This window comes from Pyrus communis, chromosome 2, assembly GCF_041283825.1.
Source record: "Pyrus communis isolate YQ-2024b chromosome 2, ASM4128382v1, whole genome shotgun sequence".
Taxonomy (NCBI): Eukaryota; Viridiplantae; Streptophyta; class Magnoliopsida; order Rosales; family Rosaceae; genus Pyrus; species Pyrus communis.
In genome coordinates, this window is record NC_142566.1 from 23,747,660 (window position 1) to 23,974,287 (window position 226,628).

The 226,628-nt window shown below is 38.1% G+C and overlaps 31 protein-coding genes, 1 long non-coding RNA gene and 1 pseudogene across 53 annotated transcripts; 17 read left to right on the forward strand and 16 right to left on the reverse strand.

Annotated features, from left to right (window-relative positions):
- The first annotated feature begins 7,294 nt into the window (after positions 1 to 7,294).
- Positions 7,295 to 14,165, forward strand: LOC137746794 (auxin response factor 19). 2 transcript variants are annotated; one of them, XM_068486799.2, is made up of 14 exons: positions 7,295 to 8,200; positions 8,742 to 8,857; positions 8,942 to 9,037; positions 9,170 to 9,226; positions 9,337 to 9,492; positions 9,600 to 9,684; positions 9,829 to 9,919; positions 10,008 to 10,172; positions 10,273 to 10,468; positions 10,688 to 10,826; positions 11,018 to 13,011; positions 13,281 to 13,471; positions 13,563 to 13,739; positions 13,826 to 14,165. In XM_068486799.2, exons 1-13 carry the CDS (start codon positions 8,158 to 8,160, stop codon positions 13,696 to 13,698), a joined length of 3,465 nt encoding a protein of 1,154 aa, XP_068342900.2. In that variant the 5' UTR covers positions 7,295 to 8,157; the 3' UTR covers positions 13,699 to 13,739; positions 13,826 to 14,165. The 2 variants fall into 2 exon arrangements, with proteins under 2 accessions (XP_068342900.2, XP_088544229.1); XM_088688103.1 differs by having other exon boundaries at positions 7,669 to 8,200; positions 9,170 to 9,230.
- Positions 14,166 to 14,311: 146 nt separating this feature from the next.
- On the reverse strand, positions 14,312 to 16,438 carry LOC137746796 (20 kDa chaperonin, chloroplastic). Its single transcript, XM_068486802.2, has 6 exons — positions 16,292 to 16,438; positions 15,991 to 16,163; positions 15,400 to 15,579; positions 15,158 to 15,313; positions 14,754 to 14,831; positions 14,312 to 14,649 (listed from the first exon to the last, which is right to left on the reverse strand). The coding sequence occupies exons 2-6, from the start codon at positions 16,159 to 16,161 to the stop codon at positions 14,476 to 14,478; spliced, it is 759 nt and encodes a 252-aa protein (XP_068342903.2). The 5' UTR covers positions 16,162 to 16,163; positions 16,292 to 16,438; the 3' UTR covers positions 14,312 to 14,475.
- Positions 16,439 to 26,425: 9,987 nt separating this feature from the next.
- LOC148698780 (ethylene-responsive transcription factor ERF017-like) lies at positions 26,426 to 27,461 on the forward strand. Its single transcript, XM_088688119.1, has one exon. The coding sequence runs from the start codon at positions 26,512 to 26,514 to the stop codon at positions 27,208 to 27,210; it is 699 nt and encodes a 232-aa protein (XP_088544245.1). The 5' UTR covers positions 26,426 to 26,511; the 3' UTR covers positions 27,211 to 27,461.
- Positions 27,462 to 27,822: 361 nt separating this feature from the next.
- LOC148698781 (ethylene-responsive transcription factor ERF017-like) lies at positions 27,823 to 28,860 on the forward strand. The gene has a single exon (XM_088688112.1). The coding sequence runs from the start codon at positions 27,911 to 27,913 to the stop codon at positions 28,607 to 28,609; it is 699 nt and encodes a 232-aa protein (XP_088544238.1). The 5' UTR covers positions 27,823 to 27,910; the 3' UTR covers positions 28,610 to 28,860.
- A 363-nt stretch (positions 28,861 to 29,223) lies between these two features.
- Positions 29,224 to 30,273, forward strand: LOC137748935 (ethylene-responsive transcription factor ERF017). Its single transcript, XM_068489124.2, has one exon. It carries the CDS (start codon positions 29,310 to 29,312, stop codon positions 30,006 to 30,008), a length of 699 nt encoding a protein of 232 aa, XP_068345225.2. The 5' UTR covers positions 29,224 to 29,309; the 3' UTR covers positions 30,009 to 30,273.
- Positions 30,274 to 31,408: 1,135 nt separating this feature from the next.
- LOC137747731 (beta-galactosidase-like) lies at positions 31,409 to 34,670 on the reverse strand (annotated as a pseudogene). The gene is made up of 8 exons (XR_015952905.1): positions 34,599 to 34,670; positions 33,014 to 33,209; positions 32,810 to 32,913; positions 32,609 to 32,719; positions 32,277 to 32,517; positions 31,969 to 32,177; positions 31,600 to 31,879; positions 31,409 to 31,482 (listed from the first exon to the last, which is right to left on the reverse strand). The product of XR_015952905.1 is annotated as a beta-galactosidase-like (transcript).
- Positions 34,671 to 38,969: 4,299 nt separating this feature from the next.
- LOC148698782 (uncharacterized) lies at positions 38,970 to 40,264 on the forward strand. Of its 2 annotated transcripts, none has more exons than XM_088688124.1 (2): positions 38,970 to 39,181; positions 39,531 to 40,264. In XM_088688124.1, the coding sequence occupies exons 1-2, from the start codon at positions 39,092 to 39,094 to the stop codon at positions 40,170 to 40,172; spliced, it is 732 nt and encodes a 243-aa protein (XP_088544250.1). In that variant the 5' UTR covers positions 38,970 to 39,091; the 3' UTR covers positions 40,173 to 40,264. The 2 variants fall into 2 exon arrangements, with proteins under 2 accessions (XP_088544250.1, XP_088544253.1); XM_088688127.1 differs by lacking the exon at positions 38,970 to 39,181 and adding an exon at positions 39,260 to 39,453.
- On the reverse strand, positions 40,241 to 42,600 carry LOC148698783 (uncharacterized). The gene has a single exon (XM_088679007.1). The coding sequence runs from the start codon at positions 42,598 to 42,600 to the stop codon at positions 40,270 to 40,272; it is 2,331 nt and encodes a 776-aa protein (XP_088535133.1). The 3' UTR covers positions 40,241 to 40,269.
- Positions 42,601 to 51,173: 8,573 nt separating this feature from the next.
- LOC137748217 (cyclin-dependent kinase, putative (DUF581)) lies at positions 51,174 to 52,503 on the forward strand. The gene is made up of 2 exons (XM_068488331.2): positions 51,174 to 51,922; positions 52,131 to 52,503. The coding sequence occupies exons 1-2, from the start codon at positions 51,189 to 51,191 to the stop codon at positions 52,291 to 52,293; spliced, it is 897 nt and encodes a 298-aa protein (XP_068344432.2). The 5' UTR covers positions 51,174 to 51,188; the 3' UTR covers positions 52,294 to 52,503.
- Positions 52,504 to 53,539: 1,036 nt separating this feature from the next.
- LOC137746795 (oligouridylate-binding protein 1) lies at positions 53,540 to 58,463 on the reverse strand. 2 transcript variants are annotated; one of them, XM_068486800.2, is made up of 12 exons: positions 58,041 to 58,463; positions 57,130 to 57,191; positions 56,689 to 56,791; positions 56,404 to 56,480; positions 56,264 to 56,325; positions 56,072 to 56,159; positions 55,826 to 55,901; positions 55,693 to 55,723; positions 55,450 to 55,569; positions 54,967 to 55,052; positions 54,336 to 54,509; positions 53,540 to 54,037 (listed from the first exon to the last, which is right to left on the reverse strand). In XM_068486800.2, the coding sequence occupies exons 1-12, from the start codon at positions 58,119 to 58,121 to the stop codon at positions 53,759 to 53,761; spliced, it is 1,239 nt and encodes a 412-aa protein (XP_068342901.2). In that variant the 5' UTR covers positions 58,122 to 58,463; the 3' UTR covers positions 53,540 to 53,758. The 2 variants fall into 2 exon arrangements, with proteins under 2 accessions (XP_068342901.2, XP_068342902.2); XM_068486801.2 differs by lacking the exon at positions 57,130 to 57,191 and having other exon boundaries at positions 58,041 to 58,384.
- A 6,371-nt stretch (positions 58,464 to 64,834) lies between these two features.
- Positions 64,835 to 66,954, reverse strand: JAZ1 (jasmonate-zim-domain protein 1). Its single transcript, XM_068488399.2, has 5 exons — positions 66,540 to 66,954; positions 65,914 to 66,100; positions 65,431 to 65,747; positions 65,280 to 65,337; positions 64,835 to 65,179 (listed from the first exon to the last, which is right to left on the reverse strand). The coding sequence occupies exons 1-5, from the start codon at positions 66,712 to 66,714 to the stop codon at positions 65,074 to 65,076; spliced, it is 843 nt and encodes a 280-aa protein (XP_068344500.2). The 5' UTR covers positions 66,715 to 66,954; the 3' UTR covers positions 64,835 to 65,073.
- Positions 66,955 to 80,716: 13,762 nt separating this feature from the next.
- Positions 80,717 to 86,570, reverse strand: LOC137747394 (Pectin lyase-like superfamily protein). Its single transcript, XM_068487499.2, has 5 exons — positions 85,673 to 86,570; positions 84,091 to 84,211; positions 83,084 to 83,332; positions 82,186 to 82,339; positions 80,717 to 81,481 (listed from the first exon to the last, which is right to left on the reverse strand). Exons 1-5 carry the CDS (start codon positions 86,096 to 86,098, stop codon positions 80,956 to 80,958), a joined length of 1,476 nt encoding a protein of 491 aa, XP_068343600.2. The 5' UTR covers positions 86,099 to 86,570; the 3' UTR covers positions 80,717 to 80,955.
- Positions 86,571 to 94,209: 7,639 nt separating this feature from the next.
- LOC148698784 (uncharacterized) lies at positions 94,210 to 97,248 on the forward strand. The gene is made up of 6 exons (XR_015952293.1): positions 94,210 to 94,352; positions 94,448 to 94,525; positions 94,637 to 94,745; positions 94,846 to 95,007; positions 95,109 to 95,182; positions 96,161 to 97,248. It is a non-coding gene; the product is annotated as an uncharacterized LOC148698784 (long non-coding RNA).
- Positions 97,249 to 100,431: 3,183 nt separating this feature from the next.
- On the forward strand, positions 100,432 to 102,073 carry LHCA6 (PSI type II chlorophyll a/b-binding protein (Lhca2*1)). The gene is made up of 5 exons (XM_068487540.2): positions 100,432 to 100,585; positions 100,686 to 100,865; positions 100,939 to 100,976; positions 101,247 to 101,761; positions 101,888 to 102,073. The coding sequence occupies exons 1-5, from the start codon at positions 100,539 to 100,541 to the stop codon at positions 101,906 to 101,908; spliced, it is 801 nt and encodes a 266-aa protein (XP_068343641.2). The 5' UTR covers positions 100,432 to 100,538; the 3' UTR covers positions 101,909 to 102,073.
- Positions 102,074 to 102,668: 595 nt separating this feature from the next.
- Positions 102,669 to 105,821, forward strand: LOC137747432 (pollen receptor-like kinase 3). Its single transcript, XM_068487539.2, has 2 exons — positions 102,669 to 104,373; positions 104,882 to 105,821. Exons 1-2 carry the CDS (start codon positions 102,948 to 102,950, stop codon positions 105,448 to 105,450), a joined length of 1,995 nt encoding a protein of 664 aa, XP_068343640.2. The 5' UTR covers positions 102,669 to 102,947; the 3' UTR covers positions 105,451 to 105,821.
- A 2,064-nt stretch (positions 105,822 to 107,885) lies between these two features.
- Positions 107,886 to 110,049, forward strand: LOC137747574 (RmlC-like jelly roll fold protein). Its single transcript, XM_068487705.2, has 3 exons — positions 107,886 to 108,348; positions 109,003 to 109,124; positions 109,554 to 110,049. The coding sequence occupies exons 1-3, from the start codon at positions 108,225 to 108,227 to the stop codon at positions 109,875 to 109,877; spliced, it is 570 nt and encodes a 189-aa protein (XP_068343806.2). The 5' UTR covers positions 107,886 to 108,224; the 3' UTR covers positions 109,878 to 110,049.
- A 1,271-nt stretch (positions 110,050 to 111,320) lies between these two features.
- Positions 111,321 to 113,759, reverse strand: LSM1A (Small nuclear ribonucleoprotein family protein). The gene is made up of 5 exons (XM_068487860.2): positions 113,409 to 113,759; positions 112,606 to 112,674; positions 112,380 to 112,495; positions 112,216 to 112,278; positions 111,321 to 111,819 (listed from the first exon to the last, which is right to left on the reverse strand). Exons 1-5 carry the CDS (start codon positions 113,467 to 113,469, stop codon positions 111,742 to 111,744), a joined length of 387 nt encoding a protein of 128 aa, XP_068343961.1. The 5' UTR covers positions 113,470 to 113,759; the 3' UTR covers positions 111,321 to 111,741.
- Positions 113,760 to 115,235: 1,476 nt separating this feature from the next.
- On the reverse strand, positions 115,236 to 116,884 carry LOC137747730 (protein DEEPER ROOTING 1). The gene is made up of 5 exons (XM_088679011.1): positions 116,879 to 116,884; positions 116,678 to 116,750; positions 116,061 to 116,587; positions 115,368 to 115,512; positions 115,236 to 115,255 (listed from the first exon to the last, which is right to left on the reverse strand). Exons 1-5 carry the CDS (start codon positions 116,882 to 116,884, stop codon positions 115,236 to 115,238), a joined length of 771 nt encoding a protein of 256 aa, XP_088535137.1.
- Positions 116,885 to 120,257: 3,373 nt separating this feature from the next.
- On the reverse strand, positions 120,258 to 121,618 carry LOC148698785 (uncharacterized). The gene is given in 3 exon segments (XM_088679016.1): positions 120,258 to 120,852; positions 120,954 to 121,013; positions 121,436 to 121,618. Coding segments are annotated over 3 exon segments (798 nt in total). The 3' UTR covers positions 120,258 to 120,297.
- Positions 121,619 to 128,043: 6,425 nt separating this feature from the next.
- LOC137747589 (organic solute transporter ostalpha protein (DUF300)) lies at positions 128,044 to 131,593 on the forward strand. Of its 4 annotated transcripts, none has more exons than XM_088688168.1 (9): positions 128,044 to 128,223; positions 128,785 to 128,972; positions 129,369 to 129,425; positions 129,657 to 129,765; positions 130,067 to 130,254; positions 130,329 to 130,417; positions 130,531 to 130,780; positions 130,898 to 131,125; positions 131,222 to 131,593. In XM_088688168.1, the coding sequence occupies exons 2-9, from the start codon at positions 128,790 to 128,792 to the stop codon at positions 131,420 to 131,422; spliced, it is 1,305 nt and encodes a 434-aa protein (XP_088544294.1). In that variant the 5' UTR covers positions 128,044 to 128,223; positions 128,785 to 128,789; the 3' UTR covers positions 131,423 to 131,593. The 4 variants fall into 4 exon arrangements, with proteins under 4 accessions (XP_088544294.1, XP_088544291.1, XP_088544296.1 ...); XM_088688165.1 differs by having other exon boundaries at positions 128,097 to 128,223; positions 128,778 to 128,972; XM_088688170.1 differs by having other exon boundaries at positions 128,116 to 128,223; positions 128,866 to 128,972.
- Positions 131,594 to 131,655: 62 nt separating this feature from the next.
- LOC137747588 (inter-alpha-trypsin inhibitor heavy chain-like protein) lies at positions 131,656 to 137,000 on the reverse strand. Its single transcript, XM_068487721.2, has 13 exons — positions 136,436 to 137,000; positions 136,067 to 136,222; positions 135,727 to 135,939; positions 135,549 to 135,644; positions 135,346 to 135,462; positions 134,967 to 135,236; positions 134,485 to 134,641; positions 134,168 to 134,245; positions 133,724 to 133,824; positions 133,385 to 133,555; positions 132,841 to 132,915; positions 132,489 to 132,575; positions 131,656 to 132,212 (listed from the first exon to the last, which is right to left on the reverse strand). The coding sequence occupies exons 1-13, from the start codon at positions 136,826 to 136,828 to the stop codon at positions 131,859 to 131,861; spliced, it is 2,268 nt and encodes a 755-aa protein (XP_068343822.2). The 5' UTR covers positions 136,829 to 137,000; the 3' UTR covers positions 131,656 to 131,858.
- Positions 137,001 to 138,515: 1,515 nt separating this feature from the next.
- LOC137747385 (protein trichome birefringence-like 16) lies at positions 138,516 to 142,377 on the reverse strand. Of its 8 annotated transcripts, none has more exons than XM_088688202.1 (7): positions 142,131 to 142,377; positions 141,891 to 142,042; positions 141,482 to 141,633; positions 141,174 to 141,371; positions 140,626 to 140,838; positions 140,319 to 140,520; positions 138,516 to 139,821 (listed from the first exon to the last, which is right to left on the reverse strand). In XM_088688202.1, the coding sequence occupies exons 3-7, from the start codon at positions 141,630 to 141,632 to the stop codon at positions 138,993 to 138,995; spliced, it is 1,593 nt and encodes a 530-aa protein (XP_088544328.1). In that variant the 5' UTR covers position 141,633; positions 141,891 to 142,042; positions 142,131 to 142,377; the 3' UTR covers positions 138,516 to 138,992. The 8 variants fall into 8 exon arrangements, with proteins under 8 accessions (XP_088544328.1, XP_088544332.1, XP_088544336.1 ...); XM_088688206.1 differs by having other exon boundaries at positions 141,891 to 142,056; positions 142,131 to 142,298; XM_088688210.1 differs by having other exon boundaries at positions 142,123 to 142,227.
- Positions 142,378 to 144,451: 2,074 nt separating this feature from the next.
- On the forward strand, positions 144,452 to 147,335 carry LOC137747243 (methylthioribose-1-phosphate isomerase). Its single transcript, XM_068487315.2, has 10 exons — positions 144,452 to 144,605; positions 144,696 to 144,791; positions 144,932 to 144,987; positions 145,076 to 145,234; positions 145,308 to 145,407; positions 145,526 to 145,668; positions 145,798 to 145,903; positions 146,244 to 146,382; positions 146,465 to 146,733; positions 146,815 to 147,335. Exons 2-10 carry the CDS (start codon positions 144,708 to 144,710, stop codon positions 146,893 to 146,895), a joined length of 1,137 nt encoding a protein of 378 aa, XP_068343416.2. The 5' UTR covers positions 144,452 to 144,605; positions 144,696 to 144,707; the 3' UTR covers positions 146,896 to 147,335.
- Positions 147,336 to 147,837: 502 nt separating this feature from the next.
- On the forward strand, positions 147,838 to 152,683 carry LOC137747346 (ATP-dependent DNA helicase Q-like 3). The gene is given in 19 exon segments (XM_088688234.1): positions 147,838 to 148,160; positions 148,301 to 148,422; positions 148,637 to 148,720; positions 148,839 to 148,979; positions 149,091 to 149,125; positions 149,465 to 149,548; positions 149,705 to 149,793; positions 149,912 to 150,064; positions 150,165 to 150,261; positions 150,457 to 150,460; positions 150,592 to 150,741; positions 150,849 to 150,941; positions 151,025 to 151,090; positions 151,184 to 151,317; positions 151,429 to 151,520; positions 151,632 to 151,756; positions 151,847 to 151,953; positions 152,092 to 152,450; positions 152,453 to 152,683. Coding segments are annotated over 19 exon segments (2,190 nt in total). The 5' UTR covers positions 147,838 to 148,006; the 3' UTR covers positions 152,554 to 152,683.
- LOC137747345 (protein STRICTOSIDINE SYNTHASE-LIKE 4) lies at positions 152,613 to 157,231 on the reverse strand. Of its 2 annotated transcripts, none has more exons than XM_068487440.2 (6): positions 156,953 to 157,231; positions 156,523 to 156,735; positions 155,778 to 155,845; positions 153,599 to 153,835; positions 153,228 to 153,360; positions 152,613 to 153,105 (listed from the first exon to the last, which is right to left on the reverse strand). In XM_068487440.2, exons 1-6 carry the CDS (start codon positions 157,100 to 157,102, stop codon positions 152,833 to 152,835), a joined length of 1,074 nt encoding a protein of 357 aa, XP_068343541.2. In that variant the 5' UTR covers positions 157,103 to 157,231; the 3' UTR covers positions 152,613 to 152,832. The 2 variants fall into 2 exon arrangements, with proteins under 2 accessions (XP_068343541.2, XP_088544353.1); XM_088688227.1 differs by having other exon boundaries at positions 156,830 to 156,965.
- Positions 157,232 to 158,550: 1,319 nt separating this feature from the next.
- Positions 158,551 to 159,593, forward strand: LOC137747729 (uncharacterized). Its single transcript, XM_088688243.1, has 2 exons — positions 158,551 to 159,118; positions 159,363 to 159,593. Exon 1 carries the CDS (start codon positions 158,642 to 158,644, stop codon positions 159,089 to 159,091), a length of 450 nt encoding a protein of 149 aa, XP_088544369.1. The 5' UTR covers positions 158,551 to 158,641; the 3' UTR covers positions 159,092 to 159,118; positions 159,363 to 159,593.
- A 2,708-nt stretch (positions 159,594 to 162,301) lies between these two features.
- On the reverse strand, positions 162,302 to 166,371 carry ALDH7B4 (aldehyde dehydrogenase 7B4). Its single transcript, XM_068487550.2, has 15 exons — positions 166,080 to 166,371; positions 165,812 to 165,948; positions 165,534 to 165,620; positions 165,309 to 165,440; positions 165,065 to 165,137; positions 164,853 to 164,875; positions 164,662 to 164,725; positions 164,408 to 164,453; positions 163,985 to 164,165; positions 163,718 to 163,894; positions 163,405 to 163,569; positions 163,156 to 163,296; positions 162,965 to 163,062; positions 162,710 to 162,859; positions 162,302 to 162,610 (listed from the first exon to the last, which is right to left on the reverse strand). Exons 2-15 carry the CDS (start codon positions 165,944 to 165,946, stop codon positions 162,556 to 162,558), a joined length of 1,527 nt encoding a protein of 508 aa, XP_068343651.1. The 5' UTR covers positions 165,947 to 165,948; positions 166,080 to 166,371; the 3' UTR covers positions 162,302 to 162,555.
- A 2,030-nt stretch (positions 166,372 to 168,401) lies between these two features.
- LOC137746889 (uncharacterized) lies at positions 168,402 to 170,768 on the forward strand. 5 transcript variants are annotated; one of them, XM_088688264.1, is made up of 8 exons: positions 168,402 to 168,600; positions 168,733 to 168,776; positions 168,852 to 168,970; positions 169,352 to 169,434; positions 169,604 to 169,746; positions 169,885 to 170,049; positions 170,220 to 170,313; positions 170,416 to 170,768. In XM_088688264.1, exons 2-8 carry the CDS (start codon positions 168,752 to 168,754, stop codon positions 170,615 to 170,617), a joined length of 831 nt encoding a protein of 276 aa, XP_088544390.1. In that variant the 5' UTR covers positions 168,402 to 168,600; positions 168,733 to 168,751; the 3' UTR covers positions 170,618 to 170,768. The 5 variants fall into 5 exon arrangements, with proteins under 5 accessions (XP_088544390.1, XP_068343008.2, XP_088544387.1 ...); XM_068486907.2 differs by having other exon boundaries at positions 169,625 to 169,746; XM_088688261.1 differs by lacking the exon at positions 168,402 to 168,600 and having other exon boundaries at positions 168,607 to 168,776.
- A 127-nt stretch (positions 170,769 to 170,895) lies between these two features.
- Positions 170,896 to 174,364, reverse strand: LOC137746890 (DNA-directed RNA polymerases II and IV subunit 5A). Of its 3 annotated transcripts, none has more exons than XM_088688274.1 (6): positions 174,094 to 174,359; positions 172,721 to 172,859; positions 172,398 to 172,606; positions 172,136 to 172,315; positions 171,528 to 171,641; positions 170,896 to 171,183 (listed from the first exon to the last, which is right to left on the reverse strand). In XM_088688274.1, exons 3-6 carry the CDS (start codon positions 172,596 to 172,598, stop codon positions 171,058 to 171,060), a joined length of 621 nt encoding a protein of 206 aa, XP_088544400.1. In that variant the 5' UTR covers positions 172,599 to 172,606; positions 172,721 to 172,859; positions 174,094 to 174,359; the 3' UTR covers positions 170,896 to 171,057. The 3 variants fall into 3 exon arrangements, with proteins under 3 accessions (XP_088544400.1, XP_068343010.1, XP_068343009.1); XM_068486909.2 differs by having other exon boundaries at positions 172,721 to 172,821; positions 174,094 to 174,354; XM_068486908.2 differs by lacking the exon at positions 172,721 to 172,859 and having other exon boundaries at positions 174,094 to 174,364.
- A 3,481-nt stretch (positions 174,365 to 177,845) lies between these two features.
- On the forward strand, positions 177,846 to 180,389 carry LOC137748191 (cation/calcium exchanger 4). The gene has a single exon (XM_068488297.2). It carries the CDS (start codon positions 178,240 to 178,242, stop codon positions 180,199 to 180,201), a length of 1,962 nt encoding a protein of 653 aa, XP_068344398.2. The 5' UTR covers positions 177,846 to 178,239; the 3' UTR covers positions 180,202 to 180,389.
- Positions 180,390 to 180,938: 549 nt separating this feature from the next.
- Positions 180,939 to 182,330, reverse strand: LOC137746522 (protein LURP-one-related 6-like). Its single transcript, XM_068486545.2, has 3 exons — positions 181,860 to 182,330; positions 181,502 to 181,744; positions 180,939 to 181,396 (listed from the first exon to the last, which is right to left on the reverse strand). Exons 1-3 carry the CDS (start codon positions 182,094 to 182,096, stop codon positions 181,262 to 181,264), a joined length of 615 nt encoding a protein of 204 aa, XP_068342646.2. The 5' UTR covers positions 182,097 to 182,330; the 3' UTR covers positions 180,939 to 181,261.
- An 8,405-nt stretch (positions 182,331 to 190,735) lies between these two features.
- On the forward strand, positions 190,736 to 193,649 carry LOC137747303 (uncharacterized). The gene is made up of 5 exons (XM_068487392.2): positions 190,736 to 191,116; positions 192,307 to 192,359; positions 192,538 to 192,582; positions 192,668 to 192,712; positions 193,086 to 193,649. Exons 1-5 carry the CDS (start codon positions 190,970 to 190,972, stop codon positions 193,477 to 193,479), a joined length of 684 nt encoding a protein of 227 aa, XP_068343493.2. The 5' UTR covers positions 190,736 to 190,969; the 3' UTR covers positions 193,480 to 193,649.
- A 271-nt stretch (positions 193,650 to 193,920) lies between these two features.
- LOC137747302 (subtilisin-like protease SBT1.8) lies at positions 193,921 to 196,703 on the reverse strand. The gene is made up of 2 exons (XM_068487391.2): positions 194,864 to 196,703; positions 193,921 to 194,771 (listed from the first exon to the last, which is right to left on the reverse strand). The coding sequence occupies exons 1-2, from the start codon at positions 196,653 to 196,655 to the stop codon at positions 194,095 to 194,097; spliced, it is 2,469 nt and encodes an 822-aa protein (XP_068343492.2). The 5' UTR covers positions 196,656 to 196,703; the 3' UTR covers positions 193,921 to 194,094.
- Between the last annotated feature and the right edge of the window lie 29,925 nt (positions 196,704 to 226,628).

Sequence of the window (226,628 nt, forward strand, 5' to 3'; positions counted from 1 at the left end):
CATAAATCAAAACACAAATTCCTCAATTTTCTTTCTTTTATGTTTTGGCACTTTCTTGCGACTTTTCTTCAGACCAAAACAAGCAGAGACCATTTTAGATAACTTAGCAAGGCTTCTGTGGGGGCGAAGCTATTCAGTCACGAGTCACGACCTAGGCTATATAGACACTTCATGAACAAACGATGGATGGAAAGTTGGAAAGTTGGTAAGTTGGAAACTCGGAAACGAAATTCAAACCAAAAGCTTTTGCATGCATCACCAATAATATGGCCATAATCCTTTCCATATTGCATTTGATATAGATGTCGTTTTGTTGGCCGTCCAAGATGTTACAAGTTACTTTGATTGATACTTAAGTACCATGTCAACTTTACCACCACTTCTTGCATATTCAAGTGGTCCGTCAATAGTTGTGGTCCTTTTTCTTTTAAATTAAAGCACATGGAAATATTAGAGATGGGACTATAGTTGCATTCACCCCTATGGGGTATACTATACCACCAGACGTCTTGCAATTGAAATAGACCTAACAAACATGTCGTGTTTGTCGTTTTCGTGTTATATTCATTATCTTAAGGGTTCGTGTCCTGTCAAATCCGTTATTATAACAGATTATTGACAAGTGATCTGATAACGACCCCACTCGTTAACGAATTATGTCGTTTCGTGTCAGGTCAATGGGTAATCTCAAAAATTGTCATGCCTAATGTCTAGACTTGACAAATGGGTCGTGTTCGTGACGTTTGCGTGTTATACTATTATCTTAGCAAGTTCTTAATGTCTGACCCAATAACGACCCAAAACATTAATGGGGGACCCGATAATGATCCAAATCGTTAAAGGGTTAACCTGAAATCTATTACTTTCGTGTCGTTTCGTGGCAGATTAACGGGTTGTGCAAGAAATTACCATGCTTAAATTGAAGTACTTTTGTCGTATGATTTTCACTATCAGAATTATTCACTTTTTTTTTTAACCATTACGTGTCAAATAATTGACGCTTCATCATGAATATGTTATTTGTACTAAACTGTCGATTTATTCAATACATATGAATAATTAAACGATCTTCAATTTAATTGGTTTTGTTACCGATTAAGAAAATAAAAAGTTCAAATGTTAAAGTTTATACGGTCAAAATACACTAATTGCAGCGTGGTGCACCCCGTTGTCATTTTATTGTCAATGGATGCCTTTATTTGTTTCAATTTTCTATTCATAAAATTACAGAATCAACTTGAAAGAGAAAATGAATCATGACTTGTGGTTTTCGATTCTCTAATGCAAGTGGGTTAGGGGAAAAGTGGGCAGACTGCGGCCATGGATTCTTCGAAGGAGAATGAACAAAGGGAAGGAATGGTTGGGGCACTACAACTTTTATATACATGCACCCTCAAAACCAGGATCTTCTTAATTCTTAATTATTGTCCAGATTAATTGTCAAATTTGTCACCTTGCTGCTAAAGATTTGTACATATTTTATACTTCTAGGCCACCAGAAAAAAAGGATAATCTATGCATTTCACTCATGGAGAAGGCACATATCTCAACTTCCGTATTTTATTGTACAAATTTCATAATTAAAATTATTCAATAAGTCATCTTTATAGAAAATCATTTGAATCGGAGACTAGTTAGTTAGGGTGGTGGGTCTGCCGGCACAATAAGAGAATGAGGGAGCTAATCTGCTTGCTTGTGCAGGCGAGGACTGCTCGGCCAGGGCTACACACCTATTTTCCCTTCTTACACATCTCTCTCAATTTTCAGTTATCGGATACAATGAATTGAAGAAAAACAATATAAAAAAAATAACCAGGGTGTGGGAGGTAAAAAATAATGTGTGAATAGCACTACCCTTTTGTGATTCAAATTAAATAAATGAATCATTTATTATGAATGTGTCATTACATACAATTGGATGACTAAATAATTTTCGATTATAAAGATTTTTTGCAAGCATAATTATCAAATAAAGATAAGAAAATTGAACAGTTTGTTTATAAAATTTGTACCATCATACATTATTTGTAGTAGGACATGTTGTAACGAACTTGTAGGCTTTGGAAGAATCCACCGAATTTCTGGCATGTGAAGATGATCTCCTGCTTTTCCGGCTTCTTTCCCTTCCTACTTTCTATATAAAATTCTCCTTTCTTTTTCATCCCTGTTATTCTTTTGGATACTTTTCTATTAAAAGGTTTTAGGGATCGCCATTATTGTTATTATTATTTTGCCACAGAGGAATCAATTAGCATTTTTCATAAAAAAAACAATTAGAATTTCTCATAAAATAATCAGTTAGCAGTATTTGCACAAACCCATACCAGAAAAGTGGGGCTTTTTAGTTTTTAGTCAAAGTTACATGGTGCCTGTGTTTACATTTGGCACAGAGCTTTGTACCTTAAATTAATATGTGGAGCTAAAATGTAATAAAGGTCACAACTTTAGTTCCATTTGTAAATATCAGACTTTTAAGGAGAGAGATCTCCATTTTTGGCTCATTTCATATCGAACTTCAACAATCTGAATTGTTTATTTTTTAAGTCTCAATTCATAGATCATTTTTGTAAAAATTCAATTCAATCCAAATTTATTTATCCATTTAGTTGTTACAATAAAATTTTAATGTTTTTTTAGAACGTTCGTCAATTTCTTTGAATTTAATTAGATACTTCAAATATTTCCGATTTGGCTAGTATTTTGTAAAGACGATCAATAAGGTGCAACTTGAAAAAACGATGATTCGAATTGTTGAAGTTCGATGTGGTATGAGTCCTACAACTAATTTTCATTTTTTTTCAAGAAATGGAAATCCCTTTTTTAAAGGAATGTACACATGTCGACAAAAAAAAAAAAGGACTGTACACATAAGATATAAGGCTCGTAAATACAAATGCACACAACTTTCTTCGGATATCATGCAAATGGAACTGTGATTTTGCTATCTAATATTTTGCTTAACATTTTATGCAGGAACCAAGCAGCAATGCGAAAACATACAATTATCATATTATCTTTAACTATAAAAACATTCAGTTGAATAAACTGGGGGAATTGGCATTTTCTTATATTCAAGTTGACAAAGGAGGGATCTCTTATTCTTCTCTTCAAGAAAATAATTTAAGCTAATTTTTTTTCGTACAAGTAATATTATGTATGCATATTTTGTCGCTGAAGATTTGGTGTCAAACCCCTGGAGCTTACGTTTGTATAAGGATAAACGACAAGTAACAATTGTTTTCGAAAAATATAAACAAATTAAGTTTCTCATGTTTTTCTCTCAATATTGTTGTACGTTCTTATTTCTTCTATACTTCTCCAACATCACATGCATGACATACCTATATTCAAATATTTGCATAAAAAATGATGGTGGATTTGAGTTTTAATATCTGAATATGCGCACTGCAGTTTGGAGCATAAGAGAATAGAGTGAAAACTGAAATCTAGTTTTAACAGTTTTTCTTACTAGATTAACACCTTTCTTATTTGCATGAGCTCCAAAACTCAATTTGTTTTTTGTTGGAACTCAAATTTCATGTTAAAAAATAGATATAAGTCTCAAATTGAAATATATGTATATATGGGATGTATCCGTGTCACAACTTTTGACACAAGTTTTTGTGGAGCTCACTTTGTAATATATTCTGACAATCCTAACCGTCTATTTTAGGTATTCCCTCAAATATTGTTCACCAAAAATCATCCAAATCTAAAATCATATGACCATTGGATCAAGGGTTTAGGGTTTCTTTGTAGAACCTTATTCGTCAAATTTTTTTTCACTACAAATGAATGTCTTAATGATTTTGGATTTGTCTAATTTTTTGTAACGATGATCTATGAATGATGTTCTAAAAGATAGACGTTTAGATCATTAAAATACATTATAGAGTAGGCTCCACAAAAATGTGTCAAAATTGTGTAAAAAAGATAGTGCTACGGATCAGCCCCATATATATATATATATAAATAAATTATAACTTTTCAATACATTGGATTAAAAAATGTTGAATTTTGAAGATGAGTGGAGAAAATTTAAGAGAAGGGTTCCTCTCCGGATTTTTTCTATCAAGGCCACCAGATTAAATGGTCCGAACCTTTTAAATTTCATCAAACGGTAAAAAATTATTAAAACTTTTAAAAGGTCAAAACAGATGGTTCGTTTGATAAAATTTGAAAGGTTATGATCATTTTATCTGGTAACATTGGTAAGAGAGATACAAGATCCAAAGAGGATCTCTTCTCAAAATTTAATTCATTTTTAGGAATTAAAATAAAAAACGAACATCATCAAAATGATGTGCATGATGTTGTGGCGGGTCCAAGCCTCTGGAAAAACCCCAAAGAAAAGGAAAATATAGTTGTGTGCTGGATGGATCACTAAAATAATAATATAAATAGCCCCTCCAGTCAAACATAAAGTGCCTTGCCACATCAGCAACCACATAAAAAGGAAACTTCTTGGGAAATCTCAACCAAATCTCATCCCCACCGTCCAATACTTTACTAAAGTTAGGTAAAATCCATTTACACGTCAACGGTTAAGAAAACACAACAAAGAACTCCTAAGCTAGGGCAAAGAACTGGGGGTAACGACTACTAGGGTATGTTTTCAGCTTTTCCTTCTTTATGTCTCTCGTAACATGGAAAAAAATTTGTATGGGACTTGGTTTGTTATTGAACTTTGCTGAGTGGTACTATAATTCACTTAAAACTCTCTACGTGGCAAGTCTTACATATAATCTTTTATATGTAAAATTCTTATAATTATTTTTTCGACCAATTAATGTACACCATAAGATCAATATAATGATTCAATTTTTTCTTCTTTTTCCCCTTTTTTTTTTCTTCCCAATATTTTTTTTTTTTTTAAGAAAGTTATGCTGCCCAAAAAAGTTATGCACCCCAAATATAGCAGGATCAATCTAAAGAGTTTATGTTTTGCCGTGAGTCTTCACTTTCTTCTCTCTCTCCCACTTCTCTCCCTCCAGTTTAATCCTTGTTGCCTTTATCCACATTCCAAAATCTGGTGTGAGCATCGGTTCCCTACTCTCATCCCTCTTTTGATTTATCTCATGTAAATTTTTGTTTCAAGTTACACTAATTATGTCGAATTTGAATCTGGCAGCAGTTCTCTACAATTTTTTTTCCCTTGAGTTTTCACTTTTATAATGGAAAGCAAATAAAATATTCATGTTCTTTAAAATTGACTACATGAGTTGTTTGACATTAAGGTTAAGAGAAGTTAGTAATGAAGGAGTTACCATCTATAAGCAACCAAACAAGGTCAAAAAAGAGGGAACACAATTGAGTTTATCTCTCATACTTCAATCTATATCGTTTCCTGCTCTTGTAAAATGTTTGAAGCTGAGGGCATATTGTGTCATCATGCTTTGAGGGTATTTGATTCGAGTCTACATGTTTGTATTTAGAGAGAGGAGAAACAGTGAGGGAAGAAGATGAAGGGGAAATTTTGGGAAGAAAAATGACAGAGAGGAGAAGAAGAAAAAAAAAATGAACAATTAGATTGATCTTATGATGTATATTAATTAGTAGGAAAAATAATTATGAGAATTATTATAAAAGAATGATGAAAGATTATATTTAATAGTTGCCATGTGGTGAGTTTTAACTGGATTGTTGTGCCACTCAACAAAGTACAGTGGCAAGTCAAGCCCTACACAAGTTTTTCTCTGTAACATGACAAAAATAATAATAAAAAAATGTTACATATGCTTTTCAATTAGGGTAAAATCTTGAGTTTAATCAGAATTATGTCAACTTCTCTCTATATATCTCTCGTCACGTGACAAATTATCATCCACCTACCTTTCTCATTAGGTGACCACTTCATCTAGGAAATAAAAACTTGAGCGACCATCTTATCTTTTCATTGCTATGTCTATCTCGCAGATCATGATTTTTTATCCACATTTCTCATCACCTAAAATTGTCACTATGAGGAAGAGATAACCCTACTTACAAATTTACAAAATCTCTCCTAAACTACATTTATAATATTTCACAATTATATAGTTTTAGAGAATAAAAAAAATTGTTGTAGATAGTGTTTTACAGTAGGACGGAAGGCAATCATGCTATACATTTTGGTGTGAGTTAAATTCTCACTGATTCTCCACCCCCTAACAACTTACTATCTAATTCACTAACGTTATCGTTGTACTAAAACATGTTATTTCCTGAATTCTTGTAAGAAAATTCCTAAAACTTATTGTACAATAAACACAACCTAATAAACAATGTAGTATTATTAATTCACTAAATTTATATAATGTATGGAGTGACGTTTTGCATGTAAGGTTAAAAAAAAATTATCCTAATTTACTGTAAGGTACAATGTTAATGATTGTATATGTTATAATTTGAACGAATTAATACTCCGTCTTTACATGCCACATGATTACCATCACACACAAATATGCCGCTTATTAAGGGTTTGGATACCTTAAGTTTCTTTCAAGCATACAAACATATCATTTGGTGAATACATTTAATAAATAAAATTCCTATTGCAAATAGTCTGTTTTTGAAATGCCCTACTTTGATTCTTTATATTAAAAATTGATCAATACTGTCTCACACGTTGTGCTTCGTACATGAATAGTTTTTGACGTCAAATTTTTACTAGTATGCTAACGTGGATTCCCAAGCTGAGAGTTTCGAAAACAACAAAAACCATTTGTGGTGAAAACCTGTGAATAAATCAATTGACTTAACAAGGGGAAATCTGAACTTAACAAGAATCTGAGGTGAATTTGGTGGCGAATTTGATGATTTCAATTTATATAAAAAGCAGCTGGGGGACAGAGGGACTGATTAGGAATTATCATTAATCAATGTCTGCAGACAGTATAATCAGGTCAATCCGTTAACGATATATTTTTTTTTTTTTTTTTTTGGTGAATCTTACACGACTTGTTAACTTACAAAAAATAACATGAAAATAATAAATTTTGGATCAATTCATTAACGAGTCGAGTCATTATCTGATCATCCGTTAATAAACCAATCGTTATCAAATCACCCTAAAAGCTCTAATAAGATATCATTTGATATATCTGAACATTAGTCATGACAATTTATAGCATGACTTGACAAGAAAAAACACAACCCATTAACGAAATGGATCATTATTAAGTCGCCTGTTAAGAAACCCTTAAGATAACGAGTTTGACACGACCTATTAAGATAAGGAGTATGACACAAAAATACACGAATACAACTCGCTTGTTATGCTTAAGTATAACATACGCTAATGAATATGATCCATAAATACTCAATGATGGTGTTTAATTAAATTAATCCCTGTTCTCATATTGTTAATCCTTTTGTTTTGTTTTTTAGCCAAGTCTGAAACCGTTCGAGTGAGAAGGAGATAGTGAACGCTCTGCCTTGCTTTGCTTAAGTCTATTTCATGTAGGGCAGTTGATTTCATAAAGTAATAAAAAAGCTGTCCGAGCTTTGTTTGCTTGCTTTGCTCCCTCTCTGGTTTCCCGGCGACACGTTAGTTTCTTTTTTCTTACACTTCGATCCCTTCAACAATTCCAACTTCACAAAAACCCAACTTTGCAAACTTTGCAAGAACGCCAAAACCCAAGAAAAAAACTTTAACCAAAAGAAAAAACACAAAGTCTTTGTCTTTGTGTGATCACCTATGTACCCTTTTCGTTTTTGGAGTTTATTCAAATAACCCAGTTTCCAATTTGCTTAGTTTTTTCAGCAGGTAGGATTTTTTTTTTGTTGATTTGAATGCTTGAGCTGCAAAGTCGTGAGTTTTTTTTTTTTTTTTTTTTTCTGGGTGTGGTTTTGTATTTTGTTTGGTGGGCTTCATCAGGAATTCAGAGAGGTTTGCTAAGATTTGAGCTGTCTGGTTTTGAAAAGGGCAATGACGGGTTTCTTCAAATTTGGTGAAATTAGAAAAAAGTCAGAATCTTGTTGCATTTTTGAGATTGGTAAAGGAATTGGTTATCTGGGTTCAATGTGAATTGGAGAAGGTTTTGAATTGAAAGTGGTCGTTGGTCTTCAAGCTCTTTTCTTTTTGGAACAAGTTGTACTGCAATTACTGGGTTATGGGCTGCAGGTAGACGAGCAAGAAGTTGAATTTCTGTGAGAAAAATCAATCAAGTATTAAACATGAAGGTTCCCACCAATGGGTTTTTAGCAAATTCTGGGGAAGGTGAGGCTTCCTGAATTTTGGGAAATTTAGTCCTATGTTTGATGTTGTTTATTAATTTTTGTGATTTAGCTTTAGTTGGATGCTTTTGAAATGCTCTCTTAACTTTGATTTCTGCAGAAAGTGGAAGTACTTTTATGGTTGGGGATTTGAAATTTTCATTCTTTGATTGCACTTCGTATGATTTCGACTCATATATTCAGTATATGAATTGATCACTTTCCAAAGAATTATGTAATATTTCTGTGCAAAGTTCTTGATAAATAAATGATTTGCGGTTCTTAAAACATAATTTGAACCACTTTTGAAATAAACTATATATTTTAACACGACAGATCTTGTGTTCTTCGAATCTCATACGGATAATTAGGCTGTTGTGGCTGAATTATGCAAATATTGTATGATCTGTTAATTTTCGGATATCTTATGACATGGTATCACGGGAAACAAATCTGTTTTCAGAAGTTGATCACTTGACATTTAATTATCGTATCAAGAGTTTTGACTTCTTTTCAACGCTGATGAAGTTTTGTTTTGTCTGCAGCCGGAGAACAAAAGAGAATTAATTCAGAGTTATGGCATGCTTGTGCTGGGCCATTGGTTTCTTTGCCTCCGGTTGGAAGTCTTGTGGTGTACTTCCCACAAGGCCACAGCGAGCAAGTGCGTCTTTCTCTATATATGTAAAGAAGCAACGGTTTTTCTGAGATTTGGGTTTCTGATGGAATTATCATAACTATTTTGCAGGTTGCAGCATCGATGCAAAAGGAGACTGATTTCATACCGAACTACACCAATCTTCCGTCTAAATTGATATGCATGCTTCACAATGTCACATTGCATGTATGATAGTTCCACGCAGCTACTTTAGAATGATGAAGTTTATTTTACGAATGTAAAGCTTTTGTGTTTTCTGTAACATGGTTGATTTTAAATACATTACTCATGCATCTCTACATTCGTTTTATTGTACAGGCTGATACCGAAACAGATGAGGTCTACGCACAAATGACTCTCCAACCAGTAAACAAAGTAGGTCAGCCATTCTTTTTGTGAATTAAGCAATACTTTACCTGCTTCCCCTTTCACATATAATCATGTTTCATGTTCACTTATTTGCAAAACTGTTTGAAATTCGGCAGTATGAGAAGGAAGCATTGCTGGCATCTGACATGGGCCTCAGACAAAGTAGGCAACCTACTGAGTTTTTCTGCAAAACTCTTACAGCTAGCGACACGAGCACTCATGGTGGATTTTCTGTACCTCGTAGAGCAGCTGAGAAGATCCTCCCACCTCTAGTATGTAAACCTTTGAAACTTTGTATTGTTATTTGAAAATATCAAAGAAGTCGGTGTAGTCCTTTCCGTGTAGACTTGTGGTAACTAGAAGCAGTTATCTTTGATAGGATTTTTCTATGCAACCACCTGCTCAGGAGCTTGTTGCAAAAGATTTGCATGATAGTGTGTGGACATTTAGACATATCTATCGAGGTATTTCCCTCTTTAAAACATACTCCTAGTGTTCTCGTCCTTCCTCAAAAAGCATAAATTGTTTCTGCTTTTTGTTTTTCTTATTAGATATTTAGATGCAAATATCTGAATTTTGATTCTAACTGTGTAGCAATTTCATTCCAGGCCAACCAAAACGGCACCTGCTGACTACAGGTTGGAGTGTTTTTGTTAGCAACAAAAGACTCTTTGCTGGAGATTCTGTTCTTTTTATAAGGTATGAAAGACGTTTTCAGACAGATGATTAAATTCATCCCGATATACTTCCCTTGGTTAGTGAGTGACAACAACCTGGTTGTATGCAGGGATGAAAAATCTCAGCTTCTCTTGGGTATAAGGCGTGCTAATAGACAGCAGCCAGCTCTCTCGTCATCAGTCATTTCCAGTGATAGCATGCATATCGGCATTCTTGCGGCTGCAGCTCATGCTGCTGCAAATAACAGTCCCTTTACCATATTTTACAACCCAAGGTAACACTTGGATGTTTAGATTTTTCTTGTTGGTTATTAGGAAATGTCGTCTGTAATTACTCTTTGATTGGTTTCTGACAAAATTTATTTGATCTTATAGGGCAAGCCCTTCTGAATTTGTAGTACCTCTAGCCAAGTACAATAAAGCGATGTATACCCAGGTTTCACTTGGCATGCGATTCAGAATGATGTTTGAGACTGAAGAGTCAGGAGTACGCAGATACATGGGCACAGTCACTGGCATCAGCGATTTGGATCCTGTTCGATGGAAAGGTTCGCAGTGGCGCAATCTTCAGGTATTGATTAGCTATTCATATGGTATTTAGGCATTAGCTAAGTTTACATAACGTTGTGTGCGTCTTTATCCGAGTGACACTTGATTGGTCTTTTTTTTTCTGCTCAGCGTTCATTTTGTAGCTCCCATTACCAGATACAGATTGAATTGAAATTTTCTAGGCATTCTAGACATGTACTTAAGCTTAACCAGATATTGATGTTCTTTGTACTTTTAATAGGTTGGATGGGATGAATCAACAGCTGGTGACCGGCCTAGCCGAGTTTCAATTTGGGAAATTGAGCCTGTTATAACTCCTTTCTACATATGCCCTCCTCCATTTTTCAGACCCAAGTTTCCCAAGCAACCAGGGATGCCAGGTAAACCATATTGACAAGTTACCTAGATTCTTTGAAGTTTAGAGTCTTCAAAGTCGAGTAACTCGTAAGGAATGTGTTTAAAAAGTTAGCTTGAAGAAAAAATTTGCCAGTGGAATCCACAAACATTGTTTGTATGTCCACGTGTATCATATCCTGTCGGAAAATCTGTTTGTAATCGACTCCTTTTGCAGATGATGTATCCGACATCGATAATGCTTTCAGGAGAGCCATGCCTTGGCTTGGAGATGAATTTGGCATGAAGAACTCGCCAAGCTCGTTTTTCCCTGGTTTGAGTTTGGTGCAGTGGATGAACATGCAACAAAATAATCAGTTTTCTGCTGCTCAGTCTGGATTTTTCCCATCCATGGTCCCTCCAACCGGCCTGCAAAATAACCTTGGTACTGATGATCCATCCAAGTTGTTGAGTTTTCAAGCCCCGGTGCTGTCTTTGCCCAGTTTCCAGTCAAATAAATCAGCTCCACAAAACCATGCTAGTCAAATGCAGCAGCCAAATGTGACATGGGCTCAACAGCAGCAGCTGCAGCAGTTGATGTATAATCCTATGAACCAACAACAGCAAAGTAACCCCCAACAGCAGCAGCTGCAGCAATTATTGAATTCTTCGGCGAACCAACATCAGCAAAATCAGCCCCAGCAGCAGCAGCAGCTGCAGCAATTACTGAATTCTTCGGCAAACCAACATCAGCAAAATCACCCCCAGCAGCAGCAGCAATTATTGCAGACTCCAACGAACCAACAGCTCCATAATTTCTCCCATCAGCAGCAGCAGCGGGAGCCTCAACAACAGCAAGAGCCACAAAACTTGATGCAGCATCAGCAGCTGCATCAACAGCAAGCACAACGGCACCAGCACCAGCAACAACAATTATCTCAACCGAATCCGGTAAATGATGGTTCTGTTGCTCCTAACCAGGTCCCGGGCCAAAATTCACAACAACCAGTTATGTTCTCCCAACATCAACAGCAGCAATTACTAACAGGGAATACCCAGCAAGCTGTCCCTTCTTCTAGTAAGAATTCATTTCAGTTGCCAACTGGACAACAAAATTCACAGCTCCAGCAGCAGCAACTAGAACCGCAACCAAGCCTCTTACAAAGGCAGCAGCAGGCAGCACAATTGCAATCATCCCCACATCAATTGTTGCAACAGAGTGTGTCACAGAAAGTACAGCAGCAGCCACAAGTACAGCAATCATCTCCGCAGGGCATCTCTGAGCAACAACTCCAATTACAGTTGCTGCAGAAGTTTCAGCAACAGCAGCAGCCACAATTACTCTCCTCGTCAAGCTCACTTTTGCAGCCTCAACTCTTACAGCAGCAGCTGGCCCGCCAACAAAACCAGCAGTTACAACAGTTGCCTATGACTCAGCATCATCAGCAACAGCTAAGTGGCAACAGCTTCTCGACGGACAAACTTCTCAACAACTTTGCAGCTCCTTCGATGATGCAGTCACAACATATGCCTTCTATCCAGCCCCAGAACCAGCACAAGCCACTTGCAGCAATCAGAAGCCATTCCGGTCTTACAGAAGGCGATGGTCCATCATGTTCAACCTCCCCTTCTACTAACTGCCAGATGTCTCCATCAAACTTCTTGAACAGGAATCAGCAAGGAATGGCCATGTTGTTGGGGGATTCAGTGGCAGAACCAGCTCATAATTTGGTTCAGGAGCTTCAGAGCAAGTCTGATGTTTGGGTCAAACATGAGCCGCCCAGCTCAAAAGGACCAGACCATATAAAATATAAAGGTACAATCACTGATCAGTTGGAAGCTTCATCATCTGGAACATCGTATTGTCTGGATACTAGCACAATCCATCAGAACTATGCACTTCCCACCTTCTGTTTGGATGGTGATGTTCAATCAAATCCTCGGAGCAGTCTTCCATTTTCCGCTAATATTGATGGATTGGCACCGGACACTTTGTTGTCAAGGGAATATGACTCTCAAAAAGATCTTCAGAACTTACTGTCTAATTATGGTGGGACGCCAAGAGACATTGAGACAGAGTTATCCACTGCTGCAATCAGCTCTCAGTCATTTGGGGCACCAAACATACCTTTCAAAGCTGGGTGCTCAAGTGATATTCCCATAACTGATGCTGGAGTTTTAGGCAATGGATCGTGGGCAAACCAGGCTCAGCGTATGAGAACATATACAAAGGTTTGTCACTCTACTGAATAATTTTTGGTTTCTTCATTTTGAAGTGAGGTGCATTTGTCATGAAATTTGTAAACCAACTACGCTGCAACTGGAGGAAACTTCATCGCATCTTCACGGATTCAGCTAGTATATAATGATAATCTTATGACTCTCTTTCCATTAAGTTTTTTGCTGTGTCAACAATGTCAAGATGTCGTGATATATATTCATTTTCTTCATCAAAATACCTTTGCCTACCCTTGCATGATACTGAATTCAACAATTTCCAGGTTCAAAAGCGTGGATCTGTGGGAAGATGCATTGATGTCAACCGTTATAAAGGCTATGATGAGCTCCGGCATGATCTTGCCCGCATGTTTGGGATTGAAGGGCAACTAGAAGATCCACACAGGACGGACTGGAAACTTGTATACGTGGATCATGAAAATGAGATTCTTCTCGTTGGTGACGATCCATGGGAGTAAGTTCAAGAACCCTGCAATAGCAGATAGCAAAACCTTTTGCCTTTCCATTCGCTTTTCCTCATACATTCCTTTTTTAATTGCTTTTAGGGAGTTTGTGAGCTGTGTCCAGAGTATAAAGATATTGTCGTCCGTTGAAGTACAGCAGATGAGCTTGGATGGAGACCTCGGCAACATTCCAGTCCCCAATCAAGCTTCTAGCGGAACTCACAGTGGAAATGCATGAAGACCTCAGTATGATGATAACTTTGCAGCCTCGTTTTTCCGGTAAGGGTTCAAATATTGAAATGATCAAGTCTTCAGCAGATGAATTCCCGTATGGTTTGCAACTGAGCTGTAATCGTTGTGAACAGAATTCCTCTCGTTCGATGCTAATACAACAATCAGAATTGGAGACTCCCCAATCGTCGAGGGACAAAATTGTTCCTTGTCCGGTGTGGAAACTACTGGTTCCTCGAGTTTGGTTAGTGGAGCTCCTTTAACTTCCGGTAGCAGGTCGGCCGGAGCTCGAAGACATCTCTAACACAACGGTGACTATAGTCGTAGTCCTTGCATATATTGTTGTTAGCTTCATAAGTGGGGTTTTTGATGCGGTATGGCGAGATGAAATGTATAATATGATCTTTCTTTGAGACGGTTCCACATTCAATTTATCGAATCGAAGGGATGGAATATAGAACTCAAGTTATAACTCGTTTCACATGTAATGGCCCCAAGTTTTCGATCACAAAAGAATCACCTCGTCAAAACACCAAAACCTCCGTCCGTCGATGAAATTTCTGGCGGAGGAAACATTTTCCGGCGAAAGCTAGAAACTTTGATATATAAAAACCCGAAGATTAATTTCCGAAACCGTTTCAACCGCAATCGTTATACTCCAACTGTTATTACATTCAAAAGTACAGAGAAGGCAGTTGAGGCCCTCAAATCTATGTGATCAGAAAATGTCTGAAAAGAAACTCTGCGAGATATTTCAAAAACTTGAGCTCATCTAATTCGACAACTAAGAAAGTATGGCGATGACATCCGAAGCTCTCAAAGCTATGTACTCAGTACCGTCTTTGCCCTTGAAGTCATTCCCTGCATACTTGGAGTACAAAACTGTGCTTCCCTGGGATATGGATAGTGGTTTCCTGTTTCCTTCCTCATCAAGAGTACCGGGTCCGACGGCAATCACCTGTTACGTCATAGGCAGAGCATGAGCAACAATGTCTCACAAGAACCTCATCCACAATAGCATAAATGCCTTGAGCTAAGATGAAAAGTTTCGTAACCCCTTACCGTGCCAATGGAGGGCTTCTCCTTGCTAGCCTCTGTCAGCAACAAACCTCCGGCAGTCTTTAACTCGGCCTCGGCAACCTGCATTGGTTGTACATAGGGGCAAGACAATCATGAACCTTGGTTCAAACATACGGGAAAATGAAAAGTAGCTAATAAGCCCATATTAGGGGTGCGGAAAAAGCATATAAACTGACAATTAGTAGTGTGAAACTGAAGAGACAATCAAGTGTGACTATAAACCAAGCCACGTCGAAGCTCTAAATGTTCGTCAATACTAATAAGAGGCCTAACAATTACCAACGGCCCAGGACCATTATGAGATCCTTCCAATTTATGCTTTACTTCAACAACAAACTCTTGAAACAATTTATTACAAAAGTTTCAAGTTTCAAAGGGCAACAAACCTTGATTAGAACTCTATCATTCAAAGGCTTGAGATCCTTCACATCTTCGGTTTCAAGAATACCGACTATGTCATCATCCTTCAGGATAAGATGCTTCGCACCATTGAACTCCACCTCTGTCCCAGCATACTTGGAGTATACAACTTCAGCACCTGTCTGTACCACAGAAAGCAATGAGTAAACAGAAAACCTAAAAATTATTGACTGTTGCTGAATAGGATTATGTGGAAGACATCACCAACCTCCACACTGATGCCCACTTTTGTCTTCCCAATTGTTTTACCCTCTCCGACAGCAACAACTTCACCTCCTTGAGGCTTTGTCTGAGCTGTGGTTGGAAGTAAAATTCCACCGCCGGTCTTCTCTTCCAGAGTCTTGATCTTCACAAGCACTCTGTCGCCCAAAGGCTTAATTGAAGTGTACTGCAGAATCGAATCAGAACCCATTAACATCAGATAACCTACGAATAGCATGGAATTGACAAATTCCACAAAGGACCTAACTTTATCAAACAACCAGCACAAGAAACAAGAACAGGCAGACTTAAATCGAAATTCGAAACCTAACGCAATAGAAACCTTATCCGGAACAAGTTTTCGGGTCAACAATCATAACCCAATAAGCAAAACCAGTTTCAAATAGCAAATCTTCATTGGATAAGATGAAATGGGTAGAGATTAAAATTCAAATTATGCATTCATACACATTAATCAAACAATTATCACCCCTAAATTACACATACAAATAGCAAAACTGCCCAAAGCAACCAAATTTTACCCTCAAACAAAATGAAACAGATAGAACAAAACCAAAGAAAAAGTACAAGTAACAACCTTGGGAGCGACTGTAGTGGCGGCCTTGACAGCGAGGCCACGGAAGGAGCGGTGGTTGACAAGACAGACACATGCCGGAGACCCGAACTTGAGGTTTGAAGGTCTGAGCCCTTCAAACGAAGCCAAACTCCTGGCCGAGATCGACGACGCGGTCAGCTGAGCTGCTGCCATTTCTGCAACAAATTACCCAAAATCAAATTCATCAATTCACCATAAAAAATGAAATAAAATCGCATAGAAATGCACAACAGAACAAAACGCAGATAAATATGATTGAAACGACAACGGAAATGGAGATTACCTGTTGAATTTGGAGGGCGGAGGAGAGGTTGATGGCCTAGTAGAGTAAAGAAGATAAACCCTAGAGTGTTTGCAGATTGCAGGCTTTTGGGTTTTATCAGTTGCTAAAAGACGCTTCTAGAACTCCTCTGTTTTTGTCCCCCTGTTTGGTTGCAGTTGTGGTTCGGGTGCCTATTCAATTTGGGTGGGCCAGCGGTACCCGCCCGAGCTCACAGGCTAGAGTGTACTGGAAAATGGGGCAGAAGTGGGCATCTCTCTACGTGGGTAAGGTTGGGCCATCTGTTTAGTTGTGTGGTCATTCTCTAGTTCTAAATTATGTTCTACACAATTTTTTTTTTTTTTTCGTGTAGGGAGCCTGACTCCTTTTTTGAGCATCCGAGAGTTCGCTTTGTTCTCTGTGTGTCGAAACCCCCATGTCTTGTGTGCCTGGATTCTCCTCATTCTGCATGTGAGGTGTCTGCATTGTTTTGTGTGCTAGAAGTCTGCCTCTTTTTACTTCCATGCAGCCTGAGTCGTTTTGGCATGCACAGAGACAACCTTGTTTTCCATGTGCAAGGATGGTCTCGATTTGTGCGAAGTATCCCACTTCGTTTTTTATGCATGAAGTCTACCTCGTTTTGCATGCACTGAGCCCACCTAACATCTATGTTTTTTTGACAAAATTGCAAAATTTTCATTTTCGCAAAATATTTTTCATAAACATTAAGTTAAACCATTTTAAAGAATTTGGAAGCAGTTTTACGGTTTATTGAGTAACAAATGTATATTTAGTAGAATATTTAACCCGAAATCTAAAAAAATAAGTGAAAAATATAGTAGTGAGCCCAGAATATTGTCAAATGAGATTCTACACTCAAGAATCTCAACGGAAGGCCTCATCTTTATTTTCAAAACTTCACAGTGAGTCGAAGGTGAAAATAAATAAATTGAATGGTGATTTATGTACGAATTTGCAAAACCGATTGAAAATCGTAACATCCACGTTTTTTTTGTAAAAAATGCAAATTTTTTATTTTCTGGAAATATTTTTCGTGAGCGTTAAGGAAATCTTTATAATGTATTTGGAAGCGGATTTACAATTTATTGAGCAACATGTGTATGTATAGTAGAATATTTAATCCGAAAAGTAAAAAAAAAGTGAAAAACATAAAGATGTTAAAATGTATATTTAGTGTATATTAAAAAAAACAATACAAATGTTAAAATCACTTGTTGGTGAGGTTTAAACAAAAAATAGCAAAATTTTGTTTTGTTAAATAGTCTTTCACCTTTTTTCTGTTGACAAAAAGGGTTATATTAATATCTAGTTTAGATTTAGATAAAAGAAAATTAAATCTTTAAATTTAGGTTTTAAATCATTGATTACAAGTGTTTATATACGAATTATAATAGATTTTGCACGAAAAATATATTTTGAAGAACATGAATATGATAGCTTGTTGTGGTGGAAATTTTCCTTTATTTCTCTTACCACTACAACAAACTATCATATTAATGTTCTTCAAAATATATTTTTCCGAGCATTGAGCCTGAGTCGTTTTCTAAGCACCTAGGAGTTCGCCTGGTTCTGTGTACGCAGAGATCGCCTCGTCTTATGTGCCTGGGTTCGCCTCATTCTGCATGTGAAGTGCCCGCATCATTTTGCGTGCTAAAAGCTCATCCTTATTTATGTCCACGGAGCCCACATCGTTTTCGCGTGCATGGAGACAACCTCATTTTCCGTACGCAGTGGTGGTCTCGATTTGTGCGATGTATCCCACCTCATCTTCCGGAGCTCATCTCGTTTTGCATGCCAAAAGCCCGCCCCATTTTCTGGGAGCAAAGCCCGCATTGTTTTGCATGTCAGATTCGCCTCGTCTTAGCGTGCATGGAGCCCCCAAACACCCATGTTTTTTTGACAAAAATGCAAATGTTTTATTTTCGCAAAATATTTTTCATAAGCATTAAATTAAACTTTTTAAGGAATTTGGAAGCAATTTTACGGTTTATTGAGCAACGAATGTATATTTAGTAGAATATTTAATCCTAGATAAAATAAAAATAAAAAGTGAAAAATATAGTAGTGAGACCCAAAACATTGTCAAATGAGGTTCTACACTCAAGAATTTCAACGGAAAGTCTCATCTTTATTTTCAAAACTTCATAGTGAGGCAAAGGTGAAAATAAATAAATTGAACGGTGATTTATGTACGAATTTGCAAAACCGACTGAAAATCATGAGTGTTAATCCATGTCTTTTTTTTTTTTTTTATAAAAATGCAAATTTTTTATTTTCTGGAAATATTTTTCGTAAGCATTAAGGAAATCTTTATAATGTATTTGGAAGCGAATTTACGATTTATTGAGCAACAAGTGTATATTTAGTGGAATATTTAAGCCGAAAAGTAAAAAAATAAGTGAAACACATAAAGATGTTAAAATGTATATTCAGTGTGTGTGTGTGTATATATATATATTTTAAATTAGAGATGTTAAAATCACCTGTAAGCAAGGTTTAAACAAAAAATAGCAAACTTTTGTTTTGTTAAGTAGTCTTTCACCCTCTTTCGGATAACAAATAGGGTTCTAGTAATAACAAGTTTAGATTTAGATAAAAGAAAATTTTAAAATAAAATAAAAAAGTTTTAAATTTAGGTTTGAAGTCGTTGATTACAAGTGTTTATATACGAATTATAATAAATTTTGCATGGAAAAATATATTTTGAAGAACTTGAATATGATAGTTTGATGTATCCCGCCTCGTTTTCCATGCGTGGAGTCCACCTCGTTTTGCATTCATCAAGCTCGCCTAACACCCATGTTTTTTGACAAAATGCAAATTTTTTATTTTCTCAAAAAAAAATTCATGAGCATTAAGCTAAACTTTTTAAGAAATTTGGAAGCAATTTTACGGTTTATTGAGCAACAAATCTATATTTTGTAGAATATTTAACCCGAAAACTAAAAAAATAAGTGAAAAATATAGTAGTGAGACCCAAAACTTTGACAAATGGGGTTCTACAATCAAGAATCTCAACGAAAAGTCTCATCTTAAGTTTCAAAACTTCATAGTGAGGCAAATGTGAAAATAAATATATTGAAAGATGATCCATGTATGAATTTACAAAACCGACCAAAAACCATGAGTGTTAATCCATGTTTCTTGTAAAAAATATAAATTTTTTATTTTCTCGAAATATTTTTCGTGACCATTAAGGAAATCTTTATAATGTATTTGGAAGTGGATTTACGATTTATAGAGCAACAAGTGTATATTTAAGCCGAAAAGTAAAAAAGTAAGTGAAAAACATAGAGATGTTAAAATGTATATTAGTGTGTGTGTATATATATATTTTTTATTTTATTTTTTAAAATTAGAGATGTTAAAATCAGCTGTAGGTGAGGTTTAAACAAAAAATTGTTTTGTTAAATAGCCTTTCACCCCCTTTCACCCTCTTTAAATTTAGGTTTTAAATTGTTGATTACAAGTGTTTATATACGAATTATAATACATTTTCGGAAAAATATATTTTGAAGAACAAGAATATGATTGTTTGTTGTACTGGTAAGAGAAAAAAAAATTTAGCAAAAATGATCCAAATTCTTAGGGTGCCAAAAAGTCACATTTTGAATAACAAGAATATGATAGTTTGTTGTAATGGTAAGAGAAATAAAAAAAATTAACAAAAATAATTCAAATTCTTGGGGTGCCAGAAAATCACGTGACTTTCTGACACCCCAGGAATTTGAACCATTCTTTAAAATATATTTTTCTGTGCGTGGAGCCCGACTTGTTTTCTGAGCACCGAGGAGTTCGCATTGTTTTGCATGCGTGGAGATCGCCTTGTCTTGTGTACCTGGGTTCACCTTGTTTTACATGTGAGGTGCCCGCATCGTTTTGCATACCAGAAGCTCTCCTTTTTACATCCAAAGAGCCCGTGTCATTTTGGCGTGCACACAGACCGCCTCGTTTTCCATGCACATGGCTGGTCTCCATTTGTGCAACATATCCCCCCTCGATGTCTGTGCATGAATCTCTCCTCGTTTTGCGCGTCAGAAGCCTGCCCCATTTTATGTGAGTGGAGCCCGCCTTGTTTTGCATGTCATGGTTCACCTCGTTTTGCATGATTCAAGCCCGTTTAACACCCATGCTTTTTGACAAAAAATGTAAATTTTTTATTTTTGCAAAATATTTTTCATGAGCATTAAGTTAAACTTTTTAAGGAATTTGGAAGCAGTTTTACGGTTTATTGAGCAACAAAAGTATATTAAGTATAATATTTAACCCGAAAACTAATAAAATAAGTGCAAAATATAGTATTGAGGCACCAAACATTGTCAAATGGGGTTCTACACTCAAAAATCTCAGCGGAAAGTCTCACCTTAATTTTCAAAAAATCACAGTGAGGCGAATGTGAAAATAAATAGAACTATAGAGAGATCACACACAAAATAAATGTAGAATATTTAAATTCTTTATGTCCCGGAAGAAATTCTTGGTTATCATACACATGGGAAAGCACGCACACAATTGGTTAGGTCCTTCAATAAATAGATTTTAGTGTTATTATGCTCACTCGCTTTACATTGGTTCGTCACACCTTGTCATTTAAACCTAAAGTGAGTGGGAAGATATAACATGTGAGTGGGTATAGCATATAAGTCCCATACTTGATCAAGAAATTCTTCCATTCGGCTGCCACTTTCACAGTAGGTGGGTTTCATGTAGCGCTTCGACTCAACTGTTGTGAGAGTACTATCGTATACAACCAGCCGGGCGATCAATTTGGTGCCATTCATTTTGAGCGTGATGTCCTATTTTGCAACCATGCTCAAGACCCCTTCATGTTCCTATTCATATAGCCGTCATTTCGTAATTCGGCGTGCTCAAGTTGTTATCCTTAACTAAATCACCATGATAGAAAGAGCTCATGGAAACTTTGCTGGGGAAGTAGTGAAGGGTGAAGGCATCAGCAACACTACTTGTGGTCCACAAAAACTCATGGAAGAGCTTTTAGGCATCAGCCACACTACTTCCCAGCACTTATGGTGCACCAAAAGCTTGGAAATCCTCTTCCACAAGCACACTCGTGTCTTCTAGCATGGATTAGGCTCCACCTGAGAGCAGACGCTTCAGCCAAAAGAACACCTCCAAAACCAAATTTAGCTACATGTGTCATGCATTCGGATTATAATTCATTTACTTTGAATCTATCATTGTTCACATTTAACATATTTTCCACTTGTTAGTTCATAAGTTCAACAATCCAATCAATTTTGAAATCCTGGGTTCGTTTTTTTAGGTAATAAAGTTATTCTCAAATAGTTAGTATATGTTGTTGAAGAATATAAGAATCTCATATTAGAAAGCTTACAAAATTAAAAAGAATTTGATTTTTGGGAAGTATCATGATCATCCAATAAGAAGGGTTTCAATTTTTTTAAATGAACGATTGGAAGACCTATTGATTCTAACAACTGATTGCAGAGTTGATCATTCGGACCTAGCAATTCATAGATGAAAAAATAACGTACATAATGTTTTATTCCACCTCTACAGCGATTAGAAAACTTACAACCAATTTGTTGTGCAAGTGATCCAATGCAACTTGGAAAACAAAATAGGAGTTCGTCTCTTTGAAACTAAGTCTCACCGCGGGATAGATATTAATTCCAAGTGGGCGGCTTAAGGAGCTAGATGACCATGAATTCATGAATCAGGTGCTAACTAGCTAGTTGACTGTCAATTTAGTTTCCCACACTATTGATTGTCAATTTCATTTCATTTTTTATCATAATTGTGTTCAAATTCAGCCCATATATGTATAAGATCGGCAAGAAAACGTGCGAAGTGGGGGCAACTAAAATGATCGTTTAATAATCATTTTGGTTTTATATAGAGAAGAAATGCAAACGGAAAATAAGAGATGAAGGATAGTGAGAGAAATGTATAAGAAAAAACACACACGAAAAACATTAAAAATCAAAACGAAAATTTATTTTGTGTTGTTTTCACTTTTAAGGTTTTGTTTTCATTCATTCATCCCTTATTTCTCTTATATATACATTTGTCATATTTCAAGCAGAAAAAAGTGAAAAGCTAAAAAACAAGAGTTATAAACCGAAGTAGAAGAGAAGTTTACCCTGACCAGAAAGATAAGAGATGTTCAAAATCATTTACGCACTGCAATATTTTTTTTTTTCTTAAATAATAACGCGTGATTGAATTGAAGTACTACTGGTAAATGAATTTAAGTTCTTCTATAACTAATTGGTCTCGCTGAAATTACAAAAGCTAATTAAATGAACATTTACACATTGGAGATATTTTTCAGTGTAACCGTCACACGAGGTGGTACACTACGTGTTCCTATATAAATGGTGGGTTATGTGTGTTAAAAGGTTAATAACTTAAGAATTAAAATTTTTCACCACTTACATAAAAACACGTGATATACCATCCGTATTTCCGTCACAACTAAAAATTTCTCTACGCATTGAACAGAAAAGTGAAACAAATTAATACCCGTAAGTAGAGATTTAGAGGAAGAGACAAAGCACAGTGAAGAGACATGCAACAGGCATGGGGTTGGGAATCTTCGGATCAGCTAAGGTTTTGGCCCTAGATGACGCAATCCCAAAGACCTTATGTTGCAGAGCAAGCGTGCTTGCGTCATCTCGGATATGATTTATATATAAGTTCAGCAGTTTCTGAGAAAGATTAGATTTTGAAGACAAATTTGACCAGTGCAATACGACGAAGCTGGGAAACCGAGTAATCAATTGGAACTTTGGATAAGGACGACCAGATTAGAATTAAGGTGAAGACGAATACGTTCGTCAATGAAAAAGCTTTGAATAGCCAGAACTACATCCCAAACAACCATGTTCCAACAAGCAATTGGAACCATCTGGACCCGAGAAAGTGAAAGGTTCCACGCTTTTAACTGCAGCATGTACTTTCTTTGGAGTCGAAACTCTTAAGCAAAGACACATTTTCTTCTTAAGTTACCAAACTGACCAGGACTAACTTAGGAGTGGATCTACCTTGGGGCAAGGTGGTCAGTAGTTGACACTCGCAAGCTCAGAAATATTTTACAAAAGGGCTAGGAGCTGCCCTTTAAAAATATGAGATGCCGTTGAAAAGTGTCCTCCATCTGCTAGACGAATTACCTGTAAAGGCATTAGACAGGGTAGTTGCTAGCCACATGTATTTGTATGTTTTGTTATGGGATTTGTCGAGAGCCTCACTCAATATACATTGGCATCTGTCGGCATACTCGCTCAAAAGCTATTAATATCAATCGACATGCTCGCTCAGAAAATGTTAGTATTTGTCGACATGCATGTAATATGACTTAACAATTGACTTCAAACCTACTAAAACTCGATAACATGCTAATTTGCATGTTATTATGTCCATACAAAAATTGTGCGTTATACGTGCGATTCTTACAAACCTTCAAATATTTTTGGAATGTGCTTGTAGACTTGCCTTTTCATTGTTGTTCAGGTTTGTCCCGCGGTGACGCTGCTACTAGACTTACCCCTTCACTGTTGTTCAGGTTTGTCCCGCGGTGACGCGTAGTTGACGTTGAATTGATATCGTACCGTAGTTGTTGAATCAAACTTTTGGGTGTGCTGAAGCTATAAATGTACCTATTTTGGTCTTAAAAGAGTAAAAGACGAACGGCGTTGACGCTTTTTGATATCATTTTCAAATGCTTAGGTTTGTGATGACGCATTTGGGCACTCAAGTTGTATACTACATTAGTTTATAAAACAGACAAAGAAGCATGTGTATGTAGTGCACAATTTTATTCTATTTATATGCAAATATTTCGTTGATACACTATTGATATCGTCGATTTTGCTAAACTTAATACTTTGACCTTACCATATGAGACTGTTTTTGAATGGAACATTTCAGCTCATAAGCGTTTTTACTATATGTACTTTATTATAAACACGTTAAGAAAAATGTTTTTAAAAAAAATACTTGTCATGTGGTTCTTTAAAAAGCGCTTCTATAATATATAAACACTTTTAAACGTTTATGCTTATAATCATTACGGGTTTTGGTCGTTTCATTCTAGAAAAAAAGTCTCAAACAAACTTTTACTGCACTTTATAAATTATCATTATTTAACACTTGTGTTTACATATGTACCATGTATGTTTATACTAAAATCATAATTTATAATTGCGGGCTGACGATCGAGTTTGAATAATTCTTAGTAACTTGCTAGTGAGTGAACTAATTCATAGTAATAGTCTGTATGTGCATATGTATAGATGATGATTTTGGACTTCATTCTTCGGTTCTACCATCTTTTTTCATTATTTGTTTAATAAGCTTGACAATATCAAATTGAGAATCATGCGCGTGCTTACTATTATTTTAATAATAGAGGCATGTTTATATATATATATATATATATATATATATATATATATAAGGATTCGAAAATATACGTTTTTGATACACATTTTTACACACAATTTATAGAGCACATTTTGTAAAGTATTTTAAAGATCTGAATCGTTTTTGTTGTAGTGCATCATTCACGTGTCATCTTTGCAAAAAAAATAGACAAATCTGAAACCATTATGACATTCATTTGTATTGAAGAAAATGGACAAATACGATTTTACAAAAAACACTAAATTTAATTCAGCGGTCATATAGTTTTGAATTGTGGGGATTTCAGTAGACATGATTTTTTAAGGTAAGACATAAAAGATAAACGGTTGGATCGTTAAAATACATTATAGAGTGAACTCCACAAAAACGTGTCAAAAGTATGTGTCCCCAATCCTATCATATACATATATATATATATATATATATATATATATATATGTGTGTGTGTGTGTGTATGCACTGTTGAAAACTTAGCTCCTTTGTTCTTTATATTCTCTCTACGCGATTATGAACTTTTCCTTTTTTTTTTTTTTTTTTTTTTTTTTTATCAACATGAACTTTTGCATTTTTTTTCTTATCAATATGAACTTTTCCTTTTAATTAATAGTATCTTGACTTTCCCTTGGATAGAATGTCTATAATCACATCAAAACCTTCGAATCCCTTATTATCATATCGCTCTCACTCTTTTTTTTTTTTTATTATTATTATTTATTTATTATTATTAAGAAGTTAAGAATGTTCGAAACTATTACAATAATTTAGGATATAAAAATTTTCGATATTGAAACTCATGTGTGGAAGCCAACACCCTATCACTAAAATATTGGATCACATGCTATTATATCGCTCTCTCTCATTATTATACAATCTTATGTTCAATTTTGACAAAAAGTGATTAGGTAATGTTTATGTTTGGGTGTAGACGAGATTAATTAAATGCAATCCTATGTTTGGTACTAAAAATGAACTATAATTCCATCATTTTGCAATCTTGTTGGATAACAAACTTTTCTTTATAATATACAACTGTATAGTTACGCTAAGTGAGTTTACATAATGTGTCACTCATAGTAAATTAAGATCAGACAATTCAAACTCACGATGCACGAGAATCAAACTTAAAAATACTTTATTATAACTGAAAAAGAATAACACTAAACCGCAATATTAAAGTGGCGTCGAATTATTAATCCTTAGAAAACACATGATAACTAACCTTAATTATTGCACAAACTAAAAACGTGAGCCCAAACTCAGGTATTAGAATCGAACTCGAGATCTTGGTGTTCAGCTTCTAATAATTTCAATTGAAACCTATGTTACGTTAAACACAGAATTTTATTATAATTATCGTAATTCAATCTAGTCGATATTGTTAAAAAATATCAAATTCAATCTTAGAATAATAATCCATGGGAATATTGCGAGTCCAAAATTTTCCCAAATTAGTCACTTGGTTTGATTTTCATATTTTTCCAAATGAAGAAAAAAAAAATATATATATATGGGGTGCAGTGCACGAGCCGTATGAGGAAATAACACACGTGCTTCCAAACCCGTCCCTCTGCGGCTCTTCCCCCGCGTAAAATTTCGTACTACCACTCTCTGAAGCCGCCATTTGTCCCTTCAAAAGCCATTCCCCAGACGCGGTTAATAAGTATTTGACCCACCCACAGTCCTCAGTCAAATCCCCCTCTCCTCCCGCACTCCCCCCTCCTCCCCCACATATATATACCCACCGGCCGCAAATTCCATAAACCCCAAAACCCACAAAGAACTGAACAAATCACTTCTCACAAAAGCACTTTCACTGCATGTCAAACCACTTCTCCAAAATTTTTGATACGTCGTCGTCGTCCATGTTGAACCAGACGAGCGGGGAGCCCTCCGAGCGAAACGACGTGAAGTACAAGGGCGTCCGCAAGCGCAAGTGGGGCAAATGGGTGTCGGAAATCCGCCTCCCCAACAGCCGCGAGAGAATCTGGTTGGGATCCTATGACACGCCAGAGAAGGCGGCGCGTGCCTTCGACGCGGCACTCTTTTGCTTACGTGGTCGCACCGCCAAGTTTAATTTCCCCGACAACCCGCCGGATATTCCTGGGGGAAGGTCGCTGAGCCCTGCCGAGATCCAAGTCGAGGCGGCGAGGTTCGCGAATTCGGAGATTCCGCGGAGCCACCAGTCGATGTCGGCGCCGCAGGCTGAGTGTCAGTCGATGTCGGAGTTACAGGCGGAGTCTCAGTCTCCGTCCCTGTCGGAGGGCAGTGGGACCGCCTTCATGGACACTGATTTTCAAGTGACTCCAAACGAGTCGTTTTCGGACCTGTTTGGGACATTCGGGTCTGGTAATTACGCCACGGAGTACGGTTTGTTTCCGGGATTTGATGAAATGAACGGTCAGTTTTTCAGTCCAGCTTCGGCGGCGCCAACGCCGGCCGTTGATTACTACGCGGAAGAGAACTTGGACGGTCAGTTTTTCAATCCGGCCCAGGAGTCTTTCCTCTGGAATTTCTAGAGAATTAGAGAAGTACAGTACAAATTAAAATTACAAAAAAAAATTAAATTAAATTTTTAACGGGTCGAATTATTAATCCTTAGAAAACACATGATAACTAACCTTAATTATTGCACAAACTAAAAACGTGAGCCCAAACTCAGGTATTAGAATCGAACTCGAGATCTTGGTGTTCAGCTTCTAATAATTTCAATTGAAACCTATGTTACGTTAAACACAGAATTTTATTATAATTATCGTAATTCAATCTAGTCGATATTGTTAAAAAATATCAAATTCAATCTTAGAATAATAATCCATGGGAATATTGCGAGTCCAAAATTTTCCCAAATTAGTCACTTGGTTTGATTTTCATATTTTTCCAAATGAAGAAAAAAAAAATATATATATATGGGGTGCAGTGCACGAGCCGTATGAGGAAATAACACACGTGCTTCCAAACCCGTCCCTCTGCGGCTCTTCCCCCGCGTAAAATTTCGTACTACCACTCTCTGAAGCCGCCATTTGTCCCTTCAAAAGCCATTCCCCAGACGCGGTTAATAAGTATTTGACCCACCCACAGTCCTCAGTCAAATCCCCCTCTCCTCCCGCACTCCCCCCTCCTCCCCCACATATATATACCCACCGGCCGCAAATTCCATAAACCCCAAAACCCACAAAGAACTGAACAAATCACTTCTCACAAAAGCACTTTCACTGCATGTCAAACCACTTCTCCAAAATTTTTGATACGTCGTCGTCGTCCATGTTGAACCAGACGAGCGGGGAGCCCTCCGAGCGAAACGACGTGAAGTACAAGGGCGTCCGCAAGCGCAAGTGGGGCAAATGGGTGTCGGAAATCCGCCTCCCCAACAGCCGCGAGAGAATCTGGTTGGGATCCTATGACACGCCAGAGAAGGCGGCGCGTGCCTTCGACGCGGCACTCTTTTGCTTACGTGGTCGCACCGCCAAGTTTAATTTCCCCGACAACCCGCCGGATATTCCTGGGGGAAGGTCGCTGAGCCCTGCCGAGATCCAAGTCGAGGCGGCGAGGTTCGCGAATTCGGAGATTCCGCGGAGCCACCAGTCGATGTCGGCGCCGCAGGCTGAGTGTCAGTCGATGTCGGAGTTACAGGCGGAGTCTCAGTCTCCGTCCCTGTCGGAGGGCAGTGGGACCGCCTTCATGGACACTGATTTTCAAGTGACTCCAAACGAGTCGTTTTCGGACCTGTTTGGGACATTCGGGTCTGGTAATTACGCCACGGAGTACGGTTTGTTTCCGGGATTTGATGAAATGAACGGTCAGTTTTTCAGTCCAGCTTCGGCGGCGCCAACGCCGGCCGTTGATTACTACGCGGAAGAGAACTTGGACGGTCAGTTTTTCAATCCGGCCCAGGAGTCTTTCCTCTGGAATTTCTAGAGAATTAGAGAAGTACAGTACAAATTAAAATTACAAAAAAAAATTAAATTAAATTTTTAACGGGTCGAATTATTAATCCTTAGAAAACACATGATAACTAACCTTAATTATTGCACAAACTAAAAACGTGAGCCCAAACTCAGGTATTAGAATCGAACTCGAGATCTTGGTGTTCAGCTTCTAATAATTTCAATTGAAACCTATGTTACGTTAAACACAGAATTTTATTATAATTATCGTAATTCAATCTAGTCGATATTGTTAAAAAATATCAAATTCAATCTTAGAATAATAATCCATGGGAATATTGCGAGTCCAAAATTTTCCCAAATTAGTCACTTGGTTTGATTTTCATATTTTTCCAAATGAAGAAAAAAAAAATATATATATATGGGGTGCAGTGCACGAGCCGTATGAGGAAATAACACACGTGCTTCCAAACCCGTCCCTCTGCGGCTCTTCCCCCGCGTAAAATTTCGTACTACCACTCTCTGAAGCCGCCATTTGTCCCTTCAAAAGCCATTCCCCAGACGCGGTTAATAAGTATTTGACCCACCCACAGTCCTCAGTCAAATCCCCCTCTCCTCCCGCACTCCCCCCTCCTCCCCCACATATATATACCCACCGGCCGCAAATTCCATAAACCCCAAAACCCACAAAGAACTGAACAAATCACTTCTCACAAAAGCACTTTCACTGCATGTCAAACCACTTCTCCAAAATTTTTGATACGTCGTCGTCGTCCATGTTGAACCAGACGAGCGGGGAGCCCTCCGAGCGAAACGACGTGAAGTACAAGGGCGTCCGCAAGCGCAAGTGGGGCAAATGGGTGTCGGAAATCCGCCTCCCCAACAGCCGCGAGAGAATCTGGTTGGGATCCTATGACACGCCAGAGAAGGCGGCGCGTGCCTTCGACGCGGCACTCTTTTGCTTACGTGGTCGCACCGCCAAGTTTAATTTCCCCGACAACCCGCCGGATATTCCTGGGGGAAGGTCGCTGAGCCCTGCCGAGATCCAAGTCGAGGCGGCGAGGTTCGCGAATTCGGAGATTCCGCGGAGCCACCAGTCGATGTCGGCGCCGCAGGCTGAGTGTCAGTCGATGTCGGAGTTACAGGCGGAGTCTCAGTCTCCGTCCCTGTCGGAGGGCAGTGGGACCGCCTTCATGGACACTGATTTTCAAGTGACTCCAAACGAGTCGTTTTCGGACCTGTTTGGGACATTCGGGTCTGGTAATTACGCCACGGAGTACGGTTTGTTTCCGGGATTTGATGAAATGAACGGTCAGTTTTTCAGTCCAGCTTCGGCGGCGCCAACGCCGGCCGTTGATTACTACGCGGAAGAGAACTTGGACGGTCAGTTTTTCAATCCGGCCCAGGAGTCTTTCCTCTGGAATTTCTAGAGAATTAGAGAAGTACAGTACAAATTAAAATTACAAAAAAAAATTAAATTAAATTTTTAACGGGTCGGGGCTCCGAATAATTTTAGTTTGTGAAGCTTTGATTAAAAACCCGGATTAGGGATGAACCAATTTTTGTGCGGCCATCCCCTTGATTAAATTCATTGTTCATGTTATTGGTACAAAGAAATTTCCCACAGATGGTATAGATTTCTGTGACCTTTGTATTTATTCATTGAGAATTCAGTGGAAATATGTCTTTAATTCATGTTTTGGAGCAATACTCTAAACTATTTTCATCTCTCGAGAAAAAGAACTTGCGTGTCACATAATCAACAAGTTTAACATACGTCTGCTATTCAAGCTTCTTTTTTATCTTATTTTTTACAAATGATGTTACTCTTATAAGTTAAACTAAAAATAGAATGTTTAAACTCAAAATACGGTGAATAAAAGAACAATACGTTGTCTTCAAGACTAATCCACCACTTGCAATCTCTTTTTTATTTTTTACTTTAAAAAAAAAAATGAACGAAAGGGCGTTATTATCCCTTTGTATAACACTCTAGTATGCACCCACGTTTTAAACAAGTCATGCATCTTATATAATATCTCAGTCCAAATCCAGAGGGTCCAGCAGTAGTGCAGAGGTCACCTAACCAATTACACCATGGACGCTTCTATCCGAATCCAACCATCCAACAAAACGGTATTGCGATTTGCTTACCTATGCAATCACAAGTTATCGGGACAATGCCTGATATGTTAAAATAATATTAGACATCACTAATTCATTTGTAATGTGCAATGTTCACGTTTGGCCAAGGTCTTGTTAGCGATAGTCTTCTTCGGATACTTGAATTCGAACTAAAATCAAGATTCATCTCAGAAAACTAAAAGAATCACCACGAGATGATAGAGTTTTGTCAAAGGAATAGAGATTTGCTAAATCATTTAAGTTTGGTTGTTATATATTGACAGTTGGAAAATCTCATCCCTCAAGCTATATAGGCACAACTATCGTTCTCTGAGATTTGAACTACTAGAACATTGATGTTAATTTCTTTTTACACAAATGATATTATCTAAATTAAAGGAGTGGGAAATTAGGCTAAGCCTCATAATGAGCTAACAATAATGTGGTTCAAATTCACCTTCGGCGAGAATCAAACCTAAGATCTCTTACTGACAAGTGAAGATGAATACTACGATACTGTAGTACTAAGTGGTAGAAATTAAAGCTGCAGTGCTTTTGAACACGGACTACACTGATAGAAACCCTAGTTAATTTACAAAACAAGATACTTAGATCATCATGCTAACTAGTATAACTAATTTCATGGCACAAAATTATTAAGAAGAACCTAAACTCTACTAGCAAATTGCTTCCGCAGCCAGCCTCTTCACAGCATCACCGCAGTTTGCTGAGCCAAATTTGGTGTCAGAAACATGAGCACTTCTCCTTGCCCACACATTCCTACAAAATCATTAGGAAAAATAAATAAGAATTTCTTAGCTATAGTAATATAAATAGAAAATTAGGGTTCATGAAATTTAAGTTGACAGAAAAATTAAGAGTTCAGAAAAAAAAGACTTGCCTTTTGAAGGATGGACAATGCACTTGCAGAATCACAACTGCCTTTATCAAATGATCCACATACAGGTTCCTTGTGGATTACCAAAACTAGCAAACTTGGTTGCAGAAATGGACAACCTTCGCATGCAATTCCACTGTGTGCTTCTCATATGCATGGGCACAGACAGCTCCAACTTGGATGGTTAGGAAATTCACAAGAGATGGATTGCCACCAAACTCCTCAAACAAAACAATTGTATTTTCTCCGTCTTGCATAAAAGATCGAGGAACATGGTACCTTCAATACAATCAAAAGAGATTAAATCAGTGATCGTTATTAAAATACTAAGTAAATAAACATGAATGCGAAAAATAGAAAGCTATTACCATCTTTGGGTAGGATTACCACAGTTGAAGGAATACTTCTTGTTATCATATGAACCACGGTAAGCACAAGCATCGAGACTACAATCAGTGTCGTATGACAAATAACTCGGCCAATATCGCCCGATACTATGACCACTGATCCAAGAGTGACCTTTACCTTGTAAGTCCACAGCAATTGGATCGGTTCCAAGTGGAGCTTTGAAAGTTGCCTATTTCAAAATCAAACAACAACAAATGTTATAGTTTGTCAAATTTATTAAGTAATCATATTTGAGTTAAATTTGTGTATGTATAGTAGGTATAAGTACCTTGTACTATGTCAGCATCCGGTTAACGGGTCAGTTTTTCGTTGTTATACCAGCTAGGAGCGTAACGAGAAATCAGTGCTGAAGAGCTTGTTTTTCAAGCCATGAAGTCCAACCTTGTATATATGGCCATTTGTGTGCGGATAGAACTTTGATCACAGTTTCATCACCATTTTGTCCCACAAACCAGTACAAAAGGACCAGGAATTCCAGTTTTGATCTCTTCAAATCAGCCTCCGTAATTCTGATATTATTCAAATTAGGATTCAAAGTTTTAAACAAAATGAGATAACTAATCACAATTAAGTATTTGTTTTTAACAATATAATACTAACCGGAAATCCAACAGTAGCACTCCACAATGAAATAATGTTCTTTCCAGGATGTAACTTGACATTTTTTCTCAGAAACATAGTTGAAGACGTAGTATTGAGCCCATTGAGAACCTATGAAGGATGAGAAAATAAATAACCTTAAAACAACAAATTTGTAAGTATATTAAAGATTAATCAAGAAGCAATATTGGTTAATCTTACCAACATGATCCCCTTTGACATATGCATGAAGAATTAAACCAGCGCCATTGACCCTTAAAGCCATGTTCTTACTCCAGATTGGTTCGTATTTCTTGAGATGAACACTGGCCAAAATTCAAGATAAATAAATTAAGTAAATCAAAACCTAAATATATATGGAAGGAAAAAACAACTTGAAAATAAAAATTAAAATATCTTCAGTACCTTGTCATGTACCAAAGAGAATCACTAGAATCCTTTCCAGCTTCCTTTGATCTGCGCGCAGTACCTTCTCCCATTGCAAGGAGTCTGGTGTCATCAATGGTCTCGGACCTCCACGACCAAGCAAATGATTCGGGTTCATCTTCAGCCTTGTTCTGTTGTTCACTACCTTCACCTTAACTGTTGTTTGTGTGTTGACCTAAAAATATGTACAAGAAATTCAGAAATACTTAATAAACCAGATTACACACACACATATATATAAATGAAAAAATAGTTGTGAAAGTTAATTGTTCATACCTTTGCAGTGTTATATCCTTCTATTATGCAATTAATCAGGAAGAATACTAACAGACCAGGCAGGAAATGGTGTATGTATTTCCTCGAACTGCTCTCACAAATTACACGCTCTCTACTAAACCAAAGTCCTATTGTTTGGTTGAGCATTGAGTATTTGCAAGAGAGGAGAAAGTGCACAATTTAGTGGTCTGTTTTGTCCTCTGCTTCTACGCGTTAGTTTAACTTATCGAATTCTAGCTTTGATACTTGTGTGATTTGTGGTTCATGAGCTTAAACTGTTAACTTATGTTTTTTATAAGTCTTACATAACATAGATGATAGAACAAACAATGGAATCAAATTAATTAAATGTTGCAACAATTAAACTATGAAATAATTCACTCTCCATTCATCTTATGGGAAGATGAATAATAAGAGGACCCTTGTGAAGGTACGCAAGGTCGAAAAAACCGTATCGCTGGAGCTGTTTACTGCTTCTGGCTTTTCGCTTGCTCATGCCACGATTTCCCAGGAAATATGCATGAAACCAGCTGCAGGTCTAGTGAAAATCAAGCAAATTTCAACACAAGGCGTACAACAGAACAACAAAATGATTGAAAATTAGAACATGGCCCAAAGGCCTACATCAGGAACAGGAAAGATTAAATTTATAACAACATCAGTCAGCTGATGAAGCTGGACGACCAAACACTTCAGGAATGCTACGTAGAGAAACAAAACCCCCATACACATTTGCTCATATTTTCTTGGCAACCAAACAGACAGTAGAGCACTTAATTAAAGACAAAGGGAAGTGATTTTCAAACACGTTTTTTTTTTCTTTTTTTCCTCACACATACTCATGATTATTATGGCATTCGAATTTAAAAAGGGGATGCAACTTGCAAGAATAAAATGCTTGCAGGTAGAAGGGAAAAAAGAGTGTGGAAATCACTTCTCAAAAAAGAAAAAAATTAAACAAAGATTTTGAGTGAAAATCATAAGGAAAATTAACGAAAAGTCCTCAAAAACGTTAGTTTTAATCAAAATGACAAAATAAAGGTGTAAGTGAATTGTACCAGAAGTGATTTTTTAAGCAAAAAATATCCTTACGTTAAAAATGAACAGTATCATGAGCGTTTCATTAAGATTCTCAAAATCACAAGTAGAAAATGCAACAGTGGAACACCAACTGCCTTGCCAATTACTAATTAGGGTTGTTCATGATCTTCTGTTCCGGAAGCCTATAAAAATGTAAAGTCAAGAGTAGTTGGAAAATGCGGTACATTTCTATGACACTGCTGACTGCCTGAAGGAAGATCCTTCCTGGTCCTTCCATAAGACCTTGTGAGTAACTAACAGTTACCTTGGTCAATGCCATTTTTCTTATTCCAACGTTTTCACCCGATTTTCAAGGGGTTTAGGACGAAGTATGTTTAAAATGATTGAAATCGTTTTTAGTGAAAATGTTAATAGAATCAATTTTTGGTAAAAATACAAGTGAATCCTGAAAAAACACTTAAGTGCTTACCGAAAAAAGTACATAACTGGAGTTTCTTCCGAAAACCAATTTAAGTGCTTTTGAACCAAAAAATATTTTTTTACAAGCGTTTTCAGTCATTTTAAAATCATTTTCAAACGAATCATTCATGTGTACTGATCTGGTGAATATGTACCTCAATGATGATATGTCTTTATCAAAATGGCATCTAAGCTTGAGCTAAGTAATATTTGATTTGATTAAGCTTGTTTACAGTCCTACAATCTTATACGTCTTTGGCATCGCGACCTCTAACGCTATCGATCTTACATTAGCATTATCCGACAAAGAGCCCATTCATCGAACCAGGCCTTGATTCACGTAACTCGACCCAATACTAATATGGTTCTGTTGACCCTAATAATTACAAAACCTACGTGGCGCGCAGGCCGAGCAACTAGTAAGCTAACTACGTCCTTCGGTTGAATGCGGGGCGTGCCAACTCGTCGGCCGAGCTCGGCCGAGGAGTACAATTTGTTGATGTCGCTTGGAGCGCGTCGTTGACTTCTGTATCTTGCGATTGCGACCGAGGAAGGAACGCTCTCGGTCTCTGAGTTCTACAGCCTGAAGACAAGGCTGCCAATTCTGCGGAGTTCAATAATCGTCGGAGTCCGATTCGGTCACCGTGATTATATTCGTGAGAGTATAAGCACGTCGAATCGAGACCAAGGTGTATGGGCACAGGTACTCGAACGTGATGTATGTCTTGATGGTAAACGTAGTTCGGCCGTCGGAATGCCGAACCCTGAAACCTACTTGCGAGTATCCAATCATAAAACCACTCGGCGTCCTGTACGCCGAGCAATGCGATTCGTAACACCTAACTATGCCGAGAAAGCTTAGCAAGGTGACCTCTGCCAACAAAGGTTCGAAAACCTTTCTCGACCGAGACTTGGATAGATAATCGGTCGACCTCGACGCAGTGCTGTTTATCCAAACTGAAGGTGCTTCTCGGTCGGCTGATTCTGCGGCAGCAGTGCTGTTTATCCAAACTGAAGGTGCTCGCCGGGTGCTTCCACAGTGCTGTTTATCCAAACTGAAGGTGTGTCGGCAGGAAAAGAAAAGGAAAAACTCAAGGTGTTTGAGAGGTTTTGCGCAGGGCAATTGTATGCTGATTGTGAAGCTCTTTTTCTGTTGCATGATTTCTTGTATTTATAGTCCCCCATTCCTTGAATCTGACTCCGATTTGGATCGGGAGTCCTTTTCCCAATTCGCCTCTTCCTCGAACAATCCTACTCCTACTGGGATTCTGAATTTTCCTTCTTTTCGGGACTTCATTCCTTGCTGGTCGAGAATCCTAATTGCATCAGGATTTCCTCGACCTTTCTATTTATCCGGATTACCTCCGATGGGATTTGGCCGACCCTGCCAGCTGGCCCGGGCCTTATTATTCGGCCCATAGTATTTATCATCTCCTTGGGCCGAGCACATCCTGCTGCTCGGCCCAGCAATAATATTTCGGGCCCAAACATTGCCCCCTCGCTTCTGAGGTCGCCGACTGTTAGCTCTTGGTCGGGCCTCGACCTTGAAGAAGCGAAAACGTTTATTGCTTTTTTGAACTTAATGACCGTTATTCCTGCGCATTTATGAAGCATGATTGCACTTTTCTTGCTGCCCCCAAAGCGTGGCCACGTGTCGATTCTCCGCCGCTCTTAAAACTTTCAATCGTGGGCCTCGAAACTGTGCGCTAACTGAAACGTCTCATCCTTATTAATGCCTTAAAACTGGCGTCGCACGCAATCGTGCGTCCTGGATTTTCGACTCCTCGATCCCCTCTTCGCAGTTTCCCAAAATATCCGAAATGATTGAGCCTTTCCCGGTTAAATTTCCCCAATTTGAACCAGTGCCTTTTGAATCCCAGACGTTTGATATTCATCCTGAAAGGCCTATAAATACCCATATTTCTGCCATTTGCCTTTTACGCTTTCAGAAATTCTAAAATCTCAAATTCCTCATCCTTGTTCGTTCAAATCAAACCTTCCAGTTCTTCTGCAATACCTTCTTTTTCCAGAAACATCTCCTCCACAAATGGCCTCCTTCATTTCAAAGTTCTCTGATGAGATCAACAAGTGCAAGGATTTCGTCGACCGGAGCGCCGTCAAGACGCTACGATTTGAAGAAGACATGGCCACGACCCACCAAATTCTGGGTCCCCTTTTTAGAGACACAGTGCCGTCGTCTGTCACTAACCTGCTCAAGGAACAGTGCCTAACACCCCTGCTGCAGGGGTTCGACTGGTCGAAATGGACTCTGGCGCGGCCTCAGGGAGCCTGGCCGTCGACTACTGCGGCTTGGGCTGCCTGGGTCGACCGGATGAGCACATTCTTCTCCAAGGAATGGAAGGCTTTGGGTATTTATGATGCCATCATCCTGTCGACCATGGAGGTCGCCATGGATAAGGAGCTGCTTATGGCGGCCCTGAGTCTATGGTGTTCGGCCACCAACACCATGATCCTGCCTTTCGGCCCACTCGGCCCCACAATCCTTGACGTCTCGGCCATCCTTGGGACTTCCCCGACCGGCCTTCCTATTGACGCTGCCCTTTCCGGATACCCTTCTCCTCTCGACCTGAAGGCACTATTCGACGAAAGGGCCGTCGAGACGCTAAGCCGGGACGACCGGGAGCCCTCAAGGGAAGAAGTTCAGAAGCTGCACAAGAATTTCTTCAACTATAACACGCTCATTCTTCACTTCGCCGGCCGAGGCGAAGAAGGTCTTAGGAAGGGAGAGCACGAGGCCTTCCTCTTCTACTGGTACAACAAATTCATCTGTTGTACCAGGTCAAATAAATGCCTGGTGGAGAATATGCCGGTGGCCCAGGCACTGGCTAATGGTCGCTTGCTGGCGCTCAGTCCAGCCATCCTCGCCAACCTCTACCGCTGCCTGGCCGAGGCGACCATTGGCAAGATCGACCCGCACCAGAACGGACCCCTCTGGGTGTTCCAACTCTGGTTGCAGGTCTACTTCTCCACCCTTCGACCGGAGGTTCCTGCCTTCCAGCGAACGGCCGCCCTCGGCCTTCAACTGGCCTCTCGACCAGCGCCACCTCACCGGGCAGCCGAGGTTTTCAAACACTTCCTCAGCCTCGACGTCCTCTCGGATGACGAGTTCTTGGTGTGCCGGCGCCAGGAGTACCCATCCTCGCTTAGACTCCCTACGGCAGCATGGGCCGAGTCCGAGGATGCGGGCATCCGCCAGCGCTGGGGGTCGTTTGTCTTGGCTCGCGACCTTCCTCTTGGTTGCGATGCTCGCCGAGCCAGCTGGGAGGTTTATCACCCTCATTTTCTCGCCCGGCAGCTCGGCTATCTTCAAGGCTGTCCAGTCCCCCTGCTCGCCTCTCGGTCGCTCCTAAGTCGGGGACGTCTTACTGGTTCCTCTGAAAGGGAATGCAAGACGTCAGACCAGGAGTTCCAGGAGAAGTGCAAGAAATTTCGGCTTCGGCCGACGGTTCCTGAGTCTTTGGGAACTGACACCTTCGGGGATTGGTGGGAGGAATATACCGGAGACTTCTTCGGCGCCCCGGCCGAAGATCTGGTAAAGAAAATCTTCGGCGATCGGCCCAGATCAGCATCCTCGACTCACCCTAAGGAGTCGGCCCAAGGTAGTATTTCCGTTTCTTTCCTCCTTTTGTTTTATTTCTCGTCCCTGTTATTAATTACTTTGCTCCAGGGGGTCGTGGGTCGAAAGCGGTCGAAGTAGTCGCTGCGGTGCCAAAGGCGAAGAAGCTAGTGCCCAAGAAGGCAATCCTTGTCACCGAGCGAACGGTGCCTTCCAAGCGCCCCCACCGAGAGGCCGAGCCTGCGGAGGAGACCCCTCGCCCTTCTAAACGTGTCAAGAAATTGGCGAAGAAGGGCGACCGGGAAATTCATGTCGTTCCCAGTGATACTACTGGGACGCCTGCTCCCGCCGGCTCTCCATCTGTGCCGGCAGCCGCGGCCTCCCCAACCTTGAATCCTCCAGCCGTTTCCCCGGCAGATCCAAACGCCGCACCCGCTCTAGCTTCGGAGTCGGTCGCGGCACCTGAGGCACCCTTGTCTCCACCGGTCGTTTTGGAGGTATAATTCTGTTTTCACTTGCTTCCTTAGGTTTCTGATCGTAATGCTAACTGTTCTCTTTTTGTTCAGGATGTGGAGAGCGAGAGTGACGAAGTCCCGCTGCAACGCCGCCGTCGACCAGTCAACTCTCCTCCCGTCCATCCTCCTCCTGTAGTCGAGGTGACCGCTCGACCACGTCCTACTGCGGCGGAACGTGGCAAGAGACCCATGGTCGATCCTGAGGCCACGGCTGAGTCACCGATCCACCCGCAGGACGAAGACCCTCCCATTCCTCCACAGGAAGTCTCTTCGGCCTTTGTAAGTATTGTTTCTTTTGTGTTTTGAGTTTTTTGTGACATTGTTTTTGAAACGATATTAAATGTCAGGTGCCTGAACATTCATTTCACCGGCAATTTTACGCGCCGAGGGGCGTTGTCTATATTTCCTGGCCGCCGTCGTGGCCATCAAATGTAGATAAACTCCATCGGCCGCGTGAATTGCGTAGCGGTCTAAGGCACTGGGCTCGGCCATTAAGCTCCCTGGGTTCGAGCAATGACCCAGAGGGCATGGCCGAAGTCTCCTCTCAGCAGGTCTAAAACAATCCCCTTTTTCTTTATGCACCATATCACGCCTTACTTTCCCTCACATTTTCCTTTTATGCGCACAGCCATCGTGGGAAGTGGAACTTGACGCTCTGCTTCAAAGCACGACCGGGGAGGTCGGCTCCTCTGCAGCTCCGGCCGAATCGGCAGAAGACACGCCCGCCGAAGTCTTCGTGAAGCTGCACGAAGTCCTATCTCTGACTGCTTCCCAAGCTCTCCGGAGCAAGGGCCTTGACTCTGTTGGGGAGTGTCTTAATGACCTTGCCAGCGGTGGTCACCTGAGCCCGGAGGGCATCTCTTTCCTGACCGACCTCCTGGAGCGGACTCGGCAACACTTTCTTATCTTTGAGCGTGCCCTACAGGCCGAGGACGATTTGAAGGTGGCCAAGGTTGCGCATGAGGCTGGCCGAGTAGAGATGGAGGCTTTCAAAGCAAAGAAAGCAAAGCTGACCGAGTTTGATCTCCAGATCTCTGACCTCCAGCGTCAGATTTCTGACCTTCAACGTCAAAGGTCGGCTGCTGCTTCCGAGCTTGAGAAGGATTTCGAGGCTAACAAGTCTCGGCTGACGGCCTTCGCTGCCGGCGCACGGCGTATCCAGCAACTGCAGTGCAACAAGAAAACGCGGCAGGCTGAGATAATTTTGAGCGAGGCGAAGTGGCTGGAGCTGAAAGCTGCCCTTGAGACTTACCTCCCCTCGACCCCTTAGGAGTTCATCATTGTATTTGTACTTGTAATGATTTTCTGTTATCAATACAATGGTCGTTTTGCTATACAATGGTCGTCTTGCTCTCAATACAATGGTCTTACTCTTGCATTTCCCATGTAATTGGATAGTACTTCTTTAAAAACTTTCCATTAATCGGTAATTTGTGAACTGAACCCGTCCGATCTCTTAGATGATATGCCCCCTTGCCGAGGACTTTGTGAACGATGAATGGCCCTTCCCAATTTGGCGACCACTTGCCAAATCTGGGGTCTTTTATTCCAACAGGCAACACAGTTTGCCACACCAGTTCTCCCTCGCCGAACGTTTTTTGTCTTACACGCTGATTATATGCTCGCTCGGCAATTTTCTTTTGTGCTATCAACAAGTTACCCGCGTCAATTCGACTTTCTTCCAAGTCTTCTAACTCTTGTCGCATCGCTTGACTATATTCAATACTGCACAAATCATTCTGCTCAATTACTCGCAACGAGCTTATACTCAATTCGACTGGTAACATAGCGTCGTGTCCATAAGTCAACGCGTAGGGAGTGGTTCCAGTAGCCGACCGGGGTGAAGTTCGGTATGCCCATAATGCTTCATTTAACTTCAAATGCCACAACCCTGGTTTCTCTTTTACCATTTTTTCAAGGATGCCGATCAACACTTTATTGCTTGCCTCGGCCTGCCCGTTTGCCTGTGGGTAATACGGCGTAGATTGCTCCAGTCGGATATTCAAACCTGCCGCGTATTCCCTAAACCTATCGGCCGTAAATATAGTGCCATTATCAGTTATGATCGTTTCTGGCACGCCGAATCTGGTCACAATATTCTCTTCTACGAAGTTGCATACTTCTTTAGCAGTTAATTCGGCGTATGACCTTGCCTCGACCCACTTAGTGAAATAGTCAGTTGTTACCATTATCCACGCGTGTTTCGCTGCCCCTGATGATGGCGTGATTTTGCCAATTACGTCCATTGCCCAACCCCTGAACGGCCAAGGTTTAGTGACCGAGTGTAGTAATTCGGCCGGGGCTCTCTGTACAGGTCCATGAATTTGGCATGGGACGCATCTCCGTGCATATTCGATACAATCTTTTAATATATTGGGCCAGAAATAACCGTGTCGTCGGAGCAACCAACGCATCTTTCGTCCGGACTGATGTGCCCCACAAATTCCTTCATGTACCTCGGCCATTACTTGGGTGGCCTCTTGTGGGCCGAGGCACAATAGTAGTAACCCGTCCTCGCCCTTGCGGTATAACTCATTTTGGTACGACACGTAATTCGTGGCGTGGACCTTCGTTCTTCGGTCATGTTTCCCATTGGGGTTATCGAGGTATCGTAACATCGTCCTTCTCCAATCATCTGGTTCTACTTCGACATCACATATTTCCACGGGATCTCCTCGTTCTAGCAAGGATGGGAGAGACATTACCCTTGTGCGTATTACGTGTGCGCGCTGGAGAGTTTGCCGATTAATCAAGGCTGGGTATGAGCGCAGACTTGTGACTGCAATTCGGCCTAGCTTGCCCCCCTTGAGTTGTGCTCCGGAGGCGATCTGGGCGAGTTCGTCGGCGTCTGTGTTGTGGATGCGTGAAATGTGTTCAAATGTGATCCGTTCGAACGACTCGGCCAGGTAGGTGGCGACCATGTGATAGGGCGCTAAAGTACAACTCATGCAACGAAACAGGCCGTTTATCTGGTTAATCACCAGTTCGGAATCACCGAGGACGAGAACGCGGGAGGCCCGTAGATTGTGTAAAACGTGGAGGCCGATAATGAGGGCTTCATATTCGGCCTGATTATTGGTGCAGCTGAAATCCAACTTGAGGGAAAAATACCATCGGCAGTGGGCAGGCGATTGAATTGCAATTCCCACACCCGCCGAGGTCGAAGTGCTGGAACCATCAAAATGCATAGTCCAATGACTATCGCGCGTGGTGATGAAACCGATATCGACGTTGTCTCCCTCAGAACCATAAGGAGAAGGGTGTTGGGCCAAGAAATCGGCGAGAGCTTGCCCCTTGACGGCCTTTTGGGGTACATACTGAAGACTGAACTCGGATAACGCGAGCGTCCATTTCCCGATTCGGCCTTTGACAATAGGCCGAGTGAGCATGTATCGAATTACGTCTGTTTGGGCGATGACCTGCGTTACTGATGGGAGCATGTAATGCCGAAGCTTGGACGCAGCAAAAAACAAAGCTAAGCACAGTTTTTCGACAGGGGAGTAATTGAGCTCTGGTGAATTCAGATTTCGGCTAAGATAAAAGATCGCTTGTTCACGCCCTCCATTGTTGTCTTGAGCGAGGAGACAACCAATGGATTCAGTAGCTGCTGAAATGTATAATTTCAAGGGTTTGTTGCGACATGGTGGAACGAGCACGGGTGGGGTTGAAAGAGCCACCTTGATTTGTGTAAATGCCATTTGATGTTCTTCGCGCCATTCAAATTTGTCGGTATCCTTAAGTTTCAAGAGCGTAGAGAATGCCTTCATCTTACCCGCCGAATTGGCGATGAAGCGACGGAGGAAATTTATCTGCCCGAGTAACGACTGGAGCTGCTTCTTTGTCGTTGGTGGTGGGGCGCTAATGATGGCGCGAGCTTTATTTTCGTCGACTTCGATACCGCGGTGGTGCACTAAAAATCCTAGGAAATTACCGGCCGAAACACCGAAAGCACACTTGGCCGGGTTCATCTTGAGGTTGTTCTTGCGCATGCGAAGGAACGCTTGCCTCAGGTCGTCTAGATGTGTTTGACGACGTTTGGATTTCACGACCACATCATCGATATAAACTTCGACGATTGTACCGATTAAGTCGTGGAAGATCATATTCATGGCTCGTTGGTATGTGGCGCCGGCATTCTTGAGGCCGAAAGGCATGACGACCCATTCATAAGTACCAAGTGCCCCCGGGCATTGGAAAGCCGTCTTGTGGACGTCAGCTTCGGCGATGAAAATCTGGTTATAACCCGCATGACCGTCCATAAAAGAGAGCAGTTCATGATTAGCTGCGGCATCAATTAATAAATCTGAAATCGGCATTGTATACTCGTCCTTGGGAGTAGCCAGATTTAGATTACGGAAATCGATGCAAATGCGAAGGGCACCGCTTTTCTTTAACACGGGGACGATATTGGCCAACCATTCGACATACCGTGCGGTCCTAATAAATCCGGCTTTCAGAAGCCGAACTAATTCTTCCTTAATGCCGAGCTGTACTTCGTTCGAAAATCGTCGAGGAGGCTGTCGAAAAGGTTTACACCCCTCCTTGATGCGTAGCTCATGCTCTACAAGGTTTCGGTCGAGGCCGGGCATTTCATGATAGCTCCACGCAAAGCAATCTTTAAATTCGTGGAGTAACTTCCGTAGTTCGACCTTCATGGACGGTGGGAGTAACGCGCTAATAAACAATGTTCGAGGATCCTCGGCCGTGCCTACGTTAACTTCCTCCAACGGGTCCTTGACTTGAGGCCGATGGTCTTCGAGTTCGGCCGGCGCAGCCTGAACTTTATCGAAAGAAAGAACGGGGCCGTTATCTGCTTCGGCCAGAAATTCGATTAAATTGACGCCCGAGTGCGGTTGCTTGGTAATGGCGTACCAATGGGCCAGCAGACGTTCCATTGTAGATGAAACCGCGGCCTGACGCCTTTCTTGCGTGGTGTGCTCAATCATCGGCGTTGGTGACTAGATCTGCCAAGCCAAGTCTCGCCGAATCCTGTTGGACAGTCTCGGCGCCGACCTCAATTACTTTCTGTACCGAAATTCTCGTCGGCCGCCCATCCTCGTTAAGGCCTTGGAGGGTGATGTAGCCGACGTGATCATCGTAATAGCGAGCCTGAATCATGTTGGTTTCAAATGGCTGGTTATCGGCTGGGTGGACCACGACCGATTTGCCATCCCAAAAGATGAGGACTTGGTAGAGTGATGACGGAATGCAACTGGTTTGGTGGATCCAGTCGCGACCAAGTAATGCGTTATAATCGGTCTTGGAATCAATGACAAAGAAAGCTGTCATATGTTGACGACCGGCAATGCTAACTTCCAACGGAAGTACGCCTTTGGTCTGAGACTTGTCACCGACGAAGCTGCTCATAGTAATCCCTGACGGAATGAGTTCACTATCAGAACGGCGTAAAGCCTTCATGACGGAGATTGGCATAATGTTGACTGTGGCGCCGCAGTCGACGAACACCTTAGAAATGGGGAATCCTTCGATATGAGCCGTGACATACAACGGCTTCAGGTGTTGGAGATTAACCGAAGGGGAGCGGGGAAATAGCTCGGCCAAAGCTGCCGTAAGGTTGTCCCCGCTTCGGTTTTCTCTATCGTCGTCGTTTGCGACGAAGTCTACTTGCGTTGCTTCCTCGGTAACTACGTCCCCGTCCAAGAAATTCGACTGGTGGGTACCTGGCTGAAATTCGGCTGGTAGGACGTGGACCATACTGATCTCCATATGTTCGAGGACCGAGGGACCCATTGGCTCGTGGTCATTGTCGTCTGCAGAACTAGCCTCAGTAGTAGTTGGCGGAACATCCTGAATTAAACTTTTGAGTTCCTCGGTAAGAGCCGGTATCTGAGAAGTAGGAACCAAATCGAATGTGGGTGGGCGATTTCCTTCGACAATGTTGACTGCCGAAGATTCATGTTGATCCTTGGTTACACGGGCTCGTTCTTCATAGGCAATACGGGCGTTCCTCGTGTCTAGATACGTATCCAACCGTGCTATCCGTTGTTCCTCGTCGGCCGTGAGGCCGAAAAGCGATACAGCCGAGAAAACTTCGAAATGATAACGTAAATGCTGGAGGTCTTCAAGCGAGAAGGGTAATTCGGCGGTGTCGATATCTGTATAAGGATCGACCTCAAAACCCAGGACCCGAGCCTCCCGTATATGTTGAAACCGAGCTTTAATGGCTGGATCAGAAGTTTTCTGGATAATTTGCTCGGCATCGGGACAAGTCAGCGCTAAGTCGAGGGCTTCCTGACATGCCTTGGGGAGTCCGTACAAATCATTTGCGGAGTATTTCTTATGAAATTCTCGCATGTATTCCATGGATGCACCGAGGAATGGAGGGTGTAAGTTGCGCCGTATTTTGATAAACGGCTCGCGCGGTGGTAACGGAGACAGTTTCCTTTCGGCCTCTTGTGTAAAGTACTCTAGACGAGCTCTCGTTTCCCCAGGCCGGAGAAGGATCTTAATACGTTTCTCAGCCTCCTCAATGGTGGTTTCGAAATTAGCATCCGCTACTTTCTTGCCTTCGGCTAACTCGGTCATGATAGTCGGGGTTGGCCGTTCGCTACTATCTTCCACGGCCTTTTTTGGTTGCCATGTGTTGGCCGGGCTGGCCTGCGCTTCTCGTCGCCGAGCCATGCAATCTATCCGTTGACGACGACGTTTTTGGGATTTGGACAGCGCCGTATACAAACCTGTCGGAGAATTGTAACTGTACCAGCGTTGATCCGATGTCCTTGGTGGTTTGAAAGTTTTGCGATCAACTGGCGAGCCCGAACTGTGGGCATTGCGCGAATAATAATCCTCATTGTAGAAGGGTGCGGCGAAGTCAAGACGCCGCCTGACCGAGGTCTGTTCTTTCGGCTTTACTTGTGGGCCGAGTCGGTCGAACACTTGACGTCGTGGACCTAATCCCTTTGATGACGCCGTAGGGGCCGTTGGTGGGGTTGAAGATTTCTTCCCAGGTTCAACTGTTGTTTTACAATGGTCACATAAAACCTTCGATCCACAAGTTTCGTCGGAATTTGACCTCGTCATCGGCTCATCGGCGGGTCGCACCGATTGTTCCGTTGGTGGTGCATTTGAAAATATATCAAGCTTTAGTCTTGTTTGACCATTCCTTTTACGGATATGCTGCACCGGGACATATTCGGCCTTCCCTTTGTTTCTGGGAAGGTGAGCATCCACCATACCAATCGTTGTGGAAGGGAAAGGATTAACATCGACCGCCATCTTTTCCGGAAATTTCAACTTTCCTTTTTCGATCCAACTTTGAATTGTGTCCCGGAACACAACACAATTATTGGTTGCATGCTTATTAGAATTATGATATTTGCAGTATATCTTTCCTTTTAATTCATCGGCCTTAGGGATAGTATGTCCCGGCCGAAGCTTGATGATTTTTGCTGCCAATAATTGATCGAAAATTGCATCAGCCTTGGTGATATCAAAAGTGTATACTTTTGATGACTTACTCGTTTCCTCGGTGGCCAAACGGGTTTTGGCGTCTTTGGTATTTACTTGCGCCAAGGCCTTGCAAACATAGGGTTTGTCTATTATTATCTCGGCCGCATCCACACTAACATACTGAGGGTCTTCACTTTCGGCCGATGCATAGCTCACCGTGGGGTTCTTATACAACGTCCCCCGGGATGGTGACTTGGATATCTTTTCTTCTCGGAGCAGATATTCATATTGTTCGACGTGTTGAGCAAGTTCGTACATATCTCGAATATTTGCCCCCAGAAACTTCTTTTTGTACTCCACGTCTAATCCGTTAAGGGCGATCCTGACGAACTCCACCTCCGGGAGTGGTACTCGGCACCAATTCCTGGCCGACTTAAACCTTGTTAGGTATTCCATTGGAGATTCGTCAGATGCTTGAGCCATCCTGGCCAACGACGATACGGACATCTCCATCCCTGGCCGATAAAATTGTTCATGGAACTTTTCGACCAACTCTTCCCAACTTTGCACGGAGTTGGGTGGAAGATTAATGTACCAGGCGAAAGCTGAGCCTGTCAGTGAAAAGTTAAACAACCGTAGTTTGTAGAAATCGCTATTGACGTCCCCACACTGCGCTGTGAACCGAGCCACATGTTCTAGTGAGGATAAAGATGATTCTCCGGCGAAGAGGCTGAAATCGGGGATCTTAAATCCTCGTGGGTATTCAAACCTTTCTACATAAGCTGGGTATGGATGGATAAATTTTGGAAACTTCGGCCCTTTCTTCAGGGCCGAGTCAATCATTCTCTGGACTTCGGTGATGTTTACGGAAGCGGCTTCTTCTCCCTGGCTTGGTCCCTCGGCTCTATTTCCTGGTCCTCTTCTTTCCAAGAGGACTGGTTGTGGCCGAGCGGACCCTCTCTCGGCTGGGATGGGCAAATTCGTCGGGAGCTGCCGAGGCTGGCCGACCTGGCCATCTTCGAAGGCTTTACTAACCAGTAGTTCAAGCATTCTGGTCTGTGTATCGCTGTTACTACGTATTGCGTCTAGCAAATCATTCATCTTCTGACCAATCGACTGCTCGACCTGACGATATTGTTCATCTAGTCGTCTCCGAAGGAATGTCCTAGTTGGTGGATCGGAACCTTCCCCACCATCGTCATCACAATCTTCCACAATCCCTTCCATGAACATCCCAGCTGTTTGATTCGGGACTGCGGGGTTGTAAGGTTGCCCGCCGAGACAGACCTCATTCTCTCGGCGTATTACACTTGTGGCCTCGGGCGGCGCAATTATGATCGGATTTTTTGTAGAGTGCAAATCCTGCCCAAGGCCTTGCACTGGCAAGTCAATCGTTGACTTTCCCATGGTTGTTTTCTGCTTCGTAGACCGTGTCTCAATGGTCATGAACTCCGAAGGTTTAGCACAAATGGTCCCACCGGGCGTGCCAAAATGTTGACCCTAATAATTACAAAACCTACGTGGCGCGCAGGCCGAGCAACTAGTAAGCTAACTACGTCCTTCGGTTGAATGCGGGGCGTGCCAACTCGTCGGCCGAGCTCGGCCGAGGAGTACAATTTGTTGATGTCGCTTGGAGCGCGTCGTTGACTTCTGTATCTTGCGATTGCGACCGAGGAAGGAACGCTCTCGTACTCTGAGTTCTACAGCCTGAAGACAAGGCTGCCAATTCTGCGGAGTTCAATAATCGTCGGAGTCCGATTCGGTCACCGTGATTATATTCGTGAGAGTATAAGCACGTCGAATCGAGACCAAGGTGTATGGGCACAGGTACTCGAACGTGATGTATGTCTTGATGGTAAACGTAGTTCGGCCGTCGGAATGCCGAACCCTGAAACCTACTTGCGAGTATCCAATCATAAAACCACTCGGCGTCCTGTACGCCGAGCAATGCGATTCGTAACACCTAACTATGCCGAGAAAGCTTAGCAAGGTGACCTCTGCCAACAAAGGTTCGAAAACCTTTCTCGACCGAGACTTGGATAGATAATCGGTCGACCTCGACGCAGTGCTGTTTATCCAAACTGAAGGTGCTTCTCGGTCGGCTGATTCTGCGGCAGCAGTGCTGTTTATCCAAACTGAAGGTGCTCGCCGGGTGCTTCCACAGTGCTGTTTATCCAAACTGAAGGTGTGTCGGCAGGAAAAGAAAAGGAAAAACTCAAGGTGTTTGAGAGGTTTTGCGCAGGGCAATTGTATGCTGATTGTGAAGCTCTTTTTCTGTTGCATGATTTCTTGTATTTATAGTCCCCCATTCCTTGAATCTGACTCCGATTTGGATCGGGAGTCCTTTTCCCAATTCGCCTCTTCCTCGAACAATCCTACTCCTACTGGGATTCTGAATTTTCCTTCTTTTCGGGACTTCATTCCTTGCTGGTCGAGAATCCTAATTGCATCAGGATTTCCTCGACCTTTCTATTTATCCGGATTACCTCCGATGGGATTTGGCCGACCCTGCCAGCTGGCCCGGGCCTTATTATTCGGCCCATAGTATTTATCATCTCCTTGGGCCGAGCACATCCTGCTGCTCGGCCCAGCAATAATATTTCGGGCCCAAACAGGTTCATAAGAAGCTCAACTTGGTTGGTGAATATTTGATCAGCTTGTCCAAGACTAGAACAAAATGGAGTAGTTTTAACCAGAAAACAAAGAACATAATGGAGTAGCAAAAGTCCATACATAGCCAAAAGGTGATATCGCTTTCGAATATTAAGGTGAACGTAAAAAATGGTACGTCCACATCTTACATCTAAAATTTATAATTTAAAAGATAGAAAGTTGAAGTTGAAGGGTACTTGGTTTTTCAATATATTTTAGTTTTTTTATATTTTAATTGTTGTTTTGCAATTAATAATTGAATGCTGTCAACATCTTGACGCCCTCTCGTGTATATATGATTCTTAGGTCTGTCGCTGGCCACTGAAAGAAGTGTCGACTTAGACGGATTTATTGTTTTGTGGCGTCCGAGACACTACGAAGGAGTAAATTCGTCGTATATAAATTGTTCTCGTAGACTTTCATCATAGTCTTATTTACTTTTATACAAAAATAAATTTAAATAGAATGAATTTACTGTCACCTGTGACAAATCCAAAATTTTATGTTTATGTGCGGGGAAATATCGCCACACATGGTTTTCAAGGCCCCGTCGTGGTTTGTTGACGTTTTTGGAGCTTTCTCTTCTTGTAAAATATGTACTTCGCCAAATGACCAAATTGCCCTATGCTGGTAATATAATAGTAAAGCCTTTCCCTTTCCTTGAATTGGTGTTCCTCTTTATTATATGAAAAATGAAAAATGTTAAATAAACAAATGATGACACGAAGATTAGAGGCTTTCATCACCACACATAAAAAAGTAAAACAAATCTTATCACTAAATATCTCTCAATATTAAATTACAAGCATGATTTATTCTGAATACATAATTACATACTTTAAAATTTATTTAAAATGTTTGAGTAGATTCTTGAAATAACAATTTAATTTTCTTAATTAAGAGCTATTTACACAAGCCTATAAAAATAGTAATAATGCGTGTTTCTCAAAAAATTTAACAACTTATTATCGACATTAACAGATTAGAATATGCTTGATGTGTTCACAACATGAATTGAAATCTTGTATCTTTATTTTAACTCATTTGAAATACAATAAGTTAATTTTTATATTTAAAATAAATAAATTTTCTAAAATTTAAAAACAAACATTCAAACAAACACAGAAGTTATATGAAAACTACACGTTTTAGAAACCCAATTAAAAATTGAGAATATAAAACATAGAAGACAGCTTATACTCTCAAACAAATTGTATTTTGTCCCCTTATGGGACTATCATAATGCAAGGGTATTATAGTCATTTTAAGTTGCGAACAAGAAACCAGGCCCGCATCGCTTTCAATGCCGGAAATGGGCCCCCAGTTTTCTGTGGGCTCATACAGCTCTCTCTTTTAGTGGTTTTAGTGGTTTCGTAATTATTGCAGTTGCCCAATTCCTTTGGATCTCTTACACGTGAAACCGATCCGACGGTGCTAAAGCTCAAGGAATCTTATGGTGGGCCCTGACTGAGTATGTGGTCCCAATAATTGGAAAAGGACATTTCCTAAACAATTGCCTCTTGACAAAGTGACTGATTGGAACCAATTTTATGATAAAATAATAATCATATACTTAATAAGTAGGTTGATCTCAGAGAAATCATAATTTTTGTAGACCACATCTGAACGATTTTTCTAATAGAGATAGAGTTTACCAATACAATTCAATCACGCTTCTATCAGAGAGTTCACATGTGGTTTACAAAATACCATTCTATAGCATTTTAGAAATAATTAAAGAAATAAGTGATTTTCGCATCCAGTTTTTACTCTTATTTCTACAGAGAAATAATCTAAAATGATGAACTTATAAATCTTAATTTTAAAAATTATCATTCTTTTAGTACTTGACTGATTTGTTGTCGTTAATTTGGTGAACACATCGTTAGTATTTTCTAAACAGTTGAGCGGTTGAGATTTATAACTTCATCATTTGAACTAAAATTTTCTTTTTTAACAGGTGGTTGAACAAATCGAATAAGAATTAAATTACAGATAGAAAGGAGATAGAAAGATAAAACGAGAATGAAAAATGAAAATGATGAGCATACATTTTTTTTTTCTATTTATACTCTTTTCTTTATTGATACTGATGAGTGATTGAATTGAACAAATAAAATAAAATCAACAAACATATTAAAATAAAGTGTTTTAAAAAAGAAAAAGTGCTTTTTATTATAAAGTTCTCGTACCAAATTCATTTCCCATAAAGTAAAGTAACTCAATGATTTCATGGGTGTTTGAAAACAATCATCACCCACATAATTCCAAAACAAAACCATGGGCTAAGTCCCATGTCCACCCACTCCACCATCATATATTGAGGAGCCTAAAACCTAAGAGCATTCCAAACACGCTTGACACTTTCACTTTTCTTATGTTGAAGTTTGCCAAGAGACCTTTCCCGATGATCGGAAAGATATCGGAACTCCTAGTTTCCGGCAACCGTGCCGGGTTTTCCGACACGGAGACAAGCCCTAGAAGTCCATTGGACCTCAAGATGCAACCTTCTCCAAGTCCTAGAGGCTTGAAGAGCTATGACGTTGGCGGTGTAGGGTTGGGCATATTAGCTGCCTTGGAAAAATCAGCCCATAACGGACGTGAAATATTGGCAAAATACGGCGTGTTCTGTCCGAACAGGAACCGGTCCGACCCGATTCCCGTGAACTCGGGTAAAAACAGTGATGGGTTTTCGTCAAGAGGTGGCCAAGAATTTGAGGAAGATAGTCTGGAGAATTATACTTACGTGACTCTTCGTGGACAAAACAAGCCGTGTACGAAGGTGTACTATGACGGAGGTGACTGCGCGGGAAGTGCCATGCACTGCCGTACCGGTTACGGTGGTTTGACTATATGTGACGATGATCTTGAAAGCTCGGTTTTTCCGACGTCGGATTTTCTCAGTTGCTGCCATTTGTGCAAGAAAAGCCTTCATGGAAAGGACATATACATGTACAGGTATACAACCTTGACAATCTTTTCTTCTTCTTCATTTATTCGAGTGATGTTCTAATTAATCTAATCTAAACCAGCGGTAAAATATTCGAACTTGAGTACAGAAGAGCGGTTAAAAAACCTTAAAAACCATTCTTCTTCGTGTTTAGCTTTTATTTGTTGGTTTTATGTTTGATTAGGTGACTAATGTTTTATGTGTTATTTTTTACAGAGGAGAAAAGGCATTTTGTAGCACTGAATGTCGGTCAACCCAGATAATTGCCGATGAGAGGAAAGAGCAGTGCAGATCAGAAGCTTTGAGATCTGCAGATGCTTCGAGATCATCGTGTTCGAGAGAGGAGATCATCTTCTCTACTGGGATTCTTGTGATTTAAGGCAGATAATTACATAGACGGCCATACACTCTATATATATATATATGAGGATATTAGGTTTTTTTTTTTTTTTTTTCGATTAACTGGAAAAAGAGGGGAAAAGAGAAGGAAAATTTTGGCTAAATGGTATCGATCGAGCTTGTATTTTGTTATGACAAACATGAACAATTTTGAATAATAAAGAACAAGTATAAATCTTGATTTGAATTATACATGGTTGGATGAGAGTATCGAATTGTTCTGCTGATCTAACGGTTCAGACTGTATTCGTATTACAGAATCTCAAAACTCGAGTTTCATGATTCTGCATATTGTAATGGTTCAAATTTCGTATGGCAGACAGTTTCTAAAAAAGATTTTGTTCTAGTCTTTATTTTAGTGCTAATTAGTGGCTTTTACTGTGTTACTGTTATGGAATATTTTTATAAAATATGCTTTTATGGAAATCGAACGAATTGAAGAGGATAAAGTATACAAATCCAGTCCCATTCGATTGAAAGCTTTCTCCTTTGAATCGGACACAGTTGGACCCCATTTTTGAAGACTTTTCAGCAAAAATTAGACAGTGACCCCCCAAAATTAAGTGTCCACCAACAGAGAGCATCCATACCCTATAGAGTATTGATGCCTGGAAAGTTCAGTTCAATCAGTCTCACTGCCCTGGAAAAGACTTGTAAGACCAATATATTTACAAGAGAAATGATTTTCGTACACCTGTTTCTCTTTCAACAATTTCATGTGTAATTTTAATCATGAGATTAAATAAAGCAAACGCATGTTTCTCTCTTGATAGTCCAAGTGTAATTTTGGCCGTCGTATTAAATAAAATAATGAAATTAAGAGATAAATGCACAATAGTGTGCAAAAGAAAAAAAAATAAGTGCGGAGATCATTCATGTATCCACAACTAAAGTCGGATGTGCAATAGTCCACTTTAAATTTTTATATGATGTTCGTAACCAGTCTCATCCACCAGACGAGTCAGAAATCTTGTGGCCCTACTAGGGTAGAATTTTGGATGCGACTATTATGATTCTCTCGTCACATGACAGTGTAACTAGGTCACTTGACAAGTGAGAAAGAGAAAGAGATATACAACCGATTACATGTTAGAATCCCGACGGGGGTATGCATAAAGTCTTTCCAACCGAAGCTCTTGAAGCCATCTAGACTGTTCATTTGGTAATATGAAATCCCACAATGACTCGCTAATACAAAGCTGTAAATAAGATCATGCTAAGCTGAGTAAGGTCGTAACCCCCAAATATTAAAAATAAAAGCACAGTATCCATATACACAGTGCAGGTATAAGTTAAAAAGATACATAAAATCTAAAAATTACAAAGAAAAACACCTTAAAACGAAAAGAAAAAAGGGAAAACCGAAAAACGTTTACACATCCTACAGGTTTTCTCAAACACTTATTCCTCAGTGTCGAGGTATATCGGAGGGTGTTCCGACTCAGTTACTGGTAGTACATGAGTTGCTGAGTTGTTGCTAAATTCTGGTAACCACCGTCGTATATGGCCTGACTAGCTCCAGCACCCATCCCCATAGCTGCCTTCAGTGCATGCTGACCCTGCGGAAGCATGAGGGCTTGGGCACCACCCAGTTTGCTCAATGCCATTTGTCTTTCATAGGCCACAAGGTCGGCGGCTGAGAAACCTGGAATGTGAACTGCAGCTGGTGGCGGTAGGGGGGTCGAGCTTGTCCCTGGTGGAGTAGGCTTGCTGCCCCATGAACACTGTTAACAGAAACGGAACACATTAGATAAAGCCAAATGGTCACTCGACAACATCATTAGAACATATACATATCGCAAATATATAAAACATCAGATGGTAAAGCCAACTGATCATTTGACAATACCATTAGGACATATACATATTGCAAACATTTAAAACAAGCATATGTGCCTGCTCCACACGACAGTCAACACTCTAATACTAAGAAAAAGCAATCATCTAAAATCCAACATATTTGCCAAAAATTTGTCAGTTGTTGGTAATTCAACTGAATTGTGAGCTCCGCCAAGAGTGTACCTTAATTGGTTTGCCACACAGAAACCTAGCATTCCCCAACTGGATAGCTACAGCTGCTTCAGAATGGGTACTGTATCTCACAAACCCAAAACCTTTATCTCGCTGCACCCGAACATCTTCAATAACTCCGGCACCAAGGCCATGGAAATGACGATGGAGGTCAACTGAAGTAACCTGCAGAATAATGGTAAATCCTATTTACAACATTTTTCATTGTTTCTTGTGCAATTTTGACAAATGTAGACATTTATTTGTTATGCCCAATGGGAGTTCCATGCTAACCAGAGCTGTTTGCCCATGGATCCTACCACTACTACGCAATTAACCTATGACCTTATAACATTGGTAACTTTGCAGTTTTGAAAATGCGCCAGCTGCCCACCGCATATACATATAAAAGCACAATCAAAACCAACAGTGAGGTGATAAGCTGACATTAGTTTGCTGAAGAAGTCGGTTCTTGCACACTTTATTTACCTATGTTTTAACAGAAATTTCAGACTCAAATGTATTTAGTCTAGACAGTATTTGACTTCATTTGCATAAGAACATTGTAATTACAGTACGAAAAGAAAAGATATAGCCAATCCACAACCAGTTTAAAAATTAAAGTTAAAAAAGAAATCCTTGCCTCAGGAGATAGATTGCCCACATAAACTGTAGTATACTGAGGATTGTTCTCTGGAGCATCTTCATTAGGCTTCTCCTGACCATCTTCTGCAAGGGAAAACACAAAAACAGTAAGCTCATCATTATGGGAACACAAATATGGCAGAAAATTAGAAAGTGAACATCTTATCTAACATCTTCACTACTCAAAGATTTCTGATTCCAATTCAAGATAATTTCGTACAACTAAAAAAAACATTTTGGAAAACGAAGAGTAGACAACAGATTTAAGATGCAAGATCTAAAGACAAATCATTACCTCACAAACATGCCCTCATAAAACAAAAATAATAGTTTCTTACACATTTATCAAGAATAACAATAACGAGAGCTACACCACTCATTCAAATCAAGGATAGTAACATACAAGGGAGAACACAAAACCAATGTTACTTCTACATAAGCAACTACAGAAACTTGTTTTGTTACAAATGAAGCAGCTTACCTGATGTTCCATTCGTCAGCTCTACAACACTTTTAGAATCAGAACTCTGCTTGTCATCACTGGAAGTAGCACCTTTTGTGGCCCAATTGCACCGAATCTGTCTACTTCCAAGCCACTTTCCTGAGATATCAAGTTAAGAGTTATGTCATCGTAGAACTTCTTAATGGGTAGTCACACTAACCAAAATCTAAATAACATATGCAAGGAAATAAACTTCCATCAAAACAATGTACATTGTCTTACCATTTAAGTCATTAATTGCACTTTGGGCCTCCTGAACCAAAAAAAACCAGTGGCACAATCATATAACGAGCCCAACCAGAAAACAAGGAGTAAGAACAAAAACGCAAAAGGAAATGTTTAATAATTTCAGTACCTGCTGATTTCGGAAAGAAACAAACCCAAAGCCCCTTGAACGCCCAGTTTTCTGATCCCACATAACTCTAGCATCTCTATTGACAGCAATTAGATCAAATTAATTTAAACAGCCAAGTATGTTTGAGATAGAGGTACATCAATTATCCAATAGAAAAAAAACCCAAAATATCAAAAGACATCAGCAGAATAACAGTAAACATCAATGTTGAATAAATAAAACAAAAGACATGGAAGTGGATCTTACGAACAACTGGAATAACCAGAAAAGCATGCAAACAGTGTAGCATCAGTAACCTCAGGGCTAAGATCACCAACAAAAATATTAAAATGACCTGCATGCCAACATAACAAGCATAAGAAATTAAAATTTTGGAACACATCATTCCATGATAACTAATGCATACACTGATCCATGATAACTGATGCATATACAAACCTGATGTATCCTCTCTCTGACTACTTGCATATGCCCAATTAACTTTAATCGGCTGCCCAAATCTGAACAAACAGCACACTCAGCAAAAGACACACCAAAAAAACGAGAGCCAACATGATTCTGTAAAGATTTTTACTTACAGATGCCTGCCATTAAGGGTCACAATAGCAAGAGCAGCTGACCTACGATCGAAGTAGTCAACAAATCCATAGGATGACTGCATTGAGGAAAAACGCAAGTAAAAAGTCTACCGAGGACATCTAAAAGAAAATAATGCAAAGTACCAACATTTCATATGAACCCACAGCTCATCCTCAAATAGTACAAACAAACAAAAATTCTCGCAGGACTAAGAAGAATCTATCATCTGTCCTAACCTCCCCATCCAAAGAAAAACGCACAAAGTAGGCAAAAATAAACCCCACCTTATCCTTCCTTATGAGCTTGCATCCTTCAAGTGGACCAGTACTGGCAAAAACTTCTTGCATAAGGGGTTCGGTAACTTGTGGGTGAATATTTCCGACATAACTGCATTGTTTCACGAATTACAACATTATAACATGCAATCTGATAAAATGACAGAGAAATGCATTCTACCTAGCAGATGCTTCAAATATACAATAACACGTTACCCATCCCAAATATATATATATATATATATATATATATATATGTGCGGCAGAAAAGGTCAACTGTGCCTGATATGCTTGTGCACACTATTATTAGCACAATAGATTGCATTCATTAACATACGAACTAAACATTTCAGGCAAGAAAACAAACTATTTTCAACGAGTACAAAGGAAGCTAGTTGTAAAGAAGAATAAAATAAAATAGAAAAAGAAAAATATCTATACAACACTCACACACTGCGGCAAGTACTCGAATCAAACCCAGGAGGCAGATTTCCACTCAAGATAGGCTCTATCTGCAAAAAAAAAAATGTAAAAAAAAAACAAACTAAAGGAAAAGGAAAAGGAAAAAAAGCCGAAGTAATGAATTTACACTCCCCACAAAAACTTAAAAGAGATGCATAAGCAAACAAATGGTTGAAACAAAAAAAAAAAAAAAAGACGACCACAGGCTTGGAGACAAGCTGGCATATGATAACAAAATTGACAGAAAGAATCCAATCTATGTATAATAGCTACCCCCATCAGTTTCGAGCAATCCCGATAAAGTTTTCCCTTTTCAATTTTCCAATTTATATAGGTAGTGGTAACAAATACTAATACTTAGAGGTGCTCGGTCATTTACCGGGACTGATGTGCACACATTATACGCCCTCAGTCGAACAGTAGATTAATAGAAACAAGGAAATAATAACGAGCACGATAAGCTACTAGACCAAACAGTAGTTTGCCACATTATATGTATAACAATGAGGTTCCTCAATGGATAATAAGTACCCAGAAAGTATACAGCATTACATGAATACAGTTGACATAAAATTTCAACATTAAACAGATAAATTTAGATAATTTCAGCTGAATTCCAATTAAGTTACAGAAATTTCTGGAAAAAAAAATCCAACTTTTAGGATCCTTGTAACACAAAGCCGCACACAGATCAACCAAAAACAAAAATCCCCGAAAATAAATAATTTCAATGGTAATAAAAATACATTTTATCAAACATCTAGCATAAATTTCAACCTACAAACAAATACCCATATCCAAACAGCTAACAAGATCAAACTTTTGGCCCAACAAAGTGAACAAATTAAACCAGAGAGAGAGAGAGAGAGAGAGAGAGAGAGAGGGAGGGAGAATAGAACCTGAGGGGCGCCTAAGAGGGCAGGGTGTTGGTATAGCGACTGCTGCATCATGGCTTGCTGCTTGAACCTCTGCTGTTGCATATCGTCCTCCTCACGCAACGAAGAGAATTGGGGAGGTTATATAAATTGCTTAGCAATTGCAATTTTAGGGTTAGGGTTTCAGGGAAAAACGAAGACCAAGATGAAATTACAAGGGAAACGAGGGAGGAAGAAGAAGAAGAAGAAAAACAATAAAAAACCAAAAACCAAAAAAAAAAAAGGGGGAAAAAAGAAAGGAAAAAAAAACCCTCTGGAAGAGGAGGGAAAGATGAGAAGGAAAAAGCAAAAGGATTGGGAATTGATTCAAGAAAATGAGCAGAGCCAGTCTCTGCTTTTATATCTGCCGAATTTTTATTTTTTACTATAAAAAATATTTAAATTATTATTATTATTTTTTTTTTGTGTGGTATTTTATCCCATTTGATTATTGTGTCATTTATATTGGAAACATAATTAAGATAAATGCCTAATTTATACAGTCGTAGGTTCAACTTCTGGTACGAGGAATCAAATGATGGTGATCAGAAAGGTTGAAATGTCTTTTTAAATCTTCTATTTTTTTTTAAATGGACTAGCGTGATAAAATCGTAAGTAGGTATCCTTTTTATAAAAAATAAATAAATAAGTAGTTAGGCTAATTTTTTATGTTTAACTAACTTGTGGAAGGCGAAATCATATAATAGGAATCAACTTACATATAAAAAAAAATTAAATAAAACTTTTTAAGAATAAATAAAAAATTTATGGGTAAAGTACAAAAAACTACCTTAACTATTGGTGTCACGACACTTTCATACCTTATCTTTTAAAATTGAAAATGTCATACCTCATCTTTAGAATTTGGTCAAATGTTATACCTTTCGTTACTTGGCCATTTATTTTTTAGTTAAATGCTGATATGGCTTGATCCGAATCCCACTTAAAAACTAAAAAAATCATTTAATAATTTTTAAATATTAAAATAATAATAAAAAGCCTTATGTTCGTACCCTTCACCCCCCCCAAAAAAAACCTCCCTCTTCTCTCTCTTCTCCCCCATCTTCATCTTCTTTTCCCTTCCAGGCCCTTCCTGCAACCTAGAAAAAAAGATGGAGGAAGAAGAAGAAGGAAAAAAAAAAAAAAAAAAAAAAAAAACCGAATCTGCATCCCAAGAAGAAGAAGAAGAAGAAAAAAAAACCAAAAAAAAAAAAAAAAAACACTCGAATCTGCAACCCAGAAGAAGAAGAAGAAGAAGGAGGAGGAGGAGGAAGAAGAAGGAAAAAAAAAAAAATATCCTGAATCTGCAAAAGAAGGAGGAAGAAGAAGGAGAAAAAAAAAAACCCCAAATTTGCAAAAGGAGGAAGAAGAAGAAGAAGAAGAAAAAAAAAACCCGAATCTGCAAAAGGAGGAGAAGGAAGAAGGAGGACAAAAAAAAAAAAAACTTGAACCTGCAAAAGAAGGAGGAAAGTGGGATTTTTTTTTTTTTTTTTTTAATATTTAAAAAAAAATTAGTTTTTAATAATATTTTATTAATTTTTTAACAGAAAGTGGGATCCAGATCAAGCCACGTCAGCATTTAACTGAAAAGTAAACGGCTAAGTAACAGAAGGTATAACATTGGACCAAATTCTAAAGATGAGGTATGACATTGTCAATTTTAAAATATGAGGTATGAAAGGGTCGTGACACCAATAATTGAGGTAATTTTTTGTACTTTACCCAAAATTTATTGTTCTCTCAATAAATTAGTAATCTTTCTCTTTACTAATAAATAAAACTTTTTAAGTTGAATTCAAATGGATGAAGATGATGTATTCTAAGTTCGATATTTAGTTAATGATTGACTTATTGTGTGACTTGATCTAATCCTCATCTCCTTTTATAGTATAATATCGTTGTAAAAAGTTACATGAATCATTTAAACGAAGAAAATAAATTTTTTTGGTTGTGAAATATAAACGAAGTAAAAAAATTCAAGAAAATGATTTTTTTTTTTTTTAAATAACAATAAAACAAAAATAGTACCTTCTTGTTGGGCCAGAAAGCAACCAATTTCATAGATTGGGCCACAAAAGCAATAAGTTTGCTATTGGGTGGAGGATGTATCATAAACCCTCAAGAGTCAACTTTAAGCCCAACAAGTTATCATCCGGCCTAATTCGGGGTCTCCGTAAATAGTATAGTGACTTCAATTGCCATTGGACTTCAATTCGTAGAAAGTATTCAATTCACCAATATAGGTACGACTGAGCCACGAGAGTTCAAATCTTCTACACTTAATTTGTGTGTAGCCATAAAGTGACACACATTAAGTTTATGGACAACAGAGTTAAGGAGCGTTAAGTTTATGAACAAGCGTCAATAATGATAGAAGCCACAGAAAAATCACGCACAAAATGACCGCAGAAGATTTGAACTCGATAAATGAGAGATTTGGTAGCTCAATACAATTGTCCACTTCAATGAGAAGTTGATGATTCAAGCCCTTCGGATGAGTATTAGAATTATCCTGATTCTCGATCTTTTTTTTTGTGCTAATTCACATACAGAACATAATCAACAGTGTAAGTTCCACTTGTAATTCATTACTTGAAAATTTTACGAGTCAAATCAATTAGGGGATCTATTTGATCTGATACCCATTATTTTTAGATAACTTTAAGAGAAAGCTCCCAGTACTGTTCACTTTAACGAAAAACCACATTTTTACACTAAAAAGTCAATCATGGTACTATTCACTTTACTATTTATTTTGTCGTTATCGTTAAAACTCAAAGTTTTCAAGTCATTTTCATTAATTTTCCTTTATTTTTATCCATGTTGAGGTTTATTGCCTCACTCATTCCAAGTAAACATACTTTTAAGGGTTGGTACCAAATGAAAATAATTGGTTAGAATATGTATTCATATTTTTCATGGCCAAATGCCCAAATAATCCAAACTCAACACCACCCATCTAGCTATTGGGCTCAGAATTAGTAGCCCCGTAAGCAGGAGCAATGAAACCCACTTTGTAAGGGACCCAAAAACAGAAAAGGATCCTCGCCGGATCCTTTTCTTGGGAATCTTAGGGATCATGTGATCGTAACTATTTCTCATATATCATACAATTAGTTTTCATTAAGTATTATTTATATTTAATTTTCAAATTTAAATTTTCAAATGATTTCTGACCGCACGATGTACGATGAATGACCACGATCACTGGATTCGGCGAGGATCATTTCCCCCCAAAAACCTCTCCATCTCTCTTTTGATAAATACGAATGCTGAATGCAAATGAGTCAGAAAAAATTGTAAAAGCAAGTGATAAATTGTCTGGATGATTAATATATATATATTTTTAAATTACTTGTGTAATTTAAACTCTTTCCCTTCTACTTATGTAATTAAAGCAATAATATTGCTTGTATTAATAAAAAGTACAAAAGCATGTGAAATCTATTTTATTTCAATAATTGTTCATGCGAACTACCATGGGGTGACTTAGTAGTTAGGGACGAATTTCATGCCCGTATTTTATGCGACACGTCTTGGGTTCTTTCCTCGTACTGTTGACTTACACGATGGTGGTTATAACGAGGATAAAATGCATCTGTGAATCTTTCAATCCCCAAAAAAGTAGATTGTCATGATAAAGCTACCAACTGTTTCTTTTTAAATAAATAAATCAGACTCTCTATATTATTCAACATATTTTTTCAATTCATGGAATCCATCACAATAAAATAAAAAATAAATTTCAATTCATGGAATCCATCACAATAAAATAAAAATAAATAAAAATAAAATTGGGTCGAAAAAGAGAGGCGACCCCACCTACCCACCACCAAGAACATTGCATGTGATGCCCAATTAATAAAAATTAGCAATTACCCTACTAAATATCTCCACTCAGCACTCGTATGCTTTTGGAAGATAAACGAATAAATAATGTAGAAATAAAGACATGATCGTGAACAACGTGACAATTTCAAACCTCTTTGTTTGAATAAAGATGCTCAGTGCCTTGCAATGCAAGTGTCTGCCACTATTACTTTTTGTTTCTATATATCACATCATCTCAAATAAAAAAACATATTAATAGATATATGAGCTGACACGTTGCGCTATTTTTATTTTATTTTATAAACGTTTAAATATGTTCATGTAAAGTTTACTTCATAACATATTTATCCATCTGAACTGTTTATCTTTTAATTTTTTTTTTTTTTAAATTATGTCTACCAAAATCTAAATCATATGACGTTAGATTAAAGGTTTAAAGTTTATTTGTTGAACTATATTCGTTTATTTTCTTCAATACAAATGAATATCTTAATGATTTTAGAATTGTATGATTATTTAAAAAGATGATCTACGAATGATGTTCTAAAAGATAGACTGTTTTGTTCATTAAAATGAATAAACCCCACAAAAACACATGTCAAAATCATATAAAAAAATAGCGTTACGAAATCTTTCCATACGTATATTTGTATTTGTATACAATATACCATACAATTGTTGTATTAGGGAGAGTCAAAAGAGGCCAAAGAGGCCACCACTTGCCTAACCAAAACAATTCTTTGTTTATTTTGGTCGACAAGAAAAACTAATCAGAATGCTTTCGTGTTCAAGTTGGAAACCGCGTGTTTTTAAGATAAGTTAGATGGAAAGCACATACTTTTCGTTACTTCATGAGATACTTTTAAGTGGTAATTTTCTCGCTTATAAATTTAGATGGCCAAATCGGTAGTTTCACTCATATTTAAATAGAGTCAAACAAAAAAAGCAACTCCGTGAACCAAATGAGATAGTTGAAAAGTTCAAACAAAGCGATTTGATTAATCTGATCCACAACATTTAATCTGGCATCACTGTTGTTTACAATTAGGACGTAATTAGCATTAGGCTTTTCAGTTAAAATGATCTCTAACATAACTATTTATTTTGATCCTTAACATTGAAAATCGACAGAAGTGATTATTAAGTTTGTATCCGTCCATAAAAAATCTCTGTCGAATGGAAAAACAAGTGAAGGGATTGATTGATTGAACAAAAATTAGCCTCAATGATTACCAAAGTGATTGACGGTGGACAAACTTAAGAATCATTCTATCAATTTTCAATATCAAGGATCAAAGTAATGAGTTATATCAATCTCATAAATCATTTCACTGAAAAGCCTTAACATGAACATAAATGGACACTTCACCTCATTTTTAATTAGCAATGTTTACTAAATTTTGGACACAATATTTTGCAGCAAAAATGGAATAAAACCTAGAAAATGTGACTTGTTTGAATTTGTTGCGTGTTGATTTTCTTGTCCAACTTGAACAAGTCAATCATGTGAACCGCAAGAGAAACATAATCTAAATCTAGTGATAATGCTGCCATTAAAGATAAGAGGAGTGGTTGAGAGGTGGTGGTTAATGTTCCAGCATATTTAGCAATTAGCATCAAAACTCATTTCCCTTTAAGTCAAAGCATTGTGTGATTTATCAACTATATTATGCATGTTCCATTTCTAAAATTGCACGATTCAACATGCCAACATGATTATTTGGTGACTGGTCTAATGACATTCAATATTTGTTATAGATAAAAGATATTAGTGTTGAGAGTATGAATCTCACGTCGACAACATGAGGGGTTGTGTGTGTTTTTAGGTAGTTGGACGACTCTCCATATTGCTAATTGGTTTTACAGTGGAACCTCAACTTTTTTTATGGTATCAGAGCAGATTTATCCCATGTGTGAAGCTCAATGGCCACACATTGTCCACGTTACCCAATGTGTGTTGCCCATGTGTTAGACTTAAAAAATTACCACACATTAGGGGGTGTATTGAGAGTATAAATCCCACATCGAAGAAAAAATGGACCTTACATGTACTTATAAGTAGTGGGGCTTCTCCCCATATTGATAATTGATTTTATGATGAAATCCCAACTTTCTTCAATAGTTCTTAATTTCTATGACTATTTAGCACAGTGACACCTAATATTTACTTTGCTGGAAAATAATTTAATTTTATCTGAACTATTTGGTATAGCGACACCCATAATTCATTTAACCAATAGGTTTAACGACCCTCAATATCTACTTTGTTAAAAAGATCAGAGTTTACAACACTCAGTTTTTACTTCGCTGAAAAACAGTTTAGTTTCATGTGAACTATTTGATCTAATGCCACCCAGAGTTCACATAACTATTTGGTTTAATGACAGATGAAAAATACCCGAGTGTACGATGGTCGGTTTTTTTAGTTCATATCTCATCAATGAGACTTGTTGATAAAGTAAAAAAAGCACATAATAGTTGCCTACGTTAGAACCCACATGCTATTCTTTATTTGGTCAAACAAGGAATTCATATTGTATGGTACCACTTAGTCTTCTTACTTTGGACACAAACCACAAGCAATGGGGCCACATATATCACATATGTTGATGAGAAACCAAGATTTTGAGGACCACTCAAATAAAAATGTTGAACGTGCTTAAAGCAAACCATGTACACATCTATCTACCTCCACCAACAAAGAGTGAATATAATTCACTCGTCGTGGATCGTTAGTTGCAGATATAATTGTAGCTTTACAATTTAGCTGTTGCAAACCCCAATCACAGATGGAAACAGTGCCCCAATAATTAAAATTGAAAATTATAATTAAACACATGTTCATCTGAGATTAGGACTTCAACAGTTGCTGCTATTGTTTCAGCAGCGAAGTAACGTTCTTTCGGGCTTGACACTTGTGGACCGTTGTCAACAAAAGAAAAAGTAAATTTATTTTATAAAAGTTCAAAATTATATCATTAATAATTGAATTCCTTCCATCAAAAGCTTAATTACATGCTTACATAAACTAATTAAGATTAACCAACAGTTAGATCTAATATGACAGACAAATATAGAGCTAATGGAACTCCGGGCTTTAAATCAAACCCGCCAAAATTGAAAACCATAGCATAGGCTTGAACCGTAAGAAAGCCTAAGGATGCATACAACAGCACAGGTTCTCATATCATTGGGTTTGCTGGGCAGCCAACCCTAACCATGACTTGTTTTCGGTTGGCTTCGCCGGGCCGGATGCAGGGCTGCTCGTTTGGTACGGTGCTAGGGTGTTGAGCCTGTAAAAACAGAAAGAAATTGCAAACCAGATCAATCAAATGGATCTTAAAAATATATTACTCCAACATGAATTATGGTATAGTTGTTTCGGATGCCTACCTATCCTTTCTCTTCTCGAGGAATCGATGAAGCGAAGCTTTCCTTGCAATCGGAAGATCTGCAATGGAAAAGGAAATCATTGATTAGAAACGTGTTGTTGATAGGACTACTTAAGATATGGAGACACCGATGATCACAGAAAGAAAATTACCACAAACAACGGGTCGAGGGGGTGGTTTGACACCCTCCTGAATCGCTTGATTGCCAAGGTTAGGAAACATGTTGGCGCTCGGAGGAACTGAACTGCTGGAATTAATGGGACTCTTGCCCAAATGAGAGGCAAAGGCATTGTTAGTATTGGCCGGAGGTGAAGCCGGAGCGGTGTGGCTCTGAGAACTCTCCTTGCTTGCTAAGAGCATGACTTCCTTGGCCTTGTCCGCCGGAAAATCGTTGTACACGATTACTTGTCCACCATAAAAGATAGTCATTTGCGCCTTCTGAGGCTCTCCAGGGGCAGATTTCTTCACACTGGTACATCATGAACAGATCAAAAAGAGCTAACAAAGATTTCACATATAAACCGAAGAACATCTTACGTTGCTACAATAATTCAGAAATCCGATTTTCGCCTTCCAATATCGACAAAAACTTTAACTACAGGAACCTCACAACGCCGTAAATTTCGAAAAATTACCTAGAGTCAGCCATCTTGGGGACCTCTTCTCTGGGAGTGGGGGCAGATGGACCAAAACCAGCTTGTTGAGGAAACAAATCCATGGACTTGAAGTCTGTAGCCGCCGTTGGCATGTTCCGAGAATTTTCCATAAATGGAAAGAAGTTCATGGGTGGGGCTTTCGGACGAAACATTTCAGGTGTTCCTCCTGTCAAAACATTGTCCAATTTTAGAAACCAAATAAGGAAAATTCTGAAACCCTTTTGATATAGAAACAAAATTAAACAGAGCAGTGCTTTTTACTGCAATTTTCAGGTGCTCTTGGTCAAATTTGAATGAGATCTTATTAAATCTTAACAGAAATATAACATGAACAAAAAATAAAAAAGTTCACAATCTATTTCAGGTGGTTTATGTGACTAAATACTTTCCCTTTTCTGATGGTTTATGTGACTAAAAACTTTCCCTTTTCTGATTTTCTAATTGGAAAGCTTCTTTGTTTCTCAGCAACCAAACAGAAACTAAAAGCCTAAAACATAGACATGCACACATAAGATTCTAGATGAAATTCATTTTCTCTTTCTCTAATTTCTCAGCAACGAAACAGAAATTAAGGTCCGGCTAAAAAGTAAAGACAAGTGTTTTACGATTAGATTGTTGCATGTTGTTGCCTGCCATGTCAAGATTCAGATCTCCAAAGCTGGCTTTCTCCTTGAGGTACTGGCAAAGCATGCTGCATGTCTGAGTGAAGTTCGACGGCTTCTCCGCCGTCCTCATCCCTCTCTGGCCTGAAACCTCCGCAGTCTCCGACGAACTCGACATTTCTCCACCGACCCAATACACAATCCGACAATCCAAACACAACCCACAACTCAAAATCCACTCTTTTCCCACCGACCCAGTTCGAAATCACAGAAACCAAACACAACCCACAATTCAAAACGCAATATTTCTTCCCTTTTCTGTCGTTGCGCTGAGTCCTCCTGCCTCCATACCCTTCTTGTAGCGAGAGAAGACTTGTGGTCCTATGTGTCTCTCCCCCTCCTTTTATCAGCAGCCCACGGGCTCATCTTCATTTATTTATTTATTTTTAAATTAATTATTTAATTATCAATTGGTTGTTTTATTGCTTTAAATTATTATTTGTGTTCGAGTTAAAAAGCACGAGGAATATATGTGTGTTTAAAAAAAAAAAGGCCATTGGGAGTTGAGTTGGTTCCTCGCAGCATTCCGCGTGGATCCCACCACCCGTCGGTTTCACATTTCCAAACACGTGTTCTTTGCGCTCGTTGGTAACGTCCGGGTTCGCGTTCCTATCTGCCAACTTCATCATGGCCCATGCATTCTCTGTTTAGTTACAGAATTGCCCTCCATCTTTATTTTTTTATTTATTTATTTTTATTCCAACAATCTCCCAGATAATCTACGTTCTATCTACATACTCATTTTTTTACTTCACACAAGTTTCTCAGTTTCAGACGTCGGACCAAATGAATAGAAAGGATAAAAAGTAACAAAATGTGTGTGGGACATAAGAATGAGTGTGTGGATTGAAAAAAGTTGAGGACATAAGAAAGTTGAAGTTCCACCATAAAATCAATTGACAATATAAGAAGTAGTCTAACCTTTTATAAGCCCATGCAAGGTCCCTTATCCCATCAATGTGTGACTCATTCTCAACACCCCCTCATGTTTGGCAAATTTTTTAGCTTAACACGTGGACAACACAATAAGATGACGTGGAACACATGTGGTCATTTGGTTTCATATGTGGGACAACCTACTCTGATACCATGAAGAAAGTTGAGATTTCACCATAAAATCAATTGACAATACGAGAAGTAGCTCACCCTATTACAAGCTCATACAAGGTCCCTCATTCTATCAATATGAGACTCATTTTTAACATAGATAACATCATCTTCTATACAAATAAGAAACAGACATACCTGAAGAGCGACATAGTGAGTTGAAGTGGAAGCCTCTAATCAACAAGGCAGTAAGTTAATAACCACTTGTGCCCTCCCATTTATTTCATTACGTTTCAGGAGGTGCAATCTACAAACTCTTTGAACCATTTACTAGGGGTGGCACTTGATTTGAAAACTGAAATTGAAAAACCAATCAAGTCAAATCGAACCGATCGTTTGGTTTTTGCGATCTTGAAATCAAACCGCAGTAAAGTAAATTATTTTGGGTTCGGTTTTAGCCTTCTGAAACTAAACTGAAATCGAACCGTACCATAAAAATTAAAATAATATATAATATGGACTTAGTGACGCCAAAAATTCATCTATTTCTTAGTGTTTGTCACTCAATCAGGTGGTGTCTCTCAACTCTCATCTCTCTCAACTTCATGCACTCCAACTTTTCAACTTGCTCCGTGCCCTTTTGTTCTGTTCTGTGAAAATAGAAAGCAAGTTGCTCTCCTTGTCTGCAAACTAAAACAATGACACGGCACATAGAATTTGGAGCCAAAAAAGTAAGAACAGAGACGCCCTTTAAACTATTTTTTTCTAATTTTCGAAAGAAACACATTTTTTAGAAACAATCAAATTAAAATCAATAAGAAAGGGACAATTTTGACGCTGATGATGACATGAAGAACTGAAGATTAAATTTGGACTCAAATTAACATGAAGGGTGCAACTTTTAGAGAAATCAAAACTTTAGCTCTGAAAGTTGACATCAAATTGGAGCAATGATACGTTGTAGGGCTCTTTCACTTGAACCACTTCAGATTTTGAATTTTCCTGCTCATCCATTTCTTTGCTAGGGCTGGGCATTTTACAAAAAAAAAAACCGATTGAACTGTTTGAGCCGCATCGACGGTTTAGTTTGGTTTCCTTTTTTTTTTCCTTTCAATTTTCAGTGGTTAAAGCAAACCGAACCGACCTTAATCAGTTCGGCAATCGGTTCCCAAAATTCATAGGGTACAGTTAACCAAACCGACCCGCATATATTTAATCTTATTTTTTTAATTATAATTAATACATGTAGTAATATAAATGGTTAGTTATTTACGAGTTACTGTGTTTCCACCACATGAAAACAAAACATGGCTAGTTAAGAGTCCATTTGGAGAAGAACAGGGGCACCATTTGGAGAACCCAACAATTGTTGCTTTGGGCTGCTTCATTTGTACTTTTCTTTGAGCAATCACTCATATTGGTGTTATGTTATGTAGCTTTTGGAAGAGAAATCTATTATGTATTTTCGTCTTCACACAAATCGAAAACCAATCTGCTACATTCGGTTAACCGACTTGATCAGTTTTAGACCCAGCTTGGTTGGTTTCGATTTGCAATTTTGGCCAAACCAACTCGCGCCCACCCCTAGTATAATATATAACTATAAAATATAACCTTAAGACTTCTACTTTGAAATCGAAATCGAAACCGTTTGAAACCAAATCGAACCAAACCACCAAATGGTTTGGTTCCACTTTGATTTTAGCTAGAAAATCGAACTGAATCGAAAAACTTTCGGTTTTTCTCAAAATCGCACCAAACTAAATTGTGCCCACCTATACTATTTACCCGCCCCTTATTAATTTATGGCATTTAATCATCTTCAATTCATTCGATCCGCTAATTGAAAATTGCGAGAATGTGAAGATAAAAAGGGCTACATGGCCAGCCCTTTGTAAGGCTTAACTCGCTCCCCCGCCATTTTAGAGTAGATAATATCGTTTGTTTAAAAATAAAAATAAAAGGTACATAGATAACACCATCCTACATTTTTACTTCCGCACCATAATGTTCATTTTTCGGTTAGGAAAAGGTACACAAATACACGTTTGAAATTTTCCTGTATGATTTTGGAGCTTCTTCTTCTACGTGCAACACAAAATTTAACATACCAGAATATTTTTGCATCAATGCAGGACTTAAATTTATATAATATATAGAATAACAAATTTTCAAACCAAATTTTTAGATTAGGTAGAAATAGATTACATGTCACATCCCGCCCCGGAACGGATCACTTCCCGGGTCCGCTCCACCACCGTAGCATGATATTGTCCGTTTTGGGCCCCAACCACACCCTCACGGTTTTGTTTTTGGGAACTCACGAGCAACTTCCCAGTGGGTCACCCATCATGGGATTGCTTAAGCCCCCTTCTCGCTTAACTTTGGAGTTCCTACGGAACCCGAAGCCAGTGAGCTCCCAAAAGGCCTCGTGCTAGGTAGGGATGAGAATATACATTTAAGGATCACTCTCCTGGGCGATGTGGGATGTCACAATCCACCCCCCTTAGGGGCCCGACGTCCTCGTCGGCACACACGCGACCAGGGTTAGGCTCTGATATTACAAGACTAAGAGGAGTATCCAAATAATCTAAAAAATAGGTAACTAATATTTGGGCAATCATGCCACTTAATACTACGTTTTAGTGGTATTCTTCTTTACTTGTAAGTGATAAATCTTAGGTTTGATTATGGTAAATTTAAACCACATTATTAATAGCCCATTGTGAGGCTCAACCCACCCACTTTAATATAGATAATATCGTTTGTAAAAAAAATAAAAAATAATAATAATAATAATATTTGGGCAATCCTCATGAGAACCAGTAGAGAACTTTAATATACCATATATAAGTTCTTTTCATTTTTCAATTCAAAAAGAGAAATGATAAGAAGACAGTTTCAAAATGTGACTGTCTATGGACACTTCATTATCATATATTTTGATATAATATTTTATAATATTACAATTTTATCAAAAAGATAAGATGCAGAATCTATGAGAGTCTCGTTAGCATTTATCGTTAAAAAAGTTGCAAATGGTAATGGAGTGTTTAACCATACATAATTTGTAATTTTATATCAGGGTTTGGGCTGTAATATTTACTGGTGAAGATAGTGGGGTTTTATTATATATTTCATTGTGTTGACCGAGTCTAAAATAAAATACTCATTGAGTCATTGTCCTGCGATTGGTCATAACGTATTTTATTTAATCTATTGCAAATGTTATTTTGTACTGAATGCTTTTTAAATATATCCTTTATGCAGTGAATAGAATATTTATTCAACGTAAAATATCGTTGTTGTTTAAGGAAAAAATTGGAAATAAAGTATACAAATATATTCAGTTTCTTTCGCGTGCACTTCAACTTCAATCCACTAAGCACTAACATATAAAGTATACAATTATTTATGTTTTTTATTATTTAGGTAACAAAAAAATGCTTTTAGTATTTCTTTAGGCTGTGAATGTTTGTGAGAGAATTTTGAAGTCTTAAGGTACTGAGACGATGTTATTAGTGGATCATAAAATGTAGATGAGATGAATTAGAAATGCATCAATTGTACATTATAAAGGACGAGGTTCCTCTCCGAATCATTTTTGTGAGAATCTTAGGGATCATAACATACTAGCTGTTTGTCGTATATTGTGCGGTCAGTTTTCATCAGGTACTATTTGTGTTTAATTTTAAATAATTTAAAAAATCAAATGATTTTTTACTGCACGATGTATGATGAATTACTAAGATTTGAGAATCCCTAGCATCCCCACAATTTGGATTCCGGATGGGATCCAAATCGCGTTATAAAGGCATGTGTCATAAGAATAGTTAAAATAAAAAATGGTACTCTTGTCATTTAGTTGTATCATCTCTTTAATATAAAAGGGACCTACATGTGTTTGAAGATTCTATCTTCATCAGAGAATGGTATAAATGATGGAACAATTAGATGATAAGTGTAAAATTACTTAAAAAAAAAATATAAAAGATTAATAGAATAATTAGTTAAGATTAGGATAGGATCAATTTTAAATTTTATCAAATGAAACAAAATACTAGTTAAAGTGTGGAGAAAAATGAAAATGACTATAAGATGGTAGGCACATTTGATAAATATTTTGTTTTTAGTTTTGTACTTTCATTTTTTTGTTAAAGATTCGGTTTTTCAGTTTGATGAGGAATGGTGTTAGAGATGTAGAACAAATGCAAAAGCAAGTGAACAAAATGAAACTGACAATTAAAAATCATTTGAAGTTCATTTCACTTTTAATAAAAAAATTTCATTTATTTCTCAAATCAATGTTGTTTTCCATTCATCATTCTTTATTTCTTCTTCGCTCGCCACCATTTTTGTCATTTAATTCACGTTATATGTTGGAACTTAAAATATCTTTTATCATTGTCTAATCCGTATAAAAGTTAACATATTCTATTTATCAAAATATCTCCGGAAAGGATGAATTGCCATAACAAAATTACGTAGTACTATGATCTAATGATATTTATCTTCACTTATAAGTAAGAGATCTTAAGTTTGATCTGGTTAAAAACGAATTTTAACCATATTATTATTAGTCTTATTATGAAACTTAATCTATTTTCCTACCACATAAATAATATCCAACGCTAAAAAAAGTAAACATATAAATTATGAAGTATGCCACACAAATCAACTCAAAACTGTAAAATAGGGGAGATCATAAAAATCCAATGTATAAATTTTCCCGAGTAAGAATTAATTAATTTATTAAATAATGCTAAGCTGGTGAAAGAGTCAACATTCAACGGCGCCATGGTCCCCACCCCTGCCCCACCATTCCCAACTTGCCGAAAAGGGCCAAAACTGATGATTTAATTTATCATCCGTGGGTATTTTGGTAAATTGAGTTATTAGTACACTTTTGGGGCTGTTAACGGCGTTAGGTGTGTGGTTGGTATCTTATGTCCCATCCCACAGGTGCGCAACGGGACGGAAGTAGCGTCACACTATTCATCGTCTTTTCTATTGAAGCGTCACACTATAAGCTCACTGCACTCCATTCGACTAGCATTCGTTATATAATATTATGCGAAAAAAAAAATTTACATATATTTTAAAATTATATTCTTATTAATACGGTAATATTTAGTAAAACGAAAATGTTACTAAATAAGATAGTTAGTTATAAAATAAATAAATAAATAAATAGAAATTAAATATTCATTAAATGCATAGATATAATTATTTTTCGCATTGTTCGTCTATTTACTTGCCAAAACATATATAAAATATCTCTTTCGCATTCTTCGTCTATTTACTTGCCAAAACATGCATGCAACCCATAATTCATTAGAGTTTTTAATTAAAATATACTTATATATATTATTTTTCTTTTAATTTTAAAATTTGACTTAAAATTTAGATAGTGTTGAAAATCGTGCGAAGAAGTGATATATTTAAAAATCTAGGCATATGCTTGCATATTCCTTTTCATTAGCTTTTTTTTTTTTTTTTTTTTTTTTAATCCAATTAATTGTGACAGCATGATTAGATACTGAATTAGACTTGCATACGAATAATAAAAGGAAAAAAGAAGAAGAATGGATTACAAAAAGCATGACGAGATACACGATTCTATACTTTTTTTCTTTTTCTTTTTTTTCTATGTCAAAATGGCGACTCCACGCCACTGAGATTTCACGTTTTGCGAAAATCGGAAATGAAACATCTATCGTATACCTTAGTCTTATTCTTGTTTTGTAAAAAAATTATTTCCACAACTCGAACTCGTGATCTTTCGGTCACAAAAAAATAATATTTTTGTTACGTCAATGCTCGTCCTAAAATATGCATGTGTAGCGAGTAAGAGTCATTCTTATTCCATGTTATTTCCTTGTTTACTAACTTTAGGAGAATCAAAATATGCATGTGTCGCGCATAAAAATGGGAATGAGATTCTCTAGTTTGAATAATGGCATTCACAAGGAAGGATGTGGGATTGGAGAAGGAAGAATGGGAATCAACTTTTTTATAAAATATTACCCTCATATTTTATTAATAATGTAAAGTAAAATTAGTTTTACCAAGAAAAAAGAGTAAAACTAGTTTTATACTAAGGTACTTTAGCAATCAACAAATTTTTATGTTGATTCATAAAAATACTATGTTAGGAGAGTAGAAAGAGATTCACATCGGACATATGATATAACACAATCCAACTTATATATAAGATATTTTGTTATATCTCACATCGTCTAGGGAAGTGGATCATGTAAGCCTTACATATATATTCTCATCTTTATCTAGCACGAGGCCTTTTGGGAGCTCATTGGCTTCGAGTTCCGTAAGAATTCCGAAGTTAAGTGAGTAGCGCACGAGAGCAATCCCATGATGGGTGGCCCACCGAGAAGTTCTCGTGTGAGTTCCCAGAAACAAAACCGTGAGAGCGTGGTCGGGACCCAAAACGGACAATATCGTGCTACGGTAGAGTTGAGCTCGGGATATGGTGGGGGTCCAAGCCGGGATGTGACATATTTTATCTCTAATACCATCAAGACCTTTTATGATAAATCCGATATTGCTAGATAGTTAAGCATGGACAATATCAGTAAGGATTGCAAGGTGGTAGACCTGCATGAGCGTACAAAGTTAATCACACTATATTGAGTTTCAACCTTATTTTCGTTTTGATTCGTAACAGTTAGTAAACATTTCAATGTAAATTCTTTTTTAGTTTCATGCTCACTTCGATTCGTTCATAATCTGATTTGTCCATTTCGTATATGTGCTCTTTATCAAGTACAACTCATACGTAGTATACCAATCCTGTAGTATAGTATACGTGTACTTCATGATTGATATCAACACTAATATACATGATGTCATTTGGGTCAAAATAGTAATATCAAGTATGAAATCTAGATTTTTCGATACAACGATGGAGGACCAATCAACCACCAATTTCCTCCACACCAAAACATAAAAAAATCAAAAGTCATAATTTTCATTATATAATATATTTATTTATGTAATATTTATTTTCGTGTTTCAAATTATGTAGCTGACAAAACAAACCACAAAAGTGAAACGGACGTTGACAAACCCGTGTGAGAAACGCGGGAGAAAGACGAGAGAGTGATGGGGCAGGGCGCACATGCGTCACACGTGGCGCAAGTTAATTGTACGGATAAAGGAGAACATTTTACTCGTGCGACGGTGTCGTTTCTGGCCCGCCCCCACTGTGGATATTTTATTTTTTCATGTTCCTGGAGTGAATGAGAATCTTTGAAATTCGAGTTTGCATTTCTGTTTTAATTTGGTCGACATTGAATTTGTATTTGTGTTTGCGTTTGTGTTTGTGTTGCCGACTTTTGATTTAATTTGGACTCTTCCCATGCGGTCACTGGGTTGCCGACATTTTTATCTATTTTGGGACACTCATTCAGCCATTCGTAAAAAGAAAATACTAAACAAATTCTGTTTTTAGTTTATTTTGTAGAGCACGTAATGTGTCGGTTGACGGTTAATTTTATTTTGTTTAATGATTTAAAGAAGTTTAAACATCTTAGGTTTCTCTTCACTTAGTTTAAACAACTTAGGTTCTTTTTCACTTAGGTTCTTTTGTAAGTGAGAAATCTTAGGTTCGTTCTCACCAAAGACGAATTTGAACCACATTATTATGGCTAGCCCAATTTGAGGCTTAACCAACTCCTCTACCCATTTAGTTTAGATAATATCATTTATTCAAAAAAAAAAAAAAATTAATCACCCGCAATATTATGTGGTCTACAAATATGGTTCTAATATATGGTATCTCTAGCTTACCCACATATAAACGTGCATTTAGATGCATCTATGACTATTGATCCTTTTTTAAGTAGCATCTAAGAGCATTTCCAAATAAGATGTTAAAATCTTACTGAACTATTTTGATAAAAAAAAATGGTGTTCTTGTTCTACAAGAATGTCAAAATCTTGCATGAATTGACATTCTCCACTTTGCTGCCAATTTTGAAAGCAACGTCAAAATTTATTTTGTTTTATTTTAATGTTGGACCCACATATTTCTATATTTTTCTTCGCTTATTAATTAATTAATTATTAAATTCTAACTTGGTTGATTTTATAAATAACCCAAAAAATTTATATTTGACATCTCAATTGGTATTAAGAGACTTTACAACATGTTATTTTACCACATCAAATATAAAAATCAAATTTAACATTTTAATTTGGCATCTCCATTGATGATGGTCTAATACGTAATATTCATGCATGCACTTGTGCTAAAAAATGAATAACAAATATGTTATGGATGATACTATAAAGACCATCTAGTTAAATTATATTTTGTAGATCATATCATGTGGTAGTTGATGATTAAATTTTTATTTTTAAATAATTGAAAAAAATTAAACCATCAATAATCATATCCTTTGATTTGAAGGAAAAAAAAAATCCATCAATAATCACATCATTTGATCTAAAAATATAATCTCTAAGCCTATTTTTGTGGAGTGCTTGAACATGTCCTACCTAAGCCTATTTTTAATTTTATTTTCTTGTGAGCAAACGCATGCATGGAGAATGCATGCTCAAGATTTTTTTCATACGTACGTACTTCTCAACCAAGCCTTTATACGAAGAGAATTAATTTTTGTGGTGTTCAATTCAGGTAAAAGATGACGTAGACCAAATTTGATAACTAGTGACACATGATAGAAATTCTAAATTGTTTTAGCTTTAATGTTTAGTAGTATTTAAATTACAAATAATGTAACGAAAACTACAACCTCAATGTGATTGTAGACATGACATCAGGGCCGGATGGAAGTAGGGATCAAGGTGGTCTCAGGACCACCTGAGTTTAGAAAATATACATGTGAATGTCTTTTGAGGACCTTCCGAATGTTTGGTATGAGTCTTTTTTATGCCTATTAAATGCTTGAATGCATTATATGCATGCTAGGCATATCTCGATATTGTATGTCGACAACACTCAGCATGGTGTATCAACAACACTTGACAATTTCTCTCTATATTACTCATCAGATTGCTTCAACATTTGCGGATATTTGTTGACAATTGCACAACAAGTCCACCAAGTGAATAAACTAATTTATTTTGCGCGCTTCACACTCTATTCCTATCTAAAAAAACTTGTATTTAACACTAGGTCCCCCAAAGTTCAAATTCTAGATCCACCATTGCATGATACGTGAACAACTGTTAAGCGTTAATGCGTTTCATTCTGTAATAAACCTTACAAATGTATGAATGTGTGATGTCTTAATAATTTGATAACTCATCCATGTGCACAAGTGACAATTCGAAGGAGAAATCATTCTCATATTCATCGTCTACCTAAATATCTTTTAGAGGGAGAAAAAAAGAGGTTAAGGAACATAGGTTGAGGACCACCATTAGCCAACGTTATGGTTTGTGACCCCAAACAGAAGGGATGAGACGTTAGATGTCCATGTCTGACGGCCAATTATATAGAAATAGACTAACAGTGGTCCATAAAATAGGAACCATAACTTAGGGGCGGTGCAGGTGATTATCATGTACTAGCTAGTAGCTACTAGCATGAATTCGATGGAATCTCACATGCAGTTGAATGGAAGGTTTGTGGCAACGATGCTTATATATATATATATAAACAAATAGTTTCTAAGCAGTGATAAGATGCGAGCCTCTTACATTCATGAGCAATAAGAAAATATTTAAGCGGGTGTAGACGACTGATGGTAGCATGATTTTTAGTCTTAACAATATATAGGAGAGTGTACAGGGACGGATTCACCTTGGGGCAAGGTGGGTCACATGACCCTCCAAGCTTAGAAATCCTCCATGGAAGGGAGGGGTGCTGCCTTTGGAAAATCTAAGATGCCCTCTTAACTGCTTGATGAATTGCCTTTATGCCACTAGGCAGGGTAGCTGCTAGCTTCATACTTTTGTATGCCATTGGCTCTATTGATAGGCTCACTAGGCATGTGTTGGTATCTGTCGGTATACTCACTCAAAAACTATTGACATTAGTCAACGTGCTCAAAAGTTGTTGACATCTAACGATAGACGTGCAATAGGACTTGTCTAATGAACTTAGGCAGGGGCAAAGCCATGGAAGGACCAGAATGGTCCCTGGCCTAACTTGACATTTTTTTTTTCACAGAGAAAAAACTAGAGTTACCCTTCTAATTTTCTAAGATTTTTTAAGGGACTAGAGCCCCAACCAAAGGGAGAGAGAGGGTAGGTGAGAAAGTTGGTTTTCCTAGAGTTTAATCTTTTTCACATGGTAATGGTGGTTGTTGACAAACTTTAATTATGCTTTCATCCATGTGCGATTTTTTTGTTCTCGTTAGCTTTTTCTATTAGATTGTTTTCTCCGCTAATTAACACAGCTCCCAACTGGTCAGAACGTACTGATGAATGGAAAGAAATTGAAAAATCAACACCATTGTCATCGAGCAAACAAACATCATAATCGGACCACAAATCTAGAGCAGCAAAAGTAGTGGCCGAGACAATCACCAAACAATGGATGAGACGATGACCAGACAATGCATGAGACGATGGCTAAGAGATGGATTCGTGAGCATGAGAGAGGGATTTTGCGAGCGTGCTGCAACATTGTTTTATTGTCACATCCCGGCCCGGGAGGGACCACTTCTCGGGCCCGCTCCACCACCGTAGCACAATATTGTCCGCTTTGGGCCCCGACCACGCCCTCACGGTTTTGTTTCTTAGAACTCACACGAGAACTTCCCGATGGGTCACCCATTCTAGGAATGCTCTCGCGCATTACTCGCTTAACTTTGGAGTTCCCATAGAACCCGAAGCCAGTGAGCTCCCAAAAGGCCTCGTGCTAGGTAGGGATGAGAATATACATATAAGGATCACTCCCCTGGGCGATGTGGGATGTCACAATCCACCCCCATTAGGGGCTCGATTTCCTCATCGGCACACCACGGCTAGGGTTAGGCTCTGATACCAAATTGGCACATCCCGGCCCGGGGAGACCACTTCCCGAGCCCGCTCCACCACCGTAGCACGATATTGTCCGCTTTGGACCCCGACCACGCCCTCACGGTTTTGTTTCTGAGAACTCACACGAGAACTTCCCGATGGGTCACCCATCCTGGGAATGCTCTCGCGCACTACTTGCTTAACTTCGGAGTTCCCATGGAACCCGAAGCCAGTGAGCTCCCAAAATGCCTCGTGCTAAGTAGGGATGAGAATATACATGTAAGGATCACTCCCCTAGGTGATATGGGATGTCACATTTATGGCTAGTGTTGTTGGCGATGTTACAGCATTTTTTTTTTTAACATTTTTGAGAGGCCCCTCTTAATCTGAAATCATGGCTCCGCCACTGAACTCAAGCCTACCAAAGCTCCATAAAATGCCAATTTAGATACTATTCCATCCAAACAAATTTACTCACTGCACGCTATTTTTATTGACTTCCTAAATAATATTTCCTCGATTCGCTACTGGAATGTGATCCTTGGACGATTCCCCACACGGTATCAATACTGGATAAACCACAGAACCAGCAAGAATGATAAATGCTTTCACGTAAACCAGACTTAAGAGAGCTATGTTTTCCTACATGCATGTCATAATGTGGCACCAAATATATAATGAATGTTAAGAATAATATACATGTAGTCGATAAATTCAATCCACTTGCGTTGGTGTATGATCCACTTGAAAAATAAGTTTGTTGGAGGCATTGGTGATGGCTTTTTGAGCTTTTGTCATGGTGCATGCAAATTGCAATTATTAATGCTATATTTATAATTTTATATCTTGAGAGGATGATAGTTGATCGATTATTTCTAATTCTGAACGTGGTCGGTCCAATTATTTTTCTCGTACTATATAAAAAAATAAAACATCTCTTGCAGTCTATCCTGCTATAATTAGGATGCACATGTTATAATGTTATATAGACTATAGCAGATGATAATTTTTGTGTTGAGCGTGAATTTCACATGATAAAATAAGAGATTTTGTATGTGTTAGTAGGAGGTTTGGGTTGTTCTCCGTATTATCAATTGGTTTTATGATAGAACCTTAATTTTTTTCATAGTATTAGAGGATGACCACACATGCTTCACGTCACCCAATTTGTGTTATCCAACACTTCCCCTTAAGTGTGTAAACTTCAGCTTTCTTCACTTTATAATATAAAGTTTATATAGTATGGTTTAGAACGTGGGTGGATCAATAATGCAAGAATTTTGATAACAACCCAATCACTCCCTTTTCTCAACTACTCATTTCTTTGTGTTCCCTATGGAGGAATGCATATATTCTAGCCTTGCAATTAACACATCTTCATCGTATAAACTCTATAATCAGAGTCATTCAATTTTTTAATCTTCATTTGAAGATCATTCCTACAAAAAAATTACTCTAATCAAACGTCGTTTAATTATCTAAATGTATCAAATAAATGGATGTTCCATGACGAATATGATACTTGGTACTCACACTGTCAATTTGCTTTAAGAAAACTAATAATTAATTAATAAACAGTCAAGGTTTCTATCAACACAACTGAAAGAATTTCAAATCAAATTTGGTTCGGAAATCGTTTAAAAGGACCAAGGAATGCATCTGTGGAGGTTCGAACTCACCTTGAGGGTTCAACTACCGCTTGCTTTCCACTAGACCACAACTTTTCACGTTTTTGTTTAAATTTTAATCAGTGCATTACTCATTAATCATGTTTTTATTTTCCACATTGCTCATTTTAAGTATTTTTGACCAAACTCTCCCTTAATATCATGCTTTCGTTCCTACATTGCCCACTGTAAGTCATTTTGACCCAACTCGCTCTTTAGATCATATTTTCATGTCTAACGTTGCTATCTAGAAGACACTTTGATCCAACTTACCCTCTAAGATTATGTTCAAGTCCCACTTCACGCCGGTTCCACTTGAGTTTATTTTTCTTTCTGTGAAACGGGACGGAGTACCAAACTCGACTACGTGAAAGGAATTTGATATGGTTAAGCGATCTCTTGGACGTCTATACACATAAAACACATGCATTATGCAATTGCAAGCAAAGGTGATTAGTGTACAACATCAAACTATGCCCCCTTTTCTTTCCATGAACTGAAAATTTTTCGGTATATACAACTACGTTTAATAAAAAAACGACGTGGTGGGAACAGGAGAAACACAAACAAGAAAATTAAAATTAAAATCAAATGCTCCGTCGATCTTCATCCTTCCAAGTTGCTTCATAAACAGACGTTGCAAATTGTTGACCTCCAAAAATCTGAGCCATTGAAACGGAAAACCTCTCACCTCAAAAATCATAATCTATGTCTGTCATGTTCTGGGATGCAGAGTGATTCACCAGCTTTCCTTGCTCGTCGTACCTGTCAAGATTCTCGCATGGGGCAGGGAAGATGGTCCCTATCACACGACCTTGAACAAAGGCACATTGGAAAATGTGCTTCTTTTTGTATGTTAGCCCAACGGACATGTCCCGGAAAGTCACATTTCTCACTGGAATCTCTTCACTCCCATGGATACGGACAGGCACACGGACTCCCTGTCCATGGACGCTTGTGAAGCTTATGTCCTCAAGCACTGGAAGAGCCTTTCGATCATACCCCTCATCGGGGTGCTCGTTGTAGTCTGTCTTGATAACAATTCCAACTCGAACATTGTCAAATGTCAGATTCCTATAGGTTATTTGTCGCACATATCCGCCTCTTCCAGGGGCAGTCTTGATCCGAACAGCACGCCTTGAGCTCCACACAAGCAGGTTCTCCACAGTGACATTCGAAACCCCACCAGACATCTCACTGCCAATTGATACGCCAGCACTGTTGCATTACAGCCAAGGGTAAGTTTGAGCTACTTCTGATAGCCACAATATCTATACATACTGACAAGTAAAGGAGTAGTAACTTCCAGGGCATCAGTGAACTAACAGATGAGTGAAGCCTACACTCAACACACGCATATGAAAGGTTAACCTTACTAGTATATTTACTGCCGGATGGCATCCAGAATGGGGTCTCAAAATCCGTACAGGTAAATCCAAACAGTTTTCTACTCAACATTGATGAACTGATCATTCCCCACTTCCCATTCAGAAGCTTTAAGGACTCGCAATTCTCCTTTAGTATCTTCGCCTATTCTTTTTTATTATTTTCTTTTGTTTTTGTTGTTTTGTAATTTTTGGGTTGACATGGCAAGACATACTGAGATCAACTGTGAATTATCTTCTGCTCTAAAACAAAGACCATATTCCAAATAAAAAGAATAATTGGAGCTAGAGTGCAAGAACGCCCGGACACAAGTATTGGGGAATCTTAAGAGGAGTGCTATTCTCATTACCTGTTGCCCTCCCCCATTCTAGGGTATAAGGGTAAGTGCATACCCTGCAACGGAAAGTGAATGACACTCCCCAATAGTAATGATGAAAGAATAACATGATGCCAGGATATACAGTCATGAAGTACGCTTTTTGACTTAAAGATGGCAACAAGAATGTAATGATAGGCTGCTATAAGCATAAGATTACCTGACCATAGAGCGGACAACAAGATTTCTAATGAGTATATTCTTCGATGGCCGTCCATAAGAAATACCATACTGATCCCAGCCACTCTTTATTGCAATCCCATCATCCCCTACACTAATGTAGCAGTCCTCAATCACCATATCCTCACATGAATCTGCTTATACCAAAAAAAAAAAAAAAATCAAAGTTATTCCATATTGATTTGATAGCAAACAAGAATGAAGCATACCACTAAAATTACAAGAGCAAACCAACAAACTATAGCTCAAATTATCTGTAGCTGACATTCTTAATCGTATTAACTTCTTTTACTTGGGTGTGAACTGGGGTGCAGGAGCATGCAGTACTGTTCGAGATTGAAGGCATACAAGAAATTAAGTGATTTTGTCTTCTCTCTTTCTCAGGTGTGCAACATGCACGCACTTGGGCCTTTTTTGGTGGGATGGTGTGAGGTGTTACCAGAATGAAGGCATACAAGAAAATCATAGATTTTTTTTTTCTCCAAGTGACCTGATTTCCTTACTCAAGCAATCCATGCAACATCCAGGCTAAGCAAAATCAAATAGCAAGGCAATCCTTTTTCAGTCATCATCCCTAAAAAAACACAATTGACTAATCCCTGTTCATTAACACAACTGGATAACTGATCCGCAAAAACACAAAACGTATGAATTCACATTACTGAACGCCTTTCTTAAACATTAACTGCACAATACACTTTTCAATTTATGCCTTTTGCTTCGCTCAATATCTTCTTTTGTATTAAGTGGTGCATTTACATATTTATAAGCTCATCCAAAGCATGCCTGAATAAAGAGAACGGCAATCCATTCAAAATAAATAGCGCTATCAAACATAAAGTGGGGGGAAGAAGCCCCCTCTAGCAGGATCCACTTACCAGGATCTATTCCATCAGTATTTGGAGCTTCAAGTACGGGAGCCAAAATTGTAACATTTCTAACAGTAATGTTCTTGCAGTCATATGGATGAAGTGTCCAAAAAGGAGAATCACGCAATGTTATATTACTGATCAAAATGTCGCTAGACCACATAATCTGAACAAGTGGACCCCGAGTGTTGTTGAGAAGCTTCTGGCGGTACTTCTTCCACCATGTTTGACCCTGTCCATTTATAGTACCATTATGCCCTGTTGGTCAGTGAATACATAAATATAATTAGAACAAACCAGAAATTGAACATTAAGAAAGAAGACAAATTTACAGCTTGGATTCTACGATAAAAATGTCCACAGGAGCTCTTGATTGACATAAAGAATAAGCAAATTTTAAAACCAACCACAACATCTTACTAGTGTAGCAAGATGATTTGGTGAAGCATCCATGGCAAAAATGATAGCTAGAAAGAAAGATTTTCTAGGCCTCATATATTGGACATGTTAGGATCATGAACTTCCCTAGGATACATAATAGCCAAGTGAATGAAGAGAAATGAAACAAAGGCAAGTTAAGGGACCTTCTCTGACAGAAAATTTTCTTTAAGTCAAAATACCTGCCTCTGGTATTTTATCATGATAGACCAAGATGCTTTTATCAATCCATTTGCTTTATAGACAATCATTTTTCTTCTCTTTCATTGTCTATACCATATATAATGTCAAGATCAGCCCGATTCAACTTAAGACCTAAGGTCAAAATTTAAACGGGATACATCATCCACTATCAAAATAATGCTAAGCTGGCTAATTCGTCTAACCTTTATTGGATTTTTAACACCAGTATAATGTCAACAAATAATATTCATGGCCAAAGGCTACAACAACCACAGGAAACCTTATTCGCCTTTATAATGTCACGTTGTTATGTTATGAACCGTGACCTTCCAGTTAAACACAATTGTTATGAAATAAAAATATAACTTAAATATGAAAGGGATGAAATATCTAACCTGTTATAACAATATCTTTAAGATTTTGACCATGAATCAGACTTCCATACCGAGGCCCATGATGCTCTCTCCCATACCCGTATGAAGGCAACGGTGGCATCAAGGTCCAATACTTCTCATCCTGTCATGCACATAAAAGTATACGGCATCAGAAATAGCTAAAGTGATGTGTGCGTGCATGCTAGAGAGAGAGATAATCATAAGAGTATGCAGCATCAGAAATCATTGTAGTGATGTGTGCGTGGAAGAGAGGGAAAAGGAGAGGGGGGGGGGGGGAAGAGAGAGAATCACTATAGAAGGATCAAATTAGTAAAACCGTGGCAGTATGTGTATTTTGTGAGCAAAAATGATAGATTTTTTCACTGATTTGTTCCACCTCATGAAAGGTTTAGAATAAACTTTACATGGGATATGTGGGTTATATTGAAACTGCTCAAAAGTACAGTATTTAAATGGTCGGGCCCTGCACTGCTTAAGTCTTTTCAAGTAAAATTTTCATCTAAGGTAATACCGTAATAGCTCGAGGTAGTGGGTTAAGCAGTCAGGCATATCATAAATAAGTATGTGCATCAATTGCTTTCTAGTTTCAATCCCCTGTGATAAGTTAACACTTTCTACAAATCTGGAAAAGCCATATACAGGGCTCATTCTTCAGAACAAGAATACAGGTTTTTCATGACAACTATCTAAAAGAACAAGATATTCCAGAATACATCTCAAGATATTCCAGAATACATCTAACATGCATGAATACTATATGCAAGTCAATGCCAATTAAATGAGCAAAAGGAAAGTTTCTGAGGTATTTACCTATTGGGTTCACGTTATTCCCGAACTCACTCATAATATAATTAACTGACGATTTAGTCTGGGATGTAACAGTTAGCATCATATATGAGCATTATTATGCTGCTACAGGACAAGAAAATCATAATGCTCAAAAGACTTTGCTAGCATAATATTTACAAATCTATAGCAGGATCTCTCCATGTTTTAATTCGAAGTAAAACAAATGGTGGTAGGTCAAATTAAGTTCGAAGCTTGCTAGCACCGCCTACTGAAGTTCGAAGCCTACTTTCGTTGACAAACATCAAACCAGTCCTAGGCATCTCTCAATAAACAGACGTCCTTCTTTTATTATTATCAAATTGCAAGTAAGCAACTCCTGTTCCATTTGTAACAAAAACCAAATGAAATTTACGGGTAATGAACATTACATGTCCTTGTGACTGAGATTTCCCTTTTGAAACTTAGTAAATTAGATCTTACTCTAATGAAAGTATCTCGAAAGCCATACCTTTACACCTTACAGAACAAAGTAACCACAATCATGATATAATCACCATTAATTCCAAACTACGCAATACCAAATAAATAAAGAGAACTAAAATACAAATACAAATATGAAAGCAAATCAAGGATACCAAAAAATCACCTGATTCACAGAAAACAAATAAATTACAGTGGAAAGTTTTCACATTTCGATACGAAATGGATGCAAATTCAAGGCAAGTTTTCACATTTCGAAACGAAAGCAGAAAGAAATACAGATACCAGATTGACCAAAAAACAAAAGATTTACCTGAATTCCAAGTATCTCAGCATCTTCAGCAAGAAACAGAGTCATGTGACTAGTGAGGTTAAACGGCGCCGTTAGCCACCGTCCCGGAGGCACATTGAGCTGCCCACCGCCTTTCTTCCCCAGCTTAGAAATAGCCAGCACCGCCTTCTCAAACGCCTCAGTGTTCAAAGTAACCCCATCGCCCACAGCCCCAAATTCCGTCAAATTGAAAGCCACCGGCCTCAGCTTCGGCATCGCCCTCGCCGGAGCTCGCCTGAATATCGAAAATCCATCTACAATGTTCCTCTGCCACACGAAAACCGAGGCGAAAGCGGCGATCCAGAGCACGGTGAAGAGGGTTTTGTGGGAGGACAAGAAGGTGGGAAACCACCGCTTCAGGTCAAGCCTCTGGTGGTGGAACCGTCCTAGCGGCAAGGCCTCCAACATGGTCAACACGACTCTGCAACCACCCAAAAGCTGTGATCTTTCTGAGAAATGGGCTACTGGGTTCCGCCGATTCGGCTCAGAAGATCGAGGGGAGGTGGGGATTGGAGGTTGGGGAAATGGGTGAGCTTGATTTTTGAGGACATGGGATTTCTGGGATTTGGTTGTGTTTAGTTGAAGGGAATGAATTGGACCCAATTGGGTGGAGATGCTAAGTCTTGTTGGAGATTGAGAGTGATGGATGTGGTTTGTGAAATGGGCAAGTTTGAGTGCAATTCAAGGGAAGGTTGTTGCTCTCGGCAAACCAGAAAACAAAGTTTGGAACTTTGGCAGTGACGCAAGTGACAATTGAACAGTTGATCTCATGGAAAGTTTCATGCTGCTTCTATCAGGTGAGGCCACGTGTGCCAGAAATTCTGATTATTTATTTACTAACGCAAAAATTTTATTGTGCTCCGAAATACAAAATAATTCTGAGTTATTAACCGTTGTATTGTGATTTTGTTTTTTCTTACTAAAAATCTAACGGTTCAAATATTCAGGATATTCCATATTTCTGAGTCCATTTAAAATCTCTTACGCAAGTATTCCGTTGCCAAATCCACATACTGGAAATATGTTGTGGTTAATTTAGGTCAACAATTAGCACGGAGGCGAAAGTTTAGGTAATCTTAAAAAATGTGTTAGTTAAGTAAGACTTTTTTTGGTCATTTGTATATTTTAGGTGTAATGTTACGAAATGTATTATATATTTTATAGCATGAATGAACCGACATCACCATATGATAGTGTTTATCAAATTGTTTTATATAGGAAAAATTTTGAACAATAAGATCAAATTAGCACGTTTATTATAAATCCACGTGTTATGATATAATAGATGATAAATTGATATTTCAAAGGCCTAAGAAATATATTAATAAATAAAACACCGTATTATAACATAAGCGAGACTGAGAACACTATATGGCAGGACAACGAGAAATTTCCCAACAGTGTCGCATTTAATTTTTCTAAACTCATTGTAATAGATAATCAATCAAACTTGTATATTAATTTAGAGTTGAAACATGATTTTCTTAGTCTAAAAACTCATTATTCTAGCCTGCACAAATCAACTGTCTCTTTTGCTGCAATGTGAAGTAATAACTGTCACAACCCATCCCGGAATTTTAATTCCGAGGACGTGAAATTATGAAAATGCCCTTAAACGGGACTAAGGAGCGTAAAATATGTTGTAACTTGATGATTTGGGGATTGGGTAGGAACCCCACATCCCTCAAATCTCTCCCTCATTCCCGTATCTTGTCTCTCTCTCTCTCCTCCCTCACAAATCTCTCATTCTCTCTGTAAGCTCTCTCTTTCCTTCGAACTCACACGGACCACCCACAAACCACCCCAAAACTATACCAACGAAGGATCTAAGACCACCATCGTACTCCTGAGGACCACACGAACACGATGGTACCAATTTCAGGTGAGTTTCACTTCGGAAAACATGGATTTCAATTTCACTGTGCGTGTGCACTGTTCATGCACATGTAAAGATTGATGTTTTTTGGGATTTTGAAGCTTGTAGGAAGCTTGGTGAGGTCCTAAGGAAGCTCGGAGTGCTTCGTTTGAAGGATTTGGACGTCGGGATCACGAACTGTAAGTCCGGCCGAATTTTCGTGATTTTTGGAAAAGTTTGATTCCGTTGTTTTTAGGCCCTAAAACTAGTCCAACGTGGTAGATTATGATTAGGGCTTCATTTTGGTATAGATTACATGAAAAATGGACGTAAGAACAAGGAGAATGACAAGTTCAAAGTTTGGCCGGAGCTTTCGGGGCTTTTTCCGGCGAATCCACGGCCAGTTAGGGGTCAAGGCAGGTATGGATATGTTCGTCTCGTCAATACCTTCATTTTGATATATAGTACGTCGAAAATGGTTAAGAAATGAAGAAGTTATGACACTTTGAAATTTACCCAGAAATTCCGGCAAAACACTATTTCCGGCGAAACCAGTCCGGCGACGCGAGGAAGAAGATGCGCGCGTGGGCAGCGCGTGAACAGTGCGCGTGGGGGCGCGTGAGAGCTCCAAATTGAGTTCTGAAAATTGTCACGCGTTCGTGACGTCGTGTAGATCACCGTGGTATATTCATACACCCAAATTGAGCAACGTATGAGAAAGTTATGGACGAATGTTTGGTGTATGTGCGTTAAATAACGTCAATTTGGTTACTTTTTGTATAGGTGAAAATTATACAGAGGAAGAATGTAACCAAGCTAGGGGAGGTTCAGGGACCTATGAGACGTCGATGTGATCAGTGAGTGGGCAGTTATTTTTCAGTATATATATATATATACGTATGCTTGACGTATTTCCCAGAAAACGTATTTTAAAAGAAATACGAATTAATTATCCTGTCATATATGCATCATATTTTAATATGTGCATTACCATAATTATGCATACTGTTGCATGGTGCTGAGGAGGCCCAGGTAAGCTACATTTGAAATACATTTGATATACGTATGAAATACGATTGAAATACTATCATCACATGCATTAGTAGTGGCATACATTTATATATGTGTATTTGGTGCTGTGGGCGCACAGGTAAGTGCCAGGTAAGCGGTGTTCACGTTGTTATGCATTCCTGTTTATTATGCAATAGTAGTTTGAGATGCTTAGAGAGTTCATAATCTGCACCCCCGGTGTTAGTGCTCCCGCCCGAGGCCAGGGCCCAGCCTTCACGTGTATGTTCACCAGCACCGCATGCTCGCCTTGGATCCAAGTTAGGTGCAAGCCTGTCGTACAGACCACATTAGGTGGTTCCGACTTGTAGGTGACCCGCGATTTATCGCACAGCTTCACGTGATCGTAGCACTAGAGCATATATATATTACACCCAGCCTGTCGTACAGACCACAATAGGTGGTTCCGACTCGTGTGCAGATTCAGATGTTGAGTTGAGCGTGGAGCTCTATCTACAGCCGTACAGGTCACGTTAGGTGACTCCCGGCTGCTAGATTATATGTTATTGATGTGAATTACGCTTGAGCATTTATATTTGATTATGAGATTCTGTTGTGGCATATTCTCGAGCATAAATGGCATATTGTGGAGCATGAATGACATACTATAAGAGCATGATTGGCATATTTATACATACGTATATATGTTTATTTTCTGGGAAACTATATTTGTTTTACGGCGAGGGGTTAGTATATTCAAAGAGAAAAGAAGGTTTTGAATACGTACGTTTTGCTGACCCACTCAACTTTGTTTTGCGCCCCTCCAGATTCAAGAATTGCAAAGGTGTGGTGACTACGAGGAAATTCAACGGTGTTCTGACAGAATGGACCAAATAAGGACTCATCTTCGGGTGTTGTATTTTAGAAGTTGTATATTTTAAAGCTTCCGAACTGTGCAAATGGTTACGTCACTCTCACGTGACGGCCAGCATGCCCTCCTTCGGGACGGGGTGTGTCAAGTTGGTATCAGAGCCTAAGTTTCAATCTTGGACATCTTGAGAAGTTCTAGTGAATTCTGTCAGAACTACACCGCCTCGTAGCAAACCACGTAGTTAGAGGAATTTAGTCTCCCTGATTTAGCTGTTAGGGGAAACTATTATTTTGGTGATTCAGTATATTATTTAAAAGGGACATTTTAAGATGGGTTATGAGTTGAATTTGAATCACCTTATGAAATGATGAACCTGAGGGAGCAAAGTGATGGATTAACCAATTGGAAAAGATGTTTTAGATTATGCAAGTCAAAGGAATCTTCCTTTTGACAGAAGGGTTGAGACGACTACCTGGTTTGAGTTATGAACTTGTATCCTGGTGGAAACAGGAGTATAATTCGTTGTCACCGAAGGAAACAGCCGATTGAGAATTGTTTAAGGACTTGTTTAAAGAAAAGAATTATTTCCTTTGGCATCTTACGATGGTAGAAAGCAAGAGTTTGCAAATGTGAGACAAGGAAAGCTGACGATCAATGAGTATTATAGAAAGTTCTCAGACTTGCCTCGTCCCATTTGAATATTGCTGCTATTTTGATTGAAGTGTTATATTGTTTTAGGCTGGGTGGCATAAGGCAGTGGTATTTTGGGTGACCACTATCCATTGTAATCCTTATCAGGAGTATACAAGATGTTGTTGAGCCTTAAGGACTCTGAGAACATGTTCAGCGAGAGTAAAGAAGAATGATAAAAGAATGGGAATCAAAAGAGGACGATAAAGTTAATGATTCGTCATATCAAGAATATAGAAAGATTCAGAGCTTCAAAAGAAGTGAAGCTAATTCTAGTTCTTTTGGCAAAGGTTTTAATGCCATTGACCAGAAGCGAAGTGATAGATGTATTGGTAATCCCAGATCTCAGAGACAAGGTGATTTTGGTAAAAGAAATGTACCTTTGGGCTGTAGGTACAATAATGGACACCTTTGAGAATGTAGGCAAGAAAGCATTGGACGTTTTACAAGTGGATAGATGGGACATAGAACTGCAAATTTTGTCCAAAACCAACAGAAGCCCTAGCAGTTTTCTTTGCCATAACTGGCGCCGATCCAGCAAGTTCCTGGATCTATTAATTATGGTCAGTTAGGCCGTGGTGTACACGAGCGAAGTATTTACACTAATAGAGGTTGTGGGAGACAACAACAAGCCCAGGGATGTGTTAACCACACATCACTGCAAGATACTCAGAATTATTTGGATTTGATTAGGAGTACGATGATTATTCTTAATAACTTAGCTAGAGTCTTTTTGGTAATAATGTAGAAATTTTACGTTATTAATGTTATTGCCTTGAAAGTAGTAAATAAACGCGGTAGAGACGTGTGTATGTATTTCCTAATGAGTGGCAAAATAGTAATATTACACCCTCGAGAGTTGTTGCTTACTTATCGAGACAACGATGATTTATCAGTATTGCGGGCTGCAGACCGTAATATTAATAACTTATTCGTGGATTCGTTAAGCAAGTAAACCGATAGGTTATCCTATGTTAGTATCGTACTTATTTAGAGTGCTCAGTATTAGTAGAGTATGTATTGTTGCCAACTATTTTTGTTTCATTAGATTGTGGATTTCGATGTTATTCTAGAGCATATTATGTTATATACATGATATGATGAGTTGATTATGAGCTATATATGCAGCCGAGGGCTGAGTTGATTAGAATGAAAGAGTATGAGCTATGTTTATAGCCGAATGTTGAATGGATTATATGTTATTTTCCATCGGTCTGGATGACTAGAGATTACTTTTGTAAGTATGCAAAGTGAAGTGAGGCAGACCGTTAATTATGCTGTGAGAGCAAAGAGATTATTATCAAAAGGCTGCCAAGGATACTTATCTCATGTAGTGTTAAGAGATGTCACTTCTAGTAGTGTGGAAGAAGTGGGAGTAGTCAAACATTTACCTGACGTCTTCCCTGAGAATTTACCTGGATTGCCGCCAGTTAAAGATGTAGAGTTCACTATGGATTTGTCTCCAGGTACAAACCATATATTATAGAATGTTGCCTTTTGAACTAAGAGAATTGGAAATTGGTTGATAAAGGTTTTTATTCAACCTAGTACATTACGTTGGGGGAACCCCAGTTTATTGGTGAGAAAGAAAATGGACTTTAAAGACTATCCATTGATTATAGACCATGGAATCGGGTAACGATTGAGAACCGTTATCCATGATGGTGTACTGATGTTTAATGAATCAGCTCAGAGGTAATTGTGTAATTTCAAAGATCGACTTGAGGTCTGTCCATTACCAATTGAAGATTTTGAGCGACGTTGATCCTAAGATTGTTTTCTGGACTTGTTATAGTCTTTATAAATTTTGGTGATGCTATGCGGATACTCATGCTGTTTCATAAGTTGATGGATGAAGTATTCCAGGAATGCCTTGATAAATTGTTATCATTTTCATGGACGATATTCTGGTACATTCTGAGCCAGAGCAGAGCATGTAAACATATTAAGTCGGTGAAGTAAAGATTGTTAGAATGTTGGTTGTATGCTAAGTTTAGCAAATGCTAAAGTTAAATGAATCAAGTAGCATTTTTGAGATATGTTATATCTGCTTCAGGTATTCAAATGAATTCTTAAAAGGTAGCAGAAATTGAGAATTTAGAACAATCACGAATCGTGATTGGGATTCGGAGTTATCCTAGCTTAACAAGCTATCATGGACGGTTCGTGAAAGATTTTTCAGTCATTGCCTTGCCATTGACGAGAAAAGAGGTTATGTATGAGTGGGAAGGAAATTGTGAGCAAAGGATTCAACAACTGAAGCCTTTCCTCACTCATGCACGTAATTTAGTATTCCCAGAGAATAGTGGTAATCATAAATTTTTAGTGATGTTTCTTGAATGGTATGGGATGCTTGTTGATGCAAATGTTAGGGTGATTACATACGTTTCACGACAAAAGGAACCTCATGAAATGAATTACCCTACTGGTGATTTGGAAGTCATGATTACCATTCTTGCTGTGAAGTTATGAAGACATTATTTGTGGTAAGAATACAAGATTTTTACGAATCCAAAAAGTCTCCAATATCCATTACTTGGAAGGATTTTGATATAAGGCAGCGAAAGTGGATTGAATTGTTTAATGAACATGATTGTACGACCAGGGTGATCGTAAAATTGTTCTAGCTGATGCACTTGGTGAAAAGACGGTGGTAAGAGTTGATGTCTGGCACGCTTGCCAAGATTGTCTTCTTGTGGATTGGAAATCAACTGAAGTAAAGTTGAGAATGGAAGTTTGAGAAGAAGTTGTAATTGTTAATTTTCAAGTTAAGTCTTTTTAGTAAGGTCGTACTCAAGACTCAAATGGTTAACGAAGAAAATTAAGAATTAACCAAGGCAAAGAAAAAAAAGGGAAAAAGAAAGATTGTTGAGTTCGAGAATAGGATGGTTATGATTGAACTTGAAGTGATAGTTGATCAATGTACCAAGTTTGTACATTTACTCCAGTATTGAGTAACAACCACAGTACAACAGTACTTATATGTTTTATGGAGAAGAGATTTGGGTTACGGAACTGCTGAATTTCTTAAGTATGTTGGTTGCACAGTTTCCAAAGTAACGCCATAAGGACCATGAAATGTGTCGATTTTTGTTGATTTGTGGAAGAAATACTTCTGGATAGAGAAGATTCGATCCCGAAAGAGTTTTGGTAGGCCCTGAAACTATGGATGAGTCTTCTCAAAGTATTCAGGTGATTAAGTTTAACCTGAGAGTAGCCAGGAATGGCAAAAGAGATTAATAGTTGAACATGTCACTAATCAAGTGTTTAACGTAGATGATCTTATAATTTGAAGTTTTCACTTTAGAAAAGTATGATTCGGCTGGGAAAGGAAAGCAAATTAAGTCCTAAGTATCTCGGACTTTAAGTGATCATCGAAGAGTAGGTGAAGTTGCTTAAATTACTTCCAGAGTTATTGTAAGAGCATGATGTGTTTCATGATTCAACATTTTTAGAAATTTCATCACGAAAAGAAATAGTGAGATTTGGAAAGGAGACAAAATAAGTCTTAAACACATCAGACCGTTTTTTTTTTATCACTAAAGGAATCGATGAAGTTGCATACAAGTGGTGATGTCTTCAGAATTGGCTAAGGTGCATAATGTATTATATTTCGATGCGTTGTCACTAGGTGGCAGATTCGTCACATGGAGTTCCGGTGCAACTATTGAGAATTAATCCGGATTAGACTGGTTGAGGAACCAAGGACGACTTTGGATTGGAAAAAGAATGTATTGAGAATTAAGACAGTGTAATTGGTAAAGAATTTGTGAAGAAAGCAGTCAATGGAAGAAATTACGTGGAAGAAGGAAAATTGGATGAGAGAGATTTATCCGAAGCTATTGTATGAGTTTAGTTGATTAAGTTGGTTGTTGGAATTTCGGGGACGAAATTCTATAAGGAGGGAAGGTTGTCACAACCCATCCCGGAATTTTAATTCCGAGGACGTGAAATTATGAAAATGCCCTTAAACGGGACTAAGGAGCGTAAAATATGTTGTAACTTGATGATTTGGGGATTGGGTAGGAACCCCACATCCCTCAAATCTCTCCCTCATTCCCGTATCTTGTCTCTCTCTCTCTCCTCCCTCACAAATCTCTCATTCTCTCTGTAAGCTCTCTCTTTCCTTCGAACTCACACGGACCACCCACAAACCACCCCAAAACTATACCAACGAAGGATCTAAGACCACCATCGTACTCCTGAGGACCACACGAACACGATGGTACCAATTTCAGGTGAGTTTCACTTCGGAAAACATGGATTTCAATTTCACTGTGCGTGTGCACTGTTCATGCACACGTAAAGATTGATGTTTTTTGGGATTTTGAAGCTTGTAGGAAGCTTGGTGAGGTCCTAAGGAAGCTCGGAGTGCTTCGTTTGAAGGATTTGGACGTCGGGATCACGAACTGTAAGTCCGGCCGAATTTTCGTGATTTTTGGAAAAGTTTGATTCCGTTGTTTTTAGGCCCTAAAACTAGTCCAACGTGGTAGATTATGATTAGGGCTTCATTTTGGTATAGATTACATGAAAAATGGACGTAAGAACAAGGAGAATGACAAGTTCAAAGTTTGGCCGGAGCTTTCGGGGCTTTTTCCGGCGAATCCACGGCCAGTTAGGGGTCAAGGCAGGTATGGATATGTTCGTCTCGTCAATACCTTCATTTTGATATATAGTACGTCGAAAATGGTTAAGAAATGAAGAAGTTATGACACTTTGAAATTTACCCAGAAATTCCGGCAAAACACTATTTCCGGCGAAACCAGTCCGGCGACGCGAGGAAGAAGATGCGCGCGTGGGCAGCGCGTGAACAGTGCGCGTGGGGGCGCGTGAGAGCTCCAAATTGAGTTCTGAAAATTGTCACGCGTTCGTGACGTCGTGTAGATCACCGTGGTATATTCATACACCCAAATTGAGCAACGTATGAGAAAGTTATGGACGAATGTTTGGTGTATGTGCGTTAAATAACGTCAATTTGGTTACTTTTTGTATAGGTGAAAATTATACAGAGGAAGAATGTAACCAAGCTAGGGGAGGTTCAGGGACCTATGAGACGTCGATGTGATCAGTGAGTGGGCAGTTATTTTTCAGTATATATATATATATACGTATGCTTGACGTATTTCCCAGAAAACGTATTTTAAAAGAAATACGAATTAATTATCCTGTCATATATGCATCATATTTTAATATGTGCATTACCATAATTATGCATACTGTTGCATGGTGCTGAGGAGGCCCAGGTAAGCTACATTTGAAATACATTTGATATACGTATGAAATACGATTGAAATACTATCATCACATGCATTAGTAGTGGCATACATTTATATATGTGTATTTGGTGCTGTGGGCGCACAGGTAAGTGCCAGGTAAGCGGTGTTCACGTTGTTATGCATTCCTGTTTATTATGCAATAGTAGTTTGAGATGCTTAGAGAGTTCATAATCTGCACCCCCGGTGTTAGTGCTCCCGCCCGAGGCCAGGGCCCAGCCTTCACGTGTATGTTCACCAGCACCGCATGCTCGCCTTGGATCCAAGTTAGGTGCAAGCCTGTCGTACAGACCACATTAGGTGGTTCCGACTTGTAGGTGACCCGCGATTTATCGCACAGCTTCACGTGATCGTAGCACTAGAGCATATATATATTACACCCAGCCTGTCGTACAGACCACAATAGGTGGTTCCGACTCGTGTGCAGATTCAGATGTTGAGTTGAGCGTGGAGCTCTATCTACAGCCGTACAGGTCACGTTAGGTGACTCCCGGCTGCTAGATTATATGTTATTGATGTGAATTACGCTTGAGCATTTATATTTGATTATGAGATTCTGTTGTGGCATATTCTCGAGCATAAATGGCATATTGTGGAGCATGAATGACATACTATAAGAGCATGATTGGCATATTTATACATACGTATATATGTTTATTTTCTGGGAAACTATATTTGTTTTACGGCGAGGGGTTAGTATATTCAAAGAGAAAAGAAGGTTTTGAATACGTACGTTTTGCTGACCCACTCAACTTTGTTTTGCGCCCCTCCAGATTCAAGAATTGCAAAGGTGTGGTGACTACGAGGAAATTCAACGGTGTTCTGACAGAATGGACCAAATAAGGACTCATCTTCGGGTGTTGTATTTTAGAAGTTGTATATTTTAAAGCTTCCGAACTGTGCAAATGGTTACGTCACTCTCACGTGACGGCCAGCATGCCCTCCTTCGGGACGGGGTGTGTCAATAACATTGCAGAAGTATATACATCAAGAAGTCGACTGGTGGCAGGTTTACAATATTCATATGACTACTTGGTCGCTATGGATGACCTACATTACCTAACACACTCAACTGGTTAAAGGGTGGGTGTCAAATTCACAATTATATATACAAAAATAGTTGAGTTGTTGCATAAGGTTCTTTTTCTTTTGCTCTTTGATCACAAAATATTTGTGCAGATATTTCTTAGCATGAATATGTGATGTATAATTCACGAAAGTAAAATTTGAACTATAAAAGTATGAAACGAAGAATTATCTTCAGTATATTTCATTGCAATATCAAAGCATAGGAACCGAGAGGTAGTGATCCTTTTTTCATATTGGATTTGAATTATTTAGGCTACATTTTATTCGTTATTATACTGAGATGTTGGAGAAAATTAAAATTTTTGCTCAATACTCTAACATCCAAGGATGAAATTCCTAAATCTATAGAAGAATGGGCTGGTCTTGACATTCTGGTATTTCGTCATGGAAGCTGATTTTACTGTTGTTGATATGCAGATTCTACAATTGTGAGCTCAGCCAAGACCGTTGGACAAAAGATTGGAAGATTTTTGAAGTGTAGAACGGTGACGGATGCGAATGGTTCATGGTGTTTATCTATATAATATAATACTAGCCTTCATGCACGCGTTCACGTGCGTGCATATTGCATTTTTTGAATTACGACATGCTACATGCGATTTACACGTTTAAATGTAAAATATGCGTAAATTGACAAAAGGAAAGTCAAATATTTAAAGTAAATGAATAATCTTAGATTATACTAGAAGAAACCCCTCATAAATCAATTAAAACAGCTGAATTCATATAATAAAATCGGTCTCTATAGAATTTACATTAAGAATAGAGAAAATAATATTTAATAAACAATCGATTTAATCACATTATTGCTAGTTCATTGTGATGCTAAGCCCACCCCCTCCCCTTAATGTAGATAACATCGTTTGTTAAAAAAAAAAAATCATTTGACAACTAATTTAATCACATTATTATCCGCGTGTGAAAGACATTTTTCATAACCGGCATTACACTCCTTTTAAGATGTTTTGAACGTGTTTAAAAATAGAGAAAATAATATTTAATAAACAATTGATTGAATCACATTATTGCTGCTATCCCATTGTGAGGCTAAGCCCACCCCCTGCCCCTTAGTGTATATAATATCATTTGTTTAAAAAAAAAAAAATCATTTGACAACTAATTTAATCACATTATTATCTGCGTGTGAAAGACATTTTTTATAATTGGCATTACACACCTCTTAAGATGTTTTGAACGAGTTTAAAAATAGAGAAAATAATATTTAATAAACAACTGATTGAATCACATTATTTCTAGCCCATTGTGAGGTTAAGCCCACCCCCTCTCCCTTAGTGTAGATAATATCGTTTGCTAAAAATAATCATTTGACAACTAATTTAATCATATTATTATCCGTGTGCGAAATATTTTTTTTTATAACCGGCATTACACGCATTTTAAAATGTTTTGAATATGTTTAAAATAGAGAAAATAATATTTAATAAACAACTGATTGAATCACATTATTTCTAGCCCATTGCGAGGGTAAGCCCAACCTCCTCTCCATCCCTCTTAGTGTAGATAATATCGTTTGTTAAAAAAAAAAACAATCATTCGGCAACTAAATCACATTATTATTTGTGTGCGAATGACCTTTTTTTATAACCAGCATTATACGCCTCTTAAGATGTTTTAAACTTGTTTAAAAATAGAGAAATTGAATCACATTATTGCTAGCCTATTGTGAGGTATTAATGTCACATCCCGGGCTCAACTCCGTCATAACACGATATTGTCTGCTTTGGGCCCCGACCACACCCTCACGGTTTTGTTTCTAGTAACTTACACGATAACTTCCCAGTGCCAATCCCTGGCTGGAAGTGTGCCAACGAGGACGTCGGGCCCCTAAGGGGGGTGGATTGTTAGATCCCACATTGCCCATGGGAGTGAATCTTGTAAGCCTTATATGTATATTCTCATCTCTACCTAGCACGAGGCCATTTAGGAGCTCATTATTAAGTGGGTTCGCGCGAGAGCAATCCCAGGATGGGTGACACACTGGGAAGTTCTCATGTGAGTTCCCAAAAACAAAACCGTGAGAGCGTGGTCAGGGCCCAAAGTGGACAATATCGTACTACGATGAAGTCGAGTCTGGGATGTGACAATTAATTAAAAAAAAACAAAATTTTTTTTTTTTGGTCTTGGGGACATTTTTGTTCAAATATTTTTGTTGAAGCATGGTGAGACCAAAACACTATTCACATTTTTCATTCTCTTTATATAACGCACACACATAATAGATAGATAGATAGATAATATGTAGCCATATTTACAAATATTTAAATTATTTGATAATTTGTTTTGTCTTTCTTCCATAGTGATTATTTTATTTGCTTTTGTCATTTTTTTTTCATTCCACCAATTTGCTATCATATTTGGCTTATCATAAACACCTTCATAAAGTATTGTTATGTTTTTTATGTTTGGATGTGGATATTTAATGACGGAATTAATATCTATTAAATTATTATGTGTAAGTTGAACGGATAATTTTTTCATTGATGAAGATGCATATAATCGTTAACTGATGAAAAATTCGTTATTCGGTGGGTATGGTTATGGATAATCCTTGATAGTTAATTTGCAGTTATAGATATGATTAATTTTTGTGATTATGAGGATGCTATGACATTTCCGTTCCCAAACCGAACCATTGCTGTTTCTATCTGTACTTGTATGGTGGGTGGGATAAAAAAGTGAAGCATTCAATAATACCAAACCTGTCTCTTTATTTTCTTCACAATCAAATTCAAAAAGTTTCAAAAAACAAGGACAAACTGGTAAATATATAACGGTACAGTCTGTACATGAAATTGTATTGAACAAATGCAAGTAAAAAAAAAGGATAACATCCAAAAAATACAATAAAAAGCATATCTCTAAGAAAAAAAAGGAACAAATACTTTTCCAAAAATAGAAAACTCCATTGGGTTAGTAATTTACAAACTTTTCTGCGCGGGCAAATTTTTTATTTTTTTATTTACGGTACAACACCCTACTAGCCGTTCTTTTTTTATTTTTCACACTTGAGTTTGCATAAACGCATTTTTTATTTTTTTATTTTATAAAATCACGCCGAACATTCTTTACATTACTAGTTTTTACAATTATTTACAGTAAAAGCAATACTTTTCTTGCTCTAATCTTATGTATTGTCAGTACCCCTGCAACTCAATTTCTTTATATTTTTATACATGATAGAATTGTAAGGGAGCAAGCAAGGGTTCTAAGCTTGAGAGTCTGATGTAACATTGTTCAAAGTTTTTGAAGGGCTTAAGTTGTGGTCGTAAAAAGCAAGAAGAGGATCAATACATAAGAAATTAATGTATCCGGCTAAGGGGTAGCACCACCTTTTATTTTTTTTAATAAAGTGTAAAAGACTTGTTACGTACTTAGATGAACACTCATTATATGTTTTTTTTCAAATGTTTTCACTATGGTCTGGTACTTTATAATTTATATGTCATTTTTTTTACAATTTATGTATCATAATACAAATATATATATTTTTTATAAATAAATATTTATTTATATATTGTATAATAAATTTAATTAAATTAAAAAAAAAAACCGTCTAGACCCTGCCTGCCTTCCAACTATGTCAGTAAGAAATTGAGCACGCTGGTTTAACCAATTGACCATATGGCTGCATTTGCACTGCTAGAGATAATTGAATGGACCCAAAAATCTTTCAGCAAAACAATGGGACTAAATTGTTCTTTAAAATGTTACTTTTGCACATGAGGCTTTACAAAAGGTTAACTGGGTAAGTTGATTGACTGCATGCAGTTCTACTTCTAGCTCATAGCTGTGTCCAAACGCCAGTTCTGGCTACATCCAATCCACACCTCAAACTCTTTACCGGGGTTTTTACAAGGCTTGGACAGGAGCCTCATATCTCGACGACACGTGCCGAGTTCCCATTGGCTCTTTCTTGTCCTTGTATCATGAATTATCCATCTTCCTAGCTAGGAGTACAAGAAAAACACTGGAGCAGAGGAAGCTCCCAAACTCTTCACAATTTGACTTATTGAAATATACCGCTCTAAGTGCTCTCTCTCTATGGCCTTGTCCATTGCCTCTTCTGCAATTTCAAGCATTCCAACTAGGTAATTACAATAATTTCCTTATTAATCACTCCCTTAATAACTATTAATCTTGTTATTAATACCCAAGCAGTAAGCATATGGATGGAATTATCTTTTACAGGGAAGTGCCTTGGAAAATTTCCTCTGGAAAAGTAGTCACAACATGCTTGCTGGGAAGAACAACCACAGCCACCCGTTTACATGCAACAAAAGGAGGAGTCTCAAGTGTATGTGAGCCACTTCCTCCAGATAGGCCATTGTGGTTCCCTGGCAGCTCACCTCCTGAATGGCTTGATGGCAGGTTAAAATTAATTTTAACTAAATCTAATTTATTTATTTATGCTTTCACTCTGACTTCTTTGTTGAAACTGTAGCCTTCCTGGTGATTTTGGCTTTGACCCCCTTGGATTAGGTGAGAATTTGTTACTTTTAGAACAATTTTACGGGTCTGGTCGGCTATCTTTTGAACACGTACTCAATACAAACATTTCAAATTTCATTGTCAAGATCCCTTAAGTGGTGTATATACTACAGTATCCGATTTGTAGGTGTTCATACTTAATACGTGTTTGCACTCTAAAATTTTTTGTGAAACTTTATATAATTTGTACACTTCTATGAACATGGTCTAAGTTTTTAATTTCCATAGAATATATAAACCCCAATTTGGTAATTTTTGCAGGGTCTGATCCAGAATTACTAAAGTGGAATGCACAAGCTGAGCTGATGCATGGCAGATGGGCAATGCTGGCAGTGGCTGGAATTCTAATTCCAGAGTGGCTTGAAAGATTAGGGTTCATAGAGAACTTCTCATGGTTTGAGGCTGGTGAGAGAGAGTACTTTGCAGACCCAACAACCTTATTTGTGGTACAATTAGCACTAATGGGGTGGGTTGAGGGAAGGAGATGGGCTGACATAATTAACCCTGGAAGTGTTGACATTGAGCCTAAGTTTCCCAACAAAAAGAACCCTAAACCAGATGTAGGGTACCCCGGTGGGCTCTGGTTTGACCCCATGATGTGGGGAAGAGGGTCTCCTGAGCCTGTCATGGTTTTGAGAACCAAGGAGATTAAAAACGGGCGTCTTGCGATGCTCGCTTTCGTAGGGTTCTTGTTTCAAGCCCTTTATACAGGGAAAGATCCCATTGACAATTTGATGGCTCATATTGCAGATCCTGGCCACTGCAACGTATTTTCGGTAACGTGATAAAACTTCATCACCTGCTCTCAGTTCTGCAAAGAAACATATTTTTCAGGACTTTGGTTTTCGGTGTAATGCCTTTTGTTGTGTTGATAAATTGTTGCCAACAATTCATGTGTACAGGCTTTCACTTCTCAGTATTGAAGCTGATGAGGACTCCTGGAATGAAGGCTTGCAAACACACCAAACTGCCTGGAATTAAGTGCCTCTGTGCATTACGCAATACTCTCTTCATGTTATAAAGATCAAATATATATTTTACATACCAAACGTCTCCCTACTTAATTGGTTTTGAATTGGTTTTTTAAAGGTTTTTATGTTACAATTACTAGTTCCTTTAGAGATTGAATTCATCGTTTTGCCATTTCTGATCTTAGAATGAAAGTTTTTTGAAAAAACATAATAAATACACAATCGCATGATATAACCAGTATCACACATATCATAACATGTGTTTAATTAGTTATTAATATTATACCAACTGTATAAACTTGTCGTTCACTTATATTACAACATGTGAATTGGTTACTCCCCGTGACATTCTATTGCAAATAGCACGAGTATTTAGTGATCAAGAACTCTAGATGAAGAATCTATTTTCTCCTACTGGCTGTCTAGTATTATTTACACAACACACTTTGACTTGTGATGAATCATGAAAGGGTGCCAGCTAGAAAAAAACAACACAAACATGGCGTCTCCCTCTACCAACTCTGCCCAACTTTAAGGAATGAATGAAAATAACGTTTGTTTTTTAACGTAATTTTTGGAATTGGGAGTCCTAAAATGTAGGGCATCCAGTGGCTGACAAGGTCAATGCAAGTTTCACAACCTCCACAACCTCTCTCTCTCTCTCTCTCTCTCTCTCTCTCTCTCTCTCTCTTTCCCCCCTCTCAAATCCCCCACAAGAGGCAAATACAGCCCCCTCTCTTCTGTCCCCAACCTCTATTCTTAGATTTTGTCTTGTAAAATCTGGTAATCTCCATTCCCCCCAATACACCTAAACATGTCACACCCAACTCCTCCTCCTCCTCCTCCTCCTTCCCCTCCTCCCCCATACACCCTACATTGATGATCACAAACACACCAAACCCTCAGACAACAACACCACCCCATATTGAACAGCGGCTCATTTTCTATCCGGTGGAGACGACACCCCATTGTCCCCCTTCCGGCCCTGCAAATGGCCGCTGTTCCCTCGTTCCTCTTCCTCCTCATCTTCTTCTCCTCCTCCCCTCACCTCTCCCTCTCCTTGTCACAAGAACAAGATGCTCTCTTGAAGCTCAAGAGATCTCTCTCTCCAGCAGATAATCCGTTGGACAACTGGGACCCAAACACCTCCCCATGTAACGACAAATGGGCTGGGATTGTTTGCAACCAAGATGTCATCACCGGTCTCCATTTCGCCAACATGGGTCTCTCCGGAAATATTGACGTTGATGCATTAAAAGACATTCCTACCCTCAGAACCATTAATCTCATGAACAACAAATTCTCAGGTCCAATTCCAGATTTCCACAAGCTTGGTGTCTTGAAATCCTTGTTTTTGGCTGGAAATGACTTCTCCGGCGAAATCCCAAAAGACTACTTTTCCCATTTGACGTCGTTGAAGAAAATTTACCTCAACGGTAACAATTTCACAGGAAAAATCCCAGAGTCATTGACCCAATTGACCAAGCTAGAAGAACTTCATTTGGAGAGCAACCAATTCACTGGCCCTATACCAAAATTAAAACCAGGAATATTGAACTCCCTTGACTTTTCAAAAAACAAGTTACAAGGTCCTATCCCGGAAACCCTGTCGAAATTTGACCCCAAGGCGTTCGAAGGAAACGAAGGACTATGTGGCGGGCCACTCAAGTCATCATGCAAGCCGCCTCCAACACCGTCATCTCCTCCGCCAAAATCCCCATCAAAGTCTCCGCCAGAATCCCCATCAACATCGCCGCCCTCAACTCCAAAGAAGCAAGAGGAAGATAGAAAATCAAAAACCATCATCATAGTCATCAGCGTCATTGTCGGTATCATGGTTCTGCTCCTGCTTTTCGTGCTGCTCACGAAGAAGAGGCGAAAACGGGAGGACGATTTCAACGTGCTCGGCAAGGAACAGATCGTGGATGACCATCGTAACGTACAGGAGAAGGTGGTTGAAGTTCATATTCCAAGCACCACAAATCGCAGCGTGGGAAGTACAAATGTGTCGAATCGTAGCGTGGAGGTCAACCAAAGCAATAGCAAAAAAGGTGGCGGGGACTCGAAAAAGGGGTCGAGTCAGGGGAAAAACGGCATGAACGAGCTTTTGATGGTGAACGAGGAAAAGGGTACATTTGGATTGCCGGATTTGATGAAGGCGGCAGCAGAGGTTTTGGGGAATGGAGGGTTGGGATCAGCTTATAAGGCGGTGATGTCTAATGGGTTTTCTGTGGTGGTGAAGAGGATGAGGGAGATGAATAGGTTGGGGAGAGATGGGTTTGATGCTGAAATGAGAAGGTTTGGAAGATTAAGCCACAAGAACATCTTGACTCCTTTGGCTTACCATTATAGGAGAGAGGAGAAGCTGTTGATCTCAGAATACATTCCTAAGGGCAGCTTGCTATACGTTTTGCATGGTACGAATTTGTCTTAGTTTTGTTCAATTAATCTTGTTTTAGGCTTCTGTATATGCTAGAATCATTTTTTTTTCGATTGACTGGTGAAGAGTGTCATTCTCCACTACTTGATATGTCATTGAGATATTGCGTACCATTCTTGCATATCCTTGGTATGTCGTTAAAGTTGGTCGATATTATCAAATATCAGTAGACTATATATTGACCAAATATCGACAATGTACCAAGTACTATAAAGTGGTATTCATAACAAAACTTTTTTCCTGCTTAGAGAACAGGTTACCATTCTACGGTTTCTTAGTACATTGTAGATTGTAATAGAGATAGTTTAACAATATAACATATCAGATTGTTTAACAAGGCACTTCTCACTAGACGAACGCAACAAAAATTTCCATTGGATAGATATAAATATCAATTTTTTTTTGGTGGTATACATCTATAAATTTCTGAAGCACATAGAAATCTAACCAGACTAATAAATATATGCACAATATTGAATTTGCAGGTGATCGTGGAATTTCTTATTCGGAGCTGAACTGGCCTACCCGTCTGAAGATTGTCCGAGGAATTGCATGTGGAATGGGATTCATCCACACAGAGTTTGCATCCTATGACCTGCCCCATGGAAACCTAAAGTCCAGCAACATTCTACTAAAAGAAGACTATGAGCCCGTCCTCAATGACTATGCCTTACATCCTCTCATAAACCCCAGCAATGCTGCACAATCCATGTTTGCTTTTAGGACCCCAGAGTACATAGAATCCCAGCAAGTATCTCCAAAAGCCGATGTATACTGCCTTGGGATTGTGATCCTTGAAATCCTCACCGGGAAGTTTCCATCTCAGTATCTGAGCAACGGGAAAGGAGGAACCGACGTTGTTCAGTGGGTCCAATCAGCCATGGCTGATCAAAGAGAACAGGAGTTGCTAGACCCAGAGATAGTAAGTGAGACAGACTCAGTGGATCAAATGCTGCAGCTTCTGATGGTTGGAGCTGACTGCACTAAGAGTGAGCCTGAGCAAAGGCTTGATTTAAGCGAAGCCATTAGGAGGATTGAAGAGGTACAAGCTTGAGAAGCTTGCAGGCATGCATATATATAAAAAAATATATATGCTAATATGCTTGCTATATATTCTTCAATGGATTTACTTCAATACAAATGGGATTTTCTTACAACGGTGAGGAATTAAAATGGCTGATGAGGGGATCAGAGAGTGTTACTGCAACCACAGAAGCAAATGGAAAACGAGTGAAAAATACTAAATTAAAAAAGGGTGCTAATTCAGGATTTTTTTTTCTTTTCCCTTACCATATATATAGGTGAGTTAAAAAAAGGGTAGGAGAGAGAGTGCTGGGTTGGAACAAGGGAGGAAAATTGGAATTTAGTGAAAAATACTGAATAAATTAAGTGATATTTCTATTTTGGAGGAAGGTTTGGTTCTTAGTTCTTGGTTTTTTTTTTTTTCTTCTTTTTTTTTTTTTTTTTTTTTTTTTAATTTTTAGTTGTACAGAGAAGGAACCATAATCATAATTTTCGTTTTTTTAGGAATACTAACACAGATTCATACATGTTGATTGACTAAACATACATGTATCACATGATTTTATTTATTTGTCATTTATCAGGTTTTCAAAACTGCCAGAGACGTTGCCAACATCTATGTTTTATGCTAACTTTATCGATGAGCAAATCTATATTTTAGAAATAAATAAGATTGAATTATAAGAAAACTGCCACAACAAATAACATTTGGTGAATAAATTTAGTAGTCTAACGATAATCAAAAGTTACATATGAGCTGAGAACGATAATAAAATAGAGAAATAAATACGACGATGCAAATAACTTCTATCTCAAAATAATTAAGAGCAACGGTTTTTAAATTTGACGCATGCATTACACCCGCATATCTGCATCCCTCGTCATGTAAAGTTTTTCTCCTATACTTGAGGTTGTGTTCTATTCCTTATAATCTCACTTTGTATCGAAAAGGAATGCAAGGACATGCCAAGAAAACGTCTCACTTTGTATCGAAAAGGAATGCAAGGACATGCCAAGAAAACGTGAGTCTTATGGTCAAAATTATTCACTGTTCATGAGAAATTGGTCTACGTAGACAAGAACTTGCATATAGTTGCATGTCAGGGAGTGTATATATTTGTTTCTTTCTCTCTTCTCATATATACAGTCAGTAAGTCACATATGAAGAGAAATAGAGAAAAACGTGTATATTTTAGAGTAGGTTAGTTTTTTTTCGTCCATGTATTCGTCAATTGAGGAAGAAATTTTTGCATGTACTAGAACATTGTCGTGCGGTGTTATTATTCACGTGTTATTATATAATATCAGTAGACGACGGATTTTATTATATATTTAAGGTATATTAATAAATAAAAAAATATATTATAATTTAAATTATATAATAACGCTGCATGATGGTGTTTCGGATACAATAAGAGCAGTTCCACCGTAGGCTATTGCCCGATGGACTAGATCTCAAACAGGGCCAAAGATCCCGAGTGGGGAGGCCCAGCGTGTGCTGGCGATGGAGCCCGAGGGAGAGGCTCGGCAGCAGTTGCCAACCCGGAGGCCATGTGACGCAAGGCTGACGTCTGGGCGACGTCAGTCATCATCTCCTCTGCATTTCTTGAACTCTTTCGAGTACTATTCGATTCGAGGAGGGAGAGAAAGAGAGTCAAACCTCGTCCTTCAGCATGTGGACGAGGGTTGTCTTGCTGGCATTATCGAGGCCCAGAAACAGAATCTTGGCCTCATTCTGCCACAACCCGAAGGATGCGAAGACGCCGTAGAACCAGTCGAACAGAAACATGGCGGCGGCGACTGATTCTTCTCCGTGAGCAGATCGATTGGCGGGGTTGTGAGGGAAGTAGGAAAAAACCCACAAGGAATTGGAGTGGGAGAGATCGAATCGGAGGGGGGGTTTAATAAATGGGTGTGTGGTGATTTGTTGTTTCAGTGAAGACAAGCGAATCTAGTTTGGCGGTACAATTGGAGGAGGCAAGACTCTGATGCTTTTGCTTACCTATAATATACTGTGTAATTTTGGTTGGCTTTTGATTTGTTGTCATCTTCTTTCTCTCCCTTTGCATTTCTGGGGAAACAAAAACTGACCTCCGTCATCCTTGGAAGCTGAGGAGCCAAACAATACGGGGCTGCTTCGGGGCAGGACGGATCCGAGAGATTGAGAATGAGGGAGCCAGGACTTGAACGATCCAGCTTCACGGCACCCCTCTACACCACACCGTTTCGTGAAGCCATGGAGTACAGAAGTGCAACAAAAATTAAGGAAGGCATTCAGGTGTGCTGCTCTGCTGTGTGTCGGAAGTGCAACAAAAAAAATGGTAGAAATTTCGAGAGATAAGAAGAGATTTCCAAAAGGAAAAGATAAATTAATAATATAATATCAATTTATACAAAGAAAAAAATATAATATTAATTATAAATAAAAAAATATATTAATATTTTATTATTTATTGTTCAATGTAGGAATGGAGATGCAAAGATAATTACTATTTATTAAAGACAATTATTATTCACTAGCTGGATTAAACCTGAGAGTTTTTGCAACAGTAGAGTTGCTCAAAAAGTTTACTCCAATGAAAGCCCAAACCCACTTATACCATATGGGTCGACAGGATCTGCCGTTGTTGGGTTTAGGCTGCCATGTCTAACCAAAGAAACTAGCGCCCTTATACTATTTTTATATGTCGCTTTGTCAAATCGCCAAAACCTACTACATGTCAAAGGTACCAAACACAGATCACAATCGAATATAGTGGCTGTTGTCAGAGGAAGACGAAGAGTTTAGAGATCCCAAGAAGGAACATGGGAACTGCATCAGAGATTGTAGCTAAACTGAAACTGAATCCCCACCCTGAAGGTGGCTTTTATTTCGAAACTTTCAGAGATACTTCCATTGCCCTGCCTTTGTGTCAGCTTCCCCCAGACTGTAAGATTTTGTTGCTTGTGCTTCTCATTCATTCATTCCTGTAATTTTTCATGTTTTACAAATGATTTGAATCTTGCATATTTGATTTTTGTTCATGTATTGGGGTTTTGTTATTATCTGCATATGGATCTTCGATTTATAATTTTTGGAAAATATTTGGAAGCTCATAAGTAGTGAAATTCATTGGTTTGTATTGATTAATGTGTTGTGTTGTATGAAATTGGATTCTTTGTTATTGGAATTTAAGGCTCCTGTGTTTCTTTTTTTAAACGAACGATAGCGTTTAGTGGGTTAAATTGTTAGTTGTTAGAGAAGAGGGGGATCTTTGAAGATTGAACCCGCACTATGGTGCATGAGCATGATTGCTTTTCGCCGCTGCGATAAAGTGCCATTTGCCTTCTCCTCTGTATTAACTGCACTTTTAATCATATTGATCGCTTGTCGACAATTGTAAAGTTGAACTATCGATAGTGTCAATAGTATTATTATCTACAATGTATCGACAACATATCCGCATTCATACGTGGGATGTGAGAATCTTTTTAGCCCAATTGAATTTTGAAATAGGATTGAGTCCAATTGTAATGTATGGGAATTGTGGTTGTATTATTTGTACCATTTTCTTTTACTAACACAAGTGTACTTTATCTGCAGACAAGGTTGAGCGCCCTGTGAGTTCATCTATCTACTTCTTGCTGCCGTCTGGGAGTGTATCTCGCCTTCATCGTATACCAATGGCAGAAACCTGGCATTTTTATGTCGGAGAACCCATTATGGTACACTTCGAATCACGGCTCACTAAAAGATTGAATCATCTGCATTCACATGTCATTTCTGTAGTCATTTCAAGATATTCATATGATGCAGAACCATCTTACCGTACCAACATATTAGGACAGACGTTTCGCCTATGCTCGGAATTGTGTAGGTTTTCAGCTAAATTGGTTGATACTCGGCCTCGGCTTTTGAATTAAGATAGATAATCTTACATTTGCTCTCCAAATGATTCGTTGTTCTTTGATCTTATATCTTGCCTACTCTTGCACTCAAAATGATTCATTTCACCGTGAATTCCGGGTAGAGATTTCTCATCCGATTTCTGCGCTATGTTTTCCGTTTGGTAATTGTGGGAAGCATTTAAATGTTTATAGAGAAACAGATAATGTAAAATTTCTGCTCTTTAACACCGCTGTATCTGCTATCAGATCGTGGAGTTGGGTGAAGATGGGAAAGTCAAGTTAACCTGCCTCGGACCCGATTTGGGAGCGGATCAGCAACCCCAGTACACAGTGCCTCCAAATGTATGGTTTGGTTCCTTCCCAACAAAGGACCACAGCATTTCACCAGAAGGGGCATTGCTCAAAGCTGCTCCAAGGGATGCCGAGACTCACTACTCTCTCGTGGGATGTACTTGTGCACCTGCCTTTCAGTTCCAGGATTTCGAGTTGGCAAAACGCTCCGATCTTCTTCCCCTTTTTCCTGGTTACGAGGCTCTCATAACGCTGCTTACTTTCCCTGAAGAAGCATAAGTATTTGCTGCTGTAATGTTATGATCGTATTAGCTCAATGTTCATTCTGAGTTTTTACATGTTTATGGATTCGAAGCGACCGAATGTTCGAACATCGAGTCACATACTTATATGTTAATGCAAGATAAATAAGTGCGGAATAAGTGAATCACGATACCAAATTAACTACTAATCTTGTGACGCCATTGCTGCAATGAACTAAGGGTTTTCCTACTCTCAACACAGACCGAATGCACTGCTACAATCAACGGGGCTTGATATCTTTTGTGCGTAATTAGTGTGAGGGCAGGGGACCCTATTATTTATCCTAAATGGTGGTGTTTGAGAAGAAGACTTACCATCATGTAATCTTTATCAAACTATCAAACTGATAACCCTTATCACCACGAAACCATATTAATCATGTCAGTATAGATAGGAAGATGGGAGTGCTGGAAGTTTTTGATGCTGCAGAACAGTGGGAGTTTTGATCATGTTTAAGACATTTGTTCTTGGACATTGGTTGATTCAGATATTTTGGAATATGCATTGAAGTATTTATGTTTTGATCATCTTAACTAATAAAGTTATATGCTGCTAGTTGCAAAGGTTTCCCAGAAATCGCAATGTTATAGTTATGATACAGATACATTATGAAAGTGTATCTTGGATGACAATTTGTTTGAATTGTTGTAACAGAAAGGCAACTTAAGGGTCTCAGTACGAGACAACAAAGTGGACTAGTTTACTGGTCTTGATGGAGGACCATGTATTTGCATCCCGTATTATTTTTTCATGTCTTGATGGAGTTTCATGTGTTTGATGGTTTCACGACAGAAACTTGTTATCGGGATTTTGTTAATCTTATTCTCGTAGCGATTCAAGCATGATTTCTTATCAGGTGGTACTGTGATAAACAAGTGTTGGCTCTAGTGGGAGAATGTAAGCTTTGTTAGAGCCGTTCACTTGTTTAACACGTGCTTAAGGGATTGAGATCATAAGAGATTAGGATTGACTATACTCGTAAGCGTTCCAGGAATGTGTGGACCGATACATAGCTAAGGTAATTCTGATGTATGTTTCTTGAATACTGCCACTGGAATAGCCTTCTTCCAAGGACTACAGCATTTCACCAGAAGGGGCATTGCTCGAAGCGGCTCCAAGGGATGCCGAGACTCACTGCTCTCTCGTGGGATGTACTTGCGCACCTGCCTTTCAGTTCCAGGATTTCAAGTTGGCAAAACGCTGCGATCTTCTTCCTCTTTTTCCTGGTTACGAGGCTCTCATAACGCTGCTTACTTTCCCTGAAGAAGCATAAGCATTTGCTGCTGTAGTGTTAAGATTGTATTAGCTCAATGTTCATTCTGAGTTTTTACATGTTTATGGATCCGAAGCGACCGAGTATTGTTCAAACATCGTGTCACATATTTATATGTTAAGAGTTCAGATTTGATGATCCATTGATTTGGCTTGATCATACAGATCTTATATAAATATAATATGGATTTGAACATGAATATCTTACAAATGTAATAACACTGAACGTGCCATGAAATGTGAACCTCCACCAACGGTTTACAACCCATGGAAAATCAAAACAAATTATGTTCAACAGAGAAACAACTGCAAATCTAAAACCCGAATCAGTTCTGCAGAACCCGAAACCATGCTTGCACGTATCAATCAAATCCAAATGAAACAGGGGAAGATCATCGACATTGCCACACATTTAATAGACCCAGAACACAACTTCCACTCAATGAGTCCTCAGAACTGATATGACTTCTCTTCTTGTTTGCGCTCCTATATAGGTGAAAACCTCGGGTCACTGTCGCACTAAAATTCGCGGACATGGCCTGAACCCACGATAAAATGGGTGGGCAAGTTAATCAAAATCGAGGAACTCCATTCTTTTTCTCATGGAGCCTTTTAAATCTGTCGCATCCCTCTCTGCTTTCTGAGCCTGAACAGAAGAGAAATGTAATCGAATTATTGTAAAGTGCAAACGGCAATAATAGCAAGGAACAATCCAACCCAACCACCTGAATAATACATTACAAAGATTGCTATTTATACCGTAATCTTAAAAGGAAAGGATATAACCGAAAGGTTGCAACATCCAGCCATAACATCTAGGAAGAACCAAAGTGAATGTATTCCCATTCAAAATAGCAGCGCATAACGATGCTCGTTTGTTAACCGTGGCAGGACAATGTAGAATTACGTGCAAAGTATTTATCTATGGCACATATGCATTCACAAAATCAGGGTTTTCTTAATATGACCTAATGCCATCACCCTAAGCATTGCAGATTGCAATTTTTTATTGAAGTCTTAACCAATAAACATACAGACTTACCCTTTTTATCTCTGCTTCTGGTACCAAAGTCATATGAGGGGGAAGCTCCTCCTTATCCAATTCCTATAAAATCGATAACAATAATTTAATAAATGAACTGATAATGTAGTAAAAGATATTAACAGTAGTCAAGTCTCACAGGACTGAAAGAGAATGCAATATACCAGCTCTCCAATTAAGACGACATTCTCCCCACGGATTACATATAGACCTAATGGGATGTCACAATAAAGGTCACCCACAATTACTCTTTCACATGCGCCTTCAAGAACAACATTAGCTGTGCAGATGAAAGACCACTACCATCATTAGCTATGGTTTCAATAGAAATAATAAGAGTGAAGATAATGATAACTCAGTAAGTCACGTGGAGTAACAGATCAGTATTACCAAACTGATCAAAAGACCGTAGCAATCCCAACAGCTTTCGTCCATCTCGCAGCAAGACAAGAAGCTTTTCTGAAAAATAAATAAAAAATCATAACAAGCGAAGTACTTTGCAATGAATCAATCTCTAATGACAATTATTTCACTGATAAATCCCACATATTACCAATCCCTACAATCACGTAGAGATTGCAGTGACCTTAAAGCACTATCAGCATCCGAGTCATACTTATTACCGGATTGAATATTGAGGCATTACGAACATAGCTTTCCATTTTCTCAAACTATTCACCAACGGGAATGCACAAAGTGATACTGCGAGCAGTTCTAATAGACCGAATGAACGGTTCTCATTTCTTATTCAAAACTCTTGCTTCATCATCACCTTCTACCTTGAGAAAATATTTCTACCATTTATACTTTTGCTTATGAAGCAAATATACGCTTTCGATTCTAACAAATTGGGAAAATTGGATAACACCCCCATACACAAATCTTCAATTCAGCAGTAGAAATTCAACATCACTATAATTACTCAGTGCAAAGACCTAAAGTTTGAAGCTTCACTTCTTTATCTTCCTTATATCTCATCTTAATTCAAAAAATGCAACAAAACAGTATATACAATAAGGGATCTGCAAATTAAACAGTATAGCAGCTGCTTTCAAACCCTAACAAAATTTTACAAGAAAAACACCAGAACAGAGCTCAATAAGGCAATTCACAGCTAAAACATACAACACATAAAAAAATTCACAAAACCCAATTTTCAATCACTTCAAATTAGATCTAGAGAGAGAGTATACTGTCAAGATAGGTAGCAAGAGAAGTGGAAAGGAAAGTATCTTCTGGCCCAGCCCACGACATGAAGAAGTATTTCTCCTCCTCTTAATCCTACTGGTAAATTGGTAACTTGAAACTGCAACCAAAAGAACCCTTAAAGCTTCTCCAATGGCATTGGCTTCTTCCCACCAAAAAAATAAAAATCCCCAAAGCCCTAAACTTTCAATCACTCACTTCCTCCACCAACCCTATTTCCAAATTTCCAACAATACCCATCAAAGATGAAGATTGTGAGTTGGGTTTGAACCATTAAAGTCATCGGCTCGGCCGAAAAGAAGACATATTTTATTGGTTCTCTCTCTCTCTCTCTCTCCTTCTGACAATATGTTACAATTATTTGTTATTTACTTTTTTTTTTTAATTATTGAAATAATTATCTGTTGATAAATAATAATTATGTTTAACCGGATACAATGAATTGGGATTAATACCTCGCTTAAGAGGGAAATCTTTGATTAATTATAGGTGTTTTATGGAGCGGATTAGATTAATTTTAGTATCATAGAAAACGTCAAAATTAGATCTACACGATCTGATCAATTATACGTTCCCTCATACGTAATCCTTTCATCATCATATATAAAGCCATTGGAGAATAATGTTTTTTTTTTTTTAAATTTAGAAAAGGTTGAGAAATAATGTTAAACCTTAAAATAAGGTTTTCAAACAGAAGAAAAACAAAGGTTCGTTTGAATGAAAACTTTAAAGACTTTTGCTTATTTACCAGGAACTAAAGTTATTAAGATCATTTATCTGTGTTCTCAGACTTGATTCCTCTTTCCCTCGATATAATTTGAGTTTAGAATTTTTTTTTTTTTTTTTTTTTTTAACTTATTTACAAAATGCTTTTGATCTCGTTTAATTATGTCCAATCATGGAGATGGAGAAGTTTAATGTAAGCACTATCATAATTGTTAGAGAAATGAAATGTAGACTTTCTCAAAAGTATAACTCTTCATAAACTATTTGCCACTTCATGTTTTTAGCATAATGTTTCATAATAATGTGGTTTTTAGTACAATGTTTCATAATAATGTGGTTTTTAACACAATATTTTATAATGTTAGTACGAAAAATTAACGCTAAACTGTAAGTTGACAGAGAGCTATAGAGAGTTCCTTTTGAAAAAGTTGCTTAGCATTTCTCTAATCATTTTGTGGTATTATATTGTTGATCCGGACTATGAAAAAGTTTTCACGTATTGGTCTCGTATTATCTTATTACTGCTTTTTTATTGCCTTATTTTTCAATAAAACTATTTATTTGGAGTAAAGAAAAACATTATAATTTTATTAAAATATCAAATGCAACGCAACACAGCAATAGTAAGAGCTCAAAGAGTCTCCATTTTAGCAATATCTGCCGTGCAAAAAAAAAAAAAAAAAAAAAGGAAAGGTGATAGTCTCCTTTTTTTTGTTATTTTTATCCTGATTATGTTCTAATCAAACATAGGCCAAAAATGTCACACTTCACATTCCACAAAGCCAACTGTAGCGCTCAACCGATTAACTTTGCGGCAATTGACAGAAATCTGCACATTAATTTTAAATTTAGCATAACAACGAAGAATTTAGCTATAACACTTACACATATACAATACAAATCTTGACGTTAAATGATGATTAAATACATGCATTCACATAATTATATAACCATTAGATAAAGATGACATTGTAGTAAGTCATAACAAGAGGAAAGTCAAGTAACAAATCAAAATTTTTAAGAGACGTTAAAAACTTACCCTTCATTGTTTGAAGCTGCAACAAAGTGGTAGAAGTGATTCAGTAAACTTATATCTCTAGAACGATATCTGCAACCAGAAAAAAAAAAAAAAATAGTGTGAATAAAGTTATTTCCAAAGCATATGTGTCTTTGGATAAACAGACTCTTAATCCATGTGTTAATCATGTTTAAGTGCTTACATTCAGAATCTGTCTTGTCCCATTTACTCCCCTCATTAGCTTTAGCAGACTTGGGGTTGCTGTTCTCCAAGTACTTTTTCATGGACATTGTTGAATTACTTGAACTTTGGGGGTATATCTTCTTGTGAAGTATTGCCCTCAGTATCTAGCATTGACCCAAAACAAAAAATATGTTAAAAAGGATAAAAAAAAAAAGAAAAAAAAAGAAAAAAAAAAGAAAGAAGAGATAAATCTTGTTATGAAGTATTGCAAATTGTAATAATTTAAGGACATTTTCCAACTTTTGCTACTTTTTTGCTATGTAATCCATCAAATTTAGTCTCTGATCTCATGTAGTGTGAACGTGGAGATTTAGTACAAAAATTAACGGAAGTTGAAATATATATTTCGCTTGAAATATATAGTTTGGAAACTATATTCTACATGACCAGATGACCAATTTGATGCCCTCTCATTTCATTTAGATTCACTTTTGTTCCTTGTATTTTCAATTGCAACAAATTTTGTCCCTATAGTAGGCAAATTGTATGAGGATATTTTTTAACTTCTCATACTTAGCCTCTCACGTGCCGTACCAGAAATTAACGCACGTTGCCAAAGATGACCGTATATGATGCAAATATCACAGGCATGAAAGTTAAACTTTATATGTTAAAATTACAGGGCCAAATATATGTTGTATAATAGATTTACCTTCTCCATTCTTGACTCTGGGACTGGATCTCTTAGACCACTAGCAGCAGCAGCTGGTGCAAACCCACTGCTACAAACAAACACTTTCTTGAGGAGAAAAGAGAGTGATTTCTTCCCAATGGTGGAGTTTATGTTATCCAAACAAACATCTTTCCCACGGCTGAGAACGACACTCGAGCTCCGTTGGAATCGACTCATATTTTCTTTCGGCAGTTCGTCACAATCTACATTGTCAGTACTTGTTCTCTCAGGTTTCAAGCTCGACTGCTTGCTTAGAAACTTGTTAGCAGCTTTTTCAAGCTCTAGTAATGCAGCTGAGTTTGATTGGTTCCAGTACGAGCTCAACTCGTTCTGAATGTGTGTAGCTTCCTCTGGTGTGAAATCATGGAGGTGGTCGTTGGGGGAGGGTGGTGGATTGGTTTGTTGATCTTGTTTCAAGTCACCATTTCCTAATGTTCCAATTGCCAGCAGCCCGTGACGCCATTCATTTGCTTCTTCTTTGGAAGGTTTTTGTTTCACCTTCTCGTCTATAAAAGAATAAAAAGAATAAAAAGAACAAATTAAATATATTGATCCAAGAATAATTAGCAAATACAAATTAATTAAAAATTAATTACCATCAAAGACTTTTAAGCTTGGTTTTTCAAGCCGGGGTTTCCCAGTGAGCTTGCTTTGCATCCAATCAAATATCTGCAATCAAACAATTCAAAACACTTCGAAATTACGAGAGAAACTTATTTACACGCAATATGTTACTATGTCGGTATTCTGAATACATGCAACTGTTAGTATATTTTACAAAAACACAAGTATCTTACCTTCATTTGTTGAAGTTTCTTCTTCTATTTGGGTGATTAGAAGAAAGCCAGGTTTGCAGATTAAAAGAGTTTAGAGAAAGGGTGCGGATAAAAATGGGCTTATAGAGATAAGGTAATTTTTGTGTACACAGATCCCATAAGCCAGTGAGAGCTTAGCTGCAAAAGCCTTTATATAGAAATAGAATAGAGCTGTGATTTGAGAAGTTCCATAGTTCAAGTTCCCAAACACTTACTTTGGCGCCTTTTCTCTCTCTCATCTCTTTGCATTTGATCGCCTAATCAGAGATTTGTCAATGTGTCCGGAAGTACAACAAGTGCAATAATACAATTTGTTAGAAACTTACAAAAAAAATTTCAACAAATTGTATTGTGACACTTGACGTACCAGTATATTTTCCCAACACATTAAAAAGTTTCTCCAACTAAATATTTTCTATTTCCCAACCAGTATCTCTTTTTTTTTTCTTTTTTTTTTTTCACACTATATTATTATTTTTCGTTCCCCACCAGATTTCCCACTAATTGAAGAATTCTGAAAATTGATGAATATCTGATCACATAATTTTTCATGCAAATCTCCCTAAAATGGGGATGCTAAAGGAGACAGTATCTATCTTCCTATTGACCAGAGCAAAAGCAAACCTGCATATATATAAGCAAGAACACACAGACATTACCAATTTTACCATCTTAAACTCAACTAATAATGTCCCAATTACTCTATTTAGAGAGTCACTAATTAAAAACAAACTACTAATGTCCTTATTTGTAAGAATCACTAAAATATGCCCCAACTAATGTCATGAAGAAAACTAAAAAGTTTATGCAATAAGATGGAGTAATTTATCTGTCTATTATATTCAAATATGGACACATTCTGAATCTCCACTTATTTTTTACAATACTTAAGTATGTGTTAAAACAATGACGGATTCACATAAAAGTCGATGCATGCAATTGCCCCCCACCCGAACTAAATAGTACAATATTCTCGTGATATTTTTTTTCTGGAGCATGGCTATATGTGGGTAAGATGCTTGATAAAATGCTTTTAAAAATGGATAATGTTAGGGAGATCAAATTTTTTTAAATCAAATTTGCAAACTAAATGATGTGATTGTTGGTAATTGAATTATTAAATGTTGATTAATGTATTTATTTTCTATTGACGACACATCATTTGATTTGCAAATTTAATTTAAAATCTTGATCTTCTAGCATTACTCTTTCAAAATATTGAGGGTGAGTCGGTAGCCAAGAAAAATAAGCCAAAGTTGCGTTCGGACATCTTGCCCTTGAAAGAAAACTTCATGGATCAACCACTGATCTTAAGCAAATTTAACTCGATTCATAGTGAACATGGGATTGATGAGAAAAATTAGTGCGTGTGGTTTAATTTTTGAACTTTAATCTTTAAAGAATGTTAAAATTTAATAAAAATCTGGTGTTAGATTGGATATTAATTTTAGTCCTTTAATGTGTACTTAATTCAAATTTATATTATATTTTTATTTTAATATTTAAAAGATATCTTATTTAATGTCATTACATTAAATTTTAAATTTATTATTATACACATTTTAATTCATTAATTTTATTTAACTTCTTCTAATTAGTGTACCTAAACGTCTGTATCATAATATATTTTACTAAATTAGTGTACCAAAATATCCATACCTTAATATATTGTAGTAACTAAATACATTGTAATGAATTAGTGGCACATAAGAAAATATGCAAAAACATAGGTGTATTGAAAATTCCGTACCTAAATATATGATACTAAACCAGTGTAACGAAATGTCCGTACCTAAATATATGATACTAAACCAATGTACCAAAATGTATGTACCTAAATATATTATACTAAACTAGTGTACCGAATGTCCATATCTAAATGTATTATACTAAACTGATGTACTGAAATGTTTGTACCTAAACATATTATACTAAACTGATGTACTGAAATGTTTGTACCTAAATATATTACAAAGAATTAATGGTGCATAAGACAATATGCAAAAATATAAGTGTGCCGAAAGATCTCTATGAAAATATTTTCTTATAAGATACTTACTATAATGAAAATTAAAATTTATAATATAATCTTAAAATTTTATTTATGAAAACCATAAAATTGTAAATAAAAAAAAGACATTAATACATATACTGGCATTAAATAAAGTCTATGGACTACAATCAATTTTTAATCTTGTATAAGATATTTTTCTGAACTTCATCTTATTTAAGAATTAAAATCTAGTTTTCTAATTAAATAACTATATATGAATTAATTGTTCACCAAAATCCACTAAAATTCTCCCTCACGAATCACAATTTGCTTGATATGAGATCTATAGCGGCCGGGCCAACGTGCTGTTCATGGGATTTCATGCATGCACGTGAACATGTTCAATCCATTGCTAAACCCTAAACCCAAAGCAAGTTGGGGGAGGCTAGTAAGGTGGAGATTTGCCAAGTGTCAAATGACGACATAGTGATGACTACTCATCTGACCGTATCCGACCAACACGTGTCTCAGAGGGGATCTGACTAACATTTCCATTGCTCGTGAACCTAAGTGCTATATCTAGATTAAAAAATGAAGCAACTTTAATTTATCAACTCCATGCAATTGTATCCCATTCCGGTTGGAAGGAGTTCACTAACCATTAGATCATATAGTACGTGTTTTTTTTTTTTTTTTCGAAAGATTTAACAGTTCAAAACTTAAAAGTATTTGTACTCTGGAGTTAAATAGAAAATCACCTCTACGATCTAAATAATGTTGCATTTTTATTAATGTAACTGCTTTAAGTGATATATAGCTTCTAAATTCAGCATACATCACTAGTACAAAAAACATTTTGCGCAACGCAGGTCCTTCGTCGCGCAAAGTCAAAAAACGTCGCGCACAAACTGTCGCGGCAAGGCAGTGACAGAAGGCTTTGCGCGACGCAAGTAACCCCATCGTCGCGCAAAGACACTTTGCGCAACGTATTTTGCGCGACTCAACATCCGTCGCACAAGTTTCTTTGCACGACGCATGTAAAGGCTTCGTCGCGCAAAGTGTCTTTGCGCGACGTATTTTGCGCGACTCAACCTACGTCACTCAGGATCTTGCGCGACGTATTTTGCGCGACCCAACCTACGTCACTCAAGATCCTTGCGCGACGTAGACTATAGTCGCTCAAAGTGTCTTTGCGCAACGCATGTTCCCAAGTTGCGCAAAGATACTTTGCGCGACGCAGTCTACGTCACGCAAAGATACTTTGCACAACTTGGGAACATGCTTTGCACGACGTATTGTATGTCGCGCAAAGTGGAAATTTGGTTTTGGTAAAAAATATTACTTTCTTAATTTTTAATAATATTGTAATTAAATTCTAAATAATAATTAATTAACCAAAGAAAAGTATTTAATTATACAATATATGAAAATGTACATACAAGATGTCCAAATAAAAAAGAAAAAACTACAAGTAATCTTCTAGGTGAAGTGGCTACTGGGTATCGGCAGGGTGAAGTGGCTCGGAGGTTGAAGGTGTAGCAAGATCAGGTATTGGTAGTGAGATTTGGAGGCCGGTCATCTGTATGGCTCGTATAAGATCTCTCATCTGTCCGTCATAAGTATGCAGCTGCTCGCCCTGGGCCCTTATCTGCTCTTTCATCTGCTCACCCTGGGCCCTCATCTGCTCGCCCTGGACCTCAAGCTGACCCTTTAGGGTTATCACTTCCTCCTTCAATGAATCGACCTCTGTGGTGTTTGATCTGGAAGAAGAGGCACCGGTCTCACGAAGTCGTGCTTTCCCCATGCACCGAACAACCTTGCCGTGACGACGACCGAAGTTCTGATCTAGGACATCAGTCAAAATCTGAAAACCTGCATCATCAGGTACTGTGACGTCCTCAATTGGGGTCTCCGGGGGAAGTTGCGATGTTGCTTCTTGGAGAACAGTAGTGCTCTTTTCCACCTAAGTAATCCAGTGAGTCAAAATGAATATACAGAACATCAAGAAGAACAATATTTTTATGCAGAACCAAGTAGTTAAAGGTTAAAAATTAATATACTAACCGACAACTTGTCTCGCACCAAATCCTTCGTCCAATCTGGAATTTCTACCCATTTCTCCCACTGCATAGGACAAATTTGTTTAATAACAACACCACAGCTACTAGCGATGATGCTATGTTGTTGAGCTGTAGCCGCTCCACGATGTAGTGGGTCATACTCAATCTTGATCTTGGAGCCAGTCAAACGTACACTCTGTGCCGGCTTCAGCATTCGACTAGGCCCCCTAGTTTGTTTTTTAGCTGGCCAAAAATACTTAAATGGTGAAAACCCAAAGCTTAAATTTTCACAAAAAATTCAACATAACTTCCCCTAATAGTATAGCATTTCCCAAAATGATAATATAGCATTTCACAATCCAACATAACTTCCCTTAATAGTATAGCATTTCACAATCCAACAAATTTTTAGCATCATAAAAATAATAATTTTAAAATGAAAAAAAAAAATACAACGTAGTCATCAAGAATTAGAAAAAAAACTACCTGGATGGGAGGCCTCACCCTCGACTCTGGATGCTGTGGAAGTGTGATCAGAAGGGTCCGGCTCACGACGACGTCGGTGAGGTCGTCGTGCACTGAGCGGGTGAATGGATACTGATGACGTTGATGAGACAGGCACCTGGGGCCCCATAGGAGTAGCCTCAGTAAGGGGTGTAGGAGGCGCATTGGTCACGCTCCGACGACGAGTGATCAAATGCGACATCTATACACTTAATTTGCGTCGGCTTCGAGTTTGGCGTCACTGCCTTGCGAACGAGAGGGAGAAAGATGAGTCTTAAAAATCAAATTCGGATTCAATATATGGGAAAGAGGGAAAGAGGGAAAGAAAGAGGGAAAATCAAGTGGTCTATTAATTATATTAAGTGGTCTATTAGATTAAGAGGGAAAGAGGGAAAGAGGGAAAGAGGGAAAGAAAAAGGGAAAAAGGGAAGAAGGAAAGAGGTTTATACGGGAGGGAAAGAGGGAAAGAAAGAGGGAAAATCAAGTGGTCTATTAATTATATTAAGTGGTCTATTAGATTAAGAGGGAAAGAGGGAAAGAGGGAAAGAAAAAGGGAAAAAGGGAAGAAGGGCTCACACAATCATCCATGTGGTGACAAATGCTTCATGTCCGGTTACAGTTGTCAAGGGCTCACACAATCATCCAAACCATAAAAGCTCAAAGAAGCTATCTTTCAAATGATAACTGGTACTTTGAATTATAATGTGTTGAAATTAAAGGAATCAGGCCTTGGGTATATTGTGGGTTTTCCATTTTTTTTTCTTTTTCTAATTAGAGTGGTATTATCCGCATATAATATTAAGTGGTCTATAAGAAAGAGGGAAAAAGGGAAAGAAAGAGGGAAAATCAAGTGGTCTATTAATTATATTAAGTGGTCTATTAATTATATCCAACACTTAAACAAAAATAAACCTTTAATTTTTCTTAATCTACGAAGCACTTGTCATCCTTTCAAAGCTTGAATCTCTGTTATAATTTAAAACAGATAGCACTCCAATTCCAGATTCCTAAAACTCTTCTCTTTGTTGCTATTTCGTTTCTACCATGTTAGGTTGTTTAGTTGTTATTTTGTTTGTTTGTTTGTTAATTGTGTGAGAATATGATTGGAACATTGAGAAAATGTTTGATTTATTGATAGGCACTGCTAAACAAAGAAAGATGGAGCCTTCACAAAGGTCGTTTACTTGAAGCCCCACTACTTGGGAAAACTACAGAAGCAGGAGGCATCAAAGAAGAGGCCTCAATACTTGGTGGAATGCTGGATGAGCCAGGAAAAAGGTGCCTCTGGAAGAAAGCTGAAAGCCTTTGACGGTCACTTTGAATTCGACCATTGGATTCTTGCAGCTCATCCAGCTTCCTCTTCATGCCCGTCGAATAGTTATTTGCAAGCACATGCAAACTTCTATTCTCGTACTTAAGCAATTTGATCTCTTGCTTAAGATTTTCCACCTCCGCCATCAAGGATTCAACTTGGCGGGATCGAGCAAGAAGACGTTGGCCCATGTTGGACACAGAGCCCGCACACTGAACGCTGAGAGCTATAGACTCTTGAACGGCCACCTCATCGGACCGTCCTGAAAGCAACCTACTATCTTTTGGAGTGAGGAGGTTCCTAGCTACTATCGTAGCTGTTGTTGCATCCGTCATTATGGAGTCTTCACCTGTAAGAGGGCCGTTAGAAGATAAGAAAGAAGGGCACCATACATTTACCTGACGCGGCGCACTCGGATCGCTGCTGAGACTCAAATCCAAGCAAAGGTTAGATGGGTTTGCCATTTTTCAAAGATGTTAAAAGAGGAAGGTGGATGGAGTAAAATCTGAAAGGGCCGAAGACGATTTTCACAAATGAGCAATCTTCAAAGTGTGCATGTTGGAGGTGATCGTTACCTCTATAAAAAGGAAAGGCGGCACGACCACCGATTCAAACAGCCGGATAACGCGTTCAACTTTGTCAAAAAATCTCTGACAAAGTTGAAAACACGTGAAGGTTATCATCCCAACTGCGCATTTTTGCCAACAGGCGTGGTGACAGAGCCGCACCCGTGACTACTTTTGCCATTCAGAAATCGAAGAGGCGCTCGCTCAGAAATCGAAGAGGCGCCTGCTCAGAAATCGAAGAGACGTTTGTCGACAAGGGTAAAAGAACAGTACCACCACTTGCTATTAAGAAATCCCTATATATGTCGACCTTCATCTCTTATGGCAAGGCAGACCTGAAGAAAATGTCCAACTCTTCCTCACCTCTGAGGGCGCACTCCCAGCAAAGCCTCTTGAAATACTTAATTTTTTCTCCCCCAAAGAAGATACCAAATACCTGGAGTACAGATGAGGCAGAAAGAAACGGTAGATCGAAGCATGTGGAGACAACCACAACAAATACATGTGCTGATTCATTCGCCGTTTCTTCAAAAGCAAAGGTATCTCATATCATCAAGGTCAAAAGCAAGAGTATCTCATATCATGCTTTTTCCCTGTCTTTTCCTTTGTCCTTGTTATTACTCGCATGGCAAAGTGAAAGAGAGCAATCAGAGGAACTTGGAGTCAACTTTCCAATCTGGAACCGACTACCTGGAATCTATTCCTGGTTGCTTACCTAGTATTGCTCTCGAGTAGTCATCTTCAACGGTTGATACACTGCCAGAGAAGGGACAACTAAGACGGGTGACAATGAAACATCAATCTTTCCAATTCGTATTCAATACGAATTGGAAAGATTGAACAAAGAAACAGGGGAGACCAAAAGAATCCTGCTGCCCAGTTCAAGAGTAGCACAAAGGAAAATCAACGAGTGAAGGAACAGGGGAGACCAAAATCAACGCACGTGCACTTACGTCGCGCAAAGCTGTTTTGTGCGACGCACGTGCACTTACGTCGCGCAAAACAGTATTGCACGTGCGTTGATTTTGGTCTCCCCTGTTTCTTTGGTCTCCCTTGTTCCTTCACTCGTTAATTTTCCTTTGTGCTACTCTTGAACTGGGCAGCAAGATTCTTTTGGTCTCCCCTGTTTCTTTGTTCAATCTTTCCAATTCGTATTGAATACGAATTGGAAAGATTGATGTTTCATTGTCACCCGTCTTAGCTGTCCCTTCTCTGGCAGTGTATCAACCGTTGAAGATGACTACTCGAGAGCAATACTAGGTAAGCAACCAGGAATAGATTCCAGGTAGTCGGTTCCAGATTGGAAAGTTGACTCCAAGTTCATTTGATTGCTCTCTTTCACTTTGCCATGCGAGTAATAACAAGGACAAAGGAAAAGACAGGGAAAAAGCATGATATGAGATACTCTTGCTTTTGACCTTGATGATATGAGATACCTTTGCTTTTGAAGAAACGGCGAATGAATCAGCACATGTATTTGTTGTGGTTGTCTCCACATGCTTCGATCTACCGTTTCCTTCTGCCTCATCTGTACTCCAGGTATTTGGTATCTTCTTTGGGGGAGAAAAAATTAAGTATTTCAAGAGGCTTTGCTGGGAGTGCGCCCTCAGAGGTGAGGAAGAGTTGGACATTTTCTTCAGGTCTGCCTTGCCATAAGAGATGAAGGTCGACATATATAGGGATTTCTTAATAGCAAGTGGTGGTACTGTTCTTTTACCCTTGTTGACAAACGTCTCTTCGATTTCTGAGCAGGCGCCTCTTCGATTTCTGAGCGAGCGCCTCTTCGATTTCTGAATGGCAAAAGTAGTCACGGGTGCGGCTCTGTCACCACGCTTGTTGGCAAAAATGCGCAGTTGGGATGATAACCTTCACGTGTTTTCAACTTTGTCAGAGATTTTTTGACAAAGTTGAACGCGTTATCCGGCTGTTTGAATCGGTGGTCGTGCCGCCTTTCCTTTTTATAGAGGTAACGATCACCTCCAACATGCACACTTTGAAGATTGCTCATTTGTGAAAATCGTCTTCGGCCCTTTCAGATTTTACTTCATCCATCTTCCTCTTTTAACATCTTTGAAAAATGGCAAACCCATCTAACCTTTGCTTGGATTTGAGTCTCAGCAGCGATCCGAGTGCGCCGCGTCAGGTAAATGTATGGTGCCATTCTTTCTTATCTTCTAACGGCCCTCTTACAGGTGAAGACTCCATAATGACGGATGCAACAACAGCTACGATAGTAGCTAGGAACCTCCTCACTCCAAAAGATAGTAGGTTGCTTTCAGGACGGTCCGATGAGGTGGCCGTTCAAGAGTCTATAGCTCTCAGCGTTCAGTGTGCGGGCTCTGTGTCCAACATGGGCCAACGCCTTCTTGCTCGATCCCGCCAAGTTGAATCCTTGATGGCGGAGGTGGAAAGTCTTAAGCAAGAGATCAAACTGCTTAAGTACGAGAATAGAAGTTTGCATGTGCTTGCAAATAACTATTCGACGGGCATGAAGAGGAAGCTGGATGAGCTGCAAGAATCCAATGGTCGAATTCAAAGTGACCGTCAAAGGCTTTCAGCTTTCTTCCAGAGGCACCCTTTTCCTGGCTCATCCAGCGTTCCACCAAGTATTGAGGCCTCTTCTTTGATGCCTCCTGCTTCTGTAGTTTTCCCAAGTAGTGGGGCTTCAAGTAAACGACCTTTGTGAAAGCTCCATCTTTCTTTGTTTAGCAGTGCCTATCAATAAATCAAACATTTTCTCAATGTTCCAATCATATTCTCACACAATTAACAAACAAACAAACAAAATAACAACTAAACAACCTAACATGGTAGAAACGAAATAGCAACAAAGAGAAGAGTTTTAGGAATCTGGAATTGGAGTGCTATCTGTTTTAAATTATAACAGAGATTCAAGCTTTGAAAGGATGACAAGTGCTTCGTAGATTAAGAAAAATTAAAGGTTTATTTTTGTTTAAGTGTTGGATATAATTAATAGACCACTTAATATAATTAATAGACCACTTGATATAATTAATAGACCACTTAATATAATTAATAGACCACTTGATTTTCCCTCTTTCTTTCCCTTTTTCCCTCTTTCTTATAGACCACTTAATATTATATGCGGATAATACCACTCTAATTAGAAAAAGAAAAAAAAAATGGAAAACCCACAATATACCCAAGGCCTGATTCCTTTAATTTCAACACATTATAATTCAAAGTACCAGTTATCATTTGAAAGATAGCTTCTTTGAGCTTTTATGGTTTGGATGATTGTGTGAGCCCTTGACAACTGTAACCGGACATGAAGCATTTGTCACCACATGGATGATTGTGTGAGCCCTTCTTCCCTTTTTCCCTTTTTCTTTCCCTCTTTCCCTCTTTCCCTCTTAATCTAATAGACCACTTAATATAATTAATAGACCACTTGATTTTCCCTCTTTCTTTCCCTCTTTCCCTCCCGTATAAACCTCTTTCCTTCTTCCCTTTTTTCCTTTTTCTTTCCCTCTTTCCCTCTTTCCCTCTTAATCTAATAGACCACTTAATATAATTAATAGACCACTTGATTTTCCCTCTTTCTTTCCCTCTTTCCCTCCCGTTTAACGTTACGCAAACATACTTTGCGCGACGCATTTAGCTGCGTCGCGCAAGTTTTCGTCGCGCAAACATGTTTTTGTACTAGTGCATGTAAATGTAGCCATTGAATCGTACACATTTAACTTGAAAATCAGTCATTTGATTATTAGTTGAGAGACTCAAACTATTATATATTAACACGAAATTTCATCTTTAAAGCCGATGCATGCTCAACATGCCTCTTTAACAGTTTAACTACGTGTTGTTGATTCTGACACGCGATTCACTTGTTATACAACACGAGAATAAACCAATTAGTTACTGATATTAGGACTGTAAAGGAAATTATATAAATTAAGCCATTGATGACCTTGAATCAAGTAACTATTGCATGGGAACTCTTCAAGATAGTAATCAATCACCTTGATCAATTGCTTCTACTTTTCATGGAATGCACGCTTAATTAGGATTACAAATACATATACATATATATATACACACACACACACAATACACATACAGGCACTTTAGAGATCTCTTTTTTTTTTTTTTAAATGAGGACGCCTTCTTGACCGTTAGATTGCTTTTAATGAAATTGTGTGGTTGAGATTAAATCACAGGCCACACAATCTTAACCACACAATTTCATTAAAGTCAAATCCAACGGTTAAGAGAATGTTCCTATTTAAAAAAAAAAAAAATAGGAATCCCTCTTGTTAAAGGATTCCTATATAAATATATATATATATAGATACATAGAGACATACATACATACATACAATTAAACATATCAATCTTCTAGATATATTAAGAGTTTGTTTGATAACAATTTTATTATTAGTTTTTATTTTTATTTTCATCTTATTTGATACTTACTTTTTATTTTCAATTTTCAGAAAAATAAAAATTAGAAACTATAGTTTTGAGTTTTTAAAGTTTACAATTGAGTTTTTATTTTTCGGTCAAAAACTAAAAGTAGTTATAAAACAAGTTTTCGAATTTTCAAAAAAATAAAAACGAAAGGGTAAGCGTGGCATGGAAGTGGCATGCATTTAATGCTTTAGAAGTGGCCGAAAAATTAATTTGATTCGGTTTTTTCTGTCTTACCAAGTACGTGTCGTTGGTCTAACGAGAAAGTTGCAACAAAAAGCACACGTGTTGTGTCGACACGTGAGCTTATAATGTAAGTCTACCTATGGACAGTAACTAACTGCCGTTGTTTCCTATGAACTTATCAGTTGAGATTCGAAGGAATAGATTTTCTGCAACAGCAATGGCAAAACCATGTTCATCACAAGGCGGAAAAGAAGACAAATCTCACGTTTTATAAGGTTGGCGGGATCTTAATTATTGCTTTAGGCGGGAATTTGCATGAATATATATATATATATATATATATGTTTATATATTGATTTGTTTTCTTTTCGTTTTGTTATAAAAGTTAGGAGGATTAATTGGGGCTTCAATTTAACGAATAATCATTTTTAGTGTTTCTGGTTTTGTTATCTACTTATTATGGACCAAATTAACAATAAATTTATAATGAGTTGTGATATGGAAATGATTTCTGTACACAGTTTTTCATCTCGTATACTGCACTCATACAGTTTTTAGTCATTCGATTGAACAAATAATTAGGAGTCAAGGACCATAATGGATGTGTAGCGGATGAAAAAAACTGGGCAAAAAATAATTTTGCCAAGCCGGAATTAAGCCTTCTAACAGTAGGGGTTTTGATTGCATTGTTACAAGTAAGAGATACGTTCTATTAATTTGGAGTTTACTGTATGTCTATTTAATCGAGGATTTATGATTTTTTCATGTGATTTCGTATTCACAGTGAGAGCTGTTATAGCTGTATTGATAATTATCGTCTCTCCTTTAGGGTTTAGGAATTATGAATTCTTTGGGAGTGGAACATGTTCGAGTAATGGCATCAGATTATAATTCAGTCCATGGAAACATATACGCAGATCTCTACAAACCAGCTGTTATCATTGGAGCCTGTTTTGCAGCTGTTGCACTCGTCCTCTCCATTTTTCTCATTTTCCAACATCTCAGATCGTACAATAAACCCAGTGTTAGTTCTTTTTCCACCATATATATACCTCCATAACTCTTTTAGGGTTCCTTTTATTGGTATTCTTCTGATATTAAATGTTTGTTTACTCAGGAATAACTTTAGCAATAATGCAGTTCATATATTAATTTTACTGAATTCTGCATATCTTGCATGAATGTGATATTGTTCAAATCGGTGTATGCTTATTATTCGATTCTCGGTTGCTACACAGGTGTGAAAATGAATGCATCATGGTCGAAATTGAAAAAGCAAACTACCTTGAAATTCATCTTTCGTTTGTGCTTAATATGTAATCATTGATTCAAATATTTTTAAAATTGAAAATATCGATATTGCTTGGTGGTTTCCAGTTTGTACTAGCAGTATTTAATTCCCTAATTATTTCTTTTCCAGGAACAAAAATGGCTCGTTGCCGTAGTCTTCATGGTACCTGTATATGCTACTGAGTCAGTAAGATTTCCTCTATCTAAATATCATATCCTTGTCCCCTTAATTTTTGGTATACTGCCTGCAGTTCAGAAGGAAAAACAAAATAAGAGAAGGAAACATGATATTATAGGTTTCTTCTCTGGACCGAATCTGTATCCTTCGTCAACGTGTTCATTTTCTGTTGTGTTCTTTGTTTTTTGATGGCTCCGTCATGCAATATTGGCATTAATTTTCTGGTTTTGACTTCTACAGATTTTATCCTTGTGGAACCCGAACCTTTCTCTTGCCTGTGACATTTTAAGAAACTGTTACGAAGCATTTGCCTTGTATTCTTTCGGAAGCTACTTAGTTGCTTGTCTCGGTAAGTCACTCGTTAATTTCTGCATTGATCTCAGAAACATATATATTAGTATTTGGATCTGCTTACAGTCATGCCAGTTTTAGGATTGTGTGTGTATCTTGGGCTCAGTTGTAATGTTATAAATAGTTATTTGCTGTTTGTTTTTCTTTTTCCCTGAAAAACTCGGTAAAAACACATTTCCAAGCTTTGCTAGAAGTAATTCCTTAAAACCGCACAATGTTCTCTGTAAAATCCATTAATTAATCAATAATATTTGACGATGTTATAATTTTCCTAATCACTCTTGATGGTTATTATGTAGGAGGTGAAAGAAAAGTCATAGAACTACTTGAAAACCAATCGGAAAAACTGCTCAACAAACCACTGATAGAAGGGAGGGAAGACGAGGATCACACCGTGCCACATTGGTCCCTTCGCAACTTCTTCTTAAGACCATCTGTTCTTGGGAAACATTTGCTCAATATAGAAAAATTTGGCCTTGTACAATATGTAAGTCGCTACTCTTTTTGCCCGGTAAATTTAATTCAACTTTGTTGGCTCTAATACATGCTTGGCATGTCCAGATGATTCTGAAGACAGTTTGTGCATTCTTGGCTTTAGTGTTGGAGCTCTTTGGTGTGTATGGAGACGGAGAATTTAAGTGGTATTACGGGTATGGAATTCATGCAGATATGGCATATTGCTCAGGCATTCTTCATGGATGCTTTTGATGCGCCGGTTTAGATGCATCTCCCCATTCACACTGCAAGCCTTACTTCTCTGCAGGTATCCATACATGGCTGTTGTACTGAACTTCAGCCAGATGTGGGCATTGTATTGCCTTGTGCAATTCTACAATGTAACACACGAAAGACTTGAACCTATTAAGCCGCTTGCAAAGTTCATCAGCTTTAAGGCCATTGTGTTCGCCACTTGGTGGCAAGGTGTGGGCATCGCGTTATTATGCACATTCAGTGTTCTTCCTAAAGAGGTTAAACTACAAAGCGGCTTGCAGAATTTCTTGATTTGTATTGAAGTATGTCGCTTGCTTTGGGAACTCTCTTTCTCCTCGATCAATGATGGCAACAAAAGCTTCGTCGTAATTTTGTTTACTCCTATAGATAATGCAGGTTTGTGTCTGTGTGATATGCAGATGGCAATTGCAGCAGTTGCACATGTGTTTGTCTTTTCAACGGGACCATACCATTACATTACGGCATACGAGTATGGGAAGGTCACCACTGAAACAACCAAGGCAGAAGTGAAGTTGGAGGCAGGTGACGCCCCAGTCAGGCTCGAAAAAACAGAGACCAAGGTCGAAGCGCCTGGAACAAGTATCACTGAGAGTGTTCAGGACATTGTTGTTGACGGTGGTCAGCGTGTAAGTTTCTTCCCCATCGATAATTATCCACCGGATATTATGTAGTCTGTATCGATTCTTCTAAATTTATACATTCATTTTGCACAATGTAAGCAGGTTGTCAAGGATGTTGTGTTGACCATAAATCAAGCAATAGGCCCAGTTGAGAAGGGGGTCGAGAAGGGCGTGACGAAGATCCAGGAGACGCTCCATCACAGAACAGTGGACTCGGAATCGGGAGAACACGAAGATAAGTCAGAAGTAGAAGTTGAGGAACAGGTCGGAAATACTGTCAGAGAAACTCATATCGACCTGTAGGAAAACATAGAACTCTCTTTCTGCTTGCATTGAAGGAATGGTCACTGTAATTAATATTTTTGACGGAAATAACGATTGAAGAACACGAACAGATTTGAATGTTTATTCGGGACATTCTTGTACATAAATCTTTCTTCAACCAGGCATAAAACAGTGTTGAAATCGACGAAACGCAAGCTTTAGCCCTCTGGAAGCACACTGGCTGTAAGAATGTGAAGAATGTGTCGTAAGACTTTTTAGTTTTAACCATATATATCATTCGTGTTGAAATGTACGAGGTTCGCCCACTGTAAAAAAAAATCCGTGAACAGTAACGTTACAACGGTGCATGAATTTCTCGTCTACTCGCCGTCTAGCTGTGCGTATTTGATGCCATGAACAAAATCCTATACACTATTTGTATTCTACAAGATAGTCCAATTCGTACGGCCAATTTTTACGATCCGCCATCTCCGCCACAGCATCCACGCCAGCAGAACGCACAGCAGTTGATGCAGCCGGCACACGCAAGACCAGTGAAGAGCTGAGTGAATACGGTTGCACATTGAGGATTTACCTTGGAGCAACACTGGATGCAGGCCATGCAGCAGCATCTGTTCCATATTGCGCCACAGCAACTTGAAGCTGCTCTCACAAAAATTTCAGCAGCTTCCGGGAGTTTTTGTTCTTCGGATCCAGGAGGAATGTTCTCGGCTGTTGCCACTAAGTTGCCAAAGCCAACGTGTAGTGTCGGAAGCAACATCGGTTTTTCAGAGTCTCTCGTTACGTTTGTGCGGCTTTTCTTTGATGCCTGTTATGATGTTTATCAATCAGAAAGATTATATTCTATCAAATATACGAAAGCACACACTTTCATCTATTTAAGTTGCAATCATTTTGGAAATAAAAAAAAGGTTCAAAAAAGACATACTATCTCTCACTATAAGGTGAAGAATAAGATAGAATGAAACACTAATTTTGCACGACGAAGTAGTTATGGACTTGACGATAACTACATGATGCGCTATCAATTGTCCCAGTAGATCAACACGGCAGAATTTTAGTTCTGTTTTAGAAAAATGCTTACCTCTTGTGATCCAGATAATTCTGTGTGAAGTATCACCATGCGCATATACTCACTCATGACATTGGTCTGCATGCTCAGTTTAGCTACCTGCAAATGGTAGGATATAACATCAGAATATTCCTAATTACTATGAAGTGGAAACGGATTCGTTAGATTAAGTGGCATATGGCACAACTTCGAAAATCAAGGACGCTTGGTAAGATTTTCGTCTTTAGTTTTTGGTTTAGAGATAGAGAGGAAATACGTGGAGGAAATGAGAGATAGAGGAGGTTGAGGGAGGTGGTCATCTTTTCCTAACCTCCCTACTTTTTAATTTTCAGGCTAGGGAAATGTAGTGAAGCAAGCAACAAACCTTATCCTCAAGCTGTTTGTTATCTCCATACCATGCCTGAGCAGTCAGCAACTCAATCTGTCCTTTTGTACATATCTGTACAGAAAAGGGAAAAATTGTCAGGAAACAGGAAATAAAGTACAGTCCTGTTGATGGCTTGTTGCAAAATTCGAAGGACAGGAGGATTTACTTTAACTGGAATAAGAACGTAGAGAACCCTAACTTGTACTGAAATGGCAAAATAATTCATTGATGTGATCATACATTAGTGCTGAAACAGATATTTTGTATGGGACTAGGCAACTACAACTTAAACCAAGATAAAATGGAACGTGAACTGGAATCGTGCAAGCATGGAGAGAAGTGTACAATCCAGTAGGAGGTAACACAACGAACACCATCATTGTTCACGAAACTACAGAACTGGCAAACCCAACTCAATAGCAAAACTATCAGACTGGCCAATAATATACATGTTTACTCATAAAAATTATTCTAAAAAGATTTATGAGCAGAAGTCAAACTGTAGTTAAGCTAACAGTCAATTGCTTAGTGGTGCCCTTACCTTGTCAAGAGGTATGTCCTTTGCATCTTGTAACTTCAAATTGATCTCAATATTAGACATATCCGGTAAAAGACCTTTAACTTTGAGTGTGCTGGGAAACTTTCCTTGGAATCTGCCAGATACAGTTAATGGACTCTCAGATGAGAGGTCTGGAATATGGGAAGGGAACACCTAATGCATAAATTGCAGATATGTCATGATAAGTCAAGATAAATTGTTAAAGTTGATGTAAGTTGAATATAATGTCCAAAATGAAACAGCCAGTAAGTCGATGTGTGATGTTGGTTTCACATTGTAAATACAAAAGGTCCACAAACTTTTAAAACAGAATGAGCATACCTCAACATCGTCAAGATCATCCAATGTCTCAACAGCTATATTTGAAAGAATAACAGATGAAGCTCTGGTAAATAGGTTCTGCATTCGAGACTCGACCAAATCTGAAAACAAAAGAATATAAATTTATAAAGATTAGGGTTTAATTAAGTACGTACAACAGCTAAAAGAAGTTAGTATAAATTTCTGATAAACCATTGCGATATTTGTTCACGGCCATATGACAACAGAAGGTGAGTCATATAATTTGTGATTTGAAGGTCAAGTTTCTACAAGTTTAGGGTTATAAAAGCTTTTTATTTGACAAGAGAGACCAAGATTCATACAAGCTCTAAGGTCCAGTATTCATATGTTTTTATAAGATATCAGATACTTCATATTAGCTGAAGTACAAAACACAGTCTCCGCAATAAAAGATCGTTTCCCAGAAAAAGATAGTCAACTGACCTATATCATACGCAGCATCATATTGGCCCCTGCCAATCATTGCAAGCATCTGCAGGAAATAATGGTTGCAGAATGTACCTGGAATATTTTAGATGAAAGTTAGCCAGAAGATAGAGCATACAATATAGTTGATTTTTTCTCCTCTAATGCAAGTGTACTAAAAACAATGTGTGCTTGATGATAAAATAAATGTGACTTTATGCTGGCAGAGGTAAAGTACTCTTAACTGATCTTAAATCATCAGGAAGAGGCTATAATGTCACTTGAAAATATAATACTAGCCTGGTCTCTAATGGCACAATAGCAAAAACCCTTACCTATTCCAAAAGTGTATATACGTGGAGCTATAGGACCTGCTTCTGTAAGTCGATTTTTCATTGCATCACAAATTTGCCTCTCATCTTGAACAGACCCATCAGTAACAAGGAAGATGATAGGAAATGAATCCCGAGTATTCGATAGCATCTCTATTGCCTAAAATAGAGGAGCAACAAAAGATAATGAATAACTCTCAAATGATATTATTTTAGACAATCCTTGAAGACCATATAAATAGGGATTAAAAATTAAACAGGTAAACTGGCAAATATACATATCCACACAAACACTCATATCCAGATGCAGAAGGACTAGACCATGAAAAATGGATACTCCTTAAAATTATCATTTTTTACTACTGTAATGTACCTTAATACTTAATAGATAGCCATGTGCTTATGCATGAAAGAATCAGAAAGAAACATAACTGGTAAACTTAATGGCAGAATTCACAAAGAGGCAAAGAAGCTTGAGAAAATACTTGGGTAAGGGGAGGCAAGATATCTGTATCACCGCCAGCAATAAGATTTATGCCAATCCACTCAATGGCCCTTTCAACAGCCTCCTTGGTGGCTGATTTCATTGATGTAGAAGATAAAAAAGTCTGTCCATTAAAAGCTATAATACAGAACGAATCTTCTGGATGAAGCTTCGAGAGGGCTGCAGATAGTACATTCTTAACATCATCAAGTGGCTTTCCCTGCATACTTCCACTAATATCAACAACAAACACTACATCCCTTCTGAAAACCTGAAAGACCAATTAGGAGGGAAGTAAGAATAAATTTTTAAGAAAAATGAAAATACAGAGTAAGAAATAAAAAATGAAATGTAGAAGTTCTATTTAATATAACACCAACCTTCCTGCTCTGCTCGTTTCCTGGTAGAAGATAGACAGAGAAAATTTCTCTTTGATCAATGTCATGCATGGGAGGTGACTGCACGAGAACAGCACCATGTGTATGACTTGAAGAGACCTAGAAATGCCCAAATATGTTAGAATGACAAAGACCTTGTAGAATCTGTCCACATCTAGCCGGAAAAAAATGCATGCGAGCCTTACAGTGTATGAGAAATTAAAGTCGGTATTTGACCAATTGAGAACATCTGCCTCATACAGAAAACCCAATTTTCCAACTTGGCTTATTCCCCGTAATTCCTGGAAAAGTCGAGAAATATAAAAAGGTTGTCACCTTGCTTACAAAAATAATAAGCCCTAAGAGTTATGATCAAAGCTGTACCTTCAAAGAATGACTAGCTGTCTTGCACGAAACTTCAGTTCCAACGCCAGAGTTCACGTTTAATTGGATCTTTTCCTTTTTCAGGTATTTCTTGCCTGGGGGAATGACATACTCCGGAAAAGTGAATGGTACATTCAAGGAGAAATTGCCATTTGAATACGATAATTTCTGAGACCAACTCATTTTGATTGAGATATTGGCTCCCCCATTGACCTTGAAAGAATAAGAAGAGTACATTTTAGTGAAAAGAACAAGAATTAAAATACAGGATTCTGATGATAATAAAAACCGAAAACTGTAAAAACGAAAGGTATGCCGACTCTTGGTAAGCTATTATTACCTGAGGGGTTGTCAATGTAAATATATGAGGTTTGACTCTGAGAAAGCCTCCCTCTACATGGGTCATCTTCTCCATCTCCTTGTCATCTTCCAATTGACTGAGTTGAGTATGGTACGATTTACCGTTTACGTCGACCTCAACACCTAGAATTGAACCCTGTTAGCACAAATATATAATTTGCTTAACAATAGGGATCAAAACCAACACACCTAAAAATTCAATCAATTTCAAAGTTTTCACATTTCAGAAACAATATCATCATTAAATTCAAAAACCAAAGAACTAGTTCAACAAATCAGAGACTCCAAAAGCAATAATTTAACGGACAGAGAAGCAAAAAAGATTCTAACTTTTTTCGAATTTACGCACCTGTTCACCCATAGGAATGGCAACGCGGCAACCGCAGCTCTTGCTACCCTTTATGCAATGGACCCTCCACGACCCAGAAACCCGAATGAAGGCGGTGTCCATGTAGCAATCGACCTGGAGCTCGACCCGGTTCATCGTCAACGGAATGAGCGCCGGGGGGTCGCACCTTCCGTGCACGTGGGGCTGGTAGCTGGGGATGTCCGGATTGTCGACGATGCCCGGGTCGGAGATGACTGCGTAGACCATCGGCGCCGTCGGGAGGAAGGCGCACGACGTCGCTTTGTCCATCGACGGCGGCTGCTTCGGCGGCGACACCGCTCGATCCTTCCCGAAGTATAGTCGTTTGGAGAACTTGAGACCGTCATCCACGGCTTTGGAAAAATCCTCGGCCATTTCCGACGATCAAATGGGGAATTTCGGAGCCGAGAATTTGTGGGTCAGCAGGAAATCGGATGTTATAGCAAATTGGGAGTCGATTGGCGATCGCAGAATTAGAGGAGCGAGAAAGAGACAGAGAGAGAGAGAGATGCGTGTGACCGTTGGGAAACGCTGGGGCTTTTCCTTTTTTTGAATATTTAGAGCGTTTTTTGCTTTTCGACGCGCTCGAAAACCAGCTGGCGAAACTACGAATGGCATATCGACGCGTGGAGGATCCCCGGGGCGTTTGGATCTGGTGTTTCGCGGAGGACGCTGTGGCGCATTTTGGCGCGTTGGGATGCGCGGGTATTGGTTGGAAGATTGAGTGCGTTGGTGAATGAGAAGCACGTGATCGTGGCTTTTGGGTAGGAAGGTTAATCTGGATTTTATGGGTGATTACGTGGATGATCAAGTGGGTAATTAGAGAATGGGATTGATTAGGACATGGATCCTTTTTTTTCCTAAATAAAATCTTAGGACAACAACACGTGGAGCGTTGAGGTGACGCCATGTGGTGTGTAATGGCAATTTAGTGGGCTGTCCATAAAAGTAAGATGGGAAGATTTTGACATGATTTCAACTTTTATCAACATTAATCAATATCTTGAAAAGCTGACAAAACAAGGAATCAACTATTAATTAGTAAATAAGTTGAATTCTTAAAGTTTTGATAGATATTTTAATAAAATGGGAGAAATGTACGAGACAGTTCAAAAAATAATGATTTCTTACCTATTTTATGGATGAGTTAAAACAAAATAGAGGATATAGATATAAATTTCCGCATTATTTTCCTTTGACAAAAATGCAATTGTAAAATAATAACACTTAAGATCAAGACCAAGAGTCTCATGCACCCATGATGAATAAGGGGTTTTGGCCAAAGAATCTCTGATGCCAAAGTTAGAATTTGAGAGATAAGATGTTTAGGAATTTTTGGGAAAGAATGAACTTAGCTTTTTGGAGAAAAATGTGACTATTTATAGGGGTGTGGCCAACCCTATTTGGAGAATAGGGACCGGCCACTTATGGTGGTTTTATGAGATTAATTGTAAGACATTATGTGACATAATATTTTGCAATTAACTTGGTAATCAATCCCAATTTAAATAGAATAATTGGGAGTTACCTTTTCGGTGAGAGTTTTGAATAAATACTATTTTGATCACCTTTGACTCTTTCTTGATTGAGCTTTTATTGTCTGTTGCATGCGCGTGAGAATCCCGATGTGTCTCGAGGGTAATTTTTTCTTTTTCACCCAAAAATTTACATGTCGCCTCCATAATTTTCTTGATTATTTTTTGCTCAACAGACGACAAGTCGTCTTTTTTTTGTAGTATCAATTTGAGCGATGGAATTATGTTTTTCCTACTATATAGGATGGTTGCCTAATTTTACAAATTCAATATTATCATTGTTAAGTCTGATCGATTTAATCCACTTTCAATGATAAACTCTCGTATACACTCAAGTTTGAGTTCGCATTCTTGCAGTTTAGATTATTTTGAAGTAAATTATCCCTTATATCGAAAACACAATAAATTATTGAATAATTTCAGTTTCTTTGGTTTGATTCTTGTGCTTGACTTTTCGTTTTCAATATTATCAAGGGATCAGATGAATGTGTGCAAAAGCAACAAAATTCCCATAGAAAATGCCGATGGAAGATTTAAAAAGCTGTGTATATTCGACTATTTGGACTTTGACATTACAATTTATGAGTACACAAAATTCTACACAATAAATTCATGACTTGAAAATCTCATTCTTTCAATCCTGGATCTCTAATCCTACCTCCCTCTGCAGAATATCTGAAATTTCGCAGCCTCAATCCCGGGGGTTAAGCAAACTAACCAAAACTGAAGAGAAGGTATCGATCAATGAAGATACAAACCTACAACAAGAGATAAACATAGTACACCACAGGGACCGGGATTCACATTGTCCACATAATGTTGTGGTCGGTGAATCATCTGGTCGCCATTTTCTCCAGCAATCAAAGTCCGTGCCCAACTTCAATGTAGAACTTCGCCCGTGACATCTCCCCTTCTTTGGGATGGAGGCCTTCAACCCTTGACCTGAACCATGGAGCCGTTTTCAGGCGTTTGAGAAAAACTTCACCGGTATCAATTACATTGGACTAGATTTGTGCAAAAAGAATTTCATTCCATGTATCTGGAACACCAGGTAAACACCAATGCAGACAATCTTGCACGCCTGGTTTCGCTGTTATGCTGAATCGGGACATATGACCCTCATCCCTAACCTGGGATAGAGCTGTTATATCCAAGAGCTTAACCCCTGTTCCCTTCGCTGCGCCTGCAGCATCTGTGTCACTAGACACGTCTTGCAATACTTCCTTTCCTATTGACATAGGAGTGGTGTTGTCACAGCTTCCCCCTGTGTTCCATTCACCACCTACAAAATGCCTCGGCGAGATGGTCCGGTAGAAAGCTTTGAGACCTGGGTATTTTGGGAGCTGGGAGTTCACCCAATTAATGATACTGTGGACTGTCACGTTCTTGGCCTTCCAAATCACAGCTATCTTCCTGTCAGTGTTCGGCACACCCCCAAGATGCATTACCCAGCGGTTAGCTTTAAGCTTTCCACGATTCCAGTGGTGCCCAGTATTGAGGACCAGGATGTTAAGTTTATGAATATATTGGCGCAAGAATGCAGGTGGCCTATCAAGGTGCATGGCATAGTCAGTGGCTGGGTTTGAAGGATCAATAGGCTCCAGATCACAGAGGGTTGATGACCAGTAATAGAGGATGGTAGTGTTGGTGCTTGGGAACCGATATGCCCACCCACCAGGGCGGAGATCACCACGCGCTTGGACTATCCCGTATTCAGGACCCACATCTATAACATCATGCCTCTCCTTACCACCTGTGATCATGCACATTAACGACTGGAACTGCTGTCGGCCCAATGAATCTCCAACAAAAGCTAGAGTTTTGTGTTGCATCCTGAATACAATAATACAATACTCACATTATCACAGTACGTCAGGCTATAGTCACTCTGACAAATAAAGAAGAAAAAGAAGCAAATAAATCACTCAAAGTGAATAAAACCTAAAGAAAAAAAGGTTAAAAACCTTAAATTCTTCAAATAGATGAACGGACAAGAGAAACTAAAATGCAAGGTATTTTTGAGGTGTCCATTGTTTGGAAAGTGCTGCAAGCCTTAGCAAGGTCAAGTGTAGAAACACTAATGGTCTATGAAGCCACCGAATCCTCGATTGATACTTATGCGTACGAAATAAGAGATCTACTAACTAAAACAACATAACTTGTTCGTTAACTTGAGCGCAGAATGGATTGCATCTATAGAAGAAACAATCATTATAGATCAGATTTATGCATAGGAGGGGGCTAAGGTCACATCAGACCAGATCCAAACAAAGAATAGTAATAATATGAAACCTTGCAATCGAAACTGTTTAATTTTAACATTTTAATACCTTTTCAAGAACTTAGGGCCTTCAAATTCTTCCATTTGGCAATCTTTGGGCTGCCATGAAACCTTCTCATAGGCAAAATCCGTGCGCTGTGTCTTCCGGCAAGACCACATACTTGACAGCCACTGCTTACAGCCATGCCCAGAATACAGAGGCTTCTTATGGTCCACAACCCATTTTCCCTTTGCATAATTGCAGACTGGAGCTATCGTCAGATAAATGACAATCAGTAATATAATCACGAAAGCTAACAAATAACAAATTGGTCTAGGTAGATTCTTTTATGGCATAACTTAAAAGAGATTATTACCTGGAGTTTGCGTGTGTGTTGTCAACTTGTCAACTGAGGTATTTGCATACGCAGAACCTAATGATGTCCCTATCTCCCCATTTTGCTTTTGTACATCTGCATTATTTTCCTCTGCTTTTTCTTTCTGTCTTACATCAACAGCCTTGCCATCTATTTCCGCTTCCTGAACTTGTTTATGTTTTTCTCTTTCTTTTGACACACTTGTTAAAATCCCTGCACCATAATAACATACAATTCAAGTCCATATTATTTCATGATGTTTAAAGCATAAAGATGACATGTTGACAAGAGAAATAGAATTACAGGGATGAATGTCAACATTTGAACATGTCTGTACAAAAAGAAAAACAAGATAGTAATGTCATAACAAGATAATTTTAAGAGAATATTTGATTTGTCACAACACCACCATGCTACTCTAGTGAACACAACAGTTTGACTTACAAGACGTACGACAAATTAAGATATACAATCAGAAAACCAACATATCAATCACAAACTCTTCACAAGGATCTAACTCCAAGAGCACAAAGGAAAACAATACTTACCATTCTTCTCAACCTGGTTTGATGCTATGTCACTACTAATCTCTTCACTTTTATCAGAGTTTTGTTCAGAGTCTGGTGGAGCTCCGAGTTGTAATTCTTCCTTTACAGTATCTTTTCGAACAAATGTTGTTACCCCTTTGCCTACATCTATTTCTTGTTCTGAAGGTACATTGTTATCTACAAAATCATCCGTTATCTCTGCACCGAACACCAAATGGAAAATACAAACAAGCTATTGAGTATTGACAGAAAACCAACAGCGTTTGTCTAAAGGAAAAGAAATGCACTACTAAAGTATAGAGACAAACCTGGACCCAAATGCAAACGGGTTTGGGGCGGTACCAAGCCAGTAAGAATCGGGGTTTTCTTCCATCCCCATATAAGAATGGTGGTGCACAAGAGAACAATGGTAACAAGAGAGAGGTGTTTACCCTTCAGTCCATAAAAGCATCCTTTCATTCTACATCCACAATACAAAGATCATACAAGCATGTTAGAACTTAAAAACATCATACAACTTTACACAGTTTCCCGGTATCAAAAATGCGTCTGCTCAATACAAATCTCAAGATAGCAATGAACAACTCCGTCTTTCGACATGGATTCACTCTATTACCGCACGAAAACACGCATTGAATCGATGAAGGAGCCTAAGATTCAATGCATCATAAATTAATGGTTCAAAATGATAAACAGTAATCCAACAAGCTCCCCCACCTCTAACAAATTGAATGCAGAAACAAAATCCTAGCATATGAAGGCTTAAGCAATCATGGGTTTGTCCTAAATTATACAAGACTTCGAATTCGAAGCTGAAACAGTGGCATTTCTCCAATGGAAAACCCCCGGATCTGAAAAGGGTTCGTTTCCTGCACACAAGTAGCTAAATTGGGGGAAAAAATACAAATTAAAGCTTGAAACTTTAGCTGCATCTGAGAAGAAGACAGACCGGATTACCTGAGACGGAAACTGCCCAAAAACGCCAGCAATTCCCAGCACCGGATTTACCGAATTGAGAAAGTTAGTGAAAATTTGTGGAGAAAATGGAAAGACGTGTGAGAAATTTGTTAGGAGAAAAAAAGGGGGAAATGGAAATTCTGGTAGTTTGGTGGGAGGGCTGGGGATTTGACAGAACGGGTTGAGGCGCATTACAGTTGTGGAAAGAAATCGTACGGATTATTCAAACACTTTGCGTGTGACAACTGTTTTTTTTTTTTTTTCAATTAAATTATATAGTTTTGTGTTTAAATTAGAATAAAATCTTCTTTTTCTGCTAATATATAAAACCATGCGTTGCCAATTTATGAAATGATGTTCTTATTATTAGAATTGTTTATATTATAAATTATTCTGTAAAGTTATTTTTGCATAAAATTAAATTAAAACTAAAATCGTTCAGTAATCGAACTGTATAAAAATAGATGAATGAAATTAATAAAAGTATTATGAATCTTCTATATATTTGGTACAATAGATTGACTAAGCAATCTAGTTTTAATTCATTTTTTTAGAGAATATTTACATGATGATTTATAAAATGAACAATTTTGATCATATGTACAAAATTCTGTAATACAAATATGAAGAATTTTGAATAAGAATTTTTACGTATCTTTAAATAATCAAATATTATTTTTTGACAAATGAAGAAAAAACATTGTTTTGATTGTTATATTTATTTTTTAAATGAAGAAAAATCTTTTATCAATCGGTGTGGTTTGACGACACAGTGACTTTTGACTTGTGAGTTGGACCGTCATTTTCTTTTACGAGAGTACGTCAGTTTCTTACATAAACATTTTTAATAATCTATTTTTTTTATAAATATTTTAGGACTTTTTTTTTTTGTTATTTTAATACATATTTACTCACAAAACTTGAGAATTATAATTATTTTGATTATTAAGTTGTCTACATTTACTAAAATAAAAAGAACTGAAATCAGTTCGCTTCTAAATTTTTCATGAAGATAAAAAAAATATTAACATTCTCCTACAATTCGTAATTAAATATCTAAATATCAAAATTCAAATCAACTCTAAATTCTTCCATTCCTTCCTTATTCCTCCTTGAAGGAAATTTTTCTAACAAAAACTGTAATTTTTTTAAAGAAGAAAAGTAGTCAAAACTACAATAGTATTCAAAATGGACAACAAGGGTCAATAATAGTCAGCTAAATATGATCATTTTCCGACCCATATTTTTCACACAAAAATATTAGTTGACTTTTTTTTTAGCAAGCAATATTATCTACATTAAGTGAATAGAGGAGTGGCTAAGATCCAACAAATATATAAAATAATAATTGATGAAATACGTAAAATAAATAAACGTAGTCACTTAATACTATGGTCTAGTGGTATTCCTCTTCACTTATAAGTGAGAGGTCTTAGATTCGATTCTCGCCAAAGGTAAATTTGAACTACATTATTACTAGCTTCTTGTGAGGTTAAGATCACTCCTTCTTCAAAAATATCGTTTGTTAAAAAAAAAATGTAAAAGTCATAATATATACTTGGGACCACTTGACGAGTCACATTCACCCTTTCTTGATATTTGGACAAATCACTTAAACTATACTTTTTCTCACTCGAATATTTTCTTGGTTTGTGCCTTTTAACATTGCTATTTTGGAGGCAGATTGTCTGCCCTCCGAATATAGTGCTCTCTTATTTGTATGGTTACGGTTAATCCATTTTAATATTTTATATTCCTACTGTGTTTTGTCTTATTATCTTTATAAAAAAAAAATTAATATAAAATATTAACGTGGCTTAACCGTGACAGCATAAAATAGGAGGGCACCATATTAGGAGGGCAAACAATCTGCCTCCTGCTATTTTTCATCTCATCACGAATACTGTGTTGACCTTTTAAGAGTGGTTTGGTACTGTTGATTAGCTGATAGAGAGCTGATACTTCTCTCGAAACTATTGTTTCTAAATATGCTTGTGGTTCAGTGGTAAATGACGGATTACAAGACTTTCTTAAAACAAAAAATTGGAGATCTCAGGTTCGAAACCTGCTGCTGGTGTGGAAGCCAGTCTTATAACCAGGGGATGCTGAAATGTCTATATGAATTTTTCCGACCCCCGAAAAAGATAAATAATGCTATTTTTAATATTAGAAAAAATACTTTTATTTATAAATACGCGTTTTTAGTCTTCCTAAAAACATTCCTGGATAATAATCTTTAAAATCACATGCCAAACGGTCCATAGCTTTGTAAAAACTGATACCACCTTTTAAAATCACATGCCAAATGGGCCCTACATTTTGTAGCATTGGGCCCGTTCCACAGATGTGGCCCATTAACAAGCGGTTCTTTCCCTGCCTCCACCGGGAAGTCTCCAGCAGCAGGCAACAGCACAGAAGAAGAAGAAGAGGGAGAGAGACACAGAAGCTGACCGGAAGCAGAAGCAGCACCGTCAGGTAACCTTAACTTTGCCTCCTCCTCCCCTTCCTTCTTCTTTCACTGAAAACCCTAAAACTCTAACGCAATTGGAAACGTCGTCGTACTAGGCTCAGCTGGAAATGGAGTTCACAGACGGTACCCCAGCGCCCAACTCCCTTCAGGCCATCTGCTACAAGCGCGGCTCCCTTCAGCTACTCGATCAGGTCTCTCTCTCTCTCTCTCTCTCTCTCTCTCTCTCTCTAAGAATTCAATTGTATTTATTTGTTAAATTTTTATGGGATTAAGCTCTCTCTCAGCGAAAAAATGGTAGAATTTAACTATTAGGTTTGTGGGTTTTGAACAGACGAAGCTCCCATTGCAAAGTACGTATTTGGATATCCGGGACTCCACAGATGGATGGTGAAAGACTGAAGCTTTGCTCTTTCCAAGTGCTATGAATCTTTTGTTTTCTGGTTTTACGAATTCGGTTCTTGTTTTCTTTTTTCAGGCACGCAATCAAAGATATGGTGGTGCGCGGCGCACCCGCCATTGCTATCGCGGCGGCTCTCTCATTGGCTGTGGAAATTTTTAACTTGGAGGATTTCAATGGAACCCCCGACGAAGCGTTTTCTTTCATTGTCATGAAATTGGAGTACCTTGTCTCCAGGTATGTTTGTAGTTTTCAAGTGTTTGAATTGTGGAATTGATGCGGCATTCTGATTGTGTGGTGTCCATTTTAGCCGACCAACTGCTGTCAATCTTTCGGATGCTGCAGCTAAACTGAAGCAAATTGCATCCGAGGTTGCCACTACTACTTCGGACGCAAGGAAAGTGTTTGAGGTGCTCTTTCCTTCGAAATCTGAAACGTTACTTTTCTTGTGATTTGATTTTGGCCCTAAGAATCTATTTGATAATGCTAATCTTCCGTTGTACTTGCTTTGTTTGCTCAATTTGATAGGCTTACATAGAAGCTTCCGAAATCATGCTCAAGGACGATGTAGCCTCAAACAAGGCTATTGGATCTCATGGAGCAAGTTTTATTCAACACCTACTGGGAAACTCTAAGAACATTTCTATGTTGACCCATTGCAACACTGGCAGGTATTTTCCCGGGAACGCATACTTGATGATTTGGTTATTTACATTGAACAAACACAGGGTGGTTTTACATATATAGACTCAATTTTTCATATTGGTTTTGTCTGACCGTGATATGTTTTGTAAATGCAGTCTTGCAACAGCTGGTTATGGTACTGCTCTTGGTGTCATCCGTTCACTTCATACCGAAGGAGTGTTAGAAAGGGCCTATTGTACAGAGTCGCGTCCATTCAATCAAGTGAGTGTCAACTCTCTAGGTGTTCGATTTTTTCTTAGCATCAAACATTCTCCACAGAATTTTTCGTGATATTCACATATGTTAAGTGTTGATATTAGTTAAACAAGGTGGTCTTGAGAGTAGTAGCATGCTGTTGTTTGAAGTCGGGTGAAAGTATTGTTGGGATTTAGTATTGCATCCGAACATGATTGGAAGCCTGCCTCGGTGTTATATTTAGCCACTCTTGTGGTGTAAATGTCAGGTCATTGAGCTGATAGTTGTATTTAGCTACTCACTTAAGTGAAAATATTCAAAATGCGTTACTGAATATTATTGATACACGATTATAAATCAATTACAGGGATCCAGACTCACAGCATTTGAGTTGGTGCATGATAACATACCAGGCACTCTTATAGCAGATTCTGCTGCAGCTGCATTAATGAAATTTGGACGTGTGAATGCTGTAGTTGTTGGAGCAGATCGTGTGGCTGCAAATGGTATTTGAAATGGAATCTACCACTCATCTGCTTTAGCATTCTATTCATATGGAGGTTTGTGTAACTGATTTACTTAATTCAGGTGACACCGCTAACAAGATTGGAACCTACAGTGTTGCCGTAAGTGCAAAGCACCATAACATTCCATTTTTCGTGGCTGCACCACTCACTTCCATCGACTTATCTCTTTCCTCCGGGGAAGAGATAATAATAGAGGAGAGATCCCCAAAGGAATTGTTGAACACACACGGAGGGCTCGGGGAACAAGTTGCTGCATCTGGAATTGCTGTCTGGAACCCAGCTTTCGATGTTACCCCTGCCAATTTAATAACCGGTATCATAACTGAGAAGGTATACTCACTCATCTCTATGTGATATAATCAATTAGAGCCTATTGTGTTTGAATGTGATGACCTTGTGTTCACTTAGCAGGGTGTTATTACCAAAAAAGGCACTGATGCTTTCGACATCAAGGGTTTTGTTCAGAAGGCAGCCGTGCAGTCCGGTGCATAACGGAGCCTTCTGGCATTGGATGAAATATTCCCCGAGGTGGTGACTGTTAGTGCTGTGTAACGTAATATATAGAGAGCTTTGTGCTATATTGTCGAATAATTGGGAGAATCGGTCTTACTCCAAGCGATGACTGTTCTCCCAAAATATAAGCAGGCCATTTTTATGGTATCATTGGTAGATGTAATAAGTAGAAATTTTATAGTAAATAAGGGAAGTGGGTGAGAAGATTTGGAGGAAAATTCGTATAGTTTTCTTGGGACTTCGTCCATGAATGTGAATGTTTTCTCAGTCGCTCCGTTCTCGGCCGATCCCGGAAGTTTGTGTAAGCATGTAGTGGTTTTTGAGACTATTGAAGTATCCTGAGCAATACAATATGTATGGGCTTCATATGGGATGTTTGTAGAGCAATCATCAATAAGAAGTTTCTTGGGGATCAAGCATCACATTTTTGTTACATAAGTAGACTAAATTGATTAGAGGGTGAACAAATTATTAAGAAATTCACTCGCACCGGACTTTGAGTGTAAGAGGAGATGCACTTAACTACTTGAGCTACAAAACTGTAGTGCAAATTTTCATGAAGTTCGCCCTCTTCGTTTGGTAGAGACTAGTTCACACCTTTGAGCAAACATTGGTTAACTCAACCCTGACTCCCAGGACAAAGTTAGTCCATCACTAACACATAATAACCAGAGGAAAAGAAAATTATAGCCCGTCCCGTTGAAAGTTCTTGATTCCGCCATCGACTACAACATCACATGAGTCTAAGGGTTAAAACTTCACGTCTGTCGTTAATTAAAGTGACATGAGCGTATAACTGGATCACAATAAAACTGTTAATAGATTGTGAATTTGGGCCGGGACTCCGGTTCGGCCCAATATTTAGGCCCATAATATCGACCACTTCGTCTCTCTTACCCTCACAAAGCTAGCTTCGCGAATGACGACCAGCTTCTTTTGTAATCTGTGAAATGCAGAGAAAAAGGTCTTCATCCGATACAAGTATCCAAGCAATTAGCTTTTCTAAAGGTTAAGGGATAACAGTTCATCGGATTTCAATTGGGTGGTGTTTGGAGACAGGGATATCCGAGCAGGTGAAATAAAACGAAATATGAAGAAATCGCCATTGCCGTTGCAGAATGCGAGCGGCAGTAGCAAGAATCAGAGTTTGGGGAAGGAAGCTCTGGTGAAGTTGCTGAGGTGGCATTTTGGGCATCCTGAATTCAGAGGGAAGCAATTGGAAGCCATTGAAGCTGTTCTATCAGGTATATTATGTATATTTTATTTACATTTTACTCAGTGCGGTATAGAATTGCTTGTTTGGTTGCTGAGAAAATGCGGGAAAATGTTTACAGCTGACTTTGGAAAAACCCCATTTTTTGTTTTTGTGTTTTGTGGGTTGCAGGGAGAGATTGCTTTTGTCTTATGCCTACTGGTGGCGGGAAATCCATGTGTTATCAGATACCGGCTCTCGCCAAGAAAACCGGAATCGTGCTTGTTGTCTGTCCTTTAATAGGTGAATTGTGTGTAAATTTATGTGTGTGTATAAGTGCATTACATATCATGCTTGATGTTTACTTGTTTTAGCAAATGAAAATGTTGAACTTGACTCAAATTTTGTTTTGCATTTTGTGTGCAGCCTTGATGGTAGGTAGGCCTATGATTGCTCTCGGTCGAATTTCGGTAACTTTCATGCTTGAGAATTGAGTGTGGGATTTTGGTATGTTTCTTATTTGACCAGGAAAACCAAGTGATGGCATTGAAGGAGAAAGGAATTTCTGCAGAGTATCTCTCCTCGACTCAGACAACCCAAACCAAAAATAAGGTAGAGTTCGGGTTTAGGACGTCTTTCTTGCTTTGCATCAAAATGACTGGATCAAAAAAATATTGGTGCCTATGTATTTATGCATGAGAATATTGATGTCTCTCTTTTGCATTTTAAGATTCATGAAGACCTTGACTCTGGAAAACCATCTCTGAGGCTGCTTTATGTGACCCCCGAATTGATAGCAACATCTGGATTTATGATGAAGCTGACAAAGATTCACACGAGAGGGTTGTTGAATCTCATTGCCATAGATGAGGTGTGACGCTAGATTGTTTTTGTACCGATAACCAGTGTATGTGAATGTTTGAGTTTCCTTGACAATTTTTCAGCTTTTGTTTCAGTTACATCTCTTTTTCAAAAATTTCAGGCACATTGCATCTCTTCATGGGGCCACGATTTCAGGTTTGTAATAGATATATTGTCTCTTCCACATTTACTATTTATTATGTTTGATCCACACAATTGGGGGATTATAAATCATCAGAAACTCTTAAGTGAATGCAATAAGAAAACCAAAACTGTCTAAGAACCTTACTAGTGGTAGTAAAAATCAAATGCCAGCATAACCCTAATCCCTATCAGACATACTGTTAGATTTCATGACCTATTTAAGTCAACTTCCCTATCATTAGTATTTGAATAAAGTGAGAGTGAAGCGCTACAATGTTGATCTATACGCCATAGAAACTCTGACATGCTTTCTTTTGGTTCTCTGTCTCCTTAATTGCTGTATTGAAATAGGCCTAGCTACCGTAAGCTGTCATCTCTAAGGAGCCACCTCCCAGGTGTACCAATATTGGCTCTAACAGCTACAGCCGTTCCTAAGTGAGTCTTTTGTCACACTCTGCATAGAAAATTAGCTCGTCTTTACCATTTATTTTTTAATTCGTCTGTAGATTTATAGAGCAGTATTTCTTCTTTTTAAAGTGAGAGGAACTGGCTAATTATATTCTTTGATCATCAAATTCTTTTGTTGTGCAGAGTTCAGATGGATGTGATAGAGTCCTTGTGCCTTCATAATCCATTAACCCTAAGATCTTCTTTCAATCGTCCTAATATACATTATGAAGGTTCACCCTGCGTCTATGACTTGATTCAGATCCTGTTTTGTATTGTCTCTTGGCTAATATTTATTACCTCGCATCACATGCATATAGACAAATCTGACCAGATTTCTCTATAATGCAGTTCGATACAAAGATCTTTTAGATGATGTCTATGCTGATCTGTCTGGTGTGCTAAAATCTAGCGGAGATGTTTGTGCAATTGTTTACTGCCTTGAACGTACAATGTGTGACGAGTTGTCTGCTCATCTATCACGGAGTGGAATTTCATGTGCTGGTAAATCAAATGTTTTGGCATTGTAAATTAATTGCTCATATACCCTTGTGTTTTTATTCACTTATAATATATATAATTCTTAGTCTTTTGCTTCTTTCAGCTTATCATGCAGGGTTGAATGATAAGTTAAGAAGTTCAGTCCTAGATAATTGGATTTCCTCTAAGATACAAGTTGTCGTGGCAACGGTGGCTTTTGGGTATGATTGTATATATAAATTAAACCTTTGTTTTTTTGTTTTTCTTTCTTTTGGGTGTGTGGGTGAGGGGAATTCATCTTTTTGCTCCCAGCTCATGATTGTTATTGTGATGTCCTTGCCTTTTTGTCTTTTATGTATGCGTTTGGAGCTTATTCTGGTGCATGGACAGTAATTGTGCTTTTGGTGACCCTTCAGGATGGTATGAAACTGAATTACCATTTATTTAAAAAACTCTTACAATAATTTTTTGTTTTGTTTTTCTTCTCTCCGTGTTGGAGATAATGTTTACCAGATCTGATGTGCCTTTGATGGCTTGTGGTTAATTTTAAGGGCATAGATAGAAGAGATGTCAGAATTGTTTGTCATTTTAATATTCCCAAGTCAATGGAATCCTTCTACCAAGAGTCGGGTAGAGCTGGTCGTGATCAACAACTCTCCAGAAGCCTTTTGTACTATGGAATTGATGATTGCAAAAAAATGGTTGGTTAGATAAGACTGTCTACTAGCAACTCCAATGCTGGTCTATACTTGGTTTCATTGTTCACTTCTTTTTTTTTTTTTTTTTTTTTTTCAAATTATTTTTGTAGAAATTTATTCTAAGCAATGCTGATAACAAGAAGTCAAAGGCCTCCAACTCGCGGGAAGAGTTGTCAAAGAAAACTCTGACCGACTTCCAGCAGGTAAAGCCAATAAATTGTTTTTTGTCTGTGAATGAACTCTTTATGAATATTGTTTTTTGGAATCTGATTTCAAAAACATGCAGATGGTCGAGTATTGTGAGGGTTCTGGATGTCGTAGAAAAAAGATTCTTGAGACTTTTGGTGAACAGGTAGTATAACCTAGTGAAACTTTTGCTTCATTGTACTTTAGAGTGCAAGATCAGTGCTCCAAAAGAGCTACGTACTGACATCATTCGAAACAGGTACCTGCATCACTATGTAAGAAAACATGTGATGCTTGTAAACATCCAAACCTAGTGGCCAAGTATTTAGAGGAGCTCACAAGTACTTGTGTCACTCGGCAAAAATTTGGTTCATCTCAAATTTTTATGAGCAGGTGCTCTCTTTTTACCTAGTCCTGATATTTGATTTTTTTTATTAGCAGGTCTAAGGTTCATTGAATAGTAACTCCGGTGCTTGCTTATTCATTAATGTCTGTCAATTTCAGCTCCTCAGATGTGATAAATGAAGATCAAACCTCTGAATTCTGGAATCGCGATGATGAAGATTGTTCTGAGGAGGACATATCTGATTCCGATGGTATATTTTTTACAACATAGTTCTCTTTTTACTTCTTTTGGGAGAGAAAAGGGGGATTTAAAGAACACTGCAAGTTTATGTATCTCATTCATTGTCTTCGTCAAATCGCAGATGGTCTTGCTGCCAAGAGCCTTGCCAGGTCAAAGTTGCCAGCAAAGTTGGGATTCAATGAAAAGATTGAGTGCTTGCAGCGTTTAGAAGAAAGATATTACAAGGATAAATCTTCTGATAAGCAGGTTCGATCTGATTAAGTTTTGTGGTTTTTTTGTTATTATTTAATTTTATCTTTTCCCCTGAATACCTATTATTGCCTAATTTGATGACAGATGAATAAACCCGACAAGAATGCTATATCTGATACGCTGAGGGAAGCAAGCAAGCAAAGATTACAAACTTCTCTCAAACAGGGTCAGCAGCGGCTTGGGAACTTAGCGTAAGCTTTTACTGGTGTCTGATGTATTATATCGTTATATGCAACAAACCAGTTAAACACTTGAGTTTTTAAATTCTCTCGCAACTATGGAATATCCTTCTATCTGTAGGTTCTAAAAGTTGACAATCTTCTGTGCAGGATTGAAGTGGAAAAATCGGCCTCTTTCCTCGAAAATGAGTGTTACAACAAGTATAAGAAAACTGGGAAATCATTTTATTATTCTCAAGTGGCAAGTACGGTGAGGTGGTTATCAACTGCAGATTCTACTGCCTTAACTAATCGCCTTGGAACCATTAACTGTTCCCCATCAGATAATGCTCGGCCCAAAACAGAACCTTCTGCAACACCATCACCTTCAGTGGATGGAACAACAGAAGCTGCCAGCGGTGACTCCCACAACAGTGTTAGATCGGAAAATTCTGTAGCTGTGTCACCAACGGAAAGTGCTTCCCCGAGTATAACTCTTCCATCAATTCCATCCTTCTCAGAGTTCATCAACACCAGAAAGGCAAAAGACATCAGCACAAGGGCGTCGGAAAAGCAGTCACCAAACGGAGTTCAAGAGAAAGGGTTGAAGAAAATGCGGTTGCATTAGGTTGAATGTCTTGGTTTTGTGCATTTGTACCGATTTATGCTGTGCACAAAGAAAAAGTTGAGGAGACGATGTAAATCTACTTCCGTTTATTTCTAGATTGGATCGCGGGAATTACATATTCGATACTTTGTTCCACCTTGATGTAAATGCTATTTCATGCTGAAACAGCATTCAGAATCAGATTACCTAAAAACAAGCATGGCTTATGCGTTTCGGGGACGAAAAAGTCAAGAAAAACCAGTTCTTCATTCTTCCTACAAGCTTCTTATTCACTCTGATTCATATTATGCATCTTTCAGTGGTAGCTTGCCAATGAAGTTAGTATTCAGGCTTCCCAAGTAAAGATGATCCTCAAACTCCAAAGCATTTGTCACGAAGGATATCACGCTTCCATCAGGATCCATAAGTTTCTTGATAATTTTGCCGTCAGCTGCCACATTCACCGCCATCGCTTCTGTTCGCATTGCGCTCATTAGTTCAGTCAGTTTCCGCGACGCTGCTACTAAGTGCTTGGCTGCTTTGGAGGTGTGCACAAACTCAAACCCTTCCCTAGTCAACTGCGTCATTCACGCACAAATCATAAAAACGCGTATGACATACGAATATTGTTTGAACCGTTATATCAACAAAAGCCATGTAAGATACATGAACGCTATCTGAACAGTTAGGTTTGTATTACCTGAAGTAGAGCAATCCAAAAAGACCCATCTGGAGCAAGATTGATGTTGTCAGGTCCACCAGGAAGATTCTCAACGAAGATCTCTGTCTTCCCTTTGTTCTTTCCCTCCAGCCAATACATTAAACACCTAAATCTAAGCATGAACATGCTTTAATTGGTTGCCACGCACTTTTCATATCGATAATGTTATTTAGACATATAAGATTGCTGACACACTCTCAAACAGAGGTGCGCCATACAATTATGTATGAGACCCGCCTGTATTAGAGTCGAGTGTGTCTGCAATGTGGTCAGCATTGTGTGTCAAAATAGAATTACTTTTTTCTTATCCAAAATATAGAGTGAGAAAGAAGTGTTACATCACAACTTACTTCCATGTTTCACAGACCACCAGATAATCTTGGTCTTTTGAAACTGCAACACCATTAGCAAATCCCAAATGATCAAGTAGGATTGAAGTCTCTCCGGATGATGGATCATACTTGAGCAGCTGCCCATGGGGCTTTGCCTCTAGCACGTCAAGATACCAATCATGGAGCCCAAATTTGGTGCTTGCAACACTAAAATATAGACTACCATCTGGTCCCTCAATCACATCATCTGCAAATCTGATTGTGTTCAACATGTAAGTTATAACTTTAGGAAACATCGACATATGTTCATTCATTGGGCCTGTGTTTTTGGTTTTGAGAAATGTTAGGATCAATCAATACATAACTAGAGACATGACCTGAAGCAACAAACAACAACCAGTGAATTCAATGTTTTTAGTACTAAACATAGCTAAATATGTTCGGTATTAAGTTTCATTGTGCGACAATTTTATGCACACGTGAGCTAATTTTGGCCATTAATGATTGTAGGATCCGCAAAGTAAAATAGCCAAAGGTCAGTCATCTATGTATTCGTACAAGAAATGTTAAGACCAATTGCGTATGCACATGTGACCCATTTCCGATCATTTATAATTGTGAAACCCATAAAATAAGAATAGTCAGATCAGTCTGAAAACGTGTAATGACTAATCTTAGCACCACTAAAGTATTTTCCAACTCGTGCTAACATTTTGGACTATTTTGGGATAAGAATCACATGCATATGGCAGAATTGTGGACCCATGAGCCATTTGGACCATATTGTTAAACTCTAGCTCCACGAAAAATACAGGTGGAATAAATTCTTGGTTGGACATGGTCTCAACTGAATCATGTTTTTTTTCATTTCTCTTTAGTTGAAAGGAAATAACAGTACCAAACTTTGATGGCAACAGTCATGGATTCATCTTACAAACCAACAAACCATGATGTTTGTATGACATTTCGCAATCGGTCCCAATAATAAGAAAAAGATTCCTTACTTTATAGTTTTATTATACGAGAGCAGTTTAGATGAAACGAATTAACCATCATTGTAACTTTTTAGTTTAATAATAAATCATTATGTTCGGAAGAACTTATACATAAAAACACATTACTAATCAAGATATCACATGACAGTTCGTTCTTCATAAATCATTCTTTTAATGAAGTGTCTAATAACTAAGTACAAGTCCCCATTTCAGGGAAACTTATCTCCAAATCCAAACCATCTGGATCCTGCGGATCTCCCTACTATCACTCACCTCCCCCTCCTTCTCACACCCCAATTCCAACGCCATAATTCTCCGACCTTCAACCCCTCTCATTTTCTTCTTCTTTCTTTCTTTCTCTGCGGTTTTGCTTCGCCGATGGCCGCCAAAGTAGAAGATAACGATGTTGAGGAGAAAGAGTGGGACAGTTAAAAGAAAAAAATGATCTTAACCACACTATTTTACGTGAACAGTTAAGATTATTTGATCCACATGATCCGATTTGTTAGAATATAGAGAGAACTCATTTCGTGAGGAAACTGCCGCACCTCACAATATATAATAAGATGACCTTATTAGTAATGTTCTGGTGGTGTCACATCAGAATTGTATTGGGCATGGCTTGCACATGGATGTTGTTTTCCAAGTGAACACATTGCTGTCCAGTCATTTTCCACAGTCGGATGGAATCACTGACTACCCATTCATCTACTTTTTACTTTTTACCTCGAGAGTAGATCTGTGCCTCGGGAAAAATATTCAGCGATTGCTCAAGAAAAATGATTTTCACGCTTTTATTTTTTATTTTTTTATTATTTTCCTGACCCTCAATAACTTGTTTATATGTAGAGAGATTATATTCACATTTCAATTTACTTTTTTTATATTTTTTTAATTTTTTAATATTTTAATATTTTTTACAAACCATTAACACTTGATAAAAAATATTAAAAAATTAAAAGAGCTTGAAAGAAGTAATTTGAAGTTTGTAAATATAATATTCCAATATTTATTTCGTACAATTTTAACTTTTTTGCATGTAAAAAAATTCCCATGTTTTATAATGAATAACGGGTCAAATATATAAATTTTAGTTCTCCAATCGAAAAAGTAGATGACGCATTAAAATAGGTGATTTTTCAAGACATTCCCTCCAGACTAACATGCAATAGCGTTTGGTGGTTTAGGATAGATTGTGTTACCTTATTTTGGACCCATTAACATGTGAAGTGAGAACAGTCACACCAGCTTCAGTAATCTTCAGCAAGCCCTACACATACAAGGGGCAACAATCAAAATCAAGTATTGCAATGTAGATTCTTATCAGCAATCAACGATTTACGGTTAAACAGTTTACTCTGTATTTCGCTCATTAGGTGAATCAGTGTGATAAGTTAGAAGTCTCGTGAGTGAGATAGTGTAAGCGGAGACTTAAGGTTTAAAGGGTTTGCTCTGTCTCTCTATCTCACTTATTATGTGACTGAGCGTGTTGAGTGAGTAGTGAAAGAGTCAAAATTTTAGCCTAAAAGGGCCCAAAGTCTCAATCTGAAACACTCTCCTAATCTTACAAAAATTACTATGTTGTGTGGTGAGCAACTAGCCATTGTCGTCTAGAGTTTGCTATGATCTCATCATCCTCTTCTTTAAACATAAACCCCAAGCCTCTTTGACTTTCTTTATCTCTCCCTTCTTCTCAAAACCCACAAGCAAGCCACCAATCTCAAGTCTAACCTGATGAAACAAATTAAACTAAAAACATCCGATTTGGGCCCTGACTCTTATGGAGAAAAGGACAGGATTAGCCTGGAACCATTGTGGTCCCTTCATAGCTCTGCCTTTGTGAGTGAGAACGAAAAAGTTACGTGATGAGCAAAATCGAGACATATAAATAAATCTCTGGGTGCATATATTTTTCTCCATTTTTCGGTCAGAATGTTATGCTCTTACCTGATCAGTATCACATGCAACAAGATCACCATCTTTTGTGAATGTGATTCCAAGAGTTGTATCAGTATTCACCTTCTTCCAGTTTTCCCAACTCCCATTTTTGTGAAGCCTTTTGATCCAACCATCTCTGGTTGCTGTATAGAGTGTGCCTTCCTTATCCACATCAACATCTTCCGGTTCCAGAAGCACTCCATCCCCAAGTTTAATCACTTTCTACATAAACCCAAAAAAATAATAAAAATCAGAAACAAACACCATGGTTACAAGTATATACTTCAAACAAAAAGCTCGTGGCCCGTATGCTAACCATTTCATTTTCGGTCCTTCAGTTCTGTTACCAAACAGTTATGAAAACTGAAAACAAAATGGTTATGAAACGGCCAGCTGTGAGCTTTCCGTTTGAGAACTGAAACCAAAATGATTACGAAACCTGTAATAAGTTGTTTTGGGGAAGGTGGGAAGGTGGAGGGAGGTGAAGTGAATCTGGCGATATTGGGGAGAAGTAGATTTGGAGAGAGAAGGCAACCACACATGCCAACAGAAAGCCAGAAAATGGAGTGAGCAAATGTTTGAGAGCCATGAGGCCTGTCTGGTATATCTCCAAGAATATTGCGATAAGGGTGATAAGGTGGGGATTATGTTCTGTGTGGCTTCATATTTTTTATGCGAAACAAAACTGCAGTTGTCAGGATAATCCTATCGAGAGACCGAGAAAGCCAGTCACTCTTTGCTTTTCTCACAAAAACTTGCATGCCAAACAAGACTTTAGGGTTAAACATATCAGATTTTTTGGTATATTCTGGAGTTTTTAACCATTAGGTTGCTGTCAAAGATACAATGAAAAGATTTATCGGCTAAAATCTCTAGAATGTAGAGATTGGCCAAAGGGTTTGATTAGCCACGAGGTCGAAGTAACCCTAATGACAAAAAATACACATGATTAGATTATGGTGAGATTAGAACCAACCCTAATCACTTTTCAATACCGAAATTCGATCATACTACTTATCTTAACTACCAAACAAGGCCTTACGTACTCATAGGCACACAACATATCACCCTTTCCAAGCCAAATTCTCATAAGATCCCAAAATTTCAATCATTGGAATATTCAGGGAAATGTAGCTATCTTTCATTCTCGCATTTTTCTACTTGTCTTCCGGATTCATTGGTTATCACGTTTCTTACCGATTCGCTGGTTATAATGTGGATTCCACTATCTAAAAATTTGGTCTACCTTAGAATTATTCTATTTAATATGTTGAAAATTTGATCATTTAATTTCCGCATATGCCGCTCGTAACCCACCAAAATTTTGTTTTTTTTAACAAAATTAACCCACCAAAACTCGAAAAATAAATAAATAAATAAATAAATAAAACAGTCTACGTTTTTCAATTATTAAATTACAAACAAATTTGCAGAAAAAAAAAAAAAAAAAAAAAAAAGCTCAACACACCAATTAATCTACGAAACCAAATGGCATAAATCAAATCATGTTTGCAATACACTAAAATCATCAAAATAAAATCCTACGATCAACCGACACATTATTTGATTTACAAAATATAATATAAAATGACGGTCTTTCTTGCATTTTTTTTTTTACAAAATATTGGCCAAAAAAAAAAAAAGTTGTAGTTACCAAAATTATGGCCATGAGTCTCATAAATTTCCAATGACCCATTTTCCACCTGATGTCACAGAATGATAATAAAAACCCAATTTAGGCCCTGGTTAAATAGTAAGAAAATCCATGACACAACCCCTAATTTATAGAAACAATTTAATTGTATACAATACATAGACACCCATACGTCCCGATATCAGAACCAGATAGTATATCACGTATTTTTATATAAATATTAAAAAATTATATTTTTTAAATTATTAACCTTTTAACACACATATCTCATTAGTAATATATTATTTCGTGTACCGCCGAAATATCTCTCCGGTTCACGTTGTTGGTTAGTTTTCCCCCACACACACACACACACACATCTATTTAACATAGACCTCCACTCTCTCTCCTCTGTTCCAAAAAAAACAGAGATAAAACAGAGAGAGAGAGAGAGAGAGAGAGAGAGAGAGAGAGTTCAATGTTCTGCTACATTCCATGGCTATAACAGGCACAGACTCCCAGCAGCAAAGCTCAACTAAACCATCCCCACTTCCTCCACCAGTCGAAGTCCAGTGCGTAAAATGCCACTCCTGCGGGTTCACAGAGGATTGCACCCCAGCCTACATCTCCCGCGTCCGAGACCGCTACCAGGGCCGTTGGATTTGCGGGCTCTGCGTCGAGGCGGTAAAAGACGAAGTGGTGCGATCAGATAGGCTCATCTCCACGGAAGAGGCCCTGAACCGCCACATCAATTTCTGCAAAAAGTTCCGGTCGCGGAAAGAAACAGAGCACCCCATCTTCGCCATGGGTCGGATTTTCCGGCGGAGCTTGGATACTCCGAGAGCCCTGAGGTCAAATTCCGATAGTAACCTAGGGGAAGTTGAAGGGGTTCGCTGGCCGCCGCTTGTTCGATCGGGAAGTTGCTTCCCTTCTCTGTCTAGGTGAAAATGGTAAAAAACAGAGGATTAAAAGGTAAATATGTGAAACTCTGTTTTTAACTGGGATACGGTAATAAATTGGAACTAAGGTAATTTTGGGTCGGTTTTTCTTGCTCTAATTGGGATTATTAGTATCATTGTTTTTTTTTTTTTTTTTTTTTTTTTCCTAGAATTTTATGTACATATTTCATGTGTTAAAAATACATTTTATGTTCTCTATCATCTAATTTAGATTGTTTCTGTATTTAACAACTGTCGTCCATGAAATTTGAACTCAGACCTCCTTCGACAAGATAGAGACCTCCTCCAGCAAAGTGAAGACCAAATAGCCATTTGTTCGGCCATTTTGATTATCTTTGGTAATTAACAACTGTCGTCCATAAAATTTAAACTCAGACCTCCTCGGACAAGATAGAGATCGATGATTTTTTTTTATTATTGGGTTTGGGAGATTAATGGAAATAAATCTAGAAATAAATCTAGAGCCATTAAGTGATTAAATATTTTCATTGCTGGCTATTCCTCAATGCATTCACCTCACTAAACTTTCCATTTTTATGGTGTTTAATTATTAATTAGCGGTGGTTTAGTGACTAATTAGCTGGTTCTGATCTATTTTAGGGGTAATTGAGAATTTGAGAGACTTTAAGGGATTTATAAATTCATAGATTTTTATGAAGTTTAATTAATTTGTAAAGATTCCATATAAAATTTTTATTCAATTCTCATGGGGAGAGGGAAGATTTGTAGATGCTTAAAATACACTACGAAATCTTTCTAATTCCCTCTAATTCCTCAACTTTCTCAAATTCTTTAAAATCAATTTCTAATTGAATACATCTGAAATGTTATAAACTTCTTTAAAATCCTAATTGAACTTCTAAGAATTTTAATAAACTATCTTAAAATTCTGATTGAATACCTTAAATTTATTAAAAAAATTAAAATCTTTCAAAATCCTAATTGAATACACCTTTTTTAGTTAAGTGTAAAATTGGCTTATTTGGAGCAAGAAAAAGGTAAGAAAATAGAAGCACAAAACGAAATTGCTGAGAAATTTCCTATAGACAATGTTGTTTGATCCAACAAAAAAAACAACCACCGAGTTCACTCGTTGCAAACCTTCCATGAAAATAAGACACTAAATTTGCGGCATCTCAAACATAGTTGTATGAATTGGTTTGAGACACAAACACCTTTGACGGTTTTGTCTGTCTCTTTTGTCGCACTTGTAGCAAAACATTTGTCCCTCCTAAGTATGAACACTTGAAATATAAATCGAGCACGACAAAATAAAGGGAGAGTGTGGGGAACAGGTGGAATGGCACCGACTCTAGCAACTTGGGCCAGCTTCGTTCGAGGTTTCTCTTTCTCTTCTTTTTTGGGTTAAAAGTTAAAAGAATGCAGTTGTTCCAGCACTCACTCAGTCTCGTCTCGATACCAACTTTTGTTGCCTCGGTTTTTGCTGTGTCCCAAGGTTTTATTAGTCAAAGTGTTAATACTGATAATGTTAGCGAGAAACACCTGAACAATTGGATTACGGGAGAAAATCAGTCACTTGTCGTGCAATCGGATGCAATAAGGTAACATTCAGATATAGTAGCAGTGAAGTTTATGAGTTATTTTTCTTCAAAACGGTGATTTAAGTGTTTTTAGCTATGAAATTGAGTTTTGACGAACTGTTCTCTCTAATAAGATATCTGTTTGCTTTGACATAGTTTTGCTTTGGGAAACATTCAACGCACATCTTTTTAGCTTGGTCGTTATTTTTATTTGATTTATTTAATTTGATGGTTAAAAATAAAGAGCAGTGTATAAGATATTTAAAACGTGTGGTTAAAACTATTATTTTTTTAATCAAACCTCTCAATAATTGTCAGTTCAGTATTAATTTTCTAAGTTTTGTCGCGTTGTTCTTGGTTATGAATTTGTGAATTTTATAATAATTCTTCTCTCTTGTTTCACTAGTCGGTTGTTTGACTTAGAAACGACTTCAAAATCAATCATAGAAGTTTTCTGTTATGCAATTCTTACCTAACATATTAAAAAAAAATTAAGGCCTCTGTTTTTTTGTGTTAAACTAATCATGTCCCTTTGTGTTCTTCACTCTAGCATGCCACTGCATTTGAGGTAGACAACGACGCTTCATATTCTATGAAACCGTCCGCGGTTTGTGTCATAGATACTGCGAAGAGTACGGTGCCCCCACATTTAACAACAGAAGGGTTGGAGGATTCTTCTATCTGCCCCCTCCTCCTAATGCGGCGTTAGACTCATGAGCTGTAGTTAATTTTTGAGTGTGACATTTAATACATCCGATCTCATGAGTCTAATGTTGTATACGAAGAAAAAAGATGAAAGAAGTACGATAGGGGTAGAGCTCTTCGGCTAGATCTGATTCGGAAATAGCCCACGCTTAGATTGATCTTGTATAATAACAAACGGAACGCTAGCTGTATGATTAACACATCTATCTTGGCTTGGTTTTAAATCATTCGTACAGGCCGGCCGAATGTTAGAACTTTGCAGTGCGTGTACTGCTATCAAAACTTCCCTTGTAACCACCACGAGATGGCCCAAAGGTTGGAAACGAAGTTCAGGTCCGTATTCCACACGACACGTTCTGAGTTCGATTCCTGACGCTCGTGAATCAAATGATGGTAGCCAGGGAAGGCTAAAAGACTCCAGCGAGTCTTTCTGGCCCCCTCAAAGGGTGGACTGTTGTGGTTAAGCCACCAGCTGGTCCTCTTTTTAAAGAAATTTTTTTTAAAAATTTCCCATTTGTTAGAAAGTAGCATTTGGACAGGAAAATCCATTTAGCCAACGCACCACAATGTCAACTTCTTAGATGGTTGACAAGGAGAAAATTTGAAGTGTGTGATGAGAGAGAGATACATACTTGTATGCATCCAGGGGTAGAAATTAAACATCTTGTATCCAGTGATAGAACGATTGTTTAATGAAGAAAAGAACAGATACATAATTGCATACATCCGGTCAGGAAAAGATATTCATCACCGGTTGTATACAAGTGGTCAAGGATCGCAGGAGATATTGGCCACACTCGTTCGGCCTGTCAACCTTGGCAGCGATAAGCCTAAAGAGGCTTTCTGCAACCACAATCATCTGTTGGGCCCATTTGATGTATACTTGATCGGTTCACAAATGGACCTTAAACAAAAGCAAAAAGGAGAAGTGCCACAAAGCACAAGCTCAATCATTTGAATATAGACTGCTTTTATTTCCCAATAAAAAAGATGAAAGAAAGTTCCATTTATTTGTCGAGATTAGAAATCTGGCATCAGCCAGAGACCAAAGCATCATAAACATCTGTTTAAGGTTTCTTTTTCACACATTCAAGCTGGCACGGTACTCGTAACCATGACAGCAGCAGATTCGGCAGAATGTACCTTTTCCTTGACATGTCATGACCAAGAGTTTAGACCGAGCTTTGCTGTGACGCCTGGTACACTAGCCGAAATTTATACCCTGAGCAAGTGGTAGTTCAGTCCCGTAGTTGATTGTACTGTCAAGGATAAGAATTGCTCATGTCAATGATGAAACAATCATAAAACAGTCCCGCAATCATCTTAGATATGTGATCAATTTAGATATGAAAGATTACCATGTTGAACGCCTCATATATTGCTTCCAGGAGTCGCTCCCTGCTTCACGACCACCGCCAGTTGCCTTTTCTCCGCCAAAGGCACCGCCAATCTCAGCTCCATTTGTAGGTATATTTACATTCACTATACCACAATCACTACCATGTGGCCTGCATCGTATTCGAATGCAAACAGTTAAAACACTGTAATTTGAAATATCCCTTTGTCAGAAAATTGGTCACTTTCTAATCTCATCACCCATTTTAGACACTTACCCAATCCATTTGAAAATAGTACTGGGCTTGCTTGTGAAAATTGAACTACTCAGTCCTTGTGGTACTGAATTGTTCAGTTCAATTGCTTCTTCAAGAGTCTGCATATTTTCGAACAAAAGCCGCAACATTTATCGGAGTAGAAGCGCATAGAAAATAATAATGCAAGATAAACTTTTCATAAGTTGGACTACCTTAAACTTCATAACATAGAGAACGGGGCCAAACAATTCTTCTTTCACCACAGAAGCATTTGAAGCAATCTCAACAATTGTTGGTTGAACAAAATTGCCATCTGACTCTATAACCGATCCGCCTGTAAGGATCTTTCCACCCTGAAAAAATAAATTACGTTGTGTAAGACATAAGATCCATTTTTCCTCTGGGGTGTGTGTGTGTGGGAGAGGGGGCGTTCATGCTTCTCCAAGAGACAAAGAACATGCCTGAGATTTTATGGTTGAAATCCCCTTCTCAAAATTCTCCCTCGATGCCTTAGTATGTACTGGACCGACTAGAGTTCCCTTCTCTAAAGGATCCCCAATTTTGACTTGCTTGTAAAGTCCAACTAGTTGATCTAATAAATTTTGGTATATGCTTTCATGAAGATACTGCACTCCAGTGAAGCCACATGCACACAAATTTGTATATATTACTTTCAAGAAAAAGAAAAGGCAAACAAAAGCAACGGTGAAAGAAACCTTAACTCCTATAACCACATCAGATCCCAAAAATGGAATTTTTAAGATAAATAGTTACCAATCTACGACAAGTTGTGCAGCGCTGACCAGCAGTACCAACAGCTGCAAAAAAGATAGAACGCACTGCCAGCCCAACATCGGCATCATCCATAACAATTAAGGCATTGTTTCCACTTAATTCAAGTAAGCATCTACCGAATCTCTCAGTGACAATTTGTTGCACCTTCGAACCTACCTATATTTATTTGGTAATGTGGAATAGAAGCTTAGCGTCACGGTGATGGGAGCAAGAATGTTAAAAGGAACATGTCTGTAACCAGTGTACCTTTGAACTTCCAGTGAACGAAACCAGGGGTATCCGTGTGTCTTTTGCTATTGCTTCACCAATTTCTGCTCCTCCACAAAAAGCGGTGAATATAGCACCAGGTAGGTTATTTCTCTTAAGAACCTCGGCGATTAGCTTTGTCACAGCAATAGTCACCAGAGGAGTTGTTGGTGCGCCCTTCCTGCAAAACATAATCAAAAGAAACCATTACATTATAAAACCACATCCTCTTAATGAAATAATGCAATAAAACTCAATTATTTGAGAAGATACTATCATATCATATCAAGTTACTTATGGTACCTCGCAGTGTAACAATGAAACAGTAGAGATATTTTGACTACACTTAAATGCCTATATTATGCACTGACATGATTGATTTGCTCAAAACTCCAATTCTGAAATTAAGACATTTAAACTTACCAGACAACGCAGTTACCGCAGACTAACGCAATGCAGGCATTCCATCCTAAGACACCATAGGAAGAAAAATGTACAGTTGGAAATCTCACAGTATAAAATTTATAATGTATTCAGTAATTTATGGTGACAAATAAAGAAGCAAAGATCAATGATGACACTAAATCCTCAAGTTCGTTGATGCTCTTAATGGACTATAGATCCAGCATCATGCACTAACTTATGTTGCTGACTTTTAAGGCAAAATGGGAACATACCAAGAACAGCGCATGGGAAATTGAAAGCAGTGATGACACCAACTATTCCCAATGGATTCCAGACCTGTGGTGTATAAAAATGTAAATCATTGTTAATTACAACATATCAAGCTAATTGTGTAAAATGAAAAAGTAAAAGTCCCATCAGTATACAAATCGATCAAGGTTCAACGTAAGAACTAGCAATGCACCTCAAACATCATATGATCCGGACCTGCAAACAAAAAGCAGACAGAGGGATTATATTGATTATACAAAAGTTAAAAAACCACTGGCTTGGCAACAGAATTTTAATTTCACTCATCCTGGAGCTTTAAAATTTTCCGAAAGCAATTCACATATTAACAATTAGAGAAAGGATGATAGAATATAAATTAGCATGAAATATAAACTTTGAGCTCACGTTCAGAAGGTATGATAGATCCATTCAATTGTCGGCTCAGTCCAACAGCGTAATCACACATATCAATCACTTCCTGCAAAAATTAGTGCTCCAGGATTACTTACTAAGTTTGACAAAGATTTTGACAGACAACAACAACAGTAACTGAAAATTCCATCTTAAACACTCACGGACAATTCCATAGCTCATTCACTACTCAACAGATGCAAAACATTTTAATCAAAGATATCATCCTCTTCCGTACCTGCACTTCTCCAATTCCTTCAGCAAGTATTTTTCCCATCTCGAGGGACACAAGCTTCCCAAGATGCTGCAATTTCTCTCTCAGTGCGTCGCCTATCTGCCTAACAATCTCACCTCTCTTCGGTGCCGGAAGCTGCACCAAAAATACATTAACTTTGTCAAAACAAAGACAAAGACAAATTCAAATACCATTTATCAAGTGAAATGCAAAATAACAAGGACTAACAGTCTTCCATGTCTTGACTGCCTCATTGCAGCTGCGCAGGCCCTCCTCATAATCTTCCATCGACACTTCCGTGACTTTTGCAATTTCCTAATATCCAAATGCAAAAACAACATCATCAGAAACATCGAAATTCTGGGTTTTGTGATCGAACTCAAATCTTCATGTTCTTCTGATCAAAATTACATCTTTACGCAAAAATAAACAAATAAAAAGCAACCATCGACTAAAAAATGGAGATAATTAACAAAAGAAACTAAAAGGTTTACTATTTCACAAACCTGATTGTTGGAAGGGGTGACAGTGGAGATAACCGGGCCGCTTGCCTTCCAGTTGCCATTGATGAATCCTCCAGGATTCTCGGGAGCCAGACCGATCGCGCTCATAAACTCGTGCTCCTTCTTGGCAAAACCCATCTCTGCAAATTCATCATCTCAGTGTCGTATGATTCATTTCATCGAAAACAGAAACAAAACAAAAAAAACCAAAATCTGAAACAAAACAAAAAAAAATCAAAGAACAAAATTTTTGACGATGATGATCAATTACCGATGATTTGATTTGGATTATGAGAAATGGGGTCGTGGGAAATGAATATGTTTGGATTTTCAGGTAATAATTTAGACTATTTAGTTGAAATGGAGGATGAATAATTGAATCAGAAAGGAGTGGGATGAAGAGTGCAGTAGCTGATTTGCTGGGTTGGTTTTTTAACTTTTTATAGAAATGGGAGTGCTGGAACGTTACGACACGCCACACATAAAAAAATCCCCATCGTTATCTTGGAACTGCATCCTCTCCTTGCACAGGATAGGAATCCTTTGACCAGCATATTCGAACCGTTGAAATTTGATTCAACGGCTCCAAATAAATGGCTCATCTAAAATTATAATAATTGCAGCTATTGAATCAAGTTTGAATGGTCCGAATAAGCTACTCATAAGGATCCTCATCCTAACTCAATAAAGGATCCAGTTTCGTTATCTTTACAGAGTATGCACACGTGTGAAGCACCAAAGTACATGGATTGTCCTGATTATTTAATATAAATATAAATATATCGTTGTATCACCAACCATATGAATAATATTAGAGAAATTAAATTTGATAAATTAATATTAGTAGTATATGGGTATGAATGCACATGTATTTTCATGTCATGTCATGCCTCAAGAGGCCCTATTAACACGTTAGGCTAAATACGTGCATCGTAGTTTGAGTGAATGTGAAACTTATATATGATCCAAATAATTTAAGTTTGGTACCTATAATACTATTGCTACACTAGTATGAGTTGCATTTAACAAGTTAAATTAAATATACAATAGTTTGAGTAAGTGTAATACTTATATATGATAAATAGAATTTGAGTTTGATATCTACAACACTGCTGCTACACTAGTGTGAGTTTAATATAGAGTAAATTATAACAATGGTCTCTTAACTTTAATCAAATTGTAGCAATGGTCCCTCAACTAAAAATATATTATCATTAGTCCATCAACTCATTAAAATGTGTAGCTATAGTCATTTTCGTTAACTTCGTTAGAATTTTGTCAAAATGATTTATATTGGAATGACCATTGCTACAATTGGAGTCCCTCAATTCATCAAAACGTGTAGCTATGGTCATTTTCATCAACTTCGTCAGAATATTGTCAAAATGAGTTATGTTGGAAAGACCATTACTACAATTAAGTTAAAGTTGGGGACCATTGCTCTAATTGGGTTAAAGTTGAGGGACCAATGGTAATGAATTTTTAGTTGAGGGACCGTAGTTCTACGTTTTGATGAGTTGAGGGACCAATGGTAATGGATCTTTAGTTGAGAGACCATTGCTTCAATTGAGTTAAAGTTGCAAGTGAGTCGGGGGAACCACAATTCACCACTTGCAAATTGAAGAGCAGATAGAGGCAGGCCCAGCGTGTCTACAACATCAGCAGGAACGGTTGTATGTTGGCGAGCGCATGGAAGACACAATTTCTACGGCCTAAAGGGTCGTTCAAATCCAATGGTTGGTGCGCCTCTTGAGTTTTGATCCAAAGTGGCATGCCCAACTTCATTTATTTATGAGATTTTAAACCCTTGAGTTGGAGATAGCCTAATTGTCCCTTAAAAGTTGTTTTGGATTGTGTTTTATGGCCCATTTCTAATTGGATTGTGTTTTGTGGTCCATTTCTAACCTACAATATAGGAGCATAAGCAACATTCTTATCAAGAGCATGTGTGACTTGAATTCAATCACGAAGTACAAGTACAAAATGCCATATGGGGAAAATGGCCTACCAATCCACTGGCCGATATGCAAACTAGACCTGCAAAACGAGTCAAGTTCATTGGGTTTGGGTCGGGTTTCATCCGACCCGTTAAGTTAATGGGTCATCCAAATCCAACCCGTTAAGTTAACAGGTCACCCAAACCTAACCCGTTAAGCTCATTGGTCACCCGCTTCATCCGTTTCACCCGTTAAGACCCATTAACAATTTCTTTTTGTTTTGTGTTTAAGTTTGCATTCCAATACAAGTTACACATTTGAATCAAAATTTCAAGCATGGAGGTACAACACATTTGGAAGCCCCAAATGCAAAGTTCATTATCCACGTGAGCCGATAGTATAAAATCTCCCAATTAAGAATAAATATGAATGTTACCGATCCTCTACTCAACCTAATGGTTGAGTGCACTTGCATGAAATTTTTGGTTAGTGTTGGTGCTGGTGTTGCTATGCTATTGTCGAAGCGTATATTATATTGTTATTTTGCTTGAATAATAAAAAAAAATAAGTTAGAAGACAACAAACATGATTAAACACGATCCCGTGAGAAGCTAAAAATGGTGTATACATTGCTTGAATAACCATATATGTTTATCATTTTCTAAAAGAAAAGATAGATACATGGCAGTTTTGAGAACACCATGAAGAATCAGGGTCCAACTGGTAAAAAAGAAACTATTGTGGACCAAAACCTGAAAACGCGACTGGACTGGTCCGATACTCTCCCAGTTCCAAACTCACTGGAGCCGTGTAGATCGCATCGCAGTGCAACGCGCAGCAAGCAAAAGTTTATAGGTAAACTTCCACTGCCTTTGAGGATTAATTAATCGTTAATTAGCTTATAATCTCAATTAGTATGCTGCTCTCAAGTCCTTTCACTTCCATAAGCTTCCCTTCACCAAACTTTAATCTTCCCCACAATCGCAGCCCGAAACGAATCTTGAAAATGGCAGAAGCTGCGAAAAACCCAGGTCAGAAATTTCATCACCTCAAGTTGTATATGTTTGTCTGTGAATTTCCATGTTCTTATTGCCATCTTGTTTCAGTGGGTCAGCAACAGAAAATCATCGTACCCAACAAACACGGTGAAAAGCTTGTGGGATTGTTACACGAAACCGGTTCCGCGGACCTTGTAATCTTATGTCATGGTTTTCGAGACACCAAGGTTGAATTTTTGATACATCAAGTGTTGTTATTATTGTTGTTGTTGTTGGATTCGCTTCCAGCTTGATTAGGATGTTCTTAATTTAAGTTTTTTTTTTCTAATATTTCGTTCACAATCTATCGTCGAACTTTGATTGTTAGATGATTTAGTTTGTAATTTGAAGACGACGATGTTTAAGAATTGATGGATAAAGAATAATGCACCCTGGGCGAGTTCGATCCTCACCGATTCCCTACCCCCTAACAACTATCTAACCCACTAACGCTGTCGCTGTACTGAAAGAAAAGGAATACCACATCATTGGTGGAAAATTGTAATGCTTGGTTGGCAACTTGGCATCATTGTGGGCAAAGTTCACAGCTTGTGTCTCTTGATTTCCAGGAAAACTATATTATGGTGAACCTTGCTGTTGCACTGGAAAATGAAGGGATCAGTTCCTTCCGTTTTGACTTTGCCGGAAATGGGTAAGGCTGTCGAATTACAGGGTTTGAAATTCTTGAACATAACAGGATATTTGTGTAGAGTTTCGTTGTGTGGACCTCGTTTGTTTCATAGCTGAGCCATGCTGTTCCTACTTGCAAAGTTTGCGTTGTTGTCAGTTTGAGATCTAACGATTACATCGATGCTCATTAGTTGTGGGTTCTTGGTTGTCAGGGAAAGTGAAGGCACCTTTCAGTTTGGTAACTATCGGAGAGAGGCGGATGACTTGCACTCTGTGGTCAAGTACTTCTCTGGGGCAAAACGTGCACCCAGTGCAATTGTTGGACACAGTAAAGGTACATTGGATTGTTTTGCACGATCGTTATGTAAGATTTTATTCGGATCAAATAAAGAACAAAATGCTATTGATGAATGTTTCGAATGAGTAATTTCCTATTGTGTACCAAAGGTATTGCTGAAAATTGTTACTACAGGAGGCGATGCTGTGCTCCTGTATGCTTCTACCTATCATGACATTCGTACCGTTGTCAATGTTTCTGGACGTTATGATCTGAAGAAAGGCATCGAAGAACGCTTGGGGAAAGACTTTATGGAAGTAATCAAGAAGGAAGGGTTCATTGATGTTAAGAATAAGTCAGGTAATTTTCTAATTCCTATCGTGTGGTGAATTGCAAAATTCGTTTATGAGGGCAGATGTATGCAGATGAATTGCGTAATTTTCAGTAACACATGCACACACTTAAAACACGCAAAAACGAGCAACACGTATGCTGGCGTTTAACAAGGTTAATGGATGCTATGCTTGTAGGAGATGGTAATTATCGTGTGACCGAGGAGAGTTTGATGGATCGCCTAAGTACTGATATGCACGAATCATGCCTTCAGATTGACAAAGAATGCCGGCAAGCAAACTTTAGTTAACTCGGTTCTCATGGTTTCATGTTTCCTTTCTTTTTGTTGGATTTCCCGCATGAACAAGTTTATCAGCGATTCTCTACATACAGGGTGGTGACAATCCATGGAACTGCCGACGAGGTCATCCCTGTTGAAGATGCATTAGAGTTCGCCAAGATAATACCTAACCACAAATTACATCTTATAGAAGGCGCTAATCATTCGTACACCTCGCATCAAGCCGAGTTAGGATCGCTCGTCGTGGACTTCATTAAGGCAGCCCTGCAGCAGGACAAGGCTACTTCAAACTAGATACTCTGCCTATAAATTTCTTAAATTGTTGCACCCGTTGACGACTCAGCCGGATGGAGTCCTTATCTTGAATTTTGATGTAGCTTGGGACATACATGCTTTGCCACAAGTTTGTGCTTACTAATCGAAATCTCATCTTCTCGATGGTCAATTGTACGCGAATTCAACAGATTGTTTTCGCTACGTGATGCAAGCCATTGCATCACGAAACACAATGAACAATACTAGCAAGTCGTAATGCGTAATCATATGAGCTAGAATTCAGGTCCACACGAGCGCACATAAAAGTATCACATAAGGTACTGCGGAATCCACAAAATGAGTTCAAAACATCATCTCAGTTCCCTACAATCCGGATTGCAGCAACTGCTCGCTTTAGAGCTCCAATTCCGACATAATTATGAATGAAAGATTATCAAGTTGAGCTGACATAAGAGTAATTATATAACGTAACGGTAGGTGACATATCGCCCTGCAGTCTCACTTGGTCGAATTATCTTCACAACTTGTGCGCGCTTAAGCCCGTAGTATTTCGCAATTGGATCAGTCACCTGAATCCGAGGGAGCTGGACAATAAAAAACACAAATACAAGAGAAACAGTTAGTATGCAAATTTCCCTAATTTACCACAGATATGCAGGCTAAGATACGTTTGGAAAACAAACGTAAAATAGCCATTAGGAGGAGAGAGAAGGCTTTGTTACTTTGTCGTAATAGTTTAGATGGTATTAAGACGCATTAAGCATGACTCTGTACTTGAGTTAATATTCCAACACAAACAGTTGAATAAATGACGTGGTAGATTTGTAACACTTCTTAGTGTTATAAATCAAGATTTAAAGTCATGGCATGCCTTATGTAGCATCGGAATTTCGTAAATGCAAGATTAACAACAATGTGCAACACTGACCTGTGTTTCTTTCACAGTGTACCTCTCCAGCAAAGTCTTCTTTTCCTCATTTGTAAGCACCCGATGCTCAGGAACTAGAACGTGTTCTTTGATATTCACCAACAATTCTGCCTCCTGAATCAATAGAGACAGAGCAAACGTTTATATCCTCTTAAGTTCGTATTGAAAGCACCTGAAGTTAAATAATTCTCTTAAGTTTGTAAGTGGGGTAAAAATAATTCTCTTGCAAAGCTGAAGTTAAAGCTGCATACCCAGAAAAAGTAAATCAAACAATGAAAGTAATTATTCAAGAAGACCCTAATTAGGCCTCTTGGTTAATGGACATTATTAAGATGACCTATGCATCCAACCCGTCCCTCTAAAAGGTAGGGCCATACCTACTCATCAGCTAACAAAACTTTTACGAGCATTTGATCAGATAAAGGCCCTTAGAAGTTAGAACATAAACAAACTAATCAGGTAATTGCAACGGTGATTTGTATGTGTATAGCCTTCAAATTTCTGATACTAAGAACTCTGATATTTCTGGTTTAATTGATTAACGTGATATTCGTGAGGTATCAAGAACACAACTTCGTACTAACAACAGATTAAGCAATGAACCTCACCAGAAAAACCTCCAAGTGGAACTTTCCCGATATCTCACTGATACAGGTCTTTGCAAAGGGCGTCAGACTTTGTTGAGTAACCAAGATTGCTCTGAACACATTCTCCGATTTCATGCGGTTGGTATAAGTCTTCATTGTCTTGACCCCAACCTTTGGTTCGTCAGGAAAGAAGACATAAATCTGAAACACATAAACCAACAATCAGACACCGTCAACAGTTAAAGTACTACATCCACTGCAATAAAAAGCATCGGGGAAACACCTGATCGTTGCTGTCACTTCGCTTAGTTTTATTGATGATAAGATCTTCCCTTTTCATGTTCTCTCCGTATTTGTCCTTGAACTGTTCTTTTGACATGTTGATCTCAAAATCTCCAACCAAGTAATTCCGATCTTTCAGCATTTGCATCACAGTCTTTCGGACTCTGTAAAGCCTTGTGATTTCTTCTTCTGTTAAAACCATCTTCGTCTCTGATATGTTACAAAACACAGCTTGTCAGTTATGTTCCACTTCCTCCAGAAATTCGAAATTTCGGTTTCACAAATATTACAACAAAAATCCCCATTTACAGCCTAAAAATCAACCTTTTATATTAAAAATTTGTCATATAGGCAGCCTGCCAGTCTGCCAATCTGTTGGACGTATAAGTATATAACCAAGCCAATCTGTACACAAATCTGCCAATCTGCCAAGTATATAGCCAAAATTTGCCATATAACCAATCTGTGCACAATAGCATCTGCCTATTCAATCTCTACTACACATGCATGCAATAAAAATAAATTAAGTAACAAATCCAAAAGAAAAAAAATTAGTTACAAGCCAAGGTTTTAAAATAAATAAAGTAACAAACCCAAAAGCAAAAAATTAGTTATGAGCACAATAGCACAGTAGAAATTATGATTATGTTTCACCAGGCTCCGGTTGTAGTGATAAACATCTGTAGAAACATGACTCCCACACGTTTTACATTATTACATATATAGTTGTTGGTAAATCTTTTCATATGCCATGATGATCCAAGTGACTTCATTCAAACCAACTGCTCAATACACCATTTTTTTCTTAAGATATCTTATTTCAGATTTGTCCTTCCATACCACCAAATATATATACTATCTCGAAGAAAATCAAGTGAAAAGTAGTAGGGTTTGTAAACGTATGGATGATAAGCAAGCTATATATATATGCATTCTCGGGTCCCAAATTGCACTAAAATCACATGGGGACGGTACAGAGGAGCTTTTGATGAACAATTGTTAGTGGAATCCGTTGTGGTTTTATCTCAACAGTGCCTGCTGATGTAACATGCATTTTTTGTTTTTGTTCTTATATATAGGCCATCACACATGAGAAATTATATGTAAAAGATAACATCTGACATATAGGGTGCAGAATGGGAAATGACTACAACCAGGCTCCGTGCTAGTGAAATGAATGAGGGTGGACATGAATTGAGCTTAGGAAGCACAGAAGCTGACAATGAAGACTTTAACAGAAGTAAAAAGTATGCAATGGGTACAGAAGGCACTGATACTCTGGACTTCCAACGGAGGGGGAAGAGATACTCTGTAAAGAAGCAAAAGGTTGAAGATAAAAGCAATCATTTTGAAGACATTAAAGAAGTCGGTAGCGGAACAGAGGAAGGACAGCAAGGGAAAACTTGAAACTAAAGTTGCGAAATCCTTTTACAAGGAACAAAGAAACAAAGGTAAAAAAGCTCTGATTGCAGAAGGTATTTTAGAAAACATTTAAGTCCAGCTCCCTCCCCCCTTTAACCTCTCATTCCCTCTATAACCTCTCCGTCGATTCAAAATCCCTAATTACAAAAGCCCTAATTCAGAAACCCTACTTTCAAAATTCCTAATTCAGAAACCCAAATTCAAAATCCCTAATCGAATTGGGAATCAAACAATTTGTATGAAGTTTGGTTGAGTTTATGGCAGGAATTTCTTACCTTTTGCAGTGAGGAGGAATGCGGACTGAGACCGAGCTCGATTCAGGAGCCGGATTCGGGTGGTATAGACAGTGGGTGAAGGTGCGATTCAGGTGAGGAGTGAGGATTGAGAGGAATGAGGACTGGTGTGGGTAGATTCGGGAGAGACAAATCGGCGAGGAGAGTGGTGGTGAGGTTCCGTTCAGAAGATACTAGGTGAGGTGAGGTGAGGTGAGGTTTGAGTTTGAGTCTGAGGGGAGAGGTGAGTGTCGAGAGAGTCAGAGACCAAGAGAGAGAGTCAGACTGGGTTTGATAACTTTGATTTACACTCAACGGTTGAGATTAAATCTCAACAGAATCCCAACGGCTATTACAATTCTAAATATATATTTAAAAATTAAATAATATATATATATATTTTTTTTTTCGATTCGGTTTGGGATTACTGAAATTTCAAAATTTTGAGACCGATTTCTGTACCGAAATTTCGGAATCGGTTCGTTATTGGGTACCGAAATTTTCTGGAAGTTCTATTTGAGATTTTTTCGATTCGGTTTGGAATTTTTGGGATTTTTTCCAGCCCTATTTATAGATGTAGCCCCCAAAATTAGCTCCCAAACAATTAAATCACAAAACTGGCCATTCAAATTGAATCACAATCAAGCAACAAGAGATCAATCTTAAACAAAATTCTAACAGTTTCACTAACTTTCTCGGTTTCTCCCAAAGTTTGAAATCTCTAAGGTGTATAGCGAGGCGTTCCAAACACTGCTTGTGAGGCATAATAAACCCAAATACACACATACATACATACATATATATATATATATATATATATATATAAATATATATTAAACAACAGCTTCATCATTCATCTTCATTAATCAACAAAAACACGTATAAATTTATGTTTAACAACACCGTAAAAACTTTAAAACAAAAACAACCCAAATTCCAACAGTAAAAACTTGTTGGACTTGTTTATCCCACTTAATCACTGCCTTGAACAGCAAAATTGCAAAAATAAAAAATAAAAAAAATCGAAACCTTTCACAGCTGCAAAAACACCATATCCAATCCTAACTCCTAACAACACAACAAAAACATAATCTTTCAAGGAAAACAAAAGGAGAAATAGCAGACAAAATCGAAAAAGATTAAACCTTTGGTATGACAGTATCTAATGATTCTAACCTGTTAGACAGAAAAAATGAAAAAATTAGCGTTTGTTGTCGGAAGTTGAAGAGGATGCTTGTACAGGATATCACCCCAGCTAAATTGATGGGATCTTTGGAGATTGTTAGTGACTTGATTCTAGGGTTTTTTGTAACATCTCACATCGTTCAGGGAAGTGGATAATGCAAGCCTTATATGTATATTCCTATCTCTACCTAGCACGAGACTTTTTGGGAGCTCACTAACTTTGGGTTCAATAGGAACTCTGAAGTTAAGCGAGTTTGCGCGAGAGTAATCCCATGATGGGTGATCCACTGGGAAGTTCTCTTGTGAGTTCCTAGAAACAAAACCGTGAAGGCGTGGTCGGGGCCCAAAGCGGACAACATCGTGCTACGATGGAGTCGAGCCCGAGATGTGATGGGGGCTTCAGTCGGGATGTAACAATTTGGTATCAGAGCCAATCCATGGCCGAAAGTGTGCCAATGAGGACATCAGGCCCTTAAGGGGGGTTGATTGTAACATCTCACATCGTCCAGGGGAGTGAATCATATAAGAGTAGTTCCAGCATGGGAACCCTCCCCCAAAGAATACACTATGCTATCCACCCAGTGAACAGTAACTGCCCTTAATGAACATTAATCACCTTTTGCATCTCCACCGTTGCACTTCAATAGCCCTAGCAATAGGTAATAAAATATTACTATTTTTTTTATTATAAAATAATACAAAATAATTTTATTCTTAATTTCGGACGAGATTTTTAATCATTCTCGTTGCGCCTCGTGTCATAAAATCCGAAAAGACAATTATTGGTGATGGATTTCCGATAAGATTTTTAATCGTACTCATTGAGCCACATGTCATTATCCGTAAGCAAACTATGAGTAACTTCAACCCAACTAATACACAACGCAATATCTTCAAGAAGCGTCCAATTCGTACTTGCATCAGTGGTCATTCTGTTGAAAAAAAATTGGATTGAAACTTTGAGAGAAAGATAGGAATTTGATTGAAAGTAGTTGAGAAAATATGAAATTGTGGTGTAAGGTAGATGATAATGAGAAGGTATTTATATAAAAGTAAAAACAATTCTTTTAAAAAAAAAATTCAGATTTTTTTTCGGATTTTTTACAATTTTTTAAATTTTTTATTGAACTAATTAATCTCTGTCGTTGGATTTAAAAAAAAATCGAATTCCAACACTCCAGATTGTGCCACGTGTCACAACGGTAACTTTTCTTAATTTTAAAACTATATTTTTCTTTTTATTTATTTATAAAGCAAAATAATATCAACCGTTGATCTCAGACCCAATGGTTGATATTAAATAAGATTTATTATTATTATTATTATTATTGTTACAAATCGGACGGTCCAATTTAAAGAGCTGTTGAAATCGAACGGACCGTGGGAAGCCACGGTAACCTCAGCAGACTGCGACGCAGGTCCCATACTCTGAAAAGCTGTCGGCTGACGCACTCCCACGCGCTGGTGAGTTGTACGCGCTTGACAGAAAGAAATATAAAATTGGGCTGACAATTCCTCATAGGCCCGGAGCTCGGGCCTCCACTCTCCATCAGGCTGCCCACGCTGGAGCTTTAAGGCCCGGCTATCTAGCCCTATGTCGTCCTCCGTCCCCCGAGCACCAGCCCACGCTGGAGTTGCTGTAAGCTTTATATGTATATTCTCATCTCTACCTAGCATGAGGCATTTTGGGAGCTCACTAGCTTTGGGTTTTATAGGAACTCCGAAGTTAAGCGAGTTCATTCGAGAGCAATCCCATGATGAGTGACTCACTGGGAAGTTCTCGTCTGAGTTCCTAGAAGCAAAATCATGAGGGCATGGTCGGGGCCCAAAGCAGACAATATCGTGCTACGGTAGAGTCAAACCCGGGATGTGATGAGGGCCCAGGTAGGGATGTGTCAATTTTGATTTGGACAGAAACAAAAGGCGCACTAACAAGAGCTGCTACCGCTACGATGTCATTTAGGTTTCTCTCTTCATATATCATAATTTTTGAAATAAAAATTCAACCAAATTAGTGAAGGTATCACTTGCTAATTTATTTTAAAAAAAATATAGAAGTTGTTTGCCCAAAAAAAAAAAAAAAAAAAAAAAAATATATATATATATATATATATAGAAGTTCGTATTCACGGTTATATTAGTTTCCTTAAATATCTCATTTTATTTATGCCGCAAAATTTAAATGCACCGTTTTCGTAATCGAAAAATGAATCTAGCATGGGAGTAAAGAAGGAACAAATTGCACGACAAATATAGAAAGGAGTATCGATTAATTGCATTAAATTAACTCATGAATATAAGATGTTGTTTCATGACAGGCATGAACAAGATAACATAAAAACTATGAATCACTTTCATTTCACTTTCTACTATTTTAGTAAAATCATATAAAATACACTTTATAGATTTATACTACGTGCACGAGTAATATCACACGACAAAAGTAAATATATAACCTATCTAATTTGGGTCTATTGGCCCATCAACAGTCTTTCTAATCTGGGCCGGACCAGCCCCCCGAGTAAGTCTTCCCACCAAACCTTTTGGATTTGGGGGCCAAAAATATGAGACATCCAATTTCTGCTGTTGCCTGTTGGTACGCGCGCGTAAAGACACGGCCTTGAGAAGAAAGGAACTACGGCGAAGGTGCATTTCTTCATCTTCTTCCTTAGCACTCTCTCTGTATCTATCTCCCTCTCCTCGCAGAAAGAGTGCTAAGCCCCTCTCTCTCTTTCTCTCTCTACGTAAACGTACCCTCTGGAACCCCTTCTAATTACGCTTGAATAATTTCAAAATTATCATCCACCGCATCAATTTCTCGACCCCTTTATCGAATTCGATATTTTTTTTTATTTTTTGCCGAGTTTCTTTGTTTCTCCTGCTCGGCGGTTCTCGATCGGCGCCTGTTCGAGTTTGAATTCAGAAATTTAGGGTTTGATCGGTGGGTCGTCGGGAATAGAAATCATGATTAAACCCAAGTGGTTTTTTGGGGGGAAAATTTCCCAATTTCGTGGGCTTTTCAATGGAATTTTTACTTTGGCATTGGTCTTCTTGTTCTACAGCCAGGAAAGTTTTCTCAGAAACCCTTTTCTGGGTAGCTCGCATTCGGTTCTTCCTCCTCGATGGAGTTCCAAATTCAATGGATTTGGCGATCCAAGTCGTCGGGTCGATATTATTCGCAGGGGAATGGCCGAAGTTGATGTTTATGCTTCGAATTGTAGTGTCAGTGTTAATGGGTCGGATGCCAATTTGTTATCAGGACCTAATCCCGAATTATGCGCCAGGTTGTTCAAACACGAAGGTTATGGGAGCAAATGTGAGTTCTTGATCGCCCATCCGGAGTGTACTTCCGGTGGTTATTTTAATTACATTCATTTCTTTTACTGCAGCTGTGAGAAAGTTAGCATTTTGGGGTATGTAGTGTTGGCAATATGGTTAGCTGCTTTGTTCTATCTATTGGGCAATACCGCCGCAGATTACTTTTGTTGTTCTCTGGAGAAGCTGTCGAGTCTTATGAAGCTACCGGCGACTGTGGCCGGTGTGTCTCTGCTTCCGCTCGGGAATGGTGCTCCTGATGTGTTTGCCAGCATTGCTGCTTTTGTGGGTAAGGATACCGGTGGAGTTGGTCTTAATAGTGTGTTGGGTGGAGCTGTCTTTGTTACTTGTATTGTTGTTGGGACTATATCTCTATGCGTGGCGGACAAGGGGTTTCAGATTGATAAGAAATGCTTTATGAGAGATATATGTTTTTTCCTCTTTACTGTTATGTCTCTTGCCTTAATGTTGATGGTTGGTGAGGTTACTGTCGGGGGTGCTATAGTGTTTGTCTTGATTTATGTGGTTTATGCGTTTGTGGTAGCTGCAAACGAGCTTCTGAGGAAACATGTTCGGAAATTGAGGTTGGATGCTGTAACACCGTTGCTACCGGTCAGGGGAAGTATATTTTCTCAGGGAAGCGACAAGGAGGAATCTGTATATGCGTCGCTCCTTGAGTCTGAATCAGACAGTGAGGTACCTCATCTCCTAAGTAAGTTGCCACAGTGGATGTGGGCATCAAATGTGGCAATTTATTCGAATCAGAATGTGAAGGCTCGTTCAGACAGTCCAAGGTCATTGTGGGGTTGGAACGAGGATGAAACAGTGAAGGAAAACTCTTCCTCTTTTAGATTTTTATCACTGCTGGAAATTCCGTTGACGCTGCCAAGACGGTTGACAATCCCTATAGTCGAGGAGGATAGGTGGTCCAAAGGTTATGCTGTTGCCAGTGCTGTACTAGCTCCCATTCTTCTGTTATTTTTATGGAACACCCAAGAAGATGTCGGATCTCTGAGTAAGGAAATTGCCTACTTTATAGGCTTTCTGTGCAGTGGTGTCTTTGGTGTTCTTGCATGTCTACACACCAGACCGGACCAGCCCCCTCAGAAATTTTTATTTCCATGGGTTTTAGGAGGGTTTTTTATGAGCATCATCTGGTTCTACGTTGTTGCAAATGAGCTGGTCGGGTTGCTGGTGGCGTTTGGCATAATTTTTAGAGTAAATCCATCAATCCTTGGATTGACTGTATTAGCATGGGGAAACTCAATGGGTGATTTAATGTCGAACACTGCATTGGCAATGAATGGTGCAGATGGTGTACAAATTGCAATGTCAGGATGTTATGCCGGGCCTATGTTTAACACACTTGCTGGTTTGGGGATCTCAATGGTCCTTGCATCCTGGTCTCAGAGACCGGAACCATACAAAATTCCCAAAGACAATAGCCTGTTTTATACAATGGGATTTCTAATATCAGGGCTTCTTTGGTCACTTGCTGTGCTACCGAGGAATGGCATGCGCCCTAACAAGACCTTAGGACTCGGCCTCATAACCATCTATCTGGTATTTCTCTCCCTTAGGCTAGGCACGTCAATGGGCTTATTGTGGTAGATCTATGAGGAAGATCTCATTGATTGATATCTAAAAATATGTTGTGTCTTGTACAGTGTTGAGTTGGAATGGCAATGTTGACCTAGTAGTTGTGTCTTTCAGCATTGCTAACTGATGCCGAATTATTATCCCAGATAATGTATTACAACTTCCATGTTAATATGAAAACGAGTTTTTGTTTCCACGAATTCAATTTGCCTACTTATATAACCTACCTTATGGTTATTTAAGATTGTTATTTCTCTGTGGCGTTTAACACCTCTACTTGGTGATGAAATGTTGCGACACTTTTTCATTAATTGGTTGTTATGTGTGGTTTTGTTGACGAATGCTTGGCATACTTCTGTAACATTTCTCGTGCCTACTGCGAACTGGTTAACTGAATCAGGCATCTCAGCTAATGTTTAGATTTGCCGGCGCATGCTTGCCTGTGAAGACGGTAGAAACATAAAGCTGAGATGTCCGAAGGCCCGTGGACAGAAATCTTACACAAGTACTCGGTAGCTTAGCATCAAAGATGTTATCATTTATCAGTCTCTTGTAATCAAATTTCCCATCCCATTAGTTGTAGCGAAAACACGTCTCATTTCAGAAACGTTTCGTTTGTTTGAAATTCCCTGTTTTGGCAACTCAAAACGGGAATGACATGCTCCGGCTTCTGCAGCGGCATGGCTACCTCCACGAGATTCAATTAAATGGCGAAGTCGGGCAAGAATTCTTGTTTGGTCTTCTTTACGTTGTGTAATTGGTTTGCACTTTTCATTGCTTATTTATCAGAAACGGATTCTGTATCGACGGTTAGTACATTGGTGGTGCATCCTTTTGAGAAAAGTAAAATGTTGCAAAAAAAACACCTAAAAGCTTCAACAGATGAGTTCCCAGTTAGTACAGGTTGGGGCAACTAAATGATTATCCATCAAACAATCCATGAAGAACGAAAATTAAAGGATTAGCAGCTTCCAAAATGCAGAAAATTGAACTCTCGTCTGCTGCAGAATCGCAGATCATCTTGTTTCGACGTGAAATCAAGAAAAGCTTCTCTTTAGAATCTGTGTAAAATTTAACACCTGGTGGATTCACCATAGATGTAGTCGAGAATCGTAATGACTCCAATAACGAAAGCTTGATCCGTTCCCGGTGCCACCACGACATGGTAGAGATCCTCGCTTGCCATCAGTTCCTTCTTCACCCCGATCTGCATTTCATTTTAAACAACGACAAGTCCACACCTTAATCATTTCAGAAGCAATTTACAAACAAGGAAAGTCTTATATGTTCATCGCGAATGCGAATTACTTACCTGTGCCATTGTTTTGCCCTCGGAGTCAACAATACAACAATCCTTATCAGGAAAATTGCCCTTGATCTCAAAGTCCCAGTCTTTGTTCTTTGTGGCTTTCGTTGAGATTCTGATTGCTCGAGTCCTTGCCAAGCACGAGTTCGGCTCTTTTAAACAGAAAACCATCTGGTCCTGCGATCCTTCATAGTCTAAACTGTACCCCCTCCATCTCCGATAAATGCTTAGGGCCTCAACCGTTGCACCCTGGTGCATATTCGAATCAATATGCATGAACGTAAATTGATTAAGCATCCCTAACACCTCTGCATGCACATGTACAATTCAAAAAATACATGTATATGCGTGATTGATAGTGTACCTTTCGGCGAAAGAGAAGCAAGGCGTCTCCATCACTGTCCCTCAGAATCATCTCATCCTTTTTCCCCAGAATTCCACATCCGTCAACCTTGAAAGCAACCTTCTGACTACAATCCGTAACCACAAAACCACCTCCGTTGATCACGTGCGGCCTCCTCCTCACGACAAGCACAGCCTGAGAAGACGAACGGTACATCTTGCTAATTATAGGCATGACGGTATTGTCTTTTGCTGCCATCTCTTTCTTTGATATCTACCGGAGACTCTTCTACTGCGCTCGATGACAAAGTTCGAGCTTGATCTCTTTGCTAACAAGGGTCTTTTCTTTTATACACAGCTTAGAGAGAGACTAGTTGTTTCTTGCTTAACAAGAGTTGGAGGAATATCTGATTTCAAATGTTTGGCAAGTTTTGACTCTGCATATACAATGTGCACTAGTTGGAAGAGTATCTGAATTCAAATGTGCTTGGCAGAGATGCAGTTGCTTGCTCGAGACGGCGATTTCTAGCCAATGAAACGACAGTTTTCGCGTGGGATCAACAGTTTTCCTCAAGGTAAGAGGCTTTTTGTTTAATTATCTGAGTTTGGTAGCTCAAAGTCGTAAAAGAGAATATTTCGAAGGGTAAAGCTCTTCGAAAGCATCTTGTTTGGAGTCCAATTGGACTGCAGTTCAAAGAATCATTGATATCTTTACGTGAGCTTTTGAATTATTGCAACAGATGCTTGTCACCTTTCGAAGTAAGCAAAATTTAACAAATGGATTCAAGTCCATATAATTATGTTAATTTTGCACTTAAAGTTGTAAAAACCCAAAATTGGGGCTCAAAACCTCTCCAAGGCATGTATTTTGGGAAGAGAGTTTGGGATTTGGTGTTGGGGGTTGGGAATTTGGGATTGGTACCCACTACCCACCCAGATGGATAAGGTTGCAAATGGGCTGAGGGAACCACAATTCACTGGACTAGGATTCTCTCCCTTCCTCTTTTTATCCCCTTCCATCATCTCCTTTCACATTCTCTATTTTGTCTTTCTCTTTCTATAAAAAATTACTATAAGATGTTGATATAGCTTAACCGTGACCATTCAAATATGAGGGGAGAGAAGGGGAAGGGAAAAAAGAGGGAAGAAAATCTGCAAATTGAAGAGCAGATAAAGGCAGGCCCTGTGTGTTTGCAACATCAGCAGGAAAGATTGTATGCTGACGAGCGTAAGGAAGACACAATTTCTACGGCCTAGATTAAAGGGTCGTTCAGATCCAATGGTTGGCGTGCCTCTTAAGTTTTGATCCAATGTGGCATTCCCAACTTCATCCATCTCTGAGATTTTAAATCCTTGAGTTGGAGATAGCCTAATTGCACTTTAAAAGTTGTTTTGGATTGTGTTTTACGGTCCTTCTAATTGGATTGTGTTTTGTGGTCCATTTCTAACTGACAATATAAGGACATAAGCGACATTCTAATCAAGAGCATGTGATACCTAATACAATCACGACGGACAAGTACAAAATGCCATATAGGGAAATGACCTGCCAGTCCACTGGCCCATATGCCAAGCTGAACAGGAAAGCCATCTTTCTAACTCATGTGATCGTTTATTTAAAACTCATTTCCTACGTTGGCTTGGTTAATCATTATGAAGTGGATTAGTGGTTGGAAATGAATTTTAAGTTCACATTTCATACGGTACATTTTGTGTTTGATTTTTTATGCTAGTAAATTACACGATAGTGATGAGTAGAAAGCTAAAATGTCTTTGTGAGCCTTTCCATAATCCCAAAAAAGTGAATAACAGTAGTAAAACCACTTGCTAATCCATTAAAAAAAAAAAAAAAAAAAAACAGAGTTCAATTTCAAATCCTTCAGGACAAACAATTTTCATGAATTTCAGTGAAGGACAATATGGTCATACTAGCGTACAAATGAACTGCACAAATAGGAAACGTTTATAAAATAGTGAAAAAAATTGTCACAATTCTAATTTGTGTAAGTTCAGCCTTCAGTTATCAAAGAAGGTCATGAGCTAAAACTCATAAATAAATATAAACATGTCTTCACTCTAACGTTTTTTCCTCTCTTTCACATTTCTCTCAAACTTCTCTATCTTCTGTATATTATCAACAAGGGAATTGTTAGTAACACTCTAAAAATCTCATTCTACACTCCAAACTTTCTATATTAGGAAAGAAAAATACACTAGTGAGGAGTGTAAAATGAGATTTTTGGAATGTCAATAACACTTCTCTATCAACAACAACGAAAATCTTTTATATTTGCACTCACAATGTATTTCATCTACTGTATATTAACGAAACATTAAAAGAAAAGACAAATTCTCCAACTCGTCAAGCTCTCTCTCTCTCTCTCTCTCTCTCTCTCTCTCTCTCTCTCTCTCTCTCTCTCTCTCTCTCTCTCTCTCTCTCTCTCTCTCTCTCTCTCTCTCTCTCTCTCTCTCTCTCCCCCCTGGTTTTTTCGTTGATTTTGATGTAAGCTAGAGGTTAGAAGCTACGATTTTAGAGATATTCTACTTTCAATACGATTGCGACTTGTTTCCCACTAGTTCAATATGAATTCGAGTTGCAAAAGACTTTGTTAGGATTTTGATATGTTGAGATCCGAGGTAATTTAGTGTTCTTGAGCATTGAATCGTTCCATATGATTGGATTGAATTGTTTCGATTCACATTTTTTTTTCATTTTTTTGAATTTGTTTTTTATTTTGTTGAAATTAATCCAAGCAATTTTTCAAAAATTAAATAAAAAACAAATTCAGAAAAATGAATAAAAAGCGAATCGAAACAATGCAATCCAATCATAAGAAACGATTCAACGCTCAAGAATACTAAAGTTCCAAGAATCTCAACTGATCAAAATCCTAACAGAATTCTCTACAACTTGAATTTAGACTGAATTTAGTGGGAAACGAGTCGAAATCATAATGAAAGTAGAATATCTTTGAAATTGTAGCATCTAACCTCTAGCTCACATCAAAATCGATGGACAAGCCATGGGATAGAGCTCCTGACGAGCTGGAGAAATTGTTTTTCTTTCTATGATTCGTTAATATACACTAGATAAAACACATTGTGAGCGTAAATATAAAAGATTTTTGTTGTTGTTGGATAATATACAGAAGATAAAGAAGTTCTAGAGAAATGTGAAGGAGAGGGGAAACAAGTTGAGAGTGAAGACAAGCTTTGCCTGTGAGTCAGTGAGGGCATATTTGCCAAATAGGGTGACTGTGCACGTGCGCACGTGTGGAGTGTTGCATGGGCAACTATAGCAAAGGAAGAAGATGACGCCAATCGGTACAGCTTTTAGGCCATCTCTAACCGAAGGGTCCAGAAGGCTAGAGGGCCGAAAATAGCCCGAAAACCGTCTCCAACCGAGGGCTAGGCCAAAGGGTTGTGGAATCTGAGAGGGCCCCACGAAATCGGAGAGGGCTAGAGGGCTGACTAGAAAAACTGGAAATCCTGTCGATTATAACCAACAGAAATACGTTCCTATTATTTAGTATAACCGATAGTAATACATTTATACTAAATGACACACCCCGACCGAGATCAGGGCATGCTGGCCGTCACACGAAGGTGACGTAGCCATGTGCGCGTGCGGAAGCTATTAAGATAGTAATATAAAAGTACGAATAATTAAAAACCTAATAGCATACAGAGTACTAGTGTATGTGAGACACAATTCAGAGCAAAGCTACAACAGTCCAAAAGGAAAAGATACGACATATTTACACCCGAAGGTGACCCTACAATGGTGAATGTCTGTCAGAAATGCCGGGACGCCCTCTGGGATAAACCACCGAACTTGCTAGACCACTAGAACCTGGAGGGGCGCAAAAACAAAAGCGTGAGTGGGCGAAAACAAAGCTCTTTGAAAACTCTTTAACAAAATACATTCTAACCCCTCGCCGTAAAACCTGTATACTTCCCAGAAAATGAACATATATACGTATGTATAGGTATGTCAATCATGCTCCACATATGCCATTCATGCTTGAGAATATACCACAACAGAATCTCATAATCGAATGTAAATGCTCAAGCGTAATTCACATCAATCACATATAAACTGGCAGCCGGGAGTCACCTAACGTGACATGTACCGCTGCATATAGAGCTCCAATCTCAACTCAACATCTGAATCTGCACACGAGTCGGAACCACCTAATGTAGTCTGTCCGACAGGACTGGGTGTAATATATATACGCTCTAGTGCTACGATCACGTGAAGACTGTGCGAATAATCGCGGGTCACCTACGAGTCGGAACCACCTAATGTAGTCTGTCCGACAAGGCTTGCACCTAACTTGGATCCAAGGCGAGCGTGTGGTGCTGGTGAACATCACGTGAAGGACTGTGCCCTGGCCCTGGGCGGGAGCACTAACACCGGGGGTGCAGATTATGAGCTCTCTAAACATCTCAAACTATAATTGCATAACAACAAGAATACCACTTACCTGGCACTTACCTGTGCGTCCACAGCACCAAATACACAAATATGAATGTATGCCACTACCAATGCATATGATGATGCGTAAGTGATAATAATATAGTGCATGGCATAACTCAAATAACCTTTTCTATTTAATTTCTGGGAATATAACTGTATATAGGTATATACGGAAAACAAAAGCCCACTCACTGAAAATTAGAAGGGTCGTAGCCCCCCTGCCTCGAATGTGAACGTTCGTCCTCGGGAAACGAATCACCTATACGCAACAAAGTTACGAAAACATTAATTTAAAAGCACCTAAGCAACTTCTCGTAATAACTTCTCATACATTGCTCAAAATGGACAATTGAATATACCAATGTGATCTACACAACCTCAGGATCACACCCATATTTTTAAAATAATTTTTGGACCACGCACGCGCCCCCACGCGCCTGACCACGCACGGACCTACGCGCCCCCACGCGCGGCCCACGTGCACTGCACACTGACGGCGTCAGTTGACGCCGTCAGGAATATTCCGTCAACTAACGGAATATTCCGTCAAATCTAACTAGACTCCGTCCACTGCCGTTAGGAATATTCCGTTAGACTTAACGGAATATTCCCCTGTCTTCTCCGGCGAGCCTTCGCCGGCGCCGTCGCCGGCGCCGGTGGCCGGAAAACTGGGAAATTTTCAAACCTTGTTTTCTCCTTCGTTTTTCAACCAAATTTCACGTTCTTTATACCAAAATGAAGCTTAGGACTAGTAGAACAACGTTAGACTAGTTTTAAGGCCTAAAAATTAAAGAATCTCACCTGCAACAACGATCCAAGTTCGGCCAACTTCGAACCTAGCCTTCCCAACGTCCAAATTCACCCAACGAACCACTCCGAGGCTCCTTGGGACCTCACAAACACATCTACAAGCTTAGAATCTCCTAAAACAAGCTAGATTAGGTTTGCATGAACAGTGCAATAATTCGGCCATTGTTGAAACGACGTGAAAACAACGATATCCTTACCTGAAAATGGCACCCTTGAACTCCTCTCAGCTCCACGAACACGATGGTGGTCTTGGTTTCTTGTTTGGTGAAGGTTTGAGTTGGTTTGTGTGTGTGGCCGTGTGTAGAGGAAGAAGAAGAAGAGGAAACTCGGAGAGAGAGAGAGAGAGAGAGACTGAGAGACAGAGTGACAGGAAGTGAGGAAAAGAGGGAGGGAATCCCGGGAGAAAAGAGAGTGTATGAGTGTGTGTGGTCCCACCACATCACACAACACAAATATACACGTAAACGAATAGATTAGGGGTAAAATCGTAATTTCCCATGTACGTTAAAATGAAATTTGGGACGGGATGTTACACTAAATAAGAGCAATGTATTCCTGTCGATTATAACCGACATGAATGCTTTGATTTTTTTTTTTTTTTTTTTTACTGTTTTATTATTTTTTTTTATTTACAAAATTTTTCCTATAACTTCTATTTTTCATATATTTTTTTTTAAATTCTATGTTTTTCCTACAACTTTTATTTTACAAAATTTGTTTCATTTTTTTTTTAAATTCCATTTTTTCCTATAACTTCTATTTCACAAAATTTGTTTCATATTTTATTTTAAATTCTATTTTTTTTTTCCTATAACTTCTATTGCACAAAATTTGTTTCATATTTTTTTTAATTCTATTTTTTTCCTATAATTTCCTAAGCCATTATACAACATTAAATTAAATTAAGTAACATGAAACAACATTAAACAATATGAAACAACATTAAATAACATTAACCAACATAAAAATTATACTACATAAAAAAAAACATTTAACAACATGAAACTTAAACAACATTTAAGTTGTAGTTTTTAAATAATAAATTATGTTTGGCCATATGGCTCTCGGTTGGAGACGGTTTTTTGTGATAGGGCTAAAACATGCCCTCTAGCCCTTTGGCCCTCGGTTGGAGATGGAAGCAAATATGACTCTGTACTAGTGTGCCACGTTACATGACAAACACCACCAAGTACCCAATGTAGCATTTGTGAAGTTATCCTATTAGATTTCAACTCGTAATCAAGGTTTATTCTCATTTCTCGGTAAGCATGGTTCATTTTATACAAATTTTCTCGAGCTCTTTTTGCATAAAAACGACGAGCACCCTACAACGATTCCGTTGCAACTTTCAAAATATTTTCTGATTGTTCTCCTATTGTACATAAAATTTTCAACTTATATTACATTTTACTCAAAATCTGCTCATTAATTAACGGGTCATTTATGAACCAATTCCATCGATGAGAGTATAGTTTTATTGTAAGCCGTCCAAATCGAATCCAACGGAACAACTTGGTCCACCCTGTTGTTCTGCAAAGGGTGATCCGCACAAGAGAATTGGCATAATTGAGATTAAATCTCTGATTGCTGAACCTGACAAAAACGACATGGCAGGGAGGAGGAGGAGACAATGCTTTGGGTTTGGGGGGGGTAGAAATTAAATTATGGGAAGGATCTTGGTGAAAGAATATTTTGCCCGGTTCATGAAAAAGTTCTCAAAAGTGGGACTGAGGGTAAAAGAGGACTATTATCACTGTGATTTTTGTGTAAATGCAGTAAAAAGGCGACCCCCAAAGTTCAAACCCAATGGGACAACTTGTTTAGACACTCTTGTTGAGACAATTTTCAATTCAAATGTGGCCCTATCATCGTATATGGGACTATCTGTATTAGAGAGTGTTTAACAAGTATGATGAGTGGTGAATCGGTAGTATGGATATGGTGGTATGCGGTTGTCCATGACAGTAGCCACATCGTGAAACGTTGAAAGCGTCGAAGAAACCTGAATTTTATTTTATTTTTTTCGTCTTATTCAAACCCTGACTAAAATGACGTTGTATTGGCCATTTCTAAAATAGAAAACGTTCAAACCTATTTCAACAAAAATTACCCACTTCGCTCAAATTTCTCTATCCAACTTATTTCCTCAATTCCTTAGTGAGAAAATAACTTGTTAGCTTTTATATTTCTCTCAATATATATATATATATATATATATATTTTAATATTCCATGTCAGTTTATATGTCGAAATAGCATTACTCTTAGCATTTAGTCCATGTAGTTTTAATTTTGACAATTGTGATTATGTAGTTTGTTTACTTTTGCAATTATTGAAAAATCACTAGTTTGGTGATTGAAGAATAAAACCTAACGTGGCAGCAATGTGCATTGGCAATTTCAACATTTCAAGCGCATTAATTTTACAAGAAAGCGTCATCTGCGTGGACATAAATCAATAAGAGAAAACTGAATATAACACATGAATAAATCAGAATGTTCATGATCTTTTATGAATCTAGATTGTCGTTTTAGGTACACGAATATCCAATATGCATGTATCGCCGTGTCAAATATTGCTACTTCAGTTCAAACTACCAATTTACAAAAGTAAATTAACTTTGCCCAAATTGAAACTTCAAAAACTAAATGAAATACTACTGCCTCGCCTAAAAATTAAGATAAAAGTCGATGACAGTACAAATAACACGAGCACATTATCATCGTAGCACCTCGTACTAATATTACAATAATGTGTGTAAATTCCTCTTCTCGTAAGGTTAAATTTTTGGCACGAAACATCAATATAGCAGCTAGGTAAAGGCAAAGGTAAAATTGACATGAGATTTTACCCAGATGGTTAGTTATTCTCAGAGTCAGGGCTGATTTGTCCAAAGGCTCTGATTTGCCCAAACACCACTGATTTCCCCGCCTTTTCTCTTTCCTACGCAGTGGTCACGTGCGGTCTGAGGTACTTCCCCATCGTGCTTTTCGCTCCTTCCTCTGCAAATCCTGCAACTCACTCACCCCTTCACACTAAAAATAATACAAATTGGACCAATTTATTTATTTATAATTAAAAAAAAAACCCACAATCATACAAAAAGCTTGAGTTTTTACTTGTTTTTGTATAAATCCAACTCCAAAAATCTCACTCAAAAGCTCTCAACTTTGCCAAATGCGTCCGTATACACAGACACTTGCAGTTGCAGGCTTTTTGCACAGCCGTCTTTACTATTACCATTGCCATTATTAACTGATTAATTAATTAATTAATTATCTCTGCAATTACCAAAACATGCAAACAAAACACAGATTAGATGTGCCTCGAGAAGGAAAACAAAACAAATCAAAACCCAAAAACCCATCTTTTTTGAAAAACATTCATTCAATCGAATCACTCCATTGAGCCCTGTGAGTTGTGAGAATTTTCAATTAATGGCAACCCCTTTTTGTAATTCTAATAATGTTAATACCCTTTTAATAATGTTTTGATAAAAGTTTAAATCTTTACACCCTCCCATTAATCCCCTCTCCTGTTTGCAGAGCATTTATGCACCGTGCAACGTCTCTTTTTATCCCTGTCAGAGCCCCTAATTACTGCTTTCTACCATTTCATTTCTACACCTACCATCATTTGCTTTGCCGCTTCATAAGTGCTTTTCTGCTGAGTGCTTTTGATTGATGAGCTTTTTTTTGTAATTACCAATAGCAGCAACTGCAGTGCTTCTATCGGCGGCAATACTGCTACTGCTTTTCTCTCTGTAATCTCCGCTGTCGTTTTCTTCATTTGAGGTCTGTGTTTTAGGTGATTTAGCAACTGGGATTTGGTTCCTATTTGGAATGGCAGCTCCTTCTGGTAGTTCTGCTTCTGTGCCGTCTCTGCCACCGCCACGCCCAAAGTCGCCGCCGCAGTATCCTGATTTGTATGGGAAGCGCAGAGAAACAGCCAGGGTTCAGATGCTCGAGAGGGAAATTGGTTTTCTTGAGGTAACTCTAATTTTTCTTACTTTCTGTTAATTAATTAATTAAAATCTCCATTGAGTTGAAAAATCAAAACTTTGAGTGCAATTATCATTGGGTTAAGTTGGTAATTAAAAAGTTTCAAGTCCTGTTTGTCTTTGTTTTTGTAAATCATTCTTGGATTAAGAATCTAATCTTTTAGTTAATTGGACTGGAAAAAGCTTAACTTTTTTTTTAATTTCTTTAGCTTAATTCTGTGAAAAGTGAAAAGGTGGGACTTCCATTTTTGTGAACAACAAATCATGATTAAGAAAATCTTCATTTGAGGGTGTGCTCATAAAGCTAGACAATATGCTGGTTTAACACTTAATTTAAAGTTAATTAACATGGAAATGATCAGTTCAAGTAATTTGGTGGAGAGTGATCCTGATTTACTACAAACCATTTCAATGTTGTTCCGTTTTAAGGACTAATTAACTCGAAAGTTTCGGAACTTAATGTAGTCGATCCAATGAATAATACTCCTCTGTTTGCTTGGTTTAGTAAGTTTTGGTTAATCATATTATACAGGTGACTCTAATTAACTTCGTTTAGCAGCGCAAACCCCACCGGCGTGGACGATGAACTCCGTGAACTATTCTTACCGGTTTTGCATAGTCTTCAACCGGGGATCAACTTGAATTAGTGATAGTGAATTAGAATTGGTGGTATTCTGTTTGTCCTGTCACTTTGTACACTTGAAAGTGTTTGGCAGGTTTTCATTGACTTCATGCGGTACCCTGTTTATCTTTAACATATCAGATAATAATACCAAAGTAGTTTGTCGGAACTTTAGATAGGGATGGTCTTTGGGTTCATACGATCCATATGTAACTCAATCGGATTATATTAACTCGAGGCATTAGAGACCATTAAGATGTTTCCAACTTGAGCTCAAAAACGGTTCATCTCTCATCTTTCAATGCTGATGTGGTAGCTTTCCACTGAATAATTGAATTTTGTGTCGTTGTAAACAACTTGATTGTCTATTGGAACCAAAGGTACTTTCGATAATTGAAGTGCTGCTCCTGCGTATCCCCAACGGAAATGCGCCTTTAATCAATCATGTCATAGAGTTTCCAAACGGAAAATATATTACTTAATATCTCATTTCTTTTTACTTGATTCTTCTTATTTGGTTTATGTGGAAGTTAAACAATTACCTTGTTTGTTTGCAGGAGGAACTAAAATCTGTTGAACGGCTTCAACCTGCTTCCAGATGCTGCAAAGAGTATGTCACTTTCTTCCATTACCTTTTGTGGCACGTAGTTCTCAAAATTGGAACTAGAAGAAGTCAAACTGAAAACCTACTAAATTTGTTTGCTTTAGTCATTTCATGACGAGGTGGTGATTCTCTTTAAATGTCGTGTTCGTCAACTGACAGTAGATTGAACATGACTATTTTGCAGGGTTGTTGATTTTGTGGTTGCAAACCCAGATCCGTTAATACCTACGTAAGAAAAATGTCACCGTTTTCTTGTTGTTGTAAAGTTTAGTGCACCTTATGTGTATTCATTAGATTTTCTCTCTTTTAAACAGGAATCAAAAGAAACGCAGGTCATGCCGCTTCTGGAAATGGCTATGGTACCATTCTCTCTTCGTCTTAAAGAATTATGTTAGTTTACGAGTTTTGCATTCCAAAGTTTTGTTTTTATGTTTTTTATAAGATGAAAATCGGTTTATACTGTACAGCGACTGCAATAAGAAAAACTGTGTTGACATTACAGAAACATTAAAGGATGTTGACTACTAATACTTTGGGTGATCTTGAATTAGTACATGCTGAGCACCGATCATCCTTCCGTCAATATTGCAAAGACTTCTAACATTTAAGATGCAGCAGAACGTTTTGAGTTTTGTTTTGCTTTACATTAACCTTAATGGACTTCTACATTCGATGGCAGTATTAAAAAAGTTGAATTGTTCCGAATATGACATAAGCTTGTTTGTGGTACAGCGGAATGCCCTGTTTCAGCTGCTCATGGATTTTCTGTTGCTGCTGCGACGGGTGCTCTCTCCGCCTAGAAATGCCACGCTGCTGTGACTGCAGTCCGTGTAACTGTAATCCATGTGCCTGCTGTCCGCTACCAAAGTGGCGATGTTGCTGCTCATGTCCCCGCTCCAACTGCTGCAAAAATATTTCATGCGGCAGAAATTGTTGCATTTTCCCGCCCTGTTCATGTCCCGATTGCTCTTGCGCAAATTGTTGCATTTTCCCGTCCTGTTCATGTCCCGATTGCTCTTGCACAAATTGTTGCAAATGGAAATGCTCTTGCCCTAAATGTCCGAAGGTACGACCGTGTTGCTGTTGTAGAATAACCTGTTGCAACCCTTGTAGTATATGTTTTTAGTATTTATACCATCACTGTGGAAGCTTTGTTTTTCATTTTTAGTCTAAATTATGCAAATATTGAAGGATACAAATATTATGTGAGCTATGAAGAAACAGTTATGTATGAGAAACTCTCGACCTAAATGATCGACAATGGTTTTCAATACAAATTTGTACCCTTGTACGCAAGGTAGGTCTTATGTATGAGAAACTCTCGAGCTACATGATCGACAAGCGTCAAATCCGATAACAGTCATTAGTACGCAAGATTTCCGTAGCGGGCCGGGAAACTTTTGAGAATTAAAGCAGTCTGATTGTTTATGGTCTCGATTCAAACTCAAGCAGTCTGATTCCTATTTATGAGAATTAAACTCGCATGAACTACCGTGGAAGGTCTTTTTAACTTGCTTACGCCTCGGCAATCTCTAAACAAAATGGATTGGTGCAATTTGGAACAAGATTATGCGAGCAAAATCATCGGTATGTCACATTAGTTTTCGCTGGCAAAATCATCCCCATTGAACTGCTTTCCCCAAAAGCCGAAATCATCCCAAAACCAAAAGCACTTTCGAGCCCAACAACAGAAGAAGAAGAAGAAAAAAAAAAAAAAAAAAAAAAAAAAAACCCCGAATTCTTAGTCTATCAACTGCGTCCATGCAAAAGCAACCGGGGTTTTGACTAGGTGTTGTGGGTTTGCCCACACAATTGACCCAAATTCCGACCTTGCTGTTTTCTCTGCACCCGGCAAAGCCACAAACGTAACTGTGTACTTCTGCTTCTCTCCTACATTGTTGAACACGAGCCTTGTGGGCTTCACGACGGTCCTCACCGTCGAAGGACTGGTCACGGAGGCTCTGTATACAGAGCCCGCTGCGCCGACATTTGTCAATTCCCGGGTGTACCTCACAACCCTTTTGTTTTTGCTCCCGAACACGATTGAGAACGAAGGGTAGTTGAGCTGGCCGGGGTCCGAATACTTTCTCTCACAAGTAACATTGGGCCTCTTGACAATGGCTTGGACATGCTCATTGGTGTACTCCAATGAGCACAAAAATGCAATGTAGTCCTCGGCGGTGGTGTCATAAACCAGGCCCGGTGAGAGCGCCTTCGAGGGGTCGACATGGCCGGAGCCGTGCCCCCACGGGTTAGAAAGCGTGCCGTCGGCCGCGTCTCGGAGGGGGGACTTGGTGTTGTCATGGGTGTAAGCTGTGGTCATTAGGGCAGATTTCACAGCACTTGGGCTCCATTCTGGATGGGCCGCCTTGAGCAGTGCTGCAAGCCCACTAATGTGTGGGCATGACATTGATGTACCTGCAACAAAATCACAGAGGTCGAGTCAACTTCAAATTGGTCAACATCGTCAACGGTCATGATCAAATCACTGGTAACAAACTAGCCGTTACCTGACATGATGTTGAACTGGCTCTTCCTCTTGTCATCCTGAAGCCCGGTGGGCCCGATCGCCTCCGACCACGCTGCCAAAATGTTGACACCTGGACCAATCACGTCCGGCTTCAAGATCTGGGGGATCACCGTATTGGGCCCCCGTGAACTAAACGCCGCCACGACCGGAGACGGCCGTACATTCAACACGGTCCCGCCGAAGGTAATTGCAGCCGTAGGATTGGGATCGTGCTGAGCATATGCCCTGATTTGATCACCGACTTTTCTTCCGACGGCGACAGCTGGTAGCAAGTGACTGTCAGCCACCAACTCCTCACCACTGGCGGCGGTGTTGGCGATTATCATCCCAATCCCACCAGCTGCGCGCACGACGCCACCTTTCTCGACACGTGCGTTGACGCCTCGGTCGCACATCACCACTTTCCCACGCACCAAATCCGGGTTCAGCGAACCGGGTAGGCACAAGTTACCAGAGCCGTTGGACCCCTTATTGTAAACCAACTGGACCGGTTTGTTTCCCATTCCGGTCCCGCTGTAAAGAGACACGCCGGTGAACCGGAGTTTGTTGCCTAGCAAAGCGTAAGCCGGAAAATCCCGATCCAAGGTCCCGGCTCCAACGGTCATGATCCATGGGGCTGTGTTGGCCAACGAGGCCTTAGTGGGCCCACTGTTCCCGGCAGAGCATGAGACGAAAATACCCCTCTCCATAGCCGTGAACGCGCCAATCGCGATCGTGTCGCGGTAGTAAGGAGCGGAGCCACCGCCTAGAGAGAGCGACAAGACGTCGACGCCGTCGATGATGGCGCGATCCATTCCCGCGATAATGTCCGAACCGAAACATCCGGTGCTCCAGCAGACCTTGTAGGCGGCGACGCGCGCGTGAGGCGCCATTCCGCGAGCCGTTCCGCTCGCGTAACCGAGGAGGCTGGCGTTGGCCACGAGGGACCCGGCGGCGGTGCTGGAGGTGTGGGTGCCGTGACCGTCTATGTCGCGAGGAGACACGACTTCGCTCGGCTTTCTCAAGTTGCTTCCGCCGGAGGCCATTTGATAACCTTTGGAGAAGCTCCGAGCTCCGATTAGCTTCTTGTTGCAGAGAGTAGCGGCAAAATCAGGGGCAGATTCGCACTGGCCGCGCCACTTGGTCGGGATCTCGGGCATTCCGGTGTCGTCGAAGCTCTTGGACTCGGGCCAGACCCCGGTGTCCAGAACTCCGATGATAACGTCATTGGATGCCTGGTTCAAATCCTGGGTCGAGTGACCCGCCCAGAGTCCCGATTCGGTATCAAGACCCAGGAACTCGGGGGTACGAGTGGTGTGGAGGTTGTAAACCGTGTCTTCGTAGACACCAATGACAGAGTCGGACTGGCGGAGCAGCTCGGCCTGGTCCGGATCTAAGGAGGCGGCGAAGCCGTGGTAGGCGTCGGTGTAGGTGTAAAGGAGGGAATCTGAGTCGGAGGAGAGGGACTGGAGGCTGGCGGAGTACCAGTCATGGTGGGTCGCGTAGGATTCCGGTTTGGAGTGCTGGTTCATGTGCACAATGTAAGTCTGCTTCGCCATGGCTAAGAGACATGGGAGAAGAAGGAGCAGAGCTCCGAACCAGAAGGCCTCGGAGGCCATGGCTAAAAAGCTTGAGCTGGGTAGATTTAGTATATCCAAATGTGGAAGATGAAGAGAGAGTGAGAGAGTACAGTCGCTCTGGAGCCGCGACTGCCAGAAAGGGGTAGAAGAGGATAGAGGGAGAAAGAGACCGATGTCGGGCTTATAAGCATGAGGAGATCTCGAATGCGACATTCATTTGGGTTTAATTACTCCGATGCCATTTCCCCGCAATAATAATCACTTTTTAATAGTTAATTAGGATTAGTAATTTAGTATCATGGAAGTAAAGCTGGATTCTACGTGATTAAGGTGAGGTTTGGTATTTGTTAATTATATCTGTGTTGAAATTCAGTGTTTGATATGGCTTTTTTTTATTAGCACCCTAAACAATTTTGAATACGCTCTACATTTTAAATAACTTGTAAGTCCTAACATGTAATGACAATTTTCACCTAATTAAATATAAAAATGGAGCACCACCAGAAAATGGAAGACATGGCCGGCCAGCACCGGTTAACACCACCATATCTGGATGGAAATGAACAAAACTTCCCATTTGGGGATTCAGGTCACTTGACCATCTCGTATTGCGCTGAACCCCGCAGGTATTTGTCATAGCAATAGAAGCAAGGGCAAGTAGGATGGTGAAACTATCCATTATGTGGGTAAAGCCCATATGGATCAAGATTGTTTTCAGCATAATGTCTAGAAAAGTATGGAAGCGATGGTTGCTTGTATTGCCTGGGAAAGGGATGAGGAGCTCCACTGTGCATGCGGGACCCAAAAGGATCGCTATATTTAGGATAATTGTTTAAAATATGCACAGAACAATGTGGTTTGTCTATAAAATGTGGAGTTTATGTATATTATTGGAAGTAATGTGTGGTGTATTAAGATAAATTTTAATTGAAAAAGTAAATGTGAGATGTATTAGTATGTGAGGTGTATTCAACAATATATGAAGTGTTAATAAAACAACCCGTTTTATATTTCTAATCCTACGCATGTTCATGGAACTTTCTTTATATTATTCACTTTATAATTAGATATTAATTTCAATCTTTACCTTGGTTTCTACTAATAAAAAGAAAGACGGTGGAAAGACCGTGTATTTTGTAAACAATCAGACCTCTGTATAAAAATGGGGGCCAGATCCATGGCATCGTTTTCTTTACACAAGTTTTTTTGGGGTCCATTTTATAGTATATTTCAACAAGTTTGAAATCATATGACCTTAGATTAAGTGTTCAGGGTTTTTATGTAGAATTGTTCTCATCCATTTGTTGGCTATAAATAATGCCTAAGCGGTCTTGGATTTCTAATTTTTTATAAAAATGATCTATGAATGATAACATAAAAGATAAACGGTTCGGATTATTAAAGCATATTACCAATTGAACCTCATAAAAACGTATGTAAAAAATTGAGTAAAAATATAATGTCACATATTCGTCTCTTGTTTAATAGAAAGAGGATTAAATAGATTAAAACAAAATGCAATTATTGTAAAGCATTCACGGGCGTATAGTATATCTTTCACTTTTGGGAAAGTAACAAAATTGTTTGACTATAGGGTTAATTTGTCTATAGATCAAATTGACGCATGAGCACACTATGGATGTGAGCTGGAAGCCGGTCACTTGGTAGTTATTGTGTGTGAGTGTTTTCTTTTCTAGTTTTCAGTTCAGCCGTCGGCCTGAGCTTTGGTCACGGTCAGAGGCAGTCCCTTCCATTTTTCTTTTTCTATTTCTTCCCCTCTACTTTCAATTGAAATCGCTCATTGCCCTGATCGGAAAACTTCGTTTCGCTGTCTCCCTTTTCTTCTCCCCACTTTATTTTCCCCTCCATGCATCCATTCTTTTCACCTTGTTTCCCTCCCACATGTGATCGTTCTCTATCGATTTCACTTCGGATCCGATTTGCTCCCACTTTGTTTCATCGTATTCAATGGCTTTATCGGAAGGTGCGTAAAGCCTCAGCTCGGCTGTTTAAACCATCACCTTCCACCTGTGTGTTGGTCTCGACACTGTTGTCAGTGGTTCCACTCACTTCCTCCCTAGTTTTATACCATTGGTGGCGATGGATTGGTTCTGAGTGGAGTTCGATGGAGGACGTCGACGTCTACTTCTCTTCTTTTTTTTTTTTGTTGGGGCTTGGTTGGTCTTCACCTCTAGTGTTTGTTAGGTTGCTGATTCATGGTCGTCGGAGCTTGCTTTGACAGCGGCAAGGGAACTAAGCGGCTAGGGTTTTCAGTTTTTTTCTTTTGCTGGCTTAACCCTTGTGTTGGGCTAGCCCATCTTTTGCTTGTGTTTAGTTGCGGGCTTTTGTTTTGTATGTAAGTTTCTGGTAATTAAAGTTTACCTTTTATCCCAAAAAAAAAAAAAAAAAAAGAGGCAACAACTTATGAACAGAGCTCAAATTCATGTGATTTTTTTTTTTTTTTTTTTTTTTGAGCTTTTTTTGCTCTCCACTATAAAATACGGTGTATGCCCACCGTATATCTAATCATCTGTCATGTGTCATTTCACTAACCTTGGTTAGGTGGAGGATGAGCTTACATTATATTTTATGGTGATCAAGAAAAAGCTCCCTTTTTTCCTACCCTTCAATGTCTGAACCAAAATTTTATCACATTGGAGGCGTAAAAGAGAAATTCTTTGATTTTGTTTACACTACTTTAATTTATCATCACGGCCCAGTAGTTGAGGATGATTTTCAAGCCCTTATTTCATACAGCATGTCCTGGGTTCAATTTCTGGTGTTAGTAAATCGCACAAGGTGACCAGGAGAGGCTGAAAAAAGAAACTCTTTGATTTTGTTTACATTGGAGGCGTAAAAGAGAAACTCTTTGATTTTGTTTACACTACTTTAATTTATCATCACGAATGGTCCAGTGGTTAATGACGAATTTCAAACCTGTATTTCACACAACATGTTCAGGTTCAATTTCTGGTGATGGTGAATCTCATGAGGTGGCCAAGAGAGATTAAAATACCTTTATGAGTTTTTCTAACTATCGAAAAGATGAACTGCTATAACGAAACTTTCAGCTAAGAAGAGATGAACTTGGTGACCAAAAATAAAAAATAGTTGTCCACTAACAATTGTACGAGAATCGAGTGATATGGAGTGCAGATCTGCTAAGCCCACAAAGCCTCCGCTCACCCTCACCCTCTGCCTGCATCCTCGTTTCCTGTTGAATAATGTCGGGATTGCGCAAGGTTTTCAACAAGATCAATAAACAAATAGGTTTTTTAATTTCTTCTTAATTAGATTGCTTAATTAACAGTTTACCCATCGATGAGTCATCACAAATGTCTAAGCAGTAAAGCAAAGCAAAAGAGAAGGGTAAAATCGTAATTTCGGGACGAATGAAAGTTTGTAGCACGAGGTTCAAGAAATTCATGCAAATTATGCGGTATACTTTTGTCGTTTATTTGACTATTGGAGATAGGAAAAGACTAAAAAGCACAGCCGCGTTCAACACTGGTAACGGCTACAAATTTTGTTTGTTTTATTCCGCCCTTCTTTTTGACCCGGAATGGGTTTCCCAGCCATTCCCAACATCCAATGGGATTGTTTGTAGCTGCAAAGGGTGGTTGGATCTCTCAATTTTCATTATAATACGTGGCAGTTAGGCGTCCATGTTCTTCGATCAAAGGTAACCTTTAATCTTCTCCCTCTTATCTGGGTAGTAGAATTATCGCACATTCTATTTCCATCATCCCCTCCTTTTCTCTCACATATTATTTTTTATCTTATTATCTTTATAAAAAAATTAATATAAAGATGTAGGTTTGTATTCAAGTAAAGCAGGCAAGTAGATGCATGTTTCTATAACGTATGTACGTCAAAATGGAAATGTTGGAAAACAACCGTGCTTGTTCCAACTTTTTCTGATTCGAACAACCACGATCAAGCCACGCGAACGTTGACTTCTTTATAAAAAAAAATGACAAAAAATAAAAATAAAAGAGAGATGATGAGAGTGAAGAGGAGGAGAATTGACAGAAATAGAATCTTAATCCACTATACAAAATAAAGTGTGAAACATGATTGCCTCACTGTCATACTTTAAAGAAAGAAAAATTTTTTAGTGTACTCAGAACATAGAACATGACATTATTTATTATTATACAAATTATAAGACACTTATATAAAAAATTAAATAACTTAAAATATAAAATATTCATTTAATTTATAAAATAACACGTAATGTATCATCGGATAATATCTAAGATCTCCCCGCAGATGGCGCTAATAGTTGGATCCCCAATGTGAAAAGTGCATAAATTACGCACGCCCGCACTGCTCTTCAGCAGTTTCCTCTCACTCTTTTTGCTGCCCAATTATCACTATCCTCCACGCGCCCTCTTTTCATTCCCAATTATGTCACCGACTTAATCTTTCATCATCTCCTTTGAGTCCAAGAAACAACTTCAACATCAATACACCATCATCTTTTCCTTTCATTACTATCATATGCATGTGCCTAGTTTAATTATTTTACCTAATTTGTGTCACACTTTTGATAATTCTTTCGGTTATATTGGTAACCCTTCCATGCCTAAGATTATTTGAAACATTTTTTCAAGCATCTTGTACGTGACATCCGTGCTCGTTGACAATATTAGAGAAACGTTGGAGAATTTTATATCTAACAATAGTTGAAGTGAGGGCAATTGAATATACAGAAGTTTGTAGCATTTGAATCATACAAAAATTAAGTAAGTGGTCTAAATTAAGTTAAAGGGTCTTTTTTCTTATGCACTAATGCAGAGTAAGGATTCAATTAAATCCTTAACCGCATATTCAATTATTCATTGATCTAGTGCATGATTTATATATCGGTGGGAGGCAGATTTTCTGCCCTTCCACTTCCCGTGCCCTTCTGTTTGTGTGGTCACAATTAAATCATGTCAACTATATTATTATTATTTTTTGTCTTATTATCTCTATAAAAAAAGTAATATAAAATAATAACGTGACTTAACTATGACCATACAAAATAGCACACAAAATAGGAAAGCACGGGAGGACATGGAAAATGAGAGGGCAGAGAATTGGCCTCTATATCGGAGTGCCGTATCTCAACAGAATTTGCAGCTTGGAATAATAGGAGTATAGATAGGTGCAGGTGCAGCCCGCCACCTTCTTTGTTGTATTCTTTTAATCGTTTCCAAATCTGGGAGAGCATATCACCAAAGACATGGAGCCTCCTGTGATGGATCCATGATAGGAAGCCGTGGGCCTCTCACACTACCCTCATCGTTTCTAATTTCGGTTGGCTTCTCACATCAGTAGAGCACCAAGTGAACCACAAATGAGGCAACTCACATGGATGTTAGGCCAATGGAGTTTTCCAATTTCTTTTTATTTTTTATGGGGGACATATGATTGGATTGGTAAATGAAGAAATGACAGAATTTTTGTTTAAGTTGATAGTAGAAGATGAATTACTGATAAATGAACTTGTCTCTTCAAAAATCCCAACAAAACGTCGAGATTCAATCTCTCGCTTTTACATTCATTTCTTATTTTAATAAGCTATGACTTTTTTACTCATTTGATTCTATCTTAAGCACCGAACAAGTCTTTCGTTTGTTTTGTTCTTTTATTGTTGTGTTGTAGGAAAGAAACTTTCGTGCCTTGATTTTTTTTTTTTTCCGCATTTTCTTATCTCCCTCCTCATACGACAGGTGGTATGAGAAGATAGATAAGATGAAGAGATACATGTTGCTGGAGCAGAGAAATAAGATTAGGGGATTGTGAAATTGGGGGAGGGAACTATATTTTATGTTGTAGGTAGAGAGCAATATTGGATACGGAGAGGTCCACCCCCAACACCTCTTTGTGCAACAACTCTCATACACATTTTCACAAACTCACTATGTGTGGAGCTACAACTTTTCCCCACTTCCATATAGTGCCTAAATATCTGGTGGGATTTGTAAGAATCTTAATGTTTTATTTTTATTTATTTTTATTTTTTTTGAGAGTGAGGGTCTACTACTTTTTAACAGTCGAGATTTTCTTTAAATTGACATGTTTGGAACCTAAAGATTTAAAGATTTAAGCTGTTGAATAGAGACAATAAAAGATCGAGTTTTTTTATTTATGTGAAGTGGATCAGTAGAATGAACTAATGAGGATCATATGATTTAAAATAAGTAGTTCAAATTTTATAATCCATGAGCTCTAGATAAAAAAATCTAGAAATAATCTCAATTCACTTCTTAGTGGCAGTACAGCAATTTAAAGGCACACATCATCTTTTTAATTCCAGTGTGGAACCTTTATACATATAAAAAGCAAACAAAGGCTGCCCATTATATGAATGAAGATAGGAAATAAATTGGATGTCCTATCAAGCTTGTGAAGCTTTTAGGTGACAAATAGTTAAAGGCATCCAGCACTATGAGTGGCTGCGACCTACGAGGTCCAATTTCCACTACAAATGACGTACAAGTGCGCGTGTCAATTGTCACACAATATTTTATTTATCTATTGATTCAAACGTTGTTCCTATGAGATAGGGATAGAGAAAGAGGAAAAAAAAAATCAAAGATTTCACGTATTACTTTTGATCGAAAAATCAATGTACATTTTGCTCAATGATAAAATGGGTCAGATTCTACATGATCTAATCTATATGACTTAAGGAATGATAGAAGGGAATAAAAAAAGAAATAAAAAAAAAGAAAGGGAAAAAAAAATGAAGTAGAAGAGCCCAGATTCCAAATGAATGAAAACGTGACTAAATTGATCCCAGTTACTCTTCAGAATGGAGTGAAAGAAGGGAAGAGATTCTCAAACGAGGAAAAGGATCCAATGACTTCGAAAGAATTGAACGAGGAGCCGGGTGAGATGAAAATCTCATGTGCGGTTCTGTATAGTGACAGTAAGGGTGACTTATTTGTCAACTTTTCCACTATCAGCCCCAAAAATGATGTACAATTTGCACTACAAATGATGTACAATTGCGCATGTCAATTGTCACACAATTATTTAATTTCTCTATTAATTCAAATGATGTACCTACGGGATAGGGATAGAGAAAGAGGGAAAAAAATCAAAGATTTCACATATTACTTTTGATCGAAAAATCAATCTGATTTATTTCATACTTTTCGCTCAATGATAAAATGGGTCAGATTCTACAGGATCAAACCTATAGGACTTAAGGAATGATGGAAAGAGTAGAAAAAGAAAGGGAAAAATAATTTTAAAAAATGAAGTAGAAGAGCCCAGATTCCAAATGAATGAAAACGTGACTAAATTGGTCCTACTTACTCTTCGGAACGGAGTGGAACAAGGGAAGAGATTCTTGAACAAGGAAAATGATCCAATGACTTCAACAAAATTGAACGAGGGGCTGTATGAAGTGAAAATCTCATGTACGGTTTTGTAGAGTGACAGTAAGGGTGACTTATCTATCAACTTTTCCACTATCACCCCCCAAAAACCAAACTCTGCTTTACGTAAAGTTGCTAGAGTACACTAAGAGCAAACATTATGCACTACCATCAATTTTCTGCTATACTCTATGCAAGAATAATGCTTTTCTCCAGCTAAAGGATAAAGTAATGTGCCGGGACTATTACAAGGTATACCAAGTGTTAGAATATAAGTTATTGAATTCTTAAAAAGAAATTCTAACTACTTATATCATATGATGTTTGGTATACCGAACCGTGTTTCTGTCATTAAAAAATTTCGCATATAGTAGAATCCATTTGCAGTTGAGAAAATGTAAATCTTTAAGCTATATTTCATAATTTTTTCCAATGTTTTTCTAGATCCATCATGCCTTGGTCAAATTTCATGAAATTCCTTGCCCAATGTTGATGATATTTTATGTATGTGGTTGCAATGAGTTATGTTCGAGTTTACTTACAGATCGTGTATGTCTCAACCGATTTACAAATTTGTAAAATAGTGTAACAATTATGTTCAAGTTTACTTACACATTGTGTAATTGTCTACACATCGAATTGTATATTCACTCATATGACATCTGGTGCTAATGAAATAAGAAAATGTGTAAGTCTCGAATTTCTAATCGTCGATACTCTATTTTCAAAATTGCCACACTATGATTTGTCAGGATGTGAAAGAAGAGAGATGATAAGGAGATTCTCTCAAAGTAGGGACTCTCATGGACTCTCCACCATCTCATACTTTTGGCACTGGAATTGTGCCAAAAAACATAAAATGATGAATAATTCATGGAGAGTCTCACTTTTGAAAAAGTCTCCATAACATTTCTTGTGAAAGATTGTTTCACATTGGAGAGTTAATAAAACCTTGCTTGAAAACTTATAAGATCACCTAACTTTAGCCTCAACTGCATTCATAGTACCTGCAAATATGTTGATTCATACAATAATACTTTATAAACAAAATGATTAGTTTAAAATGCTAAAAACAACTCCCGTCATATGTTGTGGAACAGTATATATCTGTATGGATTAGTGGGTTGACTGGTGAAGAAAAAGAAAATATTCGAGTAAACAAGAAGTTAAAATATTGATGGCTTCAAGTGTTTAGAGGAGTAAGCATTCCAAGATATAATTATTATTAAAATAAACACAATCATATCCCTCTTTAGGTGTGCCTTCTCAAAGCTTGTGTGCAAAACTGAAAAAATAAAAGAAAAGAAAAGAGTGTGAATTGGGAAGAAATACAAATGAGAAAGTTCGGTTGGTGTTTCTTACTTTCTCTGTTGGCTGCTTGTGGGAGTAAGCACATGCAGAGATGCTCTGTTTCTTCCCTGTGCTCTCGGTCTCAGACTTCCAGCCAACAAAAGCATCGGTAGTTGGAAAGCAGCTGCTGTCAATCGTCAAAGTATTTCAGATTTTTCGCTCTTTATTTGTACAATTTTTTATGTTTCATATTTTAACAACAATCCCTATTCAATATCTAGGTCTCAAAAGTTATTTTCGCCCTCTAATTTTCAGCGCAGCATGTTTTTGTTTATATTTTGTCGATAGAAATACAGAATAGTCAAATGATTGAAAATTTAAAATACATGACAAAGTATATATAAAAAGAGAAAACGAATGTACAAAAATCATTTTCTTCAAGTTTTAGGACTTCCTTAGCCATGTGGTCAACTTTCGTACATGATTACTAGTGATGTTGACAAAGTTATCTAACAAATAGAAAAATAATGTTTCACATATAAACGCTGATATTTTGACAAAATTAATTGAATGATTAAGTAATTTACAATTTTTCATTAAATTTTTTGCTGAGTTAATCTTTACAGCTGACTGTGAACTTAAAACGGTTTTGATTATTAAGCAACAAAAGGTCTAAGTAACAAGGTTCTTATCATTCTCATTCTTTCATTTCTATTGCCAAAAGAGCATAATTCAACCACCTCAAAATCCGCTTGATATTCAAAAAGGCAAAATTTAGGTAAAGCTGAATGAAAGCTGTTGGATATTAAGTCATCGTATTGACTGAGTTAAGAAGATTAATGAACAAAAAAATAACAAAAATATTTGAAAAGTAAAAAAGAACGTGTTAATAGCATTGCCCTACTTTCTTCGTGGTGAAATTTATCTTTTCGAACAAAAAAAATAAATAAATAAATAAAAAAATAGATAAAGTTGAATCTAAAGGGATCTTTTCGTTGTAGCCCATAGCAGAATTATGTAAATAGGCTAGGGCTACTCCTCAGTTTGCTACACTCCAGGCCCAGTATTATTGATGGGTTTTAGCCCAATTGTTGTTATATAGGAGAAAGGGTTGCCCTGATTTTCTATGAGGCCCAAAACAAACTACCTACCAGTCTCAGGGAAGTACATTTTTACCGTCATATAAACTTTCATCAAAGAGAGAAACCCTAGTACACCGGAAATATTTTTGCACGTGGTGGTGACGCCCATCACTTCATTGATTTTGATTATATGAGTTTCATTTAATTTAGGGTTTATTTATTTATTTATTTTTATCACAAATGGTCCATGAAATTGATCCTCACCATCAAAATGGTCATTGAAATTGAAAATCAATTAATGTAGTCCTTGAAAATAGGTGTCGCAAATTAATGTAGTCATTCCGTCATACTTTTGTTAAAAAATTTGTTAAGTGCTGATGTTGCATATAATTGGACCTCAAATTCATTTTTTCTCACAAATGGTCCTTGAAGTTGACCTCCGACATCAAAATGGTTCTAGAAATTGACCATCGACATCAAAATGATCCCTGAAATTGAAAATTGATCAATGTAATCCCACAAGTAAGTGTCTTAAATCAATGTAGTACTTTCGTCACAATTTTGTCAAAAATTCTATTAGGTGTTGATGTGACACATAAATGAGTCACACAAATCCAATTAAATTTTAAAAAAAAAATTACAAATAGGATTAATAATTTAATAGTTAATAAAAAAATTGTCAACCCAAAAACCAGTCCTACAATCACCCCTGATCCTAGTCCACATATCTCTACCTCCTTTGCTCTCTGTTCTCTAAAAAAAATCTCAATACACCCATCTTTACACACTTCGATGCCTTTCACCAAGTTGAACCTAGATCGAGATCACCTTTGGTGACAACTTGGCTATTGGCAAAGACTTATGGGACATCATCATTAACATTTAGGCAATCAACATCCTCACAACCTTAACTTGTTTGGCGCTTCCATGGTGGTCTAGTGATGCAAAGAATGGTGAGGTCTGCCTTGAGATAATGAGGTTATAACTGAGATGTGTCTATTGTGGGTTGAAAACTATTTCCACACCTCCTTTTAGGCCTTGGTTAATGTAACAGCCCGTCCCGAGAATTTTAAAAACGTACGCGTGAAAAGATGATTTTGCCCCTAGTTCGATTTCTTTACGTTTCGTGTTATGTTTTTGGGTTTTGTTGGCATGTTTTGGGCCACACACACACTCCTACACTCCACACCCTTTTCTCCCTATTCCTGCACCCTGTCCCGAGCCCCATTCTTTTCCCATTTTCCTTGAAACGTACGAACACACACACAAACTCATCAAACCTTCACAGATCGAAGAAACCAAGCACATATCCATGCTCGTGAGGCTCGTAGGAGTCCAAGCATACCCATTTCAGGTAAGAATACCTTCGTTTTCACGTTGACGGAATCCGTTAGGGATAACGGAATATTCCTGACGGCGTCAGCATGCCAGGCACGTGCCTGCGTGTGGCCATGCCTTGGCCGGCGCGTGGGGGCGTGTGCGACGATGAAAAATTATTTTAAAAATATGGGGATGTTCCTGAGGTTGAGTAGATCACGTTGGTATATTCATACACCATATTTGAGCATTGTATGAGAAGTTATTTCTAAAGGTTGGTTATGTGTTTTAAAATTAACGTTTTTGTAGTTGTTTCGCATATAGGTGAATCCTATCCCGAGGACGAGCGTGGTCACTCGAGGCAGGGGGGCTACGACCCTTCTACATACCAGTGAGTGGGTTTTTGATTTTCCGTATATACCTATATACTTATATTTTTCCCAGAAAGTGATTTCAAGACGTTTATTCGTTATATGCCATATTTATATTGCCGGTTGTTATGCATGATTAGTTGCAATATTAATTGTTTATATATATGCATATTTGGTGATGCGGACGCACATGTAAGTGTCAGGTAAGTGTTATTCATATTTACATTCAGTAGTGATTTGAGATGCTTAGAGAGCTCATAATATGCACCCCCGGTGTTAGTGCTCCCGCCCAGAGTTGCGCACAGTCCTTCACGTGATGTTCACCTCCCGCACCACACGCTCAGCTTGGATCCAAGTTAGGTGCACAGTCTTGTCGTACAGACCACTTTAGGTGGTTCCGACTCGTAGGTGACCCGTGATTATTCGCCCAGCCTTCACGTGATCGTAGCACTTGAGCGTATATATATGTTACACCCAGACCTGTCGTACAGACCACTTTAGGTGGTTCCGACTCGTGTGCAGGTCTAGTTAGTGAGATTGAGATTTGAGCTCTAGATTCAGTCGTACAGGTCACGTTAGGTGACTCTGGCTGTCAGATTATATGATAGTGATATGATTATACCTGAGGACTTGCATTTCATTTGAGGTTTTGGCATGGCATATTCTTGAACATGATTGGTATATATACGTATATCTATTTTCTGGGAAGTATACATGTTTTACGACGAGGGGTTAGAACTTATTTATTAAATGGTTTTCGAAAAGCTTTGTTTTTGCCCACTCACGCTTTTGTTTTGCGCCCCTCTAGGTTCTAGTTGGCTAGCACGTTTGGTGGTTTCCCTGAGGATTTTCCCGGCATATCTGACAGACGATCACCAGCGTAGGACCACCTTCGGGTGTACTTTTGTTGCGTCATTTTCTCCCGGACTGCTTTAGGCTTTATGCTCTGATCTTAGCGTTACATTTACACTTGCAGTTGTTATTACTTTATGTAAAACCAGTTTTTTTTATTATTTATTCGTATTACTATTTCCATTATTATTTTATTAGCTTCCGTACTGTGCACATGGTTACGTCACTTCCACGTGACGGGCTGCATGCCCTGATCTAGGTCGGGGTGTGTCAGTTAAGCCTTGTGCATTTAAGAATTTATGGAATGGATCTCTCTTCGGAGTAGACCCTACTATAAGAAGAAGAAAAAATTTCCATTGTGCAAAATGGTATTTAGACAATTTTTTAAATTAATTATTAAACCCACATCAGGACATAACAAATTTTTTTACAGAATTATGGCGGAATGATCATATTGATTTGCGACACCTATTTTTAAGGACTACATTGATCGATTTTCAATTTTAGGGACCATCTTGATGGTGTGGGTCAATTTTAGGGATCATCTTGATGGCGTAGGTCAATTTCAATGACCATTTGTGATAAAAACCCGTATATCTTGTGGGGCCCATTTATGTGCCACATCATCACTTAACTTAATTTTTAATAGAATTGTGATGGAAAGACCACATTGATTTGCAACACCTATTTTCAAGGACTACATTGATTGATTTTTATTTTCAGATACCATCTTAATGATGAGGGTTAATTTCAGGGACCATCACAATCAAAGATAAAAGTGTTTCTTGCTGCATAAGGAAGAGTGTACAATCCAAAAAATAAGTACCAGAAACAATACAGCATGAGATATTGCAGTTTATGATAATTCTAACCAAAACTTAATGTAAAAGTACTAATATACCCTTAATGACAAAAAATTCCCCATTGCTCTTAACCGTGAAAAAACAACAATTAGTTGAGATCTTGAAGCCTAAAAAGGTAGCCTCTTGAATACAACCGAGTACCCTTACTCTCGAACCCCTCCATTTCTTACTCTCTTTTTTTATTTAATTTTTTATCAATATATATATATATATATATATATATATATATATATATATATATAGAGTAGATATAGATATTCAAGTGTAATCAAAGAACGTGAAAATTGAAGATAACCCAGTAAACTAAACATAAAAATTAATCAAAAAATGAATCTTCGAAGCAAAATTTGAATCTAAAAATAGAGAAGCAAAAACCGTTTTAAGCTAAAATCTGTGTGAGGTTTTTCTGCTAAAATGGTGATTGAAAATATAAAAGCCAATAATGTAATAAATCCCGAATAATATAAAAGCCAATAATTAATAAATTCCGAAGAAAAAAACATTCACATCATTTGTTGGAATGGAGTCTAATTGGATTCTTGCAAGTTTGGCGATTGTCGCCTGTCCCACCACAGCAACTGCACTTTTTCACTATCATTTCCTCCCCTTGAGATGGGATTCTGCTTGTCTTGCGTCTTCCATATACAACTTGTCTAATTGGAGGTAACACAACTTTATTCTGCAACTCTTCATGCACACTCCATTCACTCTTGTTTCCAACCAGCCAAATAGGCTCCGCATACGCTAGCATAATTGCGTTAGTTGTGTAGAATTTGGAGCACATATTGTACACTAATGTGTTGCGAATTCGACAAGCAGTAGTTGCATGAACACATGGAAGTTGGTCGAGATCAAACATTCTACATGTGCATGTCTTGGCATTTAGGTCAACTATATGATATAAGTCTGTCTCATGTACTTGCAATGCATAGTGATTAATGGAAGATACCTGCATAGTTGTCATCCATGTGACAAAAAATTTAAAAAATGCACACACAATACTTGAAGAAACACCAAAACCGAGAATATGCCTAACTCAAAACTCACATCTATTGAAATCTCACTAATATGGGCATTGTCTTGAAGAACTTGACTTGGTTGTTCATCACCCAAAATGTCATCATTCTCTTGAATTGCCACTATTGGTGCTGGGAAACTGCATGCAATCGGGTGTTCATCTGTAGGTTCATTTAGAGGATATGTTGTGACATATAACGGAATCTTGTCGGTTTTGCAGAAAGACTTTCACATACCCAACTAGTCAAATCGTCATTGTCTACAATCTCCATCATATTTTGCATCTCTAAGTTGTTCATGCATTGATAATATACTGAGATTCTAAATTCACTTAGACTAACATGAAGACGTTTATATGTACCACGTATAAGATCTTGATGAGTAACTTTGGTTGACACTACCATTGTTTTCGCTTGACCATCTATGTATTGGCTATCAACCATCCTCCATCTGTAGTGGACCACGGTCACAAATTGAGTCATTTTCTGAAGGAAAAAAAATTAATTAGTGTGTCTAACTTCGGCAAAGAGTGCTCTTCTGGTTTAAGGTGAGAAACTAGAAGGTTGTGAGAGTTTAAAGAAGGTTTTGTTTTTGTTGTGAGAAACCCTAATATTAAGGGTATATTAGTACTTTTAGATCAAGTTTTGATTAGAATTATCATAAAACTAAAATGATGACTATAATTCTATATAGGATCTAAAATATGGTTACTTTTCCAAATTTCCCAAATGATTCTCATAATTGGTCAATTTTGACCATAAAGCATTCATCTGTGACTTAGACCAGTTCACTTGTATTGACTAGTGTTATCAAACTTTAGCTTATGCACTTTTAATTTCGTGTCTCATTCAAGTCCCTTTCAACTTGAATTCAACCATAATTTTTTTGTTCAACATCATATTTATCATTGATATATAAGTTTAAATTTTAAAATCTGTGTTGTAGATAGGTAAAAATATCAAACTTAAAATTCATAATATGGTGATAAATAGGGTAATGAGAAAATATATGCACCCATGCTGCTAACTTGTTTGACCTTACACCAAATTATTGGAACGTTTGATCAAACATCGTTGGACAAGCTAATCCTTTTGTTTTTCTCTATTTCTTCACAAAAATACAAAATTAATTTTCTTCTAATTTTTCTTTGATCAACAACGATCTGAATAAATAGAAGAAAAAACACAAGGATAATCGTAAAAACAAGAAAAATAATAAATAATAACAAAAAACACAGTTTATTTTTTCTTCAATATCAAGAAAAATCCAGTATTGCTGGGATTTGCTACACTTTTAGATTCATATTTATGAAAATAAACTGTACTATATTCAATCAATCTTATTTATTTTTGATACAAGTGATGTTTAAGGATAAATTTATCTCAAATATAAGGAGAAATATTTGAACTTTAATATGTAGATGAGAAAACACAAGCTCTAACCAACTTAATTACAACTTAATTAAGTCTTTCAACACATTTTGTTCTTATTTATAAATTGTATATGCTGAAGTTAAAGGAATATTGTCATAAAATTGAGGTGCATGAAGCTCCATCCAGGCATCCACCCACCCTTCCCAACCATCGATGTACAAAACATTTTGTAACCACTCTCATCGAACGGCTAATTAGATGCATAGCCTTTTGCACGGACGATTTCTCCCCTCATGTGTCCCGGTACGATGCACTGTCAAAAATCAGATGCCAAACATAAAGAAGAAACAAAACCAAGATGACAAGAAGGAAGTTTTTAAGACACCAACGGTTGGTAGGACGACAGCCGCTGTTACCACGGCGGCGCCCGCCATCACTGCCTTCCTTCTCCTTGTGTCTCCGTCGCCGCTGGTTATGCAGCTTGGTGACTTTGTCTATGCTTTTATCCCTCCCCATTTTCTTCTCTCAAAAGTACTATCAATACCTAAATTTAACAAGAAAACAACCCAAAAGTTTAAAGGAAGTATCTGGTAACAATATACAAAAAACAAAGAGGAGGGTGTTTGTGATTCTGCGAATGCTTTTGGAATTAAAAAAGAGTTAAAAGAAAAAGCATACGATGATGATCTATGAGTTTCCAGTTATGGTGTGAGCTAGTTTTTATAACTTGATTTTTTTCAATTTTTGTTAGTTTAATTAGGTGGTTTCTGGGGATAGTGGAAGCAACTTCGGGGAAATTAAGAGGCGCGCGGGTCTGAATTCTACTCGGCCTCCGGCTAATAAATTTGCAATGGCCGGAGTTTGGAGTTTTCTGAAGACTTTTAGCTAAAATAGTGGTTTGGTATAACTCTTTTACTTTGGTCTCTATAATGAAAATCGACAGAAGGGGTTATTGAGTTTGGTTATCGTAAATTATTTTGGTTATTCCGTAAAAAATCTATTAATATTCTCGTTAAATCGTCACTGAGCGACCATGTGATTACCTTTTAAAGGGTATTTTGGTTAAACCAACTCATCCAATTAACGAGGATACTAACAGATTTTTCACAAAATGACTAAAATAAGTTACAGTTGAAATACTCAACAACCACTTCTATCAATTTTTATTGTAAAGATCAAAATGAAGAATTAGGCTCTCAATCTCATAGAATATTAGACACGGCTAAAAGAACCTTTTTTTTTTCTTCAGAAAACTAATGAAAATCGTTTCAAAATTTTAAATTTTAACTAAAAGTCATGTGCTAATTTTATTTAATGATCATGACAAAACCCAACTCTTAACCAATCCAATTAAAATGGTCCAAAAATTGAGTTTCCAATTTTGCCCCCGACAGCAACACAACATGTCTTCCCTCCCTCCTCCTACATCTGCCGCATTTCCTCCATTCTTATAAAAATGGATGATACTTAGGTACTGAACAGAGAGTACCCACTTTGCTGACCTTCTAAAATTACCCAATAACTTTTTAACACGTGCCTTCTAAAAACTTTATCTCTTTATTTCTATTTTGTGAACCTAGCACCAGCTATCATTTTAAGTCCATAACCAAACACAACCTTCCTCTTCCTTTGTCTTGTCTGCCATGGATGACCCGTCGACGCCGACTTTCCTCTTCTTTTTTCTTATGGCTGACTACCTAACCTCTCTCCTCCGTCAACCACCCCCTTATCCGAACTTCATCCCGTCCCCACTATCTTCAACCTTCATCCCACACCCACTCCCTCCTCAAACTGTCATCCTACCCGATTCCCACCTCCCTTGTCGAGAAAAACGAACCTTCACTTCCGGATTGAAAGGGATTTCGAATTTGAAAAATCAGTCTTGCTGTTGTAGAAGAGAAAATATTGGAAGTGGGTCGCCGGAGAAGAGAATGATTGCTGGTGGGATAGGTCCGTTGGGGTAGCCGGAGAATGAGAAGCCATGGTAGCCATGGATGCTGAAGGAACACGAAGTTAGTTTGGTCACGGGTTTAGTAAGAAAAAAGGGGTGTTTGGTTACTTGGTTATAAAACTTAATCATTTAACACATGTCTTGTTTCTATTGGTCCACATAGCTCATTGAGTACAATAAATACTAACTAGTCAGTAGCTAAGGATTGTCCTCTAAAAATGATAAAAGTTGATTTTTTTGTTGAGTTTTACATTTCATGGTTGCACGTGTTGGAATTGAAGCCGCGTTGCCAGCGGAGAGAGAGATCGAGAGAATATGAGGTAGAGGATTTGCTCCCCGCAGAGAGAGAGAGACAGTAGGAGAGCCCAAAATGTCATATTTCACGGCCATTGTCGTCATATCATATCATCATTTTTGCTTTGACATCTATTGTAGTAGCATTTCTCTATTTTATCTTCTGTTTGTACTCTGAATTAGTTGTATGCTTTAAACATGTCATGTATTATCATTATATTCATTGTTGGCAGTTGAATATTATTATATTATTTTAGTAGGTTGTATTTAATTATTACATTGCGTATTTATTTGTGAAATTTATATACATGTTATTCGCATATGCATTCATAAAATGGTCTGCTTCACCCTCAGTTGTCGGCCAACACGTGACCATCTCGATGTCCCTTTGACATCGAGATCGGGGCGTGTCAATCCTTGGGGTTAAATTTGAAGAGTTTTTGGTTAAACAATATTTTAGGCAGGCTTTTTGTTAAAATAATCTTCATCCAAACCCTTTTTATTAAAGCTCCATTTTTTATTTATTTTATAAATATATCATTATTACACATAGCTAAAAGAACCTTTTTGAAGGAAAATTTTATTTGAACTCATGTAACCTCTTTCTACACCAAATTTACTCTTTAAACCCTTATTATTTTTAATTAAAGAATTAATATTTCTTCAAACACAATATATTACCTAAATTACCCTCCCAAATCCAAGTAAAAATGTAAATTTATCTTTACACCCATTTAGAAAAATAAAATCCAAAATTAATTAATTTGGTGAAATTTCTACTTGTTTATGAATCTTCCATAAACCTAACACTTTTCAATTTCTTATTTTCTTGATATTCATGTACCCTTGATTTTATTTGCATGTATGAATAATAGATTTTCTTGAGCAAGAGAAGATGCTTCAAAGGTTGTGTATTTAAAGAAACTCGAAATAAAAAATCTTTTGGGTCCTTCGTCTCCCCTCCCACCTTGAGTTCTTTGAAATAGAGCTTTTAGCCCTTTGTCTCCTCTTAAGCTTTTAGCTAGTGACTGAGCTTTTTAAAATTTCTCTCTGAATTTTTCTATCAATTGCTTCACTGCATCTTATTTGTTTTTTTTGTTAAGTTTCAAATTTCCAAATGGAGCTTTTCAACACTATGGCATCTCCTATGTGTGCATCTTATTTGATCTTTTTTGTATAATCTTCCTAGTAAAACAAAGGCCCCTCAATTTTCACGGGCTATCAACTTATTCATGAAAGGTCAGTGATGGCATGGTAACTAATGCCTGCTTAATATGGGAGGACAAAGTAATACGACAACAAATTGTAATGCCAAAGAAACAATTTTTTCTTTCTAATATGCCAAACAAATTATTAATACTTCTACTTTCCATAGAAAGGGTTTACTATCCAAGAAATTTGGTGTTTGCAACAAATTATTAATACTTTTAAAGTGGTTGTTGTAGATAGGATTTTGTATCAAGTAAATTTAGTGTCTACAACATCTTTTGTAACATCTGCACTATTTCCTATAGAAAGTTTAATAAACTATGCGCAACCTGGATTGACGAAAAAAATGAAACCCAAATATTCATCTTCTAAACTCTAAAAAATTGAAATCAAATGATTTTTTTTGTTTCACAAATTGATTTATACCTTAGGAGTATTCAGAACTTCAAAATCACCATCTATTGATAAAAAAAATTAAAATAAAAAAAGCTTGTTTTTCTCTATAAGAGCTATTATGGTTTTGGCCAGAATGAATGTAGAATAAATAAGGAGTGATGGTGGGTTTAATTATAGGGTGTGAGTTTATTGATAAATTTAAGTTTTATTATTAATTTTATATTGTATTTGATGGTAATTATACAATATGATAAAAAAGATAATTAACATTTAAAATTTAAATTGAGTGTAGAAAAAAGTTATGTGGATTCAAATAAAATTTCTCTTTTTTGGAATGAGCACGTTTTTTTTTTTAATAAGCATGTTGAGTAGGGCTTTAATTTGTTTCATTATTGGGCTTCGAGGTTTTAAATTATCATTGGGTATTTTTGGGCTTATGGATAGCTGGACACACTTCGTTTTTGTTATATTGGGAAATTAGGGCTTTCAAGTTTCAACAATTAGAATTTGTAGTAAAATAGAGTTTTTTTGTTTTTTGTTTTTTAAACAAACGATAATATCTACACTAAGATGGTGGAAAAGTTGGTTAAATCTCACATAGGATTAGCCATAAAATGTAGTAGGATATATAGTCTTTTGCACTTTATTTTTTGGGATATAATAAAAGTCAACGAAGAATAAGGGACATGAGAAATGGAAAAAGCACAGAAGGATAAATCACGAGTGTGAAAATCATAACCCTTTGTAATGCAATATTTCTTTGTCAACACTGGTTTTCGAGCTTCCAGGGTTTTCCTAATGTGGCCACTTTGTAGCGTCATACATTGTTTAAAAATCCAATATCATTGGTCCCTCAACTTATCAAAACGTGTAACTATGGTTCCTCAACTTTAATTCAACTGGAGAAATGGTCCCTTAACTTTAACTCAATTGGAGCAATGATCCTTTCAACATATGACACGCCCCGACCTCGATATTCCCCAAATACCAGGATAGGCACGTGCTGGCCGACATCCGAGGGTGACGAAAGCCATTTATTGAGTGTAAAAACTGAAAACAAAGGATAAATAAGGTTTATAAATATAAAAGAATAATGAATATGTAAATAAGGACCGTGTTCAGAGCACACCACTAATCTAGAACACTAAAAGAAAAGAATATAAAATTGAATGAAACAAAATAGTGGGTCCTACACCGCGAGGACTCGAAGATGCCGATGCAGAAGTGCCTGGACGTTGGGATTGTATGCCTCGATTCTAAGTCTTGAAGGGAGCGCAAAACAAACATGAGTGGACCAAGTTGATATATATATATATATATATATATAATAAAACAGTTATCAACATACTAACCCCCAGGTTTTATGAAAACACATATATATAATGATAAACATAGGTTTTCCGAAACCTAGCATGTCGTGCAATGTCTCAAATCATAATTCGCATAAATAATAAACACTAGTGAATGTTCGATATAACTCTTCAGGCCCCATGCCGGCTCCCCGTCTCTGAGCAGACAGTCAGAGGAAAATACACTTCAGGCCCCTTGCCGGCTCCCCGTCTCTGAGCAGACAGTCAGAGGAAAACACACTCCAGGCCCTATGCCAACACCAAACCGTCGCCTGGGACAGATCGAATCTATCCCTACGTCCCGTAGTGGAAAGGACCACTAGGTAAGTATAAAACCAGTGAACATACATATATTGAAAATCAACTTCATAGTATAAAGTCATGCATCATCTATACTATAAAGAGGTGTTCTAAACATGTTCTAAATATCATATCGTCATCCATCAGATATTCTATAAGAACATGGGTTATAGGAAAAATAGTAATAATTCAAACTAGCCTCAGTAAGCATGTTATCTCGTAAAACGTTTCATAAAACATAATCATCAAATCATGCTTTTCATGTATGCATTTATACTATCAAAACATGCATTTTTAGAAGGGGTCCACTCACAGTCATTTGTTGTCGAAAAGCCACGCCATCTAGCGAAGAAGGAAACGTCGCAGATAATCGCCCCTAAGCACATAAAGGGTACATTTAGTCAAACTCTACTCAAACGATTGAATTTGGGAAAACAGACATCGGAAATGGGTTCAGGACGTCGAAATTAGCCTAGGAGGGGTCTCGCACGAAAACTCAAAAAGTCAACGGTCAAAGTCAATGTCAACGCTAAACGGGTCAACGGTCAAAGTCAACGCTGACCGGGTCAACGGTCAACGGGGTCACGGGTTTGGGCTTTAGGGTAATTGGGTTTAGGTTTTAGGTGGGTTGGGTTTGGGTTAGAAGGAAAGTGGGTTTGGGTTTGAAACCTCATGGCCCAATGGCCCATTTAAAAGGGTAATGGGTTTGGGCTTGCAACCAGGGCCCTAAGGCCTTTGGGTTTGGTGGTCGCCGGATTCCAAGGAGGGGGAAGGCCGGATTTCGGCCGAAGAATTCCCAAGCTCCGTTGGAGCTCAAAACTCAACCAAAACATGTCATTCAATATACCAAATTGAAGCCCCGAAGGTAAGGAATCGAAATATACCCTTGGTTCCCGTCATAGTGGTCGGAGTTGGCCAGAAAACAGCCTGGAAGCCACGGGTGTCCGCCGGAAACTGGGTAAGATTCAAATGAGCATAACTTCTTCAATACTCAATGAAATTGGGTGAAACAAAAAGGAAAGTTGTAGTACTCAGCGAGACGAAAATATTGATACCTTGCACGCCGGCCAACTCGCCGTGGTTTGGCCGGAAATTTCCTCGAAAGGGGCAGTGCTCGCCGGAAAACTGGGAAATGTCTCCGAGGTGGTTTCTTCATGGTTTGACGTCCAAAACACAACCACGGGGTTAGAAAAGAGCTATAGGTGTGGGCATGGGTGTGTGTGTGTGTGTGTGCGCGCGTGTTCTGCTCGGAGGGAGGGAGAGAAAGACAGAGAGAAAGAAAGAGAGAAGAGAGACTGAGATAGAAGAAAGAAATGAGAGGCTCGGGGGGACAGAATCAGGGGATGGCCCATTGGGCTCACCAATTAAGACTCAAAAACTATTTTAAAAAGGAAGGTATCCCAAAACTTAGTGAAAATATAAAAATACCCATTTTCTTACGTAAATCCCGGGACGGGTTGTTACAACATAACTCATTTTGACAAAATTTTTGACGTAGTTGACGAAAATGACCATAATTACACACTTTAATGAGTTGAGGGACCCTTATTATATGAATGGTTATCTCAACATAACTTATTTTGACAAAATTTTGATGAAATTGATGAAAATGACTATAGCTACATATTTTGATAAGTTAAGGGACCAATGGTAATGAATTTTTAGTTGAGGGACCATTGCTCCAATTTGATTAAAGTTAAGGGACCATTACTACAATTTACTCTTGTTTTTATCGGGTTGAGGCCCAAGTTTGTATTTGTTTTTATGGTGCGTAGAAAAGAACTATTACTCGTGTTATATTTTATAAGTAGTGATCTAAAAATCACCACTAATGCTGTTTAGATGTTAAGCGGCTAGTCACCGTCTTGATTTATCTCTAGGTGTTTGAAAATTAAGAAATGACACCTAAATTTCTAGGCTTTTGAAAACTAAGAAATAGTGCCTAGGCAGGCAAGGTGCCATTCTAGCTCGTCTAGAATTGCCTAAGCACCCGCCTATGTCACGACTTTCACTTAGATAGAAGATAAATATTTTTTATTTTGCATTTTTTTTTTTAATAAATTGGATGAGACTTGTTGAATACTTGGTGAACACTCATTATATGCTTGTTCCCTATATTTTTAGTATGATCTAATACTTTATAATCTATATGTAATTATACTTTGCAATTTATATATCCAAGTACAATTATGTAATTTTTAAAGTATAGATAAACATGTATTTATATGTTATATATTAAATTTCATTAAAATTATTTATAAAAAAAAGCCTAGGTCCTGCTTAGACGCCTATTCCCATTGCCTTCCAACAATAGTGCGAATATCGCCATTTTTTTTTTCCAATGTTTTTGATGAGGAATTGTTATTTGGGCTTTCAGACGGATATCTAGAGTTACTTTTATAACATTTTTCATATCATATTTGTATCATATTTCTAATAGAAGTAGGGTTTACCAATAATGTAAGTCTTATTTCTATTTGAAAGATGATACAATTGTGACATAATCGTATAAAAAATGTAATAAAAAAATATTTTTTAAGGATATATAGGTAAAAGGTAGAGCAACGAAATGTTGATTTCGTTGCATCGTTACCTTTAATATTTGCCAATGAAGAGAGCTAGTTGTATCTCGGTGCGTGAGTTACAATCTTTCGGAAGGGTGTAAGGTTTGTAGAAATCACATCACCTAGCACAAGGGACTTGTACGTACAACGTACCTAAGCCTATTGCATGTAGCATTTTTTATTCATTTTATTTTTAGAATTATAATGTAGCATTCATGTTAATATTTTTTTAGTGTTTTGACACTAAAATATGAAAACTATTATTTGTTGAAAAGTCTCATGGGCAATGAATGCCCACAGTTCCATTTGTAGAAAATGAAAGTGGAAAATGAATTGTGCTGTCAGAAGACACGTTACAAATTTCAACATGCAGTTAATGCATCAGTATGGAGTTGCTCTATAAATAGAGCGCTCCATATGTTTTCATGTAACAGAAAAGATAAGAGAGAAAAGAAAAAGAGCAGAGAAAGAAAGAGAGGAAGAGGAGAGGAGAGAATAAATAGAGTTATCTTTGTACTCTTATTATTCCAAATTATAATGAAAGCACTACTGCTGCCCGATGACGTACTCCAATCACACTGACTGTAGAGGAACCTCGTAAATTTTGTGTCTTATTTTATTTATTCCACTGCACACACATCGTCTATTTTACAACATTATTGATATTTTGAAATTTTGATTGCGCACTTCTCATGTAAGTATTTTTATTTTTACTATAAAAGATTTAAAGTTTATAATTAAATTTTTAAGGGATGAATGTGTGAGATCATTTATTTACATAATTTTTTGTGTAAGTTTTTGTGGAGTCAACTTTGTAATATATTTTAACGATTCGAATCGTCTATCTTTTAGGTCTTCCTTCAAAGATCATGTTTACCAAAAATGTCCAATTCTGAAGCCCTATGACTATTTGATTAAGGCTTTAGTGGTTCTTTGTGGAATCATATTTGTCTACAACTGAATATCTTAATGATTTTTTATTTGTCTAATATTACAGTTGTTCTACAAAAACTTATGTAAAAAAAATAATATCACAATCTGCTCACGTTTCTAAAATGTCAATAATAATTTCTTAAAATATTTAGAAATTTGAAAATGAATCTTTGGCGACTGGCTGGCTTATCATATACTTGTACCCACCCCGTATCTTTCACTGTTTGCAACGGGATAGGTGCGTGAAAAAAAAATTGGGAAACACTCTCTCTGTGTTGTAAAATAGACGATGTGTGTGCAGTGGAATAAATAAAATAAGACACAAAATTTACGAGGTTCCTCTACAGTCAGTGTGACTGGAGTACGTCCTCGGGCAGCAGTAGTGCTTTCATTATAATTTGGAATAATAAGAGTACAAAGATAACTCTATTTATTCTCTCCTCTCCTCTTCCTCTCTTTCTTTCTCTGCTCTTTTTCTTTTCTCTCTTATCTTTTCTGTTACATGAAAACATATGGAGCGCTCTATTTATAGAGCAACTCCATACTGATGCATTAACTGCATGTTGAAATTTGTAACGCGTCTTCTGACAGCACAATTCATTTTTCACTTTCATTTTCTACAAATGGAACTGTGGGCATTCATTGCCCATGAGACTTTTCAACACTCCCCCTTGGATGCCCACATATCAACATGAGTTGCCTCGTTAAGATCTTGATCTATTTTTGGATGCTCCCCCTTGATGAGTATCTCCCCCTGATTTCAAATTATTTAGGCTGATCATTCATCCTGCTGCTTTAGTCTTTTAGCGGTGATAGTTGCCGAATAAGGTGTTTCACTTGTTGTTAACTTTCCACATACTTGTTCTTGAACTGGGTTGGAGGGCCTTCTGCTAGACTTCCTCCAAAGGTCTGAATTTACCTATTTTATCTGGAGCTGAATTTGATTCAAGGGTGGTGGACACTTAATCTTGAATCGGACTTGTGATTTCTTCAAAGGCCGTCTAGGCTTGATCTTGAATGAAATTGAACCATGAGGAGCTTCATGTGACAAGTGATCTTAGACTTTGTCGGGGATGAACTGACATGTGTTTGTTGTGGTTGTCTCCACATGCTTCAATGTATCATTTTCACTTGCCTTACTTGCTCCTTTTGCAGAAGTGGTATTTTCCTTATGCAGGTTTGGCATCTTCTCGTGTAGTATTTGTCCTCTGATACAGGAGTGGGATGCAAACCTTGTATTTGAATGGACCATCACTTCTTGGTGGCAGCGAAAGTTTGAGTGGAGGTTCCGACATATTGCTTTCTTTATCCTTGTCTTGGCAGGTAAGAACAAGGACAAAGGAAAGGACAGGGAGATTGCATGATATGAGATACTCTTGCTCTCGTCCCTGATGATATGAGATACTCTTACTCTGGTGTGACTTGTTTGTAGATGTATTCTCAGAGAGGAAGAAAACTGAGTATTTCGACATACTTTGTGAAAGATGCATTCTCGGAGATGAGGAAGAGTTAGATATTTTTCAGTTCTACCTTGCCATGGAGGACAGAGGTTGACATATATATGGATTTCCCAATAGCAGGTAGTAGTGCTATGCCTTTACTCTTGTCCGTAACTGTGGTGTAATTAGAACAGTAAGATTCACGCGTTTTCAACTTTATCAGAGATCTTTGACAAAGTTGCACGTGATATCCAAGAGCTGAGATTGCGTCTGAGAAATGTTGACAGACGTCATGCAGGGAAATCCGGCTTTTGAAATTCGAAAATCGGTGTCTCTTCGATTTTTGAATAAGTGGTCCTGTTGCCCCTCCTTTTATAGAGATATCAATTTTGGTTCAGAAACACTCAGAAAATTGTTGCCTGCAGAAATTTCCCTTTCTTGCACTTCTGAGATTTTATCTAACTTCCTTCATCATTTCTGAAAAATGGCTTGCCCATCTAACATTTGCTTAGATTTGAGTCTTAGGATTGATACAGACGAGCAGCGTCAGGATAACATATGGCGCCCGTCCTTCTCATCTTCTAATGGTCCTCTTACGGTTGGGGACTCTGTGATGAAGGATAACATAACTGCTACAGTGGTAGCCAGGAATCTTCTCACTCCAAAGGATAACAGAATCCTTTCAAACCGGTCTGATGAGGCAGCCGTTCAAGACTCATTGGCTCTCAGTGTTCAATGTGCGGGCTCTGTATCCAATATGGGCCAACGCTTACTTGCTCGAACTCACCAGGTTGAATCATTAATGGCTGAGGTGGCAAGTCTTAAACAAGAGATTAGAGGGCTCAAGCATGAGAATAAAGTGTTACACATGCTTGCAAATAATTACTCTACGAGCATGAAAAGAAAGCTCGACCAGCTACTGGAATCCGAAGGTCGGGTGTCTTCCCCTTCTGGGGTACTTCCGAGTACTGAGGCTTCACATGAGCAACCTTTGTAAAGGATCCCTCCTATTTGTTTGTTTTAACTCATGTGTATGTAATTTCTCGGAGATATTAATATATAAGTTTTATTTCATTCAGTGTATTGTGTTAAATACAATAAAGCATATATTTCACTAAGATGTGGTACTTCTGGACCAAATATCAATTTATCTTTACCCCTCGCGAAGATAAATAATCATTCTTAGTGTATTAATTATTTGAGTATTCAACTCATAATCTTCAATCCATATGATTCTTTAATGTCGTAAACATCATGGATAAGATTCGTGTTGGCATATTGTTCGATTCTGCAGTTCGAGACAATATTTCTCTCAACACTTTATAATCTTTCTTGACTCTTCAGGAGTCCCAATTTAATATCATCAACTCTTGCAAGAGATTTTGGTATGTTGCAACAATACCATAATGGAAGTACTTACTAAGGCAATTTATACCATTCATTGGTATTGAGTACATATTTCATGCTTTACCCTTCCGGGGCTTTCTTCAAGCAATTTGAATCCTTCAGGGATTTTCTACATTTCATGACACATTTTCCTTTAAAATTTATACAGAGCAATTTGCTTCCATGTATATTTGAGGGATTTATTTATGGAGATATTATGTGGGCGACTCATAACCCTTCATATATAATTCTCCATTCATATGAACTCCTTTACAACCTTGTGTCATATCATGTGAGTGTATTTCACAGTATTACAAATGCCCATATGTAACCTTTTAGGTTCAACATCTTTTGGCTATTTGTATTGTATCCAAGTATATAGGTCTATTTTTCTACGTTCTTACAAAATTATAATGGAATTTGCCTTTCTTCATTTTTTGGCCCATAATTTTGTTGATGGAAAAAGAACGGGACTCAATATCACCACAGCTCATTGATGAATTTAGTAGCTATTTGTAAAAACCAAAATTACCATTGGTTATCATCAATCTGTGATCCTATATTCTCATGTGCATGCGCATGCATAAAAGCTTTTCATTTCTTTTGGATATCCATTGCCTCTTCAAGGGCATTACACTATCTCTTCCAGGATAGTTATAATTTAGAGAATGCGGATCATAATCTCATTTTGAGCGTTATAGAGCTTGGATTTTAATCTCCACTTCGGGAGTTGAGTCATTGGAACTTATACGTCTATCATGCTTCATGCATGAGACATCAATATTCCCATGTCCACGGATTGACCTTTTCGGGACAAGTATCCTTGCGGCAACTGTCATGCATCTGACATGTGACAGTTATGCTTCGAGAATGCAATAGTTCAGTAGTGCCATATCCTTCTTTTTTCTAAGGACTGAACCTTTTGAGTCTTAGGGGCTACCACGCTTCAGGCGTGCAACAGATAAATTATTTGCTGCCATATTATTTTGTCCAACAGGGACATTAATTCTTGTAGGCACATTTGCAGCAAGTATATGTGATTTCATCACTTTCGTTGCATCATTAAATGCATCATTCAATTATTCTCACTTCGTTTATATATTGATTGCTTCATGTATCAAAATAAGACAAATTCTTTTCGTCCTTCTGGAACGGTTTTTTCTCATCATTCTTTTGGAATGATATTTATTCATCGTTCTTCTGAAACGAAGTTATTTTCTCCCCCTAACTGCGGAAAAATTGTCTTATCAAAATGACAGTTCGCAAACCACGCGGTAAATATATCCCCAGTCAAGGGTTTTAAATATTGAATGATAGATGATGTTTAACATCAATGCCTAATCTGCAATGATGCTTCATTTCAGTATGTTGTGGCAGCGCAATAGGCACATAGATAACACAACCAAAAACTCGTAAATGTATAATGTTTGGCTGGTTCCCAAACACGAGTTGTACTGAGAAGTATTGATGGTTGTCTACAGGTCTCAACCAAATGAATAATGCATCATGTAAAATGACATGTGCTATGTAGAAAATTTGGCAATTTCATTTTCATCAGCAGAACGCGGGTAATCAATTTCATCCGCTTAATAAATGCTTCTGCTAAACCATTTTTTGAGTATCGACATAAGGAACTTCTGGTCCTTATTTAATAGTCTGTGGACTGAGACTCTTATGACTTTTATTGCAATTAAGTTGAGGCACTTTGGTTCTTCAAACTTAAGGTACTTATCAAGGAACTTCATGTCCTGATCTTGAGGATCAATGGACTTCATGCCCGATCTTTTTGTTTGATGGAACTTCAGGTCCAATCATTTTTATTTGATGAGGATCAAGAAACTACAGGTTCTGATCTTATCAAGGAACTTCGGGTCCAGTATGTACTCATCGTAACAAAAAAAAAATACAATAAATAAATTAAAGCAATAGGCGGTAATTCCAGCCATAATGAATAAATTGCATTTAAGTAAATAAAGCTTGTGACAATGGCTTTAATTTAGCACCATTCACATAAATTAAAACTTAAAGCGGTAAGCGGTAAAACCGTCCATGATAAATAAATTGCTTTAAAGTAAATAGAACTTGTGAAAGGGTTTTAAACCAACACCAATTCACATAAATAACAAGAAGTATCATACCTCCTTTTATTTATTATTTTTCTTTCATTTTTGTCATCACTTATTCAAACCTTACTTTTCTTATTTCTGTAGCATGGTGCCATGCACCAACAGAAACCATTTATATCATTTTGACTAAATGGTGTCATGCACCATTATGATCCTTTTTATATATATATATTTTTCTTATGTTGCAGTCAACATCCCTTTTTTTTCTTCTTCACAAGTACCTTGCCATTCCATCAATCCCCCTTTTCTATTATTTTTCTTCCTTCTCTGTCTCTGCCAGTCTCGAAACAAAAGGCCAGCTGGGTAGTTATGGAGGTTGCCCAAATTCAATTCAGAGATTGGCATTGTTCTTGCATGACCCAGGGAACATGACATCGTTAAGCAAGAACCTCCTTACAGAGACATAGATGACAGTGAGGTTGATGGAGGCACAAGAGAGGGAGACCTGTGTGGATTCATTCTTGCCATCACCATCTCAAACAACCAAGTATTCATGGAAGTTCTCGAGATCCGTCGAAAACAACGTGATCTGGGTTTCCAAGTCTGATGAGATTCTTCTGGATCTCTGGAAACCAGTTGTCAAGTACGAGTTTTCTCATCTCGTGATGACTTCAGGTAAATTTCAATTTTCACCGGAATTCGGTGGGGCGCTTCTGGCGCAGTGGGAGAGACGAAAAATGGACATACCTTTTATTCTG

Coding starts and splice junctions, on each gene's coding strand:
- LOC148698782 (XM_088688124.1), top strand. CDS start 39,092: ATGGTCGATCCTGAGGCCACGGCTGAGTCACCGATCCACCCGCAGGAC. Junction 39,182..39,530: donor AGGAAGTCTCTTCGGCCTTT/GTAAGTATTGTT, acceptor TTATGCGCACAG/CCATCGTGGGAAGTGGAACT.
- ALDH7B4 (XM_068487550.2), bottom strand. CDS start 165,946: ATGGGTTTTGCCAAGAAGGAGCACGAGTTTATGAGCGCGATCGGTCTG. Junction 165,138..165,308: donor AAGGAATTGGAGAAGTGCAG/GTACGGAAGAGG, acceptor TAATTTTTGCAG/GAAGTGATTGATATGTGTGA. Junction 164,166..164,407: donor TGCGGTAACTGCGTTGTCTG/GTAAGTTTAAAT, acceptor TATGTTTTGCAG/GAAGGGCGCACCAACAACTC.
- LOC137747385 (XM_068487489.2), bottom strand. CDS start 141,632: ATGAAAGGATGCTTTTATGGACTGAAGGGTAAACACCTCTCTCTTGTT. Junction 140,839..141,173: donor AAACCAGGTTGAGAAGAATG/GTAAGTATTGTT, acceptor ATTATGGTGCAG/GGATTTTAACAAGTGTGTCA. Junction 140,521..140,625: donor AACACACACGCAAACTCCAG/GTAATAATCTCT, acceptor ATCTGACGATAG/CTCCAGTCTGCAATTATGCA.
- LOC137747243 (XM_068487315.2), top strand. CDS start 144,708: ATGGAGTTCACAGACGGTACCCCAGCGCCCAACTCCCTTCAGGCCATC. Junction 145,669..145,797: donor ACCCATTGCAACACTGGCAG/GTATTTTCCCGG, acceptor TTGTAAATGCAG/TCTTGCAACAGCTGGTTATG. Junction 145,904..146,243: donor AGTCGCGTCCATTCAATCAA/GTGAGTGTCAAC, acceptor AATCAATTACAG/GGATCCAGACTCACAGCATT.
- LOC137747729 (XM_088688243.1), top strand. CDS start 158,642: ATGGCTATAACAGGCACAGACTCCCAGCAGCAAAGCTCAACTAAACCA.
- LOC137746890 (XM_068486908.2), bottom strand. CDS start 172,598: ATGGTTTTAACAGAAGAAGAAATCACAAGGCTTTACAGAGTCCGAAAG. Junction 171,642..172,135: donor TCCACTTGGAGGTTTTTCTG/GTGAGGTTCATT, acceptor CTATTGATTCAG/GAGGCAGAATTGTTGGTGAA. Junction 171,184..171,527: donor ACACTGTGAAAGAAACACAG/GTCAGTGTTGCA, acceptor TTTATTGTCCAG/CTCCCTCGGATTCAGGTGAC.
- LOC137746889 (XM_088688258.1), top strand. CDS start 168,662: ATGCTGCTCTCAAGTCCTTTCACTTCCATAAGCTTCCCTTCACCAAAC. Junction 169,435..169,624: donor TTTGACTTTGCCGGAAATGG/GTAAGGCTGTCG, acceptor CTTGGTTGTCAG/GGAAAGTGAAGGCACCTTTC. Junction 169,747..169,884: donor AATTGTTGGACACAGTAAAG/GTACATTGGATT, acceptor TTGTTACTACAG/GAGGCGATGCTGTGCTCCTG.
- LOC137747394 (XM_068487499.2), bottom strand. CDS start 86,098: ATGTTGGAGGCCTTGCCGCTAGGACGGTTCCACCACCAGAGGCTTGAC. Junction 83,333..84,090: donor TAAAGATATTGTTATAACAG/GTTAGATATTTC, acceptor ACTGACCAACAG/GGCATAATGGTACTATAAAT. Junction 82,340..83,083: donor TACTGATGGAATAGATCCTG/GTAAGTGGATCC, acceptor TGGTATAAGCAG/ATTCATGTGAGGATATGGTG.
- LOC137747730 (XM_088679011.1), bottom strand. Junction 116,588..116,677: donor AAGCTTAAAAGTCTTTGATG/GTAATTAATTTT, acceptor ATTCTTTTATAG/ACGAGAAGGTGAAACAAAAA. Junction 115,256..115,367: donor GGACAAGACAGATTCTGAAT/GTAAGCACTTAA, acceptor TTCTGGTTGCAG/ATATCGTTCTAGAGATATAA.
- LOC137748191 (XM_068488297.2), top strand. CDS start 178,240: ATGATTAAACCCAAGTGGTTTTTTGGGGGGAAAATTTCCCAATTTCGT.
- LOC137747432 (XM_068487539.2), top strand. CDS start 102,948: ATGGCCGCTGTTCCCTCGTTCCTCTTCCTCCTCATCTTCTTCTCCTCC. Junction 104,374..104,881: donor CTTGCTATACGTTTTGCATG/GTACGAATTTGT, acceptor TTGAATTTGCAG/GTGATCGTGGAATTTCTTAT.
- LOC137746794 (XM_068486799.2), top strand. CDS start 8,158: ATGAAGGTTCCCACCAATGGGTTTTTAGCAAATTCTGGGGAAG. Junction 9,038..9,169: donor TTCACAATGTCACATTGCAT/GTATGATAGTTC, acceptor TTTATTGTACAG/GCTGATACCGAAACAGATGA. Junction 9,227..9,336: donor CTCTCCAACCAGTAAACAAA/GTAGGTCAGCCA, acceptor GAAATTCGGCAG/TATGAGAAGGAAGCATTGCT.
- LOC137746795 (XM_068486800.2), bottom strand. CDS start 58,121: ATGCAACAGCAGAGGTTCAAGCAGCAAGCCATGATGCAGCAGTCGCTA. Junction 56,326..56,403: donor ACCCTTAATGGCAGGCATCT/GTAAGTAAAAAT, acceptor CTGTTTGTTCAG/ATTTGGGCAGCCGATTAAAG. Junction 55,053..55,449: donor GCTGACGAATGGAACATCAG/GTAAGCTGCTTC, acceptor TTTCCCTTGCAG/AAGATGGTCAGGAGAAGCCT.
- LHCA6 (XM_068487540.2), top strand. CDS start 100,539: ATGGCCTTGTCCATTGCCTCTTCTGCAATTTCAAGCATTCCAACTAG. Junction 100,866..100,938: donor CCTGAATGGCTTGATGGCAG/GTTAAAATTAAT, acceptor TTGAAACTGTAG/CCTTCCTGGTGATTTTGGCT. Junction 101,762..101,887: donor GCCACTGCAACGTATTTTCG/GTAACGTGATAA, acceptor TCATGTGTACAG/GCTTTCACTTCTCAGTATTG.
- LOC137748217 (XM_068488331.2), top strand. CDS start 51,189: ATGATTTCATGGGTGTTTGAAAACAATCATCACCCACATAATTCCAAA. Junction 51,923..52,130: donor AAGGACATATACATGTACAG/GTATACAACCTT, acceptor TATTTTTTACAG/AGGAGAAAAGGCATTTTGTA.
- LOC137747574 (XM_068487705.2), top strand. CDS start 108,225: ATGGGAACTGCATCAGAGATTGTAGCTAAACTGAAACTGAATCCCCAC. Junction 108,349..109,002: donor GTGTCAGCTTCCCCCAGACT/GTAAGATTTTGT, acceptor CTTTATCTGCAG/ACAAGGTTGAGCGCCCTGTG. Junction 109,125..109,553: donor ATGTCGGAGAACCCATTATG/GTACACTTCGAA, acceptor ATCTGCTATCAG/ATCGTGGAGTTGGGTGAAGA.
- LOC137747589 (XM_088688168.1), top strand. CDS start 128,790: ATGAATTCTTTGGGAGTGGAACATGTTCGAGTAATGGCATCAGATTAT. Junction 129,766..130,066: donor CTACTTAGTTGCTTGTCTCG/GTAAGTCACTCG, acceptor GTTATTATGTAG/GAGGTGAAAGAAAAGTCATA. Junction 130,781..130,897: donor ATTTCTTGATTTGTATTGAA/GTATGTCGCTTG, acceptor TGTGATATGCAG/ATGGCAATTGCAGCAGTTGC.
- LOC137747588 (XM_068487721.2), bottom strand. CDS start 136,828: ATGGCCGAGGATTTTTCCAAAGCCGTGGATGACGGTCTCAAGTTCTCC. Junction 132,576..132,840: donor ACAAACAGCTTGAGGATAAG/GTTTGTTGCTTG, acceptor TACCATTTGCAG/GTAGCTAAACTGAGCATGCA. Junction 132,213..132,488: donor AATTATCTGGATCACAAGAG/GTAAGCATTTTT, acceptor ACATCATAACAG/GCATCAAAGAAAAGCCGCAC.
- LSM1A (XM_068487860.2), bottom strand. CDS start 113,469: ATGTCGTGGGCTGGGCCAGAAGATACTTTCCTTTCCACTTCTCTTGCT. Junction 112,279..112,379: donor TCGTCTTAATTGGAGAGCTG/GTATATTGCATT, acceptor TCGATTTTATAG/GAATTGGATAAGGAGGAGCT. Junction 111,820..112,215: donor CAGAAGCAGAGATAAAAAGG/GTAAGTCTGTAT, acceptor TCTTCTGTTCAG/GCTCAGAAAGCAGAGAGGGA.
- LOC137747302 (XM_068487391.2), bottom strand. CDS start 196,655: ATGTCGCATTCGAGATCTCCTCATGCTTATAAGCCCGACATCGGTCTC. Junction 194,772..194,863: donor CCAGTTCAACATCATGTCAG/GTAACGGCTAGT, acceptor ATTTTGTTGCAG/GTACATCAATGTCATGCCCA.
- LOC148698781 (XM_088688112.1), top strand. CDS start 27,911: ATGTCAAACCACTTCTCCAAAATTTTTGATACGTCGTCGTCGTCCATG.
- LOC148698783 (XM_088679007.1), bottom strand. CDS start 42,600: ATGGCATTTACACAAATCAAGGTGGCTCTTTCAACCCCACCCGTGCTC.
- JAZ1 (XM_068488399.2), bottom strand. CDS start 66,714: ATGTCGAGTTCGTCGGAGACTGCGGAGGTTTCAGGCCAGAGAGGGATG. Junction 65,748..65,913: donor CCCAAGATGGCTGACTCTAG/GTAATTTTTCGA, acceptor ATGATGTACCAG/TGTGAAGAAATCTGCCCCTG. Junction 65,338..65,430: donor CCCTCGACCCGTTGTTTGTG/GTAATTTTCTTT, acceptor TTTCCATTGCAG/ATCTTCCGATTGCAAGGAAA.
- LOC137747345 (XM_068487440.2), bottom strand. CDS start 157,102: ATGGCTCTCAAACATTTGCTCACTCCATTTTCTGGCTTTCTGTTGGCA. Junction 155,846..156,522: donor TTGCATGTGATACTGATCAG/GTAAGAGCATAA, acceptor TTGTATGTGTAG/GGCTTGCTGAAGATTACTGA. Junction 153,836..155,777: donor GTTAATGGGTCCAAAATAAG/GTAACACAATCT, acceptor GAACACAATCAG/ATTTGCAGATGATGTGATTG.
- LOC137747303 (XM_068487392.2), top strand. CDS start 190,970: ATGGCAGCTCCTTCTGGTAGTTCTGCTTCTGTGCCGTCTCTGCCACCG. Junction 192,583..192,667: donor CCAGATCCGTTAATACCTAC/GTAAGAAAAATG, acceptor TCTTTTAAACAG/GAATCAAAAGAAACGCAGGT. Junction 192,713..193,085: donor CGCTTCTGGAAATGGCTATG/GTACCATTCTCT, acceptor TTTGTGGTACAG/CGGAATGCCCTGTTTCAGCT.
- LOC148698780 (XM_088688119.1), top strand. CDS start 26,512: ATGTCAAACCACTTCTCCAAAATTTTTGATACGTCGTCGTCGTCCATG.
- LOC137746796 (XM_068486802.2), bottom strand. CDS start 16,161: ATGGCAGCAGCTCAGCTGACCGCGTCGTCGATCTCGGCCAGGAGTTTG. Junction 15,580..15,990: donor CCACTACAGTCGCTCCCAAG/GTTGTTACTTGT, acceptor TCGATTCTGCAG/TACACTTCAATTAAGCCTTT. Junction 14,650..14,753: donor AGAAGCCCTCCATTGGCACG/GTAAGGGGTTAC, acceptor ATGACGTAACAG/GTGATTGCCGTCGGACCCGG.
- LOC137748935 (XM_068489124.2), top strand. CDS start 29,310: ATGTCAAACCACTTCTCCAAAATTTTTGATACGTCGTCGTCGTCCATG.
- LOC137746522 (XM_068486545.2), bottom strand. CDS start 182,096: ATGGCAGCAAAAGACAATACCGTCATGCCTATAATTAGCAAGATGTAC. Junction 181,745..181,859: donor TGCTTCTCTTTCGCCGAAAG/GTACACTATCAA, acceptor AATATGCACCAG/GGTGCAACGGTTGAGGCCCT. Junction 181,397..181,501: donor AGGGCAAAACAATGGCACAG/GTAAGTAATTCG, acceptor AATGAAATGCAG/ATCGGGGTGAAGAAGGAACT.